Source organism: Cinclus cinclus, chromosome 10 (assembly GCF_963662255.1).
Source record: "Cinclus cinclus chromosome 10, bCinCin1.1, whole genome shotgun sequence".
Lineage (NCBI taxonomy): Eukaryota > Metazoa > Chordata > Aves > Passeriformes > Cinclidae > Cinclus > Cinclus cinclus.
In genome coordinates, this window is record NC_085055.1 from 23,620,260 (window position 1) to 23,864,052 (window position 243,793).

The 243,793-nt window shown below is 43.7% G+C and overlaps 7 protein-coding genes across 7 annotated transcripts; 3 read left to right on the forward strand and 4 right to left on the reverse strand.

The window, feature by feature from the left end:
• Positions 1-56,812: 56,812 nt before the first annotated feature.
• Positions 56,813-59,821, reverse strand: AMER3 (APC membrane recruitment protein 3). The gene has a single exon (XM_062499494.1). The coding sequence runs from the start codon at positions 59,819-59,821 to the stop codon at positions 56,813-56,815; it is 3,009 nt and encodes a 1,002-aa protein (XP_062355478.1).
• A 28,287-nt stretch (positions 59,822-88,108) lies between these two features.
• GPR148 (G protein-coupled receptor 148) lies at positions 88,109-89,164 on the forward strand. The gene has a single exon (XM_062498917.1). The coding sequence runs from the start codon at positions 88,109-88,111 to the stop codon at positions 89,162-89,164; it is 1,056 nt and encodes a 351-aa protein (XP_062354901.1).
• A 6,334-nt stretch (positions 89,165-95,498) lies between these two features.
• Positions 95,499-116,347, reverse strand: KLHL6 (kelch like family member 6). Its single transcript, XM_062499260.1, has 7 exons — positions 116,088-116,347; positions 111,149-111,314; positions 105,293-105,742; positions 102,869-103,106; positions 99,323-99,525; positions 98,183-98,396; positions 95,499-95,800 (listed from the first exon to the last, which is right to left on the reverse strand). The coding sequence occupies exons 1-7, from the start codon at positions 116,345-116,347 to the stop codon at positions 95,499-95,501; spliced, it is 1,833 nt and encodes a 610-aa protein (XP_062355244.1).
• Positions 116,348-135,386: 19,039 nt separating this feature from the next.
• KLHL24 (kelch like family member 24) lies at positions 135,387-155,413 on the forward strand. The gene is made up of 7 exons (XM_062499048.1): positions 135,387-135,814; positions 139,233-140,220; positions 145,134-145,318; positions 146,220-146,338; positions 147,393-147,581; positions 148,001-148,189; positions 149,355-155,413. The coding sequence occupies exons 2-7, from the start codon at positions 139,301-139,303 to the stop codon at positions 149,553-149,555; spliced, it is 1,803 nt and encodes a 600-aa protein (XP_062355032.1). The 5' UTR covers positions 135,387-135,814; positions 139,233-139,300; the 3' UTR covers positions 149,556-155,413.
• A 3,032-nt stretch (positions 155,414-158,445) lies between these two features.
• YEATS2 (YEATS domain containing 2) lies at positions 158,446-206,018 on the forward strand. Its single transcript, XM_062498940.1, has 31 exons — positions 158,446-158,545; positions 161,636-161,733; positions 161,833-161,925; positions 164,915-165,157; positions 167,312-167,427; positions 168,594-168,755; positions 170,486-170,597; positions 172,035-172,079; positions 173,121-173,307; positions 174,951-175,190; positions 177,075-177,233; positions 179,638-179,741; positions 182,204-182,311; positions 183,794-183,979; positions 185,127-185,385; positions 186,120-186,281; positions 187,170-187,297; positions 187,660-187,815; positions 188,551-188,724; positions 189,462-189,660; positions 192,221-192,352; positions 192,604-192,702; positions 193,695-193,806; positions 194,969-195,042; positions 196,043-196,122; positions 196,993-197,194; positions 198,531-198,757; positions 199,897-199,971; positions 201,334-201,407; positions 202,444-202,748; positions 203,633-206,018. Exons 1-30 carry the CDS (start codon positions 158,446-158,448, stop codon positions 202,550-202,552), a joined length of 4,215 nt encoding a protein of 1,404 aa, XP_062354924.1. The 3' UTR covers positions 202,553-202,748; positions 203,633-206,018.
• A 4,781-nt stretch (positions 206,019-210,799) lies between these two features.
• Positions 210,800-224,496, reverse strand: MAP6D1 (MAP6 domain containing 1). Its single transcript, XM_062499417.1, has 3 exons — positions 223,997-224,496; positions 213,575-213,692; positions 210,800-210,877 (listed from the first exon to the last, which is right to left on the reverse strand). The coding sequence occupies exons 1-3, from the start codon at positions 224,494-224,496 to the stop codon at positions 210,800-210,802; spliced, it is 696 nt and encodes a 231-aa protein (XP_062355401.1).
• A 4,769-nt stretch (positions 224,497-229,265) lies between these two features.
• PARL (presenilin associated rhomboid like) lies at positions 229,266-241,886 on the reverse strand. Its single transcript, XM_062499069.1, has 10 exons — positions 241,840-241,886; positions 241,552-241,750; positions 240,753-240,893; positions 238,274-238,322; positions 236,840-236,935; positions 235,333-235,482; positions 234,900-234,970; positions 233,480-233,581; positions 231,548-231,645; positions 229,266-229,792 (listed from the first exon to the last, which is right to left on the reverse strand). Exons 1-10 carry the CDS (start codon positions 241,884-241,886, stop codon positions 229,675-229,677), a joined length of 1,071 nt encoding a protein of 356 aa, XP_062355053.1. The 3' UTR covers positions 229,266-229,674.
• Between the last annotated feature and the right edge of the window lie 1,907 nt (positions 241,887-243,793).

Here is a 243,793-nt window from a genome sequence, read left to right on the forward strand (position 1 = left end):
AGACAGGAGTACAATTGGCATTTGTGCCAAATGCCTTTCTTTTGCCCTTCTGCCTCTTAGCTCCACCTGTCCACTCCCCTCCTTTGAGACCTCTGACCTTGCCTTTTTGCCCTGTAAACTCTGCTGTGATTGTTAATGTTATATTTACAATAAAAGTAACCAAATCAAACCATTATTTCAGTAACCCTTTTATATCAGTCTATATACCTGGACTCTATGACTCCTACTGAATTCAAGTGTTCAGACTTGCATATTTATTACACAGTTCTCTACTGCTGTACTGATGACTGAATATAGCCTTAAGAGGACAATTCACATTTACAAGGAGAGACTTTGATGTGATTTTACCAAACTCACTTTAGGGTAGTGGGCAGGTATTGTGCCACACAAACCTCACTGGCCTCCTCTCTTGTGTTAGAAAAGAGGAAATGGGTATGCTCTGAGCAGTGCACACCAGCACATAGGGGATTGTGCCATGTTTTTACATTTCCACGAGTCTTTCTGTTCATTTACTCCTTAATAGCATGGAACATGAAATCATGGCTCTCCCCGTCCATACAAGAGGTTAACTTCTTGTCACCTACAGCTATGCAAAAGATGTGGGTTTTTTTCCTTTGGTCATAGCAAGGCTTAGTGCAACCTGCCTGAGCCAAATACAACTGATGATTCAAGTGCCACAGCTTGCAATCATTAAAAGTATCCCAGAAATTAAAATTACAAAACTGGTATAAAGAAAAATCTGGCAGTGAGGAAATCACCTTCTTTTGAAAGACTGTTTTGACATCTGACTAGCAACCTGAATGGTAACCTCATTTCCACCCCAGCACTCTTTCCTCTTGAGAGGCTGGAATGGGGGTGGGAGGGGAGATACAGGCCAGAGACTGAAAAGTGACACCCAGGGGGAGTGACCTTCCAGAGATAATCAATGGCTTCGCAAAGAGCAGCCAGCTCTACTGAATATTGATTAGCCAGTGCTGGCAAGCTCTGCTCCGGGGAGGTCAGCATTCCTGCCAGCTGCCTTGTGTGAGCACAAAGGGAGCCTCAGCAAAAGGCAGACTGTAAATGGCAGGTTTTTTGTCAGAGGCACCATTCGGGCCCCCAGTAGGAAAAAAAAACAACCCAGAAGTGTGGTCTCTGTACGAGCAGGCAGCAGCAGTCCTGCTAACTTTTGTTATTACACTGTGCTATTTCAGGTTTACCCAAATAAACTTGTTTTAAAGATTATCCCTTGCCAATATGCATAATACCATGAGCCACAGGTTACTCTTCCCTAAAGGTTTCACAGACATGTGAAATGGGATGCTTTCACAGACACCTGCCCTCAGATGCTTTGCCAGGTGTTACACCTCAGTACGTGCCAGGCACGAGTGCACATTTCAAGGTGACACCATATGCTGGCCTAGGCCAGCTCAGAGCACACCTCATGCCCTTGAAGGCACAGCTGTGTGTTAGTACTGCATCCCTCTCATAGCACAATCTGTTCTTACTGTCCTATTCAGTAGCAATGATTTTAGCTTTTTAGTATTTTAAAATATAGGTAGTTGGATATTAATTTTATTAATGCATTCACTGGTTTATATATATAAATATATATATATATATAGAACATATACAACTGAGGAAATCAGCTATTAGTGACTAGGAGAATATCTTACCTTTTTAGGAGCAGACAGTCTTTTCTCATAGGCTTTCTGTGGAAAGAGAAATTTTGACAGTCAGGGAAAAGAGACCTGTAAACAGTGCACTTTGAAAAACAAACAAAAATTTAAAATTAAATTAAAAAAAAAAAAGAAGAAGAAGAAAAGTAGGAAGTTCCACTTTCTGCCTGGTGTAACTCATCTGACTTCGGCAGGGTTGTCCCAGAGCAGATTTGTCCTCTGTCTTTGCCAAAAAGAAAACAACAGGAGCCAGCCAAAGGCATCTGCTTTTGCATTTCCTCACTGAATCCATTCATTATACTCCCCTGATAGAGAAGTTGTAAACAAAGGCACTTCATGATGCTGCATCGTGCTATCCATAATTACATTGTATGTGCTTCATCAGCAGACATGCTTCAGGGCACACTGCAAAAGCTTTTTATGGATTCAGGACTCTTTCTGAGAGGGTTAATGAAGAGAGGGACAAGCTAACAGTTAAAACAAGAAAGGAAAACCCAACTTAACCTGAGCAGTTACTTAGAGAGGATCTCAATAAAAGAGGGAGGAGAGGAAACTATCTATAAAACTATCTATACACACTGCAAAAAAAAAAAAAAAAAAAAAAAAAAAAAAAGAGATGGGAGCAGAATTCCTGCCCACCAGTACCCCAGTTAGTATGTGTGCTTTAATATTCTCTCCATTTCTCTTTAAGGTCACACACCCTCTAAAACAGTAATCATGTTGTGTGGTGCTCCCACATGAAAACCTCACTCTGGACGAGGATTCAGAAGAATTTTTAAAAACAAATAGTTCTGTTTGGAAGCTCTCTGAGGCTAATTTTATATAAATGGCCAACCATACTCTGATGTCATAGTGATATAAGTCAGGTGTAACTCCCTGAATTGTAAGCATTAGAAAACTCAGTGTCAGATCATAAGTGAGTCCTAAACACTTTGCTGCTTGGCAGCACCTGGTGCAAGTCATTCTCTGAGAAAAAATTCTGTTTATCTTGTAAAACTGTACTAATGCTGTCTTTGCTGTAATTCAGTCCAGCAGAATATAACATTTCTGCTGAGATCTTTGCTTTTAGAAGTCCAGAATCTGCCACCAGAACGTGTGTAATCCACTCTGTGTATACACTCTGTAGAGAAGTATTTGTGTCTGAAAAGAAGAACTTGGAAAAAGGAAATTCTTTAAGATAATCAACACCCAGGTGGACATTGGAGGCCGGCATTCAAGGACTGGAAACTGAGACTGGTCTGGAAAGAAAAGCACAGACAGAGGTAGCAAGCAAAGGTGAGCATAGGTTGGTGGAGAAACAGTGTTGTAGTATATTCTACCTTGTACTACCTATATGCACATATAACCTATGCTGCTGCAAAATCACAGTTTTAACTTTGTTCAGTTTTAATAGAAGTAATTTTTGGAAGCGAAAAGAGGTAATAGAAGTTGCCCTATATCAAAATACACTAAAAATGGCACTTGACAATATCAAATTGCTTTGAATGCTTGATTTCATTGTGGAATGTGGAACAAAACAGTTTCAAAGTGCATACATCAAGAAGACATTTGGATCATTTAAGAGCAAACTGAAAGATTTCTAAACCGTGCAATCCTAGTTCTAAATTTCTTTTTCCATATCCAAATATGCCTCTATTATGGTCAGTTATGATAGATGCAGAGACCATAAAAGGAAAAATTCAGGCAGCTCTTTTCTGAATGCTTGTTACATAAAGATTAAAAAATATCAGGCTTGTGTAACTTGAATAGTGAGTAATTCCAGTGAAACAGTAGCACCTGCCTCTAGAAAGGGCTGGACATCCATGTTCTCTTAGCCACTGCTCAAGGGACAATGGATGCAATATATAAGAGAGCAGCTAGTGACAACTGTGTACAGTTTACAGGGGAAATAACCTACCCATTTCTCACTAGAAAAGCCAAGAACTCTGCCCCACTTGGGCCGTTGGGGTTTAGCATCTTACAGACAGAGCATACCCCAAGAATTCTCTAAGACGAGCTGGCTCTGAAAAGAGTGATTACATGGCAACTCTTTAAAACCTTGCCATAAGAGCTGCAGACTTACTCCTCATGTTACTATACAAAATTTGCTGGCTTTTATTTCCCAGTTATCTTTTTCATGAGCTTGTCCTTCACAGAGAAGAAAGGAAACAAGGAAAAGGCATGAACAGACATTACCATGTCAGAAAACCCTCAGCCATTAGTCAATCCATACAAATTCTGAAAGATTGGAGACTTGTTTAGCTGGAGTTTCAAGGTTGTTCAACACAGTGTAACAAAGAGGAAAGGATACCCCATGTCACAAAATAATACACTACTACGTGGCAGCAAAATGTAGTCACTCCTTAACAGCTTTTGTAAAAGTCCTCTCAGCATTTATTACAATTAGTTACTGTTTTAATAATTGTTAATAACATCTTATCTAGCTATTCAACTTCACAGATGTTCAAGTCTTTAACACAGACAGGACCAGCATTTGCCAATTCTGTATTACCAAAGGTTTGACCCTACCATCATGGCAGGGATACATATTGTAGCTACTGGCACAAAGAAATCCCTGAGACCTGCAGGAACCAACTTGTGGCTTCTACAAGACATTTTCCCCAGACCTTGCACTACACAGAATAGAACAGATAAAACTTTTAGACTTATCTGAAGGAATCTACTTCTACAGGTCAAAAAGTCTTTACAGATTAACTTTTGAAAAAAATTCCTAGTAATTCCTAGGAAGAGAGCCAATGGGCACCCTTTGGAATTTTGGTTTTTGCCAGGAAGGAATCTGATCTGAAGAAAACTCCCTGTAGAAAACTGGGAGAAATGCACATGTTGACCCTTCAGCTCTGAAGTTTAGACACAGGGATGTCTATAATGACCCTCTAGCTGAACTGGAACACAAGCCACACATCCAGGACAAGTACACAATGCTCACCATTTCTGTGAAAAACCAATGAGAAGTGCAGTGGGCACCATCCTGAGGGCTTTCAGCCACAGCTTCCCTCTGGGCAAGTCTAGGTCTGGACTGCAAAGAAGGCTGAAATACAGAGCTACATGTGGCCAGAAGAGATGTTTCAAGTGGCTTGGGATCAAACCCATCCTGATTTGCACCCAAACCACGTACAATTTCAGGCTTGCAACTTAGCCAAGTGCTGCTGAAGGGTTCACAAACTTTAGTGAACTTGACTTGAACTTTGCATTGGAAAGGAAAAAGTAAAATAAAACTTTCAAGCTGAAGGTTCTGCCTTAAGTAATTTTGCCCATCTCCAATACAGATGCCTTATAAAAAACAGTTGATGTTCTGCTCTAAACAGTGATCCCAAACCCTATTCCTTATACACATTTTCCCAGGTTTCTTTTTCTGTATAGGCCTTTCCCACCTCATGGTTTCCACACAAACTATGATCTTTAAGATGAGGATGAAGATCCTCAGCTACAGTAACACCATAAGCTATGCATAATCCTTTACTCACAGGAGTAAAATCCCTCCGTCCCAAAGAGCTCACTTAAATAATGTTAACATGATAACATTGTTTAAAATTTTCCAAGGCCAAATAAAAAGTTGGTTTTGATTTTTTAAGAAGGGTAGAAAATAATATAATAGAAGAACTTGGAAAATTGATCATGTACCTGAGGGTGGTGGCAAATCCAATGCTAGGGTCACAAATTCTATTATGTGCCTTTATTTATTAGTCTGAGATGTAGGTAGATTAGATATAGATATAGATATAGATATAGATATAGATATAGATATATTAGATATAGATATATGATGTATTATATATATATATAAGATATAAATGATATAGATATAGATATAGATACATAGATATCAATGTGCAGCACCTTGCTGTACACCAAGATTGTGGGAGCTTTGACTCTTCCTAAAAGCAAGTGCCCCATTGTTTCTCTGGAGAAGTGCATGTTCTTCTCAGGGAGGTCCTTTCCCTCCATTTCAGCCTCCATTTTTATTACACTCATATAAAACCTCTCTTAGAAAAGGCACTAAGATCTGTGGAGCTTTAGGATAAACTGCAAAGGGGTTCATAAAAAATGAGAAGAAGGGAGAGCTAACCATCTGCAGTTATAGGTAACTCTTGAAGCTATACCTGTTCAAATAAGTAGATTTTAATTTAAAGCAAAATTAGTTTATCCCTGAACAATGAAGTTTTCTGAAATTTGTTCTAAAACAGACTTCAACACTGTCTACTTTTCTCCATGCCCATTTTTAGCCTGTTCTTTCAGCATGTTTCTTTTTTATAAAAAATTACCATTTTTGTAGTGGCAGTAGTAAACAATTTTTTAAAAAAACAGCTTCAGAAACCTTGCTCTGATATTCTGAAAATAAAACAAATAAAGAAAAAACCACTACTAATGCCTTCTAAACCATTTCATTTCATCAGGGATCACATATTTGAAAACAAATGAAGTTATCCAATTCCTGAAGACTGCATTCTTGATTCTGCACACTTTATAAGCCATTGCATAGTCACTTGAGTTTTGTACTTAACCTGAAGAATTGGCAAATAAAAATAGTTCCTGCCTCTAACCTTGTCTTTTTAATGTGATGATAATTCATTCCTGGTGCTGCTCAGGGGAAGAGCAAAGCAATATCAGGATCAAGCACAACATGTAAATAACCCTGAGGCACCGGGGATTCTCCTTTGATCTACTGAAACAGCAACTTCTCTCGGATAATTTAACAGAATAGTCCCTGAATCTTTTCACAGCTGCTGTATAGTTTAGAACACAGGTCCTGACCTTCTCTAGGTAGGTTTGGTTCTCTCGGAAAGACTTTCTGACAGCAAATGAGAATGTGGCATAGTCCCATGCTCTCGGGGCAATGATGGTGCAAGGAAGTTCCAGCTGAACAATATTCCCACCTGCTTCTGCCCTGCTTGTGGCACTGTGCTCTGAAACGTGGCAATTCCATAGAAGGGAAAATTTACTGGGCCGAGTGAGGCAGAAATTAGGTTTCCAGACATGTCTACTCCTTAACTTGTGGAACTTGCTAAGAGTTGTGTTGCTACAAGTGTATGTGTGGGTGGAAGAAACGGACTAATAAACAAGTAATTAGGGGTTGGAACTGCTCAAAGCATGAGCACTATCAAAAAAAGGCACTTAGAAGCCAAAAACAGTTGCATAAGCTTCTCAGAAATGTCCTACCATTTTTTTTACACAACTCTAAAATAAATCTAATTTGAAAACATAAATGTTCCATTAACATTGGATGCTTTTTAACTTACAAACTGCAGATTCCATTCTAATTAAACTTTCTCTCTCCTGCTAATGAGCAGCCATTTCCCCTCCCTCCTGCTCTTTGTAATGCAGGGATAGCTCCAGGCTCCTGCCCAAATCAGAGACTTGCTGTGCAAGGCACACAGGCACATCCTTACTCCCAAAGAGCTGCATACAACATCCTGGTGGGAATAAGCAAATTTTCCCTTTAATATGAAGAACTGATGCAGATATGAAGAGTTTATCCAAGGCCCTTTTGGAAGCTTAAAGCAGGAACAGGAGTGAACTCAAATCTTCAGTGTGCTCACACAGGATTGTGCACATTTCTCAGTCTGGAAAGGATGAACCATACCGAATTGAAAATGTGCATTTGGATTGAGCGCACATGGAAAGACAGTGCTGTGAGTTGGACATCAATCCACAGTCTGTGCTTCCAGAGACCAGGGTTTGGACAAACACTGGACAGCACAGCCGTGCTGCTGCTCCCCTGGGGATCCATGTTAGTGGTCCCCAACACAAAATAAGCATTGCTCTGCACAGGACTTCTGAACACAGGATTGCAGAGCCAAAGGTTCCATTCTCTTAAGACTGACAGTCGCTTGGAAGCAGACAGGATAAAAAAGAGCACGCATCCATGGAAACAAAGATGTACACAGAGCCCTGATTTCAGCAAGATAGGAAATCCCATGAGATCACAGTGGGTCACTGTTTTTAAAATTAGTGCCACCCTGTATTGTCACCCTCACAATTCAACAGGCAATTGCTGTCTTTGGAGACTGGCAAACACTGGTCTGATGGGCACTGGGAAATCTCCCACCGTTTATGACCACTACAGTTCCCAGGATTGTCTTGTGTGCAGATTTGCTCTAGAAGTCTCTTCCTGCTTCTAGCAGCTAAAATCCAAATTTTATTATCTTTTTTTTTCCTTTTTTTTTTTTTTTAGCCTTTCTCTCTCTCTCTCTCTCTCTGTTTTTGGGGTTTTTTTTAAGGAGGTTTTCTCCTGGTTCCATTGCATTTGCTGATGTCAATCCCGTTGCACTCTCTCTCTGCTGGGCATCTTGGCTGCCTTTTTATGTGGGAAGTGAAATGAAAGCCTGCACTTTTCTGATTAATACTGCTATACTCATGCATTTTGAATTTTTATTTGGGCTAAGCAAAGAGAAAATTCAATCAGGCAGCTATTATAATCAGCATCTTTTACAAGCTGATCCAAGCTCTATAATACTTGAAAGATGATTGACAACCCCAAGGATGAAAGACTCGTTGTTTAAGAACTTTCCACTGCAAATTAGCATTTCAGTGTTCCTCTGCCATTGCAGAAGCTGAAAATGTGTTTGTTTGTTTTAAATCAGACCGTGGTGCAGTCACACACCTCCAGGAGCTGGGAATTGAAGGGAAAAAAAGCCATTTGAAAACCTTAACTGCAACATTATGAAAGTTATTGTCTCCTGAGCATTGACATTAGTGTTTTCTGCACATTCTAGTTTATCACCCACGCGCTTCTCACCACACCTTAAGGGCCCAGTCTCTCAGCAGGGAATGACTTGCTACCAAACTGTACTAGGCTTGTCCATTGTGCTAATAGGATTATAGTAAATAATACCCAAAAAAACCCTACTTATTCATATGGAAACAGCATTAATCCCTTCTGCCTGCCCCACCCCATAACTTTGTGTCTGAGCATGAAAGGTATCTGTCTGCTTTGGCAGCACAGAAACATTCACAAAATGTTTTCCAAATACTAGGTTTTCTCTCCCCTCCCCAGTTCTTTTCCATTTAGCTCTGAAGGAACACATAAGGTATAAAAAGGACTATGATATTCCTTCCCATATAATTTAATATAGGGCATTGATACTGATTTCTGGGGAATAATAGCAAACATGATTACCAGGAAAAGGTAGAAAATAGAGAAGGAGCCATAAAATGATGTATTTTTTATCTTGTCAATTTTCTGTTTCATGCATGCCACCAGAGTATGTGGTTAATCAGCATATGAGGTTTCAGCAAACAGCTTTGCAACACATCTTACTAGCCAGCTTCTCCAGGTGCTGTCCAGGGGATAGACTCACACCACCTGCACCATATAAGTGGGTGTTGTATTGACCTTGTCTGCCTTGGTGGACCTCACTTGTATTAACACAGAAAGTCAGCTGGAATGGCTAAAGAAAACAGCAGTGCTGACTTCAGCTTATCTTAACACATCTGGACATTAAACCCTGTGGTTCAGCCTGGTGGCTGCACATCCTGTGGCACTGGCCCTCTGGCAGAAGCAGAACCTGCTGGCAGAGTATGGATCAAAGATTTTGGAGTGGTAAACCTGGGTGGACATTGCTTGAAAATTTGCCTGTGGACTTGGGTCTGTGCTCAGAGCTTGCTGCTTTACTATGGTAAATATTTTATCTGGATTGCTCTATTACCTGGAGGTTCTCTAAACTGCAACACTACAATCTCATCTATTACATTAAGATGGAAAAGGTGAGCTCCCAAGGTTTATCCTGCCATTTTTTATGCTAGAATCTAAGTGACAGTCTACTTATAACCAATATGATACCATTTTCTGTAATCTACAAATAAGTTCACTGGTTTCATCCAAAAACAAAGCTAAGAGCAAAAACAAAGCTAGAGATCAGAACCTTCCTTTGACTAAGGGAAAAACACAATCTATCTATTAATATTCAAAGCAAAGGGATAGAAGTTGCTTGCTTTTTGTTTGCTTGCTTTTAATTGCCCATATTATTCTACAACCTTTTTACAGAAATTGGAGTTAGTATGATTGAAGGTTGATGGCTCTACAAAGTATAGCCTTTTTGCACCTAGACACACTCTCCCAGTGCAAATGAAAGTTTCCAAAAAATCAAACTACAGTGTGTAAAAAGAATACTTTTGTTGTTATCTAGAAATGGAAATTGCATTTCACTCCTTACTCCTGAATGGTAGAGTGATTGAGCTGACTTTTAAAACTGCCCTGCCCGAGCATTCTTGTAGGCATTTATACATTTTGCTTTCTGGCAGCACCTAATTAAAGGCTTTTAACAGCACAAATTCTTCCTTATTTTCCAATTTTCATCCACATTTGTAAATAGTCACATTCAGAGCATCACACTTGAAGCATCAAGTGAGAAATTCTATTTCTTTCCAACACCAGTTCTGCTTTTCTTCCAACACAAAACATCAGAGGGAGAAAAAAATTACATCACCTTCTTAGATTTCTGTAATAATGAGACACTTTCTAGGAAGAGCATCAAATATTCCAGAGTGCACAAGAAGTGATTTGTTCTCAGCCATCTGCTTACAGGTTCTTAATCCACCCTGTGTACTCTGTTAGTCATGCAGGATTTCAGTCAAATTTTTTTTAAGCTAATCATCAAGTCACAATTCAGCAAGAAAGCTCTGCCCTGATTCATGAGCTGCAGTGCTGCAGAAGCCTGCTAGTTTGTTATAGGAACTGGGCTTAAATTAGGAGCATTAAAAAAATAATGCAGCTTTGGCTGATAGTGTTTTTTGACAACTGTGGTAGCTGAGGAAGTTCAGTTCCATTGAAAAGTAGCTATTGAACACATTCTCCTATGCAAATGAAGATTTGATAATTTTAAGAGAATGAGGTTGTTAAAAAAGGGATGTGGGTGGCTTTTCCAACCTGGCTTTTCCCCAGGTTTATAAGAATCTTTCAGAATCGTTCTGCACATCAGTCTTTCACAGCCTGCACTCTGAACACACTGCTTGTAGCTCAGAGCTGGGTCCAGGAGATGGCTTGATGAATACTAAAGATACTAGAAAAATTTCCATTTCTGTTTTTTTCAGTGGGGAAAGGAAGAAGTCAAAGCCTCCTGCATATGCTGAATGATTTACACTGCCCATAAAGAACCGAATCAATACCCAGAATGAGAAACCCATCTGAACCAAGCTCATTTTCAGGTTCAATACATTCCAGTATTTCCTCTGATGTTTTCCATTTTTGTTGTGTCTCTCTACAGCACTTAGCTCTACCCAGCATTGCGAGTACTGTTCCAATATAAAACAGACTGCTTAAATATTTCTGGCTCAAAGGAATCTAGAAAATTAGAGCATAAATTAAAGGAAAACAGATTCAGAAATATTAGTCCTAAACAAAACAAGCCCCACAGAACAGCTTATGATGTTTTAGGAGTTAAGTGTATCTAATCAGACTGTTTGCCCTCAGAGCTTGACCCTAAATAAAATATTGGAAGTTTTGACTAAATGAGCAAAAGGAGGTTGAGTATTCTGGCTGAAAGCTTAGAAAGTTTGTGTTCTGAAGGGGAGGGAAGGGAATGTTTAAAGTTCTCTGCAAAACACCCCTCTTTAGTTGTCTCAAGTTGCACTTCTTAAAGCCACTTCTTGGCTTTTATTCTGAAGACTGAAGACAAACAGTAGACTTCAGTGGAGCTCCATTAATAGCCAAACAAAAGACAATTTACTGAGAAAACATGTATTTCTGCAAGCAGGTGATGCAACAAAATCCTCTTTCCTACAGCTCTGAAGTTCTCCAGTGTGCAAATGGAATAATTTCAGAAAATTTCTGATGTTTAGTAAGGGACAGTTGTACAAAGGAGGAGCATTAGCTAAGTCTGTTTTCACTCCCTGACTACCTACTTGTGAACTCTGTTAACTTCTACCTCACTCAAATTTTGCTGAGGTTGGCCAGAATGTTCAAAACTTATTAGGAAGCAGTTAGAGATGCAGCAAGACCATGTCAGCATATCAAATGGCAAAAATAAACAAACAAACAAACCTAAAACCAAAAAAAAAAAAAACCTACAAAAAAAAAAGTGACAAAACCAACCAACCAAGCAAAATACAAAAAAAAAAATAACCCAAAAAACTATACGCCCACTTTGTATTTTCCTGCAAATGTTTAAGGTAGCTGGAAAATAGCTGTGAAGGGAGTCAGCCAGGTCATCCCACAGAATTTTTGGCCCAAGTGTGACCTGCCCATGGTTAACCCCATGTCCTACATTCTCTATATCAAGGTCCTGCTCCTTCCTCTGTCAAAATCTTCCTGATTTTGCCATGATAATAGGTCACGTTGGAAAAGAACTCAAAAAGACATAGGAACCTCAAATTTGGTTTTCTAGAGCCAAAACTTAGAGTAGTTAACTGTTCTCACAGAGTACAATGGGGAGTGTTAAAGCCAGAGTAGCAGCGCCTTTGGCTGGCAACAATTGCACCTAACCACTGTAAAATTGTTACAAGAAGATATATCTGATAGTCTACTCCCCCTTCACTGGACAATTTTCTTAGGGGCTGTCCTGAAACCCTCTCCTGAAGAAAACACCAATGTCTTAAGAGCTTCCAACCTGTTAGTGTGGAAATCACAAGTGTCACCTCCAGAAGTGGTCACATTTTCACTGAAGATCTTTTAGAAGTCAGCCTAAGAAAGGGCTAAAATTATCTCCCTGTACCTTCTTTTTCCTCAAAGGGGTGGGAAAAGAAAACAGGTAGTGCCCCTACACTTCCTTGTGATCACAGGCTAATGGCCAGAAAATTCATTTATATTATAAGAAAACCAAATTTCCTCTTTCACCTTGGATCAATTCTCATGCATTTACATGGCACGTAGAAGTTCACAGCAAGAGCAGTTGGAAGCTCTGTAGAACCCAGTACTCAAAAATACAGAGACGAGCAAGAAATTGAATTACAGATCTGTCTTACCATTATTTTGCCTTTTGTATAGATTTTGGACTGTTAAAAAAATACCAGGTGAGCTGACAGAAAATGCTTTAAGATATAGTAAATTACAGGGAAATCACCAGCTGGTTTTGATATTCAGATGTACAGAAGGTTACTGAAATATTGTAACAGTACTGAAACAGTTCAACAAAATTTATGTTAAATCTGAATTAAAGAAAAATTTGAAGTCTCTTCCCTCATCCCCTCAAGTCATGGTGACCTCTGAAAATGGAAGTCTCCCTCAGGGAAACATGAGTGGGAAATTTCCCAGGTATCAGTCTACAAAGATGCTTCTTGAACTCTGACAGGCTTATTGCACATGTTCCCACCACACACTGGTGGGATTTGATTATTTTGTAAATAAATTTCATGTCAAACTGCGTGAGAGCGCAGTCAGATTGGTTCCTCACCTGATAAACAGTCTCTCCTCATCCTGTCTGTGTTAATTTACAGAAGGGTGAGCTCCCCTGACACTAATGACACCAAAGTCTTTCTGGAGGAGCACTGACAAGGAGTTAGAGGGAGTTGCTGATATTTTCCAAGTCATGAGCACCTGGGGCCCCATCTGTAGCCAAGAACTGGAAACACTTGGGTGTACAGGGGTTGTACACAAGCTGTTATAAAGGCTGCCTCCATAACACAGCAGCACCATTTCTGTGCTCCTGGCCTTCCCTCCCCTCCCACTCCAGCAGGAACGCTGGGTTCTGCCAAGTTGCAGAACCTGAGAAAAAGCAACACTGTGCTGCTTTTGTTCTTGTGAGGGGGAAGGAGAAAAAAAAATTAGCACTTTTTGAATGGATTAGGACTTGGAAGAGATTTAAGTCATGGAAAAGTGTCAGGAAATAAGAAAGTGGGGTCTCAAATCTGAACGGTCTTTAAGAAAGCTCAGCAAGAAGGAAGCATTAATAAAATAGAGGTTTAGTTATCCTCTTGGCTTAGCCGGCCATTGTAGGGTTCTCAGAAAACTTTCTGAAGAAATTTGTGATTTTAACAGAAGCTACATTACCTCTCCTCACTCTACTTTATAGTAGTTTGAGTCATTCCTTCCCAACTCGAAAAAATTAAATGCACTGTGCAAATGTAAGGCCATATGAAAGAACATAAAATTACAGACAGAAACATCTTCCAGTTTATGTCCTTAAAATATTCTTCCTGACATCTAAGAAACTATCCACAAAGAAATGGGACAATCATTTATCCTTACAGGATAAGTCTTGCACACAGACTACTCAACATTTTGTGCTCACTTCACAACTAATCAGCAAAAAAATCTATGCACAGGCAGTGAGTCCCAGGGACTGAAGCTGTTGCACACACCCAGACCAACTACTAGATTTGTAGCCACAAATGAGGTTCTGTCTCTTTCTGTAATGTAAGTATGGCTCTTAAAACCTACAAACTCAATGGCTGCAAACAGTTCAAACCACAAGGAAACCAATCAAACCAACCAGATTCCCAATCAGGAAGGTGCAACTTTCCCCACCCTGGATCAGCACTCCTCAAACCCTTCAGGAAGTGTGTATTGACCAGAACTCTGCCTCACAAGTTGGCTCTGGCGTCTGCCCTAAGGCTGTTTACTCCATCCCCATAGCTGTGTGCATTCCTACCTCCTTTCAGTCAGCCTCACAAAAGATCCCTGCAGAAAAAAAATACCAGAAAAATCCTATGAAAGGGTCTCCATCTGCCCCCTAATGCAAGCAATCGGCACCACAAGATAAGTGCTACATATAGACGACAGCAAAGACATTACAAATATGGAATATGTGTGGGGAAAAAAAGCTATGCTGCCAAAAATACTGATGTAGCTACTGCCCCAAAGCTGCCATGCACATAGAAGAGAGGGCTTACTGCTGCTGAGGCACCACCTGGTCCCACTCCTGTGGTCTCCACCCCATCATCATCATCATCATCATCATCATCATCATCATCATCATCATCATCATCATCATGCATTTCCTCTGTCACACACTTCTGAAGAAAAAAAAAAAGCCAGTAAATATTGCCTTGACATTTGTTTTGATCTGTGTGGTGATCTGCCCTTCAACTAAATGCCTAGCATCGTAAGATCTGAATGCAGAAACAGAGAAACAAAAACCTATTATACATTCTAAATTCACTGATACAGCCTTGTTACACCATTGTAACCAGCAGTGCTTGAAGCTCAAATGTCTCAGTGCTTTTCCGATTAAACCTAAAACCTTAAATAGTATCACTTCTGTAGAATTCAATCTTCCTTTGCTTGGATTTGAACATTACAGTAGCTTTCTGCAAGGAATGAAATGGAATTAACTATAGCATTTATACCTGGTCCATTGCCTTGTTGCTTCCCTATCCAGTAATGTATTATGCAAAAGTATTTTTATTAGATGTGGCCAGAACATATGTAAATAAGTCCCACCACAGCATCAAAAACTCCATTATATTTGAAAAAAATGTTACAAAACCCCACCCAATTCTTTACTTTTATAAGGTTCACATTTTCAGAGTTAAAATACATTACAGTGCTCATCCAACATGAGAGATTAATGTAAACCAGCGAAGAACATGACCAGAAATTGCAACTAGAAATTAATTCAAAATCATCTTGAAACCCTTGCAATTATGTGACAGTGTACAGAATAAACTGGCCAGCAATTACCACTTTATTACTCTGTGTTGCTTTGTGCAGTATTCCATGAGTAGCCCCTACAAGCTTTTCTTTGTTGGATCACCTGTTTCTGGGTACAATGTCAATATTTACAAAGCTCCCACTACTAATAAACCATGAAGGAAACTGCATGGTACATAGTAATGAATTCTCTAATGCTTCAGCAGAGATTTGGATCAATTTGTATTTTGAGCACATAGTAGGTTATCTACAAAACATCACCGACTTGTACTAAAATGTCTTACCTTGCAGAAGGTAAGGCTGTTGTTCAACAACAGCCAGCATGTCAGGAACGCTGTCTGAGTGAATTTCACTTTCATATATTGCTCAGGCAAACAGGTAAGGTACATTTGTTCCAAATCCAGCTCTTCATGGACAGCACTACTGCAAGCATTATTAATATCTTCTTCCCCACCCTCTTGTCTTCCTTTCTCCTCTTCTGCTGATGCACCCAAACATCTATTGAGCTCCATTTTAAAAACGTCCGTTGTGTCACACCCCCAGGGCCCCCTCCTTCTCCACAAAGCCCTGATATTTCCAGAGACAACTCGGGAAAGTTTTAATTTAATATCAGTAATGATATTCCCTGATCCTCCACAAGTATGTAGCCTTGTATTTAAGCCAACCCAGAAAGTTCAGGCTGTGGTAGAATAAACTTTCTTTAAACTGTGTTGGCTTTTTGCCTTTGTCTTATTAAACAACCTCTTGCAAATGTGTGTACAGCTACAAGACAAATATAGCACCAGCTAGCCCTGTCATACAGCACAAGAATACTCCTGCTGTTGCCAAGAGAGGAGAGAAAGATCCCATTTATTTAAAGAGCAAGTCCTCAGCATCAGAACTTCAGTTCATTTGGAGGGAGGGTAAAAAAAGAGAAGAAAAATCTCATCTTGGAAACTTTTTTTTTTTTTTTGGTCAACTGTGTTTCCTCAGAACAAATCCCAATTCTGTAAAACAAATTATGTTCTTATAGAGGAGGGTTTTTTTAATTTAAAGGTCCAGAGACTTCCAGGCACAGTAATTCATTGTTCGTGATATCACAGATGCCAAGCTTGTGAAGACTAGAGTTTTCAAAAGAAAAATGAGGTCTTGCAGATGGACTGGAGCCGAGACATTCTGAAATAATGAACAGGCCTTCCATAGGCCAAAACATGAAGAAAATATGCAAGAGACTAACTAATTAATTTTTAGTTAAACATTAAGCACCTCATCCCTTCCTTGTGACAGCTCAAACTTGTACATTAATAAAAATGTCAAAGACCTTTAGCCTACTCTTAGTGACAGTTAGAAAAGACCTAAAGATTTGGGTTTAATTGTTCCAATTATCAAAATTCAACAGCATCAACTACTAAAAAGCATTATTTTAATGAATAGGATTAACTTGACTGGTAACTTCATGCAGAAACTTAGACTTTCTACAAACTATTTCCCCACCATAGAGAGGAGTAAAGGAAAGACATCAGTGTGATTTGCTGAAGAATTAATCAAGAGTTCCAGAATCTTGGAACATTGCCCTTTTAAACATACAGGGAAATCTAACACCCAAAGATTCCATCATCTTGGACAATTTTCAAGCATCTCATGGCAATTATTCAGGAAATGCTTACCATTCAATTTCACAATCTTTAATCATATTAAACACCACTTTGACCATATCTCAGTGCCTTTAATAGGGTTTCCTGTGTCATACATTTTATTATTAGAATGGGTGTTTCAGAAGACAAAAGGTAAGAACAAAATTGCTACACACCTATATAGAGTCTGTTCACAAGAAATAGCAAATGAAATGCAGAAATCATACACATTTCTTTTGTCTGATATATTTTGCAAGGTGTCTGGCTCACGTGGTTCCTCTGATGGGTACAGCTGCCACTCTTCCCCTCTTTTCACGTTCACACAAATTTGAGAAGGAGAAAATCCAACGAATTGGAGAGCCAAACCTTCCTGAGATAGTTTGCTGGAGAAGAGGGGAACATCATTTCTCTTCCTGCAGGCAATCCTGAGTACAGGTGTTGAAGGCGAGCTGGCTCTAACAACTGCAAAGGAGTTGGACAGCATCCCAGGGCTCACTCCTTCTGGCCACATCCCTCTGCTGTCAACAGCATGAGCCTGCAGTTCCCACACAGGGCTTACTGTGACACAACACAACTTCTGAGTAATCCCCAGCAGCTGTCCCCAGGTTTTCTCACCTGCAGGGGATTAGGGTACCACTCATGGACCGCTCAGCAGCAGGGTGTGGCAGCCTCCCCTGCAGAGGGACGAGCCAGCACTGCTCACCCCTAAGCATGAAAGCAGAGTAGTTCATGGGGAGGAAAGCTCCACAGCTCTCGCCTACTCTCCCGTCCCTAGGGGTAAGAAGATTACTACCACTGTTTGAAAGCAATTGTTGCCATGCCAAAAGTCTGCTCGCTATTGCTGCCAATTTTAAACACAGTTAAAGAACACTTGACATAGAAAATGATAGGAAAGGACAAGTCAAACCAAAGAAATGTCAAGAAGTAGACGACTGAGGCATCTTATAAACTTGTAGAACACTGTCAACTGAGAAAATTACAAGGGTGGAGGCAGATGAAAACTACATATATTACTAAGGTATTTTCTCTTAGTCTGTTCCCAGAAGGACATGACATTGCCACATACTGACACAGTCATATTATTTTCATCTTTCCATTGCCACCCAGTTCTTTGATTCTGACCACTAAGAAGTTTCCGCATGAGATATTTTCCACCCTAGTATTTCTTCTCTAATCCTTGGCATTTATGATGTGAATAAAGAGATATGAACCAACAAAGATAAGTCTGCCTAAACTATTTCCCGGCCCTGGGAGTGCAAATGAAATGATAGTTAAAAAAAAAGATCCATTTACTACATCCTTCAGATAGTCAGCATTTACCTTCATTCCCAGTATTTTTAACCCCAGCAGAAGCCAGGACAGCAGATCTCAGCAAATTTAGGACAATAAATTACATAGACTTGAACCAAGTCTTAAAGGTCCATGATCTGGAATCCTTAAGTAAAGTTAAAAAGCAATCTGCATGTAATGTCCAGATAGTGGGTTTGCTTGTTTTCACAATGTTCAGTATCTCAAATGGCTTCAAAATCTTAAGATAAAACAAGTATTCTAAATAGTAACTTTTTGCTATAACTTGATAAGTAATTTTGGCAATTATAAAGAATTAATTTCAGCACCACACTGGGATAAGTAATTTTCCCTTCACAGCCTGTAGTCACAAGTCAAATTTTTGTTTTGTGTTGGACTTGATTCACACTTGGAATCAGCTTTTCTTGCCAGATAAGATTACTGAGCAGCTCCCCCAGCTTCGTTAGTACAAAGTGCAGAATAGAAGAATGGGTCCAATTTTTGGTTTTGCTATTTTAAATTAAAAATTATTCACAGCAGAAGCACGTTGCACTCCAGAGGAGTAAGCTCTTGGCAGCCAATACCCAGTTCCCTATTCAGTTCTGCTCAGCCTGAAGGACAGCTGCTTGCAAGAGTTCTAGATAGGACTATACTTCCCCATCTCAAGATTTTAAAACAACCAACTCTGCCCCCTCAAGAAAACAAACAAACAAACCTCCTCACCCCCCCAAAAAAGCCCACAACAAAAGCCTGAACAATCAAACTAAAAAAAAACGCTGTACCATTCAAACAAAAAAACCTTAACATAATCCCAAAACACCCCACAGGTTTTATTTTCATTATCCTCACCTCTACCTTATTGTCCCATGTGTTTCTAAGCATATTGTAAGACTTTCTCCAAAAGGAGCTCAGAAGGTAACTTTTAAAATCCTCAAGCCAGTGTTTTTGTAGCCATCTTGACTTATTCCTGGCCTGTCAATAACCTTCAGTATTACTGTAGCGTTCAGTAGCTACAGTCTGAGGTATTTAAGAGATCAAACATGTTTGACATTGAAATGGTCACAATTCCATATTAATACCTGGAGGCTGTATAGAGGAAGCCAAGACATTTCAGAAGAATGGGATTTTTGAAGGGCAAGCAGCTAAAAGCTAGTTAATTGAAATGTAAGGTAGCAGATTTTTCAGACACAAGGGAACATGACATAAAGCAGTTGAGAAGCTGTTTCAGCTATGAAGAACAAATGGGTAACAGTACTGAGATGTCAGTTTGCCTGATCATCTAGCATAAGAAGTCATCCCACAATGAGTGAATTGTTTAAACTTTATGTTTTGCCTCCCAGATTCTACAGTGCTGTATTTTTGAAGTGGGGAAGAGAACACAGGACTGACATTATACTTCCACCTCCAAAGGCTCTGGCAATTTTACTTAATTAAATCTCAGAGCCCTGGGAATGCAGTTAAGTTTGACTTTACCCAGCTGCCTGCTCAGCCCTAGAGTTCCCCCAGCAGGTTTGTATAGCTGAAACAGATATCTCAGGGTTGTGTATCATGGTAAACCTCCAGTTCAGAATGATTTATAGTAAATATCTAATTGCATATAGATTTCCATTTCAGTTTATATGTACATAATCTATATATATTTACACTACTTACTATACGTATGTAGCTGATACAAGCAGGTTTTAGGTGAGTAATTGATGGTCACAGGCTCTGTAATGCTGAGTTTAATGGCCCACTGAAATGGCAATAAACAGAATTTTAAACGTCTATAAACTGTCCAGAATCTATATAAATAAAACCTTCAAACAGGGTATAGCACATTTCTGTCCCATCATGACTGATTATTCCTTTTATCTGACTTAGCTCTAGCAATAACAGTAGCAATTAAGTGACACTTTTAAGTTGTCACTAATATAAGTGGTGTCTAGAATATTTGCAAAAAATATCTCTAAATACTGCCACCTCTCACTGCAAGTTATTCTATCATTGGTACAATTAAGATTTTTCTACTTGCTTGCATTTTTTTTTTAACTGGAACAATTTTTTTTTCAGTATTTTGGTTTAGATCCAGAGGAGAGACTGAAATAAATCCTTCCAGGAGGAAAGAGCTTAGGACATGAAACAGAATGTAGCCCTGCCTGTTCCTGATGGAGATTTCACTACTTTATTGAGTGCCAGAGCATTGCCCTTTCCTGCTCAGTGACCAGCCTCAGGTGTCCAGTGAACACAAGCCAAGTTTCAGAACCAGGAGGGTAATGGTTCCCTTCCCATCGCTAGAAAGGAGTTCCTTTCATCAGTATTTCAGAACATTCTGTATTTCTACCACAACTGTGATGGTGAGAAATCTGTTTAAAACAAGAGCCCTGGCTCCTCAAAAGTTGCTTGATTGTCCAGAAGGAAGCATCTCTCTTGTTTAGAGATACCAGTTTTATAATGAGCAGCACTGGTCCTCCACACACCTTTCAGTATTTCTGCAGCTGCCTCATGGCTCTCTTGAAATTCCAGGACCTCTCATCCTCCAGTCTTGCCTGAATGCCCTCTCCCCTTTCATTACCCAAGCTTTACATGCCTTAAGGAAACAGGATGCAGCTAGCCTACTGGGAAGGTGTTGTCTTTGCTGCCTTTCTCACTACCTTTTGCTAAAAGATTTTGATTTGTTGCTATGTGTAGGGCTAAAGGAACTGGAGTTTTGAGTAAAAAAAATGCATTTTGGCTACCAGAAATCCTAAGAGGAGCTACAGGGAAGCCCTAAGAAGAATTCTTCAATTGTCTGAGAAATCCCTACAAAAAAGTTGAGGACACGTGATATTTGTGATCATTTTGAACCTGCTGGCAATCCTGCAGTAGTGCTTACATTATTCAGCATCTAAGAAGGCAAAAAATCCTCCCTAAACTGTACAGGGAAGAGTTGCACTGTAAGTAACTGGGCTTCTTGTGGTGTTTGATGGACTGTTTCCATCTGGCTGGACTATTTCCCAGCATACTACTCTGAGCTTTGTATCACTTTATACTTATTCACAAATGCACAGGAGTATTTAGAGCTATTTCTTGCATGAGTTAGTCATTGCTGGATGTCCATCCAATAAGACCTCCACTGGGATATAAAGAGCAGACATCTGTCTGCATGGAACTGAAGGTGTGACATGTAAAAGCATCTGAGATGGTGCTGGTTAATGGGTGTGTGTGCCCAGAGCAGTAAAGCTCCAGACTTAGCTCAGGCTGTGAAAAACCCACTGGAATTAATCTGGTAGCCAGCGTGCATGCAGATACATCAATATCTATGGGTGAAAAACAAGGATGAGCAGATCTCCACAGTGTTCTGGGGAATGTGCAGCCTTTGTTTGCATTGAAGCAACATCTTCCTTTCAATTAAGGGAAGAAACTGGGTGTCACGGAAGATGCGAGGCTTTCTCAGATGAAAGCCTCTATTAGTTTAAACCATGGTTTAACTAAATGCAGATGATCAAAACTGTCATTTATGTGAACAGCAGAAACCACACAAGCCTCAAAAAGCCAAACTGGAAAAACTTTGGAGAGGAAAAAACCTTTTTTTAGCATATTCTGACACATGCTACTTGAGATTGGGTCAGCACTGTCCCAGGAGCAGGAGTTCACTCTGTGCTTGTACATGCGGTTCTTGTCCCAGCAAGTTCAGAGAGATGTGAAAATGAAAACTGGCTGTGCTGAAAGTTATCCAGGCTCCTCTGATCATCAAGGAAGTTCAGCTCAGGTTTCAACCAGCAGCTTGTGGTTTGGCACGAAAGAGACTATTCTAGTTCATAGCAGGATGTAAACACCCTGGGTGAGCATTACTCTTCTTTGGGAGACCTCTGGCCACCTGCTCAAGCATTCATCCTTGCTCCAAACCTATTACAAGTGTTCTGGGATTTGGTGTGGAGGAGTGGCAGTAAATGCATGTTTTTTTCACTGAGATAGCTTTGAAATCATAGCTATATGTGCCATGAGAGAGGGGGAAAGTGAGCACTTTTTCTTTCCACACATGCTGCTGGACCTCTGCCCGACGGCCTCATGCCCTTTTACCTCAGGTCTCCCAGCCTTTCCCATCCCAAGCTACCCCACACAGCCCTCATGTCCCAGCCAGAGCAGAGCCCTGAGGTTTGCTGGCAGATCCCCAGGTTCTCAGAAAAACACATACTCTTACAGATGCTGCTGGCACCCAAGATCCTTACCCCAGCCCGGCACCGTGCTCTCGTGGAGCATTCCAGAGCAATCCCCCACTGCCCTCCTGAGGGGTCCCTGTGCAGCCTTCCAGAGGGGCTGTGGGGTGAACTCACTCCCCAATGATGTCCTGAGAGTCTGCGAATTAATTCAGTTGGAAAAGACCTGAGATCATTGAGTCCAGCCTATGGCCTAACACCACCTTATCAATTCAACCATGGCACTGAGTGTCACATCCAGTCTTTCCTTAAACACCTTCAGGAGCAGTGAGTCCACAACCTCTCTGGGAAGTCCATTGCAACATCCAATCACCCATTCTGTGAAGAATTTCTTCCCAATGTTTAATTTGAAACTCCAGCACAGCTGGAGGTGATGTCCTCTCATGCTGTCCCCTGTTCCCTGAGAGCAGGGCTGGCTCCCACCTGGCTACAACCTCCTGGTCATGGAGTTGTGCAGAGCCATAAGGTCCCCCCTGAGCGCCCTTTCCTCCAGGCTAAACACCCCCAGCCCCCTCAGCTGCTCCTCAAAGGACTTGTGCTCCAGCCCCTTCCCCAGCTCCATTCCCCTCTCTGCACTGACTCCAACATCTCAATGTCCTTCCTGAACTGAGGGGCCCAGAATGGGACACAGCACGTGAGCTGTGGCCTCACCACTGCTGAACACAGCGGGACAAATCAGGGGGACAAATTGCCCTGGTCCTGCTGGCCACACCATTGCTGACACAGGCCAGGTGCTGCTGGCCTTCTCGGCCACCTGGGCACACCTGGGTTCATGTTCAGCCACTATTGCCCAGTGTCCCCAGGGTCTTTTCCTCTGGGCCACTTTCCGGCCACTCTTCAGCCTGTAGTACTGCTGTCATGGGAATGCGTGGTACTTGGCCATCTTGTACCTCATGCTGTTGTCCTTGGCCCAGAGATCCAGCCCATCCAGATCCTTCTTCAGAGTCTTCCTGTTGTCCAGCAATGGAAGAGCCTAGTGTCCTCTCCCCTCAATCCTGCAGGAAGCTCCCTCCCCAGCACTGAGGGAGGTGAGAGAGGATCTTGCTGCTCTCAAGGGAGCAGAAAACCATCACCCTCAGGCTCCTTCCCATCCCCATCCGCCAGGAACACCGATCATTCCTGATTAAATCACCCCGAGGCTCGAGATTTGGGAAATTTGTGGGGTGAGGTGGCTGTGAGCAGCGTTCTATTGGGGAGGCTGTGAGGAAATGGTGGGCACAGGTACCTTGAGGGATAGAGGGCACAGGTACCGTGAGGGATGGAGGGCACAGGTACCGTGAGGGGAGGAGGGCACAGGTACCTTGAGGGATGGAGGGCACAGGTGCAGAGAAGGTAAATCCCCGTGGTGGAATGGAGCTGGGTAGTTTGGTTCAAGGCAGGTGTGTTGGAGCTGGGGCTGCCTCGGAGAAGCCTCCCCGCGGGGAGGTGAGCAGTCAGGCGTGAGCCTTGCTCTCTCCATCTTGGCAGAGCCTCTCGAGTTGCTGTGCTCAAACCGCACAGGTTCAGGTGTGCTCTTCACGCTTACTGGGTGGCGTGATGGGAGCTGGAACCTGGAGTACAAGCTGCTCAGCTGGGAGCAGTTCAGGGCTTGCTGTTTGCAGGAATTGTGCGGCTGAGGTCGAAGCTGTTTGTGTGTGATCGGGGGCATGCTCCGCGGGCGGGAATCACGAATGCTGGGGAACATTCAGCTCCAGCTCCCCCCGGCCTGTGCCAGCAGGTGCCCAGCCGCAAGGTACCGAGGAGCACCACGCGTTGTTATCTGGCACATCCCTAGCACACCACCAGGTGTGTGTTTCGTGGTGCTTTGTTGATTTCTGCAGTGACGGCAGCATGCCTTTGTTCTGCGTGTGTTAGATAAAGTGCTCCTTTTTAAAGCATCATCAACTGGTGCTCCGTTCATTTTCATTTTCATTACCTTCCTCATTACTCAAGATGCACCTTCTAAAGGACTCCTGATGGGAATATGTGGGTTAGTACCTTCTTGCACTTTTATGACTGCTGTTGCATTTCAGATTTTGACAGCTTTCAGTGTATTGGTGTTCCATCACTGAAAAACTAGTCCCCTTCCTTCCTTCCTTTTTTGCAATCTTCTACTTAGGAGCATTAATGCAGGGTTACATTTGTGCTAACATTAAGCAAATTGTTAAAAGGACTTTAAAAGTCCTTGTAATTGAGTGATAGATGCTTATGACTGAATACATTTAAATATTCAATATAAGGCTATCAGGATAAGATTACAGTATTTTGATTTTGATATTCTGATTCTCCCAGTGCTGATTGATTGATAAAGCAGCTTGTCCTACCACAGAGGAGAAGAATTAGAGAAAAAGTGAATTTTGCCTCTATAAGCTTTTGATATAAGTTGGGGATTTAAAGAAAATAAATTATTCATAGGCAGTAGGAGGGTTTTTTCCTGAATAAAGAATTTGCAGAGCTGGAAAATAATAATTCAACAATGTCATATAAAACAATAATGTGATATTGATTAGAGACCAAACAACACTGAATCCAAGTGACTTTAATATGTAATGTAGAATATGGTAACTAAAATAGAATACATAAAGCGTATGTACATTAGATATGACATATATGAAAAATAGTTAACAAAATACGTTAAACAGCATATAAATGCATGTATCTTAGTTGCATATTAAACCATGTTTTTACTGAAATTTTTGAAATCTGCTACTCCAATCTTTGAAAGTTACCTGCTTCAGATTTCTTCCCTATTCTTGAACTTAAGTTTGCACAAATCCTTTTATTAAGTGTGTGTATGCACACTTCTTAGATATATATATATATATATGTACTATACATATCCATTGTCAATCCAGGAGTTGTATTCTTTTCCTTAAGTAAAAGTCAGAATATGTAACACTGTTCTCTCTTAAATATGACTCCTTTCACCTGCAACTTTATTGTGACTTGTGCATTTGCTGTAAAGTGTCAGCATTTACAATATCCTGACACCAAGTGCTCCAACTTAGTTAGAACAATGCAATTTTGTGAATGAAGCAAAGTATTGCTCTGGGACTTATGCCTAAGTTCCCATCCCTTACATCTGACTGGGATATCTGACTGCCATTTTAATGCATTGCATTTGGAAGGAACATTTTACCTGACAATTGATTGTATTGTAGGCATTTCTTCCTACATTTTTCAGACATTTTTGCCAGTATGAGATAATTTGTACTGCAGTATTTAAAGGGGTGAGTGCTTTCTCCACTCATAGCAGTAAACGTGGGTTTTTTAAGGTACTTAGGTACCTGGTCTTTATGCTTGGAGTTCCAAAACTACCTCTGAAATTCCACTGAACTCTGCATTAAAAGAAGGAATGTAAAGAACTGATGTCTTGAGAAGAATATAGTTTTTTAAAATCATTTTTCCCAAACAATTTTTTTATTGAACCACAAGATTAGGGGAGGGAGGAAACCCATTTTTCCTTTTTGGAGGTTGTCTTCAGCACAAAGTTATTGTTCTTTCAATTATTATTCTGATCTTTGGACACAACTGGTCACTGCTTCCATTCTTGCAAAAACAGGACAGGAAGTAGGTGAACAGTTTCATACAAGCTGCTCTGAAGTTTTGTACCCACAAAAATCTGAAAAAGTTTTCATATTTTATCTTAATTTTCTGCTACATCCATTGAAATGTTAAATATTAAAATGCATCTAACACCAAAGGGGAATGGCAGCATGTTAGGCTGAATGCAGGCCAAAGAGAGATGTTCTCACAGCTACATACTGCATGAGAAATTGTATACTTACATGCAGTGAATATTTAACATTCACATTAATTTCACCAGCCTGTCTTAATTTGTTAAAGAGATGTTGCTTGGGTAATATAGCAAGTTTAATTTAAAGATTCTTCTTTAAACTCATGTACAGCCAATCTTAGTAAACACCTTGTTTAACACGATCTCAAGGAGGGAAATTTTCTGTTGTTGTTGTTTTTTGTTTTTTTTTTGATGGAGATTGATTAAACCCCAAAGATTTTTGAGCTTTCCCCAACATTGCATCAGCAGCCATGCAATTCCAGAGGGAGAATGAGAATAGACTACCCACAAGCATTTTTTCCATGGTGTGTAATGCAGATCCACAGTTGTTCTTTTGGCAGCACAGATTGAACCCAGGACCTTTGAGTGTCAGAGTGCAAGTGTGGAGAGGCTGTACAGCCAGATCACTACCCTGGTCCTCAGGAGAGCAGACTTTGGCCTCTTAAAGGATCTGCTTGGTAGAACGCCACGAGGTAAAGCCTTGGAGGGAAGAGGGGTCCAAGAACACTGGTTGATACTCAAGGATTATCTCCTCCAACCTCGGGAGAAATACATCCCAGAAAAGAGGAAATCAGGTAAAAAAAGCCAGGAAGCCTGCACAGATGAATGAGAAGCTCCTGAAAAAACACACACCCCCCAAAAAAAAGTCAGTGAGGATGGAAGCAAGAACAGATAGTCTGGTAGGGATACACAGAAATTGTCCTCACCAGCATTGTCCAAGCAGACAGGGATTAGGTGAGGAAAACTAAAGCCCTGATAGAATTAAATCTGGTCAGGGACATCATGGACACCAAGAATAACTTCCATAGGTAAGTCAGTGATAAAAGAAGGATTAGGGAAACTATGAGCCCTGTCTGGAAGGAAACATTAGACCTGGTTACTCAGGTTACAGAGAAGGCTGAGTTACTCAGAGACCTTTTTTTCCATTGGTTTTCACCAACATGTGCTCCAGCCACACTGACTGAGTCACAGAAGGCAAAGGCAGGGACTAGGAAAATGAAGAGCTGTGCACTGTAGGAGAAGATCAGGTTCAAGTACATCTAAGCAACCTGAAGGTGCAAAGGTCCATGGAATCTGATGAGATGCATTTGCAGGTTCCCGAAGGAAGTAGTGGATGAAGTAGCTGAGCCACTATCAATCATATTTGAGAAGTCACAGCAGTCCAGTGATGCTCCCAGTGACTGGAAAAGGGGAAACATAACCCCCATCCTTAAAAAGGGAAAGAAGGAAAACCTGGAGAACTACACACCAGTCAGTCTCACCTCTGTGCCCAGCAAGCTCATGGGTGTAGATCGTTGTGGAAACTGTGCTAAGGCATGTGGAAAACATTGGAAGTGATTGGGACAACCAACATGGCTTCACTGAGGGCAAATCATGCCTGACAAATTTGGTGATGTTACAGCACTAGTGGACAAGGGAAGAGCAACTCCCATCTACATGGACCTGTGCAAAGTATTTGACACTGTCCCACATGACGTCCTTGTCTCTTAACCAGAGAGTGGAAGGACCACTCAGTGGATAAGGAAATAGCTGGATAGTCACGCTCAAAGGGTTGTGGTCAGCTGCTCAATGTACAATTGGAGAGCAACAAGTGACACTCCTCCAGGGTTGGCTTTGGGACTGGCCCTGTTTAACAGGGACAGTGGGACCAAATGCACCTCAGCAAGTTTGCCAGTGACACCAAGATATGTGGAGCGGTCAACATGCCGGGAAGGATGGGAGGGAAGGGATGTCATCCAGAGGGACATGGACAGGATATTTATGTCAATGCTGGACCTATATAAGAGCAGTAAAAGCCCGTCTGTCTTGTCTGCATTTGTTCCCTCTGGTTTGCAGACAGTAGCAGGTTAGCTGTTACAGATGAGCTGGGCTTAGAGGGAGAAGAGCAGCAGCAGCAGGAGAAAGACACCAGGGAGGTAAATAAAGTTAGACCAATAATTTGTTGCTCTGTGTCTGTAGGGTGGGAGAAATAATAGTCTCCACTGAATCCTGTCTCCTTTGCTATGTGGGAGCATGACTTTTTTCTTTCTGTTGCATTTGTTTTCCTCCATTAAGTCAATTACTCAACCTGAAATCCAGGGAAGAGATGTACAGTGTGCTACAAGGATGAGAAATTCTGCCTCTGCTCCCTCAAGGTTCTGAACTTTTCATTACGAGAGATGTTGGTGAGCTGAAGGCAGTAAAGGAGGCTACTGTGGTAATTGTAAAAGGAAAGGGATCTCTTGTGTGAGGAGCAACTAGCTTTTGTACAGACTGTCTGTTGGTTAGCTCAATTCCAATGTTTCACTTAGTATTTTAGGGGAAAATGCCTGTATGATGAACTCCTTGGCATTTCAGGCGTTTGTAGGTTAAATGGCAACTTTGAAGCAGCTTTCAGAAATACTGTTTTGTGCCGTGAAAGAAGGTCTTAGACACTTGTAATCTGTATTTTCAGGAGATACTTGTGGTAAAATGTCTGCATTCTCAAAGTTGATTTGTGCTGGCAGTCTTGGGGTGTTGGAGAGAGAAGCTCTCCTCTTCATAAGTGTCGAGTAATACTGAGAAAGCTCCATAGCTAGGGGATGTGATTTCACTTTACAGCTTCATAGTCCAGCTATATCATGTGTTTTATAACTCAGATTCTGCAAAATGCAGACATCTCTTAAGTACTATGGTTATATATTCTTTACAGTATTCATGATCAAAGGTAGAAATTAACTTTTGACATAAAAATTCAGGTATCTAATCAAAGGTATTTTTTCCCTTGCTGCAGTTCCCAGCCTCATGTCCTTCTTCCACTTTTCCCCACAACAGCAAATCTCAGGGCAAAGATACTGCCCCTAAATACTGTCCAAGACAGGATACTAACAAGGAGGTTGTAAAGATCTCTACAAACACACCATGGCCACAGGGGACCATTTAATCATCAGGTTTCATCTACAAAGCACAGTTGTTTTCTTCAATTTATTCTCAAAACATAAGACAGCCAAGACCAGATTTGAACTGAGGTATGAAAATGACTGTTCTGTTAAACTAACTCCAAGAATGCCACAAAAAAAAAAAAAAAGGAAAACTGGGTTAACAGTGTATCTTATCTAGTACTTTGAGAACAGTTTTTCAATTAGAAAAGGCAGACTTTGTATAAGGTTAAGTGCAGCTTGTTATCATGGATATTAAAAGCATGTTTTCTCTCCTTTAAAATGGAATAAAATATTTTTTATGGTGATTTTCACATATAACTAATTATTCTACTCTCAATTTCTGCTACGATAAGCACATGTCTTCGGACAATATAGGGCATGCTATATTTTGCTTTCTGATATTTTTGTATGTTTAAAAAATACCTTTTCCTAGGCAGTAAATATTGCCATACCAGTATAATCAGAACCTTGTGGCTTAGTTACCATAAAATATATAAAGCTTTCCTCTAAAATTAAAGAAAAATTAGTACAACAGAAAACAATTTTACCTCTTCATAACAGCTTCCCAAACAAAAGCTCATTCTGCACATACCTGTGTTTTAAAAATATAGCAATATTTTCAACTGTTGTGTGGCAAGATAAGACAGAAACATGCTGTCATTTTTTTCTTAAACCTTATCATGGCATGAATTTTTTCAAATTCCTACTGAACTTGGGCTTGGTTTTCTTTTTTAAAAAAGAGTATTAGTTACCAGCCATCTGCAACTGTGGCTTCAGGGGTGTGTGGTTGTCCAGAACTCCTAACTGTGTCTGTCATTCCAACAGACTGGCATGATTTTCTGCTACAACACTGGTGAGATCGCCAGAGAGAAATCCTTGTTGATTCTGGTCATGGTGTATCATCATGGAACTGTCATTCTATGCTGTGTTGGGGGTGCATCCATATCTACAAACAGGTTCTTCAGTGTTGCACCTGCAATATAAGCAAAAATATCTTAAATGTTCGCATATTTGTTTCAGGTTTTTATTTAAAATATATTGGTGAGTGAATGAAGGAAAGTAACTAAAATCAGAAATAAAAACTAGCTACCACCAGAGTGCAAACAGGGTCAGATTAGCTCTGACATGAGAATTTCCTGTTATTTGGCCAAACTAGTCTAGAGTAACTTGTCAGCTGTGTACCATATGCCATCTGCATCTTCCTGTAAGTGTTTTTTTAGCAGGAGTTGTGTCATTAGGCTTCTGAATTTTCGTGAGATAAGTCAAGCAATCCCCAAATCCTTCACTGCTTCTAAAAACGTGTTTGTAGTTTTTCATGATCCTTTCCAGTGTGATGGTTTCCCAGGCTTTTTGCAGAGGAACCTCACTTAAAGAACCGAAGGTGGAAAGCTACAGTCAGTTCTGTTCTGCTTTAATACTGTCCTACCAACTGCAGCTTTTCCATTGGCCTTCCCACCCAGCCCAGATCTCTCAGCTCTCCCTTTCTTTGTTGTTGTCCTGTTCCTTTCCTGTGACATCTCTGTCTCTGCTGCTGTCATAGGCAACAGTGGCACTAAAACAGACCAAATACATTTGGACAGATCAATCTGTTTCTGCTGTCATTTGTGTCCTCTTGCAGGTACAGTCCTTCTCTCGAGTTCATCTAAATTATTTTCTTCATGGGTTGGAAGGCATTAACGTAAAGAAGTCCAGGTTGAATGAGGCAGTAGAGGAAAGAATATGCCTACTACTCCCCTGGGTGGTCCTTGTTAAGCACCTGCCCAAGGTACTCCTAAAAATATTATGAGATCAGCTGAGACAGACCTCTCTGGTGTATTGGGACTAACAGGCTCTCATGGATGCAATTCAGGGGATGGCTCTTGCTGCACTCTTGATTCCCTTGTGCCAGCTGCAACCTCTACCCATTGTGAGAGCAGGCACCAGAACTGTGACTGGGCAGGCAGTGGAGGGCCTGCCTGATGTACAGGGGGGACTTGGTCACCACAGCCATCTCTGTGTCAGTGGGAGCTGCCTCTTACCCAGTTCTCAGTGAAAGCTCTGAAGCATGTAAAATTGGGCTTAGAAATTCAACTGCTGAAAGTCGCCCCAGAAAACAGAAAAAATTTGAAATGTGCTCAGAGGTGGCTTACTTCACTAAAAAACAGTTATTGTCCCCTTACTATCTTTACATTTCACATAACTGGGAATATAAATATAAGACATCTTTATACTCCTTCAACACCCAAGGGGTTTTTCTGATGCTTAGGGTCTCCTGAACACAACGAGGTTGTCACTGTCCCTAGGCAGTAGCAGAAACGACTCCCCAGTTTGCACCCGTGCTCAGTCAGAGCGCTGGGAACAGCTGCATTCCTGCCTGCTCCACTGACCCAGGCACGTTTCCCAAGCAAGGAGGAGGCCTAATCCTTTCAGACTCCCGAACACAAACACTGCAGCGGTATTTGGCAGGCCAGCGCAGGAATTTGTGACATTCATAAGCTTGCTGCAGTTTGTTTTCCTTGATCTGGAGGCTGTTTTTCCAGGGCTTAGAAGGCACCGACGGACCAGCGTTCCCCTCCGGCAGTGTGCGGGAGCAGCGGAGCTGAGCGGCTCTCCCCGCGGGGACCGCGCAGCGCGGCTGGTGGAGCGCTGACCCCTCGCGGCTCTAGGGCTCTGACTGACCCCTCGGGACAGCCCTGCTGCAGCACCCTCAGCCCTCTGGGGCCATTTTTATATAATAAATGTATTCGTGCAGCGCTGACCCCTCTCGGCTGACCGCGGCTCTAGGGCTCTGACTGAGGGCCCGTCCCCTCAGTACAGCCCTGCTGCAGCACCCTCAGCCCTCTGGGGCCATTTTTATATAATAAATGTATTCGTGCAGCGCTGACCCCTCTCGGCTGACCGCGGCTCTAGGGCTCTGACTGACCCCTCGGGACAGCCCTGCTGCAGCACCCTCAGCCCTCTGGGGCCATTTTTATATAATAAATGTATTCGTGCAGCGCTGACCCCTCTCGGCTGACCGCGGCTCTAGGGCTCTGACTGACCCCTCGGGACAGCCCTGCTGCAGCACCCTCAGCCCTCTGGGGCCATTTTTATATAATAAATGTATTCGTGCAGCGCTGACCCCTCTCGGCTGACCGCGGCTCTAGGGCTCTGACTGACCCCTCGGGACAGCCCTGCTGCAGCACCCTCAGCCCTCTGGGGCCATTTTTATATAATAAATGTATTCGTGCAGCGCTGACCCCTCTCGGCTGACCGCGGCTCTAGGGCTCTGACTGACCCCTCGGGACAGCCCTGCTGCAGCACCCTCAGCCCTCTGGGGCCATTTTTATATAATAAATGTATTCGTGCAGCGCTGACCCCTCTCGGCTGACCGCGGCTCTAGGGCTCTGACTGAGGGCCTGTCCCCTCAGTACAGCCCTGCTGCAGCACCCTCAGCCCTCTGGGGCCATTTTTATATAATAAATGTATTCGTGCAGCGCTGACCCCTCTCGGCTGACCGCGGCTCTAGGGCTCTGACTGAGGGCCCGTCCCCTCAGTACAGCCCTGCTGCAGCACCCTCAGCCCTCTGGGGCCATTTTTATATAATAAATGTATTCGTGCAGCGCTGACCCCTCGCGGCTCTAGGGCTCTGACTGACCCCTCGGGACAGCCCTGCTGCAGCACCCTCAGCCCTCTGGGGCCATTTTTATATAATAAATGTACTCTGTCACTGGGCTTGCCATGACAGTGTTGATGAGGCCAGGCCGACCGCAGTGAGGACTCCCAAGTTGTACAATTTCTACAATTTTTTTGCTTAGAGTCATTCAGCATGCTTGCCAAAAGCGAGGGGCGTTGGCGCTTGCAAGTCCCCATGTAAACCTGAATGTCGGCAGCTCCTGAAAAAGTCAGAGGTTCAGAATACGCCTTGACAAATGCAAAGACCTTCTTCAGCTGTTGGATTGCTGTGCTTCCTTCTGTTCAATGTACTCTGCAAAGCTCCCAGCATGTGCCCTGCCATCAGAAAGGTGTTTCTGCCAGTTTGCTACAGCAATGTTGTTTGCAGATCTCTAAAGGCCCATCTGCTGTGAAAAATCACACCAAAGCTCCGTCACCCTGGTGAAATAAATAAGTGTCACCATTTTACAGTGAAGTAAGTTAAAAAACATGAGGTGGTCATGTGGTTATTCAAAATTCTACACGTCAGCATCAAAACTGGTAAAGGACAGGGAATTTCCTAATGTGTGTTCCCTGCTCTGGGCCTTGGGACATGCTGCTTGACAGCCCAGAGGACACGAACAACAGACAGTGCAACGGGTCTGGTAGCAACTGTGAGATCCACCGTGCAGGTCTTACCTAACAGTCTGAATTGCAAAGAACTCCAAACTCTGCCTGTAATCTCTGAAAGCCTGAAAACATCTGTGAGCATCTCAGCCTTCACCCACAAGAACACAGAAAGGATTTTGAGGGTGCAGCGTTCCATGTTCACGTGTCCTGTTTCCAGCTGTGTCACCGGGCACAGGTGTGCATTGCTCTGGTCTCAGAAAGTCCAACCTGAAGGACTTGAATGACGCGCAGGTGTCCCGCTCCATCAGCAGTGTGAGCCGGCGAGCACGAGGTGGCACAGCAGAGCCGTGGTAGGGGGAAGAGGAGAGGGCTGCAGCAGGGCCATGGGTAGGTCTAGCAGCTGAATTTTCAGGTCCTGACTGGCAATTTCAGCCTGTAACTTCCGATACCATCATCCCTACTAAGTCCAATTCTCTCACAGAGCGCCTGATTTTTTTAGTATTTCCTAGGCAGCAGCGCAGTCATTTCATCTGCAGATTCCCTAGAGTTTATGAGCAAATATCTGCTCAGTCCTTACTGGCATTATTAAATGACCCAGTTCCTGAGCTGGTCCCCTTTTATGATGAAGTTTTCATGACATCTCCACTCTACCTGTAAATTAAACTGTATGATAGACCCAGTGATGTTCCAACTCTGAGTTCCTTCCTCCTACAACACCATTTGATGGTTTTTCTCTTTTTTTCTGGTGTGACTTTTATCAGACGAATTTATAAGACTCGTTGTGCATACTTTGAACACTGGGCCTTTAAGGCCAGAAGGGATGTTTTGCAAGATCAATTGCAAGATCATGGGCCTAAGGAAATCTGTTTTAAAAATATTTGATGTTGCCTTTGCTAGAGAAAAGAGTGTCTTGGGAGTTATTAATGTCAGGAACAAGTTAGAATGTAGGGCCACTGTCCCCCTAAGGGCTTGGGATGCAGAATCTTGCATTGTAAGATTTCTCCTCTCATCTGGAACAAAGATATGCCTGAGAATCGACAGTGATAGGATGAGTGAAGTTGAACATGTATGTGATGGAAGCTTGAGCTAATACGGACTCTCCAAGCTGGAGAAAACCCTGCTGATTGCTGTTGAAGAGGAACAGGAGGAGCTGATTCTAAGGCAAGAAGTCTGAACTGAAAGCTTAATAACAACATCAGTTAAGAGATGAACAGAGCCTTCAGTGCCCCCCCACCTCTGCCCTGCCACCACCACCCCACCCAACCCACCAAAAAACAAACAAACAAACAACAAACAAACAAACAAACAAACAAACAAAAACCCGCTGATTAACTTCAGTAGACAGTGGAAATGGGAAATTAAGGCAGGACCTTTGCAAGAGATATTTCTACTATGAGAGAATGCCCTGAAGCATTCTTTGTCTAGCCTGGCCATTGAACTGCTGTAACCTTGATGCCAAGGTTATTTAATAGCTCTGCTATCACGCCAAGCTAATTGCTCTGGCTGGTTGTATAGATTGACAGTTAGATGAGAATTTTATGATGGAATGGCATTTAGATGGGGAATATGCTGCTTTTCAAAAGTTTAAATATTGTTTGTAAAACTTTGTTTTATCAGAACAATAAAAAAATGCTTCCAGGAAAATAGGACTAGTGTCTCACTACCTAGAAGATTTTACAGTAGAACAGAATTGGTCATAATCATCATGCATAGAACAGGCAGATATTCTGTCTTAATGGTCTGCCATGAAGGTATGCAAAAAATCCCTTTCCATAAAAAAGTATTGTGTTAAAAAGCTGTAATCACTAATTGGACTGATTTTTTTTTTTTTTAATTGAGGGGTTTTATTTTCCAGTCACTTCAGTTTCAGGGCATGTACCATTTCAGAATGGCCCCTTGAGCACACTATTGCACACTAAGAAAAATAAGTACTGTGATTTCTATTCAGAAACACATATTTTAGGAAATTCCCAATACTACTGAAGACTGACGACCCACATAGAAATCCTGCAGCCATGCTGGTGTCCTGTGAGCTCAGAGGATCCCTGTGCAAGGGCCAGAGGACCCTGGTGCTACAATATTATATCTCTGAACACTGTGCAGTTTTGTTTGCTTGTGGAATTATAACTTTTTGTCAGAATGAGCTTTAGACAGGGGAAAAAATCTGCTTCATATTCCCTGTCCTTTTCCAACATTTATATCCCACTCCAGATATCTTAAGAAGCTAAAGCAGTGTTTTCTAGGTAGAGTAGAGGCTCCTCCATGACTCAAAGGCCAAGACTGTTCTACAGATTTTGTGATGGCATAGTTATGCACGGATCAGCACATGGCTGGTCCTTGTGACCCAACAAATAGTGAAGTTGCCAGAAGTCACTTGTGCATAAAAACCAACTTGAAACTCCCAGGTAATCAAGAAGTTGCATCATAAAAAACCTTTTTTTTTTTTTTTTTTTTTTTTTTTTTTTTTTTTTTTTTTTTTTTTCCTGTTATAAGCTTCATCTGCCTTGGAGTGCTGTGCCAGCATAATATACTGCATATTATAATACATGATTCTGTGCTGAGAAAGCATTCTGTGCTGACCTAGCCTAACTTGCTAGCTCCTTCTTTCCCTGAGCTATGCAATAGAAAAGGCACAGAAAGAAAAAAATGACAGAGCCTCTTTAACTGCTGGAGAAACAGTCCTGTAGTAGTAACATGGTCCTTGGTTGTTCTCTAGTTCTGAACAGTTTGAGTCTAGCCCCATAACTCAGAGACAAACTGCAGATTTTAAACCACTCTAGCCACTCTTCCCTGGTTTTCTCAACTACATCACACGTGGTTTATCAGAAACCAGCATTTTTCTCTTTATTCATGACTACAGTCTCTCTGTAAAGCTTTCCATTACTTCAGACCCATCATAAAAATTTTCAGAGCAGTAAAAGAGTTACATTAAAAACTTTATGAGCATGTGAAAAAATTAAATTATCAGAATATGATAAAATAACTGATACATTTTATGAAAATTTCTCAATTTTTTTCTTAATCTCCAGTGGCTTGGATAACATCCTTCTGAAATGCTGTCTCTGAGAGAAATAGTGTGTGAGCTCTGTTGTGCTTTCATTAATACCTAGTGGTGTCTGCAAGTTACAATATCATCACATGCTTACTGCACTTGATTATGGGGGCAGGGACAGGCTGTCATAATTTGTCTGTAATCTCTAATTCCAAACAAAGTTTGCTGTTTTGCTGTCTGCAGCTTGTTCCTGTCCTCATTGTCTGCTTCACAGCTCGTGTTCAACCTCTGAGTCAAGGTCACAGTCAGTCTGAAAATCGATTTTCCATGCCTTCATTATGCCTCCCTCAACCTTATTTCTGTTCTTATCTCTCTCACTGAAAGAGCTGCCTACACAACTAAGGCTGAAGCATGGGACATGTGCAAAATCTTAGCCAAATAGGAGGCCTGTAATGAAATAATCTGTAAATAATCTCTGCCGCGGCCATTGTGAGCCTTTCAGATTATTTATATTGGTTAGTCATTTAAATCTCATCGTGCTGCATTGTGCTGCTGTTGATTGAAATGGTAATGAATGCAATACAGTCTCTCAAATGGTTCAATTTTTTAAAAAAATGTGTCATTTACAGGCAGTTAGTGTTCCAATTGCATCTGGCTCATTGATTACCAAGCACAAGCTGGCTGTGTCTGCAGGGCACAGTCAGTCTGGGTTGCAGTGAACCCTATGTCATCTTTGTGTTGCACATCTATGGTGTATTTGCTGACTTGCTAAAGTTAGGGTCAGCAAACAAGCTCCCAGCAAGCAAAAGTATAAGTAGCAAACTGCACTAAGTATGTTTGCAATTAATTATTATGAGCCAGCTCTTTCTTTTGCTGGTACAGCCCACCACCTTGCAAGTTACTGCACTGCTCTTTGACTCAAATTTCTCTGTCTGTTCTCATATCCAGGCTGTGTCTGCATCTGTTTTATTCTGTGCATAAAATCCTTTTATCCATATGTCTAAGGCTGTAGCTCATGTTCTGTTTATATTACTTCTAAGGTATCAAAATTTCCTTTCCTCTGGCCTTAATAAGCACAGTCTTGCCTTTCATATCTACTCAGAACACTGTCATTTGAAATCAGTATTTTCTATCTGATTATGCAAACCCAAATACGTGAAGCTTTGTGTATTTTCCCTCATTCATCTTACTCTGTGATTTGGTGGTTGACACCCCTTACAAGGCTTCTGAGGGCCAATCTCTTCCTGTCAGTTGTATCCTAGTCTACTTAAATACTGATTCTTGTTTATGACTAGTCAACAACTAGAGTCTGCACTGTCTCCTTGTTCTGCCTCCAATGAAAAAAATGTCATGTTTTATTCCATGGGGCTTCTTGTGTTTGGAAGTTCGTTCTGAAAAGTATGAAAACCTTGATGACACTTCCATTTCTGAAGGGCCAACGGGTGCTCTCATTTTCCTTGTACTGTTCCATCTGTCTGTATCTATTTGTGGGTGTTTGTTTTACATTGTCATTTCTAGACATAATTTCTAGCCCTTTGGAGTACAGCCCCAAAACTTAATCCTGATTTATACAGTGCTTAGCATGTGAGGAGAAAGAGGGTAAAGGGGTAGGAAATCAGACATCCAGGTCTGGAATATGTGGTCATGGCAGCAAGAGAAATGGTGACATGCTCTTCATTCTTTGCTCCTGCAAAACTGAAATTGCAATTGACTTTTGCCTGAAGGTTTTCTGTGGTCATCTTGGTGCTAGAGCTTACAAAATCCTGCTCATTTTTACCTCTTTAGTGTATTTGTAAGGCTAATTGTGTGTTTAGGGAGTAAACAACTGTTATATAGGTCTGTATACGTTTTTGCTAAGCTCCACAGGAATGGAAATGTACATGAAGCAGTGATGTGACACACAGGGCAATAAGCCCTATTTTCCATCTGGAACAACTCCAGATGTAAAATGAATGCTTCCTCTCTCAGGAACAAGTTAATAGCACTTCCTCTTATTGAAGAAGGCTGGGTAGCAATAGATGGAACTAGAGAGAAATTGCCAAATGTTACATAAAAATTTATTGGCTTCATTTTGAGCCATGATAAATAAAGGCAAATCCTTTACTTTTTCTGCCCTAGAACATGTTGGGTTATGCAGAGTTTAAACCTAAAGAGGTAAAAATAAAATGGAACCATTTCCAGTACAGAACTTCAGCTGACTTGTCGACCCTTTAGCAGAGGAGTACTATTGACTGGGACAGCTCTCATAGTGGGGAAGGAATGCTTTATTCCACAAACATGTGAGCAGGGTTCAATCTCTGCCAGAGCCCCTCTGTCTGACAGAATGGGAAGGCATGCAAAGATGACAGCAGCTGCTGTCAGGGTCACATGCATCCCTTTTTGGGAGAGGTATAAAAATTCATCTGTCTCTCCATTGTCAGTTCAGGAATCTTCTGTGCCACTCTTGAGAGGAGATGATGCCTTCCTGTGCTCAGAGGTTGTGGAGTCCTCCTTAAGGTGTTGCTTTGGCGTGCTAATCTTTTCCAAATAAGACAACCATACTATTAGAGAAAGTTACACCCTCAGAGGGAGTTATTAGCAGGCAAAAAAGCCTTGCTAACTAAGTTCTTCTTTTTGTGGGTGCTTGATTCAGACATTGCAAGAAAGGTAGACCAAGGAAGCCACCCATGCCCTGGAGCTTTCAAAACTGTTGTTGTGATTAAGATGCAATCCACCAAAATGCCTCAGTGGAAGTAAAGCTAAAGAGATGAGGTGGATTCATTAGATGGTGAGATCTGGTCCAGGCAGCCCAGGTTTGAAGTTTAGTGGCAGGTATGCAAATTATAGCACCATCCAAACCAGTAAAACTTTGGCTCTGAGGGAAGTAACTGCTATCATCAGACCCTTGACCTCTGTCTGTGGTGCTCTGGAGAGAGTCTCTGTCCCAGGGTGTGGATTTGGATCCAGGTAGGATAACAAGCAGTACCTGAGGAGAGGCTGAATTGGGGCCCATCTTGTATGACCCCATCAGACCAACCTGGCTGAAGTTTGTTCAGCTCCACTGGCACTGCTGAGAGCTTCTGGTTCTTTACCAGCCAGGGCAGCCTTGGCTGCTGGGCTTTATCTTTTTGGTCCTCAGCAAAGTCACTGAGGACCCTACTGTGCAGTTTTCCTTTACACCCCAGATAGTTTAATTTGTTTCACTTGCAATGAGAATATTTTCTTCAGTTGACCTTCCCTCACCAGGTAACTGTCTTTCTAACCACAATTCACATCTTTGACCTCCTAACAAAGAGCCAACACATTAAAAATGCATGAGGCCCTTGTGAGGGGGGCAGTTGAATGGCTGCATTAGCACCAAGGCTGAATAATTGATAGAAAGAATGACTTTTACTTTCCTTTTACCTATTGAATAATAGATTAAAAGCTGCACAATAAGATAATTTTCACTACTCACATAAATTACTTGTTCAGTTAAGAAGAGTCAGAAGAACAAATGGAAAGCACCCTGGGGTGGTAAATAAATTAGAATTAAATTTTTTATATTATAGAGTATTTATTAATTTTAGATGCATTTTCAAATAAATGTTTTGATTTAACAAAAGTAATAAGGAATGTTTTGTTGAGTTTAGGAGACAGGAGTAGACCTTTTTTATTATACTCTCAGTGAAACTTATGAATAGAAACCAACTAATGTTAGCTGGTGCCCACACTAACCCAAATCAGAAATGTTATTTAACAGTTGAAATTACCAGACTGACTAGTACCTGCTCTTTAGAATTATGGTTTTTTGTACCCCTCAGTTTTCATGTATGTGGTATGCCACACTGAGCTGTCACCATCTATGTAGTCCTAGAGAAATAATGATTTTGTTTGCGTTTTTTTCCTATTTAGTTTGGTGTCAGTAAAAATATTGCCTATTAAATATTTTCAGGGATTAATAATCTCTCTGGCTTTCTACACAGCCTTTGGCTCTCCTGGCTGGTTATTTCTGTAGCCAGCAAGGATCCTGCTGCAGATTTCTGTTAGTCAGTCAATTCTTACAGGAGGTATTAGATGTCATGGTTGCCCACAATTTGGAATAGACACTTGCTTCTGCATTTCCACTTGTGCTACCCTCCTGCAGGGCTGGATGATGTTGTCTTTGAACTGGACAGCTCCTCTTCTGTCAGCTTTAACATAATTTCAGCATTGACTCAGCAAGTATCAGGTAGGCTGGCTGGGCAGTTTTCTGCTTATAACCCTGGCAACAATTTGAAAAAGAGGAAGAAAGACCACATTTCCTTTAACTGAAATAATGGAAAATAATTTATTGCAACCTCTAAGGAAAAAGGAGACTTTCAAAATAGTGCATCTCCATTCTTCTGCTGGTATTTTCTTAGCCAAAGAACCAAAACTAACACAACCATCAATATTGCTTCATACGAGTACCACAAGATGTTATGGTTTAGTCATGTTAGGTAATGATTTAGAGCCCACTCAAATCTATGGAAAAATGCATGGATTTGTGACAGTCTCTGCAGCATGGGAGGCATTCCATTAAATACAGAAATTGGAACTGGATTTATGCAGAAATGTATCAGTTAGCAAGCACAAAGGGCAGTTTCCTTACAAATCTCTAGCTGACAGAGAATAAACAATTCCAGTGCACTTGGCAGTGCAACCTCCCTGGATGACAGCCTCAGCTGTCCAGTTCCAATCCCCACACATTTTCAGATCCTGAGTTCTCTACAGGGATGGGAGGATTTGGTGAATTTTGTGATGCTGAAGACTGTCTGGTAAGAAGAGGAGGAAGGCAGTGGGAGTTCACTGTGAGTAGGCTGCTGAGTGACTATCCAAGGGTAAAACAGAAATATGTACCACTGACCTACTTCATGCTGGAAGTCTCCATACTCCATTATTGATGAACTGATCTACTTAATGCCCTCCTTGTTGCCTGCAGTTGGCTCAACAGCAGGATGATTGTGACTATTCCTCCATTTCTTCATGTAATTAGAATTTCCTTGTTTTATAGCCTGATAATCTGGCCCAATGGAATATGTAGAACTGAAATATATAAGCTGAGTCAGCATTTTGGATCTGCTTTTGAAAGCTAAATTTAGGCACACAAGACTGTAAATTTTAGTCTTCGTGGTCTGATAAGATCTATAAGAAAAAACACTGAGGGTGCTAAAGTCTTTGAGTGGTTTAAGATTGCAGCGTAGAACTGATGCATTTTGGTGGTGTGTTTTTTAAAGCACAATTTCTGCAGGATTCTAAATATTGGCATTGTATTTTTTTTGTTAATGGTTAGTCAAACTTCAGCAACAGGTCAGGATTTTCTTTGTTAAAGAAACTCAGTTGCCTCTGACAAGATAAAAAGGCAAATATTCTAGGAATTTCTCACTTTTAGTATGTATTTAAAAGATCTATTTTCAAAACTTACTTTTAGGTTCAGTATATGTCATACACATAATGAGAGAGATGAATATAAATTACATCTTAACTAGTATAGTGACTCTCTTCACATTGCTGAAGGAAGTGATTTTAATTTTGGAAGTTCTTTTTTTAACTGTGAGGCTGTGAATCTGACAAATGTAGATGTCAGCCATGCATGGGGTGGAGAGGAGGGGAAAAGGAAGTTTTCCTGTGCTATGTTTAGCAGTGTCCGTGACATAAATACGATTTTCCTGGGCTGTAGTAAGTTCTATAAGTTTTATGATGCTTTTCTTTAGAACTGCCTGTATGGTTTTGTGGGTTTATGCAATAGAAGTCTCTTAAAGGAAAATAAAGGAAGGAAAAGCAGTGAGTCAGTCTAGGATGTGCCTTGGTAAACACCTCAGAGTAGGCAAAGTACAAATGCCCAAATTACTTCCTTTGGGCTTTGTAACCTCTAGGCTCCTGCCAGATTTTCATTGTTTGCATTGCCAGTGATGGGGTACAGCAGATCACAAGGGCTGTGAAGAGTGGGGCAGATTTTCTGCCAAGAGATGAGATAATTTCCTTACCTCTTGAAGAGAAATGAGTGCCTCCTTCAGACTCTAGTAGTCCTGAGTGCCACAGAACTGAAGCCATCCTTGGCTTTTCTGCCAGGTAAAATCCTCATTTTATGTTTGTTATGCTACAAACCCTGCTGTGGTTTAAGATACTTCTCTTGGGACTCTATAATCTTTCTCCTTATGCCTAATGTTAAACACACCATTTCTGTGGGAAGTCTGGCAGGTCTTTTTGTTAACAGCTATTACCAGGAGTCTGATATTGTAGCGACAGACCTTGGATCCAGGCAGACCTGCTTGGATAAAGGTGAAGAACATGCAAGGTAGTAGTGGGGTTATTGGTTCTGCTAAAAGCAGCCTCAACCCAGAGGGAAATTAAAAAACAGGAGCACAAGTGCAGCTGAGTTTTCTTCAGAAGCACTCAAACTATTCACCAAATGGAGAAGACAGTATTTCTGTGTTGTCTTTGCATTCCTGCTTTTCAGCCATCAGTGTAGGCTTCTCTGTGCTCTCTTGTTTCAGACCCTATAGACCCTATATAGCTCTGCCAACTGGAAATTGGCCAATATGAAATTGTGACACGCAGATGTTGCCAGATTTTGATTATACTGTTGAATGCTTTTTCCTGGCCACCCAAGTATTCCCTTGCCACACTGGCAGTCTTTGGAGAGAGGACCCAGTGGATTTATGGTCCTTAATCAAGCCTAAGAATCTGTCCTGTCACTTACTGTCACCTTTACTGTCAGTTAATGTTGCTCATCCTGTGCTTTGTAAGAAAATATGGAATCATTGACCCATTTTCCTCTCATAACCCAGCACAGGCCCTCCCCCCCATGTCCAAAAATTAGGACACATTGCATTGTAAACTTGCATGTCCATTAAATGATGTGAATATAGAATGGGTTGCAGTTCTGGGAAATTAAGTCCAAGGGTACCCAGCTGCAACACAATCAGCTGAATATGGCATTCTACTTGCTCCTGACCTTCTGGGGAAGGGAACTTTACCTGATAGAGTACTTCCACAGTTATAATTTGTGTTTAGTAAGCACTTGTATTCCTGCAGATGAATCAGCTAAAAGGCCCCTACAGTGTAAAAGCCAATCTATGCAGTATGTGATCATCCTGTTTTATTTAAAAGATGAAAAGTGGCTACTTAGACACCATAACTGAATGGAGTGTCTTATTTGAAATTTCCATTTGCATTTCCTCTCCAGAAAGTCACTTAGGAGGTTAAAAGGATGCACTAAACAGGATTAAGTTTTCTATATTTTATGGCTAAAATTTCTAATAACAACTTGGAGAAGAAAGGAGGTGATATTGTATGACACCTCAGTTCCATCAATACGTAGCTTACTGCAAATCCTTCATATGTCAGAAATAGTGTGGCAGCAGGACCAGGGCAGTGATTGTCCCCCTGTGCTGGGCACTGCTAAGGCACCTCCAGTCCTGGGTTCAGTTTTGGACCTCTCATGACAAAAAAGACATTGAGTGTCTGGAGGGAGTCCAGGGAAGGGAACAGAGCTGGGGAAGGGGCTGGAGCACAAATCTGATGAGGAGCAGCTGAGGGGGCTCAGCCAGCAGAAAAGGAGGTGGAGGTGCAGGGGGTCCTTCTTGCTCTCCACAACTCCCTGACAGGAGTCTATTTCTGTCTGTCGTATCTGTCTGATCACAACTCTCTCTGTCTCTCTTCCTCTCTCATTTATGAGTACAGAAGTACTCGGAAGTATTCTTGAATTATGGAAGGTGGGAGTTCAGCCTCGTGAATTGCTAAGAAGAAATTTCAGAATCTTGTCATTTCTAGGTTTTCTTCTGATTTGTTTGGGGTTTTTTTGTTTTGGTTTGGTGGGGTGTTTTTGGGTTTTGGGGGGGAGGTTTATTACAAATTGAGTCTAGGCCTTCATACTTTGCTGTTCTTTGAAGTGAACCTCATTGGTATGATAGATGTTTTCTAAACTTGGAACTGTGATAAAAACACAAAGATTTTGGTTTTAGTTAGCTCCCATGGTATAAAACACACAAGACTTGAAGAAATCAGTAAAGGACTACATGCAGTGTGCTTCCTACTCTCAGGTATTTATGTTCACAGAAATGCAGTTAAGAAATAATGCCAAGTTATAAACTGATTCAGAGTTGCCACGCTAGAAGTATTTGACAGTGGAGTGCAAACCAGAAATCAGTCCCACCAGTGGTCTCTTCCTATCTTGAGAGACTGAAGAAAAGCCTGACCTGTAGGGCAGAATCAGATCTGTTGTTAGTCAACATTGATTGGCTTATGCTTTTCCCTAACATTGGGTTGATCTTCAGCACGGTTCAGTAGAAGGCAGTTTAGCCTATTACAAACAATTTTAAATGTTCAAACTTTCAAGAAGAGAGATTAAGCAGTGCTCACAGGAAAGTAGAACTGACTTTTCCTAAAGAAGCGGAAGTAGCACCACTGACCGATAAATTACCCAAAGGAGAAATCTCTACTTGTCAGTTATGGGGAAATGACTAGTTCTGCCAATTAATGAAAGGGAAATTTGAAAGCATTCCTGAAATATTGGAAAATTGTTCTAATAATGGGACTTCACCCATTATTTTTTCAGTACTCTACTATTGGAACTGCACAAGTGGAAATGTGGAGAAAAAGAGTTACAGGGATGAACTTTTCTGATTTTTTTGATGAATATGCATTTTTTTTATTCTTACTGAGGTGGATTTTTCAGTTATGCCTCAAAAACACAAAGAAATATTTTGTGTTTCAATAACTTAGTAAATTTTTCGGTTGATTATGCTGCTTTGGATATTTATGTTACTGTAGACTAAGTAACTAGTTCCTCTAAAAAGTCAGGAATCTCCTCTCAGAAAGCATAGTAAAACAAAGTTTTCAGTATTTGTATCACTTACTTTATTAATCGGGTCTTAACTGAATTAAGGTTTTTCTTCCTGGGTGCTAGAGAGAGCTGCCTTTTACCTATGAAGTGGTTTGTACTGGGGCATTATTCATCACTGTATTGTGCTCACTTTAAATTTTTGTGCCTTCAGTTATAACACCCAGTGGATTGCTGTGTGATACACTGAGTGATAAATTGCTGCTAGGGGAATTTTATTGATCCCTATGCTGTGAATGACCGCCATATGAAGTTATCATTCAGAACACTTTCTATAAATTTCCTGAGCTGATTAAATAAAATCAGGATGGTGACAACAACACCTCTGGTCAGGTTGAAGGTGAGAGTCTCTGCTTCAAGGCAAAGAGACACAGTAGAGGAGAGCAGCTGCACCAGCAGCAGCAGAACATGGTCTGTAAGTCCCCTCCTGGAAGACCTTCCTGAAGTGTTCTTGCTTAGCGGCCAAGCAACACACAGACAAAGACAAGGGGAGGTGGATAACCAGCTGTTCTCTCTGCATCTCTTCCCCTCCCTGCAGAAAGGAACCAGGGCTAAGGAAGCTGAAAGAAGAGGCAGAAGCAGGGCAGTAGCACAAGATTGTGAAGAGGCTGAGTCTGATGAATAGAGGAAAGAAAATTTGGCATCATGTCCTGATGGAGGATGCTCAGAGTCTACAATTGCCTAAAGGCAGGTTTTTTTAAAAAGACCAGTTTTTCTGAACTGGTTTGTTACAAAGCGGTGGGGAAGCCAGTATAAAATATATTTAGGAATCTTGTCCTTTTTTTTAATTAACAACAGTTTGGTGTCATAGAGGTGCAAATAAACTCATTTATTCTAAATACATACTCTCTCAATTTCTGTTAATTTTAAGTATTCATTTAATAGCATTTTTCAACAGCTTTGTGAGTAATTAAGAAAAATAATAAAAGAAGGTCAGTGGTAGTTTAGTAACCCACTAATTCTTGTAACTCAACATTAGGAGGTGGCAGTTCATTGCTAACAATGCTACTGTTGTCTCTGTCCTTCTAAGCAAAGAAAGAGAAAACATTTCCCAGCTAATTGGAGGCTACGTGCAGAGTTCACTCTTTTAGGACATGGAGCATCCCATCAGAAGTGCCAGCAACTAACAGTGCAGTTATTAATAGAACTGGCCCCAGTGATGAAACAATTGGGCTGCTTGGAGCACTGGGACTGCTGGGCCAGAGTCCGTGCCCAGTCCATGCCACAGGCAGCCCAGCATGGACAGCAATGGCATGGCTGGGCACTGAAGCAGACTGTGAACAGGGAATGTGAAAGGACACTGCAGGGCCTGTGCTCTGTAGGGAACAATGCTTCCCAGCAAACCCCTGCGTGGAGTCAGAGGTGGGTGTGCAGTGACAGTTCGTGCTCCGTGATCCGTGGAGTGAGGATTAAGCAGGCTGCACACCCAGGGCTGGATAAGGTGCCTCGCAGTGCAAATCCGTGGGAATGTGCTGTGTCTGGTGTCCTGCTCTCCCAGAATGTTGGCTTGTGGTTCTCAGCTGCTCTAGCAGGCCAGGCCAGATGGAAACTCTTCCATGCAAAAAATGTTTGGTCCTACTTCATTCCTCTCACAAAAGCCCATATTTTCTTTTGTTTTTCACTATCCAAGTGTTTCCAGCCCACTGAAAAGCCCAAATCGTGGAGAGCTGTCAGCCCTTGAAGAAATCTATGGAACCCAAAACCAGACTGGCTGAGGAGGACCAGCTGTCTTACACACTGTGTGTGTGTCCTGGGCTTATGCAGGAAAGAGGTATGTGACCTTGAGAAGTCCAACCAAAGAAGTGCCTGTACCCAAATTGCACCCAAATTGTGCTGCTTAGATTGTTGCCAGTGTTTCACTGGTAGTTTTCCCAGCTACCGGTGCTTCATAAAAACCTTCGTTGCCTTTTTTAAGATTACACAGGTTGCAACCATCCTTTAACTTCCTGCCGTAGTCAGTTCAGCTACAGTAACTGCAGCTCACCACCTCCATTTCCAAAATCAGTCCATGGCTTCTTGGTTTGCCAAAAGGGCCAGCTGGTGTACAGCATGCATCCCGCACAAGCCAAGGGGTGCTGGCTTGCAGGGACTGTGTCCTCCCTTTGCTGATCACTCACTGCTGCTTTGCCTGGTGCTCAGCACAGGTGAACAGAAACCCAGCTGTGCTGTTCTGGTGCTCTTCTGCCATTAATCCTCAAGCCTGTTCTGAGGGGCATTAGATACTTCTAGAAAAATAACTACTTTTATAAAGTAGCTACTTTTACAGTACAATTCCACAGAAGACTGGTTGTACCCTACAAGAATTTCTCTCCAAAGCTTGAAGTGTATAAAATGGGTAAATGTAATGATTTATTATTCACTGTTGACTTTCAGCATAAAGATTTTTATGTTTCTTAGATGAAAAACTGTAATTATAGTCTATCTACAACCAGATGATTTATGTACATTCATTCAAGTTGCCTCACTTTCCACTCCTTTTGATAGACTGTAAGGTATAACATTAGATAAAGAAATGGAGAAACTGGGGTGTGGGTTGTTTTTAGGGTTGTAGGGCTTTTTTGTTTTTGTTTGGTGTTTTGCCTATGTGGGCAATTTGGAAGTTCAATTGCCTGTCTGTAGAGAATCCAAAACACATCTGAGGTCACTTTGCTACTTGGGATTAAGGCAATAATAGTATCCAATAATAGTTAATGCAATTACAGATTTTTTCCATTTTCTCTTTATCAAATCAAGGGACACAGCACAGCTCCTGACACAGGTCACATTTCCGTGCAGGGCAGAACACCACCCTGCTGATCTGGGAAATAGAGCACAGTGTGGCTCACATGAGCATTTACTTGATGGTAGTAAGTGAAATTGATTTCTGACCAAATCCCACAGGTATTGAGAGCAGTATCCTATCAGTTTCAATCAATAAAAATTGCTAATTGTGTTTACTAGTTGTTAGGCTAAAAATGAGATAGATACAGGTTTTGGCCTTACAAAAATACAGCTTCCCTACAACACAGTTAAGGCACAGGGAGGACCAGCAGGATGGGAATGGTGTTGTGGCAGACAGTGGTGACTGATAAGGGGTAAAACCAAGCTAGAAAGAAGAATTTTTTTATTGGAAGGGGATTAGAAAGGTGTGACTTTTCTTTTCTGATCACGAAATCCAGAATTTTTGATAGTACACTGCAGAGCAGCAGTTTGCAGTTCGTGGTTCTGAGGTTAGTACAGGTCTATAAAATGTTAAACCATGCTTGATTAAATAATTGAGGAAACAGAGAAAAAAAAACATTTTCTCAAGAAAACAAAAATAAAAGGCAAGAAAATGGAAGTAAAGTACAAAACATTCAAGATTTAGACTTATTAATTTCAGTTAAATGGAAGTTGCCTGAGTTCTGGACTTCTTTTCAAAGCCTGCTTTGTATCCGGATTTTTATATTTTTTTTAATATTTAAGACTTTAGTGGCCCTTTAATTGAGTAAGTTTGTAACATGCTTCATTAGTCTTACTTTAGGAACAGTAGACTGCCCCAACATTTTATGTTTGCATAGGTGGAGGGCTATTTAATTGAACCACTGCAGGTCAAGGGCATTACAGTTTCTAGACAGACTGATAAGTAGAGTATATTTATCTTTAATAATATAAAATGTGAAGTTCAGAGGTCAAGGGAGCAATAGAGAAAAATCTTCCTTTTAAGTGTCTGTTCATATATTTATATCTATAAAATCTCATAAAACCTTCACGTTTCTATTATTCACATGATATGACCCACAGCAACAAATGTCATCTTTAAAATAACCTCATTCATTGTTAATTTATGTTTCAAGGATTGCATTCAATCATACAGTTTAGCTCTCATCACCTTTAAGAAACCCTAATGGGAAAACTAGCATACCTTTTTCTAACAGAACAATTATCGATTAGTTTTAGGGCATGATTTTAATGTTCTGAAGGTTGATTAATGATTTTAAGGTTTTGAATTGTGGAAAAATAAAAAGCTGAGGGCATTTTTAAATTTTTAAGTGTTATTCAAAATTTTACAGATTATAGTTGAAGAGTACTTTTGAGAGCTGAGATGATTCAAGTACTGCCTTGTTATTGATTGAAGCTTTAAGAAATCTAGCCCAAAAAATTGCCTTGCACTGCAACCCTGCTGTTTCCTGGCATCCTTCTGCTATCTCTGTAGCAAACTACTTCCAAAGACATAATCACTCTTGCAATCCCACTTAACCAACCTTGCCCTAATCAGATGGACTCACTGTAAAAACACACAGCTGTTATTTGGGAAGCTACAAACCTGGGGGTTTTGCAGGATGGGGGTTTTGGGTGGTTAGACCACCACCTTTATTATAAATGGGTTTCAGGGAGTTGGTTGCTATAGCAACAGTCTGCTTAGTGCTTTTTTCAGAGTGAAACCCTACTTGCCTGTATGTTCAAGGGAAGACAGAATGGCTAAGGAAAGGAAATTGAGCTTTTATTTCTCCAAGAGCCAGAAATTGCAGCATCCTCTATTTAAAGTACACAGATGGAGGAGCTGCTCCTTTTCGTCAGTGATTTTTCTGCTGCTGAGTAGTCCCATTTGATGTCTGAGTAAAATACAACCTCCCCTGATTTCAGAAATGCAACTGCACTAGGCTTAATTAAGGCTAACACCCAATCAGATTTTTCCAAAAAGTGCAGCTGAAAGCAGAGGGCACAGTCTCTTTGAAAAGCTGAAGCTGTGAACATTTCTGATGCAGTCTTTTGCCTCATGTTTCCTGCTGTAAATCAGGGTCCCTCTCCATCTTACTGAAGTCAGATAGAGTTTCTCTTGCCATTGATTACTCTGCAGCTCCCTGGTTGTGCATCACAGACCAAAGCCACCTTGACTTGATCTTTCCCCTTCTTGGCTGCGAGGTGGAGAAACATAACAAAGGGGTTGGGGGGCATGTCAAAATTCCTTAATGCTGTCTGGCCATAGGTTGTGATCCTCCCATGTCCTTCAGTGACTGTCAGCAACTGTGCAGTGTGAGCAAAGAACAGAACCCAGATTCTGGGGAGTTAAGCAGAACTTGGCTGGCATTTGCAGAATTTACTTGAAGAGGGGTTTCCAGGCTCTTGAGGGTGGGGAGAATTGTCTGGTAGGGATAATGAGCTGCCAGGAAGTGATAGCTTCACAGGCACATGGAAAAGGGAAAAGGGTTTTGAGGTAGGTTCAGTCTCCAAGAGAGAGCAGAAATAATGTGAAGCATGTGATAGGCAACAGTTGAGCCTGTCTGGAGCAAGTCAAATGGAAAATTGTCATGAATGGAAAAGAAATCAATTTGGAAAGTATTGCAGTTGGAGAAGACTAGTGAAGAGGAGATGGAGAAAAAACTCCTTCTTTGCTCTCTGAAAGACAAAGAGGACTTTCCTGTTTATGGTTCTCCAATAATCTTTCCTGTTTATGGTTCTCCAGTAATCTTTCCAGTATCTTGACCTGCAGACTGACAGTTTCCCCTTGGATAATATAATCCCCCCAAAATGCAGGATAGCTGATTGTGGGAAGGGAGAAATTGCTGGCTGTGGTGTCTTCTTGTCATTTGTGCAGTTGTCATCCCTGGCTGACACTATTATTAAGTGCCACAAGACCTTTTAAAGCTTTCCCTGAGCAGGCCTGCCACATGCATGTAGAGAGAAGCTCAGAATATTGCCTTCCTCCACAGGAAAATCCCAACATACAGCATTTCTTTGTGTCGCTCTCTCCTGAGCTCTATTTCTGTCCAAGAACCATGAATATCTTTCTCACCTTCAAATGTAAAAAAGATGCAGTCCTCATGATTTGAGTGACAGAAGAAATTTGCCACACCAGATGTATACAGTCCAATCCTTCTGGAAGAACTGACCAGTAGGAGAGTTTGCTTAAAACAGGACAGCCTACCATAAGACCTGAAAGGGAGCTGTGTTCATTTTGGGCATTTCATTAAAACAGTGCAGGCTCCCAGTGCTCCAGTGCTCATGACAACAGTCTTTTAGGACTTTCACTGGATGGTCAACTTTTTTGCTCTTAATTTAGCCAGATTTAAAATTATTTGTTTGGGTTTGGGGTTTTGGGTTTTCTTGTGGTTGTTTTTGGGTTGAGTTTGTTTGTTTGGTGGGTTTGGGGTTTTTTAGAAAAATGCAGAATATCTATTGATGCTGGGGAGTTCTGTGCTTTCCCTCTGAGCTCTCTCTTTGTTTACAAACACCTCAGACTTAGGTACTGAGGCATGGCCTCTGCCCTGAATCACAGAAACTCTGTAATGTCCTCAGTGTTGCTAGACCACAAAAGGGACAGAGCCTGTTTTAGGAGCAAATAGGTGTCAGAAAAGGAGAAAATTCAAAGGGAGTATTTTTTAAGTTTTGCAAAGCAAAACTGCTAAGTGTAGCACAAAAGATGCAAGATTTTAAGACGTTCCTTAAAGACATTAAACTATGAAAGGTTCATAATAGAAATTAAAAGGCTTTGAAGTTCCTATGCTTAAGGGCATTTGGAAAAGGGAGCATTAAACCCAGACACCCAGGAGCAGCCAAGGTCTAGCCAAGAGAGTGCTGGTTGCCAGAAGAAAGGAGATTGATTAGTTCAGATTTCTAAATTCTCCATTTGCCCTGTTTCTGAAACTCCTTTTCCAAACACCTACTGCAGCCCATTGGCAGAGGTAGAATGCAGAGTTTTCTGGAAGCCTCTGTTTCTGCCCCTCTGCATTTTCTGATAGAGGAAATAGAACAAAATATTTTTCACTCGACATCCAAAAAGCTGAGGTTACCAGGCTCATCATCCTACTTTTTTTTTTTTACTTGCTAGCTTGTGAGTATGAATGCCATCAGACTCTTACAGCCCATTCTCAAAGTGAGGTTCTCCTTTGCATTCAGTTTCTCCATTACTGTATTCCAGAGGGGGCCAGATTCTCTCCTGTATGAAAGAAGCCGCCTGCTCTGGATACAAGGCTCTCACTTTCTCCTTCTTCCCATTCCTATGCCTTCCTGACCTGCAGTGAAGCAGGTTTTCTTCTGAATGGTAACAACTGACTCATTTAAACAAAAAGGGCCCAATTTCATGATGCTGTTCTTTTTCTTTTTTTTCCCTCCACTGCTACACCCTTGGAAATCTCAAATTCAAGGTTGAAGGAGACTGGGAGCCAACTTCTGCTCTCAGGGTTAAATCTGGGAATCATTGCCCTAGCTTCAAATTTATGCTGGTGCAGTGAAGATGAGAATTTAGCTTTCTGTACTGTTGTCAACAGAGGGAAAAAAGAGTCCCTCTAAGGCTGTATCCATGGAAACCATCCTGCTGCAATAGCGGGTAAAGCAGCAAATCAATCTCTTCAATTTCAAAATGAAACACATTATAGTGCATCTGGCATTTAAGAGATTATCCGTGCTGATAACTGTGTGGAAAAACCCTCCTCTAGCAAGTACACTGGCAATGACGTTTTTTCCTCCTGATAGAATTCAGATTTTGGGTAGAATGAGCATTGACAAAGTACCATGAGGACAGTGCAGTGAGACAAAGCCAAGTCCAGAAGCAACAGCATTTAATGAAGGAGAAAATAGTTTAATTTAGCATTTAGCCCAAGTATCTGGGCACATGGTGACTAACATTCAAATGTATTAGCAGAGGCAGTGACCTGTCACCTCTGTCTCCCTGCTCTTTGCTTCTGTGGTACCACGTGTGACAAACAGAATGTTTGTACCTTGTGATGCATTTGTCTGAACAGGAGTGTGTGTGTGGCCACTGGGCTGTCAGATGAGATTTCAATATCTACTGCAACATGGTCTGGGTAACTGACTCTATACAGGTGTGTATTGCAGAGCCAGAGGCATTGCCAGAGCAGAAAATGTGCTGGCTGGCTGTGCTGTACTCTTGTTCCAATTCATCATGTGCAACTTGAGAGACCATCCTTTTACTCTGCCATGGAGGGAGCATGGAAACAGGAAGATTTCTTACACCAGACTTCAAAAGCTACCATACACTTTTCTTGCAGCTTGCACAGAGGTCCTGCCTTTATATTTTCACCTGTTAAGGTATCTCTCTGACCATTTTGAGAAATACCCTACTTGAGCAGAAAATTGCCTATACACAGATGAGACTTCATTCTCCTTTTCCTTTCTATCAAATCCAAATATTGCAGTCTGCCTTCTCTATGCCAGTTAGATACTGAGAAATTATCTGTCTGGGAGAAATACAGCCTTATTTAAGAGAAAGGGAGTGAAGTTGAACCAGGAGGGAATAAAAAGCATTACAGAAATTGCCCAGACCATGAGTAGCACTTCAGTTGGTGAGGATCAGATACACATTCTTCTGTCACTTTGCAGTGCCTGTATTTTATCTGCTTCTGAATCTCAGTTCCTTGATAACAGCAATCACACATGCAATACTGTCCTCTTTTATCTATAGCTGCCCTATCTATTATAGCAATCCCTGTTTGATTGACAGTTATGTATTTTTTTCTGACCTGAGGGCAAGCGTATGGCAATGCACTCCTTTCAGGGCAATTACTGAAACACATCCAAAATCTTCGACTGGTGCATAATGTGGCAGTTCAGCATTTGAAAGAAGTGAGCACATATTGTTGGGGGCACAAGAGGTTTTGTTGCTCTGCCACATCTACCAGTTAATGGAAGATGCAGTTCAAAGCCCCTTAAGTGGTAGAAATAGCTCAGTGGTCTGAAATGCTGCTGTTTGCAGAGAGTGTTTTGTTCTACACGTGTCCAATTGCTATGACATCCCATGTTGTCTGTTTAGTCAGCTCCAGGGGTTTTAAGAGCCAGGAAAAGATCTCCCAGTGCACTGCTTGAGGATCTCAAGATTAAGTTTCCTGATAAAAAACATGTGGTTGAAAATCACAAACTTCTTCACCTTGTTTTCTATGATGCATGCATGTAGAGATCTAGGAAGCCTCTCTGTATTCAGGGGTTGGACTGTGTTCACTAAGTCCTAACCTTTAGATACTGAAGAATGAAAATTATACTTTTCATTGCATCTTTTATGCGTAATTCCCACTTTCTACATAAGCTTTCCATATTCCCATGTGAGGATGCCTGAGGTTCCTGGGGAGCTCAGCCACAAGGCATTTGCAAGGCCAGGGAAGGGAGAAATGACAGGAATTTCTTGTACCATTCTTCATCACAGTCCTGTGTCTGTTCTCAGGGTAGCAAAGCCCAAGAGAACAGGCATGGCCCAGGGGAACCCTGAACACCTTTTGGAGCAGAGAGGATGGGCTTGTTTGTTACTATGGGTCCTGGGGTATGTTGAGATGGACTGACAAAACCTGGAGACTTTAATTGCTTTTGATAAAGGCTTTTCCTCTGCCTTGCAACAAATGGCAAGAAAGGTGACCTTCTTCCCACCTCCTTCAGGTCAGACCTGGGAGTCCATGGCAGGCTCAGGGGCTGCATTTGTTCTGAGGGACACAGCAGGAGCCACCTCTGGATCTGTCACTTGTCTCACAGCTCCCAGGGATGGCATTTGAGAGCAGTCTTTGTGTGTAAGCTCTCGTGGTTTGCACAGTCATGTCCAGTATAGGAGTGTTTCTCAGTGCTGTCTGTCTCTGTGGATTCAGAGGTGACACCGTGTTTGTACACTGCCTCTCTTGCACTACCACCCCCATGACTGAGACAAAGTTCCTGAGTCATCTTCACAAAGATTTAACACTTCTGGCAAAGCTGTAGGCCATCTGTTTATGTGGGCAGGCAAGAAAACATCGGGTAGGAAAGCCCAGTCACACACCAGTGTTTATATCTGTCCCCAGAGCCAGCTCTTTTAAATGACATTTTAACTATTGTCTAAATTCTTTTTCTGGAAAAAATTGTAACAAACAGCAACCTTGCTGTTAAATGATTCCTTAAAATGAGCCCAGTCCTCAAAGTCACTTCATGAATACGTAAATCCCATCTGTATTCTAAAATTTCCTTCATTTTACTGTCTGAGAAACCTTTATCAAAAATCACTGGTTCCCTCTTGGAAAAAAAGGCTTGAATTGTCTTTTCTCTGGGACTTGGGCAAAAGCGTGACATGGTCACATTCCTGCCATGGCAGGTATTATCAGTGCTGGCACGTGGTGGCACACAGCAGCTGCCACTTGATACAAAGCAAAGATTGTGCCCCAAGTCCAGTAATGTCTACTTGTGTTATGTCTTGTTCAGTGTAACAGTACAGTCTGTTACCACTCCTGACAGTCACACAGCTCCCTTCTCTGTTTCTGTCATTCCACTCCTCAAAATTAGAATCCCTTTGCATTCCTAGCCTGGAAAGGCAGGAAAATTCCTAGCAGTACCCTGTGGATTAATATTCACAGCAGAATAAAAACATCAGGCCAATGATCTATTCTTCTAACCCCAAGAAGCTGTTCCTAGTTCTGGTTCCATACATATACTAGCTGTAAGCGCAAACCTTGCCTCATTTGTACTCAGTTTATAATTTCAGAAAAATCTAAAAGAGATGAGTAGTTCTAAGGACTATGGTATATCCTTGGATGGCAGGTTCTGCTAAAAATTCTGGTGACACAAGAAGGTGAGTAGCTAATGAGCAGAGCCACCACAAATGCATCATTGTTTAGAACAAAAATGAAAAGAAGAAAAACAAGATCCTTTCTTTCAGTTGAGAAAGACCTAATTTACTGATGAACAGATTGTAACTAAACAATGTGTTTGTTAAGGGTATGGAAGACTGTCAGTCTCTGGCCCTTAACTTCATGCAGACCCATGAAAAATAGCCCTCTCTGAAATGGGAGACTTGTTAGTGGGCAAAGTAATTTTCACAATGACATAAACAGAAAAACAATAAAAGCATAAATAGGGTGGCTGAATCTACCCAGACTTGAAAATGGAAGGGTGTTCTTGCCTCATGCAGAGAGAAACACTGTCCTTTTTAGTTTGTGCTGCTTGGGGAGCCTACAGAGATGACCAGAAAGCAGTCACACTGCTGTGAGCAGCAAGAGGCAGAGAAATGTTGTGTTCCCTGTATCCTTCTATTCAACAGTGAGTTGTTCCTTAATAGACAATAGACAGCTGTTCTCCATCCTGGCCCTTGCAGCATCCTCTTAGTCTTCCATCACCTCCAAAGGGGCCTTCTCAGAGGCCAAGGCTGGGCAGAGTTCAGTTAATCTGTCAGATTTGACAGAGAATTTACCCAAGTTTCATACTCATACAACAAATTCCTCGCAGCAGCTGGAGGCCAGAGGATTTCTCAGCTGGCACAGAGTCAGAACTCTCAGCACAGACAGTGCCTGCTCTGGCCTAAAGCCTCATGTGACAGGCAAACCTGAACCAGCACAACCACTGTGTGCTTCAGCAGTTCTGGTTTGCAGCAAAGGTGTTTCTTACCCAATGTCACAGGGCAGATTCTGGCTCTCCCTATGCTATGTGAGCGTGGCTGAAGGATTTTAAAATGCTTGAGGTGCAGCACGGACCCTGTAATCCCTCTCATCTCGAGAAGCCTGTCGAGCCTTACATGTGGAGAATGCCTTGGCTTCCAGTCCTGCTCTGCCACGGCACAGTTTGGCCACAGACCAACTGCACTTTCTGAAGAAACACTTCAGGTTTGGAGGACCATCCTTTTGGTGCACTTAGGAGCACCAGCACAGAACTGTGGCCTTTCCCTTGTGCTTGAGAGCACACCAAGTGTGCACCTGCAGGACAGGGCACGTCTGCACTGGGATTTCACACTGCAGATCCCTGGTTTTCTCATGTGACCTCCTGCATAAATGACAGTCTCTGAATCCCTCAACCTTCACTGCTGTTAAGAGTCCCTCTGTAAAAAGGGAGCAGATCAAATTGTTTCCCATTAAATTTCACCCTTCCCCTCAGCACTCACCTTCTCCATGCAGGTGTGTCACTGGTGGCTCCTGGCTGTCACTGCTGTATCCCAGGCCACTGCCTCTAGGAGAGGGGACAGAGCAGTCCCTGCAGCCAAGCCATGGCAGGGGCTCTCTGCACAGTTCCAGGGCCCTGGGCTGCACTGTTTGGCCTCCTCAAGCTGCAGCGAGTCAGACAGACAGACAGCCGTGCTGTGTGAGCCCTGTGAGAAGGTACCAGCTATGTCTGGGCAGACAGAGGTAAAGAGAGGTAAAAATGTTGGTCTACTAAGAGACGTGTCAGGGCCAGAGTCACTTGGACTGAGACCAAAGTCCTTTAAATAGGAGAGTGCTTGATTATTCAGCTGGGCATACTCAAAATTCATCTTGCTTTGAGTAACCTCATCTAGGATTTTTGCACCACTTTTCTGATCTTCAGAGCAATTTTGCTCCCCATTTTGCTTCAAATGATTCAGGCTGGTAGATTGGAAACCTGTTTCATGGTTGTATTGGTTTGTGCTAGGAATACTGGGATATTCTGGAATTTGAGCAATGCAGCTGCATTCATTTTGCAACAATAGTTTTTTGTTTTTGTACTGAGACATCCTATGAATGATACTGTTCATTTCATTCCCAATGTATTTGTCTTCCAGGTGCTTGTTTTCATAGCTGATTTTAAACGATGCCACCTGTGTTACACAGTGCTCTAAGAGCTGCACTATGTTAGTGCTGCTCTCTGTTGGTGTGGAGCTCATGTAGCTCTGGAAATGATTGAGGGTTAGAGGCTGCAGTGGTTTGTCACAGGAAATAGAGAGAGAGTGATAAATTGGTTTATTTCTGTCTTCCCTCTCAAGGGGATCTCGGAGCGAGGTTGCAGCAGTCTTGTAGGAGTAACATGATTCTACTTCGTGATTGTCATCTAACAAAGGATTTTCACAGGTCTGGGAGCCATTCTCTCTGTTCAGCTTTTCTGGCAGTGGGTTCTTGTCTCTGGATGCCTCACATCCCAGTGAAATTGCTACCTTCTCATTCTCAGTTGAAGATGTCTGCAGATTGTTAGCCTGTGTTTGTGGTGCATAACTTGATGATCTGGTGGTTTCCACAGTCCCAGGCACTGTAGATAAGTCTTTCTGGTGACTCCCTTCTCTTCCTTGGTAAACCAGATCAGATGTGTTCAGGCAGGAGCCCAGGCTGTGGTCTCTTCCAGCAATGTTTGCTGAAGAGGCCTGGGTGACATGTTTGCTTTCCTCCAAAGGCACGCATATGTTTGAAGTATTCGATTCACCCTTGCCTGCTGTCTCCTGCTGAGCTTCTGTGCTCACTTTCTGCTCTGGACTATGATTGGGCAGGATCAATGAATCCTTAGATTTTTCTGGCTGTGATTGAGGACTTGGAAGAGAGTCAGGGGAGGAGATGAGTCCCGAGTGTTTTCGTAGCCAATTTATTATCCCCATGGTCAGTGACAGCTCAGTGTCACAGAGCTTTAGCAAACATTCTTTGCCTTTCCATGTGCTGTGGAAAAAACCCTGGCTAATGATGTCCAGAGTTGGTTGGGAAGCCATGTTCTCCTCAGCTCCAACATGAAAGCTGTAAATGGACAAAGGAATTTCAATGGCTTGCTCTGAAACACTTTCAGAGGCACACAAGTCATCATCAAGGATAGGGTTTACTTTTACTTCATTTGGGTCATAGAAGAGTTCATAAAGGGCATCTCCACTGTAGCTGTCTCTCGGAAATCTACCTGGGACACCAGGGGTCTGAGCTTCCTTCAGTTCATCATCTTGTCCAGGAGAGAATGAGTCATAGTAGCCTTCATCACTCGTGGATGTGGATTCCTGGTTTTCACTTTTTGGTGTTTCTGTTTCTGCAGAGCTGTCTTTGGAATTATCACCTTCTTTATCAGGTGACACTTGGGGGTCTGTGACTGGTACAGCAGCCTGACTTCTATCCTTTTCTGTGTCAGAACCAGGTATCTTCAGTAACTTCTTTTCAAACAGAGCACTCTGATGCAGCCTTACTGATTTGTTGATGTTGTCCCAAAACTTTGCAAATTCCACTGTCTCGTTCTGGCCAGGAGAGGCCAGCTGCTCCACCCCACCTTGGAAGGAGCCCACACCAGGGCTGTCTTTGTGCTTGCTTCGCCTTAGCAGAAGGTCTTTGCTGTTCTCCAGCTCCAGGTGAGCAGAGCTCTCATCAGCAAAGATTTCCCCACAGCCAGTGAGGGAGTCAAAGCTCTTCAGGGAGGCAACGTCTTCACACAGGGCATTGCAGTAGTCATAGGAGGAGTCAGACTGCAGTTCACTGTCTGAGCAGTCCTGTGACAAGCAATCAGCTGCACAGGTTTCTCCAGTTTTGAAAAGATACTTTGCAAGACGTCCAGACGACTCACTCTTGCAGCCTGGAGAGGACAGGTTCTTATCCTTCTCTGCCAGAAATGAGAGACTGTCAGGTTTATTTTTTCTTATATGAAATATATCTCTGAACCCTTTCTTAGATCTCTTGAGGGAGATCCTCTTCCTGGGAATGGTTTTTGCGACAGCTGGTACAAAAGGCATCTGTGGCACAAAATTCCTGTAATCGATCATCTGACTGCTGCATGCAGACTGGCTGGGGCTGACCACACACTCCTTCTTACTGCTGGAGCTGGACATCCCAGAAAAGCTGATGCTATTGACAAGTCGGCCCTTGCTCTTTCCAGAAAAACCCTCCTCGCAAGGCCTGCTGCTGGGGCTGCAGTGCTCTGTTTTGTCTGCCTCAGCAACACAGTCATGGGTTTTACTCTTCCTTACAAGCTTGTAGGAGGAGCTAGATGATTTTTCCAGGTTGTGACCGCCAGCTCCATTCCTTGCTGCTCTGGTAGAAAATCTGTAGCTCTTGTGTGTGGCCAGACATGCCAGCTGGACTTCATCCACACTTTGGTTTCCCTCCAGAGCTGCCCTTTTGTCTTTGCCCATCTCGTCTTTGTTGGTAGGAGCTGTATGCACTGGTGGCACTTTCTCATGTTGCACACTGGATTTTATGAAGGTCTTTCCTCTCTTGAGCTCCATAACTGCTTCCTCACATCTGTTTCTGCAAAGAAAGCATTAGAACACAACTATTGTGAGGTTAGTGGGTAGGGTAGCACTTATAAATTTTGAAAGCAACTGGAGAACAAAGGAAGGAACACAAAGTATAGTAAAACTGAGCTTCTCTGCCACCAGACATTTCCGTCATTGAGACATGGTACTGCATGAGAAACAGATTGAGTGAAACTAAAGGCGTGTTGGCTGGAAGACACAACATGGAGAAAACAGTGCTCATTATGGGTTGGTAGCTGAGGCTCAGAGAACATTAGGTCTGTTAGAAATAAACAGATTTGCATTGAGGACTAGGACTTCAGGATGCCTTTAACAAGGTAAAAGTCTTGTTCTGAAGGTAGAAAAGGCATCAACAAAAATCAGTGCCTGAGAAACTTCAGCATGCAAATGTGTGTATCAGGTAGGCAGCAGTTCATAGATCCGTACTTTACAGGAGGACAAAGATCTCAAGTTGGGAAATCTCCTGAGAAAACGGATCAAACTTTTGATACATGACACTCACTTTATATTAAAATAATCCCTATCTGTGAATGGAAAATCTATAAACCTTGCTACTACTCTGGAAGCATGCGGAGACTGAATTACTGATTTTGCTTCCCTCTGAGCATAATATATCATTTTCTACACTAATACTTTTATTGTCAAAAATCAGAAATGCCACATTGAAAATCACTGTTAGTCATGACAAAGCATCACTCAAATTTACAAAGGCCAGTGTAGCCCACAGAGGCATTGCCACATTAAATCTGCACTATGCACTGATTAGCTATTTCTAAAAATACTCTAGTACCTGTATCAGTGCCAGTTTCAGGCTCTGCCTATATAGTTTAGTATTTAACCTGTTTTAAGTTTTCATAAATATAATTAGTCATTAATTATTCTAGCCATGTCACTTTGAGTTTTCTGGCAGTTCTTTCCTAGAAAGATCTGATCCTTCCTGTTAAGCATCAGCTTGAATAGTGAGTAAGTCAGTGGAGATCCATAAAGGTAGGTCAGGGATGAAGCAAGAACTACCCAAAAGCTGTTGGAGCAACCAGATTTTTTCTTGGTGGGAAACAGCACAATAACTCCAAGTCCTGTTCTTGAGAAAACGTGCTTGGGTCTCTCCTGAATGAAACCTCATTTAATTATTTATCTTGTTTTGAATTGGTTAGACATAACTAAGGAATTGGAGACACTGAACATGAGATTTTAAATTCAGCACCAAGCCTAAGCTTTGTACTCCTAAAATAGACCAGTCTTCAGTCTATTTGGAACTATAATAGATGTGTGTAGCCTCCAGAAGATTTCCAGTTGCCAGGCCTTGCTGGAACAGCCACACTGACCAGTACCTCACAAGATGCAGGACTGTATATTTGGGAGCACTTCTCCAGCAGGCAGATCAGTGAGAGCCCCTTTCTTATAGAAGCTGCAAACTACCAGGTGATCAGCAATATTTACAAATAAAAGTAGGTCAGTGACAAAAAGTATGTTCTCTAACATATGGGCAAAGTGTGAATATTTAACATGTGGTGGAAACGTGTTGGATAGTAATAGATGGGCATCTATCAGTGTGATTGAGATGTTGGCACATTCATTTGCACTTGGCACTACATGTGAGCGTTCCAGAACATTCTTAATGAAAGCCAGTAAACATTTTACTTCCCTGTCAGGTATCTGGAGTTCACTGATGCTGCGGGAAACTTGTTTTGCCTATTTAGAAATAGGTCACTGGGACACAATTACACTCCCCTTCTGAAAAGCAAGGTGTGATCGACACGCATTCAGCATGCAGAACTCCTGCAGGGTTGTGAAAACAATCAGAAACAGCTAATGCAAGACCAGTTATTAATATCCCAGAAATAGAGTGTCTGACACCTCAGTCCTTTGCAAGTGCAGAAATAGCTTCTGTGTCCCTGTGTCCCTGATGCTGCTGAGAAGCTCCTCAGAGGTCTGTGACATTGGCAAGTGCCAGCCTTACAATGTTATGTAGCACTCTTTGAAGTCCTGCAGCTGTTTCTGCCCATTCTGAGTATTAAGCAAAGGTCACTTTTGTAGGATATTGCATACTTGGGAATTTTTCTGCAGATGCATTAAAAAGGCTGTTAGGGATTTATTCATTTACAGTCAAGCATGAAACATATTAAAGCTAAGAATTTAGGATGACATTAGATAATCTTTGGAATAAGGTAATGTTTGATCTGAATTGTATCTCCTTGATAAGAAACACAATGGATGACCAGTTTGATAACTGGGTCTAAATCTTCAAGCCTTGTTCTTCTGTCTTTACCTATATATATATATATATATATGTATATATATATATATATTAGATGAACAGTTTTATCTTGAAAGCCAAAATGGCCCAAGTAACATATTTACTGAAAATATCTGTAGTATAATATGTAAGATACACTGAGGGTAGCTGATGCTGCCTTTTCAGTTTCTTCTCACGAGGAAAAAAGCGTTAGCTGTTGTTCTGGTTTTGTGGGAATTTTGTGGTTTGGTTTGTTGGGGTTTTTTAGTATCTACGAGATATAATCACCAACTTTGTATTCTAATTATTTATTATTACTATTTATTCCTATATATTCCATTTCTAATACTCCCTCAGGATTCATGCCAGACTTAGTATCTAGTTCATTGTGTCATCCTGCTTATTCAAAGGCATATCTTCATAAAACTTCCCCATTAACTATGTTATTTAAAATGAAAAAAGAAAGGGAGAACCTCCTCAGTCAACTCTTTGAGGGCTCCTCAGGACAGACTATGAGAGTCTGCAGATTTTTTAAAACATTTATCTTAGATGCTGTTTTGTAACTTCCCATACTCTGAGTTCCTCTTCGTACTCAAGTGATGTAATCTATAAAAGAACTTTTTTCCTAAAATAGACCACAAATATTAATGTAATAATTCTCTCATTCTATATCTATTAATACTTTTAGCCATTTTGGTTATAATGGATTATACTATGATACCTTTTTTTTTTTTTTTTTGGTCTCTGCAGGGACACAAGTTCCATTTTATCCCCAGAAGCTGTGCCAGTGAAGTAAGAAACAGATTAAAGTGCTGTAAAGGAAAGTTACCCTCCAGTGGTATGCAAAGCTAAATCAGAATTCTATGAAAAATTATTACAGGCATTTAAAACATAGTACATTTGTCTGGGATTTCTTGACCCATGTGCTCAGCTACAATAGTGCCTGTCTCTGTTCCTTTTCAATTATTCTTCTCTTAGACTTGCAGGGTATCACTTCTTCCACAGGGATAAAAGATATATGAGGGCCTGATTTCCATCCTTGCAAAGGAAATACAATTTGCAATTAGAAATCACTGTAAAGAACAGAAACCCATGGAAACTAGCAGTCAGTGTACTGAAAGTCTCAATGTTTTCTTCATTAATATGAAGATGGTTTTTTATTATCTGCAAAATTGTACATAAATAGAGGACATCCTCAAATCTTACACCGGGCTACAGTTGAGTTGTGTTTTACAATAAGACTGGGTGTAGCAGCAACGTTGAGGTTTCCCATCCACAGTAAACAGTACTTTTCATTTGGCTTGATCAGACCAGCTGCTCACTTTTAGGATTTCACAGGTGTCTGAGCAGGCAATTAGATCTGAATTTGAGGCTGATACTGGAATGGAAATAAGGTTTTCTTTTAAATTTAGATAACATTGCTCATAAAATGCAGAGGTACTTCATGCTCAGACATATACCATCTGTGCAGGGTGTGTCATAGCCTTTTCATAAAACCAGGAGGTTTTTCTGTGTCTGTGATTCATCTAAAAGTAAATTAAAGTTTTAGAATGGAAAGATGAACACATTCCTGTGGGCTGAGGAGACTCGATTTTAGGACAATCAAAGCAATTGCTTCTGGATCTGGGTTATGAGGACCTGAGCAAGACTGAGTTAGGTAACTGTTCTGGTTAATAAGAGCCATATCCAGATGGCCTAAATCCTTCCTAGGTCCAACATACAAGGGCCAGAGAGTGGTGCAACGGAGCCAGATATTCCTTAGGAAAATAGGTGGAGGCAGGATTCAAACTCACATATTGCTTCTGTCATGTGAGTCAAAGAGAGGGATCACATTTGCATCTGCCCATGGCCCCAACACTTTCTGCCAGCTAGCTACAAGTTTCCCTCCGTGGTGGAATGTGAGAGAGCCCTACTTGGAGTTTTTGGCTGGGTCAAAGTTGCTGTAGCTTAGTAGCTGATAACACACTAGAAAGGTTTGTTTAAGTTATCTTCAAAGAAAATGTAAAACATCAGTCCTCTTGCATGTAATTCTAGGAATACCATCCCACTGGGAAAATAGATGTATCTTTTTCAGTGAGCTTGCATGGATAGAAACAATACTATTACAAGGAGGAAATTTAGATAAAGTCTCCAGCTTCAGAAAATTTGGCTCAAAAGTAATTTTGCTCAAGTAGAAAAAAAAAAATGTAATTGAGGTTTATTTATTGCAAAATCTTACCAGCTATCCAGCTTGGATCTCTCTTATTTGTTTGTTTGATGTGTAATTTCTATATAATCATCTCTCTTGGAGATAGAAATAGGTGAAATTCAGAATACAGTGGTTTTGAAGGGGAGACAGGAATGTTCTTTCTTGACATTTATATCACTCTTACAATTGGCAGGTTGTGGAGATGGTGCCTTGCTGTCTATTGCTAAGCAGAGTTCTGTGCGTCACTTGGCACCTGAATTTCAGCTCCCTCCAAGAATTTTCCTATTATTAAATGAAAAGTTATATAAACACTGAATAGTCTTTTAGGCATTTTAATTCAAAAATAAGGAAAAACCTCTCTTTGTTCTGCTTTTGTGTTTCCGGATGCAATTTTGGAGTGAGTCCAAAATCCCTTTTCCACAAGTGGCTTCATATCAATCAGACTTAAGATGCTGAGTACCAGAGGTACCTTTGAAAATGTTACCCTGCTTTTCCATCATTGTAGCATAATTAAATTTCCTGAAAGCATCTCTCTGGTTTAGGTATATGGAAACGCATTAAGCTTCAGATCTATGCCTTTTAAGATGAATTTTTTTTTTAGATATTTCTTGATAAAGCATGTAATGAGAAAGGGGAAAAGAACAGAACACTCTGGGAGGCTCTCCCGATTCTTAACCTCAGGAGGATTTTTACAGTCCACCAGCTGGAAGTCCTAAAATACAAAAACAAGCAAGCATGAGGTGGTGAAAGCCACAGCTACTTTTAAAGTCAGTGAACAACACTAATTTTAATCTTTAGTATCTAATCAATTAGCAGTGCATAAGGAGCAGCTGGTGCTCCCAGTAAAAGTGTGTGGCAGGGGGAGATTTTTGGAATAAGACTGTTTATTCACAGTCAATAATATTAACTCTTTATCTGAGAAGATAAAAGTTAATAATGGAAATACTTCCTAATAATCATGAACATATATTCCATTCTGTTAATTTGATTTTTAATTGCGAAGCAGAATACTTCCTTGCAAGGGGGTAGTGATATCCTCACTGCGGTTATTGTAACACTGTTTCTAGCAAGCAAATAAACTTAACACTTCTTCTGGTAAAAACCAAAGAGGATTTTAAAGCAGTGCTCATCTTCTCCCCTAAACTGATTACCCTGCTACTATCTCATCTCCATTAGAAAGGAAAAGAACGGGGTGGAGGATGTAATCAGGAACAGTCGTGATTCAGGAAACAACAGAATGTTTATTTTTAAAGGCGCCTGTGTGACACACAAACCTGCATTGAGATCATGCCTCTCCTTAGGAGTACTCCTCTCGTCATCCTTAGTGGCTGTATCTTATCATTCCCCTTAATCATTTCTCTCTCTCGGGTAACCCAGGATGCCCAATTATTTCCCTATACATTTAGGTCAGGCAACGGCTTTCTCATGAAGAACCAGCAAAAAGCACATTGGTGTGTTTTTAATTCAACTCTCATTGCACTGAGCACACAAAGTAAAATCTTACACTCCCCAGCAGAATACTAGAAAGATGTGTAGTTAAATGCTTAATCTTATTAGCAGTGTGCTATAGGGAAGTCTGAACCTTCCTTTAAGCCCTGACAACTGTTTCATGGAGCTCACGATTTTTCATAGTAAAATTAACCATGTTGCTACTCCCAGAACATTGTCCTGCTTCATGCTGACAAAAGGCATCCCTGGGGATACAGCAGCACCCACAGTTTTCCCCAGCCCCATCTGGGGCACCCACAGAATCCCCCAGCCCCATCTGGAGCACCCACAGCATCCCCCAATCCCATCTGGGGCACCCACAGTTTTCCCCAGCCCCATCTGGGGCACCCACAGAATCCCCCAGCCCCATCTGGGGTACCCACAGCATCCCCCAGGCCCATCTGGAGCATGCACAGCATCCCCCAGCCCCATCTGGGGCACCCACAGCATCCCCCAGCCCCATCTGGAGCATGCACAGCATCCCCCAGCCCCATCTGGGGCACCCATAGCGTCCCCCACACCCATCTGGAGCACCCACAGCATCCCCCAGCTCCATCTGGAGCACCCACAGCATCCCCCAGCCCTATCTGGGGTAACCACAGCATCCCCCAGCCCCATCTGGGGCACCCACAGTTTTCCCCAGCCACGCACGGGGTGTGTGGTAGGGCAGAGGGAGGCTGAGCCCATGACAAAAGGAGGCTCCTTCTCTGACAAAACCTCTGCACCCCTCACTCAGTTTTCTTCTATATCTGAGGCTGAAAGAAATGTAACTGGCTTGAAATGTTGCAATTACATCATGTAAAAGGGCAGCTTTAACTCCTGCGCAGGGAGCTTTCGAATCATCACCGTATTGCGAAGAGAAGACAGCAGAGCAGAAATTTCCACTGCATACCTGAGAAGGAAACAGGGGTTTTTTTTCTTGCCCTGACCAGCAGCCTGTTGGTACCAGACAGCAAAGTGTTAACTCTGACAGCTTTGGCTGGCCTCAGTAATCTATTTCTTTAAAAGGAGATAGGATATGCATTTTTATAAATCTAGGTACAGACTTGCCAGATGTGTGGAAAAAGAAGTAAAAAAGCAATGCTTCAAAAGCATCATCCCAAAATAATACTCAGAGTCACTGTGAGTGTCAGAGCAAAAGAAATGCCATTGCACCAGAGCAAACAAGGCAGATCACAAAAATTCTACTCACCATGTTTTATCACTGAGCAGAAATCCTCTGTCTCCTAGCCTTGCTCCTGAAGCTGGTCTTTATCCAGAGGCTCCTGTGATGCTTTTCAGATTCTGAGGGGCTGGACCACTGCTGCTCTCCAGTGTTACTCTCCACCCCCTGTCTTTTCCTCCTCCTTCTTCCTTCATCCCCACCCCCTCCTTTCTCCAGCTTGTAGCTTTTTCGTACCTTACATAGATTCTAAGCTTCCAAATGGAGCTTGATATAGGAAAGATGCTTATTCCAGCCATCTGCTTGATGCCATGGAAATGCCTCCTCTGCTTTAGGAATAAAAGCAAGGGGGTAAGCTCGGGAGTTTCTGAGCCAGCATTTTGGTTCCTCCCTATATGACTGCTTATTCAATAGGGAGGAATACATCCAAATTAATTTAATTTCTCATGTGTTGCTTTGTTTCAGACTAGGATTCAGGAAAAGTGATCTGAATGTGTTTTGATTAGTGTGATGCTTCACTGGCAGGGTATGCAGGCTGTTGGACTGCGCCACTCTTTGCAGAGCTTGAGTAAAAGCTGAAGTTGGGATTTTGTGTGGAAGCAAAGTGGTGTGAGAGGAAAGAATGACTATTTCAGCTGCCCATGGCTGTAGTGCCTGTGTTAGCCCCAAACTGCCTTCAACAAACATCATTTACCAAATTCCACTTTCAGTTTAACTTCTGCTTCAGTGTGCAGCAAAGATAACATCTGATGTTAACAACATCATTCTTTGTTATATAGATGAGTTTATTACCATCACAAACACCAGGGCTCTAATTTCACAAAAGTGTAAGGCTGGCATCCTTCCCCCAGCCCTCTCCCCTTGAAGAGCTCCCAGTCTCATCATATCTTGATTGTCCCATTGATTCCTAAGTCCTTTCCACCAACTTCTCAAGGCCTCCTGCCCATTGAAACACCTCTGCTGGGGGCATGATAGGAGCCTTCTAAAAGCCAGAGTGTATGCCATGAAACAGTGGCTTAATCCACTTTGGTGGCTCTCCTGTGAGTTTAGAGCTGCAGTCAGGTAACTCAGCAGTTATTGCAGACTGGTGTATCTGCAGGGAAGCTGCCCTCCTGATGTAGGGGCTGCTTCACAGCTGCTCTAAGGCAGCAAACAGGCAGCTCTTGGATGGCTGAGACAGACAAGAGGAGGTATTTAGTGGAGGCATTTAGAAAATCTCCAGCTCTGCATGAACTGAAAGTGAGCATTCCCTTGCAACTGGAGTAGGTTCATCAGTCAGAGAGCTAATCTCTTCTGTCCCCACATCACAGCAAAAAGGGAACAAAAGTCTTAACCTGGTACCTGCTCTCATCTTCCTTTTCATTGTGTGCTTTTGCTGAATCTTGGAGACAGGGGAGGAAAGGAGCTTGAACTTTCGTGCTGCCTAAGCTTCTAAAGCTGGAAAATCAGCCTATTAACTTTAAAGCCTGCAGAACAGAGTGCTCCTACTCTGAGTGTCAGGCAGGAAGCCACTCATGTGTCCCTGGTGGTAGAGACTGGAAAATTTACATCTTGGGGGAAAACCCTTGGTTAAATCCAAGCTGCAACATGCAGAAAGCCTTTGTGTGACTTCACCAAGAGACTGGTGGGAGGAAACAACAGGCTGTGGGTGAATCCTAGTAGTTCTGGAAAGTAGATTAAGAACAATCATGAGAAGAAATACATTAATTAGAAATAGACTTGATAGGTTTTATTCTGCAGGAGATATTCATTTTAATATAGGAGGAAGCCTTTTTTCATGAGAGGTATATGAAGCCACCAAATTTTCAGGTGTTCTTCATTGCTCTGCAGTGATGGTGCTTTTGGAAGCCTCTCCTTTGTTTTGGAAAGAGGATGCCAATAAAATGCCAAAGTCCTTCTTTGCTCCAAGTAACGCCAAGGCCTGACAGACGTTAGAAACAATCAGAGGTCACAGCTGTCCCCTGTGCCCAGCTGGCCAAGAAGGCCAGTGGCATCCTGGCTTTTATCAGCAATAGGGTGGCAGCAGAACCAGGGCAGTGACTATCCACCTGTGCTGGGCACTGGTGAGGCCATACCTCAAGTACTGGTTTTGAGCTCCTCACTTCAAGAAAAATGGTGAGAGGCTGGACTGTGCTCAGAGAGGGGAATGGAGCTGGGGAAGGGGCTGGAGCACAGGTCTGATGAGGAGCAGCTGAGGGGGCTGGGGGTGTTTAAGCTGGAGAAAACAGAGCTCAAATTGTGCCAGGCAAGGGTTCAGATTAGATATTAGGAAAAAATTCGTTACCAAAAGGGTTGTCAAGCATTGGAGAAGGCTGCCCAGGGCAGTGGTGGAGTCCCCATCCCTAGAAGTGTTCAATAAGCATGCAGATATGGGGATACAGTTTAACCATGAGCATTGTGGTGGTGCTGGGTTATCACTTGGTCTGTATGGTGTTACAGGTCTTTTCCAGCCTTAATAATTCTGTGATTCTGATGCTGATTCCAGGCTGACATTGGTATTGTCTGAGCAAAACTAAGAGCTTAGATTTTTTTATCTGAAAGCTATTCATACATATAATTTCTGAACTGAGTTTCTGAACTCTGAAAGGTAGGGCATTAAAGGTAAAGGCATCAGAAAAGATATACCCAAGTGTGCCATGTGAAGAAGGATGTAGGCAACAGAGAGCACTTAGAATTATGTTTAAAGCCTAATTCATGTTCAAATTGAGTTCAATAAAATGAAGATTTGGAGAAAATAATCTAGACAAGGAGGAGTTTTTACCTCCAACATCATTTCAGATAGTTTCCATACATGCAGTCTTAAGAAAAGTCTGTTGCTGCTCCTCAGGAACTGGGAAAGCTCTCATGTAGTGTCCTCATTTCCAAATGGCAGCTGTTGTGCCTTTGCTGGAGAAGTTAGAGGGGATCACTTTAGATCTGGATGCAATACCCAAAACTGTGCTTGGAGATTCATGTGAAGCATCTTCTGGGATGAGAGAACTGCAGGTTTTAGGTTGTTTACTTTGGACAGAAATTTCCAGCTTTAGAGCCTTTTATTTCTTTTCCTCATGGGACATAGCTTAAATCCACCAGCAGTCCATGGCCACAGCTGTCCACAGCTGTTCATGGCCTTAACCTGCAGGGACTTAAATCACAGTGGCACTCCATGTACTGGGAAATGCACAGGATGCTGAATAGCAGCTGATCCATGCATTACAGTAGAATATTTATGCATTACAGTAGAATATTTTTTCTTCCTAAATAGTCCTCAACTTGTAGTTCCCTCAACTATCCTTTTCTACTATCACTTCATTTCAAGCTATTTCACCACAGCTGCTAATCAGCTCAAAATGTTGGCCATTGGAGAACCTAATAGTCCTTTCTGATTAATTCTGATTAATTCAGTCTGTCCAGAATTGTTCAGGGCATCAGTGGGCATAAAAGGGAAGGGAAATCAAAGACCTGTAAGTGAGGGGCACGTGGCACAGCTGCCATCTGTTTAGCAGATGCACACAGCCCTTGGCATGGCGAGTAAGAAGAGGGCCCTTGAGGGAAAAGGGACTAAGGAATGCACAGTCCCTGGTAAGGGAAGAGTAGGGTGGCAGAGATCCTTGGGGAAAGGAGGAGGAAAAATCTCATGGGGGCAGCATGGAAACACGGGGAGGGAGTTTTTAGATGAAGCAAACCCAGCCTCCCAGAGCATGGAAGCCTGAGTCTCCTCATGGTGGTAGGAAATATTTGCATCCAGTGATTAAAGATAACTATCAGCATAAACAACTCACAAAAAGCAATCCCTACAATTTTTTAATTTTCTGCCATGGAAGAATGTAGCAGATTCTTTAAGTGTGAGACTCAGAACATCAGAAGGCATTTGCTGCACTTGCTCTACTTGTTCCCAAGGAATTGCTTACGCAATTAATTTGATCCAGGCTATTTCCTGCCAGTGAACTAATGAAGAATCTAACATCCTCAATCCAGTTTCTGCTAACATCAGGTTAAACTTAATTATTCATGGATTCTTATCAACATTTGTTGGGTTTGCATGACGAAGAGCATTGGTAATGGGATATGGAGCTTTTTCTGTCCAGCTTGCTAGCAGGAGGCTGCCCTAGGTTGAAGGGAACAGTCCTTGCTACTTATTTGCTTCCCAAGGCCTTCATTAAGTTAATTGCCACTCTCTTCTCAGTTGCTTGCTGAGCTAGTGTATGCTGCAAATTTTAGAATTGTGAATTGCTGTTAATAACATTAGTACTTAGCAAAGGAAATGAAAAGATTTTTATCCACAGATTTCTGCAAAGGTACTCAGCCTCAACATCTCCTGCTTGTCTTCCCTGTGAAGTACTGACATTGCCTTATTTGCAGCCAATGGGATGGTGAAGTGCAGGTAGGGTCACGAGAGCAAATTATGGCATTTAAAAGCTTGGCTGTGCTGCCTCCCAACACCAATAATGATACCAACAGGGGCAGGAGGGAGTTCTCAGTGCCTCCAGAATGGGACTGATCAGTGTCTCATTATTGCTGTCCTGGGGACTGTGGGTGACTGATTGTAAGCTGCTTGTTGCCCCAAAGAATTTAAAGGGCTTCTGAGGGAAAAAAAGGAAGTATTGAAGACATTTCTTCAGCTGTTTGTGTAGGAGTTGTGACTGCCCTTAAACCTTCTGCTTTAAAAAAAGTTCTTGAGTAATAAAAATTTGTCTATAAAATCAGTGTGGAAAACTATTTGCATTATATGAAGAACTATGTCAAAAGAATTTTTTCACCAAATCGTAAAAATCTCCAACACTTTAGAGACCAAAGACAACACCTAGGAGGAACAAGAAACCTCAGGGACCTGATTACAGAAAGGTTAAAATACAAGGCATGTTTTCAGGAGCTTTTTCCTTCCAGATATGCCTGTATGACATAGACATCTGTCAGATGAAGCAAGAATACCTCCAGTTTATTGAACTGCATTAACAGGCACTGCTGTCTGAAAGGCAAAATAAGTATTCAGCTTAAAGCATGAGGATGGCAAAATGTGCTATTCTACAACTGTCCCAGTGCAACCTAAAGGCAAAATTTTCTCAGTTCTGCTGAGGAAGATGCTGTTGTGATGCCTTGAAGGAAGGTTATAGGAAATATTTTATTACTGTTTTGTGTGGCTTTGTTTCCCTACTTAATTTTATATTGCTCTCTGCCTGAGTACATCAAATGTTCTGAAGACTTTGTTAAAGACTCAGCCAGGAAGCTGAAAAAAAGAGATATATAAGTGTAAGTAGTCATAGATACACAGCTTCAAATAATAGATTTAGTCCATCAGTGAGGCAGCAGCTCTTCCAGTGGTTCTCATGGGACAGCCTTTCAAACAATAAAGTTGGGATCAAAGGAGGCCTAAAAGCAAAATGGTTTAAATAAGAGAGAAGTGAGTAGTCAGATAAAATAGTGAGGGTGAATTCAGTAGCACAGCAGGCTCAAGTCTAAGTGCAGGGACAGTGGCACACTGAGCTGTGAGCAGCACAGGCTGCTGCTGCCTTTCACTGCTTGTATGCTTTTATTTCATATCCAGTGAAATAAATAATCATATGGTGCATTGAAGCTGGCTTGATCACATTGCAGGAGCTATACCTGTCACAGGGTCCTGTAAAGGAGTCCTCATGGCTGGTATGGAGGCCAGGAACCAAATTCCAGGTCCTGTTCTGAGGGAAGAAATGTCTTGGCTGAGTGCAGTTGGTTGGTTCTCAAGGAGAAGGAGCACTACAGCCAGTTTGTAAACTGTGAGAAGTAGCCCTATAGTGTGTGTAAAATCCCACTGGTCTGCCAGGCAGTATTTAAATTCAGGCAAACAAAAGAACATTTGAAAGATGGATGAGATATGAAGCCTTTGAAATTGCCAGCAGTGCAGTTGGTAACAATGTGGTTAGCAATGCTTCTGCTTGATTTACTCAGTGGAACATACATTTTGGAAATAAATCTCCATGTTTGATTTATGTCATTAGTGGCAATGTCACGGCCAGATTTCATTTTGAAGTGGCAAGTTGTAAATCCTAGACGAGAATAAAACACACAGCTTTAAATGCAGTTTGTTAGATAGATGATTTTGGTAGTGTTGGTTGCTCTTGTTCTCCTGCCTTCCACATCCTGGGTTACCAGTAGATGCCAACTCCAGAAGCTTCTTGCCTGCTGCTCCCTGAGCTGCCATCACAGCTGGAAGGTGAAACCTCTGACTGTGTTCCTCAAAATCATCAAACATTTGTGTGTGATAGAGTTTGTTTCTGATAGAGTATGGTATTTATGAGCAAGGCTCTCATGCTAGTGAAATATGACCATTAATATATTTTTGCAGTAACAGTAAATAAAGCAGTCGAACTGAAGGGACTCAGCATCTGACCAAGTGCTCCATTAATGGATCATGAGTATTGGCAATGCCAAGGTCATAATTTGGTTTGCAGTTACACGAATTACCAACAGGCTTTTAAATATGATATTTTATGTGTCTTGTAGCTGGCAGGCTATTTAGAGAGGGATGATTTGCTGAGTGCTATTCTTTGATTTTATCCTTTCACAGTTTTGGCTACTGCCATCACTCTGCAACAAACAATCTCTCAGAGAGATTTGATTTTTCACAGAGGGGTTATTAATGTTTCTAAGCCAGCTGATTGGCCTGGGCAGGACTCGAGCATATTCATCTGTTACATGTTTCTCTAATGAATGTTCAGAAGCCATTTTTGAGGCAGTAGCCGAGTTCCAGTGCAGGGCTGGAAGATGGGAACAGTTGGTGGGAGGACAGACTCAAGGAGCTGAGCCCAGTGGGGCTATGCAGGTGGGGCTGTGTTAGTGTGGGGTGGATGCCCTGTTCTTTGTTGCTGTGTGTTGAAAAGAGTGGCAAACCTGTGAAACAGGACACTTAGATTTGGGAGAAGAGATTCAGAAATTATTCTTGAGCTTCAATACAGGGGTTATAGAATCCTGGAATGGTTTGGGTTGTAAAGTACATTAAAGATCATCTCGTTCCAACCTCCCTGCCGTGGTTAGGATGTCTTTCATTAGACCAGATTTCTCAAAGCCCCGTCCAACCTGGTCTTGGAGAGGGCAATTTCTTGCCCTAAAATGCACTTCCAGAACCCGCACCTTTGAAAAAGGGTTGTTTACTCTTAATACATCTATTTCTATGTACCTGGTTTGAAACACCTTACAGGGAGTCTAACTTTTCTTGAAAATCAGACATTTTAGAGTGCTTCAAAGCCCTTAGTATGTTGGGATTTTGCTGTGGAGGAAAAATAAAAAGGCAGCAGGTGACTGATGAGTTTGCAGAGTTTGAGTGGGAGGTGTTTGAGAGTGAAGTGGGGAGTGCTGCTGGCTGCACAGTTATAGCTGTGAAGTCATGTGGAGCTTGGCAGTGTCTCAAAGTCCCTGGTTCTTTCAGAACTGACAGAGTGGTATCCCAAAGTGGACAGAAGCCAACCACAAATTTAGTTAACTTCTTCTCAGCTCTTTAAATGAGTTGCCCAGTCAAGAATGAAGTCTGGGTTCACACATAGGTACGTGTGTTGTCACAGAAATGGTATGATGATGACAGACCTTGAGTTCCTCATTTGTTGCTTTAGTATGAAGTTCTGTACAAGAGATGTTGCTGCATCCCCTCACTCGATGGGGAAGGGGTCTGTGGTGGATGCTCTGTAAATCAGTCAGAGGAGTGCCAGCTGGGGCTGGAGGAGGCAGCTTTCCCTGCCTTTGGCTCTTTTACAGATGTTTCCCTAATACCAGCATGGATCAAACCCAGGTTAGTCTTCTCCAGATTGGGAAGCATTGCCCCAGTAATTAGAAATTACCTAAAATAACAAGGTGCTGCAATACCTGAGTAGTGGAAGAACTCAGGTAATATGCAGAGAAGCATGAGTCAGGGAGGAGGCCAGCTCTGAACTGCTGTGATCTTCCCACAGGTGCTGCAGCCTGTGGCAGCAAGGGGAGGAGTGGGCAGCCAGGAGGGCAGGAATCACCTGCTTTCCCATCAGGTGAGTCTGTGTGCCTGGCACTGTGCTCCTAAAACACTCTGATCAGGGCTTCTAGATTCTCTGGCAATAATATTGTTTTCCCCATCCCATAAAGGTCTTTTTTCAACAACAGGTGTTTGAAGGTGTGAATTTTTTCCCTGATCTACCTGATGTGTGCTGCTGTTTCCAGGTGTATATCTGATGTACTTCTGATAATTGAGGTGCTGGCCTGTCACATCCCTTCAGTGTCTGAGCTGAAGTAAAGAAGAAGTAAATAGTTAATGCCAGTTAACTTTCATGGAATGGAATAATTCGTTGCACAGCATTAAAGAGTTTTTAACAGGAACATTTATCTTCATATTGTAGCTGCTTTTTATCTAAATTTCCAGATCGGAAAGATTTATGAAATCTTGTTCATTGTATCTGCCTACTTGCCCCTCACTTTGAATAAATTTCTACACCTATTAGTCAGGTTTAGCCTAACTTGATATAGTGAGAGAGGCCTCAGAAAATGCTGCCTTTCTTCAAAGTTTTCATAAAACTAGATAGAGGCAGGCTGTGTAATGGGCTCCATGGAGGGAAAAAGGCTGGAAAAGAAACTCCAATTTAACTGGAAATCGAAAAGCTGCATTGCTGGCAGGTGAACATCTTAGCAAAAGCAGCTGAATGAAAAGGTCCCAGAAAAGAAGGTTTTGTTGCAGTGCTTGAACTATTACTTCATATGTAAATCAGAGGGGCAGAAACCTGCTTGTTAAGCAGCAATGCTTTTATAAGCTTTAATGTAGTAGCATATAAAACATGATAAAATGGTAAAAACTTATATATGAGCAATTTTCACATGCTTTTGGAAAACCTAGTTGTTTTCCAGATTCACAGTGGGATTTTTAGGTAACCCTACAAGTGCTGTAGACCCCCACTTCTCACCCTCATCACTGCACAGATGGGGGAATTAATCTGAAGGGACGTCAGTATTCCTTGGGTTATCGCAGCCATTTTACCAGAGAATCTGACTCAGAACATTCGATATTTCTGTGAAAAATCACTGAGTCCCAGCCAGCACCTCGATCTGATTAATTCAACCCAGCTGCAGAGATGGAGTGTTACACATAAACTAATGCTTTTCTGCTCCATCACACTGTGCTGCCTGATAGTGCCACTGAGCCTTTTTTGCACTTGTATTAATGAGAACAAAAACTGAAACTGAGGGGTTGGGTTCAGTCTTGTTGGTTTTGTTTCCTTTTTTTGAGCAAAGCTTCCTGAAGTTATTAGTCCAAAAAAAAAAAATAATAATTTTAGGAAACGCACACTTTTGTAGCACAGGATGCTTGCAGCAAGACAGGCTTTTTTCCTTGCTCCACAGGCTCTCCTGGGGATGCTGCACTGTCTCAGCAGGGAAGCATTCCATCTGGAGAGAAAAACTCGTAAAACACATTTCTGAGATGTAGCAGCCAAAGATGTCTTTGTTCAGGCTGTTGTGCAACGCTGTGCTCGGGCTGTTGCTGCACACAGAGACTTCCCACTAGATGGCCCTGCACATCCAACATTGGAAGGGTGTCCAGGAGCACACGGAAATAATTTCTTGGCTCTGACTTTCACGGAGTGTTGCCAACAAATCCTGTTTTCCGCAATTCACGTAGGACGAGCTCAAGTCATCTAAACTCCTGAAACTGGGAAGTCTTCCTGCATTAAAATACCTTGACTTTTTTTACTGTCAACCTGTACCCTGAATATATATGCTTGAAATCCTGCCTTCTCCTATGTGGGAGCTATAAAAGTGATTGCTAAATGTGCTTTTCATCCACATATAACAAATTGAGACCTGAGGCTTTAGGCTGTGAGGCTCTCATACGTGTCCATGAACAAAAGAGAGAGCAGTGATATTACATCCTGCTCTATTGGCTTCTTGCTTAAAATATTTACATTTGGCAGGGTTTCCTAAGGGAGGAAAACCACAGAACTACACTTTCAGGGGATGTAAACTAGCATTATTAACATTTAAAGAGCTGCAATAAGCAACCCCAGTGTTGATTTTGGTCAAGGAATTTTGCGAGAGATCCCTTCTGATTATTCAGCCTGTGACAGGCTCACAGGAGGTTGTTTTTGGAGGCATCTTCCTTGGAGCCTGCCAGAGAACACTTCCTTGTGCTTGTCCCTCCAAGTCCCAGCTGTTTGTCCAAATTACACCTTCCTTGCATTTTGCTGATGCTGCCTAGCAGTAAATTGCTGGATGCTTGACACAAGTCTCATCTTCCTGCCATGAGTTCTGAGCAGCCTTTTCAGCACTCCTTATTCCCAGAGGACAGCTCACAGCCCATTAGGGTCACACAACCACTACAAAGCTGGGTACATGAGCCTGAGGGAGGATGTGTAGCACAGAATGTCTAATTCTGCTGCTGTGCAGGTGCTTACAAAGGGAGTTTCACTAAAGAGCTGACCAGGAGTTCATGTGAAACAGGTCCCTGGTGCTGACTTGGTGCTTTGTGCACAAGTGGCAACTCACAGCACCTGCAGCAATCACACAGCAATTTAAGAGACCAGAACAGGCCTGAGGAAGAGACAGAGGATGTTGCAGGTTTGGAAGGACATGAAAGCAAAAGCCTTCTTTCTCATTTGTGAGGTGAACTGTGGACTTCAGGTCTTAAATATGCTGCAAAATATGGAACAGGTTCAGGAAAATTTGAAGTAATGGGTTGTTTGACAGGAAAAGGGCAAACAGTGATGTGGGGTACCACCAACTGCAGTTGGTGATGAATAAATTAAAACTGCTTTTATTGAGGTACGTGTGGTTGGCATTCAAGCAGTGCTCAGAGGGTTTAAAAGTTGAAATTAAGTGACCATGGCTATCAAAAACAAAAGAAGAAAACATACCCTAAAAGTGTCCTTATGTGAGTAGGCAGAACTGGTGTATTCACTGGGAAGGAAATGCAGCAGGTTAACAAGAATGAGTCCAAATATTGCTGTGGACCCTGGTGAGTGTTCTGTGCTTCACTCCATTGCCTTCAAGGAGCTGGAATCAGTTTTCCTTGCTGAGAAGGGTGGCGTTGCTAAATGGTATTATGATAACATAATGAGAAATCAGAGTAGCTAAGTCTTGACAAGGCATCCATCTCGAGTTAATTAAAATAGAGAAGTCATGCCGTGGTGCCAAGGGAAATAGTAAAAGCACAGATGGGGAGATTTGATTGCTTACTGAAGATTAGTGTGCTTAGTGCAGAGGTCTTAAAAGGACAAAGGGACAATCTGGACAACCTCGAGGCTGGAAACAGAAGCTGAGAATAGACATGGGCATGTGAATTGCACATAGAATAATTTTAAGTGCCACTATTGGTGTGAATTTGTGAAAGAAAAGGCAAGCTTTGGGGTTAACCCAACATTTGTAATTACGGGAGTTGGGTCTATGCAGAAGGGTACTTGTACACAGTCTTGGCTTGTCAGAATAAATGTCATCACTCTCATACTGTGGCAGTGCCAAAGCCAGGCAAGGTCTGTTAAACCAAAGACAAATTGTGCCCAGTCCAAGCCAGGCTGGCCCATCCTTTTCAGTGTTTCAAGGTAGGTGTGGTTCTGAGAGCACCTCAGCACACCAAGTGAGTCTTGGAGGTGCAGTCACAGCTCTGCTGGGGGGTCCAGCAGCAAGAGGCTTTGTGCTCTGTCCTGGAGGGGGAATGCAGGTAGCAGGGGACAGGTGAGAGTGGCTCTTCTGTGCCACTCACAGCAGCTCTGATCCACTTGTGTCCAGTCCCTACGAGGGATTGGAGTGCAGAAATGTAACTGGATCAGCTGGAGGTGCCTTCCATGCTCTGCCTGCTCACAGCACACTGTATTAGACAGCCATCATTTCTCTCTCTTCTCCTCTGTGCATCCTCTCATGGTTGGAATGATTCCTGCACAGATTCCAAGGCACGGTACACTGGGGTATTGCAATTGTTGCTGTCTTTATTGGACTGCATGGAGACAAGGGAGGCCTCTCTGATCAGTTCCTAGGACAGGTTTGCACAGAAAAGCCCTTCTCTTCACCAACCCCTCCACCCCAAAAAAAAATCCCCAACATGCAACCAAGGAAAAGTTCAGAACAGGAATGATATTTCCATGAGAATACGAGAGGGATAGTCTGGAGGCAGAAAAAGGGAAATTCCAGAGCAGATGAAATTGGATAAAAATTTCCAGATTAGGAGGGGTTTTCTGAAAAATAAGTAACATATATGAGTGTAGGAACATGTTTCTTCCCAGTGTTCAGCTGATTAGATGCTGCTTAAGCTCTGGATGTCTTTCCATCAGGCTAGAGATCTCCTTGTGCCTAAAAAAGGAATACAGGCTGTTTGTTCCTAAGGCTACTAAATTAATTGAAAACAAAATCAGTAAATTACTTAGTTCAGAGCAGCTTTTGTTGGGCCGCTTGCTGAAATCAGTCCCAATTATGCAGAAATTATCAGAGAAGCTGGTCATTTATAGCACGCTAAAACCAGAAAGGACAGCATGAAGAGTGGGGAGGAGGAGCTGACTTTCTTCCAGTTCATTTACAAAAAACAAATACATTTTATAATTCTGTTTCCCTGCAGACACCCTGTGAGGCTCCAAGGACCCAATCTTGAGTCTGACAAAGAGGGAGTTAACCCACTGCAAGCTGTTCCCCAGCAGGCTGAAAGGCTTTTCCTGGTGGGGAGGGGAAGTCCCCAGGCTGGTGTTTATTGATAGTTAATAATGGGACAGACTTCTCTCTATTTTGGGAACAGAAAGAGTGGCCCTGGAATCTTGCCAGTAAACAGCTTGGGGTGTAGCTCTGTCCTTCCATGCCTTTCTCTCCCTTCAGGGCTGAGGTCACTGCTTCTGTGATGCTGCTAGCAGTGTCAAGGTGGGACTCTGGCTGTGAAACCGAGTGCAGACCACATGGCTGGCAGCTCCTGTGTCAGCCCAAGCACATTACAGGGGTTCAAGAACTCCTGACTTTTGTGAACAGCTGTATTCCTCTCTGATGAAGACAAGCTGAAAAAATTGGGGCTGTTCAGTCTAGAGAGGAGAAGGCTGCAGGAAACCCTATAAAACTTTCCAGCATCCGGAGGAGCTCAAAGAGGGATTTTGGACAATTCTGTGCAGGAGAGGGCCCTGATCTACCTGGTGCTGTGGAAGGTGTCTCTGCCCAAGGCAGGTGGTTAGATGGTCTTTAAGGTTCCTTCCAACCCAAGCCATTCTTTGATTCTGTGAGACTGCTGGTGCAGATTTGAGGCTGTGGGAGCAGGGGGGTTCCCCTTACGCTGACTCCTCAGCTTCCCAGGCTGCCAAGAGCAGAAGCAGCCTCAGACGTGCAATGGCTTCAACTAAACGTGGGGCTCAGTGCTTCACATCAGAAACTGCCTCACAGGGAGTCTTCAGAGCAGCTGAAGAGGTTCACAAACAGGCATTGTAGAAAACTTTCAGGACAGAGAGATGGGGATGAAAAGCGGCTCTGTGAGTCTCATTCTCACCATCATTCCAATCTCCAGTAGCAGGCAGGAGAGAAAAATAAGTAGAGAAGCAGTGTCATCTTAGAAAGTGATGTGAAAGAAATTGTCATGATACTTGGCAGGAAATGAAGGGACACAAGTGGCAGGGGCTGAGGTGGTGTCCTGGGGCATGGCACGTGTAATTCCACGGCTGCTGTGCTGGAGCTGGTGCTGATATCACTGTGCTAGCTTGAACACAGCTCAGGCAAGATCCAAAATCACAAGAATATTGTGGGCTTACCAGGGAAGCCAGGTGTTTGAAAGGGGGAAGAGTCCTGGGGCAGCTGGTATTGGGATGACCAGCAGAACATCTGATGGTGGAATGGGAGCTGCACAAGATGTGTGGCCCTGAACTGCCTCAGAGCATCACTGCAGGACTTCAGTGAGAGACTGGGGCAGTTCTGAGCTGGTTCAGCTCACAGCTTGTTAAAATGTTTTATTAAAAAGGGTTGCTAATTCATTTAAGTTTTCTTCCTGTATGCGTTATCTTGAAGATTTTGTGATCTATAGCAGTTTTGTGCATCTTTATATTTCCCTTAGTTGCTATCCATTGCACTGGGCTGGCGTTGAAATGGTTTTTTGAGACAAGAAACTCTTGCTTTATGGGAGGAAAAAAACCAGTTCAGTTAAAAGGACCTAAGAATTCCTGAGAAAATGCTGAGAATGGAGTAGAAAAGTAGTCTGGTTTCTAATCACCCCAGTAGCTGTAAATGTCATGAGCTCCTACAAGACAGGCATTTGCCTGTGGAACAGCTGAGCTATCTCTGAGATACCTGGAGGCAGTTTGGAGCTGCTTTTGGCTCTAAGTGCTGCTTAGCATAAAAATAAAGGAAAGGATAGGATGTCTCTTCTCTGGTGCTTCTCATGGACATCTTTTAATGAGCAGGAATTTGGCCTGGAGAAGAAAGAAACAAAAAATTAAACTAGAAATGAAATTAACCGTGATTTTAGTGAAGATCTCAGCTTGCTGTTCAGTCCATGGCTCAAACTCTCCTTGTTGACAGCTGTAACTGTCAGTGTGGTGAGAAGTTCTGGACATACCAGGGGGTGATGTGCCCTCCTCTTTGTGCCTCTGGAGGTCACCAGGAGAGTAAGACTGATGTGGGCTTACATAACAGTAGTAAAGTGACATCCTGCTCACCCCCTAAGGAAAAGAAAAATCTCCTTTCTTTATAAGTTTGGAACATTTGTGTTCGTGCTCCCACCCTAACAGTGTTTTCCTATCGTGAAGCCTGAACCTCCAGCGTGAGAGGACCGAGTACTGCTATGGAAATGAGTGGGAGCAGTACAAAGCCATTGTTAGAAGAACATGGCAGAGTCAGGCCTCATGTGGAGAAAATCTAATTTTTAAGCACCTGTGCTGGATAAGTAACAAAGGAGCTGCTGAGAAGGGATAAGGGAGGTTGTGAATGGCACTGTGTGTGCTGCCCACGGCATGTTCCCTGCTTGGCTAATTAGGGACTGGGACTCATATTCAGCACATGCTGGCAGTTAATCTCTCTGCCATATTGCTGCTGTGCCTGGCACCTGCTTCCATCAGTGTGAGATAAGGTCAGCATCTCCCTGTGGGCAGAGTTATTGCAGACAATCAATGCTGCTTCAGTGTCTTTGCCAGCCGGGAATCGCTGCTGTTCCCAGGTACAGTGCTGGGAACTGGGAGGGAGCATCTTGACTTTGGCAGCGAGGCTCCTTCCTCCCCAGGATGCTGCTGTGCCTTGTGCTACTCTGTGCCATGGATGGTCATTCACAGCCTGTCATCAAAAGGCATGAATAGGAAGACAAAACATGTATTTTCTTTCACACATTTCAGGGCGTTTTTCCTCCCTCTTCTGTTTCAACTCCACTTCTAGAGTGTTTCCTTCCATCTCGATTCCTATGTTGCCTTTGTGCCCAGGTTGTAGGGGCAGGTGAGCTCTTCCCACTGTCAGGGAGGAGCTGTGACTGTGCAGCTGTGCCCGGGCTCCTCCCTGGCAGCCTGTATATGCCAACCTGTCTCTTCTACCCTTTCTAATGCCAGCTCTGCTTTAGCATGTCGGGAAAATTAAGCCACTAACACCAGAGGTTTATGTCCAAAAAGGAGACTGAGGAGTCCTTTTACTTTATTCAAATAAAGGGAGATGCCTTGGGGCATTCCCCTGGGATCTCTCAAATTTTTGGAGGACGCAGCCTCCTTTTTATCCTAATTCCCTGCCACATTTCCCTCTGTCTTTCCCCATGGGCTGAGGTACTTGAGAAGCACAGACTTCCCAGAACACCTGATACCTGAGATTCCCCTCTAATGTAAAACCCTCCCTTTTAATTTTTAACTCCTATGGAATTCATGTTATTTCCCCGTTGTTTCTTTCATCTTTCAATATCCAATTTCATTTATTAGTAAACCTACAGTTTGTGTGTAAAGGCAGATATCTTTCTTTTTTTTTTTCCATTTGTCAATCCGTGGAATCTTTCCCATTATTTCTTTTATCTCTCAGTGTTAGTCTTATCTACCAGCAGACCCACAGCTTGTTTGTAAAGACAAACCCATCATTCTTCTCAGATATTACATTCTAACTTGCACCTAACACACTGCAGCCACCTGTGTACCTTCTCAGCAAACTATCCTTCAAGGAACTCTCGTGCTACACCTCTCCTGTGCTGCCTGGCTTTTTACATGAGACAAAACATAGTAAGACAGGGACAGAGCCAGATAACCTCTGCTTTTGCAGCCCTTCCTAGGGCTGCAGATCATTGCAGGTGAGACAGGACAGGAACATAAAACTTCTGGTGCCAGCCACCACCAGAAAGACTGCCTGAAATCGATGGGTGCTCAAATGAGTTTGGTGGATGTATCTCCCCCATTTGAGAAGCTCTCTCTCAGGAGAAAGAGCTTTCTGCTGTCTTAAAGGAGAAGTCAAGGAGTCACAAACTCAGATGTGTATTTCTAGTTCTGCTCATCACTTTGTGTGGTATTGAATATTGGGTTAATCTCTTCTGATAGCTAGATATATTATCTAAATACTCAGATAAGAATTATGGTATTGTTCTTTATCTAAAGTACTTAGATTTCTGCAGAAAACTCCTGTTAGCACCAGTGTAGTTGTATAGTGTTCAAAATTTAAGCAAGATTTCTCCTTATAAATTAAACTGCTTCACGAAATAATCTAATATTTTACAAATAGACCTTATTTAGTAGGCTGTCTGTCCTGCTTCACTGATGCATTGTTATGAAAAGTAGGCAGGCAGGAGAGATCATGAAATCGAAGGAATGGTCTAGGATGGCTTGTCTTAGAGTCCTGTGAGTCTGTCCACAAATGACCGTGAAAAGCAGCAATTGTTTGCTGTAAATCTCTGATCACATCTGCAGCTTGTCACAGGAAAACATGTTTGTGTGTCCTTCCTGCACAAAAGAGGAAAACCTGTCTTTCTTTGCCTTGCCAGGCTGGGGGAATGGACGTGGGTGAGTTCTGCTGGCTGCAGCTTGCAGCAGTCAGGGCCATGAAGTGACTTGCAGGAAAGCAGGGACTTACACTGTTACTTCTCTAAACCTTCGTTGAAATATTTGTCAAATATTTAGGAATTCTGTTCTTCTGACATCCAGGTTATTTCTCAATATTGCATCTGCAAGGCTGATTTGGTACAAAATTTTTTTTGACTTTGTGATCACCACGGCTTGATGGTATTTGGAATTAGAAAAAGTGATGTAGGGATTTAATGCTGAGTCCTCCCAGTCTCTCGCAATGTCTTTTTTTGTTTGAGAGCCTAATTAAAATGTCTTCAAACCATCACTTTCTAATCCCTGTTTTCCTTTGTTCCAGGTTTCCTTTGACCTTTTCAAGCATTGTAATCTGATCTTAGTTTTCACACCCATTTCTTTACTTCCTTAATTTTAGTAATTGCTCTGCCTGATTTGTGAACTTTGTACAGTTACAAGAGCAGTGTGTATGTCTCTTATCTACAGCAAATAACAAGCGAGGTGCTGAACAATCCTTCTGGAGCCACGTGGGGACAGATAGCTGAGGCGTGGACGAGTTATGCCTCTCCTTGTGGCTTGCAGAAAAGTTTAGATGGAATATTAAAGGTTTAGCAAAAAGTTGTCTTCTAACTGACTTTCTGTATAAAGGAGAAGAAAAAGGGAAGGCTCAAACAAAAAACCACCCCAGTTAAACTGCTCTGATTGCTTTCTTCACCGACAGCAGCAGCTCAATTGCCAAGAGTGAGAATCTGGATACCGGCAGGAAACCTGGTTCTTCCTGCCCTCCTGCTCATGACTGGGAAAACTTCACCAGTAAGGAAGGTGCCTTCTGGCCCTACATAAGCCTAGGAGGGGCAGGGGGCATTCGTGGAAGGAAGCTGGAGAAGCTAACTTCACGTGAAGGCGTCTGAGCCAAGGCTCTGCTACTAAGCACGGCTGGAAATGGACACATGACACAACATTCCAGTAAAAATATTGATTTGTTGGACCAAACTGTGTCATCCAAAACACTTCTGTTTGAGGAGAGGTGGGGCAGCCTTTCCACCCTGCTGTCCCTGGGCTTCTGGCCAGGAGCAGCAGTCCCTGGGGCAGACCTACAGCACAGGATACACTTTTCAGGCTGGGACATGGTGTGAGTTGCTGGAATGGGCAGCCACATCAAAGACTCTGTGATCACACTGAGACAGTGACATGATGGCACCCAGGGAGCCTCAGAAGTGAATGTGAGCATTCCTCTGGGTATCCCCCTCTAACGGGCTGGGGAAATCCTAGCATTGTTCTGTTTGCTTCCCTTTGGTCTGGTGCTCCCTTGTCAACAGCAGCAGGAAACCTGCTGACTTGTTGAATCAGTCAGGTAAACTCTGTGAAGTAGGAAGAGTGTGTTCTCTGTGTGTGTATGCAGTTAAGTGTGTACCAAATGCTGGAAGACAGAAACATTTCGAACCTTTTCTGCTCATTTTCACAATGCCTGTTTATAGACAGTAACAGAATACAATGTAATGCAGCCTTTGCAGGAGTTACAGTGCTCAGCATGCAACCTGAGATCTCCCAAACCCATCAGATAATTAACAAAGCTTTCAGCAGGATGCTTATTGAAGCAGAAATGAGTAAAGTAATTACCAGTGTATGTTTCAGCTTGAAAATCAATAGACTGTATTGAGCCGGAATAAGAGCCAGAAGAGAGGCTGCTAATACTGTGTCTGCATCAGCAGGATACGTAAAAAGTGCATCCACCTAACATAGATTTACTAGAAAGCATTTTAAAAATCAATAACCAGAGCATTAAGGCCAGGTTTACAGGAAATTTCAAAAGGGTCATTCAGGTTGGCACCACAAACTATTGAATATGGAAATGCAATGGCAAAAGGAGCTCTGTTCAGAATCCTCAGGAGTGGTTCTCGGAGCTGCCAGCCCCTTGCAAATGCCCAGATGTGGAAATGCCTCCAAGGTCAAGAATATTAAAGGAGACAACAAACAGGTAGTCTTCAGAACCACCTGTTCTGGGTTATGTCAGCGTGCCAAGACACCAACATTTCACATTTCTAAATCTAGCACAACTCTACCGAGTAGTTAAAAGCCCCTGTAGAAATCTGAGGGGAGTGGCTTTGGCTGGACCTGCCCACGTCTGATGGTGTTGAATCTCTCTCTTCCAGTTATTTGCTGTTGTCTTCTGAATTCCTAAGGCTTTTACAGGAGCCCAGGTAAAACTGAACAAGCTCATGCCATAGGGCTGGCTGCCAGCTGTAGCAGAGGAACAGCTGGGCACAGGACACGCAGGGTTGTGCACTTGTGCTGCCCCGTGGGCTCTGTGGTACTCTGTGGGCAGAAGGAGAGAGTCAAGAGATGCCTTCCCTTTGTCATGAGGATGTCAGCTGAGTGAGCCTTCAGTCACTCATCTAGAACTGGATGAACGAACTTTAGTTCCCTTCCTACCCAAACCATTCTGTGATTTATTTTTCTATCAGCCAAAGGTGTGCAGCTGATGTGACAATAAATTATTGTTTTTTTCACATTGAACCCTAAGCAGTTGGTGGAAAATTCAGTTGTGATTTTCTATGGAAATGAGAGAGTCTGCCCATTAATAGGACATCCTGGGAGTGCCAGGAGCTGGGAGACAGCAAACACCTCCACTATTAACAGAGATCTGAAATTTCAGTTGCAGATGATTTACACATTCTCTCCCTTCCATTTTTCAACAAAAGTATAATTCAACAGTTTTGAGTGCTACTGTCTACTCAAGGTATTTAACTGTGTTGTGACTCAATTATAGATGCAGGGCATGACCCTGATGCCAAATGTATAATTGCATCCATATTGCTCACACACTTTTCAGTGGATGCAGGATTGAGTGAGCAAAAATAATCACCTTCTGTTTTGCTTCCCCCGGACACCATAGCAACTGAAACGGTGTGCTTTAAATTATCACTGGTTTTTCCTTCTATCTTTTTGTTCCATATGGCACTCCCTGTCAGCTGTCTTAACATCCAGTTCCATGGGTGCCAGTTATCAGCGTGACAGGAAATGAAATGTGCACATGATTTGATGACTGATGCTGAGTTTCATGAGCTGTCTGCTTGGTTACTTGGCATGCCCTGAGGCAGCACGTGCATGGCACAGCAGGGCTTTCTGACGTTCTGCATGGTGAGCTGTGCCCTTACTCCTGCAGAGGGAAGCTGCACTGCTATGTGCTGGTAGCACAGGGAAGAAAATGAATACAGTAATGTCAGGTTAAGTGAGCCTATTTAAAAAAAACAATAGCTTTTGTTGTTGTTGTTGTTGGTTGGTTGGTTGTTTTTTGGGATTTTTTTTTTTGTTTGTTTGTTTGTTTGTTTTATCACACCATACCTGGAAGAACTTGAAATGTTCCTTCTTTGCAGTCCAGATCCTTCACAATTCCCTCATTTCATTGCACCCCCAGCTCAGATACTGAAATCTGGCATCAAAAGCAGTACAGTGCAGCAACAGTATGTGGGCCAGGAAACTAGGAATTGGTCTCCAAATGGACATTGGAAGTGCCAGGTGTTCCCTGGGGTATGCTGGTACAGGACAGTGTATATCACACATCCCAGATAATGCACAGATTGACTGGAAGGCTGCAATAGATGAGAATTCAGTGTTTATATATCATGCATGAAAAAAAAAAAAACAGGGGAAGGTTTATTATTCATGAATAACATGGATTGATTCACTGAACCAAAAATGGTTTCCTTGTGCAAATAGGATAATTTCATTCACTAGAGTGATTGTGCTACAATTTTACAACAGGATTGAGAGCCTTTTTTATTGATCACTTCAAATCAACTATGTTGTTGCATACAAATTGGTACAAAACCACCCAATCACATTTATGACTCTTCTACATCAGTGCACGTGGAATGTTGATCTGTATCATCACATATTTGTTTAATCAGGGTAATATTTCATCAGCCTCACTGGAGTGATAATGTGATGAGGAAAAACTCAAATTACTGAAATTGTTCAACCCATTCACTTCTGTTCAAAGAGCTAGCTGAGTGATTTAGTCTATTTAAAGCCACCCAGAGATTCATTCTCTTTTCTAAATACTAGATTTCGCAGAAAGAAAATAAAATCCCTTTTTTAGGCAATACCATATTTTGGCGCCACAGAATTCACTTGCAAGCTTGAACTTTCTGTCCTTGAAGAGAGTTGGTAGAATTGGCTACAGAAACCACTTTGCTTCCATGGGCTTTTTGCATCATCTTCTCCATTTTCCTTTCTAAGGACTCAACACAGAAAATTTTGCTTTCTCCAAGTCAGACAATCATCCCAAAACCCGAAGGAAATGGACTTCCCTGGCTGTGCCTCAGTAAGGAGAGCAAATGGAACTGCAATTGGCCTCAGGGAGACAGAGTTCAACGGCTCCTCAATTTTGGATGATACAACTTTGTTCCTTTTGCTGGAGGAGTGGTCTCACACCCCATCAGGCACAAACATGAAGATGTTTTTAATCTCTCCAGTTATCTGCCTCGTGGCAGGTGTCCTCATCATCCCTACCATCTTATTTGTGATCTTCTCTCGGTTTAAAATCCGCCAGGAAACAAGGTACATGCTGCTGGGGAACGCTCTGCTTTCTGATCTGATCTACCTGCTGTTCTACACCCTGTCAGCTGCTCTCAATGCAGCATATCTATACCTCCCAAAGGAAGCTTGTGTCCTACTCTTATTTTTGCTGGCAGTGGCTTACTGTGGAGGACTGTTCACAGCTCTTGCAATAGTCTTGGACACGTACATCGCTGTTTTGTTTCCTTTGCGCTACATTGCTATTTTGCCTCCTTCACGAACTAAAAAAATCATTTTATTACTGTGGATGTGCTCCGGAGCTTTCCCTGGGATTTTCTTCTTGGTGCTATGGACTACCCACAGCTTTGTGCCCTGTGCCCTGGAAACGTGCTCAGTTCCAGTAATACTAATATTAGCTCTGAATGGGACTGGTATTGTGAAACTCTGTTTCTGGCTTTCTACCACATTTATCATTCTCTGCCTGTCTGTAATATTTTGTTGCTATGCTGTTCTGTATTTTAAAACCAAACACTCGGGTATATGGGAGAGCATCTGCTCCAGAGCCAGTGTAACATTCTTGATGCACAACACTGTGTTATTTTTTTACTTCTTCCCACTCTTGGCCCTTTTTGTAGACTCATTCTTGTGCATTAATGTCATCAGACTGCAGACAGGAATCTTGGTCTCTCTGACAGTCTGCAATGTCCTCATAATCCTTCCTAAAGTTTTGTTCCCTTTTCTGTACGGGCTTCGATACAGAGAGATCTCAGCCTCTCTCAAATCCATTGTCAGGAGGAAGCAGCTTCGCCTGGTGTCGCCTGCTCCACCACCATCCTGAGGCAGTGCAGAGTACAGCCAACAGCAGAGGAGCTGTCCTCACCTTGTTATCGTGCAAGACTGATGGAAATCACCCAGCTTCTGAAGTGGAGAAGTGATCAACCCATGGTAAGAATACATGTCTTCATCACTGCCTCGTTTGTGCCAAAAGGCCACAGATCTTTCATCACAGCACAGCTGAGAATATAGTGAATGCTACCCTGGATGAAGTTCCAAGCTTTGTTCTCATGTGAAAGGCAGGACCTTCTGGAGGAGATATTGAATCAAGGTCATTTTTACCCACCTGTTGCAGATGCCTTTCTGGAAAAAAGAAAATTAAAAATAGGTAATGCAAAGCAAAGGAGTAACCACAGGTCTTGTGACAGCATCACCTGCAGCAGAGGATCCTTAACCAAATGTGCTGTGAAAACAACCATTTCTTTCACACAGTATATTCTTGCAAACTCAGCAGTCAAAGTCCTGCTCTTGAAAACATGCACTGAGAGGTGCCTCTGGAAACTGCTGTACTCAGTGAAACACCATTGCTCAGCTTGTGCAGCATGCTGGTGTATTCACTGCCTTATGGATTCCATCTGACAATCTGCAAAGTGCTGATGGCTTGGTAAAATCTCCACCTGATGGGGAGCCCCCTTAGATCCGTGTCTGCTGGGCAGCCCAGCCCATGGCACTGCCAGGCATTCCAGTGCTGCAGGGTGAGGGAGGACAGGGGCAGGTGGCATTCCCTCCCTGCCACACAGAGCTGCTGTGCCCGCGGAGCCCATGGGGTGCTGCGGGGGCCTGGGGCAGCCCAGACCCCCAGTCCCCGCTGGGACCCTCTGGGGTGACTCGGCCAAGGCTGAGCCCAGCAGCTGGGGCAGCAGGGCAGGAGCAGAGAGGTGCCAGGCTGGGCACAGGGCTACCCACACCGTGGCTCGGACACCACTTCTGAGTCTCTGCCGAGGCAGCTCGCAGTTCTGCCTCACAAAAATATTCTCCAGCAGCACGATCTCAGTTTACAGCTACACCATATCAGAGCTGCTGCTGGGTACCTGCCAGCAAAGCCTTGGGAAGGTCAGGAGAGAGGCTGCAGAGCTGGTTGGATTATCAGGGCAAGAAAAATGAGAGCCTATAAGAGCCTTTTAGATATTCTAGATCAGCCACCTACATATAGAAGACAAGCAAAACATATATATGACCTTTGAAGAAACCAAAATGAAAACAAGAAAAAGAAAACATCAGTGTGGAAAATTTAAACTGCTGTTCTGTCCCTTGGACTTGAGAAAAGAGTTCTATAGTTCTAAAGATAGTATTTTTAGAATTTGTTACGTTTTATGTAAAAATACATTGGACTTTTAAGAAAGGTCCTTGATTTTACTCTGTGCAGTATTTGCCTTGCGCAGACTCTCTCCACCTTCTGTTTGCTTAAAGCAATACACAGAAAGTGCTGAATGTGGTTTTTGGCTATTGCACACTCATCTGAAGAATTCCACTAAGTGTGAGCCAGGAGGAGATCGGTGTCTGGTTGCACGAAGTGCTTTTGGCATCGAAGTGAGTTTGAGCAGTTCCTGCTGATCTTCTCTCCTCATTCCCAACCTGCTTGTTACTCTTTCTCACATTGCAGTGTCTGCTCTCTCCTGTTTGCTGATGCAACTGCTTCTGGGATTGCAGGTAAAAATATCTCTTCAAAGAGAAGTGGTGTTTTCATTTTAACTGAGATTGTGCAAGCGATCTGCTTTATAGGATGTTCTGAAAACAGCTGCATCAGCACAACTGAGGATGTAACAAATTCCAGTTCAGAGGTGGGGGGAATGAGCGGGGACATCTTAGAGGCTTTGCCGCTAAGGGACACTTCTTGTGTGAGAGGGTAAAATGGTTGCAATGAATGAACTGCAATATTGCATATTTGCTTTAACCATGGTTCTGCGCTTCTCAATCCTCTTCAATAAAAGGATCTAGAAGCTGCTTTTTACTGGCTGCTTTTATTTTTCTCTAAGATGAACGTGTCATGGACCTCTGTCACTGAAGCTATTTTTGTATATTTTATATTCAAGCTGTAACAGGGGTCTTCCATAATACATAGGAAGGATGGGGGAAATGTCTGCATACTGGATCAGCTTGTTTCTGCAGAACCCCTTTGGCATGTGGGAAGATTAAGAATGGAAAAGGTACTTGTGCATCCCCAAGTTCTCATATCCTGGGCCAAATTTTTATGCCAGTGCCCAATGACAAGGATGCTGATAACTCACAGGTTGTTTTGTCCGTGCAAGGTCCATTCATGTTTACCTCTATTGGAAATTTTCATGGTAAGTAGTAAAGATAACTGTGTAAATAGCATAAAGTAAAGTAATTCTATATGGAGCCATAGGTGACTTTGTGTAACAGCAGGTTAACAGTACTTGGTCTTCCTGCTGACCTCTGGCAATTATGAAGGTATAATCTGGACAGGATTCTGTTGCCAATTCTCTAAGTCTCTCTTACATACACATCTCCTGCATATATTTAGATACAACGAGAAATTTGGTAACATAAAGAAGGATGCTGAAAGACAGAGCACATGAATCAGTGATTGTGGCAAGTTTATGTATGTATAAAGCCTGCCACAGTGACATCACAAGGACCAGGCGAACAAAACACTGCTCTGTGGAGATGGTCTTCTAAGAAGGATCATTGCAAGCTGATGTTAATTCTCCTTTAAGTGGTTTGATATTAGATAGATACATTTTTCTTAAGTGATGGCTTGTAAACAACTTCTTCCCATGGAATATTACTGTGATGCTTAGTACAAAAGCAGTAGGTTATAGAACATATACAAGAAACACACTGTGTGCCTGAACCATTTGCCTTTGGGATTTCCCCAGTCTGTCTGAATAGGATCAAAGGGCTCACCAGGAAAGCATCACAAGCACTTTTCATAAATATCCTGAGTTTTGTCTCAAAGAATGCTAGGCTTCTGCATTTTCCAGAACCTCATGGGTGTACTGATCACCAACCTTGTAAGGATGTCTCCACATAAGCTCTGGAAATTCATACTGAGACTGTTTACCAGAACCCAGTAATCGACCTCTCCCAGGTCACATAAGTGAACTTCTTGAACGTCACTGTGGCTGTCCCGCATTTTGATTTGAAGTGAAATGGAGAGCAGTTGGCTTTAACATGTGATTTGGCAGCTGGGGGCAGTAATACTTTAATGAATTGCAGTAGCATGAATCACTAAAGGTATTCTAATTTATATCCTAAATATATTCCTGGTCAGTTTTTCCCCTCTTTTATTGCGCCAACGCTGTCACAATGTTTACATCTGCTCTCTTCCCTCTCCCAACTGGATTTAAAATGCAGTTTGCTGTCTGTAACCTGCAGACTGAAGGGAGTCAGACCTTCATTCCAGGGGCTGGGGCTGTGCCATACATCACTGCAGACATAATTACATCAAAGATAGGTCTGTGCCTCAAATGAGATCAGTTTCACTGTCAGGAGATACAGAGGATCTCCATGCAGGTAAACAAGTGCATAGCTTTGGATTTGAGGCACAATTCATTACAAGCATTTGAGTAATTATTCAGTAAAACTAATTAACCTCCTGCGGTTTTAGTAATTACTATTGGAGTGTCTACTTCTGCTCCATCAGTTGGCTGTGTCATTTTCTACTGGAAGTGTGATACAGGAGCAGGGCAGAAGGAAAGTGGCGTTCGCCCGGTCGCAGCAGGGGCAGCCCGAGAGCCCTGGGGCAGTGTGGGAGCTGGGGGACAGCCCCAGACAGCTCAGGCAGCTCCTGCAGGGACAGCCAGCTCCTCTTCACGGCTCCCTGTTTGTACACAGATACTCTGTGCCACGGCAGGACTGCGGCTGTGGTCATTCCCTGCCGGACGGGGGGCACGCACGGCAGATGGGAAGGAGCCTGTGGGAGCTGAAGGAAATTGCAAGGTTTAGAAACTTGATTTCTGTTGTCTCCAGTCTCCATCCCCACCTCGCTGCTGGCAAATGAGTGTCCAGAACGACTGGTTCGTGCCATTTTTTTTTCACAAACCTTGTGATTTTTGATGTCTGCATAAAACTACTGATTGGAATGGTTTTGTTTTTCAATATACTTCAAGTCCTTCGGATTGCAACATGAATCCAGAAGCTACAAAGAGCAGAGAGGCAAATAACCACAACTCTTCATGCGCTGCTATTAAAACGTCAGAATTTGTGAGCAATTCATGAGTTAGGAGAGGGAAGGGAGCCAAGCTGTGGTTTCGCTGTCTCGTGTTTGTCAGTGAGGACTGTTTTGACTTGTGATTGCCCAAGGATTGCACATGTGACTTGGAAACCACCTTAGGACAGACAAGAGGTTGTTTTCTGCCTTTGAGATGTGGAGTCAATAATTTGTATTAAGAAGTTTATTTGGACTTTTTCTATTTCAGTGGTTAATCTTTCTCAAGAAAAAAATGTACATGTTTTTGCTATGAACATTACAGGGAGCAAATCAGTTCCTGAGGGCTGCTGTTTTTTAGGGTGATACCCAGTAGCTTCAGCAGCCGCTATAATTATTTTTTCCAACAGGTAAAGGTACAGAAACGCAGCTCCTCAAAAGGAAAGGGAGACCCTCCCCATTCATCCACCTTCTCTGTCCCTCTAGACCGGCCAGTGCTACCAACCAAGTCAAGGGTGGTAACTGTTCTTCACAAAAACCTTTTGAAATAAAATATTCTGCCTGGAAGGTATTTCTTCATGCCCTCTGAAAAGCAGAGTGGGATGGGAGAGTCTGAGCTAGCATGGAAGTGTGAGAAGTGCTGACAGGAATGTAAAGAAGGAAGGGGAGCAATTAAAAAGTACTTGAAAATTGAAGGCCTGTGGGAAAATTAGGGAAAGAAAGTGTCGGGACAGGCTGAAATTACAGAGACGAGTTCAATGCACGGGGCAAATTGCAGAAGAAACAGGATTTCTTGCAGGGTTTCTGAGAGAAGGGTGCAGTGGAGACCTGTTGGAGGCTGTACCCCGCAGGCTGGGTCTGCCTGCCCTGCTCAGCCTGCACCAGGACTGTCTGCAGGCCCTGCCACACCACGGAGCACTCTGGCATTTGTGTCCTGAAATTCAGGAACCCGTGGTTCTTTCACACCCTAGCATGACAGAAATATTATTTTTAATACTGTACAAGGCAAAAGGAGACATTATAAAGAGGGAGGGAAGGCTGGAAGGAGTCACTGCTCTGCTTGGAAAGCTTTGTTTTTCACTGTATTTTCCGTCTTGATTTAATAGTGAGTTGGCTCTTTCCAGCAACTAGGCAGGGGAGGAGGGACAGGAATATGTTCCCAGTCTTCTGCCAAGAGTGTCCCAGGGCGTCCCGGGTGTGACCTCTTCAACGTTTGTTTTTCTTTCCCTACAACTGACCCAGATGCTGGGACTTGAGACTCGGGCCCTCCTGGCCTGTTGAACATTCGCCCCTTCTGGTGGAGCATGTGACAGTGTCGGGAACCAGGCTGGGACCAGTACCTGGGACTGTTTTCCTCTGCAGCAGGCTGTTGTGTCCGGTTGCGCTCCAGGGCAGCAGGAGCGGTGAGAAGAGCGCTGGGAGCGCACTGCCACCCAGTGGGGATGGAGGCAGGGATGGAGCGCTCGGGCTCGGCTGCCCTGCCCGGAAAAGACCTTCCAGGCACAGCAGTCACCCGGCACACAACAAAGAAAAGGGAAACCACCTTTTGGTCTGTTTTATTTATTTATTTGTTCCGTGGGAACAAATTAGCGTTCTTTTACATTTGTAGCCTGTGCAGTCTCTTTCTTGGGAATGACAGCAAGGTTTGCAAATTGAAACGGATTTTTTTATTATTATTATTATTATTTTTTTGATCATGCAAAACCGCAAAACCGAAAAGAATCCTCAAACAAGCAAAAAAAGTCTGGCTCAAACTTCATCTAATGTTCCAAACACTGGAGGGGGGAAAGCACGGCTTTGGAAGACAAAACGTTATGTTCCACAAGAGTCACAAATATTTAATTCCAAAAGCAACATCTCTTTTTTCACTAGTAGATATTGCAAATCCAACTTAACGCAATAAATAGCTGACCAAACTCTGGGACCAGACAGAGCCAGTTCAAGCACATTCCAGGGTAGATATTGCTGGGAAGTAAATTTCCCACCTACATTTCTTTGCCTGGTTCAAGGTACTGTGTTGGCAGGAGTAAACTACAGCTTGTCCCTTTTTTTCTGTGGAGGGAAGGAATTAAGATAATTTAAGGATATAACGTACATAGGAAACACAAGGACTGGGCATATATACGGATATCCCCCCGAGCACCCGTGGCGGTGTTTCCAGCCACTGCTCCCTGAAGCTCAAACCCATCCTCATGCAGTCTGTGCCACGGAGGCACCGGCTCCTGGGTCAGACAGAAACTGCCCCGGGCACAACCTTACGGACTGGAGTGTAAGACTTCCTGAGGGTAACGCTGCCGTGGTGAGACACCCCTCGAGGCAGGACACACTCTTCTGTCAGCTTCTGAGTTTCAGGGTCCCAGCAGAGCACTGTTGCAATGACTTCGTTCTTTTCATCTCGGCCGCCGGTGATAAAGAGCTTGTTGTTGCAGGGAGAAATGCCGCAGCTGGCTCTCTCGTGGCTGAACTGAGTCACCAGGCACCATGTGTCCTCCTGGGGGCTGTACGAGTACAGAGCTTTCATTGCCCCACCTGGCAAGGAAATGGGTATCGGTTTGCACTGGTCGTTCCTGTTAGGGATTTTCATTAAACCATCCACTTCATCAAGATTCGGTTCCTGATATTCCTAAGAACGGTTTCTGCCCCAAAGCCAAGAAAAAACAAGGTCGCAGGATACTTTATTGTTTTGAAAGCCTGTTCTGCAGAAGGCCACTTATTGTGGAATTTAGATCCTTCACTGTGATCCTTCAGTGTGACAATAGACCTTTCTGATAGAATAGATAGATAGATCTTTCTCTGACAGTAGAGCACAGTAGATCTTTCTCATACCTGCTCCAGCAGGCAGCAGTAGATCTTTCTCATGCCTGCTCCAGCTAAGCTCACAGCTTCAGAAAAATACTATTTTGTTCAAAAGAGCTTAGATCATGGAGGATCAGCAGTGGAAAACCATCACTGTCTGAAATGGGTACAAGCTTTTTCCACTCACTCCTCCAACCTCATTGTCCATCTGTCCACCAAACATCCTTCTTCCTGGAGCTGGCTGCCTTCAAAAACCCTTCCTTGTTTAGACTGAGTCAATAATCTTTCTATGGGTTTCTTAAACAGAGACCTTCAGTTTCTCTGCATTTCCCTAAACTGAAGTTATTAATTAAACTTTTAATGCCACCTTTTCAATTTTGCAGCGCCTTTTTCTCTTGAAAAAATGGTCAATACCTCAATTCTCAAGAAAGGCTATGAAAATGTATTTCCTCCCAAGACTATCAACCGCTAAATAGTTCTTATTCCGAAATTTGCATGCACTGAATGTGTCTTCTGTAGTAGCTGTACAGAATCACAGAATTGTTAGGGTTGGCAGAGACCTCTGGAGATTATCCAGTCCAAGGCAGGGTCACCTGGAGCATGTTACACTGGAATGCATCCAGGTGAGTTTGGAATGTCTCCAGAGAGGGAGACTCCACAACCTCACTGGGCAGCTGTTCCAGTGCTCTGTCATCCTCAACATAAAGAAGTCCTTCCTCAGGATGAGGTGGAACTTCTTATGTTGTAGTTATGGCCATTGTTCCTTGTCCTGTCCCTGGCCACCACTGAAAAGAGTCTGGCACTGTCCTTCTGGATAGGGTGGGGGAAACCTTGAAGCCATGGTCTTATTGGTAAGGTGCAACAACACCTGGCATCCTCCCTGCTGGCAAAGTGAGCATTTATCTGTGGTACTTATAAGAGATGCTGACTTTGACAATAGTGCAGTACCTGAGAGGTGATCGAGTCATTCACAGGTGACTTAATTGGAACAGACTGGAAACAGACAGTGTTAGTTGTAGTGATTCACCTGGCAGTTGGTATTTCATCAATCAATTTGATTGCTTTGGATGCAGTAAACAAATGCTCTTTTATCTTTTATACTTCAGATGGGGCTGATTTCTACCTAATCATAGTAGATTTCTTTCTCAGATAGATAAATAAGAGATTTACTACTGGATGTTGCTGGCTGAAAGATGCTGAATGAATGCGACTGGAGTATCATGTCCATTTTATCAGGAGTTATATCAGCTAGCCCATAAGTCATGTGCCTTCTGTCTTGTCATCCTGTACAAACAGGGTGAGGTCAACTCCGCTGCTGAGGACAAGCATGAGGCATTTAAGTACACAAAAGGGGTGTGTGTGTGTATATATATGCATATATATATATGCACACACATACAGATTATAAATCTCCCTCCATAGCACCATTAATTATTTCATGAATACTCCAGCTCTATGACAGCTATCAATACCATATTGATTATGTTACAAGTGAGAAATTCCCGCACCAAGGCTGGGGGTGGGGGACGACTTTTCAGAGCTCCTGTTTTGGAAACAAGTGTTCTTTTCTTTTGGTTTTCCCAGAAGAATCTGGAGACATGTGCAGGCTCCCTCCTCCCACCATAGTTCAGATCACCTCCACCAAACTCTTGTTCTTCCATTTTTTTCTTCCAGCTCTGGCAACTGACTAAATTAACCCCAAATGCAATCGGGAAAAGACCTCTGGGTCTTTGGGTCTCAGTGGCTCTGCTCCTCTGGCCTGCTCCTAGTACTCTTATCCCTGCATAAATCCTGTATACAGTGGGTTATGTAATGCCCCTGGAGAGGAGAGGGCACACGATGTAGCCATGAGATCATGCCCGTGCCACTGTGAACGAATCTTTGGATGGCTTTAAGATGTCTCTGGGCTAGCTACAGCTTTCCAAGATAGCTACCACGCTAACAGGGATTTTGACTTAGTGACCTTTCCCTACGGTTTGTGAACGTGCTGGATTCCCACCCCTCGCTAAGCTCAACGGGGAGAGCCATCTGACCATCCGACTACACTCCATGGAGCACGTGGGTAAAACTGGCACAGAAGCACAGGAACAGGAGAGCCACTGGGGCTTCACTTACCCACCACATAGATGTGGTCCCTGAAGCTGGCAGCATTGATGCACTTGGCCTCCACGGGCATGGCAGCCCTGAGGCTCCAGGAGTTGGTGGCAGGGTCGTAGCACTGCGTCTTGTCCGTGGCCAGCTTCCCGTTGGGACCCCCCCCAATCACATACAGCCTCTTCTTGTAGCTGGCTGCTGCAAAGGAGCTCACGTTGACCATCAGGGGAGCAGCCTGGGGACCAAAAGGAATCATTAGTAACCATGCAAAGCAGTCAGACGGATGCCTGTGGGGAGGGAGCCTGCAGAATTTTAAGTGAAGCATCCCTTTTTAAGCAGGCTTCAGAAGATGATGTTTCTAAGGATAAGGGAGAAGTATGTTTCAGCTTCTTCTTAAGACTGCTAAAACCCTTAATAAAAATACGCTCTGTTCAAATACTGAAATTAAAATTATTTTATCAGTAATTCAAAAGCCAGGAAATGTCAAAAGTACCAAAAATCTCCTTTGCATACTTACAAATATTGCAAAAAAAGCACAAGAGATTTGTACATACTGATCTTTTTACTTGCAGCTGTGATTGGTAGAGCCATTCACATTGCTTTGTATAATCTAGAGACAGTAGGTTGTATCTGCTGTTATGATGCCTAATCTCATTACTGTTATGCATTAATTGGTTGCCTAATTCTCTCTTCCCATTGCTTGAAGTACAGTGAATAGAACTGGGAGGGGGGGTTATCCTGTTTACCTTCAAACCTGTACTTTCTACTTAAATGTATAACCTATACCATATATAATGCACAGCTTGATAGATGCATTTTATATACATATAAATTGTGTCAGAGAAGAAGTTTTCAGCCTGTGCTCTGGCTCATGTATACTATATTCCTACTCCTTGGTTTATGGACAACTAGCTTTGAAAGCCAAGTAAAGAAAAGGGAAGTTAGGCATTCGATGTCTCACAGGAAATGATTGGCTGGCAATCTGGGGATTCTTACCTTCTAAAGGATATGCATTTCTACAGAAAAAAAAATATTTAAGGTTTTTAAAGACCAGAGATACTTAAAAGAATTATACAAGATCATTTTTATGAATCCAAGACCTAAGATTTTCCGATTAAAATGTTCCAAATTATTAAAATGTTACATGATGCAGCCTCTTACCTCTGACCAGCAGTTATGAAAGGGATCATATGCTTCCATGCTGTTGATTCTCTGCATGCCATCGAACCCCCCAATGACATAGACTTTGCCACCCAACACTGCCATTTTATGTCTCCAGCGCCCAATATTGAGATACTCAATTTGTATCCATTTGTTGATGGAGGCGTTGTATTTCCAGACATCATGCTTTGTTTCTTTGCCACCTGTGGTGAACATGACATACATAAATATGACAAACAAATAAAGCACAAGCTTGTGTTTACTTAAAAACTCCAATATGTTTAAATTTCTGTTCTCTCGCAATGGAAAGTAAATCATTATTACTGATTGTTAACTGGTCCTGTTGCAACAGAGGAAAATTTCTGCATTTAGTTTACTTAACAGTGAAGGAAACAGAACAATTTCTACAGGCAAATATTCAGTGAAGATAAATCACTGTTCCTCACTTTATCAGACCACAGCTACTTTCATTTCAATACTGAGTGCATGACCAACCACACAGCAGGGTGACATGCAGGAGATTTTAGTGCAGCACCAGGGTTTTGCAGAGCTGCTCCAAAGGGACAAATAAACAAATATGATTTAAGTAAGATAGTGGAGGATGCTGCAGCTGGTAGTGCCAAATCCCATGAAGACAGGCTTGCACTGGAGAACTGCCAGGTTGTGCAGAGCAGAACCAGCTAGCCCTGTGGTTTGCATCATAAAGCAAAAAACCTGACTGAACTCCTACTAGCAATAGTCCTGCAGGACTTGGAAGTTTTACTATTCAGCCCTGGGACCATATGGCTGGGATTTCATTTTTGTGCCTCTCCTTCTGGTCTCTTTCTCTACAGACTTGGATATGCTTCATATTTATAGCTTGAAGATCAAAACTGGACCCTGCAAACTCAATCTGAAGCTGACCTGCAAGTGGATCTTTGCTTGTGCTAAAGCAGAGAGCAGTGTTTTAAACAAGAGCTATTGTTTGCCTACAGTTTCTGGTGTAACTCTAATACAAATGGATCTAGTTTAGCCTGAAACCACGTTTACAGACTGAGTAACTTATTCCAGTCATCTGCAACCTGATTAAACATTTGCTTCACTGGTGAATATACTGAAAAGAGAATTCATATTCCATTGAGAAAGTGTCTGTCTTCATTGGTATTCTGTACTGCAGACAGATCACTGCCAACTGATGGAGCCTATCTCTGGGCCAAACAGCAGATTGAATGGGAGATAATTAGCATGCTAGAAAGAGTCGTTTATAATGCTTTTGTCCCAGTATTTTTCACATGTATGTGCTGAATTTTATTTGCACTCAAATAGCTGAAGTGGCCAAAGGGCCTGAATGCAGCATTCATGGCTATAGTGAGGCTGAGAGACTGCAGGTGTTCCCCTTACTCTCCCTTGAAATTTCCCTTTGACATGAGATTCTGCTTTCCTCCACAGCCTGCAACCCATGCAGTAGGTTGAGCTGGACCAGTGGGTGAATTTGCTGCACATCAGGAGACAGGGAGAGATTTTTGAGAGGATTGTAGATTTATTTTGTTGCTGTTTTTCCTCTGGACAACAATTCTTTCCAATCTGAAGAGAAATTGTACCTGAATTAGTAAAAGCATCAGAATAGTGAATGATAATTCACATCATTTTCAGTTATGCTACAAATGTAGTGTTTCAGACCATCCAGTCAATGCATTTTAACTGTTTTGGGAAAATCATGATCTAACAGTAATCATAATCTTGTGCAAAGGGCTTTCCTATTTTTCAGATGCTAAAGGAGCAGGGAAGACTCCAGACTGTGCCAAGATATGGAGGGAAATGAGCCCATGGAAGGGGAGATCAAGTTAGGAAAAATGAAAATCAAGTTAGAGAAGAAACAAATTACAAGAGCTAAAGAAAGAAAACAAGAGTAGAAAGACATGCAGGAGGAAGCAGCTGTTTAATCAGGATTGAGACACTAATAACTGGTTTAGCTGAGAAAAAAAAATGCTAATGGATTTGGTCCACTCAGCCTTTTATTTGTATGCAAAGGCCAAAAAGGTGAAAGGCAAAGAGGCAATAGAGAGAAGGGACTCATAGATATGAAAGTAAGAAGAGAAGGAAGAAAGAGGAGCCGTGAGAACAGAAGCAAAGGGAAAGCCAGCTTAGACTCACCACAGCAGGGAATGTGTTAGCCTGGCCTGGAGGCAGCCTGGATAGAACATAAAATGTAAGTGGAGAAGGGACATTGGAAAAGACATCAGGAATAAAAGAATGCAAAAAGTCTTGAAAAAGAGGGAAGTGTAACAAATTGAAGGGAAATGGAAAAAACGACCTCTCAAGTCGAGAGTGTGAAGGTGAGGGGAATATTCCCAAGTCAGAATATTTAACGTAAGTTCCTCTCTACAGCTACATTTTAACAGAGGGACTAATGCCAGAAACTCTTTAGGATGCACTGAAAGGAAAACCTTCTTTATTTGTAGTCATAGGAAGATCAATCTAATTCTTATCCCAGGACAAAGCTTTAATAAATGTTAAATTGAAATTAAGTATCAAAAATATGTGGATTCCCAAAAGAAAGAATGCGATGGAAGATACTTGAATAAAGGCAGTGGACCACTATTCACACTTAAGGAAAGCATTCACACTTTGGCCTACTCTCCTTTCTACTCTTCTGTTTTAATGGAGCATAGAATTTGGTGGCCAATTTTGCAGAAAGGAAGTGTTCTGCCTACCTATGAAGGCCCTGCTCTGTATCATGGTCTGTTATGCCACAATGATGAAAAGCTTGCTGTCACTTTTCTTCTGGAAGCAGAACAAGATCATCAAACTTGTTTCTTTGACATGCCATCAAAAGCAGCTGTCAAACTGGCTAACAAGCTTGATTTTAACATTTTGATTGTCAGAGTAAAATCTCTGTAGCCCCGGGACCAAACCCCTGTGTGGAGCTGAGCTGTATTTGTGTGGGAAGTTAAATACACCTCCTGAAGCTCTTGGGATGATGATCAGCACATGAGTTGTTCAGACCCACACTGGGTGTCTGGACTATGGGATTTCATCTGGCTTTGACAGTTTATACTGACTGCCAAGTTAATAACTGTGGGTGAGAAGTTCTAGAGTCCTCTGTGGTGGCAGCTTTCAGGGAGCAGCCAAACATCAGTGACAGTTCCTGCAGGTTCTTGAATGACTTTTGCAGAATTACTCAGATTCTGGCAGGAGTTTGCTTATGCATGTGGAGCTTCAAATGGACTTGTCACGAGAAGATGCTGAAGCAATTTGTCATTTTATGTTTGGTAAACTGTTCCCAAGAAGCCTTCTGTGGCCTCAGTCACTGTTTAGGGTGCTGCACACAAGTACCCATACGTATAGATTAATATTGTTTAAAAAAGAATCCTGTGCTCAAATCAGAGCTAGGCAGTGTCCTTACACATCCAGTGCTCTCTGGAGCATGTCCACAGCCAAAGCATTAAAATACCTGTAGTGCTTAATTTTTCTGAAGCTGCCTCAAGCATGGTCTTGACAAAAGCTGGAAAGAATTGTGAGAACCCTTTGTTCCCCTCTTGCAGTCCCAATCAATTTGTTCCTTACCTGATATGTAGACTTCATTTTTTAGAGTAATGCATGCAAACTCCACCCATTTCTTATTCTCATTCTCTGTCTCCTGCTCTGTGATTGGTAATTTTGCTACTTCCAGACGGCTTCGCCTCAAAGGATCCAGGCAAGTCACTTCTGCTACAAACTTCTCATCTTTTGTACAGCCCCCTATGATCATAAACACCTCAGACTGGAACTCGTGCATCCTGGGCTTGGTCCTTTCTGTAATAATCTAAATGCAAGTGAGACAGAGTGAGTACACAGGGCACTTACACCTACAATTACAGAAAGGTCGGGTGACCTTGTCTTTGACTGCCTGTTTTTCAAATCACAGCAGGCTTACATCAACTGAACCAATTCACCAACACTTTCTAAGTTGAAAGCCTGAAAAGCATCCTAGAAGAATTCAGCAGAGGTTGTTGTATCCTTCTTTCAGCAGGATTTTTCCAACTCTGGAAACTCTTAGTTGCTTTTACCTACCTACTAGGATCCTTTTAGATCCTTTTAGGAATTACCAGGATGGCACCAAGAGCTATGCAGGTGAGCAGTAGTGACAAACCTGGGTGCCCATCAGGTAGCTGAAAAGGACAGGTTTTATTTGGGCTGACAGAGTGAGGGCAAGAGGGGGGGCAAGATTTGTGTGTGCCTTGGGGAGCTTGGAGAGAGCAAGACTGTAGTTAGTGTTAGCAGAAAATAAGTGCTCTCATTATTTGTCCTGAAGAGATATGTCAGTGTCAGAGCAGTAACAGTTCTCAGCTGTGGATGGGTTATTTTTATTTGTTTCTTTGTGTATAAGCTCCTATTTCAACCCAAAATTAGAAGATTTACTTAAAGCCAGCACCAAGCTGGAATGTGGTTAGCTCTAATTTACTGTTTGTTGGCTCAGTTTATTGACCAAATCTTTGTTCCAGGGATGCTGGAAAAGGTCATTTGCCAGGTAGATGTTCACCAGGAGCAAAGAATGCAAGGGATGCTTGGAGACTTGTACTCTGCTTGGAGGCAATGCTTGCAAACAAGACCCACAGGTTAAATGCTGTGTCAAGAGGCAACTTGCTTAAAGTTCTGCTTCTCTTTCTGTTTTTAACATGTTTCTATAAATTGGTGTCATTTATCCATTATTAAAAGATATTATCTGCACAGACATGACTCTTGCATTTTGATTAGAAAATGATTAGGCGCATTTTCATAGAACATGAGTCCCAGAACTTGCCAGCTTCCAGGACTCTGTTTGAACTTGTCTGCCACCACTGCCAGGCGTCAGCCCCGGGGGAGGGCAGCTGGCAGCGGCTGTCCCTTTGAGGATGAGCGCAGTGCGTGCTCAGCCGGGGCAGCACCCCCTTGGTCTGTCCCGAACGCAGCTGACAGCGCTGCCCAGCGGGACAGGCTTCCTCAGGGAGCTGCCACCAGGCTGCTCCGCACTGCCCCGGGTCACCGAGCAGCGTCTTAGGCAGTCGGCAGCACAAGGAGCTCTTGGTGGGTGTCCCCTCTCAGTGCCGGTGACACAGGAGGCACAGGTGATACAGGTGACACAGGTGACAGAGCTGACACAGGTGACACAGGTGACACAGGAGGCACAGGAGACACAGGTGACACAGATGACAGGTGACACTGGTGACACAGGTGACACAGGTGACACAGGTGACACATCCATTGTGAGTGATGGGCCCACAACACCCTCCTGCTCTCCTCTGACTCTGACTGAGGAGGGACACATTTCCTCACACACTCACCTACTTTGCTCCTGTTGTGAAATCTGACCTTTTGGTTGCTCTCCCCTCTCCCCCATATTTTGGCCAAGGAGATGTGACTGATACTTAACTTTCCACAGCCTGCACTGAGCAGGCAGGACAGGACTTGACTGGATGTTGGGGTTAATCTGTCTCTTTGGGCAGATGGGCAATCCTCTCCTCTGGAAAGAGACTGCCTTCTTCACAGGAGGAAGAATATTTCTTTTATGAAACATTTTCCCCCATAAGTAACAGGGGAAGATGTTACATATTCACATTTGAGAGAGTCATTACAGATTGTGGCACAGTTTGGTGGGAAGATTATTCCTCTTTTCTTAGGTTTAAAGTAATAGCAGAGAAGGTGAGGTGTCGGGGCTAACACCATTGCCTTTTTACTAGAGAGGCTACCCGGGGACTTCATTTAACAGAGTGTGTATGAAAGGTGAAGCTCAGATGTTCATAAACAGGAAGGTGTGCACTTTGTTTTAAAACAACCTGCCAAAAGCTTCTGAACTCTCTAAGACAGCAGGATAAATTCTGAGGCCCATTTTGACTTTTCAGTAGCGCCAGTTAGTGAAAATTCAGTGTGACTACCTTTTTCTGCCCATGGCACTGCTCCTTTCAAATCAATTTTTGAGCTGCAGCATGAGACATTTACAAAGAGTGGCTAACACCTTCCTGTTTTACTCACCTCATTGCCTGACAGATGGTACATTCTTGCTTCTTGGAGCAAAGGAAAGACATCTGGACACTGTCTAATGAGTTTATCAGCTTCAACAGTCTCTACAAAATACCAAGGGTCCAAGAGAGGCAGCCGGACATTCTCCAGCACATATGGCATGAGAGAAAACCTCTCCGACTCCTTGTACCGGACCCAGTTCATGACAGTTTCGAACACCTGCGCCTCTTCCGTGACATTAAGGTCATCACTCTTGAGCGTGCTGCACAGAATGTCTGCCGGCAGCTCCAGGAACTCCTCGTAGTTCAGGACCTGGGTGAAGTTCTGGATAATGTAGTTCTGCACTTGTTGTTTGAGGCTGTGCAGGGAGTGGGCATCAGCCAGCCTCAGGATGCCAACGCAGTTCTCCGGCTGGAGCGCTTCCGTGAGAAAACTGGCACAAGCATCTACCATGCGCAGGAACTGTGGGCAGAGAAACCTTGTATAAGCACAGGAGGGTTACTGTGTGACTGTATCACAGGAGAGCAGCCAGCCATGCCCAATACAGCAAAGAGCTGGTAGAGACAAGAATTAGATCATCTGAGCACAAGTATCTCCCAAGATCTGCAGTCTGAAATGAGAATTTCTTCCTCCCTCTGCATCCAATCGCTCCTTTCCCCTCTTGCAGGATGCAGAAGACCTGTTACAGTCATGAATTTTATTTGCTTCATGAAAGGATTTCCTACTATTCCCTTTTCCTGCATGAGTTCTCAAAGCACTGGCAATCATGGAGTTACAAGGCACAGATCCCAGGCATCCGATTTCTCCCTTGCTTCAACCTGCATGTCAGCTCAGACCAACTAGAACAGAGTCTGGTTTTAGAGTGAAGGTGGCTCCACTGGCTGCATTTATGCTCCCACTATCCAAACTCCAAATGTGTCTGAGCCTTGTGGGAGTGGTGGAAATGAGCTCTGAGGTCTGGGAGGTTTGGAGCAGCACGCTGCCCGAGAAGGAATGGCTAGCAGTCCTAGGCTGGGGTGAGAGCAGGAAGAGATTGGCCATCAGCAATTCTCTTGAGCTTCCTGACAGACAGGGCTTTCTGTCTGTTGTGGGGGAGGCTTTCAGAGGGTCTAGTGATCTTTGTCATCACCACTGGCTGAAAAAATATCGATATGCATTTTACACACAGAGTTCCCTTAATCAGAGAACTGGCTCTGTTTGTATTCAATAAGGCATCACAACTACTTTCATAAATTTCCTAGGCAAAATAACCCCAAATGCACCTGAATCAATAATCTTTCTGTGGATTTGTTGGGCCACAGGTGTCTGTGGGGTATTTTTAAAAACTATGATCTGAGCTGGATTGCTGATGATTATTCAGGAATTGAGAACCTGTTCTGGGTAGAACTGAGCAGTTACAGTGCTTCATCCTAATGGATTTTGTGTCACCTTTGTGATTTCAGGTACAAGTATTGCCATTGAACAATGCAATAAAGATGGGTCAGAGCTAATGCTGTGCATTTCCATCTGTGCTTTTTTGGGTCGTTTTTCCATCCAGTGTCAGCAAGCAAACCATTTTAACTCATGTTTTCTCACTGAGGAAAGTTGCACAACAGTAATTGAGGGGCAAAGAGGAAGCAAAACATTTTTAAACACTGTAGTATGTAGATTTGTTTCAGTAATCAGTAGAATCTTCCAGACCCGTCGGTGTCGTGTTGACATATTTAGACTGTTTATCAGAGCTGAGTGATCACAGAGGCTGTGTACAGACTGCCTGGTTCCTGTTTTACATTTAGATGTGGTCAAAAGTTTAGAGAAATGCAACTGACTGATGAACGAGGCTATGTGAGGTCTCAGAATGTGTTGTTGCCATTGTGATAAAAATATGTCAATGCCCACCATGGCACAGCTCGCTGACCCCTAGGCACCTGCCACATTCACCTTGCCTGTTCTCAGGGGTAGCACAAGGCAAACACTTTGAACTCACCCGGGCATTTCCTTGAGGATCTGAAAGGACTTTGCCACCAGGTAGGCTTCAGACCTGAGGCAGGTTAAGCATTAGGCTTATTAAGCTTATTAAGCATAAGCATTCAAAGTTGTCAGTAATGAGACACAAAAAAACCCCTAGGATTTGCCAAGGTCATTCATCAAGTCATCTGTGAGTCTGGAAATAGACCCCAAAAAACATTCTCACCAGCCTGCAGCAAACCTCTGTAGAGTTTTCTAATTATTTATACACAGCTTGTTAAGAGCGATACTGATGAGGTGACAGCAGAGGTTTTCTCCCCGGCAGTGCACATTGCTGTCACAGCCAGCAGGCCCCACTGCCTCCCTGCATGGCTGTTTGTGGCCAGGAGAATGCAGAACTGCAAGGTGTGGGTGTGAGAAACAGCCCCACTGAGGGCTTCACCAGGGAGCTTGGGAGCAAATCGAGGCAGGACTTTCCCTGGTCCTGCTCCTCATCTCTGCACTGCCTCCCCACCACTGCCTTCATTTAGACACTAAGTTCCCCCCAAAACTCCCCCAAAACTTGCTGGGCATATGTCAGTCAGTCCCAAGAGAGCAGGTGGTGACTCAAGGGAGCATCAGAAGGAAGATGCCCCTGCTACATCTGCTCTGATTATTCCTGCAGATATCTGAATTTTCTGCTTGTCCGCTGTGAGTACCCCTCCTAATGCCACTCCAGGCACTTTAAGAGCCCTGTTCCCTGAGAACAGTTTCTTCAGTAAGTTAGTCCTTCTCCTAATACCCATTTGAATCCAGGTTCTCAATTGCTACTCACATCCCATACTCTCGTTTGGCTTCCAGCTGGTTTTCACTCTGATTAGTAAAATTTATTCTTCCCATATAAGTCCTCGCTTGTCCCAGCTTTGGTTCAGTGGTGGAGTGTAAGCTGTGCCAGCAGCCCTGCCTCTGGCTAGAGCCCCCAGAAAGGGAAGGTGGCTGAAGGTCTCTCATTCACGATCCCTGTCTGGATCCTGCACCCTGCAGCTGGCGGCCCCAGGCCCTGCGGTGGCTGCAGGGACAGCAGGTCCCAGCTCAGCAGTGACACCTGCACCCCGCGGGAGCCCGGCTCAGGGCACAGCCCCCTTCAGGGCTGCTCTCCGGGGACCAGAGCCTTTCTGAACCGGAGAGCCCTTCTCCCACCGGGAGCTGACCTGAAGGCCTTTGTTAGCAATGGTGCCCCTTAGTCAGGCATGGCCTGCAGCCGCCACCCGGGCTCTTCCCTGCCCCGTGGCCTCAGGACGGCTGCCAGGAATTGGAGCTGGATTTCCCTTAGAGTGTCTTGTTCATGTAAAGTGGGTTAGCAGAGTAGCCCCGCTCTGCTTCGAGGGGGCAGCTTGGGACATCCTCCACTGTTCCCACTGCATGTGGCATTTCCATGGCAGTGGGCATCACAGCCTTTGGCATTTCCATGGCAGTGAGCATCACAGCCTTTATAGGCGACAATAGCTTCTTTTCCATCTGCTCAGAAGCCTGCTTCCCTCTCACCATTTCTTTGTTTCTACCACCGCAGTTGATGTAGTCCCCCACCCAAACCCTGCTGAGGTTCCTGGAGGGGCAGGAGCAGCGTAGACAGTTCTGGAGGTTGTTGCTGAGTTCTGGTGAGGGAAGCAGGGCTCCTTGCCATGGCCCTGGGAAGCAGCTGGGATCTTGACCCTCCCCAGAGCTGAAAGGATGAGCAGCTCTGCAGGCAGTGTGGGTGGCAGAGGCTGCCGGGCAGGATCCAGGGTGGGCACCAACCTTGCAAGTGCAGTGGCTGAGCAGCCACCAGCCCAGACAGAGGAGGTGACTATTGAACTCATGTTGCAACTGTGCTTTAGGTGGAAAAAATTTGTCTGGGTCAGTTGAGGGTGAGGCTTAGCTGTTCAGCAGCTCTCTGTTCCAAACCCTTCACCTGCTTCCCCCACTGTGGCAGGGACACATGCTCTCTCCAAATAGCCCTCCACCTCTTCCTGCTGTCAGTTTTGACTGTGTTTGGTCAAAACTTACTAGAAGGCAGTAAAAGAAGGCATTAATTATTAAAAAAATTTTCAAAAACAGTTTCTAGAGAAAAGTAGATAATTCATGTTGGAATATCTATACTGCAATAGCTAGAGCTGTGCAAGGTATTTCTTCTTTGGTTCTTCACCGAGTCTGCACGGTTTAAAAGAGGCACTGCCACAAGTCATTGCTAGTCAGATAAAAAGATTCTATTTTGAATCTGGATTTCTCACATGCCAGTAATTTGAAAGAATTTATCGAACAAAAATATTGCAATAAATTGCAGAAATAAACTTTTCAGATGTAGAGATATCCAAATGAAACATCTATCTTTTTCAACCCTGTTCTTCAGCATAAATAGCACAGACAAGCTGGCAGAACCTTAGTTCTGTCAGCTTGATATAGTAGATTATTAAAGATTTAGTAGTTATTAAATCTTTTTTGCACAAAACACATTTTCAGTCCAAATCCTCACATTTATAACGTGAGGCTTTAAAGCCTTATAAAACTTGATAGTATCCAAGATAGCCACTGTTTTTAGCTGGACATTCCTGGTGTTCTAGGTTTATCTATTTTTTTTCTAGTTTTCTATTCTTACTTATGGTACTCTCACAATTTTATCAATATTCTAACAGAGTTTGATGGTTTTTTTAAAGCACCAGCCTTGGGAATCAGATTTAATCTTAATTTTAATGAAAAATAAGGAATATAAATGAAAAAAACATAAGTTTATATTTTTGATAGTTCCGGGGGGGGGGGGGGGGGAGGGAGGGGGAAGCTGAGGAATGATCATAAGGAAAAAAGGCTCAAAAGAAAACAAAAAACGGGATAGAAAAGTGTCCTGAAAATGAAGCAGGCCCAGCCATTGAACGCTATCACTTGGTAGTGTTGGTCTGTTGAAAATGTCAATGAGTTACTGTACTGCAGGCCCAGGTGACACTGAAGTTACCTTTGTGAAACTTTTCCTAATATCCAGTCTAAATCTTGCTTGATACTAGCTGAGATAATTTCCTCTTGTCCTATCACTTTTTGTCTGGGAGAAGAGCCTGACCTCCACCTGGCCACAACCTCCTGTCGGGGAGTTGGAGACAGCAATGGGGCTCCCCTCGAGCCTCCTTTTCTTCAGACTGAGCACCCCCAGCTCCCTCAGCCACTCCTCACAGCACGTGTGTTCTAGAAAGCACAGTTCCAAGAACTCCAGAGCAAAATTCCATGTAAGATTCAAGAATCTGAATTCCTCCATGAACTACAGTGATCACGGGGTCGGGTGTTTCTTGCCTTCCTTAATGAGAGGACTGGACACACACGTGCATAGGCACTTGGCAGGTTGTGTTGGTTACAATTTGTTAGCAATTTGCAGCGTGGTACCACAATTTGGTAGACCTCACAGGTGATTTACAGGACACGTGAATACCTCGTGGACCAAAGGCTGAGTAACACTGCCCAACTCCGACTTCCCACAAGTCCCAGATTATGACTAAAACTCTTTACATCACGAGTTTTACAAAGGAGGATGCTAACTTTGGCTGGCAAGCCTCCATCTAAAGGCAGGGGAGATGGAGAGGCAAAGTAGCTTCCTGCTCTGGTCAGCCAGCTGCTGCCCTCTAACCCTTCTGACTGGCCTTCACAGGCTGCCCTGAATTTTGGGGAGCACTGCCAGGCAGGCAGCACATGGGAGAAGCTCTTGGAGGCACAGCCTGACTCTTTTCCTGTTAGTGTGGCACTCAGCGCAGCAAAATTCCAGTACATGGCTGCCACTGCCTTTTTTTACCTTAATGTAAGTAAATAGGAAGCAAATGCTTCCAGAACCCATGAAATCAGAGAAGTTTTAAGTGTGCTAACCAGGGTAAGACATGGTGGTGCCAGAGCAGTGAGATTGGGTCAGTGTATTTGAATTATCTGTACCTGAAAGAGGCTGGCAGCTTCCAAGACTTTCTGTACATTTTGCTTTGTGATGAGCATCTTGCTGGTGTAGGTGTAGTCCAAGAGTATATTCATGGTTTCTGCATCAACTCCTTTTAGTATGATCTTCTCCTCATATTTCTCTCTTAAATCATTGCAGAACATGGCCCTGGAAAGAAAGACATTTATCTTTTACTGCATTCCAGTGAGGATGAGGCATTCTGAAAACATTAGGCTATTTAGATTTCAACACAGAATACTCGGATTGCTTCACATTTTATGCAATTACTCCTGTTGAAAAGAAACAAGGAGATATCTTTTTGTTGCTCTTCTACCTCTGTACTCATGAGTTTGATAATGCATACACACATGATGGAATCCTCCAAGCTGTTCTTTACAGCAGACCTAGGGCTTCCCAGCATATCTTTGACCACATTAATACCAGCAGTGGGCCAGGGCAGAATGAATGGCTTATGGATTTTCTTCTAATTAAAATTTTAGCTTTTTTTCTGCTAAATTTTGGGATTGCAGAGTTGGTACCACTTGGCTAGAGAAGCAATTGAATTTGAATGAATTGGAACTACTGTTAGGCAGAAAGTACAGCAATTTCATACACGTAGATAGCAACTCTTCTTTGGTGGATAATGCTGCATTTGAAAGGTGACCACCAGACATACCTCTGGCACCAGGCAGATATTTAATGTAGGGTATAAATCAGAAATTCTCTAAGGGCTCTTTAAATCCATTTTGCATTGTGACAGCTGAAAGACAAACAGATGCATCTTCCTCTGCATTTTCAATTCAGAGATTTAAGTATTTCTTCCAATGCTTTTTGCTTTTACTTAGGATTTTGATCAGCCCTTTTTTGTTCACTGCATTCAGAGAATGAGATGTCACATCATTTGGAATCTGTCTCAACAGATCAGAATTACATGAGTCCACTTGTAGCTGCACTGGTGAAAAACATGTGCAGATCTAAAGTGTAATTAGAAGCACTCTTTACCCTGCATTCCAAGCCCTTCTTTATTAGTCATATACAATGTTGACAGGACAACACAACCTGGGAAATGGCTAGAGGTCCCAAGTCTTAGTCCATGCTTTTCTTGTAAAAGAAGTGCCTGATTTAAGCTGTGTGATTGACACATCTTACTGGAACCAAGATGTAAACAGATTTTATTGCAAAGCAGCTAAGCACGATGAATGGCAAATGGATGGAAGATACTAGCTGCTACTTGCTGTAAGAACTAGCTGTCCCTTGCCTCAGCAGAAATTTTATAGCAAAGTCTTAATTACCTCAATGTGCAAAACTGCCTCTGGATAGAGGCCTAACTTCTGACCTGGAAATTTGGGCAGAGAAGTTACTTGTCAGAAAAGTTTTTCAGCGAAAATTCTCATTTTTCCTTTCACTCAGCTCATTAGAGGCTTTTGTTTCACTACCCTGCCTCATGGTCCAGCTTCTGCTACTACTGAAATCAGAATATTTCAAAGGCATTCAGTCAAATGCTCCTTATCTTCGGTGACCACGAGACTGGGATTCATTTAGCTTCTCTCCCTCTGGCACTATCAGGTGATATAAGAGAGGATGTGTGGGCAGGTGGCCATCTGAAAACAGCATCCCTCAGTTCCCACTTCTCCCTGGGAATGGGCATCAGCACGGAGAGGGAGGTCGGCACAGGACAGACGGACAGACAGACAGAGAGCTGTCTCAGTCGTGCGCAATTGCCGGGTGCCTCGTCTGAACGACAAACGCGCCCATGGAGGGTGCAGGTGGTGTCTGCTCATCTTCCTTTCATCTCTTAAGCTGGTGACTCCAGACTTGTACTAAACCATCCCTGTCGGGGTGGTGAGAATCTCACTTCCATCCCACAGACCGGAGTGGTTGGTGGGGTCACTCAGAGACGCCCAGGGGTACATTTGTGCAAGGCTGCTCAGAAGCCAGCCTCGGCATTCTGGTGGTGGCTTTGCACGGGGGTCTGGTCAAAGTGCTTTGGCCTATCTGTCTCCTGATCTTTGTAATTGGTTTAGAGCTGCCCTCCACTCCCAATTTCATAGGGTGTGGATCCATGTAACGTGGCTGCGAGCTGCAGAAGTCACACATCTAAAGCACAGTGCTCTCCCACCAGTTTTCTGCTCTAGATCATGGCAGGGCTGAACTGGGCAGTGCTGCACAGGAGAGCTCACTCCTGTGGCCTTCCTTCTGCTCAAATGGAGTGGCTCTTATTCCCAGCCTGTGTGCTGGTGGAGGGAACACCTGACACCACTCAGGCTGATCAGGTTGAGCTTCTCTCCTAGGGATTAAAACGTTGCCTCTGAATCTTTCTGAACTTACCCTCAAGAGGCTCTAAATCCTTCAAATGTGGCTACTAACTCCATTGTATGTCTCCCCAGTTCTTGTCCCTGTGTAATTCTAAACTGCACCTTTGAACCAACATGTTCTCTAAGAAATGCATGTATGAAGTGAGGGCCCGGTGCCAAATTTACCCAAAACTCAAAAATGGGTAATTTTAGAAAAAAATTCCAATTTTTTTTCTAATTTAAAATTAGAGAAATCTCAATCAAATAGAAGAGGAGTTGCAGTTTGTGAAGCACTTTTTAAGCACTGTCCTACCCTGGAATGCTTGTGCTTCGAATTATGACCCTGATTTCAAGCAACCATGCTGGAGCTCGAGGATGCTCTGGAAAATGGCTTCAACTTCTCCTAGCCCCATTCTCCCACTACTCTTGGGCAGTGTAGGATTAAAGAATTACTGTTCCACCTTAGTCAGCTGGTATTTCCCTTCTCTGCTTTGTTAGCATCATGGAGGTAAATGGAAAGTTAATGTTTTTATGTCTACAGGTGCAGGACATCACCAGAATTAGTCTATCTACTCTCTGGAGTAGACAGGTGAAGAAGGTGCTGAAGAAGGACTAGAAGTGAATAGCTTTGTTTGACTGTGCTCCAGTCAGCTGCTGTGCATTGCCTGCACTGTGGCACCCAACATTCAGGAAGGAGGTTGTGTAACTTGCAGGGGAATGAAGCCCATGAGTCACTGGGTCCCTTTGCTTTGCTCCTGTGCCTGGCTGTTAGAGGTCCTGTAGTAGCTTGGAAAGTACTCACAGGAACAGTGTGATTTAAGAATTCCTTCTTTCTCTGGGGCCATGCAGCTTCTGGTAAATTATGGCAAGATCAATGAAGCCTCCTTGTGAGCAGCAGAACCAGTGAAGCTCAGTTCCCTGCAGACTCGTGTCCTCCTTTCCCTCCTCACAGTAACCTCAGCTTCCCCTTCCTGAGCCTTCCATTCTCCCCCACTATTTCTCTCACACACTTCAGGGTCCCTCCAGGAGCTCAGCTCTGTGCTGGCTGTGCCCAGCAGGGCAGGGCAGTGTGGGTGTTCTGGGCACTGTATGTGCTGGCTGGCCAGGACACCCTGCCCTTTACCCTGCACAGCTCCAAGGGTGCCAGTCCAGCATCTCTCCTCTCATAGATGTAGATTTCCATCAAACTCATGGCAACTTCAGGTTTGAGATTTCCATCCTGTGCCAAATGTGATTGAAACTAACCCAAACAGCCATGACAAAAGGCACTGGCAGTCAGGCTGACAGTGAGGTGTAATAAATCTCAACTCTGTGGGAAGCCAAGCCAAACAGAAGTGCCCAGAGGAGCAGACCCTGCACACATGTGCAGTTGCCTTGGGATGAGATGAGACGACCTCCAGCCAGGTATTCCCCCTCCTCCCAAGGGACAGGCTGTAGCTCAGGAACAGCTCAGTGGAAACCTGGCCAACAGCTGTTGTCATAAAACTATCTTGCCTGGTTTTAACTGGGAAGTCCTGATTGAAGCACCTTTACTTAGAGTGAAATTGGGTTTCTTTGGTCAAAGTATCATTATGATAATTTTTATTTTAATTTGTGCATCTGCTGTCCATTATGCACACAATGCTGGTGAGAAATATTTGGGCATCTCTGCTTTTAGCTGTATATTTTTTCATATGCAATAAATATAGTCTCTCTGTAGAAATAATACCTGTTCTCCAAATATTCACAGACACAATCTCTATTCTAGATTAGAAAAGCAGAACTGTTTTTCCAGGCACTACCAGCAAAGCTTACCAGACTCCATTAAAATTAGCTTTCTGCCCATGACACAAATGGTCACAGGTTCTTTTTTCTCTTGTGTTTCCTCTGTAGCTATTCAGTCATCTGATCACTTTAGCAGCAAAAGAAAGAAAGAAAAAAATCCCGGCCATGCAAATGTGGTTGTCTAAATGATGTTGTCTAAATGATAATGGAAAATCTGTGCTAAAACTGATACGATGTTCCTCTGTCTGTCTCAAATTTGTTCTTGTTGGCCAGTAGTGTCATATAGAATATCTATTGTACTGAAAGAATGAAAAATTCAAGCAGACCAGAAGGAGTCAGTGAATGGCAAAATTGCTTTAAAGGAGATATTTCCCATTGCAACTGATTTCCAGTAACCCTAGATGGAAAATTCCTTCTCTTTCCGCCTCAACAATTTAATGCAATATATATATTTTTACCCCAGAATGGTAATAGAAAAAATAAGTGTGTTCTAGAAACCCACTCCTATTTCAATAAAAATAGCCTGCTATCTGAATGGGTATTCCTCTTTGCCCAAGTCCCAGAAAGACAAAATAAATTAAAGATAATAGAGATACTTGGTTAAAACACTCTTTTCTCATGCACTTGACTGCCAATATTCTGTGTTCCTTTGCATGCCTCCAGTGGACTTTTTGAGTGCTGGTATCGGAACTCCGGCAAATACACAGCTTGGCACCTGCCTCATTTAAGTCTCCAACTTTAAAAACCAAGCTGAAAGATGTAAAGAATTAGAGGCTCACTGCAGATTTGAAGACTTTAATGCCCAGCTTGCACTCCTTGGAGACCTACAGTTCAAGTCTAAGAAGCAGGATAAGTTAATCGGTTTGTTTGTTACAAACCTTACCTGAAATAATTGCTTGCTGCAGCAAGGACCACTCGGTGGCAGGAGAATTCCCTGCTGTCCACACACAGGATGACATCTGTAAGGGAATTTTCAAGCCGAAGATTCTCAAGGCCATTCTGGAGCACCAGAGAGAGACCTGTATCATCAAACTTGACCTTTTCACCACTCGAGACTTCTACAAGGTCCCCCATTTTCGTCGAACACTCATTGTTCAAAGAGTTCTCGGGCTCCTCAGAGCTCCTCTCCAGTGTGTCCCCCATTTTCTGGCCAGCCCTGTCTCATTCAGTTGGTGCTTCGATCTAAAAAGAGCTCCTCAGCTTCGGGCAAATCACACTGCAGAAGTTGGGCGGATTTCCTGTCCAGAGGTTTCTGCTTATCTGTAGCTGTCACACACACATAACAGGAAGCCTTGCACTTTCTCATCCTGTTAACACAAACAAAGGGTGGGTTTTTTTCAGTGATTTTCAGGCAGTATCAACGTGTTTAGAAAGGCCTTAAGATGCCTCTGGATGTGAGAAGATTACAAGTGACAGGTCAGCCTGCTTCCCACCCTCAAGTCAGTCCCTCGCTCTTATCTGCTGCTTGTATTGACGGGTGCACCACATGCCTTTCAAGTGCTCCTGGTGGACTGGGCTGCTAAGGGACAAAGTGTTATACTTTATATTTCTTTTTCCAGGTATTTGGTTATTAGTAATTGAGCTGGTCTGGGGTTTGGTTTTGTTTTTAGTAACATGCATGCATATTCAGAAAGCCCTCCAAGTGGATGTCTCTGTCCCTCATGACTTGTTAGGTGGCAACCATTGCATGGCTTTTCTTTAAGGCTAAATGGGCACAGCTCTCTGAAGGACATGGAGCAGTATCAAAGGTCTCACAGGTAATGGTCTTCAGGCTCCACTGCCAGGCACAGAGATGTGGTCCATGCAGAGAGTGCCCTACCATCAGCTCTGACTAACAGTGAAAGCTCAGGGAGAGAGTCTGGGGAGCGTGCTCACCCTCATCATCCTCACTGATGGGCGTAGCTTGAGGCAAAGCTGCATCTGACCTGTCCCCAAGGCAGACATGGGCAGTGGCAGGACCAAGGCTGAACACTTGGAAGTGGGGACGTGGCAGGGCAGCTCTGGGGCTGGACCTCCAGCATGACAGGAGCACACAGAGCACAGTGTTGAAGGTTTCCCTTCCACCTAAGGATGGACCAGATCTACTGGGACATCACCTACATGAGAACCTGATCCCATCTGAGTTAATAAGTAACACAGCCTACCAAGAGTAACAGAGCAAATCCCTGGCTTGCTTAAGTAACTGTCACACTGGGAAGTAGAAAAGCACACCTCTATCTCCCCCTGAGAGGAAGGTAGGGTCAATCCTTAACTTGGTAGCTTGAGTGCTAACCAACCTTGTCTTTGTGATAATTACTTCTATGAATCCTTGTTTGGCCAATCCACAGGTTCTTACTGTACTTTTGGTTTCCTCTTTTGTCTCCAGCTTGTATAGCTGAACTCACAGAGTTATGGGAAACTTGGCTTCCCCCTCTTCTAGGAGGAGGTGAAAGCAGGCTCTGAGAGGGACAGATTGGAAGATGAAGAGGAAGGAAAGCAAAAAATATCCTTCCTGCTTTCCTCTACCTCCTTGTAATGGAGTTTTCTTCATTTTGTGTAGTCTGTGCAGCCCTTTGGCTTTTTCCTTTCCCAGCTGATTTCAATGTTTTCCTGCTGCCTTTTGTGCTAAGTTTTCCCAGTGAATGCTTCATGTTCTAAAGCCAGTCCCTTCTTTCCCAAATGCTCCTGTAGGAATACAATGAGAAAATTAAGGAAACCTTTCAAAAGCACTAGGTGTGCTTTAAAAATCACAATACTTTATCTTGGACTAGGTTCTCCTTGTTTATCATCACAACTTCTGACCTTTGGGAATCAATCTTATCAGGCTTTTCTCTGATGGTGAGAAGCTTCACATTGTGCTTATCTGTTTAAGCAAAAGCTGAGATTCCACAGCTGAAGCTTTAAGCAAAGCATTAATAATTGTGAAATTGAAGTAAGTCAGTGTTGGCTGTAAGTGCTGGGAACGGAAACCCTGCAGTAATTAGGTCAGTCCATGGCTGTGGTATTGTCAGTAACTGCACTGCAGGAAGGACCTCAACAGCTCAAGGACCTGTTGACTATTTGTAGCATTGATCATTATCCACAGTCTGTCTCTTTCTGTGTCATTGCTAACCCATATGGTGTGTTTTTAACCCCTAAAAATGTTTATTTTCTTGACTAGCACCTCCCCTCCTTTCTTCTGTTGCTGTGATGTTGTGGTTCAGTCCCAGCCAGCAGTCCAGCCCCAGGCAGCCTCTTGCCCGCTCCCCCACCAGCAGGACCAGGGAGAGAACCAGGAGCACAAAAGATGGAAAACATGGGTTGAGATAAAGACAGTTTAACAGGCAAAGCAAAAGCCACACACACAAGCAAAACAAAGCAAGGACTGCTTCCCATGGGCAGGTGGATGTTAAGCACTTCCAGGAGAGCAGAGCCCATCTCATATGATGGTTACTTGGGAAGACAAACCCCATCACTCCAAACGTCCTCCTTTCCTCCTTCTTCCCCCACATTACATACTGAGCATGATGTCACACAGTCTGGAATATCCCTTTCGACAGTTGGGGTCCCCTGTCCTGGCTTTGTCCACTCTCAATTTCCCAGGCACTCCCAGCCTTCCCACTGGTAGGGTGGTATAAAAAGCAGAACAGGCCTTGGCTCTGAGTAAGCCCTGATCAGCAATAACAAAATCACCTCTGTATTATCAACCCTGTATCCAACAGAAATCCAAACCAAAGCCCCACACTAGCCACTGCGACAAAAATCAACCCTACCCCAGACAAAACAAACACATTCCAGCCATACTCCATATCGTTCACATCATGCTCAGGTCCCACACTACTCAGTAGAGCCTCATTAACCACCACCTCACCTCCCACCCTTGGATATAATGCACAGATGTTATTCCCTTAAGTCTGTGGATCACCCTTGCAAAATGTCCACAACATGTCCACAAATGTCCACAAATTATTCACAAATGTCCACAAAATGTCCTTAGAGTTAGTTCATGACTTTAGGCTCCATCTGTTCTGGTGGTTACTTGGGACAGGAAAGGTGCTGTGTAAGGTGGACTTCCTGGGCATCAAGGCCAGCTTAGGTCAGGTCACCTCTGCACTGCAGCTGCTTCTTGGAAGGCTTTTCTTTCCACTGATTTGGGTGGCTTCTGTTGTACTAATTCCTGTAACATACAACTCAAATCATGGCTTACAACAAAGGTGTATCCATTACAGTCTCCACCCCAGGTCCTTTTGGGCCAGGTTACAGGGTTAACATTGCAATGAACTCCTTCCCTTGTCCCCAGCCTGGCTGGAACAAGGGGTTCCTGCTACAGTCCACCATCAGCATGTTCCACATCACAATCCTCCACGGGCTCCAGGGACACAGGTAATTCACCACACTCTTCCCCATGGGCTGCAGGGGAATCACTGCCTCCCCTGTCCCAGCGTGGGGTCCCACCCACAGGAGACAGTCCTTGAGCTTCTCCAGCATGGGTCCTACCACGGGCTGCACACAAGCTGCTCCGGCGTGGATCCCTTGTGGAGTCACAGGAGCTGCCAGCAAACCTGCTCCAGCACAGGCTTCTTACACGGTCACATCCTCCTTCAGGAATCCCCCTGCTCCGGCATGGGGTGCCCCACAGGCTGAAGGGGGATCTCTGCTCCATTGTGGACTCCTCTGCAGGTCACAGTCCCTTCCATCCCAGTTCCCACTGGAGTTCCAGCCTGCCCAGTGTAGCAGCCCAGAGGCAGCAGTGACACCCTGGCCACCTGCCAGTCCGGGCCATCACCAAGTCTGTCACCAAAGGGCTCCTAGGAACAAGGCAGTGAGGTGATCAGCAGCACAGCAGCAGTGACCACCAATGAGCACTAGAGTGTAATTTACAGGCAGGCACAGCAACCTGCTCGTTACTAACTAAACTGCAATAACATCTATACATTCAGTCTAGTACATCCCAATGAAAACCTGTGCCCTTTGTGTCCCACACTGGGCTGCCTTGTATTCAGAGAACCCCTTGCTCAGGGATTCATCTGCAAACACAGTAGCTAGTTTCGTTCTTTGGACTAGCACAAGGACAGTGCTGAGGCAGTGAGTGTTGTGTCTTTGCAGGCAGAAGGGAACAACAAACCCAGCAACCAGGCAGCAGCTCTCCTGAGGTGCTCTATGGCCCAAGACTGCAGTAGCAATGTGTTATTTAATCCTGAGGCAAATCCAGCTTGTTACTTCATGACAGAAGCTTCCAGATACATTCTTTCATTTGGCATTTAGAGACTTATTCTCTCTGTGCTCTCATACTGTTTTCAGTAGAGAGTTACCTGCTAGCTAAATGAACACTGAACTGGTGAGAGCTGAAGGCTTGTCTGTTCACGACTTATTTTGTCTATTGTCTTTACCTTAGGAATACTGAGCTGACCTATGTATACTCTGTATCAGCTTGAGAGAACTGGCTAACTGGCTGGAATTCCTGTGTCAATAATGTATATCCATCTGGTGCATCATAGCAAGTTTATAGAGCTCTGTAACATCACAGGCTGCTGCTGGTACCTATGAAGTTCTGTACAGTACATTTGAGCTGAGCTCAGAGGCAGCTTTCCATCCTGCCCTGACTTCCTCTCCTCTGTGTCTTCTGTTCCCCCTTGACCATGCTCGCTGTATAAATGTTGATCTGTAGCCAACACCAGCTCATTTTCAACTGTCTGTTCCTGAATCCAGGATCTCATCACTGTGGCATTTCAGCACTCTAAGTTTGACCTCGACAGATGAATCTGCCTAGACTCACCAGGAGTCCTGGTTCCCATCGGATAAAGTGAAAGATTCAGGCAGTCCCAGGAAAAAGTAATGGACTTGGGGCCATGACTAAGAGGAGGGACAGCAGAAATCACACCCACCAACAATGGATCAAGAGCAAGGAGCCCAGGCATTCTTTAAACAAAGGCAGAAACATAGGAACCTATTTCTGGCAGTTCTTGTTACTTGGTTTGCTTCCCATGTCCTTGTACTGTAGCAAACAGGGCCCTTAGGGACCAGATGAGTCTGACTGGAACCAGCTATGAAACACAAGAGTGTGTGGCTGCCTCAAGGAAGAGGCCAGATAAAGACTGGCAGCAGGTTTTCTGGCGTAGGGAAGAAGATGCTCAGCCATCCTGGTATCACAATGAGATCTGGAAACTTCCTACTCTCAGTAATGAGCAGGTTGCTGAACTTGCAGAGAGCAATGACTTCATATTTCTGACATCAAGCTCATGCAAAGTGGTCCTTGCTGTTTGTCTTCCTCTTATTCCAGACCACATTTGTTTTGCTGCCGCAAGTGATACTCCAAGGATGTGTGTTCTGTGACCAAGTGGCTCCTGTTCCAGGCTATTCCACCTCATACTTCTTGCACTCCATACTTTCAAAGCTGGAGCCACCCACCAGCATGTTGACAGCTATGTCTCCGGGCCTCACCATACTTCCTGGTGGCTGTGGAAGGCAGCGTTCCTTCATCTGAGAGAGCCTTTTTCAAGGTTCTGGCCTCCAAGAGGGCAAGGACACAACAGCAGAAGAAAGGTCTTGGCAAGGTTTTGACTGCTTCAAGTAAAAAAACAATGCAATTTCTTCCACTGTGCATCCCAATATGTGCTGCAAAAAACACCTCAGAGCACAGAGGGCTCTGCTTGGTAGCAGAGACAGTCCTTTGGTACAGGAGCAGGGGTGGGGACTGCAGCTGGACACGTATCAGGGCTCATCTTACCAGCAGCTGTTCTCTAGCACAGTGCAAAGCAAGATAACTGAGGCCTGAGATAACCACGTCAACCCTGGAAAGCTGCTGGATTTTTGTCTGTGTTTTCAGCACATTGGGATAATGTTCACTAGCTCAAAATAGCACATTCTTAATTTAGCTGTGGGGGAACACACGAGATTTCAGTTTTTGAAAATACATACAGAACTTTGGATCAGATTTTTTATAAACTGCAAACTGGAATCTTTGTTTCATTGCAGTTTACTTCCTCTGCTGAATCAGCACCACCTTCCATTTCAAAAACTACTGCTTGAGCTTTCTCATACCCCTTCCTCTGGGCAGCTGCAGTTGTTCAAAGTCAGCAGACAATGGTGATTTTGTGAAGCGGGCCTGTCTCATCCCCTCACTCTTGAAAATTACCTCTTATTTAGAGAGGATTGCAGTGATACCCTGCTGTGTTGCATTTATTACCTGTCCATCTTTTGCTCTCAGAATGTTTTTGCGTGTATTTTAAGTCACTGGGACATTTCTAGAAAAACTGCTGCTTCCATGTATTGTTTTCTTCGGGATAGTCAGGCATTGTGCTAACAATCCAGATGAGTGACTCCAAACCGTGCTTTCACCTTGTATAAAAGAGAGGTCCCAGCTGACCAAGCTGTAAATGCCAGATTATTTGGGTTCAGTATTTGAAGTCTGGTTGTTGTATTTTTCCCATGTGTGCTACAGGCTACAGAGGTCAGCCTGACACGTGGATGGGCCAGTTGAGCTTGAGAATCTTTGATCCCCTGCTCATTAGCTTTTGAGGGAGTGGTGGAGGAAGGCTGCTATTTAAATAAGTGTTTGTTCTATTTGAAGCAGTTGAATTGCAGTCTGGGGGTGCAGTATGGTCACTCCCAAAGCGGCAGGCAGAGCAAGCTGAGACATCACAGAGAGCTGTATTTTAAGATTTTATAGCCCAAGATTAGATGCATCCAAATGGAACTGGAAGGGCTGAGGCCAGGAATGTGGCTGTAGGTAAGAACCAAAGGAAATGCAGTAGGTGCCAGCTATGGCAGTTGAGGAGAGTTGTAACAAGCCTTCTCCAGGCAGAACAGTTTTTTCCTTCTCCCTGGCAGAAGCATGTCCTTTTGTGAACACCTTACACTACTGCAGGTTTTGCAAGACAACAGACAAGCATTCCTCCTTTTCTGTCCTCAAGATAATCAGTCTTTGAAACAAAATAGCAGCAGAAAATTCAATTTCTTGTTGTTTGAGAAGACAGAAAGAAGTTCCTAAAGTTAGCTTCTAGTAGGAAAGAAGAGCCTCACTTTCTTTTAACTTAGAGTTGAGTTATTCTTTAAAAGATTTTGCCAGTGTTACTCACAAAGAGGTTTTGTCATTAACATCAGACTCCCTCTTGTTTAAGTTTATGTAACAAGATGCTCAGGTCACTTATCTACTGCTGTCTGCTCTGCCACCCATTAGAATTTATTAGCATCTTCCCTGTATTATTAGCTAGTGGCTGTTTATGCACAAATAATTCTTCCTCTAAGTAAATTATAACTTTGGTCTCCATAATTGGACAGCAGGAACCAGGTCCATGCTATAAGAAATGCAGGCCTGTTGTCCTCAGTGATATTTTGATCTCGTATTTTACATGCACCTCAATCTGCTGCTGCCACCAGGCACTGGCATGCAGCACACAAGGCAAGGAACACAGCCTTGGCAAGAGTGACAGCACCATAGCTGAGACACTTGTTCCACAGCTTTAAAAAACCTGACCAACAAAGCAGCTCTTGAAATGAAGGAGAGCTGTTCTGCTTGCCAGGAGCTGGGAAATGGAGGAAGCTGCCATTGTAGTGAATTATGTGGAGGTCTGTGTTTTACTGCCTCTGGTTGGACTGAAGTTTCAGTTCTTGAGTCTATTTGCAGCATTTGCTGAGTGGCCCTGCAAAAGGCTCAGTGTGACCCCAAACCATGGGAAACAAACCTAGTCTCTGATTGATGTCTAAAGCAACGCTGGCTCCTCTTTCTCATGAGGCCTGTCGATCTCAGCCAGTTCTGTGCACATACCTAACTGATGGGTTCACACTCAGAGTGATGCTCCAGAGCTGTGACTGGATTTCACTTCGGTTTTTTGCCAGCATGAAGCTTAAAAATGCTGGCCCCAAAATCAATGTGGTCCTTCCTTACCTTCCTTGTGGTGGGACTCTGCTGGTTTACAATACGGATCTCCTTCATGGGTTGTAAATCCTCTCAACCTCTTACTTGGGAAGACCTCAAGCAGAGAAGCCAATGTGATGGTCTGGATGCTCTGTATCCTCACCACTTGCTGACTCAAACCAGGCTGCTTTGTTTGCTTCCCTGCAGGACTGAGGCCATCAGACCAGAAACCCACATGGACCCAAAGCAAACAAATGAAGTACAGTTTAAACTTTCTGAAGCCAAATGTGATTTTTTTTTTTTTCTGGAGATAGTAACAGCAGAAGGGAGCAGGCATCTTTTCAAGAGGGAGTGATGCTGTGTGGTGCACTCAGCAGAACACAGTCAGTCATTTCTTTTGACCATCACATGGTACAGTTTCCACTGCTGGCTTACATGGGGCCATTTACTAACTTGTCCATATATCAAAAAATAAGGATGGCATTGGCAAATATTGCTACTCTTGGAACATAAGCTTATGTCTGGAAGTTTATCCCTGAGATAAACTTATCCCGAAGTTTCTGTGCTTCCTATTCTGACACAAAAAAGGGGAGAATCAGTTGGTTCACTGACAAGTGACTGCTGAAGGCTGAGCCTTGCTTGGTCCGTGGGAAAGAAGCAAACTGGAAAGAAGCAGAAATCTACATGTTTTCAGTAAACAGATACATAACTTTTGGTCAAAGTGCAATTTGATTTAATACATCCACACACAAGTGCTTTCCTGTACAAAACCACTACCTACATCCATCTGATTTTCCTATTGACTCTTTTCACCCGCACCTACTTATTTTAGCTCAAACCTGACATTTAAACTTGCAATTTAATGGTGGGAAGAAAGTGATTGTCTGGTGTACCTAAATGTTAGTTTTTAAAAATGGACTATAGTTCTCAGTTAGTTCCACACCATTACAGCAACTGAAGTTTCATCAAGTTTTAAAATACTGTCTAAAAAATCGAACCTTTGCAGTTTTTCAGCAGAGTGTCTGAACTGTCTCTTTTGCAAGAAATTTAAACTTGTGTGAAACTGGTCTTTAGGCAGCATTGTTAGACAAGAGAATTCAACATTACTTACAGAAGAAGAGTCTTTACTTTGTATGAATCATAGAATCATAGAATGGCTTGGGTTGGAAGACCTTAAAGACCATCTTGTTCCAATCTCTTGCCATGGATGCACTAGAATTACACGGTGTGAGCCAGGGAGCTTGGGGATGTGGACAAACCCTGCTTCCCTTCTCCACAGCTCCCAGCTACCTGCAGCCTATGCAAGAACCGAGCTGGCAGAATGCTAGCTAACTAACTGAGCAGGTGGGGAAATATTTATCTGAGCAGAAATGTTGCTGTAGAAATGTACATTTTGCTAATTATTAGTACTAGCAAAAAAAACGTTACTGCCTTTTACATAAGCGAATTATGAATGACCCTAAGTTAGAAACAGTGTAGGTGAGTTGTTACGATCCCTATGCAAATACAAGTCTTGCGGGAAGGGCAAAGATTTCAAATATAAAAAGAGGAAGTGCTGAAAAAGTTGTAGTATTTCCTGTTGAGGCAGAAAATTATCTGAGCGTGCTTTAACTGTCTGTGTACCAAATTTGAGGGAGTTCTGCTGTTAGGAGCCCGTGCCTTCGCTAGTTTGGTTTTTCAACTGATCAGAGTTAACTTAGCCATAGGTGTGAGCAGCGGATTGCCGGCAGCAGCGGCCAGAAAAGCACAGACAGCTTCCAGAGCCCCAGAGCCAGCCCTGCTCCCCCTGCTGCTGCTGCTGCTGCGCGACGTGCGCCGGGCAGGACGTGCCCAGGCTCTGCCCTCCGCGGGCTCCCGGGGCTGCCCAGCCCGCTCCCCGCGCTCCTCCATCCGGCTCGCGGGGCACAGCAAGGCTCCTGCCACCCTTCAGCCGCGACTCCGGGGCCCGGCGCTGCCCGTGAGCTCTGCTCTTCCTCGGGAGAAGGGGCGCGGTGTCCTTGCGGGAATGCCGAGGCTCCGCGGCGCTGACATTCCCCGAGAGCCTGCAGGGTCGGCGCTGGCACAGCCGGGACCGCCTGGGCGGCTGCCGGGGCTCTGCGATCCGTCAGGGAAGCTGTCTGCAATGTAGGGCATTGGGACAGCCGGGAGCACCGCGACGCCTCCGGTGTGGAAAGCGGGACAGATCCTGCGCTGGCAGCGCCGGGACGGGCACCCGGCTCGGGGACGGGGAGCCCGAGCCCAGCTGGCCACGTGTGAAGTTGTGGAGGTGTGACATTGGAGAAAAAGGAGGCCAAAGCCACCTTAGGGTTGGAGAAAGCAGCGAACTTTTAAAGGTTTTCCGTTTCCAGTTACAGGGTTTTAACTTTAGAAGCGCTACTGTAATTTTTTTCCACTGGTCAATACTGATTTAAGGAGTTTTCTCCTAAAATTTGCTCCTAAGAGAATGGAGAATTTGAATATTCCGGTGCTATTTCCATATCTGTCCTGGGGAAAGACAGAAGTTTTTTGGAACTTCACACTCTTATTAGTGTTTCTCTGAGTTAAAGAGCATTATTAGGTTTATTTAATTTTAGAGGAAAAACATGAATAATATAAATACAGCATACATCTAAAGAAATGAGACAGATTTGCCTTGTATTGCTTCCGGTAATGATTTGTTCCTCATTTCAGTCTCCTCTCCTTTTAAAATTACAAAATGTTGTATCCTATACATAAAAATACTAATTAAAAAGTCCAAGAAAGCTTATCCTACCGTATGTAATATTTTACATAATCCATTTTTTCTTCAAGGTTCAGTTCAGTACCATGTTAATGTATGCCAGCACAGTCTAGCAGCCATCCATGACATGACAAGTCAACTTCTTGTTTATCACAAGCTCACTGACAAACCAATCTTAGTTTTACAATCATTTCTGTCCAATAATACTGCCTATGAAAAGATGGGTAGGGAAGGCTTAGGATCGAAAAGTAAACCACAAATTTCACAATGTTTTCTTGGCAAAGCAAGGTGTTGATTTAGCTGCTGCACTGGAATTTGCAAACCCTCATTATGTGTGTTTTTCCTGGGATTACTTTGGCTAACCTTTTCTTTCCTGTCTACGTGTGACAAATCTTTGTCCAAGACCAGTGATCTGAAGTTGCTTTTGTCTGGCTGAGTGTTTTAATAGAGCTGAGAGCTTTGTTTAGAGAAGCACAATACTCTTTTCCATAGGATAATTCCAGGAGCAGAAACAGTCCCATTTTAGATCTCAGAACAGGTGCTCAAAAGCTTGTTTACAAAGGAGGGGGTGACCAGGGAGATGATCTGAGCTGGGCCTTTGGGTGCTGCTCCAAAGCAGGTGTGTGGGCACAGCAGCTATCCCACATCCCTCCCCAGCTGTCCATGCCCAAGGCAGCCACCACTTTGAGACAAGGAGGCAGCTTGCAGGCTGGGAATGCCAGGCTGGTGAGTCCAGCCAGTGATTTCTGTGCAGTAGGGGGCTTTTTACTATGCTGCTTTCCTGGGTGCAGGAAGCAGGAAACACAGGATTGGAGGACAGAATTGACAGTTGTCCTTCTGGCATCCATGATTCCTCCATCCTTAGAGAGCCAAGCCAGCCTGGAGAGAGATTGCTTTGCACCCCTGTGCCAGTAACAGAGCAGCTGCTCAGTGTGTCTTAGAATGCAGGTGCTGAGCCATTCAGCAGCTCTGGCTGCAAGTAGAGGAGGAATAAATCACAGAAATCCTGGTGAACTGCATCTTCTGGATTAACTTTACTGATGAAGCTTTGTTGATGAAAAATGTGAAGAGGTAGACAAAAATGTAAGATAGCAAAAGTCATGTAAGTATTTGCTCAAGCACCACCCAAAGGCACGGCAGCCCAGAACAGTGTGAGCACCTTGGCACACAGAATGGCTGCTCCTGCAACTGGGAACGTGCTGTCCACTGGCACTGTTAGGGGTAGCAAGGGTATTAGTCCAAGCCAACCAATTTCTAAACTTTCTATTCCTCAGCCTTTTGCCAGAGGGGCACCAGAAGCAGGTGGTGGCAGGGATCTGCAAGCCTGGAGGTCTCTGATAGTTTTGGAAGTCTGAGATTCTCTATTCAGGGAGACTGGCATGCATATGCCCGTTCAAAACACTCTTTATTTGCAATCTGTTTTCTTCACTGTCAAAGCTTTTCATGGTTACTTGGGTTGGAGAAAGTATTTATTTAACTTGTGAGATGCCTGAAGGTCTTGGACATGAAGAGGTGCAATGCTCCTGCTTATTAAATGGTCCTGGTATTGGCAAACTATTTGAGGAGAGAGCTATTTATTGTGGCTGAAGGGCAGAGCTGGAGTTGTGCTGTAGGGTGTTCCATGGCAGCATGGCATAAAAGGGAAGGCCTGTGGCATAGGGATGTGTGGAAAAAGTACTGTTGTGAGAGGATATTTAGTGCAAATGGTTGTGGGGCTGTAGTTGGGCCTGAGGTTATGGGGCTGAGTGGGAACAGTGGTAACATCACATTGGCTCAGGGAGCTGATTTTGTAGGCACCTACTACTCTCTTGCTGGGCTAGTGGTTCCATGTATCTGTCTGCCATTCCACAAGAACAACTCCCTTCTAGTCATCACCTGTGGAACCAACAAGAACTCAAAACATCTTTCATTTCTTTGTTTCTTACTTCTCCCCAAAGAGAGGAACCAGACAAACACCAGCACACAGACTATCTCCCCAGTTAGCATTGGTTTCATGGTGTCTCGATACTCTGCGCTGTACAAAAAGAAATAGTTCAGTGTTTATGGAAGTAGTGATGCAATGTTCGTGCTTCTCAGCTCTGCAATTACACTCCCATAGTCATCTCCCAGGCTTGGAACATGGGAGATACTGGGTGGAAAAAATTAGACACATACTTTCTGCACAGGAGAATTGTTGGCATGAGCCTTGTTTTGAGGTGCTTACAGCAGTGAATGAGTGGGAATCACTGGGATGAGTGGGAAGAGAGGGGATTTGCATGAGACAGGAGCATGGGCTGGTGATAGGCAATCCCAATTGCAGTGCTGAATATGCAAACACGGTACTGATGTTTTACACGTGGCTTTTGTGCGTACTGGAAATAACCCAGTGTAATCTCAGAGCCTTCCCGGCTGAGCAGGAGCAAGCACTGAGTGTGCAGGCAGTGCACAGCACCCAGCTGGGCATGGGGTTGCAGGGCTGAGCACAGAGCCTGGCTCTGGAAAATGCCCCATTCCTTCTCCATCCTCCTGCCTCGCTGGAGCAGACACACCCAGGAAGCACAGCCAGCCTGAGCAAAGGGCTACGATGTGCAGCGTAAGTGTCCAGGGGAAAGGGGGATCTACAGAGCCAGCCAGAAGGCAGTGAAAATGGCAAAAATAACTAGAGGGGGGGAGTATTTTTTTTGCCAGGGCCTTCCTATGCAAGTGTCAGTGCAGCAGCCTGTGTTGCAGATGACATTTCCTGGTGCAGGTGCCATTTCAAACAGGTGATGGGAAGAGGAAAGGCCAAAAAGGGACTGGTACTGGAAAAATGCCTTCCAGCCTCCTGGGTGTACCTGCTTATTATCCCAGCAGACCAGCCCAAGCCAATGTGACCCACGGGACTTTTGGCAGGATAGTGAAAGAGTCCAGAGTTATGGGAAGGATTTTAGAAAATTTTGGTGTGTTCTCTGTATTTCTGTGAGATGTCTTTTATCACAGAATAATAGAATCATGGAATTATAGAATCATTTGTGTTGGAAGAGACCTTAAAGATCAACTCATTCCAACCGCCCTGCACTGGGCCAGGACATCTTCCATTTGACCAGGTTGCTCAGGGCCCCCTGGAACATTGCCAGTGATGGGGCAGCCACAACTTCTCTGGGAAACCTGTTTCAGTGCCTCAGCCACCTCACAGGAAAGAATTTCTCCTGTATATCTAACCTACATTTCCCCTCTTTCAGTTTGAACCCATTACTCCTTGTCCTCTCACCACAGCTCCTGACCAAGAGCTCCTCTCTGGCCTCCCAGTGGGCCCATTCAGGTTCTGGAAGGTTGCCATGAGTTCCCCACGCAATCTTTTCTTCTCTGGGATGAACAGCCCTGAGTTCCTCAGCCTGTCTTCACAGGGAAGGTGCTCTAGTCCTCTTATCAACTTTGTGGCCTCTTCTGAACTTCCTCCAAGAGTTCCATATATTTTTATGCTGACTGCATTCAGTACTCCAGGTAGGGCCTCATGAGAGGAGAGCAGAGGGGGAGAATCATTCCCTTACGACATGAAGAGACTTTGCTGTACTTCCATCTTCATTTCATCCAGCCTTTTTTTTTTTTCTCAAATGCTATTTCCATACACCTCTTTTACTTGCTGCACCTTAGTGCGTTTTTCTGGCATACTCAAAAAGCAGATTCTGCAATAGTTACTGAACTCATTCTTCTGCTTTTCCTCACAAATTCCTAGTAATGTCACATTTCCTTTTGCTCAGCATTATTTGTAATCCTGCTGAATGGCTTCTGTAATTACATTTTTGCATCAGGCTCTGCAATGATGTCACTCAGCAGCATTTTTTTCTTTTTTTAAGCTTTCTGAACACTAAAACTTTTCATACAAATGTCAGAATCCATTCTCCCTCCTTGTACTGAAGGATTTGTTTCATCTATGCTCCATTTTGGCTCAGCTCTCCAATAACTTTGTGTTGGTTATTAGCTGTCAGTCTGCTCCCATCTTTGTCTTAACTCAAATGTCTAAATCCTCTTTCATCAAGTGAGACTCTCCCCGTGTTTCATTCAGGGTTTCTAATGTTGTCCAAGCTACATGTTGCTTTCTTCTCTCTGATCAGTGGTCAGTGTAAGGGACGTGGTGCTTAGACTGTCCTCTCCCTTCCTATTCTTCCTCAGCCTCCTGCTCTGTTTGCTGTGGCTCACCTTCACATCTCCCCTCACTCAGAACTGAGCTCTTCCCCAGACTGCTTTGTACAGATGCCCATGAGCAGTAATCATGGACTTTCATTGGGTTTTTTTCTTTGTATAAACCACTTGAACACCTTCAGGTTTTCCTCAACTGTAGAAAAATCTGGTAAAGAGCTACCACGCTCCCCACAGCAGAGGGAAGTTCCTAGGACCGTACTGGCATGAACTTCCCAAAATAGCTAATACCTTTACCTGGAGGAATGCATGTACCATTTAGGTGGCCCAGTGCATTGATGAAATGTGTCTGAAAAGTGCCCAGCAGTGGTATTCAAACCCAACACCACCAGAAAAACACATGAACGTTGGTGGATGCATGCCAAAACCTTCACGCAGGCTTCTAATTTTAGGTTTTAACCTTTCCAGTGCCCTGAAGAAGCCCTCAAAATCTCCAAAATCATCGACCTGTTTGGAAAACATTGGCCTAAATGCTTTACAAGTACTTTACATTGTTAAAAAAGTATTAACAAGCTTTATAGAAATGAGTAATCTTTAATAATTGGTTGCAGCTTCTCAGGCAGCATGCAACTGCTTATTTTGAGAGAAATGCTTGGCGCAGCTTGAGAAAGAACAGCAAATGCCCCTGCTAGCAGAAGAATGAAGAGCAATAGGATGTAGTGGCAACTCAAGTATCCTTAATTTCAGACATCCTCAGTGACGTTGGCTTTCAGAACTGGAACTGCCTGGATGTGACCACATGCATACATGAGCACATTATGAAAGGATTGATTGCTCAATGAGTATTTTTAATTAGTGTTTTCTTTTTAATACTCCGTTTACCTTCTTCACTCAAGATATTTTTGCCACGTGCAGTTTGCATTGGAGTAAACATAGTCCCTTCAGATAGCTCCTTAAAGCCAGTGCAGAGGTATCTTGATCCTGTTTTGATTTTTTCCTTCCTCTGACTCATTCCTTTAATCCTGGTTATGTTTTCTCAAATGAACTCTACATGCTCATATTGACCCCAAGAGTTACCCACTCAAAGAACTGGGGCAGACAAGAGGATATAAAGGATAAGAAATCTATTTTAAGCATAACATTTTTTTTGGTCATATACTTTTAGATTTAATGTTTTTGTAACAAGTAAGACTTCAGGTTATTAGTATTTCCTATATTCAGTGGGTGAAATACATTATTGCAACAGGCCTGTATTCTATGAGATGAACTTGCTGCTGATTTTCTCTTTGCTGTTTATGTTGTTTGGGATCCTTCTTGCTTTTCCAGACAGAGAATAAGAAATTGATTAAATGGTCTCACTGCTAATGAAGTCAAGCAGTTCTGAATTTCAGCTCTGCAGGAAAATGGTTGAAGGTTTCAATTGTTTAAGATCTACCTGAAAACAATTTACATTTGGTAATTGACAAAATCAATTGACATTTTCAGTCCATGTTCAGAACTCAGCTTTTTAATTTTTAATTAATAATTTTAACTGTTTTGCACAGCTGCAATTTACCTGACCCCAGGAGAAATCAGAGCTTGTTTAGCCTATGAAAATCTGAGCCCAGTTTGCTCCGGAGGGGGTCAACCCTGGAGTCCTGAGCACACCCTGCTCCTCTTCAAGTTTCAGTGGCAGAGCACAGCCAGCTACTGCCAAGAGCACACGGCTGGCTGCGCTTCCTGGGAATATCCTGGGGTCAGAAGATTGGAGAGGCTCACCAAAAGGTAAAGATATATTGTGCCTGGGATTGATATCCAACATTTAGCACAGCAAAGTAGGGGGGAGCTAACAGAACTTGTGTTTCTTTCTTTCCCTGGGCAGTAAGGGGCTAGAGGCGGAGGTCATCCTTCTAGGAAGGAAAACACAGCCAGTTACCTGCCCACATCTGCTTCACGCTGTTGCATAAGGCCTCGTTTAGTATCAAGTAATGATCTTGATTTAAGCATGCATGTCCCTGCCCTCGCCTTGCTACTCTGCATTATGGCTTTGCAAGTTTGCTTATGCTAAAGGGCAGAGCAAAAATAAATTTCCATACTCCCAGGCATGTTCCATCAGCCTGTGCTGGAGCTTGGGCCAGTGTCCAAATACTTTGGATATGAAGTGAATTTGGGCTCCAGGACAGGCTCAGACCTGCTCATGAAATTTCAGGGTGATGACACCAGGGTCCTGCTTTTATATTTGCAGTTGACTGGCTGCCACCACTGGGACCCCCATCTGTGACAGCAGAGCTCTCTCTTAAGTGTCCCAGCTTAAAGATCGCCTTGGCTTTCCGTGGTCAGCAGGGACAGGGCCACTCTGTTTCGTGTTACTGTTGAAGAGGAACTGGAAATTCTGAATTAATTGGGTGGAGCTGTAGCTCAGGTAGACAAAGATTCTATCTTGGTTAATTTTTTTCATGTAATAGTTTTTGTTTTGGTCACGTCGGCTGAACAGCCACCCCAGGACAGGGTGCTGTTTTCAGTCTGGGAGCCGGCTCTTGCTGGAGGGTTTCGGTAGGGCTCCCCAGAGCCGGCACAAGGAACTGTCCCGCTGGAAGGTGCTATCCCGACGCAACAGCTTGCTTCGATGCACCTGAAGCTTTTTGTCGCTCACGGGGCGGGGTGGGTCGGGTATACCTGCGGGGTACGTGGGGTGCGCTCCGGCCCCGGCAGAGGGACGGCGATGCCAAGGGCTCGCAGCGACCGAAGCTGCTGCCGCCCACCGCCGAGCCTTCCCGTCCCCGCCGTCCGTCCCCGGCCCCTCCCGGGACGCTGAGGCCGTCTCCGGGCGGGGCGGCAGAACTACAGCTCCCAGGGCCGCGCGGAGCCGGTGACATCATGTGCGGTGGCTCGGAGGTCACATGCCCCGCCAGCCCCTTTGTTTTGAGCGGTGCTGGCAGCGCGACCGGCGGCGGAGAGGCCCGAGCGCGCTGCACCGCTCCGGATCGCACCGCTCCGCTCCTCGCACACCCACACGGCCCGGCCCGGCCCGACCCGACCCGAGCCGAGCGGCCCCGGCTCCGGCGGCTCCCGCGGGGCTGCAGCGGCAGGGCGCGCTCCCGGCTGTGAGTGCGGGGCGGCGGGGCGAGCTCCCGGCTGGGAGGGCGAGGGGTGCGGTGCCCCACGGCGGGCGGAGACCCCCGGGGAAGGCGGGGAGGCCGCTGAGGGATAGCCGGGGCGCGGGGCCGAGAGCGGGCCCGGCCGGCACCGTTAGTCGCCGCGGAGGGGACAGCGCGTCCGGGGCTGTGCCACGTTGGGGAGGGCAGCGGGAGCCGCGGCGGTGCGCGCCCTGCGCTGTGCGGTTGTTGTTGTTGTTGTTATTATTATTATTATTGGTGGTGGTGGTGGTGTTGTTGTTATCGCGGTTCCGACGGGGGGCGCGCGCAGCCCCCGCGCCGCCCGCGGCCGTTTCGTAACGCGGCTCTGCGCGAGCCCCCCGAGCCCCCCGCGGGCCCGGATTGGCCGCGCGGGCGGGCGGGGGCGGGGCCGCGGGCGCGGATTGGCCGGGGCGCGGCCCGGGGTGAAGGTGAGCTGGAGGGCGGGACGGGAGGAGCCATTTTGTGCCGCCGCCTCCGGCTGCGCTTTCCTCGCCTCGGCTCGTGTTCGGTGCCGTGCAGTTCCCTGCGGGAGCGGCTGCGACGCCCCGGGACGGAGCCGCGGCTGCTCCCGCGGACTCGCTGCCCGCTCGTGCCGGGGCTGGGCTCGGGCGGCTCCGCTCTGGAGCTCTCCCCGCCCGCTTCCCGGTCGCTCGGGCCGCGCTCCAGCCCGGCGGGCGCTGCCCGGTGTCGGATGTGCTGGCGTCTGGCTGAGCCCCGGAGCGCTGGGAACGCTGTGGCCGCGGCTCGGGCCTTGGCTTGGTTTGGCAAAAAGCTGAATGACGTGCAAGAAGACAGCGAAACCAAAGGGGAAGGATTGAGACTTTTTCACTGGGCTTTTTTTCCCCACTTAAGTTGTTTTTTTCTCCCCTCTGAGGGACCTTTCCGCTTACAAAACGATACATAGAGGGTTCTGCAATTTCAAGATGTCCCTTTCAAGTGCTTGTTACTGTTTTACTTTACTTAATACACTACTGTCATGTCCAAATCAGTTCCTGTTTTTTTGCTGGGTGACTTTTGAGGGTACTTAAGGCTTTTTTGTGTGTTTGTCACTAGCTTGCATAACTATTGAATTTTGACATTCTTTCTTTTTTAAAAATCAGGATAGTGTCCTACATTAGAATAAATTAGAATTCTGCAGTTCAGCTAGCTCTTACTTCGTCAATCAGTTCGATTGCTGTGAATTCTTGTTTACTAGTTAATCGGTATTTTTAAAGACTTCGTCTTAGACATTCAAATCCTCAGTATCCGTTGTAAAGCAATATATTTTTAATTCTTTAAAGTCAACAACTTTTTGGTCCTTTTCATATCACAAAGAAAGATGGAGGAAAACGAAATGCTGTGCTTGGTTTTTTTGTTTTGTTTTGTTCGGTTTTTGTCAGAGGGCAAGGTTATGCCCTTTTTCCCCACCCCCTGTTCCTTTTCAAACAAGAAGAGCACGTGCTGTGGTTCCTGCTGGGGGGAGTTTGTTCTCTCTGCCCCTCGTGGTGAGGTGAGCGCACACCTGAGGTGCAGCCACCGCCTTATCTCTTATCTCCAATCACAGAACTCCCGGAACCGGCTAAACCTCAGCTGCAGTTCCCAGGCCTCGGAATGAAAACACCGTTCCCGTGGCTGGGTTTTGTTTCTGGGGTGTGCTCGGGTTACTCGTTATCTATGGGGGTGCTGCTGCTCACACCACAGCAGGTGACAGCACACAGGACACCTCCCGTGCTGCTGGCTCTGCTGTCCCCAGCCCCTTCCCAGCACCTCCTTTTCTCCCCTCACAGGTGGTCAGCGCTCCAGACACGCCAGGTCCTGGCAGCGGTGGGCACGGGCTGGAAGTCACCTCCCCTGGCAGCCACAGAAACCCAGCGTAGCCTCAGGTACTCGGAAACTGCACCCTAAAAGAGGGCTCTGGGGCACAGCACACCTGGGGACGAGGTGTCCCTGCAGGGCTCTGGGGCACAGCACACCTGGGGACGAGGTGTTCCTGCAGGGCTCTGGGGCACAGCACACCTGGGGATGAGATGTCACTGCAGGGCTCTGGGACTCAGTGACACACAGGTGACAGAAACCCGGTTGCCTGCACAGCTGTGGGTGAAGGGAGGGAGGCAGCACACACCAGGGTGTTGTACAGGAAGGAGGAGTTTAGTGCAACATGAAAGTATTTTGAATAAGAGGATTTACTGATAGAAGGTGTCAGGGCAAAACATTTAATAGACTTCTACTAGCCTCTGAATTGGGCTTGTAGAGTATTTCTGAGGAACAGCTTGTGTCGACAAGCTCACTGGTGGTGTAGGTGAAGGAAATAGAGGAACCTGAACTCGTTGTGAACTCTTAACTCAGAAATCATGTATGTGTGAGGTAGCATCCATGTCAGAGCCCCGTCTGTGGTTGGAAAGCATTTTTAAAACCTGCTGATTGGAAGTGCGAGTTGGTTTTCCTTTCTAATGTTTCAAATGGGCAGACTCTAAATGCTTAAGATACATCCTTGTTCATCCTTGCTCAGACAAGCCATTCAGCAGATTTTGTATTATTTTTATTGTCTTTGGTCAAACAATTCCCAGTACTTGTCTTTGGGGGGAGGAAAAAAGTATCTTTCTTTTGCTTTGTTTAAATTTACTGAAGAGTTACATTCTCTGAATGCCTGGTGTTTTACAGTGCAGGGTCTGTCAGCAGGTAAGTCATGGAAGTACCTCTGCATACAGGAAAGATGCAGACAGGTCTGTCTTGCTGTGTTTCCCCCCTTTGCACAATATCCAGCTCAGCCTCAGGCACAGATCCCCCTCTGCCTTTCCCACTTTGGCAACTGGAAGGTGACATTTTAAAACTGCCAGTGCAAGATTTGCAGGAAGGCAGCGCGTATATGTGTTAGAGCTGAACATGTGACACTGTTACTGATAGGCTTGTGAAATTGTTTTGCTGAAGCAAACCTGTAGAAGTAATTAACTGGACAGACATTGAAGGAAAGTACATTTTAAAACAGTACATTGTGTAATGGTGTTCTTTTTCCTTTTTAGTGTCTTATTTGTAAATTTACTGTGTTTATCCCCTTGATTAATTTTACTCTGGATTTTTTTCTTTCTCACATTTCCTTAAACCATTAGGACGTTAAAAAATTGCTGACCACTAAGTTTGTGGTGTTCCAAGCATAAAGAAGACGTTGCTTCCTTCAGTGAGCAATTGTAACCCAAAGCCCTTGTTTCTGGTTATTAATGATTGCACAACACTGTGCTGTCTTAACTTCTCACTCAATGAGAAAGATACCATCTTGAAGAATTTTTACTTAGTGGCTATGTTTTGCCCGTTCATGCAACATCAGGGTCTTGCTTCTCATGTCAGGCTAACTTTCTTTGGAAAAGATCCATTAGCTTTTGTGAAATTCATCTGATTTAAATCTGCAATGCTGAAATTTAGCCTTTAGTGTTTGTATTTATATTGTTGTATTTCCCCTTGCTGTTGCTGCTCTGTTTCTGCCCACTTTCTCACGCTAGTTAGTTGCAGATGAAATTCAGTGTAGGGGTGGGATTTTGGCAGCAGGGCTGGTGAGGTGCTGGTTGTTGGTGTTGTTTTGTATCAGGCCTGTATCATTCCAGGGTGAAGTGATTGTGTAATACATGGGATAGAATGTCAGCTACAGATCAGATTGTCCATTTGTGCCTTGTTAGTCTCTCTGAAGCAATCAGTTATTAGATAGGCTCATTCCAGCTGTGTTTTTCAGGCATCAAAGTGACAACTGGTCCTATTTAAAGTCAAATTAAAACAAAGTATTTTGTAGCATAAATGAGCCCCAGACCAAGAGTCTACCTTATAAGTTTGTGTAAAAAAAAAATTATTGTGAACATGATAGTTTTATAACCCCTTTTCTCAATGAGTGAAGATGCAGCCTGCATTCTTTCCTTGCTGTTTGTTCAGATGGTGCCCTTTTAAAGGTGCTGTGTAAAAAGGCTGTTTAAAAAAAGCACATTCATTTTGTTCTATATTAAGTGATGACGTGGCCAGTCTGGGACTGGGTAATTGCAGCTCTGAGGATGGGAGCTCATCAGGAAATGAAGTTGCCGTGAGGGGTTGGTGTTTCCTGACTGTGCGTTCAGGGAAACTGAATAAAACCTTGGGAGGCATGAAAAAAAATTCCATAAGCTTCAAAATAATTCAGCTTGTGGCATTGTAGGCATACAGATAAATATTACAAGCATTTGGAATTGCACCAGTGCCAGGCCTGAGAGGGTGCTTTGCCAGCCTCTTGTTTCCTCAGTGTGTCTTGGTGTAGATTCATCCAGGTCATTTTTAAGCTCAGGAGAGGCAAAGAACCCTGCTGTGGTACATTGGTTGTTCTCACTACCTCTGACATGCTCTATTTGCAAAGTCAGCTGCATTTTCTTCACCTACACACTTTAATGCAGGCATATGCAAACGTTAGAGTATTTGATTTTTGCAACTTCAGTGCTCTGATAATGTGAGTGTGTGTTTGCACGCTGAGAGGAATCTTTACGCTTGTACTTGAAACTGGAAAGTGTTCAAGCAAAAACTGTTGCTAATAATTATTTGCCAGTAGTACTTTGGAAACAGAAAATCTCTCTGTCTTCAGCAAGTTGCCCTTTGTTCATATTTCCTGTAGTTTTATACAATAAAAATGTAGTTCATCTTCCATTCTGTTTTTTGTGCTAGCAGTTTACATTAATTTTTAATTGAATCATAGATTATCAGTGAACTAATTTTTAGATGTTTAGGAATGAATGGTAAAAACTTACAGTCAAGGTTACTTGTTAAGATCAGAGATTGTTATTTAACATTAGTGTTTTAAGACTTTATAATGAAAATTGAGTGGTTAGTTAAATTTTTGCTTTTAAAATTTCAGTCTTCTGCCTCCACCCCCCTTTTTGACTAGTGCTGTTTTATTAGTGCTTCGGAGGCTCCAGCTGAAATGAGGATCACAATGGGAAAAGGGATAAGCTCTAAATCATTATCCAGGACATCTTTGGGTTCTGTCAGCCAGGTGATTTGCTGGAGCTGAGATCTTGAGATTTTTTTTTATCTTGCACACTAATGCAGTACTAGTGATGCTGGAGCAATCAGAAATTGCCACCCACAGCAGCTGTTTTCTGGGTATATTTTGCATTTAACACTTGGCAGTGCTGCACTGCCCTGGGCAAGGTGCACCCTAACTTGCCCTGTGCCAGCTCCAAGAGAGGTCAACAATTTCACCAATTCTTAAGAGTGAGCAAACAAGTATCTTGTCTAATTCCTGTGATGCAGCTAAGAGTCTGCCAGACTGAATACTGAAGTATTTCAATTTTTCAGATCGTTGTACTGAGAAGGAGAACCTCTGCAAGTTTTTCTCAATGACTCTATAGCCAACTGATGTAACAATGGTACTAATACTGGGACGCAGACTGAATAGAGAGGATAGCGGGATACGAGATTCCCCTGCAACCAAGCGGAAAGTTTTTGAAATGGACCCAAAATCGCTGTCAGGCCCTGAGTTTTTTGACTTCTCCTCGGGATCATCCCACGCAGAAAGCATTCTCCAGATCTTCAATGAATTCCGAGACAGCCGGCTGTTCACAGATGTCATCATCTGCGTGGAGGGCCGGGAGTTCCCGTGCCACCGCGCCGTCCTCTCGGCCTGCAGCAGCTACTTCAGAGCCATGTTCTGCAACGACCACAGGGAGAGCAGAGAGATGCTGGTGGAGATCAACGGCATTTTTGCCGAAGCCATGGATTGCTTTTTGCAGTACGTGTACACGGGCAAGGTGAAAATCACGACGGAGAACGTGCAGTATCTCTTTGAAACGTCGAGTCTGTTCCAGATCAGCGTTCTGCGCGACGCCTGCGCCAAGTTCCTGGAGGAGCAGCTGGATCCGTGCAATTGCCTGGGCATCCAGCGCTTCGCGGACACGCACTCGCTCAAGACGCTCTTCACCAAGTGCAGGAACTTCGCGCTGCAGACCTTTGAGGACGTGTCCCAGCACGAAGAGTTCCTGGAGCTGGGGAAGGACGAGCTCATTGATTACATTTGCAGCGACGAGCTGGTGATCAGTAAGGAGGAGATGGTGTTCGAGGCCGTGATGCGCTGGGTGTACCGTGCCGTCGAGCTGCGCCGCCCCGTGCTCCACGAGCTCCTGACGCACGTCAGGCTCCCCCTCCTGCACCCCAACTACTTCGTTCAGACTGTGGAAGTGGACCAGCTGATTCAGAATTCCCCAGAGTGCTATCAGCTGCTGCACGAAGCCAGGCGGTACCACATCCTTGGAAATGAGATGATGTCTCCCAGAACCAGGCCACGCAGGTGAGGAAATTCTTTTAACCTTTTTTTCTGCAGAAGGATGTAACTCGATGTACAGGTGTTTGATGTATGCATGCCTGGAGACAAATCTCTTGCAGATTATTTTACTTAGCTAAATTCTGGAGCTGCTGCAATTACGCTTCTGCACTTCCCCGCATGCACAAAGCTCACGTGTCTCTTGAGAATGTGCATAAGTGAGTCTTTTTGCACAGAGCATGTTATCGCTCTGAACAAAGGTAAGTGAAGTTATATTACCTCACAAGTAAAGTACTTTCTTAAGGGTCGTGTTTGCTAGGGCAGATCTTAAAGTACTTCATATAATAGCAGTGTGTGGAAGAGAGTTCACTGTGCTGTGGCAGGTAAACCACTCCATTTCTCCAGCCTTCTTTTTGTAAAAACGTCATGCAAATGTACAGGACACCACAAAGGATGTGGATGGGGTATTATGTATTCAGAGTATTTCCTTGCTGCATCACAAAATATTTTACAGATGGAGTAGCACGTGTATTTGTAATAGACAGCAGAACAACAGGTTCTTAACTCTAAAGAAACCAAATACTGTATTTTTTAAGAATCATGAAACAGTACCTGAAGTATTTTGTGCTCATTTGGTGACATTTTAATAATTCAGAATTGCTGCCCCTTAATAATGTGTTATACAAATAGGTGACTGAGGTTGCAGGAAGAAATGAGGAAGAATCTCTTAGTGGCATTTATGAGCAATGGCTATTATGATTCCTTTTTTCCTGAAAAATATTTTTACAGCCTCATGCCAGCGATAGTAGAGACAATAGTTTATAGCTAACTCCATCTGATTTGTTTTTTATGAAGTCATATGCTGCATTAAGGTGATGCAGTGATGGTCTAGACAGACAGGCTCTGTGTCAGGAATTACTCTTTGTTTACTCTTACTCATATGTGGTTGCTCTGCAGTGACTGTGCAGGGAACCTTAATTTTTCTGGCAGGTGTTGCTTGCTTAAGGGGAAGAAAACTCTTGGCAGTGTTTGCCCCATTAGTGGCTTTCCAGTCTTCAGTCCTGCCGTGACAGAAGAAACTCATCTTAAAGTCCCTGCAGCCCTGCTCCCACCCAGGCTTTCTAAGCTGTGCACTGCCCTGGGGAGTCTTTGCAAGCATTTGGATTATGGCAGTTTGGGATTTTGCTGCAGTGATTGTTTCTGGGCTGGAGAGAGGAACCACAGGAGTTCAGACAGTTGGAGGGGGCTGCAAGCTGCAGTGTTTGGCTTGGTGTTCGTTCTGCTTTTCTTTCTCAGTTGCCTAAGGAAGGCAGATACACTCAGAAATTTTGTCAGTGTGTGGTGTTTATGTGCTTGAGAATCTGGACATCCCCAGAGTGGGGCTCCAGCTTGCAGGTGAAGTACCTTGCCTAATCCAGGTGATACCTGAAGCCATGGGGTTTGTTGGTCTTACTGCTGAGTGTATTAAACTGCAGTGGGAGTTTGAGTAGGCAGGAGCAAGAGAAGTCATTTACAAAGAGAAGAGCTGGCTGGCCTCCCAGCAGGAATTTTTTTCCCCTTTCTATATTACATTCATGGAGTGGTTCTTTGTCATGTGTTTCTGTTATTTGTTTGGCTCTGTTGCCTATAGCAAAAAGATTGTGTTTTAAAATAGTTGCCAGGTCCCACTTCCCTCATGTTTTTATCACATATTTTCTGGGCATTCTGGGGGGCTTTGGGGGAGGGAAGGGCAATGAAGAGCTCTTTTCCTTTTTTTTCTTGCCTTCCTCCAATGTCTTTTCTATATAAACTGTTTCTAAAAAGAGACAGGCTACAGGATAAACAATTCCCACACCAGTGCTTTTAGTGAAGCATCAGGAAATAAATTCTGATTGGTTGTATTAAAATGGATACACCTATGGGTAAAATTGGTTCTACTTGTTTTTTCAAAGAACAAACTACATTGCAATTCACAAATTGATTTTTTTTTTTTTTTCCTTTCTGAAGCCGGTGAAGAGTTACCTGAAGTAAATAAAAGTTTAAAGTGTGACATAACTGTTCTCTTTGCCACTAAGGCATCCTTGGCAAATGCAGGTATTTCTGAGAGAGCCTTTCAGTTATGGACTTGCAATGGCACAGTGACATCTTGAGGCTGTCCCTCCTGGTTGTGTTGCACACCAAACCTCCAAGCTGAGACCAAGCAGTGAGCAGTAGCACATTTCCATATCCAAAACTGCAGGGGTTCTTCCTGCTGTGTGCTTTGAGTTATCTTCAGGCTTTCATCAAAGGTGCTGTTAAGCTGTCTGGTAACAATACATGAGTGTGTTCTTTAACCACAAGTTAGAATGTTTGTACATTTTAACATGTCCTTTTCTGTTGCCTTTGGAAAGCTTTAATGTAGTCCCTTATTTTTCCCACTTGGACATGGGTTTCTGTTTCACTTTGCATTTTGTCTGCTACCTCATTTACTACCCAAAATTGATTAAACAGCGAGGAAGAAAAATGTAGTGATTTACCAGAATTTCTGTGATTTGTTTTCTGAACTTGCCATGGTGTTGAATGTGATCTGTTTGAACTACCTCGAGTTCTTCTGTCCAGCTTTGCTGTACTGGTTGGTGTTTTCACCTCATCAAGAGGTGTGTGTGGAGCTCAGGACCCCTGGAAAGCCTGTACTTGGGAATGCATGGAATTGTATGCCACTGTTGATTGTCTTCCACTCCCTCTTTGCTATTTAATGCACCTGTTCTTGGTGGGATGGTGTCTCCTGGAATCTTTACAGCCTGTTTTAACACCTGTGATAATTTGTTCACGCATTTTCTTCTGAGGGCTACAAGAAGAGCTTCCTGTACTGCTGGTTGAGGTCATAGATTTTTCTGACCTTCATTTAAATATATCCTTGGTTCTTTTCTGGATTTAGCCTTTGCCTGGATGTTTTTTTTGTGTATTCCTACCACATTTTATTTCTTAAAAAAATGGGTGTGGGCTCTGTCATTTGAAAAAAAAATACATTTGGAACTAACCATAAAACCTTCACAGTGCAAGACAATATAATGGAAACATTTTTCTTACTGAAGAAAGAATATTCATATAGGTACTAAAACGTTAGGAATTTTTTTCTCTCTCTCTGAAATACTCTGCTAAATGAATATTTTCTTGAAAAACTCCATTATAGCAATTCATAAAGAGCTCTCTTTGAGCAAAGTTTTTTGGTTCATTTAATTTTAAACCAAAGTTTGATAATCTGTTACAGTCATCTTTTCAGTGTGTGAATGGAGGCCTTAATTCTAATCTAGAAAGTAATGCACAGACAAACCTCTTTGTACACAGTTAGCTGATGTCTCTGGACTTGCTTCTAAGGCAAATTATGAGATGAGTGTCTTGCTTTTATGGAAGTTCTTTTCCTGGGTAATGCTTTGTTGGCACAGGAACTTCCCCTCTCTTACCCTTTGAGAGATTCTTTTCAGAGTTGTTCCTCAAAAAAGCAAAAAGCAGTAAAGAGTAAATACATAGAAACCAGGAAGGAGCATGACTTCAAAGCTGAGCAGCTGCCAAGAGTTCTTCTGATGGGTTCAGGTGCATAAGTGCCATTCCTCAGGCACATCTCATTTATCTCATCGTTAGCATTTAGCACTGCCTTTGCCTGTTCACAATATTCTGGATAGAAACATACGTGGAATATTTCAATTTCATGTGTGGTGACAAGGAAATAGAAGGGCTCACTAGTTTTATTCATGATGTTTCAAAACAGGGGAAGCCTCATGAGGATTTATGGGTGAATATGTGCAGAAGTTCATGTTAGGAACTTTAGGGACAGATCATGCAACTTTTACCTTAAATCCAGTAATAAGTCCTTTTTTCTTTATTTTTGAGAGAAGACTGCAGTACTCAGCAATGGCATGAATGTCTTTTCTATGAGATGTCTGTTCACAGTGGTATAATAGTACAAAGCACAACACAACGAAATGGCTCATTAAAAATAAAATCAATCTTGCATTCAGTTTTGCTTAACTGACAGCAGTCCTTGAAATAACTATGTTGTGCAAAGTGCTTTGCTTTTAAAATGCCCTGAAAAGAAAGGAGTTTGACAAATGCTGACAAGAAATTACAAGTCTCAGAGGAGGAATAAAGGTGGTCACAGTTTCATTTGCACATCAAAGATAGTTGGTTGATTCTCTACATTCAAATGTGCATTAATTTTTGTTAGATAAGTTTTGTCACTGCTGTGAGTATAGAATATGTGTAATGCAGAAGCATCTGGCTAGTAGAAGGATAATCAGTGTGTGGAATAGAACTTTAAGGTCTGTTTGGGTACACTTCAGACTGCCTAATGCCTGATTTATTCCCACTGAGTTTTAACTTTTGGTTTTCGGTTTTAATTTTTATTTCAGTATCCCTTAATGTTTCCTCCTGTCAGTGCTGTTTTATGTTTTACTGTGCATTGGCTCTAAGGTCTTTTTGGTTTTCCTTATTTTGGTGACTACATTCCATCTGCTTTTAAACACTTGGAATATTTAGGTGCTGTAAAGTATTCATTTTGTAAAGCTCAGGAGGGGGATTGAAGACTTATTTCGTTGTGAAACATTATTCATGTCACTGTCTCCAGCTGGCTTGAACTCTGTTTCTGATCTGTGTATACAGTCAAAGAAAAAATATAGTAAGGGATTTCTAAGTTATTAAATTACATGGTTTTTACGTAGAACATTGTGCAGTGCCACTCCACCACTTTCACAGGACTCCTGTCAGTGTGGTGTAACACTCCTGTGTTATGAGACAGCTGGAAACAGTGAAAACCTATTTGTGAAATTACTCTTTCTTCTATTTTCTTTTTTCATTGTTGTTTAAGTTCAAGCTAAATCGTTTTTGTTTTTTCTAATTTTCACAGAGTTTTGAAGAGTGTTGTTTGGTCTCCATGTACTAATAAATATCTCCTACATCTTAATTTTGTGTGTTCACTGTTTTAGATCAACTGGTTATTCTGAGGTGATAGTTGTTGTTGGAGGCTGTGAACGAGTTGGAGGGTTTAATTTGCCATACACGGAGTGCTATGATCCTGTGACAGGAGAGTGGAAATCACTGGCTAAACTTCCAGAGTTTACAAAGTCTGAATATGCGGTGTGCGCTCTGCGGAATGATATTCTTGTTTCAGGTGAATAATCTTAAAAAATTCAAGAGTTCTTTCTTTGCTTGGTTGGTTTTTGTTGTGTCCTGTTTGTGGGGTCTGTTTGTTTTGGTTTGCTTGTTAAGTAGTGGGGCAGATCTTTGTACTGTGAACTTGCAGAAGCTCAGCTGAAAGTCACTTTGCTGCTGTGAACACCAGCCCCAGCACAATCTTACTGTAAACAAAAGTGTTTTCTGGAGTTCTTGTTTGGCATGAATCTGCAGTTTTTTTATAGCTGATTCCAGGACATCAATTGTATTAAAGAGACCAGCTAATGGCTGCTTTGAAATACAGCAGGAGCCTGTGTGCAGCAACAGCTGGGAAAACTACAGACAAAAAATCCCAAGCAGGCTTTTCCCAGCAGCACATTCAGCCCTTCAGCAAGGGAAAATTATGGGGTGCAGCTGATGGTTCAGACAGCAGGCTCTGTGTTGGTTTAACCAAGCAAAAGTCTCCTCAGGTGTGTGTGCCTGTGTCATTTGAACAAAGTGTAGAACCAAGGAGGTGCTCACAGAGCGGGCAGAGGAGGAGGTGGCAGGGATGTCCCACAGGCAGGGGATTTTGAGGGTCTCACCTGGGTAGTGACACTACAGGGAATCTGAAGAGCTTGGGCAAAAGCCATTAAAATGCATTCCAACTTCAAGAAATAATCTAGTGTGATCTCAGCATTAGGGGAAAGAAAAGCATGATGAAAGCAACTTACTGTGTGATTTCATCTTTGAAACTCACTGCAAATTACTTTTTCAGTGTAATGTATAAATACTGGTAGATCCTTATTGCATCCCAAAAGGGGGTATAAAGTTTTCATTGTCCACTCTAGAGGGGTGTGTCTGTAGTTAGCATTACCCATTCAATAATTACTCAGATTGGCATATGTTTCATTTTAAAGGTGGAAGAATCAATAGCCGGGATGTCTGGATTTATAACTCTCAACTTAACATTTGGATCAGAGTTGCTTCCTTAAATAAAGGCAGATGGAGACATAAAATGGCTGTTCTTCTGGGTAAAGTAAGAGAAGTCTATTTTAATTTTTTTATAGTGGGAATGTTTGCTGTATGTAAGAAAAGTGGTGAAAATACTTAAATATTACTTTGTATTTCATATCAGATAATTTTAACAATTTTCAAATACAGTGCTTCAAACAATTAGGCTTTTCATCAGTCAGACATTACCCATGGACATGAAAATCATCTTACTGCTCATTTATTTTTTGGGGTTTTGTTTTTTCATTATTGAAGTGCCTTATTTCCAAGAAGCAGTTTTTTGGGAAGTGAAGAAGGATCTGGATTTGCCTGTGCTTCAAAAGTGCTGTCTAACAGTTTGTGTAGTTATTAACAGAAACTGATGCTACTCTGAACATCAGCAGTTTTATTTAATGTTTTATATTGAAAGTAAGCAAACGCATAGAGTGTGAAATGGGAAGGTTTGCTATATTTTAAAGGTAAATATGCCTGAACATAAAACCACTGTTTGGGACTCCCTTAGTGAAAGTTTGTAAAGATGTGCATGTGGTGTCACTAAATCTTCTTAGAGATGAAACATGCAGCTAAGCGAGCAGATGGAGGAAGGTAATCACAAATAATGAGGAGCTCTGCATCCTAAAGATTAAAGAAGAGACAAGTAGAGTTTACAAACTCAGAGGAGGAAATACTTCAGTAAGCAAGTAGGGAAAAAGCAAAATGCCAAAAAAGCGAAGGTGAACTCAGGTGTTTGCTGCTGCTGCTGTTGTTGTTGAATGTTATCCATAAAAAGAGAAATACAGAGGAATGCCTTTTCTAACAAATGCTATTCAAATAAGAAGTTTCTACTGCAGTATTAATAATACTATGCTTTGGCATGTGTTTGCAGTGTCATTCCACATGTGACTGAGTGGAACTCTCCAGGGAGTCTTTACCTGTTATTTTTAGACCATATTCTTCTCCTCCTGTGTATAAATAAAAAATGCGAGGAATGTATCCCTAGACAAACCTAGCAAATCGGCTTTCAATTAAGTGAATTTGATATTTCAGTGTAATACCTGCTGTAAACACGACGTAAGGGTAGCTGTTAACGCTGTGTGCAGGTGTACGTGGTGGGAGGATACGATGGGCAGAACCGCCTGAGCAGTGTGGAGTGCTACGACTCCTTCTCCAACCGCTGGACTGAGGTGGCTCCCCTGAAGGAGGCTGTGAGCTCCCCGGCTGTCACCAGCTGTGTTGGCAAACTCTTCGTCATCGGGGGTGGCCCTGATGACAACACCTGTTCTGACAAGGTCAGTTAGCTCTGTTGGGTTCATCTTTTATCCACAGCAAACTGGATTGCCGATTTAAAACCGGCAATCTACAGGAGATCTGCTTGAACTGGTTTTAGCCGGATGGAGTATGGAATTACTCTAATACAATAAAATACAGAGTAGAAGATGTTTGAGTGATAAACTGTTACTGTGGTCTTTCTCATGGATACGGTGCTTATGTCATTGGCTTCACAAGTTCTGTTAAATGGGAGTGTTCGGAAAAGAAGTCAAATATTGTGCACGTGTATAAATTAAAGATATATGGATCTGCATTTACCTTGGTTCTGTTTTTGTGGGGGAGGCACTGCTGCTTTTTCTGTCCTTGTGTAACCTGTGTGGGCGTGCAGGCTGTTCCATCAGTTGGGCTTTCAGTCTGAAAGGCCTGTCCTTGTTTCCAGGTTCAGTCGTATGATCCCGATACAAATTCCTGGTTGCTCCGTGCCACCATCCCCATTGCCAAGAGATGCATCACGGCCGTGTCCCTGAACAACCTGATCTATGTTGCTGGTGGGCTCACCAAAGCCATTTACTGCTATGATCCCATTGAGGACTACTGGATGCATGTACAGAATACATTCAGCAGACAGGTAATTTCCAATCAAAAGCCCATACACAGCTGGAAGGTACTTTTTGATATTGTTATTTTGGAGTGCAATAAGTATACGTTTGCTTAACCCTGATAGAATTGCATCTCTGATTCTTTTCTTGCTTTACCTCTTCATCTGTGTAACTCAAAACCTCACAGAAGAGGAAGATTCTAAACCAGTAGCTTTTCAGCTGGGTGTCACTGTTAGGCAGTCCAGGCTTTGCTTGAGAGCTGTTACTGTTGAAGAACAGTATAGTGGATGGTGATTACATTGTACAGAAATTACCTTCTGTTGCAGGTTTTTATTTAGACTGAAGAGAGCAATTTCCTTAAAATTGATTAAAGCCTTTCAGTGTGACAGGAACTTCTGAAGGCTGTTTTTACAGTGTGAAAAAGCCCCACTGTATAGTACAGAAAGTGTCTGGCTTCAGCAGTGAGAGTTCTTTCATTTCCACTCATGGGACACAGAGCAGGATTTGAATGTGTCCCCTCAGTAGTGAAATATGTTACATTTCCCCGTGTTTAAAAAACACCAATCACATACGCTACAGTACTGTCTTAAGAGAAATTTGTTCTTTTTTCCCCAGCCTTCCCTCTGTTCTTCTGTTTTAGTCTGTGTTCTCTATTTAACTGAGAATTTTTTTCCATGCCTGCTGTTGAGGAAGAAATAAAATTCTCTCTCTGTTTCAAGTAAGACATAGCACAGTCTTTTCTTGTGCACTCTTTTGAGTCATGCCTTTTTTCCTCTCCCCATTTACATCCCTCTTCATTATCTGTTACTCCTCTGAGGTGCTTCTCCTTGTTCCCATTCTTTGCATTAATAGTACCTACTGTGGTCCCTCCTCTGAAAACCTCTGTTCTCTCCTCCTTTCCCTATCTCAGATCTTTCCATGGTAAGTACAGTGTTCAGTTGTATTCCATTGTTCCTTTTGTCTGAGCGAGTGTAATAAAGGCTTAGACCTGAAATAGTAGTTTCTGTAGGGTTGTGCTGCTGCTTTCCCTAATTTTTGTGCTTTCTGCACTGGCTCTTTCAGGAGGGAACATTCTAGATCAGGCTGTTTACAAAGGGCAATCACAGTGCTGCCCTCCTGCACTGGGGCAGACACACATGAATCAAGTCTTGCTTTTTAAATAACTGTGTATTCCCATGTGTTTTCTTGCAACAGGAGAATTGTGGCATGTCTGTGTGTAATGGAAAAATCTATATCCTTGGTGGAAGACGGGAGAATGGTGAAGCCACAGACACTATTCTTTGTTATGACCCTGCAACGGGCATTATCACAGGAGTAGCAGCCATGCCCAGGCCAGTATCATATCATGGCTGTGTGACCATTCATAGATATAATGAAAAAGGCTTTAAACTGTAATTTATTTTTTTCTTGAAAAAAGAAGAACGAATCCAGTGGTCTGCTGCAAGACAGGCTTTTTAAAGATTCCTGAAGTGGGAATTTCCTGCCTAAGTGTCGTATGAAAATTATATCCTGTGCCTTTAGAAAAAGGGTTAATTTAACTTACCAAACAAGTCTACAAAGCTATCCAGTAACCAGAGTTCAGTTATATCTGCTGTGGGCTCTGATATGAGAGCAGGATGTTGCACAGTAATCGGAAAGTTTGCCCTATGTGTGAATAGTAATTAAAATCTTGAAAACTTTTTGGGAAAAGTGCCTTCAGCATTTGTGCCTGTGTCTTTAAAAGCAATATCTTCAAGGTGTTTCTGGTTCTGCTAATGGGAAAATTGCATAGGCAAGTAAAGCCCAAAGAATCATCTAGGATAATTACTTGTAATTTATAAAGCTCAGTTATAATCCATATGCATCATTCTTACAAGCAGATGAACCAAGTAGAATTTTTCTGTCAGATCATGCATGGGTTGGAATGTAAAAAAAAATACCCACCAAAAAACCAAACTGCCTACAAAACAAGCTACATTGGACAAAACAAGAATCTTTGAGGAATGCTTTCTTCTGAAGGAGAAACTGGTTGTTTGGTGAGCCACTACAACACACTGCAGTGATGATTGTGTACCTTAACCCTGTGTAACTTATTCATAGTGTTGATAAATGTCCAGCAAAGTACAAGGCTACATGACATGGAAAACCAGTGGATTCAGGCATTCATCTGTGAGGTAAAGTTTGAATCCCAGTTTTTACCTTTTTGAATAGGACAGGTGAAGGCTGAAAGTTACTGGGTTCACTCTTTGCTCACTGCAATGTCTAAACTATTTAAGAAATAAAAGTATGTTGAACTCTGGGTTCTCCCAGTTTTCTGAATCACATTATAAATTACCTGATGATAGAGGTGGGGACTTGAGTTTGTGCCCTACAGCTTATAAATTGGTCTTTTGGGTGTCTCATCTGCAGAGATGGCAGAGTATTCAGTAGGTATTTCTTGGCCTTTCTTCAGACAATCACTTACTGTAGCACAGTTAAACTACTGTATAAGCTGCTTGGCCACAGAAAAAGTTCTGAAAAGGTCCCTCCTTTCACCAGAAAAATATCTGTGGACATGTCCATGTAGCCATATGACGTGTTTTGGATAATTTTGGAGCCTAGGAAGCACCTGTATTTTGATACACCACCATTATTGGGTTGGGGTTTTTTTCAGTAAAGATATTTTTTAAGTCCTCCCTAGATTTCTGTACTGGGGCTCCTTATTTCCAGTACACAGTTGAGGCACAAAGTTCATAAAAACTGAAATAGCACTTGGGAGTTGGAAAATTAATGTGATCGTCCATGTACCAATTTCCTGTAAATCACCAAAACCCTCAGAACTGCCTTTCAAAGGAATTCTGAGGACAGCAGCCAGTAGGGAAGTTGGTCAGTGCCAGGGCAGAAAAAAATCCCATAAAACTCCTGCAGAGCCAAGCCCTGGCCTCAGGGTTCTGGTCTATGTGCTTGCTCAGGAGGGTGAAAACAAGCACCATCTCTGGAACATTGTTTGTTCCACTGGACTTTCTTCATCTGTTTTCCCAGAGTATTTCTTCATGAGATGGAAATTCTGACCCTCAGTGAAGTTATGCCAGACTGGGAGTCACCATTTTCAGTAACATGAGTTTTAAAGAGCACTGGGAGCTGCACTTTGAGATGCATTAACTTGTAACCTCAGGAAAGGACACAGATTCCAGTTTCTGGCTGAATACCAAACACTGCTTTGGATACAGTAAGAATACTGATAAAATATAAATCACTGCATATCAGTGATGTGATCAGGAGGTCAGTCTCTGAGCATGTACGTTCACATTGCCCTAGAAAGAAAATCCCTCGGTAATATAAGACAAATGAATCCAATAAATTAATCCTTTTCTAAGTTTCATGTGTTTCTGCTCACCAAGTTTTACTTTGAAATGGCAATTTCAGTCCCTGTGAATAAGGTCTGTTGATTGCAATGGTAATTGCCCTGTAACTGATTTTGTGTACTAACTGTATATATAGCTTGTGCCATCATTGTAAATGAAGATGTCAAAAACTATTAGGAGCACTTCATTAGAGATGCAATTTGAAAAATATAATTTCCTTTGATTTCCTCTTGTTTGTATTCAGACTTGTAATGCTGTTACGCTATACTGTTTTTAAACAGTGCTTATTCTGTAGAACAGTGTCATTTAATCTCTGTTTATAATACTGCACCAGTCTGTAAATAACAAGATACTGCTTTCCATGGTTTTGAAGATTCATTTTATAGTTTAGTTGTCTTAAAAATGTATGTACTGTTACCTATTTTTGAAAATGACAGTGTTTAATGCACCAGTAAATGCAGAAATGTAGATGCAGAAAACTGCTTACAGTTCTTGAGAACCTGTATCAAAGCTGAACAGTTACAGGTGTGGAGCACTGCTAAATGGCAGTTACTTATGCAATGATTTCTTTAAAACAAGCAGTGAAGTTTTCTTCTTGCTTGTTTACTGTGTAAATAATTCACACTTAAGGCCTGCTCTGTTACGTCAATTACTTTTAGGTGTACTAGAAAAGAATAATTTGACATTGATTTAATGAAAATGTACCTTTTTTTCTAGAAGGATGCATTAATTTGGAAGTTGTATTCCTGAGCCACTTGTTCTCCAATGCATTTCACTTAGGTATAGATGGATTCAAAGATTTAACCTCTCACTCATATCTAGATGCTTGCGGTTTATGGGCTTGAGCAGCACATTGGTTTTGGTTTTTTCCTTTGTCTCAGCTAGGAGAGAAAATTACTAATTTCATCTACTATAATCAAAATATTTCCATCATAAATGATAGTAGGTTTGGTAACTCTAGAGCACCTGCAGAAAGAAGTAACTTCAGTCCAACCATACATATGATGGCTTAAGCATTTCCAAGTCACAGCTGAAAAATAAATTCTAAGAATTGTCTTCACTCTGCTAAACAAATGAGTAGATATTTTTCTTCTCTCTTTTGATGTTCACTTCTGTTCTTAGCAATGAGATATCAGTTGAAAAGACAGTTGATGCTTCCTTGCAGCCAGGCTTCTGGAAGGTTCTGAATCATTTACTGATCACATGCAGCCTCTAGCCCTTGGCTTGTGGCTGAAGCATTCCCCTTTTACAGCTGTCAGCCACAGAGCATTGCATGGTAATCATGTAGTGGTACCTGTAGACTGCCTCCTTGGGAGTAGTTAAGTAGACATAGTTGGTGAAATCTCTTCCATGTTATACTGTGTCTGGTATGCATTTGGGGGGATTGGCACTATGCTTTCCCCTCCAGCACCAAGGGGTCCAGATTGTACTGTTATTTTTGTTATTGGCATCAATGCAGTTCTCATCAAAGATAGCTTGTTTGTACTCTGTTGAAGCAGGGATATTAGTACAGATTATGTTGATATGGACCCTAATTTACTGAAGCTTTTTAAATAGCATTTTTAATATGGCAAAGTTTTGAGAGAGGCTGGTGATGGAGGAAGAGGAAATGCTCATGTGGACAGAGATTCAGAGGAAGCTGTGGTCGCCTGTGCTTGAGAGCAAGGACGCTATTGCCTGTTCAGTTTCTTCCTCAAAGCAGTTGGGTTCACCTCATTATCTTAGGCAAACACTTTGTTTGTCCTGTTTTTCTGTGACTTGCTGCAAGGACAGAACAAGAAGCGGGCCTGTGACTTGATGTTTCCCTCGCCTGAGGCACAGGGAAGGTGCTGGTCAGTAGAGCCCGAGCTGAGAGAACTCCAGAGAGCAGAGGCAGGAGAAATGCATTGGAGCATCCAGGCTCAGAGATGGCAGGAGCAGACCTCATGTGTTTGGGGGTTGTAGTTTGGCTGGGCTTGCTGAAACCAAGGTGTTCAGGATGCTCATAATTTTGCAATCCCAGATGCTGAAACTCAGGTGGTAAGAATGTTTCACATTTGTGAATTCACTGAACTCAGCTGGAGCAATTAAGATGTAGCTATGCTCATAGTCTGCTAGTGGCAATGCTCAGGAAAGCCAGGAGTTCATTTATCTGAATTGCCCAGATAGGCAAGTAGCTGTGGGGTTCTTTTTACCACTGAAGATGGCAAAACCCAATTCAAGAGCATTAAGAATCTCACAAGACTTGATCACTGTGTGGCACAACGAATATTTTCACCTGAATGTAGTTCTCATGTACACAAGAAATTACTAATGAAATGATTTGTTGTGCCTGGTTAAAAAAAATCTGAGCAGCATATACTCAGAAAAGGAGCGTGGATGGTAAGATGAAATTTTTAAGCAGAAACCCGCTATCTGGTTGGGGGCCAAACAGTGCTTTGGGTTTTGTAAAGTATGTTTAGCACACCAGTTTCCTCAGCATGGAATCATTTCAAATGGCATTAATTAAAATGGATCACAGTTGTGTCAGTGCTGTGAGCATTGCCACAAAGCAGCAGCCTCCCACCAAGCCCAAACCAGCTGTGACTCTGTGTTCTCTGCTCGCTGCCTTTGTGTCACACAAGTTCATGATAATGCTACTGTCTAAGAAATGTAAGCTATTTGCAGGAATATTTCTTTTTTTCTACTGTAGAGATCCAGTCTATGCTGACATTTTATGTATGCACATCTGTATGTGAATTATTTTGTGGTCATTCTCTGATAGTGCTGTTACAAGTGATTCACATAAAGGCCCTGTGTACAACTTGTCAATAGTGTAAATAGGGCTTAGTTTTTATGATTAGCTCCAAAGAAAATAATGTGCATCAATTTTGAAAATACCTGTGCCTTGAATTCATCTATATTTTTATCTGTTGTGAAAAAGAGCTTGGATTACTCCTTCCAGTTTGTTACCTTTATTATGATTGGTCTGACTGTCCAGACTGTTAACGTCCTCCTAGGAGAAATAAATCTTGCCATTCATTAATCTGAACAGTTAAACTTCTTGTTTAGTACATGCCTAGAATGCTTCCATTATTACAGTAGTATGGCAGATTTAATCTAGGGAAATAAGTATTTGTATTTCTCTGGTTTTCTGTTTCCAGCATGCCTCAGTGACAAAGGACTGAGTTTAGTCTTTGACTTCCTGTCCTTAATATGTAATTTCTTGTATTAGTAGCCTCTGTGATATTTCTGAACTCTCTGAAGTCATCAACCTCTTGTTCAAGATACAAAATATGAAGCAATAAGGTGGTGCAGCATGGCAATAAGCAAATCAAGAGACTTGAATGTAATGTACTGTTAATTTCATCTGTGTAAATGCTGGACCTATGAGTCATTCCCCTTTTGGTGCACCTCTAGCCTTTGGAATTGGTTTAATAGGAACTACTTGGCCATGGGAGAGTTTACCTCCTGAACTGTTACTCATATGATATTTTTGCCTGAAATCATATTTTGATTTTCCTTTTTTTTTATTTTTTTGCGGAGGAAAACAGCAAGTATTGTTATTCCTTGCCAGTTCCTTTATTTACTGAAACATAGAAGCTGTAGTTCCACGGAGAGCTGATCTTGCCCTCAAGAACAGCCTGGTGCAGCACAAATGACATTTGAACAGGAAAGCTCAGACCACTTACTGTGTGCCAGAGTCAATGTAATGGATCTCACATATAACATTAAGGTCTTCAGATTGTGCTGACAGTAGAAAAGTGATTTTGTAATGTAGCACAATTGCAGTAACACCTGTTATATTTAAATATACTTCTTGCATAATTCTTTGAAAGTTTTTTAAAGTTCAGTGTATCTAATAAATATTTGCCTTTTGAATAGTTGACTTTTTTTGGGGTTTTTTTTTAGTTCATGAGAAGTTCCAGGGTGGGGATTGATGGTGGTAGGAGGAGGAAACTCCCTCCTGGTTATTTTGGGTCATGTAACTTGTTGGATTCTGCCCCTTGTGCAGTCTCTCTCCTTTGATGTGCCTGCCTCCCAGTCTAGGTGTTTTCCCTGCTCATTTTTCTGTCCTACCGAGGGGAATAAAGGCAAGCTGGATGCTGCACAGAAGAGTAAACTTGAAAGAAAACTAGAAAAAGTAAAAAGCAAGGTGTGGGATGTGAAATATTGGTAGTCCTGGCTATTGTGATGACAAGGGACAGCAAAACCAGCATAGGAAACTGGGAAAAGGTAACAAAACATGAAGAAGGTGACTGGCAAAACATGATAAGAAAAAACTTTGGAAAGAATCCTGTAGGTTCATTCTCCTAAACTTAGAGGCTTGACCAGCTCAAGATCTCTCACACACACACACACACACACACACACACACACACACACGGCGGAGCAGGGGCCAAGACTCTGGTAGAGCCCTACAGAAAACGTGGCAGGGCAGCAGTGCCTGCTGCAGCTCTGCAGCATGGCCAGGCTCAGTATAGCCACAGAGTGGCTCTTGCTGCAATGCCAAAGCAACTTCTAGTCAAGTTCAGTGCTTGCAGAAACTCAGCTTACTGCAGAAAGAAGTAATCTGGGGAAAAAAAGCCCCCACAGACTGCAAAGCAGTGGAAATATTTTTGAGAGCTGGAAAGCCCACCTTAAGATATTTTCAGTCTTAAACACAGTCAATTAGTGGTAGTATTCTAACAAGAGCTTCTTCCTCTTTCCATTAAGCAGAAACAAGGAAGAAAATAATACCGAACTACATTACAGTCATTCCTGGGGAGGAGGATATGAATTTAAGAACAGTCTCCATCAATCTGCCATACTTCACATCTGTTGCTTGGCAGAAAGGCTAACAGTGTCAGAAAGGATAGCGGTGATGCTGAAGTGAGGACTTCAAGGACTAAGCTTTGAACATTCACTACAGACTTGCTAATCAGTGGCCTCATAAATAAGTTTCCAAATCCATGAGTGAACAGGATGTTAATTTGTGCTGGTTCAGGGCTCACCACGTGAAGCATGAGACTGCCACAGACCATAGCATTGATGCCATTAACTGCACCTGACAGGTAGTGCAGAACCAAACACAAACCATGGCATTAACTGCACTCACTGCATTGGTTTCGCTCTGATTTGAGAATATGAAGTAGGATGAGCACTAAGTATGGGGAAGGGTTTTTTGAAGCATATCTAAGGGTAGGCCAGGGCTCCAGTCCTGGCCCATTCTACGAGCTCCTGCGATCCTGCACATCAATCAGCCCAGGACTCCGTTCTTAGAGTCCTTTTCTTTTGCTAATCACACAATCTATTAGGCTGAAAATACCTCTGAGATCTAGTCCAACCTGTGACTGAACATCACCTAGACAACCAGACCACAGCACCAAGCGCCACATTCACTTTTTCCTTAAATATCCTCAGGGAAGGTGACTCCTCCAGCTCCCGGGGCAGCCCATTACAATGTCTAATCACCCTTTCTGTGAGGAATTTCTTCCTAATGTGCAACCTGAGGGTCCCCTGGCGCAGTTTAAGCTTATCTCCTCTTACCCTGCCCCTTTTTCCCTGGGAGCAGGGCCCGACCCCCACCTCCCTACGAGCTCGTAAAGAGCCGTAAGGTCCCCCCTGAGCCCTTAGCCTTTCCTCCAGGCTAAACACCCCCGGCTTCCTCAGCCGCTCCTCTCAGACTTGTGCTGCAGCCCCTTCCCAAACTCCGCTGCCCTTCTCTGGACACACTGCAGCACCTCGACGCATCTTCCATGTTAAAAAGTCTTCCTCAGATATTTTTACACGTTAAAACACGGTTGTTCCAAGCAGCAAAACAGGATCAAATCACTGCATTCATCCCTCCGTACACTAACCCGACGGCGTCGCCCATCTCGTTTTCTCCGCCGCCGCGGGCGAGCGCCCGCCTTGCCCACGGCCTGTGCTCGCCCGCGGCGTGGGCGTTCCGGCAGCGGCTCCGGGGCTCCAGGGCCCGCCGACCCCGGCTCGGCCGCTCCGCCCTGAGGGCGTCCCCGGGCCCCGCGGGCCGTGAGGCGGCACCTGCCCGCCCCGCCCCCCGCGCGCTGCCCGCCTGCGCGGGCCCGCCCCGGCCGTGACGGGCGGCGCTCGGCCCTGCGCTCATGGCGGCTGCGGCGGCGGGACGGCCCGGCGGGGGCCAGCGCTGAGCGCCCCGGGCGGCGCGGCGAGCGGGGGCGGCCGGTGCAGGCGGCGGGGCCGGGCGGGGCCGGGCCGGGCCGGGCCGGGCCGGGCGGCGGAGCGCGGTGAGCGGCGGGGTGGGCGGAGCGCGGGGAAGGAGCGCGGCGGCGGCTTTGTGTGCGCGGCGGGGGAGGGGAGCGGAGCGGAGCGCCGCCGCACGTGGGACCGGCCGCGGGCAGCGCTCCGCCCTCCGCGCCCGGGGCGGCACCGACACCGGCACCGCCGACACCGCCCCCCGGCACCTCCGCGCCCCCTCACGCCTGCGGGCCCAGCCCCGCGGTGCTCCCGCCTTGGGGGGACTCGCGGGTTCCGGGCGAGGGACGGCCGGTGTGTGACCCCGCAGCCGGTGTGTGACCCCGCAGCGGGGAGCCGCGGGCTGGTGCCGGGACACTTGGGCCCGTCCGGCGGACCCCCGCCCCTTGGGTGCTCGGCGTTCCCCCTTCCACGGGCGATGGTGCCGTGTCTGGAGAGAGCCCCGCTCTCCTGGGGCCACCGGCTTGACCGCGGATGGTTCCTGAGCGTCGTTCCGGGGCTCTTTGGTAGCTCTTTGCCGGGGACGCGGAGGCTCTGCCTCTCTGCGGGCACCGCACTCTGAGCACCCGTGCTCTGCTGAGCCACAGGCATCAGGAGGCGTTTGAAGCTCCTGGGCTGTGCAGAATAGAACCGGCTCCCGACTGTGAACCTGTGTGATGATCACTATCCCCCAGCAGAGAGGTGCCCCTGCTCTTTTAGGGAGTGCACCACAGGGCCGCCCCATGGTGAGAGGTTGAAGCCTGGCCGGGTCACCTAATGCTTTTATTTTTCCTCTCAGTGGAGTAGAGAACATGTCTGGGATCAAGAGAGTGATCGCAGAGAAGGATCCCGACTATGAGGAGATCGCCATCACACATCCCAGCAAGCGGCATAAAGCAGCCGAACAGTCAGGTAGGAGCTGTGGAATTGGAAATTCTGTGGGTGTGCATGCTGTCTGTAAAGCAGTCACAAAAGGCTGGGTTAGGGGTTAAAGGCAAAGGACAGGTGTTGAGCAAGGCAGGTAGTGATACCTCTGTGTAGCCAAATGAAGATGTGTCTTATGTGGATTCATCCATACCTGCTATCTGGACCATAAGTAAAGCATGAGGATGCATTTGGTGCATGACAGGAGATGGAACACAGGTTGTCCACAGCCCCACTACTTTGGTTTCTGTCACTTCCTGAAGTATTTACAGTCTGTCTTCCCCTGCTGAATTGTGCTCCAGCTCGTGCATTTGTTCTGGGGCTGAAGTCTGCTTGGGAAAGATTGGCAGGTTGTTTACATTTTGTGGGATAGAGGTCACAGTACAGCATGGGGAGGAGAAAAATTACCATGACCCTGCAGGGTGAAAGAGATGCACAACCTGCAGTACATGCACTGGCTGTTGGAAGATGACAAACGTTTGCAAGAGCTGGCAGATGAAGCAGGGAGGAGCTTCTTTGATGAAGTATAAAAAGGATAATTTAGGGATAAGGAAGGGGCTTTGAAACATGCAAGAGAGGAGGAAGAAGAGTCCGACTGAAGGAAAGGTAGATAAAGAAGTGTAGTGGAGCAATGGGCTGGGTGAGTAGGTTTGCATTTGGCAGGCTTGGATATGCTTGCTTTGGGAACCAGCCTGTTGGCAGAGTGCCTGGGACAGGTTGCAGTCTCTCTGGGCAAATGAGAGTAGAGCTGCTTGCCCCGGGGACAGGGAGTAGGCTAATGGTTTTTGGCATAGCACAGCTAGTGTGAGAGGATTGTGATGGGAAGAGCTGACAAACAGGGAGGTGAGAAAACTGAGGCTGGCTGTGGGCTCTGAAAAAGATCCAGGAATAGAGCTGGAGCTGCCAGTTGGAGAGGGACAGGGGATGGCTTCATGGGGTATGTTTTGGAGGATGCTGTACAGCTGGACGAATCTGAGGAGGCTGAACTCTGGGTTGAATGTGTTGCTGGGCAGGTTCTCTGTGCCACGTGGGTCAGGGGCCCTGCCAGTGGAGGCCTCGTGCAGCTGTGCTGGAGCTGGCCATGTCACCACTCCCAGCTGCCTGGCTTCCAGAAGTCACTACCCTCTGTTCTGGCATGTCCCAGGGACTGCAGGCAGGTTTTTAATCTGCTTCTGAAGCAACTTTTCTGAAGGTCTTGGTGATGAGCAGGCAGAGTTTCAGGGCCTTGGAAAACTCCTTGCCAAAGTGAACTTAGCTTTCAGGAGATTCCTCCAAATTGGCTTCTTTCTTATTTTCATGGAAGATCTCCAGCTTTCAATACTAGAATTCCTTAAGTACCCAAATTTCACTAACATGATCTTAATGAGGGACTGTAGTTGACACTAAGCTGGGAAAAATTAATATAAAGTGTTCTTAAAAGCTTCTGTAGTATGACCACAAATCCTAAAGTGCTTAAGTCGTCATGATGCTGCCATGGCATGGCATCAGCCTTGTAAAGAGATGCAGTTGTCTCTCTCTGAACCATACCTCTCATGCCTTTCTCTGTTTAGGTTTATTTTAAGTGTATAGCCTTACATGAGAATTTCCTCATCATGGTATTCATGGCTGGAGGTAAATCTTATCTGTCTGCTTTTAAATTTGCTTTACTCACACAGATTCAACCGTAATTGTGCTTTAATGTGGGCTTGAGCTATTTCTGGTCCTATACACACACACACATATATATATATATATGTATATACACACACACATACACACAGAAACATATATATATATGCATGCCTGTGTGTATATGTGCATGTGGAAAGAAGGAAAATTATTTCGAATACCCCTGTTGCATACAGAGGCATCAGTTGCCTCACTCCTGTTGTACATGCCTGATCAGACAGTAAAATCATCTATTCTGTCCTGAAGATGCCAGCGAAGCTTTGACTTGCTTTTCTTTCCATTCTCTATGGTGATATTAGAGACCTCTTCAAACAGATTTGTATTTTTTAGGAAGACATACTCTTCCTCTGAAGCTCAAGCCAAAGTCTTGGTGCTGTTGTCTCCTATTTCACGTAGAAACAATGTGATATTTTTCCAGGGAAAACCAGACTCTTTTGCTGATCTGCTTTATAGCGAGGTCAGTCTATTACTGACACAGGCTGGAGCACATTCTCCAGGCTTTCTTCTAGAAGTTTAATTTCTGCTTTGCCAGGTTCTGACTTAGAATTTGCTAAAAACAGTTGTTGTTTGAAACCCCTTGATGTAATGGAGGTGACTTAAATGAACAGCAATATTAAAGTGTACAGTAGGTGTAGACTAAAAAGAATAGTTCTTCTTATGTTTATACATGTCCTAGAAAAATATAATAATATGCCATGCCATTCTTACACTAATTTGCTGTAAGGTATTTGCACAGTTTGAAATCATAAACTACATGCTTTCCACCAAAGGTCAGTAAACTCGTGCTGAAAGGCTAAATTTTTTGACTGCTGTGCTGGAAGAGGATTTTGTAAGAGGTTGACCAGCTTTCAGTAATGTAGTTTCCTTTGTGAGCAATTAACAGCTTTTAGGCACTCCAGAGCAGGCTGCGCTTCATGCCAGGGCTGTATAAATATGAGTTTGCTTTATTCTTGCTGCGTGAGGTGGTGTAAATTTCCTGGATGTGGATGTGGCCAAGGAGAGCAGAAAAATGTCCGTGGTGTTCCAGCTCACTCCAGCACAATTGCAGCAGTGACTGTGCTGGGCCAGCACCGTGGAGTTTTCCTTTTACTGTGTACAGCTTTCCTGAGAGAGAAGTAAACAAACTGGCCCTGTTCTTCCCGTTTTCTGTTACTTGACATCTCAGCCTAAAAAGGGAAAAATAGCTCTCCTTACAAGCCAGCTTTTAAATATACATATGGCTTTTGTTAAGGCATAAGTTTTTTACAGAGGAAAATGATCCATCCCTTTATGTATGTGTGTGCTGAACTTACTATCCCTTCACTTCTCACTCTGTAGTGATCTCTTATCTCTCTGGTTTCAAATGGAGCCTCAAAAACAGAGATGTAAATACTTAGTCCTTCTTTATTTTCCATGTGTGGCCTTGTACAGCTCGAGATGTTACTGTGCAGAAGATTGAGACCATTATAAAGGAACAGTTTGCCGTCGAAATGAAGAGTAAAGAACATGAAATTGAAGTTATAGATCAGGTATAAAGGTTTTGTTCTTTTAAATGCCTAAGGTCTTGGTGTTTGGGGTGTCAGGGGTTGCTGCAGTGCTTTTCCTCACTCTGTGTTTCCTTTCTGCAGCGCTTGATTGAAGCCAGGAGGATGATGGACAAGCTGCGTGCCTGCATTGTGGCTAACTATTATGCCTCTGCTGGTCTCCTCAAAGCTGGAGAGGTAAAAACTACTTCGGGAATAACAAGACTTCAGGGCATCTTGGCAAAGGAACATATGGAGTTTTGTGTGATGTTTGGTGTTAAGCTGTGATTTACTGAACTAGTGGAATGCAAACTACAAGTGGGGTGGCACTGGGAGAGGAGACTTTTGCATCATCTGCTGGGCCTCAGGTACTTGGCAAAGAGGAGTCTTCAAGAAGCAGTTGCAAAGTTGTTCAGCAGCCTCTGGTTCTGGTTTCTGAAATACTCTGCATTTTTTTTTTTTGTATCCTCAGTTTTTCTCTTGAGAGCACCTTATTTCTCAGACATTGCACAGTTTGTCCTTGCAAAGTCTTGAAAAGTGTGGAGTATGTTTTCCCATTTCACAGGAGCAGAGTGGCAACAGATGCATTTGGGGACTTCTCAGGAAAAAAGAGAAATAAAAAAGGTTTCAAGATTTTTTTGAGTCTTGGGCAGTGCTGTGAAACCATCTTCCCTTTGCCCTGGTAGTCAGTCTGTTAATGAGTTGGTGAACAGACTGATGGTAGCAGTAAAGCAGGAGAGAAGTCAAGGAGATACGGCAGAGTGATTAAAAATTCACAAATTAAAAACCCTCAAACTCTGTTAGTTAAACCCCAGTTCTGAGCACTCTGCCCTTAATGACTGCTAATTCCAGGATGTTCATGACTCGTGCAGACTCTCAAATAACATGTAGTTCCTTACCAGTGTCGGTGTTTTTGTTACCATCTATTCAGTTCAAGTTGATCTGATGTCCAGTGATTTTTGGAAGCTGTAGATGGGTGCTGCAAACATGGGTTTCATTCTAGTCCCATAAGAATTTCTCTTCCAAGTGCTTGCTCACAGTGCTACTCCTGGTTTTCCTACTATGCTTTTCAGAGGACTTCGAGTGAGGTAAAACCAAAAATGTTCAGCTTGCTTTTCTCTCTCTGAACTTGAGCTGAGCAGCTGGAGTTGGAAAAGGCTGTGGCAGCCTTGGGAGTCTTGAAGATCTCTCTGTCCCCTTTGGTTTCTGTGTAGGTAGCTGAAGAATGTGACCTAAGTTGTAACCTTTGTAAGTGCCTTTATCCATTGTCATAATGTGTCTGCAGAAGCTGTACTGTTCCTCGTTCTTCTTGTTCTGCCATGCAGGGTTTTCACTTTTTTTCCTGATGATTTTCACTGTTTCCAGAAATAATGTATTTTGTGATTGTTTTGAGGTCTTCACAAAATTTACTGGTGCCTCCTCCTTGCTTTGTTTAGTTTTCCAGTGGTTTTTGTGAGTTTATGGCTAGTTTAGCTGTATCTTAGATTACATTTTTAATTTTTTTTCTAAAAGACCTGATTTGCATACAGGTTAAATTAGTTTTTCCTTTATTTTGAAATGGTTGCTGATTTCAATTTTCTTTTTTGTCTGTTTTTAGTTGTGGTTCATGGATGTTTGACCAGGCAGTAAAAGATTGTATTGTTTCTGCTTCTGGTAGAATAGAAAGTTTAATTCAGAACTTCTGGGAAGATGATTTGCAAGTTCCTGACCTGTTCTGATAAATATAAGCAGTTCTCAAACTCAATGCTGCTGAGTTTTGAGGCTTGGGATTCCTCATTGTGCTTTATTATGTTTTCCCACAAATTATTGGGCAAGATGTTGGTCATTTTACTCGACTAGAGGTAAAACAAAAGAAGATCTTCTTGGTGTCGGTTTGGTTTAGGCTTTGGGGTTTTTTGGACAGGCTGTGTGTGTCCCTGCCCTTGGATAAATGGCTGTAACTCTTCCAGGCTGGTAACTGAGAGATGGTAATTACTCCACTTGTGCATGTGATGCACAATTGGAAAGGAAGTTCTGGAATGGTCCTTTAGAGGCTGAGGTGGGACAATGTTTGTAACTCCTCTCTTGCCACCGGCTCTTGAGGGCAGTTCTGCTGCTCTGTAGTGATGCTGGTATCTGCCTCCCCCTCAATCATGTTGGCAGAATTCTGAATCAGGGAACTTAATGTAGATTAAAAATAAAACTGCAAAGGGAAAAAAAAACTAAACAAAAACAGTAACAAAGCAACAAATAAATCCCAAGTCAGTTTCTTGATTTGTTTTCCTTTGTGACATGCTCCATGAATAATTGTTCCAGCCTGGCTGATGGAGGTAGTTTGGGCAGGGAAGAAGCCTCTTAGAGCTGGTGCTGCCTGTAGGAAAAGCTGCCAGTGCCAGTCTGGTGTGAGTCTGTGGCTGCAGGAGCTGGAGGGAGGCTGTCACTGCACAGGCATGTTCCTGCTGCCTTGATTCATCCTCAAACCCAGGTGACAGGGAGGTCTGGTGCCTGAGTCAAGAAGTGGCATGGGGACACTTGTTTTGAGTTGATGGATGTTTTCCTTCTACTTCTGAGGTAAAAAGCAAATGCAAGAGAAAAAGAAGAGCCTTTGTCATGATAATAAAAAAAAAAAAAATTAAATCTGCGCTGTCCTCCCCCTTGCATGTTTAGGAGGATCTGAGATTAGCTCTAAGATGTCTGTTTTGAGGAAAGTTTGCAAGCATGCCTAAGCACATTATTACTTATCCCCTGTTAAGCTTTGGGAGCAGACAGGGTGTAGCTTGCCTCCTAGGTGTTGACAAGGCTGCCACTGAGTATCAAGCTAAAGAGCCTGATGCTCTTACCTACCCTGCTCTTGCAAGAGCCGGGCAGCCGTGGCCTTCCTGTGTGTGCTGAGGCTAGAGGTGGCTGCACAGGAAGAGGTTATGTTCCAAGGGGTGTTTTAGGTGGTTGAATAGGCTGCAGTCCTCCCTTCCAAAACCCCGTGGGTTTCTGAGATAAAAAGGTGTGAAGGAACAGATTCAATTTGGGATACTGTTTCTGTAGAACCATTTTAAGCTTTTATCTTCTGCAGCATCTGCTTTTCCTTCAGGGCAGCTGATTAAATATTTGCTCTTTCTTCATTCATTGACTTTTTCTCTTCTGGCACAGCTTTGGTTTTATCTGAGCTGTGGGAAGTAGTGACCAGATCTTCCTGACCTCTTCATTGCAGGGGACCAGGTCGTGCGACGCAACAATTCTTAATCACCCTTCAATCAAGAAATTCTTGGAATCTCCCTCGAGATCTTCATCTCCAGCTAACCAGGGCTCAGACACTCCCTCTGCCAACCACTCTGAGAGTGACTCTCTCTCTCAACACAATGACTTTCTCCTGGACAAGGACAATGGCAACTTGGACACCGATGAGCGGCTGACAAACAGCCTGGACCAGAGACAGAGCAGAAATGCTGGCCGGGTAAAGTAAAACTCGAGTGGTGATCAAGTTGTTGGAGGTGTGTGCTCTGAGGACTCGGTGCTGGCAGCAGGAGCTCTTCATGTTTTCACCCACCTTGCTGAAGATGTGTTTCTTACCCTCTCCAACCGCTTGCTCCCACTCCCTCAGCCTGGCTTTGCTGTGAGGCCATCTGAAGTGTCTGTAATGTGGGTACCTCCTCTTACCTCAGTCCTGCCCAAAGCAAGCTCAGCAGGCTCAGATGGGGTCAGCACAGCTCTGCCACCCTCGGCTCTGGGGAAGGAGGTGCTTCACAGCCTGTGCTTGGGCTTTGCTGTAGGGGTGGAAGTCAGGTTGAGAGGGTAGAGCCTGCAGAGGAGGGCAATGTGTGGTGTTCCCAGCAGTGTTTTCAGGAAGTAATGCTGCTGCCTGGTTGTGAGTGCCCATGGGGACTGCATTGCTTAGAACAGTTGATCCACTGGAGGGGTTTGGCCTCCTCAGCAGACTATAGTGCAAACAGTAACAATGGAGGATTAGCTCACCCTGGCAGCATGAGTTGGTAGAGCCTGGGTGCACAGCTTGGGACCATACAGAGGAGAATTGTTTTTCTCTTGATGGTGCTGCTTGCTGTTGTGCATTATTACCATTTGCTTAACTGAGCCAGTCTGACCCAAGTAAAATATGTTCTGTCAGTATTCCCTCATGCTTTTATAGGTTTTTTTTTTTTGACCTGGATGCAGTCTCTCCCTTTGTGGCTCACTGTGCAGCCACACAAATGCTTCACCTGTTGGCTGCAGGTAGAGCCATTGGGGAGGCTCACTCAGTGTCTGCAGCTGAAATGTGAAATGAGGTGAAACTTCAGTTTCCTTTCAGTTCCTTTAAGTGGTCAGGCCTGGCAGAGGAGTACAGCCAGGGATGGGAATCTCTCAGTGAATATGGCTGCTTTCTGCAGCTGAATAAGTTGCTCTAATACATGGCAGAAAGAGCAGTGATTCTACCTCTGTTAAGCAGCATGGCACCCTTGATAGCAGGGCTGCATTTTGCTGGAACTCTGCCTTGGGTCTGTAGCAGAAGACAGATGACCCACACAGAATGTGGACCCACCTGTGTTGTAAACCACCAGAGCAATAGAACTTGTTTCTGTGCTGGGGGCATAGAAGGATGGAGCAGTTGTATTGCTTGGGGATAGCATGTTGGGACATCTTTGAGTAGTGCAGAGGAGGCTGAGGGAGTGATGAGGAGCAGGAGCCATCCCAGCCTTCTGTGACTCCTTGCTCCACTTTGAGGCTGACCCAGCAGAGGAGGGGGAATGGTTCCTTAGTGAATCCAGTGCTTCCCACACTGACTCTCCTCTGGCTAGTGCTCAGTGGAATGCATCCACTGGGCTGCTCTGCTCTCCTCATCCTCACTTGAGGATGGCAGTCCCTAAGTCTCCAGCCAGACACTTCATCCAACAGGGTTGTAGAAAAGCCTCTCAGTCCCGTGCAAACAGCACTTCTACTTGTGTTGGCATAGTGGGTGGTCAGATCATTGTACTGGGAGTCTTGGACACTGCTTAATAGCTGGGATTGTGTTACAGGGTGGCTGGATTTGTTGTGCCAAGGTATGGCTGTGGATCTGTGGGTTTACCTGGATGGCAGCGACAGGTTATAGCTGCTCTCCCTGCTCAGTTGGAGCCGAATTCCTGTCTCAAACCCAGCCTCATTTCTTCACTGTGAGGCAACACCAGAGACCCTCAGAGCAGCAGAGGCTGGGAATGAGAAAGATTTTGATTTTCAGCCCCCACTCTTGGGCTCTTGAGCTTTGTTCCTGATGAGTAACCAGCACAATGCCATTGTAGCCATGCCTGGTTTTATTTCTGACAATGCATGGGGCAGTGCTTTTGAAATCCAGGCTGAAGTCGTGGCTCAGCTTCATGTTACACCATGTCTGCTCAGTTAAGCCACGCAGTGTGTTCTTGACCAGGGAGGATAGCATTGTTATGTGTCTGAGTTGCTTAAATGTGCCTAGAGAGCAATTTAAGTATTTTTAGGGATGATTCCTTGTTGATCTTTCATTTATGCAGGCTATTTTTTTTTTTTTTTAACACCACCTTACTTTTCTAGCACCAAACAAAATGATGTTTAAGAGGAATGTTTGGGTTTTTGTTTGCCTTTTTTTTTCTTCCCCTACCCTCAGGACAGTTCGGGTGTTTCAAGCTCTCAAAAACCAGGACAACGAAATGCCGGACTGTCAAATGATGAAACTTCACGACTTTATGTGAAGAAAACGATTGTGGTTGGCAACGTCTCCAAGTTAGTATCCAGAGCCTGAGGGATGGTCCTTTATTTCAGGATTAAATTGAATAGAAAGTTTCAGTTAGGAGACAAATGAAATTTCTAGGCTGTCACAATATGAGCTGTTGCCCTTGAATAATCACTGTACCCAAGGCAGCCCTCCTCTGGTCTCAGCATGAGGTTTTTTTTTTGTGGAAGGAACAGGTGTTTTAGTAGTTATTTTGTTTGTAAATTTATATGTGTACAGAGATTTTAAGATCTCTTTCTCTCCAGGGAAGTCTTTCAGCCTTTTTTGATCAGGTAGAAGTCAGAAGTTTCCCCCTGAAAATTTGGAGAAGCAAGTTGTCCTAATTGAGTGTGTTGGCTAATTCAGTGTGTCCATGGGTACAATGTGGGATTTTACTTAAACAGAAGAAAAACCCCACCACCAACCACAATGAGAAAAATTGTGCAAGTTCAGAATATTCTAAATAAGTTATTTCTTACAGTTTTTATTTGTATTTAGAAGAAGACATGTAAATATGTATAACTTTTGATCTTCAAGGAAGTTAGTAAAGAAAGGCATTAGTTTAAGGAAACTGGACAATTCCAGGCTTTTACTCTCCATCCTTGCTCTACTCAAGTCAGTCTTCTGCACAGAATATGTCAGACATTTGCTGACAAAACTTAAGGGTCAGAATTTCTTCTTGAAAATCTAACTAAGGCTGGACCCAGAACTAAGTATCCACTAAAGTTGCTTAAAAAATTATAAGAATTGTATTCTATTGTATTTATGGTAGCAGAGTCGTTGATGTTGTGTTCTGCTGTGGTTTTGCTTCCTGACAGCTCAGAATAGGATGGGATAAGGAATTTGACAGTGGTAGAATGTTAAAATTAAGTCATCTTAATTAAGAGCCAAATGTTTAAATGGGTGAATGTCATATGGCAGCTGTGCATTAAAATAGAGGAACTGTGTTAGAAACTGAAGAGTAGATTTTGGAACCTGTATCTGTTTCTGGATGAAGTGTCAGAGTAAGCACAGACGAGTAGAAATGTTCAGGGGGCAAGGTTCCCACAGGCATTTTAACATCCCCTTTTTTTTTTTTCTTTTTTTTTTTTTTGCATAATCTTTCCTGAAATACTTTTTTCAGTCTTTGTCTCTTTGGGGTCTTTATCTTGTGTTTGTTATTTAATTTCTTTGCCAGGTACATTCCCCCTGACAAGAGAGAAGAAAATGATCAATCAACCCATAAATGGATGGTGTACGTCCGAGGCTCTCGGAGGGAACCCAGCATAAATCATTTTGTCAAGAAAGTTTGGTTCTTCCTCCACCCCAGTTACAAACCTAATGACCTGGTAGAAGTGAGGTAATAAGGAATTATTCCAGTCACTATTCCAGTCTTTGTGCTTGCCAGGCTTATGCTGCCAAGTTTCTTAGAAACCATTCTTAAAAAATTAACAACTTCTTTTCCTGGTTTAATATTCCATGTGTGTATTTAACCTCTGGCTTAACTTGGCTTACTCCAAAACAGTAGTAAAAATAAATGAGGTTTTTTATGTAGCAAATGTGCCAAACAGGTTTGTTGGCCTGGGATTGTTTTGGTTTGTATTTTTTTTTTTTTTTTTTTTTTTAGTTTTCTTCTAAGAAAAAGCATTCACTTGTATTTTTTGCTATTGATGTGGGTTGTGCCTCTCCTGTATGTGTTACATACACTGTATGGTGCTCTGCTGCTCAGGTTAGGCTTCTGGTGCTAAACAAAAGTGTTTTCTACCACCTGTCTATTCCAGCATGGAAAAGAAAGAGGAATCTCCAAAACCTGATTTGCCCATATTTGTAATGCTCCATGTGTGTTGGGGCATGAATATCCCACTCCAGAATATTCCTCTTGGTGTGAGATCAGTGGCATTGGCTTTGTGCTTTGAGGGCTTTGCCATCAGTGTAATGGTGTTGGTTCTGCAGAAACAGGGCAGCTCCCCTGTGCTCTCCCAAACCTCTAGCTCTGTTTTCCAGGCTGTGACCCTGGTGAGGGGTAGGTTCTCTCTTGACTGCTGCAGGGAAGTGCCCTGTCAGTCTTTCATCCTTCTTCCTTTGGCAAGACTGAGGGAGGATGCCTTGGAAATAGTAGTTGTCTTCCCAAAGAAATTATTTTCCACAGGATGTTCAGCTGCCTCCTGGAGGGAGGAATGTGGGAAGGGCTGCTTAGGTACAGAATGGCATATTAATTCTGGCAAAATTAAACTACTGAAAGGCAACTCCAAGAAGATTTGTCTGAGATAAGAAGTGTTGATATGGCTCAGTAATGATTCTGAGAAGAAAACCCTGAGCAGGACAAAAGCAAACTCTGTTGTATTTCTTCTGTAACATATCAAATTACATTTGATTACTGTCTTTTTGTGCCTTTCTCAGTTGTCAGTGCTGGTTATCTTCTGTTTTAATCCCATCTGGTTAATAGATTCCTGGTGTTACAGTCCCAGTCATCGTCTGAACGTTAATGTTCTGGACTAGAAATCGCCTTTAAACCTCTTAACATTTTTTTAAACCATATTTGCATTAACAATAACAAGCTGAAATACAGAGTAAAAGTAAATGTTACAGATCCTTCTTTTTCAGCTTGGAGAATGACAGTGATTACCTCTTCCTTGTTGTCCCTCTGTTGTTCTCTTGGTATTATATGAAGCATGTGCCTTGTTGCTGCTAGATAGGGAGCAGCAGGCAGTGATTACAAAATGCTGCATTGGAAGCTCACCTTGCAGTGAGCTGACTTGGGGTTTTTTTAACCAAGTATTTTTCATTTGGCATAGCACAGCCCTTTTTTGTCTTCTTTTTAGAAATACCACACTTGTTTCCCACGTGTCTCATCCAACAGTGTTTTACCATTTTCTTCCCTGTCCCCTTGTCTAAAGTGAAAAAGTATGTTTTCAGCTGTCCAAAGCCATAACATTCTCATTGCTGTGATTACACTCTCTCTGTGGTGAATAGCAGACCTGAGGATAGCTTTAGTTGTCAGCTAGAAAAACAGTCTTTGGCTTTCTGAAGAGGAGGGAGGTGAAAGCTGTACTACTTCTGCATCAAAATGTAATTACTGTTTGTTTCCAGAGAACCTCCGTTTCACCTGACCAGGAGAGGCTGGGGAGAATTCCCAGTGAGAGTGCAGATACACTTCAAGGATAGCCAGAACAAAAGGATTGATATAATACACAATTTGAAGGTATTGGAACAAAATACTTTCGAGAAAGGCATTTAAATAAGCTCTCATGCATAATCTAGAAGAGGCTCTGCTTGTGTATGTGCTTTTGCCTCTCAGTGTTATGAGTGTCCTAGTGGTTATTTTAACATGAATACTTGAGCTGGAGAATCAAAACAGATCCAGAAAAGCCTCTTACCCTTGGCTGTATGGAGTTGATGCAGCAGCTGGAGCTGAGTGTGCCCAAAGCAGCAGTGTTTACCTATTTTTTCCCTACAATTTGAGATTTTTATCATGTTTTCACCAGCTTTAACCTAACAGGGTGTTTCAGGGCTGTCTTTGTGCTAGCAAAGTGGCTACCATATCTGTTCTCTTCCTTCAGCATGGGCATGCATCAGCTAATGACTATCTTTGTTGTTAAAGTGGGTGGGGAGGGCTGAGATTCCCTGTTCCCTTTGAAGAGAGCTCCTTTGCTCCCTTTTCCAACTCATTCACCCCTGCAGCACTTGGGATTTCTAGTATGCAGCAGTCCTGGAAAACTAGGCCACTGCTCGTTTTCCTTTTAATTAGTAGTCCCTGGCATTAGTGGACTTAAGTCCTGAGCTGTGTTAGTCTCTTGTTTCTTTGAGCAATGTTAATTTTATATGAACTCTGCCTGTATTAATGAATTTTATGCTAAATAAGGTACCTCATTGCAACCCTAAATATAGACAGTAAAGGAGCTTGAAAATATTCCCCCGCATCTTAGGGACATTTAATGCAGATGATGAGTAAAATATATCTGGGGAGATGTGACTTGGGGAGAAATTATTAACACTGTGATGGATGGTGAAGAAAGCCCAGCCTGCAGAAGAAAACTGACCCAGTCCATGGCACACAGGAGCTCAAATCAGCAAATCTTTGCTGTTCTCACACTGAGCCTGTGGCTGCTGTGAGGGCATAGAGTGAGCTGAGCCCTCCTCTGTGCCTGGTACCCCATGTGCCCTGAGCTCTGGCACATCCTACACCTCTCAAACCCAGCTGGTTCTACAGGTGTCTTAACAGGTGCCTCTGGGATGTTGTGCATCTTTATTAGCTGATGGCTTGATGTGAACGCTTACCGTGTCAAAAATACAGGGTAAACACAGCCTTTGTGCTGGTCAGTTGAAAACTCAGTTATTTTCTTATACTGACATCAGGAATTAAAAAAAAAAAAAAGGACACTGCTTGAGGACTCCTTAGAGGATATATTCCCTCAATCTCATTTCCTTCAACTTTTTTGCTTGGGCCTTGGGTCATGGCTGAATTTTTTGCACAAGAGAGGGCACTTATCAGAGCACACAGATTTCTGACCTTATGACCTCAAAATTTTGGATGCACTGCTGCTCAACTTGAGTAGTTTGAAACTTCTTTCAAACGGTTTGTATTGTAAATTCTAGCTAATGTAATTCTTTGCCCTGGCTAATGTATTCTCTTTTCCAGCTGGACAGGACATACACAGGCCTGCAGACACTTGGTGCAGAAACGGTGAGTCAGAGGGTCATGGAATTATTTGATTATCTTAAAGATGTTTAAAAAGAAAAGATGCGTGGGGCTAGTCACAGAGTCAGACCCCTTTGTTTTTACAATCTGTAGAATGTAGATTTTGCTCTCTTGTTGAATGAAAAGATTATGACACCTTGTCACTATTCATGACAGCAGCCATTTTTCCTCCTTCCTGGTTCAGGGGAGACGGTTTCCAGCTCTTCCTTCATAAAGAACTTGGCTTATAGTGGAGCTTTAAATTTTATTGCTTTGTGAAGCTTTTGGTACGAAATGTTCTGATTTGCATTCTGATCTGCTACAGAGCTTACACTTAAAGAATTTAAGTTGAAGGGATACCAAACTATTCTGTTGAAATTTTACAGTATAATAAATACTTCTAAGTTTCTGTATTTGTCAACATTCAGGATTTTAATGGAAAATGAACTCTTGAAATAAATAAATTAATTAATAACCCATAGTCTGCTAAACTTCTAAAGTTTTCTTGATATTGTTTTCCACTTGTTGTACTGTAGTGAGTGGACGTTTTTATGGGGAAATCACATTACGTCAGCTTTTCAGTTTGTGGGGAAAACATTAATGTGAAATGTCTACTGTTGTTAAAGAGCACTTTTGAAGAGTAAATCATGTGGTGTGATTCCCAAGGCCTTACTGGAAAAGACAGGCTTCAGTTTTGTGACTGTCCCTACAGGGGTATGAAGGCCTTTCTTTAGTGGGTTGCTTAGACCTGGGCTCTGTAATCCTTCCAGTGTTTACAGTTCTGATTTCCCCATGGATCAAGATATGCTGTTTTACTGTGGGGTTTCAATGTTGTGAGATTTTTGTCATAGCTCAAGTACTGCTGCACCTTTGGAAAATGTCCCTGGAAAGGGTGGAAATGTCATGTAGAGTTGGGCAAAACAAAGGGAGAGGTATTAAATTAATAAATTAATTTTAGACATTAAAGCAAAAAGGCATAGTTGGTTTTGGGTTTTATATTTTTACCTACCTACCAAATACTAATGTCCTATCTCCTGTTTTTGGAAGGTAGTGGATGTGGAGCTACACAGGCATTCCCTTGGTGAGGAGTATCTCTTCTCCCAGTCTTCAGAGTCTTACCTTTCTGACGTTCCTACATCTTTATCACTGCCACTGAGTATCCCAGCTCCAGTCAAAGCTTCTTCACCAATTAAACAGTTGAGGGACTCCAGCCCGGATGCTTCTGTGGACAAAGGTAAAGCAAATAGGTGTCAGTGAAATGCAAGTTCTTGGAACTTTGGCTTTGCTGGATACCTCCTCTTAATTGCTCTTGTGCCTTAAAGGTTGTTGGTGCTACCTGCTTGTTGCTCACCCTAGATCATATTTTCCTTGATTTGCCCTGAAATGTGATTCAGAAATTGTTATAGATCATTTGGTTTTGGAGTTTGGTTTGGTTTTGTCTAAGATTTTTATCTGAAGTTGCTTGAGCGGGCTCTGTTTTGTTGAAACATAGTGAGTAAGGACCAGCAGATGCAGTTGGAAAAAAAGATTATTGAATAGCAATTGTAGTTTTGGCTTTGGCAGACTATTTTCAGAGGAGGTTTTTAGGTTTCTGAATGTTTTGGGGACTGTGTATACATTTAAGGAATTGGTCTAGCGGTGTGTTCAGTTATGTATGTTAGTGCCTAACATGAGCTGACTGTGAGGGAACAAAAATCCCTAGCTATCTGTAATTACTGTACTGTGGAGAGTAGAGACTGGAAATGTTGTGTGTGTTTGTCTGAGGGACAATGGCATCTCTGCACATCAGGGTCTCATTTTCCCCTTCCCCTGCGAGATCAGGAAAGTCAGGATCCATTACAGTGGGGCAGCAGTTGTGGCCTTACCATCACTTGGATTGCCTGAAACAGGCAGAGCTGGCCCCTGGACACACTGCTGGAATTTGTAGTTTGTGCAGAGGAGGAGGAGGACCTGTGCCTCTGGTGGCATTTAGCTTTGTTTTCTGGAACACTGGGTGTCAAGGCTTGCACAACAGACCTCGGTTAACTGGGCCAAGATATAAGGGTGTGTGTTACACTCTTCAGTGTGAGAAACCTTCTGGACACAGCCACATTGTATTTCAAAATAGTGTCAGATGCTGCATGGTCTGATGCTTTTCTTGATTTATTCCCACACTCCTGTGTTCAAGGAGTGGCTGTAAGCTGGTGCCATGCATGGTTGTGCTTCCTGATAGGCACTGTGGTGCCACTGGTGGTGTTCAGGCTCAGCAAGAAGAATGCCCGCTGTTTAAATGTGGTCATTTCTTGTGGCCAAGAAACACACAGGTTTTTTATTCAAACAGGAGGATTTGTAGCATCCTTACGTGAGCAGTGTAAACCTCCCTTCTTTTTACACTGACAGGCAGTGGCTTCTCTCAACAGCTCCAGGTCAGCTGATCTCCTTCTACACTAAATAAAGTGGATTCCATAGCCCAGCTCAAAAGGTATTCTCTGCTCTCCTTGAGCTCTTACTCCAAAAAATGCACTGCGAGATTCTCTGCCAAGGAGATCCAGCCTTGATCCTGTGGAGCCCTAACCAAGGACACTTGGAACTAGCAGCAGCTTTTGGTCAGTGGAAGGGCATTTCTAGAAAATGTGTAAGAAGTGTCTGATCACCTGCCACAGCTGAACAGGCTGTGCATGATATGATTTTATTCTTGTTGTCAGCAGATCCAGCCTGTGCAGGAGCAATCCCCTCCCTCACTTTCTCCCTGATCCACGCTTCCCAGCAGTTGCTTTTCCTTCCTTCCTTCAAGAACATGTTTGTCATACCTGAGTTATGCTTGTGTAGAGAAGCACAGTAAGGAATCAGTTGTGTCAGCCTAAGAAGTATTTCTGTTCTTTTCCCTGTTTTGATCAGGATTCTCTGGGAATGCTGAAACCGAAAGACATGCCGCGTTTTATTCCCTGCCATCCTCGATAGAACGGACTCCCACCAAGTTAGCCACACAGAAAGTTGCCTTTGGCTCTCATGGAAATTCAGCCTTTCAACCCATTGCAGCTAGCTGTAAAATAGTGCCTCAAGGTCAGAGTCCAAGCCCTGCAGAGTCACCAGGAAAATCCTTCCAGCCTATCACCATGAGTTGCAAGATTGTATCAGGTGAATGTTAGTTTACTTACCCAGTGCCTCCCCCTGGAAAGCCAGGGAGTGAACCAGCTGGACTTGTTTCCTGCCTGTCCCTTGGTTTTCTGCCAGTCTTTGAGCATCACACAATAGGAAACTCTAGAAAAAGGAGCTAAGCACACTTCTTAAAGTTCAGTGAAAAAAAGTACAAGTGTGAAATGGTTCACAACAGATGAAAAGCAGGATGAGAGCTGTTCTCTCCCTGTTCTTGAATGCTTTTAAGTATGAAATAGATAGTCTTGAAATGGACTGCTACCCACAGAAAGGCCCATGCAAAAACACATCCTCCATGTGAAATATTTTTATGTGGGAAGAAGCCATTCTTCTCTCTCCTGCTTTCATACAGCTGGGATGGATTAAGAAGGATTTTTTCATGATTTCTGGGTAAATAATTAGTTTTAACCTTGTAAACTCAAACAGACCTTCTTGTGCTTGCCATATTGCATCAGATGGAGCAGATTTGGTCTTTGTCTTCTGAAAGTCAGCCTTGTGTTGGATTAAATTACCAGCTGGCTGCAGTGTGACAGCTTCTGAACCAAACTGTCCAAAGTGCTGCTGTGCTCATTTCACTTGTGGTCCCTTCCCTGCCTGGGTGTGATGCCAGTCATTGGATGATGTTTTACATCACAAAATATTAGTGTATGGCTCACCGTGGCACATGCTGTGAAGCTGCAAGGTGACCTATTGCAGTTCTTCATTTTCTGGTGTTCAGGGTAGAGAGGATGAAGCACCAGCTATCAGTACACATGATTTCTGGTGATCTGCTCCCAGATAATTTTCTTAAAAGTGTGACTGGTTTGTTTTGGTTTTGTTGTTTTGTTTTGGTTTTTTTAAATTAAATTTCGATATTATTCATTGACATCCTTAAACAGTACTCAAGTTGATTTACACTTGAACCTGTGCCAAGTGCTTTATTCTTTCTTCATAAACTCTTTTGGTCTTTTTCTGAAGCTTCCTAGAAAGCAGGAATTTCAGGGGCTGTCCTATCTTTCCTAAAGTCCTTGGACTATACTTTGTTGATCTTTGCTATTTAAATGTTTCCCTGCTAAACATTTTTTCCAAGGTTTGCTGTCTGCTGAGAAGGGTTACCCCTTTCAGATTTCAAAGCAGTTTATCAGACATGGGGGTTTTATTTGATGAGCAATAATGTTCTGTTTTAACTGTCAATAACTGCCAAGAAAGTAGATTAACAGGCAGGTGAAGCTTGGTGTTTGCTGCTGTCTCTTCTCTGATCGCTTCCTTGCCAGTCCTTTTCTCTGAATTTCTTGTTTACCTCTTCATGTAGCTTTTTTTCTTCTCTAGTTTCTCTCTCTCCTGGCCATGTTACCCAGAAGCTGCCCATTTTTACAGATTGATTTCAAGGGTCTCTGCTGTAGCGAGAGCAGTGAAGGGACTTGGGTGTTCCTGCTGCCTGAGGCTGTTCCATGCAGCCTTTTTAGGGGAACTCCTTGGTTCCCACTCTTGCGTGCCTGTACCTTGGGCTGCACAAGGGCAGGAGAGCTCAGCCCTCTTTCTCCATCTCCTTGGGTGCACTAGTCTTGGCCGTGAGAATGGCATAGCTAATATCCCTGAGGATTCAGGGGTGGTGGACCAGGTGGCTTCTCAAGGTCCCTTTGAACCCTGCTTTTCCTGGTAGGCAGAGCATGTCCAGGGTAGGTATGAGCCATAGTGCTTTATGTGCCTTTTCCTTTCCTTCTGTGACCTCTTTCCTTCTCCAAGTCCTGTGACCTCACTCAGGCTGCAAAATGCACCCTCAAAAAACATTCCTTTTCTAAGCCATTTTCAGAAGTACTACTATTGCCATGTTTTTATGTTCTGACAACATTTACAAGCTAGAAGCATTGGACTTTTTTTCTTAAGGTTCTCCAATATCGACCCCTAGTCCATCTCCGCTACCTCGTACCCCAACGTCCACTCCGGTGCACATGAAGCAAGGCTGTGCTAGCTCAGTCCTTAATAACCCGTATCTTATTGTGGACAAGCCTGGACAGACGGTTGGAGCAGCAGCCACAAGCACAGGTGTGTAGTGTGACCACAGAAGGCAGTGGCTTAGTCTTACTCCTTCAAGTTTGTTCTCCCTTTAAAATGATCAGTGTAACAGCAGCATTTCAGCCCGTGGAGGTGGAAAAGTGCTCAGCAGAGAAAGAGGAAGGTGTTGGTTTGCACAGCTGGCCTGAGTGCGTGGCTGAGGGTGTCTCAGACTTGAGCGTTGCTTCCTTTAGGAAACGGCACAGTGTAAAGCCAAACTGAATTCATAGACACCTCTTCAAAGAGAGCCTGTTCTTTTCAGGTGAAGAGGGGAGGGGAGAAAGTCATGTAAACCATATTGCACAGCTTTAGGCAGAATGGGTGCACAGGTTGTTTGGTGACAGTGCTGCCTTGGATGTGGCAAAGAGCATGGAGAGGTCGCAGTGACTGGCAGATCAGTTTTATGTCCCAGTGTGGGGCACAGTAGATGTGTACCCTGGTTACCAGGAGAACAGCTGTGCTAGATTTTGTTACTGCTCTCAGCTTCTACCTGCTCCAATTCCAGCTGGTTTGGATTTCTCTTAAATGGATTCCCTTAGTGGTGACAAAAGCCTGGGGTCTCAGGGAGGGCTGAACCGCAGGACGCAGGTGATGGGTAGAGGAGTCAGTCAGCAATCTTTGTGTTAGGGTGGAGAAAAGGTCCCTCAGAAGTCATTTATTTGTTGTGATATATGGCCAAGAACTGCTGTCTGTTTTAAAACACACTTGTTTGTGTATTTGCGTGCTTCCCAGCATCTCAGCAGGATGCCCAGGGCCAAGTGAAGGAGGGCAGCATCCATAGAACACAAACCATTTGCTGGGCATGGTTAGAAAACATGAACATTCTTTTTACTAATGGTTCCTCCCTTTATCTGAGGGTTCACAGCTGTCAAGTTCATTTTAATGTCATCACAGAGGGAGTTGATGGGGTAATTGGTAAGAATTGTGTAGCTGTATCTGAATTTTTTAAAGTATGTTTTGGGGCTTTCTTGGTAACACTGATGCTGTTTTGCCAATAAGGTTTGATTAATTCGGGGTTTTTTGATTGGTTGGGGGTGTTTCTGCCTCTTACTTTCTGCTTCTTCTTTACCTCCAGCCTTACTGTATACTCTGGCTAAGTGGTTTATCATGGTTTGGGTAACTTTTGGGTTCTTCCTACAGAGGTTTGTACATGAAGGTTGTGTAGATGCACCAGACCACTGGGATGCAGAACTGTTAATGCAGTTATTGTTAAAGTGCAGTTAATGTTAAAGCTGCAGTTCCTCACCACAGTGGAGATGTACAGAGTGGCCTGACAGAGACTGCTTGCTGCCTCTCCTTCCCTGCACTCCTGTGCCTCCCCTGTATCCTGCACAAGTCAGATCACATCAGTGGCAGAGCAGAAAATTAATACCCTCTCCTCCCCAAACAGATTTGTTGTGAGAAAGCCTCATCACCAGACCCTGTGTGAGGGTGCAGGAGGGTCTGTGGAACTGACTTTTTGGCAACAGCTGCCGGGCTGGATTGAGTATGATGTGTATGACATAAAAAGTCACTGGGGCACCTTTAATGAGGCTGTAGATTGTATTTAAGAAAAGGGGGGAGATCTTCGTAGTCTGTGAAAGCCAGCATTCCCAAAGCCCTTATTCTCAGAAATGGCTGTTCATTTACTTCTAAACTCAAGTGTGGATTATAGTAGAACTGTATGAGATACTGGTTTTTTGCTTTCATGTGTGTAATCCATGGCTTTGGTGTCTCTTGAACAAACAAAACTGCCAAACCAGCCCAACAGCAGCAGTTACCAGACTGCTGAGGAGCAGTCTTTTGCACATGCTGATGATGCAGGGTAAGTTCACCACTGGACCCCCATCCATCTGGGGTGCCAGGACAGTGCTGTGGCACGTGTGGCACTCTGATAATTTCGCAAAAGCATCTGCCATAGATGACTCTGTGCCTTCATTCCTTGTTTCTGTTTCTTCCTTTGCCTTCACTCTGTCCCTTGCTACTGTTACTCCTCACTTTGTCTCCCTCCTTTTGTGGCCTTTCTTTTCCTTTCCTCTCCAAGCCTTCCTCTATGCCAGTGTCCGAGGCTAGTGTGGGTTCAGGGGGCTTGTGGGCAGCAGGGGACTTTGCATCTGTCCTAATTTTGCATATTTGCACCCGTAGCTGATATCCTCAGCCCCCCAGGAAGGTTCCTGAGCATTTGCTTGCAGCACACAGAGCATTGGGTGGAGAGTACCTTCTCTGGGGCATGGTTCCTGCAGGTAGAAATTCGGTGGTGGATCTGTTTTGTGCCCATGGTGGCTCCTGCTGATGTACTTGATGGAGAATGCAGATGAAATGAAATGCCCTGTTCCTTGTTGGAAGAGGTTTCATGTGTGCAGTGGCCCCGCTTCCAGCCCTCACCCAGCATCTGCTTTTATTTCCTGCTGCACAGGGAGCCCAACCAGCAAACTGAGCAGTGTCTGTCAGGCCTCTCACGGGACTGGATCTCCTGTGTCAAAGACCCATGGGAGCAGTTTTGGCACCTCAGCTGTCAAGGTAAACTTCTCATTTGGTGTGTATTTCCCATTTAAAGTCAAGCTTTCTATTAAATGGCACTTTTTAGCATTAAAAATTCTGCAATTCAGGCAAGTTCCTTGGATTGTCATTTCATGTGGAGGTTTACTATGTCAAAGAGATGGAGCCATAGGAGAACATGGTGGTTATACAAGATGGTAGTGTCACTTCATGCAGCTCTAATTAGGCTTGCCTACATATCTGTTAAAGGCACTGCTCTCCTATTCCCCTCCAAGGAAATCCATGGAGGGCCTAGCTCCCCAAATATTGCTTTCAGAAAGGGTCTTCTATAGCTGGCTTTGATCTTCTTCACTTTGTTAGTCAGAGAATATGATTAAACCAGAGATGCCTGCCTCAAAACCTTCACTCTTTTCATTATTTTTGTACAGCAGCTGTTCCTAGCAGCCTGAAAATAACTCATGTAATGGTTTTACAACTGCCTGCATTTAGAAAAATGTTTGTGTAAACAGTGGAGTAACATTTGGATGTGTAAACAAACAGCAATAAATAAAGTTCATGCTTCTGATCTGCAAAGCCCAGAAGGTACAGAGCTGAACTGTATCACGTAAGATCTCTCCCTCATCTTGTGCTAGGGATGGTATTTCTGGCAGAGAAGTGGTGTCAGTGAGGCTCTGAAATAAGCTGCTGGGTGTGCTGCTGGAAACTGCTGCTGGAAACAGGAGCATGCCCCTGTCTCCAAGCCTCAGTGTTAAAGCAGGATATGGTGAGGGAAGGCTTGCCAGTCAGCCTGCAGAGAGCAAATCACTTCACGTTTGGAACTGAGGTGCTTCCTTTGTCTTCTGGGGGAAAAGTGTTGCAGACTGTTGTCTGAAGCAGTTAGTTTGGAGTGGCATTTTCAGTGTCATGTGTGCAGCTGGCTAGTCAGATTTTAAAAACCTGTGTGCTCACATGGACTTCACTTAAATATGTTGAAAATCGTTCATTATTCTTTATTTTTCACAATCTTTTCTGAAAAGTTTTCAATGAGTCAAAGTAGGCATACATCATTAGCTGAATTCTGTATTTCCAGGGCATTGTTAAAAACAGAAGATATTTTTAAAAACCCATAAAAATCATATTTCTCTAAACAGAAATGTAATTTGATTTATGTCTTCTGGTTGGTGGAAAAGCTGTAATTTTAGGGTTCCTTAAAAGAGAAGAGTGTGCCTGATAGTTCAGTGGGATATTACAGGTTGTGCATAACTTGCCGTTTTCCATCTCTTCACTATGTGCTAGTTTTCTGTATTTATTTGAATGACTTCAGGTTCTGTTTCTGCAGCCAGTCTCAAATGCAGCTGCTGCTGGGAGTACAGGTTGTGCCCCTAGCCTTGTCTTCACACCTCCCATTTCACACCAGTTGTGCAGCTGAGTGGTGACTCAGAGCAGACAGCCAACCTCTGTGAAAACTAATGTTTCCAGCCACGTGTGTCACTATAAGGAAGATGCCAGGAGTTGCAGGGCCTGATTTCTGCTCATGATCCAACCCAAGGATGGGCCAAGTGATGGTAAAACCATGGCTTTGGGGGTCACATTGATTGTAAAAGAGAGCAATTACACTGTAACAACCTCATTCAAATGCTATTGACTTCTCTGTTGGCCTGAGACCCAGAAGAGCTAGGTTCAGGTGATGAAATGTTGTTTACTTAATACTTGTTGTTTCTGCCAAATGGTGAATTCTGTCTGGAAGGATTGTGTGCCACTGTATCGTTCCAGTTAGAGGAGAACACAGATTCCTCCAAGAGAATTTCCCCCTCTGTAACTTGTTTCTTCTTTTGCTGTCTTCTCTCTCTGAGATTGTGTATAGGATCACAAAATGATTGAGATTGGCAGAGACCTCTGGAGATCAACCACTCCAGCTCAAAGCAGGGAATAGAGTAGGTTCCTTAGGAATGTGTCCAGTTGGGTTTTGAGTATGTTCGAGGCTGAAGAGTCCCCAGCCTATCTGACCAACTTGTTACTCTGGTCACCATAAACAAAAAGGTTTTCCTTATAATTTCCTGTATTTCAGTTTGTGCCCATTGACTCTGTCCTTACATGGGACACTGTTGAGTGTTGTCTGGCTTGACCTTCGTTATACCTTCCTAGCAGGTATTTTTATGCATTGGTAAGATGCCCCCTCAGCCTGTTTGAATTTTAAGTGAAGTACTTCTATATAGAAAATAGATCAGAGAACATGATTCAATATTTTTGCCTCTGTGTGACATGGTAGGAAACAGTTGCTGCTGTTGGAGATGTAACTTCCCAACTAAAATTTGCCTTGTGGGTTATATTAAGAAAGTTAAGACTCCTTTTACTCAGGTGTTGACTGATTTTTGGAATTGTCTTATTTGCACAGGTAATTTGGCCTGCCCAGATGTCCATGCTTTCCTTTATTAGCAGTCACTTATTTTATTTCTTTTGTTGGACATATCACTGATATTTGCACCATGTCTTCTTATTTACAGCAGGAGGATTCTCTTTTTGCCACCATGCCACCCCTTTGTCCCATTGGGAGTCATTCTAAGGTGCAAAGTCCCAAATCGGTCACTGGAGGACTGGGAGCTTTTACAAAGGTATCCCTCCTGACTTCTGTGCTGGGTCAGGGAGCCCAGTAGTGTCATTTCATGCTGAACTGTGCCACAAACCATGGAACTTCAGTGCCTGTAAAACTCTTACTGGAACCAATGTAGCTTGCTGCTAAGGGTTTTGTAGCAACTCAAAAACGTGTCTTGTTTTCTTTTCTTTCTCTGTGGCTCTGCTGTATCTGGGATGTTGCCTTTTATCGCCTCTTCCATCCTTTCTGGGGTTCTTTTTCTAATCACTATTGTGTTCAGGCTGATATTTTAAAAGCTACTTTTAATGGGATGCAATAGAAGGAAATTGCAATAGAATAAACTGCAATAGATCTGTCAGGAGCTTCTTAAATAATTGTAATAGTGATTTGTGTATCTCAGATGTTGCTGCTTCTGACTGTGTTTCCTTAAATATCACCACATGGAATATAGCATTCTTTCTGCCAAGGTTAGGTGATCCAAGAAAAGGTGAAAGAATGTTTCCTACCAGTTAAAGTACCTACAGCAATCTACATGAAAAAAAAAAAACCAAAAGAACCTCTTTTTGTATCACTGCCCTTAGAGATTAGATGTAGGGAAAATGTAAAACATATACCTAAGAGAATGTGTGTATGTCAGCTATAATCATTTACAGTGTCTATAGCTACTGGTTGTAACGTTGCGGGATAGAAATAAAAAATAGGTTCAGAACATGAATTTGAAACTTTAAAGTGTCATGGCTCCGTGCAGAGATGCAGTGTCTGCAGAAGTCAGGTCTGGCCAAGTCCCTGGTCAGGGTGAGTGGTATTTGTAACACTACCAGCAGTTGCTGTGACTCTAATTTCCATGGCACCTCTGAAATGGGGACTGCTTTGTCACTGAGTCACTTTGTCACACCACCCCACACGCTGTGTGGGAGCAGCCCTCACTTGGAGCTGAGTTAGAGTCCCTGTGGTGGTGAGCACTATGTCCGAGTTCAGCGCATGCCTGCCCTGTAGACAGGCTGCTCCACATGCAGTCTTCAGTGGTTGAAGGTGATGCATTGGAGTGGCTACCTAAAACAGAGGCTAGACAAGATTAGGAGAATAAAGTGGGTATTTATTAAAGGCCTTCGAACAGGTACACTTGGGCAGTCGCCTCCCAGAGGCTACACCCAAGGTGGACAATGGTCATGAGTTTTTCAGATATAAGCTTGGTCCATTTACATATCAGGGGTTAATCCTCCAATGACAGCTTCAGGTAATGAAATAATTTACCCCCAGTTTGCTCCCCCCAATTCACTTTTGTTTATACTTTTGAGGCCTGAGGCTGTGGGGTGTCCTTGGCTCTCAGGCCCAGAGGGATTGTTTTGTCTGACCAAAGTGTGAAGACAGTAACTCACATTCTATTTGGAGTTCAGAGTTACGCACTAATGCAGTGCAGGATTTGAAAACTATAAATGCTAAAATCCTAAGGTATCAGAGGTGTTTGCTTTCCTTGTGACTGTTTGCTGTCCTTGCCCAGGTGATCATCAAGCAGGAGCCCGGGGAGCTGCCGCAGCAGGCGGCGGTGCCGGCGGCGGGCGCGGCGCAGCCCTCGGTGCAGCAGTACGTCACCGTCAAGGGCAGCCACATGCTGGCCCTGTCCCCACAGAAACCCATCATGAGCACGGGTGAGGGGACGGTGCAGTCCAAGGTAAGGGGCACGTGGGCATCTCTGGGGCCCTGGGAGCCGTCTTGTGCTGCTGCTGCTGCAGCCCTTGGTGCTTCTCCCAGTGGAGCAGGGTTGCTTCTGCCTCGCTCCCAGGTGGCAGCACCATGGGTAGCTGGGTTGCTGTCTGCAGAGTGACTTGTGTCCTGCTTCCATGTAGTGCTTGGGAAGGGAGCAGGCACTGTTGCATTTTATTGTGTCCAGGAACATCTGCTTCTGTCCAGGCCGTTGCAGCAGTGGGGTGCAGGTGCTTTTGGACTGTCAACCCGGAAAGCTGGCTGCCATCAGCAGCCCTTGCTGAAACTCATTCACGTGTTCCCATAAGAGAGGGTGAACTGTTTCCTAGGAATGCAGGCCTGCAACACAAGACAACAGCACAAACAGGGAGCAGGGTGGAGGCTGAGCCAGAGCTAACATTAGGTGAAAGCAGTCCTACTTGAGTGGCAGCTCAAGCATTTTACTGTAGGAGTTGAGGCAATGCAGTCCTGCTTTGGCAGGAGTGACACAGCTTCTGAGAAGGTACAGTGCAGTGATACGATGACAGATGTGTCAGAATTTGTCTCCATTCGTGCCTCTTTCCATTGTGGACAGAGTCAAATGACATGCCAGGCACTAGAGATTACGTACAGAACTTTCACGTTTGCATAAGTAAATACTCTTTTTGCATTTGCAACATTTCCTTGTTCTTTTTCCTGCCTTTTTGACCTGTTTGAGCAGGTATGAAGAGCACTCATGTTCCACTGCAGTTACTGTTAACATGTAAAATTGAAGCACTTTGTGGGTACTGCTTTGAGGCTGTAGTTTTCCCAGGCAATCTGTTCTCATGAATGTGTTGAAACTGAATTTCTACATCTCTTTAATTCACCAAGGCAAGCTTTATCTTCAGCTGGAATTAAGCTATTGCTTATAAATCAGAAGAATGTGATTTGAATGAACTTAATCTTTTGTGGGTGCGTTGACCGGGTTTAACAGTTTATCATTTTACTTGGGATTGGCCTCTTGCCGAATTAATTTTGTTCCTGAATGAAGAGCTTCTGTTCGTGACCAGGCATGTCCTGAAATGTCAGGAGATGGGGGTGGTGTACCAGGCAGGATTCCCAGGATGGCTGTGGCCAGCAGGGGCCCATCCCATCCCTGTTTGTTGCAGGTTGTTGGCGTTCCAGTTGGTTCTGCGCTGCAGTCGACAGTGAAACAAGCGGTGGCAATAAGTGGTGGCCAGATCCTTGTGGCAAAGTCCAGCTCCTCAGTGGCAAAGGCTGTTGGTTCAAAGCAGGTTGTGACTCAAGGTGTAGCCAAAGCCATCGTGAGTGGAGGTGGAGGGACAATTGTGGCTCAGCCCGTGCAGACTATAACAAAGGCGCAAGTTTCTTCCACAGGAGCTCTGAAAAGCACATCTCAAGGCTCAGGTAGAGTGAATTTACACCTTGTTAATAGCTGTTTTATTCAACTGCAAAATAACTGTGTGCGATTAAAAAACTTGGAAGTGAGTAGAGAGCTCTATCAGAAAACTGAAGCTGAGATTAATAATAAGGAAAACATGAATTTCTTTATCTGTAGGGGGGAAGAGGGAGCACAAGTGCTTTAAAACATGCAGTGTTCTGGGAGTGGAGACCAGATGGATACATTGGGGAATGTGCAGCAGGCCTTGCAGACTTTTCATGGAGCCAGGTCTCGCATTTTTGCCTGGCATTGTGGTCCTTTCCCCATGAATCCATCCAGCCAGAGCCAAAGTGTCCCTATTTCATCCCCACATCTTCCCCAGTGCGTACAGGTACAGGAGTATGGGCTCCTCCCCTGTGTGCATCTGCACACAGCTGCTTTAGCTGAGCACAGGCTGGGGCTCTGGGCTGTTGGAAAGCTGCCGTGTGGTGCCTGGGGCTGCAGGAAGCCTGCAGACCCCACGGCTGTGCTGCTTTGGCCTGCAGCCACAAGTGGGATTGCACCCAGAGAGATTTTTTTCCAGACCTGTTAAAAAAAGTGTCTGTGCATCACTGGTGGAGTTAATCTGCATTTAGAGCAGCTAAGTAGGGATTATTGAGGGCTGGTTGCATGTCACTGAGTACTTCCATCCTGTGCAGATTTCAGCGCATACTTCTTTCTGCAAGCAACTGTTTTATTCCTTTTTACTCTCTCTTTCTAGTGATGGCTACACTGCAGTTACCAGCCACCAACTTGGCAAACCTGGCAAACTTACCACCAGGCACCAAGCTGTACCTCACCACCAACAGCAAGAACCCTTCTGGGAAAGGAAAACTGCTGCTGATACCCCAAGGAGCAATACTGCGAGCCACAAATAATGCTAGTTAGTCTTGCAGGGAAATCTAATGAGTTAAATAATGTAATCACTGCATAATTAATGTTTGGCATTTTTTGCTAGAAAGCGTCCTGGTGCTGTGGAAATCAGTAATGGGATAGGATTTCTTTGTTCACTACCCCATATATGGGGCTTTTTAAGGCTGAGATCTCAAGTGGCTATTGTTTTCAGTGAAGCTGCTTTTCATGACATGCTCTCAATGCAGAAATGGTTTTTTTGTCAATAGGCCTGTGAATGGAACTCCCAGTGAAATACCTGCAGCTGGGGCAGTCCAACTTTGATAATCTCATTGGCAGCAAGGAAAATCACATACTTGTGATGTTTATGACAGAGCCACGAGTGGTTTTTTTTGCCCTTGTTTCTTGATGAGAGACTGCAAAAAGTCACTGTTCAGGCTGTTCCTTCTGGAGGCAGAGCAATATCACAGTGTCACTGCAAATTACCACTGCTTGGTATTCATGATCTGTTATTATGTTAACAAAATTGCATTGACAGCCAGTGAAATTAAAATTAAGAAGTCAGTGAGATTGAGTGTTTAGAGAGTTTTTGCTGCATAACCTGCAAAAGAGTGATGAAGAGATTGTTCTTTTTGCAGCATTTTCATTTCATAGAAAGTTCAAAACAGCCTGAAATGAGCTTTGTTTGTCTTTGTTTATCTTCCCAATAGCTCCTTTGCTCATGGCATTAGCTGAGCTGTAAGAGAGCACAGTAGCACAGCTGAACTCTTCTTTAGTGAATAATAACATTACTTGACTGCAAAACACGAGGCACCAAATGTCTGGCAAAGTCTTTTCAATTAGTTGTGTATACAGGGGTGCTTTAGCAGCTGACACTGTCTGATTACCAAAGGAAAAAAAGGTTTTCCTCTGCTTACAGGTCTTCAGTCTGGTTCTTCTACTAATAGTGGTGGAGGAGGAGGAGGAGGAGGAACAACCCAAAGCACAAGCAGTAACTTGTCACAGCACCTCACCTATACATCCTACATCCTGAAGCAGACACCCCAGGTCAGTGGCACAAGCATCTCAGTGGAAGCCCATTGACATTTCAGGCTGCAGGGGTGTTAGGTGGATGTCCTGTGGTTCTGTAGAATGTGAAACATTCTGAGACTGTGATCTGGATCTTACTTGACATTTCTCTTACTCTGCTTCCATCAGAAGGTGTTCTCCAGCAAGAAGGCTGCATCCAACTCTTAGTGCCAGAGCAGTTAGTTACCAGTGTAGGTAGCAGTGCTTTGTTTCAGAACATGACCTGTTGTTGTGGCTGCATTATAACCACAAGCTTTTATCTGTTTTTGACACAACCAGATTTCTGTTTACTCTTAACTGTGTTTCAAAGTGCTGACCTCCCTGATTTCTTTCTGGAGCAGGGCACCTTTCTGGTTGGCCAGCCTTCTCCTCAGGGTTCTGGGAAGCAGATGACTCCAGCATCAGTTGTTCAGGGCAGTGTAGGAGTTGGAGCATCTTCCACACAAGGACAAGCCCTAAAAGTGATAACTGGACAAAAAACAGCTCTTTTTACACAGGTAATGTGCAACTGATATGTTTCTCTCTTTCTAGTTTTGTCAGATAAAGTACAAGAACCACAACCACACATTATTGAGAGCATTTTCTTTCACAGTTGTTTGGTTTGATGTGGAATTTTGTACAATTGTAGTGCTGGCTGTACCACAATGAGGAAAGCACACAAAGGCTTATTTTCATCAGACTACAGATTTCCAGCTTTCTCTTCTCAGAGGGGGTCATCTTGCAATCTGTGTAAGCCTGGGGTTGCTGCTTTGTAAATGGGCTCTGGGATTTCTTAGTGAAATGGAATTGGAAAAGTGAATAGAGTCAGCTGCAAAAATGTAGTTAAATACTTGAACTTTAGAAATGGGTTACCTGCTAAAGCTCTTTAAAATCTTTGGGTTTGGTACTCCTCAAAGGTCCTTCTTTTAAAAAGTACCAAGTAGTCACTATGAAATTCAAATTAAGAGTACTTGCAATTGATTATGTAAAATTCAAGATTGATAGATATTTATTTGCAAAGCCAACACTTAAAAAACTGATTTCTGAGGTGATAATTTTGTTCCAGCAATTATTGCCAGAATTTGATTTTATCAGAAGTATCTTGAAAATATTTTCACGTAATATAAAAAGCATTTCTCTTGTTTGTTTTGTTGTTGTTGTTTTGATCTGTTCTGTTTTGATTTGTTTTTCTTAAAATAATCAAAAACCCTAACTAACATACCATTTTCCTTACACTGCATTCTTTCTCAAAGGCTGCATCCAGTGGACAGACGTCACTGGTGAAAATATCAGATGGGTCTATAAAATCAGTGCCTGCCTCATCCCAGCTCTCCAAACCTGGCACCACCGTGCTGAGAGTATCAGGAGGTGTCATCACCACTGCTGCTGCTCCTGCCGTGGCCCTCCCCACAAACGGGGTGGCCCAGGTGAGAAACAGCACTGCCACGTTCTGTAATGCAGTGTTTGCACTCCTGCCAGACAGTCCCAGGGAAGGACTTGTACTGCTTTTCTCCCCTGCTGGTGTTCTCAGCAGTCAGCTTGCTGGAGGGGTCTGCTCTTCCTTGTAGCAAGCAGCTTTAAGCAGCCTGTGAGTGCTGCTGAGAGCACAGGCTCTGCAGTGCTCAGTGCCCAAGCTGCTGGCAGTGGCTGCTGGGCCCTGGCTGTGTGCAAAGACTGGCACTGCTCTCCATCCCAGGGCAGCTGTGCCACTGCAGCCTGGGGAGGAGCTGCTTTGGCACGGAGGGAGGCAGGACACCAAATATTTGCGTTCCTAAAGTGAATGCTTTTGTGGATGGATGCAGCCATGGATCCAATTGATGCAGGCTGTCCACCTGGAGTGGAGCTGCAGTACATGAAGAGTGGAGGAGGCAGCAAAATGAAGAGTGTGGAATTCACTCTGAGCCTGTTTCTTTGTATGAGCCCCTAATCTGTGCCTCCCAAATGCCTGTGGGGAGTTGATGCCATGCTGCCGCAGCCTCCATCCCGTATGTGCCATCGCTGTGTGGGGGCTTTTGGATATGAGCTTGAGAATCTCTTGCTTCCTAACAACTGATAGATAAAAATTTGGTGTTGCTACTTTTATTACTTATATTACCTTGTGCTTATTTTTGTATCACCTGCGACATGAAAAGGGATTTGTTATCCCTCTCTGCCTCTTATGTAGCAAACAGATAATGCAGCTTCCAGTTCATCATTTTCTGGAACTCCTGCAGCAAAGACATCTGGACATCAACACCAAATCTGTGTAAGCCAGAGCCAGACTACTTCATCAGTAGTGAATAAGACTGCGACTTCCAGTGTTGTAAGTGTTGCTTCCTTGATGACTGCAGCAACACCTGTGACGGGAAAAGCTACAGTATCAGGTATTAAACTCCCTTCACACCATTCCTAGAGAAAGTTACAATCCAGCTCTGAGTTCTGTACATGTCTTCACTGTAAATGGAAGAATTTAGTCACCTGCATTTGTGAGTGTGTGAAAGTCATGCTTACTAAAACATCTTAATAGCATAACTTTTGACTTAGCCAAGGAAATTTCTAATAATTTGGCAGCCTTTTGGCATTGATTGTATCTGTTACAAATAACAGCACAAGTTGCCCTTTGGTATTGGAGAGGGATTTTAGTTTTCATGCCAGATTTTCACTAGAAGATGCATTTTGCCTGTCAGGAGCAGAGTGTGTCACTATCAAGGTACCAGCAGTACTACAGACTTGATTAGGTTGTGAAATTAAAACTCCACTGTGTGCAGAGAATGAGCAGAATTTGTCTTTGTGGCTTTGCATCTGCTCTGTTGGGATTGAAAAGGAGAGAGATGTTGATTAGAGGGAGCTGGAACCTTTGAAGTCAAAATTCATTAAGTACCGTGAAGTAGGCTGGATCTGGATCATTCAAGTTAATAAAAATGAGCTGCCCTTATGTGAAGGGGCATTCATCTTATTTAGTTTTATTGTATTTTCAGCGTCTTTCCTGTCAGGGAGGGCAAATGCAGCAGGTCTAAGAGTTACGAGTTAAAATTGGAAATTTTTGTTTAGATTAATTTACCTGCTGGCATGTTCTGCTCACTTGAAGTGGTTTCTTGTGAAATGAAAGCAGAGTAAAAATAGAGAAAGGAGAAAACAAGTGACACTGAGCTTATCTGACAGTGTCTTTTTGAAACAGCTCTTCTTGTTTCCTCTGTAGTCTGACTTAAACTTCTCCTTTCTCATGGGTAGATTTTACCCAGAGCTTGAAAATAAACAGCATAGACTGCTAAGACTGGCAGAATCCTTCAGGAAGCAATTCAGTATTTTTCTCTTTGCAAGGAGAGCAGCCAGGTGGGTTTTTTTTGTAGGAAATAAGCCATACTAAATAGCATTCAGATTAAAACTCCTGTTTAAGTGTGAGAATGCTCTCTTTGTTTTGGGGATTTTTTATAACCTGAGGCATTGACTTCATCATAGAAAACTTTCTTCAAGAATCTCAGAAGGAACAGTGGCTATAAAGCAGTTACTTCAACGTGATTACAAAGAAAGACTTGAAACTATCAAAATTCTGAACATACATGTTTTAAAGGCAACTTTGTGAAAAGGATTTCCACACTTTCCCTTGTTTTGTATCAAGCAGTGTCTCCCATCCACCAGGCTGATAGGGTTTGTTGAAAATGTCCCTTCCTGACAGCCTTGCTGTTGGGTCCCTTGCTGTCCTGCCCTGACACATCAGTATGTCCCACACAAAGGAATGGGTAGCACTAGGTGTACCTTCTCGCCTGGAGGGGAAAGCCTAACTGACCAGTGCTAGGCATCCTTAAAAACCCAGAAAAACCAAGACATCTTCACCAGAACTTTCATGTTTAGTACTTGGAAGGCAGCTGTGTTTCACTATTACTACTACTATTAATGATGTCAAAACAAATCATACTTACAAAATCGCTATGGTGAAACTAAGAAGTTCATTGCTGTCAATGTCTTAAAATAGAAGCCTGCTAAATTTCCACAATCTGAAGAAAACTTAGCTGGAGATTGAATACAATTACATGGAAAATAGCCAGTTTACCAGTAGAAAGGATGGACATAGGCCCAAATCACAGCGTTAGGGTGCTGGCTGGGGTGCCTTGGGTTGTCATCACAAGGAGGTGACATCTCCTTGTGCAGGAGAGAGCTGGCAGACAGGTGATGAGCACTCCTCACCCATGGGACTGTGGCACAGCTTGCAGTTGTGCTGATTTCTCCTGAAGTTACTGAGTGGCACCATTGATAATGCTGCTTATATCTGAATGTTCTGCTTGTTCTTTTGGCCTTGACTAAAGTCAGGGACTTAGTTCAGTCTCCAGTTTAATGTAATTCTCAGCCTGATGTGCCATCCTTGTGGGTGTGTTCAGTTCAGTGCACGTGGCAGAGAGACTCACAACACTCAGTTCAGGTGTGTCCTTTGTCAGACCTGCTGCACAGCAGCCTTGGGCACGTCCCATAGTTGGAACAGGGTTGACTATGCCCTGCTGGCTGCAGAGGTGTGAGTGGCACTGGGATACTTCCTGAGAGCAGCTGTGTGAGTACAACAGAGCTGTACTTCTCTGGCTTACCACAGCATTGGTAAGCACAAGGTCTGGTCCTGACAAGAGTGTTTTACTCTGCTCAGCCTGCTTCAGTTGAAAGGTTTGTTACATCAACTTTTGCTTAAAATTCTTTAGGTAATGAGATTTGCTTTACAACTCTGAGTGCCGTGCAGCATGTTGGAGTGTGCACACTGCGGTGCAGCACTACAGCGTTTGAGCCATCGCTTGTGTCAGTGGAAACTCATCCTGACAGCTCACCCAACTGTGGCTTGTTAAGAGGGTGGCAGTGCTAGGTTATATGCCATCCTGCTTCAAGCAGAAAGGGAGAGAAGTAGCTGGAGATAAACTAACTGGTGTGTTTTATTTAACATTTTGTCTTCCGTTCTTCTTGCAGGGTTGCTAAAAATCCACTCAAATCAGTCTAGTCCACAGCAGGCTGTTCTGACAGTTCCCAGCCAGCTTAAACAGCTCGGTGTAAACACAGCTTCTGGAGGTGTTCAGACAATACTCATGCCTATGAACAAAGGTAAAGGGCAGAGGAGGATGACAGATGGTATTTGAAAATCTCCTTTGACACAGGGTAGCACTTGGTCACTGTTGGCATACATGGTCCGAAGTAGAGGTAGAAGAAACTGTAGCAAGGAATTCATCCCTGAACTTTGTGCTGCAAAAAAAGTGTGTTGCTTCTGAAAATGTTAATTTGTCGAAGCATATGAAATTTGATTTTTTATTCTTCTTTGTTGCCCCCTCCCTTTTTTTTTTTCTGTTCATCTCCAGTGCTACAGTCACTTTCTACCAGCAAAGTTTCAGCAGTTTCAGCAGTCACAGCAGCAAGTACAGTTGTCCCAAGTCCCTCCACAGCATCCATTGCCAAAGGTAAAAAGGGATTTCTTAGTAAGACAAGTCGTTAAAAAAAAACTTGTGCTGCTTTATGCAAGTGGCTTGACTATTAAAGTAGACTCCATGACTGTGGAGTTTATTTTTGTTATTAGTAGAGTTTAAATCAAGTTAAAATGACACCTGGGAGCTAGGAATTTGACATTGACTTCCCCCTTGACAAATCCCACAGTGTAGAAGTGTATGGAGAAAAATGAGAATGTTCTAGAAAGCTACAAGGAGTACCTTAAACACTCACTGTTTCAGTCCATATTTGCAGAACTGCATAGTGCAAAAGTAAAGCAGCAGCCCCAGATCCTGCTGTTCTCAGCCAGATGTACTGGAGGTTGTTTTCCAACAGCACTGGATGCAGACAGCATGTGTCCCTGTGCACACAGCAGGGAAAGAGATGTACACAATCCTTCCCAGAATAAAGCATGGGGCAGAGCTGGCACATCTGAAGTCCAGTTGTGGCAGAACTGGCATGTATGCTCTCCATCCCAGCTGTGTGACCAGACTGCCTGGTTATTTGGGCTCAGCACGTCTCTCACTGCTTCTGTCTCACCAGAGTTCTCTCCTAGACATGAGAAAGTTCACATGTCAGAATCAGTGACGTCTTCAAAAAAGTTGTCACTTTGAAATGTCACTTCTTGTTAAAACTTGGTTTTGGGCTTTCTGTTCAGCTCTTTGTTTGCAGATTGGCCAGGCAGTTCAGTTTAGATCAGGCAGTCATATGCAAAACAGCAGCAATTGATTATGCAGGTTTTCTTACAAGGATGAGATACGAGCATGTGGAGATCTGTGGGGGGAGCATGTTCTGGTAGGTCTATTTCAGCAAAATTGAAGGTCAAATTTGTTCATGCTTAGCAATAAGAATGCAAACAGTAAGGGATGTTATATAAGACTTTTAGTCTTACTGGAGTCTCACAGACTGGTACTTTTATCAAATTGGCTGTACTTTTTGTCTTAAAATGTGTTCTGTTTCTTTGAAGTTAAGATGGAGCCTGATTCAACAGGACAAAACTGCAGTTCTCTGGGTACCCAAGAAGGCCAAGCAGCAGTTAAAACAGAAGAGAGCTCTGAACTTGGGAATTATGTTATCAAGTAATTGTTCATTTCTCTATAAGGATTTTTGATCTTTAAAGTGCTGGGGGAATGGAGATGATTCTAGGGATATGTGCAGTAGTGTTATTTTGACCTAAAAATAAATTATAAAATTTGTCCCGTACACTGCTGTATCTCTACTAATCCTGTTTGGTGGCGTTTTTTTCAGACAGTGTTGCAGTGTTTTATTTGTGAATGGATTTGTATGCATGGTTCAGGAAAGGGGAAAAATCATTTGAAAATTTGCAGTTTTGGGCTTTGTTAAAATCACAAGCTGCTAAAATCTCTTTATCATCTTCTGCTTGTGTAAGTCCCATTGCATGTCCTTAGTCAGGTCACACTGCCCAGTGAAATGCAGGTCTGAAAAGGGACATCTGAAATAAGTAGAACTGTTCACCTTCTGGACTCTCAAGTTTTGTTAAGATCATATACTTGTGTAATTACTTAGTTTGAGGGCTGCTTTGCTTCAGAATTAGGATTAAATAATGATGAGTGATCACTGGATGCTGTGAAATCCAGTGCCTTGTTTCTGTTGCTTTTGCAAGTACTTGTTAGTGTTTTTTCACCAGAACTCAGATTGTATATTTCTTGCAGTGTGTAGGATGTCTCTTCTGCTCTTGGTTCCTCCAACTTTCCTGTCTCCTGTGTTTTGTAAAGTTTTTTTTTTTATCTCAGCGTATCCCTGCAGACACTATCCTGATGGAGAGAGTGTGTAAGAGACAGGAATAAATCTTCAGTCACTACACACTGAAAATTATCTCAGTTACAAGATAACTATTGGAAAATACAGCTCCTTACAGTTTAAATAGACTATGGCTGGTTAAGTCAAGTCCCATAAAAGTTTCCTATGTTTCCTACTGGGACAGCCTGCACTAGTTACCCCTCTCAAAGTAATGTTGCAGCTTCCAAGATAATGCAGGGATTTTCTCCAAGCCTGTCTTCAGTTTCTTCAGCCTGAGAAGTGCAGCTTGTGAACACTTTGACAAGAGGAAGGGCTGTTTGAAATGCCTTCTCTGGATTGGGGTGTAACAGTTTATCCTCACACTATTTGTAATGCTTTGGGGCTAAAGACTTTAAACCCTGCAGTGATTCTGAAACCTTCTATAACTGATTCATTGCTTCCAACAGCAATCTTCACTGTGATTCTTTTTCTCCCTTGCAGCATAGAATATTTGGAAAACATCCAGCAGCTTTTAACAGCAGTAGTGAAGAAGGTTCCATTAATTGCTGAAAAAAGTAAGCAGTAAATGAAAAGGCTTTGCTGTGTATTGTCAGTGTATCAACATAATGCCTTGCATACTCTGTAGCCACAGAAGTTATTAAAAGGTGGAATGGAATGAAGCCATTCTCCTAGAGTTTACCCCAGGGGTTATTCTGAAGATGCTGAGAATTAGGTTCTTCCAGTGAACTCCAATATGTTGTTAGCAGTTAAAATCTTTCATCTGTTTTTCTTTTTCATTAGAAATAGATTGTATTTCTTCACATAATGGCTGCAAGTAGGCCTTCTTTATCCTGGTTTGTCCTTAATGGATTTGCTTTTTATTTAAAACTAGGGTTTCATTGAGCTGGCAAATACAGTAACAGCTCAGCACTGAAATGTGTTTGTTATTGGGTTTTTTGCTTTCTTTTTTTAAGCAAAAGGGGATAATTTGCAGAGAAGCATTTTAATCTTGTGTGGTACTGTATTATTTCATTCCTCTTACTCATGTACATAACTAAAAATATATCAGCTTTCCCTGGTAACTAAGGCACTTTGAATGCCAGTGGTCCTGGATTCTGGGTAGAGAAGACCCTCTCAAGCAGATGAGAGGCACAGTAAAGCTTTAATAATTTCCAGCCGTCAGGGTTTTGCCAGGAAATCTTTTCACTGTTTCATTTTTATGTTGTAATTTGTTTGGGGAAAAAAAATCCATTTTTTCAAAGGAAAATACTTTGGCTAGTAAGGCAGACTTACAGGTCTACTTAATAGAGTTTTGGGGGGAAAAGAGGCTTAAAACTGCCCATAGCTACAGGTTCTGTGTATATGACCCAAGAGGGAGGCTGGTACTGCATTCAAAAACCCGTGTCAGTCTCTCTTGGAGAGAGCACAGCATTTGTAAGAGTTGGTTGCAGTCATTGAGCCTGTGAGCATGAAATGCATTTCCCTCTTCCTCTGTGCTAAGTAACATCAAACCCAGAATGCATTTTACTTCACTTACTGAAAATTTAATAGTTTTTGATTTTGTGGTTTTTTTAGGTGAGGATGTAAGCTCTTTTTGTGCCAGTTCAGTGGAACAGTATTACAGCTGGAACATTGGGAAGAGGAGGGCAGCCGAGGTAATTCTCTCCTCCAGTGTTTCATAAGCAGTCACTGGGAACACAAGGAGGATTTAGAAATTATGGAACCTTCCTTGTTTGTCTGATCTGTTTTCTGAATAAATCTGTTGTTTTAAATGGCAGCATTCCTTACTGCAAGGTGCACTGACTTGTGTTCAGACAGTGATCCAGTGCATTGTTCATAGGCTGTCTCAAGCGGAAAGGATGCTGAAGGTCATTTTTCAGTTTATTTATAGCAAGATGGTTTTTGAAGCATTTTAAAGCTCTAAATTCTTTAAAACTGGTAGTACCTTATCCTTATCTCTCCTCTGTGGCATGTTACAGTCAAGGGAACTTCACCCAACATACTTTATCAATCTTGTTATGGGATTGTGTCTGCTTTCTGTAGGATGAGAATTGAGGGATCTGACATAAGCAGTACTAGTGCTGAAATAGATTGTCAGTTCACCAAAGATAAATATTTCAGTTAACTTGGATCTTTTGTATTGTGGTTTCCCTCTATTTCTTTAAACTTTGCCATCTTACTGTGGAGTTTTACAGGGAAGATGATAACACTGAATTAGATCCTCTGCTGTTGTCATCTTAAATGATCAAAGAGCGTAACCAAATATTAAGAACTTTGGTGTTGCTTGGGAGCTGACACATTTCAAGCCAAATGTGACTAGGCCCCTGTAAATGTGTGTCCCTTTTCTTGAGATATTTTTGGGATGATAAAGCGAAGTTTAAATGACCTGTCAGAAGTCACTCTCACTCCTGAGAAAATCATGTCCCTTTTCTGTTTCCCTTGCAACCTGGATTATGGTTCTGGGCTGTAAGCTAACCATAAATGTTCTAGCCAGTGTGATGAGCTTTCTCTTTGCTTGGTCACAGTGGCAACGAGCGATGACAGTGAGAAAGATCCTCCAAGAGATCATAGAGAAGTATCCCAGGTTTCACAGTATCACACCCCTGAAAACAAAGCACGTGGTGCACTGGTGTCGGTGCCATGGCTACACTCCCCCTGACCCCGAGACCCTGCGCAACGAGGAGGACTCCATTGAGGACGTGCTGACACAGATAGACAGTGAGCCAGGTGAGTGTGGAGGGACAGGGAGCTCCTTTCTGCCAAAGACACTGTTTATTAAATGCCTGTGTAGAAGCACATCTGGAGAAGGGGGTTCTTTCTTTATTTTCATTTAGTTAATTCACTCCAGAATAACAAAACTTGGAGATGGCAAGGGCAGGCCTACAAGTGGGGCTGTCCCTTGTCCCTATCAATCCTGATGTTTTTCTGGGGCTTCTCTTAGATTTTATTGTGCTTTGGGGCCCTTGGAGGCTCAGTGTAGAGGAATCTCATGAAAGATGATCCTTGCTCCACAATGTAATAATTTATAAGTGGATACACAAAGTAAGCATAGGGACTAATGACATTTCTGCCATTGGGTACTCTTAGCCTGTGTTAAGGCCATGCAAACACTCTGAATGAGTTCAGGTACAGAACCAAAAAAAAAACAAACCCAGCAGTGTCAATGTGGAGCTCAGTGGGGGTTAATTTACCTCCAAAAGTGAGGTGAATTGGCTCATATGAAGCTTCATACTTTGTATTCTACTAGCATAGCTCTAGGATCCCCTCAGTTCATTTTGGTGTGTATTAAAATCACGTCTTTAATTTCATCCATTCTTCACAGTCAAGATCTCTTGTTTCACCTTCAGATAATCCCTTTCCAAAAGCTGAATGTTTTTTTATGTTCTGATCATACAGGGTTTTAAGGTATTTCACAGACGTGTATGGAATTGATAATGTGTTGTAAAATCTGGCCCTGCATTGCAGTTGTGGAAAGTGCAAAAGAAGCCTACATCGACCTTTTAATATTTTTATCTAAATCACTGTATTTGTGTTTGTCTTTGAAGAGTAGAATGTTTACTGCATACCATGGCACTGGAGGTTTTGCTGGCTTGTGTCAGTCATGCAGAGAAGAGGTTCCCTTTTGCCATTCCACTGTGAACCTGTCTTGAAGCATGATAATGCTCGTCACAATGTAAAAGTTGATTTAGCACTACATGGTGCCTACATGTAAAAGCTCCACTTCTCTAAGCAAGTCATAGAGCATCAGACTGATTTGCCAGTTGCCAAAAAGCTTAAAAAGCTTCTGTGCGAATGTCTGGGAGATTGACATGAGGCTGGTTTTGTATGAAATGCAGCCTTCTTGATTGGTGTAGGAGCAGATGTGGGAGAGAACCATAAGTGTCATGAAGATATAATTAGAAGGCTCTCAATGACTGTTTGCATTTCTTTTCATCCTTATATTTGGTAGACACTACAGAAATAACTTGCAATTACCTTAATTTCTTACCATATTTTGAGTGTGCATCTGTTTATAAACAGCTTTCCATAACCTATCGTGTTTAATTGATTGCTTCTATTTCAGAGTGCCCTTCATCTTACAGCAGTGGTGAGGAGCTGTGTCGAAAACTGGAGGAACTACAGCAGTTTCTGAAACAAGAGGCAGAACATGAAGAGGAAGTAGATATTCTCAACTTTAGCGAGCCATTAAAAATAAACATTAAGAAAGAGCAGGAGGAGAAGCAAGAAGAGATGAAGTTCTACATGGCTTCCTTGCCTGCATCAGAGTTTGTGAGAGACACTGCTGAGAAGGTAATAAGTGAATCATAAAGCTAATTAGAACTGTTGTTAAACTAGTTGTGCTTTTACATTTATTTAGTTGCATTTCTCTCATTCTTTTTATAGAGGCCTCAGGACTTTTTAATGAATCATTTTATACATGCCCTGGAAAAATTGACCTTTTGACTCAAGACTTGAAGCTGCCAGTTCTGGCAGGGGAAAGGGAAGAATGCTAGCTGGGAGCTCACTTCAGAGTAGCTGTTTTTCAGGGCTTAATACAGAAAAATCATCTTGAAAGGCTAAAAGCAAAGATAAATGAGGGATGAGGAGCAGTAGCACTGAATTCTTCCTGTCCATCGTGGAAAGATGTGGACTTGTTGCTTGGACCAATACTGTGTAACAGCAGTTCCTGAAAAGGGTTTGTGGTAAAACTCAGCAAACTTTTCTGCTGTTTGGATTTCTTCCTCCTGTTCAGTTTAGGGCAAGGGAGAGAGGAAGGTTTTCTGTTACAGCAGCAGGAGAGAGAGGGGAGACTGACTTGGCTTGTAGGAAACAGTGCTTGATGTTGTACCATAATAGCAGGAGGGGTTTGTATGGAGCAATTGTTGGAGAAAGAAAGGATCCCTGTCCCCACCTCACCTCCTGACACCAAGGGACAAAGCTTTGGTGTGTCTGGTGTCTACTGCATGGGTGACAAAGGCACAGGCACAATGAGAGTGGAACTAAGGGATGAAACACACTTTTGATGTGGAACTCCTGTGCCAGGAGTACTGTCTAAAGTGGTTTCAGTGGCCATAGTTGGGTGAAGGAAAGATGGATGAGTAGGTGGATTGAAGATATGTACAGTTTTAAAATGGAGCTGCCATTCTCAACCCAAAGATACCCAGTGCAGCCTGGGTTTTGTGTGGACTTTCTGAAACAAAAACTAAAATCGGCTTCTGTTTCTTCTTGCTTTCAGAGGCATTTCTACATGCTGTGCTAATTTCACCCAGATTTTTTTTAAATTAAGCCTGAGATTATACTGCTTGAAAGCTCTGTATGTCTACTAGCTTCTCTTTTAACTACCCTGCCCTTTGTAATTGTGTTTTTTTCTGTTAATCTTACTTAATTATAGTACAATGTGGGTTTTGTTTTTGATATACTAATTCTTTTTTCCCTCTTGTATCTTATAGATAGGGATTTCTTTTCAGCCTGCTGAGGTACAAAAGAATGTTTATGCATCCGTAATAGAAGATATGATTTTAAAGGTAAGAAATTACTTCACAAGAAGGGCTTGTCTGTAATTGTATTAACTCAGCAATTAGGAAAAAAAGATGGAATATCTTTATTTATATGCATTTATCAAATCAAAATCTGTCTTTCTGCATGAATAGATACATAGCTGCCTAAAGAGGGTTATATGCTTTTGTGTGGGTTTTCACATTTCTAACCTCTTATGTTGGCTTGGACACAGAATAGTGATTTGCAAATTCTCACCATCACTAAGATACTGACTCATTCTGTAATTTGAAAGTACCCCTTGTTTTGTCCTTCCCTTCAGAATTGGGTGGAATCTTTCAGGCTGTGTAAGACTTGAGTTTTTTGTACATGGTTAGCTATATTTTCCTAAGCATTGCTCAGTTACTTTGCCCAGGTTGTCTCTGCTGAGAGACTGCTGAATTCCTGTAGAGAGTAACAATTCTGCCATGTGTGAGAAACTATTTCTCTATCATAATGACTTCTGTAAAAACAGAGAAATTATTTTGCACCAAAATTTGAACAGCAGGGATCTGGAGTTCTTGGGTTTGGACTGAAGGCTAACACGGATGATTTCTAGCTCTGGTGTATTTCATGTCAAAGATGATTTTTTGGGTAGTTTATACAGACTGCAGCTTATCAGAAGATGATTTCTAAAAGCTAATTGATTCCAGGTGGCACATGCACTCATGTGCATGCCTGTGCTGTGCTCCCTGTTACTTGCCACAGTTGAACTCTGATACAGATACATCCATTTGTAGACACAGATTGTAGCCATCAGGTTGCTCCATTATAATTGCAGTTATGCCAGCTTTCCTCACTGAACATTGCACAAACCTCTCCTCTGGTCTTGATACAGCACAGAAAGCCAAGAACCTTAATTAGCTTTTGACTGAACCTTGGTTAAGCTAAGTGCTGGGCATATGGCTGCACAGGCTGGGAGGTTTCTGTGGGGGTGTCTTGACACAAGCCTGGTGACTACAGGGAGAGGGCTAGGAATGCAGGTACTGGCTCCCAGGAGAATATCTGCAGTCTGCCATGTACAAAAACAGCTCTGCTGTGTGAGAGGAAGGGTCCTGAAATGCTCTTGGAAGCAGGCTCTGGAATGCTTGATCCACTCTGCTGGGCATGTACAGCTCTGCAGATCTGGAGGGAAAGCAGGTTGGGCAGTTGCAGCCTGAGCTCTGTGCTACTCTGGGTCTCTTTCTGTTAAATAAACTCATGTCTTAAGGAGTAAAACACAGGTGTCTTGAACTGCCCTGTGCTGATCATTTGAGGATTGAAGCCAGCCAAAATTTCAGCTGCTTTTACACTGGTACTTGGGCAAATAGCAAGTTCCTTTGCTCTTTTTGCCATGCTGTCTCTTGTCTCAGGCCACCGAACAGCTGATGAGTGACATCCTACGGCAAGCACTCGCTGTGGCGTACCAGACAGCTCCTCACAACAGGTACAGCACGGGGCTGCTCTGCCACCACTCACACTGGCACTGAGGGTCTCATGGCTTCGGGTGCTTAGTCAGGCTTTGTGCGGCCCATGAGACTGAGGGAATTTATGGACTATACTCTGAGAAGAACCAAGCCTTAAAAGGGGTTTGTCATGTCGTGGCTCTCTAGTGGGAAAGGATGGGAACATAAACACTAAAAACCGAGGCAGGATTCTCTGGTATTGCCATGCCTCAGAGGCAGATGAGCTGTTTCTGCAGAGACGCACTGGAAGGACCTGCTTGCTCTTGTCCATCTCAGGTTACTGTGTAGACATTAGCCACGGCCTGCCAGAACTTAACCTAAATAAACTCTTTATTGTACTGATAAACACTTTCCTGCATCAGAAAAGTGCTGAGTGATTTTTATAGAATCATAAAATGATTTGGATTGGAAGGGACATTAAAGATCATCTTGTTCCACCCCATGTCATATCAGGGACACCTTCCACTATCCCAGGTTGGTCCAAGCCCCATCCAACCTGGCCTTGAACACTTCCAGGGATGGGGCAGCCACAGATTCTCTGGGCAACCTGCCCCCTCAACAGTAAAGATTTTTTTTTTAATATCTAATGGTTAGGCCACATGTTGATTTCTGTTCAGCAGCATGATTTGGAATAGCTTAAAGTGATTTTAAAAAACTCAAACACTATGAGAAAACACTGTTTAAATATTCACTTGTATGCAATATATAAATACTTACATCATATATTAAAAAGTATGTATACCTGTTATATATAGAAGTGCATACACAACAATTATGCCATACAAGTTCAAGAATTCATACTTTAGTACTTGATCTTTGTGTTCCAGTGCCCAAGAGGCTTCCCCCCAGTCATTTGGCTTTTTTTGTGCTGTGATATTTTCATGCTTTTCCTGCATTGCTCTAACACCTGCTCTTATATACTTTTTTTTTTGCTTTGATTGTTATTTTTCACTTGCTGCTTTATGGACATGGGTTTTTTTGTGTATTATAATAGCGTCTCTGATGCATTCCCTGCAGGACTCCAAGAGAGATCACAGTGATGAATATTCACAAAGCCATCTGTAATATTCCCTTTCTTGACTTCCTCACGAACAAACATATGAAGATACTAAATGAGGAGCAATGAAATAGAGCAGAGAAGGTGCTACAGGAAAGGTGGATTTATGACTGAAATTGGGCTGACAAATCCAATATTTCTGTAGGACACTACTACATTTATAACATTGGGCTACTAGATTGTTACCTCGCATTAAAGATGCACCTTAATGCAACAAAATGATGCTCTGTTCCAAATCAAGTTGTAAAATGTCAGTGTTTACTTGGTAAGTGTATGTTCAGTGGCTGAACATTGTCAGTTTGCATCAAGTTGCTAGCTGTGGGAGACTCCACAGACCTGGTCCCTCTGAGACACTCTGCTGGTGAGACTGAACTGGCTTTTAAGATGAGAAATGTTTTTTAATGCATTCTACATATGAATTGGTTTCCCCCATGCAGTGAGCAGGGCACTTGCTTTGGCATTCTAAGTATGGGAAAAGTCAAAGGTAGCTCTGTAAGGTGGGCCATTTGAGTAGATGGGTGGATCCAAGGTGTGTATCTGGGGGAGCAGAAGGCTGATGGCAGCAGCAGATTTGGCCATTCTGCCTGAACATGATGTATGTGACTGAGACCACAGCTGGGTAGATTTGTCAGCAGCTTACTCAGCTAAGTGTCACCTAACCAAATTCCTTGCCTCTCTGGAGGAAGTGTCAGGTGCCACCTGTCTTAGTCACCTTGGAAGGGGTAGACTGATACATCCTCGAGCAAGATGAGCAAACCACAATCAGGCTTGGAAAGATTTGACTGACCATTTGTCCTGCATGGGAAAGGAGAGGAACAAAAACGATATTCAGGGTTTTTGGGCTTGGGCTGACTGAAATGGTTCACTTGCTCAGCGAGTGCCTTCCCAGGCTGCCAGAATGTTTGAAGAGTGCTGGGGGGGGGCTGATGGCCAGTATTGGTATTATACAAGTCCTAATGTTGTAGCAGTGTTCACCAGGTGTCAGCCTAAACTGTGAAGTGCTGTGGGAGCAGCACTGCTTTGGCTTAAATTCTGTTCAACACAGAGAGGCCTGGTGGGATCGAAAAATCAAAGGTTTGCTGTTTGTGGGGAGATCCTCTGATGACTGCAGAAAGTTCTGCTACTAACCCCAGCACTTACCTGTCTCAGGAACACCGCTGGTGAGGAAGACACGTCTGCAGCGTGGCTATCAACACCTTGCTGAAGAAAGCTTCGTTGACAACATCCTGACCACCCCACATCCACCACCCCTTTGTCCTGCCCCATGGGTGCTTGCTGGTAGTGTGAATAAGCCATTGTGAAGTTGGTGGGACTCCTGTGGGACTGTCGTGTTTCCAGCATGCTTGTTTTGTCTGGCAGTGCTGTCGTGGGTGGAGCATGGGCCAAACAGCCAGAACCTTCAGTGCGCTGATCTCAGCTGGGTCTCTGATCTGCTGCATGGCCTTTGATTTAATCACTCTGTGCCTCAGTTTCCCCATCTCTGAGCATGGGGAGCAGGATACCTACCTCACAGGGGTGTACTGAGGCCTCGCTCTTGTTGGTGCCGTGCTTTGACAATACAAAGCCTTTTATAAACATTCAACTACAGTTACCTTTCTTGGCCTGGGGTAGGAGCAGAATGTTACCTTTTGGTGCTTTTTTGGGGCTAGAAGACAGGCAATGGTAACTATGGTAGCATGCAGGAACTGTGAAAAATGCTTCTGTTAGAGTTTTCAGACTTGGAAGGAGAATAGTGTAAGTTTGATGCAGTTGTTAAGCTGAAAAAAGTACTGTGTACCTCAGATGGGATACCCACCTGTCTTCTCCACCTTAAATAAAACTGGGATCTGCAGGAAAGCCCCTCTCAGTTTATCACAGCTAACAGGGAGCTACAGTTCTGTTGAATAGAAGAGTAGCAGAACCTGAACCCTGAATCTAGGAGATGGGACCAATAGATGAAATCCAACCAGCATTCAGAGAAGGACTTAAATGCCCCCTAGGAAGGACATTACAGATGCTCTGGATTGAAAAGCTAATCCTGGCTTGTTCGGGTGAGCTGAGTGCAGGATTGCCTGTGAAAGGAAAGGGCACAGCTTAGCCCTGACATTACTTTATCAGCGGAGGTCAGTGTGACGGAGTTGAGCAGCAGTGATTATGTTTCATCTCAGTGTTGAGTTGGGAGGAATCCAGGTAGCTGGGCTTTGTAGTCTGTAGTGAACTTGGGGTCTGCTTTCAGGCATCCCTGTACGCTTTATGAAAGACAAGGGCATTTTTAAGATCCCTGTCACTGTCATGACAGCCTGCAGGTTTTGTGGGAACAGCCTCCTGGGAAAACTCAGTCGTGCTATGATCTGCAATGGTCTAGAGTACTGTGTGCAGTTTTGGGTGCTACGATAGAAAAAAGACATTAAGCTATTGAGAGCACCCAAAGGAGGGCCACAAGGATGGGGAAGGGTCTGAGGGGGAAGCTGTAGGAGGAGCAGCTGAGGTCACTTGGTCTGTTCAGCCTGGAGAAGACTTGAGGGGAGACCTCAGTGTGGTCTTCAGCATCCTCCCAAGGGGCAGGTACCAGTCTCCTCACTCATGACCAGTGACAGAACCTGAGGGAATGGCATGAAGCTGAGTTAGAGAAGGTCTAGGTTAGGTATCAGGAAAAGATTCTTCACCCTGAGGGTGGCTGGGCACTGGAACAGGCTCCCCAGAGCAGTGGGCACAGCACCAAATCTGAGTTCAAGAAGTGTTTGGACAATGCTCTGAGACACATCGTGTGACTTGGGGTGACCTGTGCAGGGCCAGGAGTTGGACTCGGGGATCCTTGTGGGTCCCTTCCAACTCAGCATGCTCTGTGATTCTGTACACATGCATTTCCAGCCCCTGCCTCTTGCAGACTTTGTTTCTGGGATTCTGATAACACCCAGAGCAGCTTTTGAGGATGCAGGAGCTCATCTTTGGGCATCTGTTTGCAAATAGTGGCTTCTTTGCCTGTGTCCTGCTTTTCTGTGAGGAATGGAGTTTCAAAAAAGTCCTGAACCTGGCGCTCAAAGCAGGCAGGTACAGACCCCTTGTTCTTAATGGGGTTCTTGTAGTGGAGATCTATTGCTACATTTCTGAGCAACCACAGGTTATTCTCCTAGGAGATGCTATATTATTAGTATATAAAGTTTGCTGAAGAAAAATAAACTGTTTAAAGCAGATAGAAAACCACACATTTGTTCAGTTCTTCAGATGTAGGAAACGTTTGCAACAAGTTCTTTGCATTTTGAATAGTGGTGGGAGAAAAATTTGTGGATGAGACGTTCCTGTGGGAATTGCTTGGAGGTAAGATAGAGGTTGTGGAATTTCACACATCCTTCAGGTGTTTGTGGAATGCTACAGGTGCAGCGTGTTGAAATGTTATGGTATATTTCTCGGGCTTTCTGAAGAGTTAAAGATCTCTTTATGAATATTGCCCCTATTTGTAATGCTGAGTGTTTTAATCCTTCATGTTATCTGTATTATACTGTATAATTGTGTAATATACGTATGTTTACAATAAATTCTTTTATTAGCTGTGCTAGGATTGTCTTGACTGTCACCTGTCACTCAAAGTTTCTCCAGAGTCAGAGATATTTCTGTGCTCTGGGTATTCAGAATGTTGTAGTTAGTTCTGGGAAAGAATTGGTAGTTGAGGAATTGATCTGAAGGAAAAGGTAATTGTTCTAGATATTTTAAAAAGCTCCTGGTTTTGGAAGCTGGGGGAAGGGAAGCCAGGAGCAGAGCTCCTCCAACCTTTCGTCTTCTAGAGCAGCCTGCTTAAAGAGCAAGTCATTAGTTTGTGTGGAAGACTTCTGAAAAGTAAGGTGGGTTGAGGTTGGCCAGCTGCCAGATGCCCACCGAGCTGCTGTCAGTCCCCTTCAGAACGCGGGAGAAAGTATCATGCCTCAGGTGGGTCAGGATATAATGTACCACAGAACCACTAAGTTTGGAAAACACCTCTAAAGTCACCAAGTCCTCTAGTCACTGCCAAGCCCACCGTTAACCGTGTCCACAAGTGCCACATCTACGAGTCTTTTAATGCTGCCACAGCTGAGGATGCCACTGCTGCCCTGGGCAGATCAACGAAGTCAGTAGATAAAAACGGGGACATCGTGTACTGGTTACTGCCACAGCCAAAACAGGCTCAACTTGGGGAAAATAGGTTGAATTTAATGCCAAATAGAAGCTGGATGGTGAGAGGCAAAGACAAAAACAAGCCAACCCCTTTCACCTCAAAAAAAAAAAAAAAAAGCCCCCAAACCCCCAAAAATGCTTTCCCCCGCCTTCTTTTCTTCCTCAGGCCGATGTGGTCGGTACTTCACCACTAAACTGCTGCTTCCTCCCTCCCTCAGACCGGCCCCGGCTCCGACGGCTTCGGCGCCCTCAGCTGCCCGGGGGCGGCGGGAACCGGCGGTGTCCGGCACCGGGCCGCCTCTCCCTTCATGGAGACCCCCTCACAGCTCCCTGCCCTCATGGAGACCCCCTCACAGCTCCCTCTCCTCAGAGACCCCTCACAGCCCCCTGCCCTCATGGAGACTCCCTCACAGCCCCCTGCCCTCATGGAGACTCCCTCACAGCCCCCTACCCTCATGGAGACTCCCTCACAGCTCCCTGCCCTCATGGAGACCCCCTCACAGCTCCCTCTCCTCAGAGACCCCTCACAGCCCCCTGCCCTCATGGAAAGTCCCTCACAGCCCCCTGCCCTCATGGAGACTCCCTCACAGCCCCCTGCCCTCATGGAGACTCCCTCACATCTCCCTCCCCTCAAAGACCCCACCACCCCCTTCCAGCGCTGGGCATCTTCACGGACCGAACTCGAAAGAGTAAGAGAAGTAACCGAGTTTCTATGTTCTCCCCGCCCTGTGGGGAGGAGCCATGGGTGTCTGTGAACTGACTAAAGGGCTGTCGGTGTTGGAATGCTGCAGGGATCCGTGTTAGCGCTAAATATCGCAGAAGTGCCTCCTGCCCTGGAAGTTAACGCAGCCTTTGTGGGCTGCATGGCACCAGCAATCCATCTGTGGCAAACCAGGTTGGTCCTTAGGATCAGACATTACCGCAGTGGCCAAGAGTAAATGAGTATGAGTAAGGTAGAGGTGATGGTTTTGCATCTGGTTGTTCACTCTCAAAGAAAGTAGTGTAATGCAGAGAAACGTGCAGTTTATGGAAGCAAGCAAATCAGTAACATGCTGTTTGTGAATTTTGCAAGTTCACAAGACCTCTGCTGAGCAATGGTGTATTTCCCACACCAAAGCTTACACTGAGCATGTGGCAGTGCAGGTATTGACTGCTCCCTGACACAAAGTTCACCTTCAGCATCCCAACAGGCCCGGTGTCAGCAGGATTCAACAAAACAGGCTCAGTGTCACCCTAGAGGTTGTAAATTCTAAAGTTACAGGTGTAAACTGTTCCTTTTTAAAGGGCATTTCTTTATGCATCAAATACCCCTTACCTGCAGTGTGATTAACAGTTGAAAATCCTTGAGGGACTTGGACATAGGCCCAGAGCAATTGGGAAGACAAATACTAGTGTGAGAGCAGTACTGAAAGCAATCCTGGCATTGTGACTCCCTGGAGCCTGCAAAATTCATGTAGATTTGATTTCTTCAGAGGAACATGGTGTGATACCTTTCAACTTGGCTGAGGCAGGCATTTTTCATACAAAATCAGGTAAGTTGCAGACGTTGACAGCCAGCGGCATCACCCTGGACCTTACAGTGATAAGTACCTGCTCACTTTTTCTTCTGTTTGTTGCTCATGTACATTAAGCACCAGCTTGTGAGCCTTTGGCTTTCTCCTGGAAGTTTTTTGAGGCATAGCTAGAAGAGCTGTTGCACTGTTGAGAAGCTGGTTGTATCTTCAGCACTTTTACTAAAATGTTCTTGGCAATAACTATAAAGCAATGGTCTCTTTTAACATTCAACGCTATCACCTTTTCCTGGGATTTATGTGAGACGGCAGAGTGAGACTGAGGTGAAACTTAACAGGGCACAGTGTGGGTACTGCAAGAAGGGGTCTCCAGAGCATGGCATCTACATCAAAGAGGTCTCCAGAGCATGGCATCTACATGCATTTCATAGGGAATGCAGCTGGGCCACAGCTCTGAGTGTGCCTTCAAACTGTCTTTGCTGGGGGCTGTGCCTGGGGAAAGCTCCAGCAGCAAGGAATTGACTGCTGATGGGTCTGAATGCATCCCCAATGCCTTGCTTGGTGTCCAGTGTGCCCTGCTGTCCTGCAGTGACAAAAGGTACTGCAAGGCTGACTACTTGAGGGTTTTATTTTACAGCAACAACAAAAAAATAATGAGAGAAAACCAATAGCCAAAATACATTTTAATTTATTAAATTAAATCCAGTCCATTTGATAAAATACAATCTTATTATATTACCAATTTGTTTAAACCTGGGTCATTTTTTAAATAAATACAGTCAACTAAGAAGACATAATAGATAATTTCCTTTTTACCTTTTTTTCCTTGCTGTTAATAAAGTCCAGGATTGAAATGAACTTAAATTGTTTGAACAAAACTGTTAAAAACATTATAAAGAGATTAAACAAGCAGACTGAATTCTTAGAAACATCTAACATGCAAAAATTTTAGCACAGTTTGAATACTTCAAATGAATTTCCTGAAAAATGAATTTCCTGAAAAGTTATTTTGGCAAGCACTGGGATTACTGCAAGTTTCCCCAAGGATGAATGTGGGAAGAGCCATCCCTTGTCCCAGCCAAATGCATCTTACTGCAGGTGTTCCCTATTCTGGTGGTTGTGTTAGGTCCCACTATAGCGAACAGGGATGGCACCATTAAATTCTCACATAATGCACTGAGAAGATGCTGTCCACATGTATTGCAAGTACAATTCACATGCCAACAGCTCAAAAATTGCTCTTATGGGAATTATCAGCAATGTATACATTTTTGCAGAATCCCCCAAATTCATTAAATTTGCCTTAGACTTTAGCTAGTAAGAAAGTTAAGGAAAAATCCTCCTGTTTTAAAAGTCTGTTTCATTACAGATGAATGAATATCTGATCACTGTTCACGTCTGAGGATAGTTTCCCTTTGTTCTGGACAACACACACGTGTTGCAAACACAAAGTAAATTTTTTCAATTTTTTTTCCCCAAAATAATTACTAATCCATTAAATAAGCTGTAGACTAATTATATTGCATAAGTTATCGAAATAGAAATTGTAAAGTCTCAATGAACCAAGGCTAAAAAAATGTTTCTTAAAACACAGGTACCTCAGCAAAAGTTAAATGCGCAGCAGTCTAAAAAAATCAGCTTCAGAACAATGACACTTGAAACAGCCTATCTTAAAAATGACAGATGGCTTACATTCTACATTACATTTTTTGAAGAAGAATTTCTAAGTAACATTCGCTTGTGGTTGTTCCTAGCATTAGCATTACCAATATACAGGCGATAATTTAGGAATTTCAAGGCAATATTTTCCACCTTGCATATGCAAAGAGTTAACATTTATTAAAAGTATAAGCGTATCCTTTTCATTAAAGGATCACAAATTGCTTTAGGTAAAATCCATGTACAATATTTACAGTCACCCTAACAGCTATACAAATTATGTAAGTATCTTAGATCCTCTGGTGGGTGCCTGGCTTTATCCATGCATTCCACTCTAAACCAGTCTGGTGCACTGCTGTCAGGGCTATCTCCTGGAATTCAGTCCTCTCTTGCTCCTGCATCAGCTCTCCAATTTTGGAAATGTCCAGCTTCCCAGCCTTAAAGGCCCAAGACATTGCATGTGCCAGATTTATTTTAGAGTTCTAGAGTTCCTCCAGCTTCTAAAACAACTCTGGAAGCCCCTTTGAAGCTGTGCTTTCTGGTGATGCCATTTGAGGTCCTACTCCCAAAACCCCTCAGGAAGCTCAGAAGTCAGCCAGACTACTCCCTGTCTTTCAGTGGCCTATTTAGAGGGTGTTGCTAAATAAAACTGGTTTGAGTTTTAATTATCCATCCTGCTTGCAACTGTATTCCCTCCTACCCTATGTATTTCTGAGTAGGGACGCTGCCTGCAATCCTGCCCAAAGTAAATCTCCTAATGTGATGCCAGCTGGCATAGTAATGAACCTGCTCCTGTGAAAAACTAGGTCACTCCTCGCAGCGTGTTTTGCCAGTTCTGAACCAAGCGCTTTGTGGTTTGTTGTGTTAACAGAAAGTGTGTGTGCATATCATTAATCACTGGAGCTGCTTTTGATAACACCGGTTCTTTGATCTTAACACTCCTCATGAAAATTGCATAGTGATACATCTTAACAGAAACTCTGCATTTAAGCTGCCTGGGTGTAAAGAGGGTCCAGGTTCACACGTTGAGGATCCGTGATGGCGCCTGGAAAACAGCAGAAGGGTTGGGGGAGAACCTGGTCTTCACGTCTGGGATCTAGTGGGGTGAGGAAGGAAGAAAGCATTAGTGTATCACAGGGTACAACTGTCTAGAGAGTTTGAGGGGCCTGGGGTGTTGTGAGGATCTATATGCTCTCCCTGTAACCCCTGCCCAGGTGTTGGCCCATGGCTGGGTATGAGTGAGATTGGCCTTGCTGTGCAGGGTGATTCAAGGGCAGGTGTGATGCTGGGCCAGTGAGGAGGGGCTTGGTTGTAACCCAGCCCTTGGACCTTGAGGTATGTGGTGTGATGGGGGTAACCATGGCTGGGCAGGCCTTGGCTGGACCCAGCCTCTGCAAGATGAAGAGCTGCCTCTTCACAAAACCCTGCTGGAAAACACTCTACAAGCATCACAACAAATTCACTGCTGGATAGGTGCTGGATTTAAGTGAGAGGAATTACAGTGGTGTGTGTCTGGTCCTTAAGCTTTTGGATAGTGCCATCCAGGCTCCATCAAAATGTTCCATTGTAATGCTTTATGGGGCCACAGCCTATGTCTGCTGTGAATAAAGGTGCGGACCTGGAGGACCCAAAGGAGAAAAACTTGTTACTGGACATGCCAGGCTGTTAAACTGCAAGGACTTGCGTAAGGATGTAAACTTCTCATGCCCGGAAGAAAGGCAGTGTTAACAATGGTTGCTTTCCCTGATGTCTGTGGAATCAGAATTTCATGCAATATGTAGCCCCTGTAGTTGTACTGAAGCATGAAGGACACCTGGATGCTTCTGTCATCCTGAATGGTGAAAACTCAAAGGATTTTATATAGGACTGGCTGTAGCTGTGCATCCAGCCCAGGACTCGGGGTGAATCTGGCCATAAAACATGAAAGGGTTGAAAGCTCTGCTGGGTATGCTGATGGCACCATCCAAGCAGAGAAAGAAGTGCAAAACTACAGGCAAAGAGAGTAGAGGGAAACAGGGAAAGCTATTGATCTCTGGTTGATGTTGTGTCATTGTTCTGATTTTTCCATTCCTCTGGGGATGCATCTGACACACTAAGGAACAAGTGAGATGTCACAAACAGCATATGCACAGCTCAGTGGCTCAGGGGAGAACTATCAGCCTGAGTCCTACATGTAGGCTTGTCAGGACATACCGTAAACCTGATTCCCACTTGTCTGGCAAAGCTAGGGGCTTCAAGTAAGAGGGAAAGTCCTAATGGCCACAGAGAGTCTCACTTCTCTTTGGACTGGTGGCTTCTTGGCACCATCTTCATTCCTGACAACACCTTTGCCATGCTGCTTGTTAGAGAAATTGTGATGGTGCCCTGGGGCTCCAGGATATTGGACCTTTGCTTGCATGGTTCAGAGTGCAGTCAGTGTCCTTGGTAGCATGTGTTCATGTCTAGGATTCTAGTCTCCTCTTTCCCTTCCTCAAGAACTGGGATAGCAACATTCAGGGGTTTATCTAGGACCCCCTTCCTTGCATCATAGCTGACAAATTGAAAAACATAGTATTTTGACTCCCTAGGGTCAAAATCAAACTACCAAGGGTCAAATACAAGGTTTAAGGGTTAAATGCAAGGTCTATCCTCATTGCTGCACCTCAGCAAATGGCTCAGACTGTTCAGAGCAACGAGGAAGTTTTGGTGAGGTTTGCGAATTCTGTTTTGCCTGAGGTCACTGTCCCACTTTCAGCAGAGCTGGCTATACCCATCGTGAGCCTTGTTGCAGCAGTGTGCCAGCAATCCTCTGCGGAGGAGGCACTTGACTGTCTGCTGATTAAACACTTCTTCCTTGTCCCCTCCAAGGCAAAGATTTACTTTTCACATGTGGCCCTGGAGTAGCTGCTGTTACCTCTACTGGCACAGCACACTGCGGCTGGGGAGTTCAGCCCCAGCCCTGGCTCTGCATTCTGAGTCATTCAGTGCAGCCTGTGAACAATTCCTGTGGTTGGCTGGGAGGTGCTGTTCTCTTTGGTGGTCTAATGCAAAACTCAGCTAAAACAGAGCCTTGTCAGGTGTGCACTTTCCTTTCTTCTGGGAATGGGGTGTGTGGGGGGCCCTGTCAGGGAAAATACTGAGCACTGAATGTTTCTTCGTGGGATTTTCAGTAGCACATATATTTCAAAACAAGAAAATTATCTTTGCTGGTATAGAGAAAAAAATTGTATAGACTCACAGGAAAATCCCAAAGAAGGCTCAGAGCTGTGCAAACTTGGCTGTTCATCACAGCCATGTCATCCTTGGCATTTATAGCGGGGGCACTTCTGCCCAAACCAGCAAGGGGGAGTTTTGTGCTGTCTGGGCAGGTCCTGTTCCTTAGGCAGTGATCTGCAAAGATTCCCAGGCAAACATCTGTGTCCAGAGGCTGAATCTCACTCTGTAACCCTAGTGCTAGCCCACACTGACTGCTCTAAGTTAGTGCAAGAAGTTGTTAGTGGCACCTTACACACAGAGGTGATGACACACACCTTGTACATAAGGCATCCAACTGAGGGAATCGTAAATCTTGAATTTTCTGTCATGCAGTTTAAAATCTCTGTCTTGGGTTGAATTATGATCACTTACAGTATGACATTGTCTAGCATGCCTTTCTGAAGGCAAGGGATGGCCACATTACCTAATGGGCAGGGACAAAACAGTTGTCAATGGCTTTATGCTACATGCACCACAGCGATCAAATACAAGGAGTTCCTAATGTGTACTTTGGGCATTATTCACATTGACTTTAGGATTTTTAAAAACTGCTAATTACCTTAAAGTCTGCCTTGTAGCTTGTCTCTTGAACAAAATGGTCTTCTGGGATAATGAAGCCTTGTTTTGACTTTATAGGCTTGGATGGTTTTGCTCCAGTCCATGGGCGATACTCTTGTCTGAAATGAGATTGTCAAGACAGAAGAACTCATAAAAGACAACATTCTAACACGGGTACTTCTGCTCAGAGTGACTGCAAAGCCAGAAGGCAAGGTAGGTTACAATCAGCTGGCAAGGTTGATCTTGTCTGAGGCATATCGAGAATAAAAGAACTGAGCCCAGCAGCCTGTTTCTCTCAGAAAGCCCAGACTGAAAGATGGAACAGAGCACAGACTGGGCTAGCTGGATTCCCTCACTTAACTCTTCTTTTTTTCCTACAAAAATGTGCTCTCTCCTGGAGGTCATTGATGCTTCCTTCCCGGATAAGAAGAGGTCAGGGTGAATTTTGCATTCTAGCCCACTGACCATTTACAGTGTAAAACACTGTCTGGTATGCTGGCCACTTACATTGTAAGATACCTTGGTCTGGTGTGTGGCCCTCACATATGCCAAGAGTCTGCTGCTGTTCCCACACTTGGCTGTGGCTCTCTCAGCAGCAGGTGTGTTTGCCAGTGTGTGCTATGCTGCACAGCTGTGGCAGCCCAGCCTGAAATGCATCCAAAGGGAGACACCGTCTCAGCTGGCAGATGCTTATGCTGATGATTTTCCTTCAGATGGGGGAAAGTGCTTTAAATCTGCATGATAATGCCTGAGAACTGCTCTGCTGCTCCAAGAATAAGTCAGCCAAGGGTCATCTGAGAAATGGGAGCAGAGACTTCACTGAGAAAGGGGCAGCACCTTTTGAGAGCACCAAAGAACAGCACTGCAGGGTCTGCTTAGTTAAGCTGCCAGCTCCCTTCTGCAGCTTTCCCTCTGCTTCTCTGCACCCCTTGTCACAAAGAGGCCTCACTAATGCCCTTGCCACTAGGACTTTCTGGATGCTGCAGCAGCAGCCAACTGAGCTATCTTGATGCTCAGAGGAAGATGGAAGTCTGCACTGTTTGTGTGTGTGTGTATCTCTGGCAACCAATTCAGGCAGCTTCTGTAGCAAAAGGAGAGGTGACTAACCAAGATATGACAATCTTATTTTCATACCCCGGCATAGTTCAATAACCATATTTTACTATTCACTTACACACAGGATCAAGGGGTAAGACTGAGGCCTGTTTCAATGTGTCAAGCTCATCTTTGATCACAGCCTTTCTGAGGTTCATTTTCCCAAGCATGCTATTTGCTATGTTTATAATAGCTGCAAATTCCTCTTTAAAATATCTATCTTAAAGTACATAAGCATGGAGTATTATTTTAGAATGCATAGTTTGGATTTGATCCTTTCAATATATTATGGATAATGTCCTATGGAAAAAATTCCTGCTGTTGAAAAGCAAAGCCAAGCTCCCTGTCAGGGCTGTCTACGTGCATTGCAAATCTTGTTTATAATCAGTTTGTTCTTGCTGTCCTGAGCTGCCAGGACAGTTCTGCCTTCTCTGCACCATGTTGTTTACGCCTGCTCAGGCAGCAGGTGAGTACCCATGCAGCTCCCTGGTGCTGGTGATGGTGTTCCTGCTCCCTTCCTGTAACACCTCAGGATAAGGCAGCACTTCTGAAGAAAGGTGATTTTGGCCAAGCAATGCCCTAAGAAGGCAACCTTTCAGCAGGGAATCCCCGATGTGAATGAAAGCTGAGTTAAATCTGACCTCTGTTCTGCTGCACAGCCAGAGGGAGGACACAGCTATTGGGCAAAATACCAGCAAAATGGCATAAAACCATCAGTTACATCCCCACAGTTTCTAGGAACTGGAACCTGCTGCTCCACATAAAGCCCAATTTCCTCAAGAATGTTGGTGGCATTGATTCCTAACCATTCATCCTTGTGCTGACTGGTCTCCCTGCTGCAATGGAGTGTGTCTCCAGCTCTCAATGAATGACTGTACTGCCTGCCTGTGCAGCCAACTCTGTCTCGATGCTTTATAGCAGATCATTTGCTGATTTGGCATGCCCCCAACCACAGTCCTTTTAGATCACAAGACCCTCATTTTGGCTGGAAGTCAAACCATTCTCCTCTCAGCCTGGATAGTCAAAACTATTTCTGAGGCAACTACGTGCACTGAGGAAATGCTCCCCACAGAATCAGAAACATAAGGGCAGATACAGTCATGGCCCACACCATAGCAGCATTTCTGACTTGGAACTGGGATTTTCCTCTGAGGGAACTCAGAACTCTGAGCCAAAAGTGATGGGCAGAGCAAAACAGAGACAGCTTAGCTGCTTTTGGGAGCTGAGGTACTTAAAACAAGAAAGAAATATTATAACCTTTGGTTAAGAAAGCGCAGCTCACGAAATTTGCTCTGCCTCTAAGCTTGCAGGACATGTTCCCATCTCCAGCTGCACAGCCAGGAGCCAGAAAGAACACAAGCTCAAATATCAGTCTGGTGACTTGACTAGAAATCAGTCTCAGAATCATCAGTCGAGTCAATCTGATCAAAGCCTGGGGAAGAGGAATGACCTGTTTTTAATGTTGCTTAGTGTAAGATGTCAAGTGACAAGATTAGTGACTGTCTTCCCCTTTGTACCCTGTGTAGTATGGCAGCCAGCTGCTGCTGGGCATGAACATGCAAGACTGACTTGTTGCTGGAGATAGTAATCTTCATCCTTCCCACTGCACCCCTCTCCTCCTCCCCTTGTGCCTGGACAGCAGCAGTTGTCAGGTTACTTTGGGACTGCAAGGACCTGCAGTGGAGGGATATTAGTGACCAGGCTCTCTTTAGGTTCTGTTTTGTCCTCCACTCTTACAACTTAGAGGTGAGGTTTTTGATCTTCGTAAATAGAAATGACCTGGTGGTACCTGAAGTACTAAACCATTGGAGTTGTGAAAGAGAAAGACCTCCTGAGTAGCACACAGGCTGTAAAACAGTAGGGATCAAAAGGGAAGGGCTGCTTTTTGTGTACTGCTGTTTCTTTACCTCTGACTCACTCTAGGAAGAATTAAAAAGTAGCTTTTAGCATGTGGATTGCCCCAATGTTTTGATCATATAAATCACTGCTTTTTCAATGGTTTCTTTGCTTTTTCTCAAAATTGGTTAATGGAGTCCGAGAAAAGGAATTTCTTTTGTAATGTGTGGGGATGTGTCTGCAGGGGAAAATTTGAATCAATGCAGTGTGGAGAGCAAGGCTTGTGGCCTGCTGGGACAGTTTAACTGCTGTGGTGATGAGAGATGGAGCAAGTGGGAGTATAAATAATGCACAGGCTAGAAAACAAAAAGAAAGTACTGGACTGTTAATTACCAGGGTGTTGTGATGAAGCCCAGCACTGATGAGAGCTGTTTCACTGAGCTGGCGTTTATGTGCCACCTCCCCCTTTGGGTGAGCAGGACTGCCTGTACCATGCTGTCAAACAGCTGAGACAGGGAGCCAGGCAGGAGAGATGTCCCCACCATCATTCATCATGTGGCCTTGCAGACTTCAGGGCGTGATTTGGGAATGATGGATTTGGGACTGGTCCTTCTCTTCTTTCCAAACACAGTGTCTGCTGCTACTGCAGCTCAAGCTGCTGGATGCTGCAAGCTACACGGTGACCAGCCTATGTGCTGCCTTCAGTTCTTCCCCCGTTTCATGTGCTCTACTAATGTTTTCTGCTTTGCAGAGAAAGCTGTCTGCAAAATCCTTTTTATTTCACTGGCCTAGTGAAAATCTAGCCCAGAAAACTTTTGAATTTTGCCAAGGTGGAGGGCACTTCTGTTAGGCATGGGGAGACAAACAGTGGGAATCCCAGTAGTGCTGTTTGCAGTGCTGGGGCTGCTGTTTCCATACAGATCTATCTTCAGCATTAATAGTCATACCCCACCAATGCCAGAACAGTTGTCATTTTAGTACCTCATCTTTATGTCACAGTTTGCTTTGCATGATTAATTATCAGTGGTGGTACTGAGCCACTGCATAACATTTCTTATTTAAGAGTTGGAGAAAAAGGCTCATTCTGTAACAGCTGACCATAACTGAAAGCTATGCTGCCTGACCTAGTCTGTGTTCATTCTTCTGCCCTCTTCCTTCTCATACCCAGCACACAGTGAGAATTAAGCGGCATAATGAACATTCTTCCAAATTTCCCTTTAGAAGGAAACTTGTGTGCACAGTTTGGGGTGCCTGTTATTTTCTTCTGAAAGTACAAACTACTCTAGATGTCCCCTGGGGAAGCCAGGCTGGTGTGGGAGAGGTTTTGGCAGAAGGTGTGGAGTGTGAAATGTCTCCCTGTTTGCAACACAGCTCTTCACAGGCTACTGTCAGGGTCATGCATCTGGTTTGCCCAGGCAGAGCAGGGTGGCCAGCAGTGCTCTCCCAAGGGACAGGGTAAGTCCACTTGTTGGCAAAGACCTCCATAGGTCAGGGAGGGTGCTATGATGTCTCCTGGCAAATGGAGGATTGCAAATGTTACAAGTGATGGTCGCAGTGAGACTCTGCATGATAAAGTCAGGAGCCCTCCTGGATAATGGAGCCATTACACTGCTTCTCCTCTGAGCTGTGTCAGACACCAGAGGGGTGCCCTTCCGACCCTTGGACACAGGGGCAGATTGTGCCCATTCTCCTACCCAGCCAAAGAGCCCAGCTTGACGACAGAAATGGGGGAAAGGCAAGGCTGAAGGAGGGGGAAGAAATGGAGGGGCAGAGAAAAGACATAGCAAAGGTAGAGAGACCAGTGCACAGGAATTACAGAGGATGAAAGGAGAAGCCACTTGGATATTTCCTGTCTCAATTCTCACCTCCAGTAAGGTTAGGCAGTACCTGGAGCTGTTCCTAAGTCACAAGAAGGAAGCAACAGCAAAAGACTTGAATGAAAGTACAATACAAAAACCCTGAGACCCAAACTGTTCTCTTAGGGTGAGTTTTAGGGGGTTGCTTTGCTCACAGGCAGATGCCCAAAGAAGGAACACTTATATTGGTGTGACAGAACAGGCAGCTGGTTCCCTTTTATCAAAACTATGTGACTGGGGATGTGTGGGTAGGTCTGAGGGTCTTGACTTCTGCCATCCACCCACTTTCCATTCTTTCACTCTAACCTAATGCCAAGTGGACTTTGAGTGGAGAAAGTTCTTCCTACTTTAAGGAACGTCTTTGAATCCCACATTTCAGTTCTACAGCATAGTTTGCACAACTGACACCCTGTCTTGAGGCCTTATTCCCAGCCCCACTGTGTCTCTCCTCACACATCTCTCTGCCCCTCCAAGCCCTCTGTGCTCCAGCCAGCCTATGCTGTGCACAATGAGTCCTCTGGATCCATCCCAAAGCCTGCACCAAGCAAGCTTACTTCTTAAATAGCATAAAAATCAGGGGCTTGAGTATTAATTTCCCCAAGCAGCAAGATACTTAAGAATGTAAAGATAACTGTAAGTCTTGATTATAAAAGATTTACTGCTATTATTAAGGATAAGCATGCCTTTAAAGATCTTGCTGGATTAAGGATGGAGCTCCTCATACACAGTACTGTTAACCCTGCCAGCTCAGGTGCATGCACTGATCCCATACGTTGCTGAACATTAGTGCAGATATTTTCTCTGTTTTCTGCACAGCTGCAATAAAATGCTTTTCAAAGTGAAGGAGTCACCACAGTTCACTTTGTTTTTCTACACAAGCACTATCTGAAGGCAGATGAATGTACAGACAGCCAAGTAACAGTCTCTGTGAGTGCATCCATAGTTATGGGGAAAAGTGTAATTCCTCTTCATTCTGTGGTATCCCTCCTAGTGGGGGGATGTCTGCTTCATGGTCATGAAATGACATGTGCTGAGTATTTGTGCAAGAAGGTGGGAATTCAGTTTGCTGAGGTATCTTCCACCTGCTCTTCCCAAAAATCATGAGCAGTGGTTCAACAGGCACCTTTCCCCTTAATTACTCCAGCTTTTTATGAGGTTTCTTTTCATCAGAACAACATGGCTGGCTCTGGGTGAGCAGGAAACCCTCCTGATCTCAGGGCCCCAGTTTGCTGTGCCTCCCAAGTGCAAACAAGTTGGTTGCTCTTGACTCTTGCACCTGCTCAAAATACCTGCCATGGAAACCCCAGCAGCAGACTGGGCTCTGCTCAGGGCCTGCATTGTCTGTGTACACGGAAATTTGCAGCCATCTCCCAGTTCTCCCAGTACAAGTAAAGATGATGGGTTGGGGGAAAAGAGGCAAAACAACTGCTTTACATCTCTGGTGCAATGTTTTCACTCACAGACCTAAAGTGCTTTCCAAAAGCTGGCAGGTCACTGAAGGAAAAACTGATGTCTGTAGTGATTTATAGTCTAGCTGGGCCTTAAACAGGGTTGTGCTCCCAAAAACATTGGCCCTGGCAGAGAGGCTGTGCCTTCATCCCAGTTGCTTTCTAACAAGGTAAAAAGATGACATCCAGAGAACAGAGCCAGGTGGGGATACCTGCTGACAGCACTAGCTTCTCTCATCCTCTGTTAAGGGAGCTAAGTAAAGCACTTCTCTATTTCTAGAATGTCTGCTAAATGCAATCAAGACCTAGCACTATAATTAATTGTGTGCAAAGCCAAAAGTACACAGCACCTGCAACTTACTGCTGAAGGGAGAAGTCACTTCCATGACGCCAAAGGACAAACCCTTGGGAAAGTGCAGAGAGGCCACTCAGCACTTTCTTCTGCCTCCTCCAGCATCACTAAGGTGTAATCTACTGCGACCCACTGCAGCAGTCCCCAGGATCTTTTCACAGTTGGAGCACATCCCATTTTAGCCTTTCAAGTGCAGCTTGTATTGATTTGCCTTGGCCTTGTGTGCCTGATCTCTAACAATGCAGCCCTCTTTGGTTTGACTTCACTCAGACCCCACAGAACTCCAGCCAAATTTGAGGGGCTGGAGGGAGACAGAAGCTGCCCAAAGATCTGGGGACACAGTGCAATAGTTTGTAGGGCAGGCAGTTGTGCTGTCCTTCCACCTTTTATTCAGTTATTATTTCAAACTACAAAAAAATTTTCACTTCCTCAGGTATACTTCTAACACCCCCTCCACCTCTGTCTTTATTCTGGCCATAGACAGATTCCTCCAGTCTCAGTCACTGATCCCAGAGGTTTGTTTTGTTCTGGCAAATGCCAGGTGATGCTGACCAGCTTCACTATGTGCAGTTTTGCGTGCAGCTGTGTTTCCTTCTGAGCTTAAAGGAGAGTCCAGAATGAAGTCTTACAGGAGCACTGCACTGATAGACAAAAGCACATCAAATGGTGCTGAATGTTCCAGGGGACTCAAAACTACACTTGGGTGTTTCACAGAAACAAACACGCTAGGCTGTCAAAAGGGAGTCAAAATTTCTGAATTAAAAAAACCCAAACTACAAAACCTAAAGAAATCCCAACACCTTACAGAGTGAAGCAAGAAAACCACTACTGCCATTAAAAGCATGGAGTGGACCATGTATCAAAGCAAACTCTTCTGCATTGTTCTGTTCAAGACAGTCTTGATTTCTCTTTCCCACTAAGCAAGCCCAGGCAGCTGCTGAGACCTGACACAGTCACAAAGTAAAGGTGGAGGCTACTGACCAGCAGTGCCCACACTGCAGGAGCCAATCCTCCAGGAAAAGCCTCATGGTGCATGTCTGACCCAGCTGTGCACAGAACTTGCTGAAGCACTGAGAGCACAAAGGACTCAAATGATCCATGTCTTGGGAGAGTGGACACAGCTCCCCATGCAGGGAACCTGGTCCTCAGGGCTGCCCCACGTCCTCACTGGGCTGACCCACATGGAAAGGCTGATACTCCTGCAAGCAGAAAAGAGGGAATCCCCCTAATGTTCTCTGTAGCAAGGCAGTGAGACTGTCTTACAAAAAGCATGTGTAATCACACCTTTGCTCCTCTCTTTCCTCTGCTGCAAGTGGTCTCTGCCTGCATGTCTCTCATGTAGTACACTCTCCCTTTTTCCAACTCCCCCAAAGACATCATGGAGTTCACCAACCTCCTCCTTCTCCTCACAATGGGCCTTACTAAGAGAAACCCCCTTGCTCTGCCTCTACCACAGGTGATCTGACTTCCCAGCTGCCCTCTCACTTCTGGGAAGTACAATCTACAAGAAGTGGGGGAGATCCCTGTTGCCATAGCACAGTGGGGCTGTGTACGGCCACCAAGGGACAATTTAATAAACAAGGGGGGTGTATATGGTCTTTGAGACAGGGGAAGATGAAGAATATCAATCCTTAATGGTGCTGTTTGGCTACTACCTGAATATTGGACAAATGTCTGCAGACGGCAGTGCTGCCTCAGGAAAACAAGGTAAGAGGAGAGGAGAGAACTGTAGTGGTTTGCATGGAAATGTCCTTGTGGGTTGTGAGTACTCAGCTTACCAAAGGCAGGTGTGCTGTGATCGCCCCTTACCTGCTTCAGACTGCAGGAATGCCAGCACTGAAGCTACCAAATACAAACCCAGTACCCCAAGTGTAACTAATAATGAGTGTCACTCTGCCAAGTACATGCTTAGCCTTAAAAAAAAAAATCTAAATGAAAATATACTCTTGGAGCCTGTGAAGCTATTGTGAACTTTTCTCCTGCTGCCTATTGTGATTCCTGTGTGCTCAGTAGTACAGTGAGTTAAATGCAGTGTTGTACCAAGTGATAACCTAAAGAAACTATGGGAATTACTGGAATAAAGCAAAAGTGGTTTGATTTATATAGTTATGTCTGCATCAGTTGTTTACTGCAACTTCAAACAGCTTTTAAAGGTTTTACATGAGAACTTTTTTCTGGTGTGGCTGCCCTGGCTTATGCCTCCATCCTTGTCAATAACTGCTCCTTCTTTCAGCTACGAGTAGTTCCTCAACTACCTTGAAGTCTTCCTTTTTGTAAAATTTGTTTTGATTTTCATGTTGGTATGCTGCCCAAGACAGTTCTTTGTCCTGTGATCTGTAAACTTCTTGTTCTTTGATGACAATAGTTGAGAGCCTTGTGTGAGAACAGACAAGTCAGAGGGAAGGAAGGTGAAGTGACTCTGAGCACTTGAACAGCTATAGGAAAGCTGTGGCTCTAATGCAGGCTGATGCAGCCTTCCTCTCGAGTCAGGCTGAAAAGGCAGGGTAGGCTTCAACAACGAGGTGGAGATGGATGTGTTTCTGAAAGATGAATCTTGCTAGCCTTGTTCTACACAGGTTTTTCTGAAGCAATTCCTTGCTGCTTTGAAATTGAAAAGTGCTTTGCCTCAAAACCAGTAATTACTCTGTGATTGTCCTGTGAGATGTGGCAAAGGAGAAAACAGCACATAAATTCAAGCACTGCAGTTATCCTTTCAGAGTCTGCATGTTAACTGCATATAGCTGCCTGTGCAGGAGGGGGATAAGCAATACTGCTGTGCAGGCTGGCAATCCTCCCCGAGGCCTCCAGTTTGTCTTAAAAGCACTGTGATAAATAATCTAATGAATTGCAGTGATGAAATGTCTCCTAGGCAGATAATAATAGGTAATAGGTGCCTAAATACTTGTGAATCAGTTAGAATAAAAATAATTACTCTATTAGTATACCTCAAGGTATATTAAAACCTGCCAAACATCATTATCAGGGAGCATGTGGTAACAACACGAAACTGATACAATATTCAACAGCAGCACAGTAGGAGCTGAAATCCCATGGAGCTCTCCTCCCATGGAGGATGTCAGTAAGAACAAAAGTTGGATTTAGGTGCATCCTACCTGACTGCTTGTTCCAGAAAATAATCGGTTATACTGTTCAGAGGGAAAGGAAGACATCATTAAGACAAGTCACTTAATTTTTGAAGGCTCTGAACAAGCAGTTTGTGACAATTTTTTCCATTGCCCACTAGATGACATAGGGGATATATCCTGCAAATGTCTTCTTGTCTGACTAATCTTTTAAGGCTGTAATTTGTCTCGCCTTGAATGTCGCATTCCAGGAGTTTTAAAGGGAAAACGATGATGGCACTAGAGGGATACGGCTGCTGGGCACGGACGGGACGCGGGCAGCTCCGGCTGTCGGAGGTGCCGCTTCTCCCGGCAGCGGCTGGGTAAAGCGCTGCTGCGCCAGGGATGGCATCATGGATCCCACCCCGGCGTGCTCCCTCCTCTCCCCGAGCTCGAGGCTGGCAGCGGTGCGCACTGAGGCCGGCTGCGCTGCCCGGCACGCAGAGGGGCCGCCGGGGCCAGGCACCCGCCCGGGCCATAAGAGACGCTTTTACGGACCGCACTTCTGAAAGCAAACGCGGCTTCGGAGAAAGGGTGAGCCCGCCGGCGAGCCGGCAGTCCCTGTACCGTGCCGTGCCCCTCCCCTCGGTGGCGGCTCCCCCACGCCGCGGCCGCCCGCCGGCATCCCCGCCCCGCGCTGCGGAGGAGCGTCCCCCGCCGCGGCAGGACAGCCCCGGCTCGGGGCGGAGCGGGGGAATCGCCGGGCCCGGTTACCTGTAGGAGGTGGTGTGGCCGCCGTCCGCCTGCGAGCGCGGCCGCAGCTGCTCGGGGCCGTCGACCGCCGGTCTCCCGCCGCCGCCGGGCAGGGCGCAGGCGGCGCGTCCCGGGGCGGGCTGGGGGGCGGCCCCGTCCTTCCCGCCGCCGCCGCCGCTACTGGCGCTGACCCAGGGGAAGTCGTCCCTCCTCGGGAGGGGCCACGCTCTGAAGTCCCGCCGGTACTGGGTCTCCGCCGCGAAGGGCTCTTCGGCGGCGGCCGCCCGGCTCTTCCTGCGGCCGCTCGGCTTCCCGGCGGCGGGGTCCCGCGAGCGGCGCGCCGGGACGGGCGGGCGAGCGCTGCCCCGCGGAGGCGGCCCGCCGCGCTGGGGCGGCCCGTCCTCCTGCTCCTCGATGTCCGAGTAGTTGTGGATGGTGAGCGGCACGGAAAGATCGGACTTGTCCAGCTGGCTCCAGAAGCGGGCCAAGCAGCACACCCGGCTGATACAGGGCCAGGCCATGGCCGCGGCCGCAGCCCCCGCCTCGCCCGCAGCGGCGCCCGCGGCTCCGGCACCCGCAGCCGGCCGCGCTCCCGGCTTCAGCCCTCATCGGCGGCAGCCCCTCCTCCCGCCGCCCCCTTCCCCGGTAACGACACCCCCTCGCCGGGATTACGGCCCGCACACGTGACCCGGCTGCCGGCGGGAGCCCCGTGCAGCTGCGGGGGCTGGCGGCGGTGCAGGGCGTGGGGTGCGCGGCCGGGACCGGACCTGCCCCGTCTGCCTCCCTGCGGGGACCGGCTCTGCCCGTGCTCCTTCGGGTCCCGGTGTCTGTCGGTGCTTCAGGATCCGCTCTGCGCCCGGGAGCGCCGTAGCGCGCCCAGTGACGGGCACCGGCCAGCCGAGGAACGCTGCTCCGCGCTAGCTGGGTCGTACTGCTCAATTCTACTGCGAGGAAGCTGTAAACACTTGTGACTCGAGAAAGCGTTTGTATGCAAATCCAGGCGCTTATAAAATAAGTGATGTGGGTGAGAAAGAGAAGCCTTGTGATGTTGGTTTCCAAGAGCTGCGTACAAATCCCCACCTCTCATAAGCCCCCTCCGTTTGCATTAACAGTTTAACCAATTCACTCTTAAAATACTATGTATCGACCAAAATCCAAGCATCTATGTCTTAATATAGGACCTTCATCCTTTACTGTTCACTGGAGATTACAAATTACAGCTTTCCTTTTGTAGATTCGGGTTCAAAAACAAACAGCCCGGACACAAACCATCGAAACTGACAGAATTACATCGAGAATAAAATCAGGCTTTTGAAATCTGACGTTTTATGGCCTGTAGCCACTTGTTACATAATGCTCCTCCACAATTCCCCATTCAGTGGGTTATTACCAAAGCTGAATCTCCCAAAGGGTCACCAACTCTGAAATGCAAGGCTGTAAAAATGAAGAATGCAGATAAACTGATATGCCACCTATTAGAAAATCTATTGAAAGGCTAACAGGACAGGCATTTCATTTCAGAATGTAATAATCCAATTACAGGTGGTTATCTGATAAGCGGGGGATAATGGCTGTACATTGAAAGAGGGCAGGTTTAGATTAAATAATGGAAATAAATTCTTCCTAATGAAGGCAGTTAGGCCGTGGCACAGGGTGCCCAGAGAAGCTGTAGATGCCCCAGCCCTGGAAGTGTCCAAGGCCAGGTTGGATGGGCCTGGAGCTACCTGAGATAGTGGAAGGTGTCCCTCCCCATGGTAGTGGGGTAGAACGAAATTATCTTTAAGGTCCCTTCCAACCCAACCCACACCATTCTGTGAAGCTTTAGTAAGAAGTTAATTATGCAATGGAATTTGAGAAGGTAAGATTTATTGCTTTTTTTCAGCTAAGCAGGTTCTATGCTAGTGTATTAGCACCTCACTCCAGTCCAGATTTGCACCTGCTCCTGGGGTGAAGGAGGACTAGAAATGTGTGTATAGACTGGGGCAGAACCTTTCCTTGAGTGTTTGACTTCTCTCTGAAATGCAATCATGGAATAAAAAGAAATTCCTTTGCTGATGATCCTGTTGTCCTAAATATCTGATTTAGCACTTGCCCCTGCTGCTAAATTTTGATTTCACCATCCCCCCTCCTCACATGTCAGCTGGGGCAAGGAGACTCAGAAATATTAGGTAAAAACATTTTGATCCCAACACAGAACTCTTGTCACAATACTATATAGGCCGTTGCATTCTGTGTTTCATTTGTTGTCTGAAAACCCCATAAATGTAATTCTACTTTTAGGAATATACAGGGAGACATTTATTAATTTTCTACTGCTCTTGGTTTTCTGGAACTGCTCTATTCTAGATTGTATTTTTAAAAAATAAATATTATCAGGTAAAGAGAAACAGACTTTTCAGCCATGAGAGAAAACAGAACATCTGTTTTATCATGTTAGCACTGGCACAGTACAAATGATGCTCTGATGCTTGTTCCTAGGCCTGACTTAGCAAAATACATTGGTGAACAAATCGGATGTCTCTGCTCATCCTGTGCCTGACGCTTCCTAGTACTGAGTTCAGCTCTGGCACTGCATGTCTCAGAGCCCACCTACAGCATCAGGGAGTGCTTTGAGCAGCTGCTCATCACAGCTTGTAGGATGAAATTGGCACAAAGGCTAACTCAGACAGGAAACCAGAAGATGCTGGATGAGATTAAAAAGTTGTCTGCTTTTAGAAGATTTGTCATGATTAAAAGCTTGGGAGGAGGGGTGGAATACTGCAACACTAAGACAAAGGCCATCAAATCAAAAAGCAAAACAGCTCTTGCTGCCAGGAATGGGGGCTGAAAGCTCAAACAGTTTTAACACTAAAATGAAATTCCAATAAAGCAGATCACTGAAACAAATTATTCCTTAAACATAGCAAGGCTAAAGCAGACTTTAAAGACACTGAAAAAGGATGAATTGTGTCTCTACATGATTAACCATGACTTTGTACTTACTGCTGTTTTCCTAGACAAACACTAGCTGTTGTCTCTGCCAAGTGTCCACATAATCACCACATTGTATTTTTATTCACAATAATCTCTTTGAAAAAGGAGGGGAAAGTCTTTCCATGTGGTTGGTTTTGTTTACGGTGATTGGTTCTTTTTGTTGTTTTTTTTTCCTACGGTTGGATTTTTGGCTTTTTTATCATTCTTTTAATTTCTTTGTCAGTCAAAGGTGTGACTAAATGGTGACACGTGCTGATGCCACATTTTGCAAGAAGGGCATTTGCTTGCCAGAAAGGTATCTTATATACTTTAGTGAGCTGTTGTAATTACGGGGCATTCTTTGCCCGAGTGACTTGAGAACTGGTTTTCCTGTTGCAGTTTTAAAGTCATTTTGGACAGAAAAGATAGTTTGTCATTCCCAGACAATGCTGCAGAACAGCTCAGGTACAAAATTATATGAAACCCACTGCTTAGTGAAGATTTTTGTACAACCTTACATATGGTGCACACCTCTAGCACCTCTATAAATGAGGAAAATTGAGATACTGAGCAGCCTTTAGAAGGGTGAATGCTCTTATGCCTAAATTTAAGGTGAAGCTTAGGCATCAAAGCCTCAAATGACAGTCACTGGCTTAAAAGCTGGTGACTTCCAAACCTCTGTGGCATTTCCAGGATTTTTTTCAGATGCTTTGAGTCCCTTCCTGCAAGCTGAAAGGGTGCAGCAATACGCTGCAGGGAGGTCTAACACAGCACAAGTGGCACTCCACTCTCTGCAGATAACACAAGGCCAGGAGGTACTGGTGCTATGTTGAAGAACTTAATTGCAAGCTTGGCTTATCCTACTAGACCTGTAAAATATGTTCTTCAGGTTTTATGCACTGTATTTCCTGCATCATTATTCCCTGCTGCTTTCAGTCAGGATCTCTGAAAAACTCAGCAAATACGTAATTGTTGAAGAGACAAGGTTAAGTTGTTGAGTTGACAAGAGGTAACACAAGGAAGAGAAATGGGGAGGAAAAAAGGAGTGGACAAACACAGTAGATGCAAACCCAGCATGTGAAGTAAGTCTGAGGTATGGCTTTTGAGCTTCTCTGGCATGAAATGCTCCCTTAGGATGAGCCTGTTCAGTGGCCATCATCTGCTGCTGCCTTCTCCCTGGCCGTGGTGCTTTCACTGTGTGTTCAGCTGCCCTCTCTCTGCTGCAGGCAGGGCTGCAGTGTGGCTGAAGCTCTGAGAATTGGCATGCTTGACCAGAATACCACACCCCAGAGCAGGAAAGTGATAAGACTGGAAACTGAAAGCCAGAAAACTTCAGGAGCAGAGCAAAGGAATATTTAGGTACTCCAGCTCCTTCATTTTTCAGTGTTTGACAGGCATGTGAAGTTACAAATCCTCAAGTGCCTCATTTTTCTAATCAAGAAAAAAAAAACTAAACAAGTACTGGCCTGGGACAGGGAGTTTACATCAGTTTTGTACTCCATCATTTATTAAAGCTGGTGCCACTTAGCATTATTATGTTATGTGAGGCACTGCTGTAGAAGTAAAAACACCCACAAGGTGCTTCTTACAAATGCAACACATTCTTTGGCAGGGCAGCCTATGTGGAAGGACTAACTCAGCTGACAGGAAAGAGTTAAGGGCTTGAACCCACTAGCTTCTGTCTGGTCAGATTCCTCAGCCTTTTGTAAATGGGTTCAGTGTCACCCCTGCACAACAGGCACAGAGTAGAAGCACACCCCAAATCCAGTTTTCACTTGTAAAATAGGAACATTGGTCATGGTAGTACCCTTACGTTTACTTTAGTAGTTACTTCTGGTTAGTGTGCTGATCTCAGGCACCACATCAATTTTGGCTGAAGCTGCTTATTTTCTAAAACTGGCAGATTCAGAAACAGATGTTACAGGTTTAAAATTCTTTGAAAAACCTTAAAGGAAACGAACAATACAGCACAGCCTAAAGAACACCCCTCCACCCCACCCCCAAATCAACGCCATGAAAGAATACAGAAAGTAGTGTAACTCAGTTTAGAATATCAAAAATCACATGTATGTCATTCTTCCCCTGCACATAATTACGAAAGGAATATTTCACTGTAGTACAATCTAACAGCATCTGAAAGCTTGTTGGAACTCAACAGAAATGAAAACCACAAGCTGGACCATTAAACCAGTACATAAGCTTTGGCAACAATCCAGTATTGCTTCAGGTATTTCAAGTTTCAAATCAAACATGACCATTGCCTCACTTCATCCAATCTTTTCACCAATAAAAAACACTGAACTTTACCATATTAGCCTTATTTGAGTCCTGCTTTCCCTTCTAGGAAAGTGCCTTGTATTGTCTGGCAGATATTAGAGGTATGTGTGATCCATTAACTTCCTCAGTTCTGAAAATGTTTATCTTCCTAAGTTTTAACCAGTGGTACCCTTTTTTTTTTTTTGACAGAGAGTTATATCACTTAATTGAAAAACATGTTTTATTCCACTTTTAAAAAGGTAATGCAGACTGTTACCTCAGAAAGTAACAGGATAAAAACCTTTATTGTTCCACCTTTGTCAGAGTTCATTGTCGATGGATATGCATTTTTGTAACATAATTTTGTTACATTAGAAACCTCAGCTCCTTAGAGGCTTAATGTGGAGTAGCAAGAAAACCTTCAAAACCAATTCAATCCCATGTCTTCAAGTAAGATACCACTTGGGCACAAGGAATCTCTAGGATTAGAATCAGTTAGATCTTCCACCTCCTCCCTTTCCTGTGCTCTTTGTCCTCATTTCATGCCAAGCTTTCACCAGTGGTTCTCTGTTCTTCCATATGAGCTCATGGCCGTAAGTCACGTACCACCTGGGAAAGAAAGTCAAAGTTAAAGTCAACTGAGACTTCTCTCTGCACCTGAGGGAAAACAGGCTGAGCATTGAAACCAAGTAAATACTCAGTGTAAGAGACAAGATAAACTAAGGCACAAAGAACAACATGCTTAGAAAATGGCAGATAAGCCACTCGTTCTCTTGACTGTTAACTTCATTGTTCTTGCTTGTCTCAGTCCTGAGAATGAACAGTTTTCATGCCTTTAATTTCAAGCTGTGTGCTTCCTACTTAGAAAGACATAAAAAATTATTTTGATTTAAAAGACTGTTAAAACAGTTCTGTTGCTTGTGCTGATCCTTACTGACACACCATGGAAAAATGTTCTTTCTTCTCCTATATAAATACAACTGCACCATAAAGAACAACCATGCTCCATTCAAACTGAATTTTCTTCTATATGCACCTAAAGATTAATCTATCCGTGTTCCAGCTTTGTTTATATTCACAGGCAATTATATATGCTAATACATGAATATCAACATAAGTGATTAAGCTATGGAGGTTATGGTGGAGAGGCATAAGGGGAAGCAATCACATGGAAATAGGATGAAGGTTCTCTCCCAAGCCCAACTCCACACCTGAGTCCTGAGGAACAAAAGCACTTTTCTGTGAGCCAGCAGCCAGTGAACTGGCCATTCCTTTAAATCATACAGCTGCTTTCTTAAGTGGAAGGCAATGTGTAGAAAATACTTTGGCCATTCAGCATAGCCCTCTTTCAGGATGACGTGACCAAAATCATCACTGAGTAGAACAAACAGGTAAAACATATGTAGGTGAGGAAAGAAAGAAACTTGCCAACTCCAGACCATTTTTACTGCAACTGCTATCCTCTTTTAATATGTGAATCTGCACTATAAACGCAGATTGTTCCTAAGTTACAATGAACAAGCTGATACAGATCCATCAGGACAGAAAGCAGTTATGAATCAGCACGACTACATGTGATGCATTTGTTGTACCAGAGAAGGGGAGAAAGGGGGACTGTACAGCACAGAGCTTACTGACACCAAAGCCAAGAAATAGGGAACTATTTGGTCTACAAGCTGGTTTGCCTTTAAGTTTGACCTAGTGAAATCTCAGGTAGGCTTTTCAAATGCCTACATGAAATATTGAAAAATGCACTTAGCAATAGGTGTGTAATTGGGAAGGAGGGGAAAAAGCCACGTAGCTCAAACATGGAACAATACAGAACTGTTTCCTACAAACTTGTTTCTAGTAGTTCTTACTAATTAGGAAGGCTTTCCACAAAGGCAGTACAGCAACACTGAGAAAACTGCACCAGAGTCTGTTCAAAGGAATTTGGTCTGAGGTTTTATTAACCCTGTAGCTCTCTGTAAATTGGCAGAGGAAAAACACTGACACAAAGACCTTTTTTTAGCTCTTTAAAGTTATTTTAATTTGTCCATTCTGAGTTTTTTGAGAATCTTTTCTGCCCTGTGACTCTCTTCAATGTGCTGGCAAGAGCAGGACAGAGACAGCCAGCCCATGTTATGGTTACAGGACCACCTGACATCTAATTCATGATTCTAAGGTAGTTCAGCCCTATTATTTCAGTTCATCTGTTAACAGTGTTTTCCATGAAATTTTAGAGGACTAAAAGGGTAACAGTGAGTTGTACTTATTGCTAGTTAAGACAACTTTACAAAAAAAACACTACACTTCAGCAATATAGGAAGAGAGAAAAAGACAGGATTAATTTAAACACAAAACAGAGTTAGTAAATACACTTACATTCCAAAGAGAGCTCCCCCAAGGTGTGCAGCATGGTCAAAAAGTCTCCAGCCTAAAGCAAGCCCTGCAGTGTCAAATGCAATTATGGCTTTTAAAGCCTAGAAAGGAGAGAACACGGAATGGACAGGATCAGTCACAGCATAAAATGGCCAATCGTAACAGTTTCCTATTCTAGCACAGAGCAAAAATTTGGAATCAGAAAACATCCTACAGATTTTATAACAAAGAAATTACTATTAAAAATTGTTTTAAAACAAGACAGTCTCCAGCTGTATTGTGCTGTCAAAATACAGATGTGAGCAGCTACAGAATAGTGCAGGGTGGGAATGTGTCCTTTTCAAACACTCACAGTCTCTTCCAATCTTAATTTCTAAAGCTACAAATACATTCCAAACTTCAGGTCAGGAGGAAACAAATTACTTGAAAGAGTACATACTATAAAAGACAACACAAAATATGTAATTGCAACACTTTCATTCTCTAATTCTTATGTAGCTTAGATTTATGTGCATCCGTGCTCCTGAGCACAACCTTCTAGTGGATGGAACACGTGCGGCAGCATCCCTGTTATCTTATCTGATAAAAACATTTGTTGGAAGGCAGAAAATCAGGATGACAGTGAACAACTCCAGAGCCAGAGCAGCATGAACTGCTGCTGTACCATCTTCAGGAGACACAAGGTACTGTAACTGTCAATACACAAGATTTTACTAAATGCCTCATTTCAGAAAGACTGACAGATTTAATGCTAGGATGAAATGGAACTTTAGGCAGGGTTTCTTTCCTTAAGCATAGGTGTTAGAATAGAAGCTCCATTGCTATACTGGCTTGTTTAATTTGAAAGCCCATTACAGTATAGGTAAGGTAGATGAAAGGAGTCTGTAAAGTTTATCTAAACAATTATATAGAAGGGCTAAAATCAGTCCAATGTTTCTACTGCAATAGCTGATATTGTTCTTGTTTTGCTGTTGCAGTAAGAACTTGCTCATGGCAATGCTCTCTGTGGTTCTGCCTGTATTTCCACCCTGGCCACCTTTTTTAAGAAATGCGTGGATAGCATGCGAAAAGGGTAGCACGCAAAAAACCCCCAAAAAACCCCAGGTCAACTCAAGCAGAAGTGCAAGAAAAACATGAAGGCTACATCTAAGAATGTTTGTTCAAATCTATATAAGCTTCACTTACAAAAAGTATTAAATCTCATGATCTTGGAATGACCTGGCTTAACTGGTTTAAGCAGTAAAACACCTTTTAAGTAGCAGACCAAAGATGATTAACTTATTAAAGCAAGTTGAGATATACATGAGAAGCTTTTCTTAAATGTGGCAGTGGATGTGCATAAAAGAACTTAATGCAACCAAAAAAGCAGGAGTCCTAGTACTACGCATGAAGACAAGTCTCAGTAGGCTACTTCTAATTCCAACGGTTTTCCTAAAAGTATCAAAAGATGAAATGCAAAAGAGGAGGCAAATATTCCTCCAGGGCTGGAATATAATCTTGAGAAGTGAAATTTTGTGTTTCTCATCTTGATAAATTTTTCTTTAAAGACCACGTACCAGTTTTACATCAGCTTGTTTCAAGTGCTGCTATAAAAAATATCACCCATCAGAAAGAACAGGATGTGTATGTAGGTTTCCTCAGACGGGTGAACCTGACTCCCACCCAACTTCTTTCACTTCTTGGGATTAGATCTGAAACAGACCCATGGAGGATGGAATTTAGAATAATTCTGAATTCACCACACTCTGCTGTAATGATTCTGCTAGGCTGCAACAATTCAGAATCAGCCCCTGAGACTACCATGATCCCTCTGCTCTTTCAAAATAAATGTAACAGCTTAGAAATACAGAGGAAGAGGACACAAGCTCAGATACTGAAGAAGTAGGGGGAAAACGTTTTGAGAGTAGCATTTCTTTGAAGTTCAAACACACTTACACTTCCTGCTGTAAATGTGAACATCGGAAGAAGTATGATGGCCAGTTTTGCTTCTGGCATCTTCGTACACACAGCTGCAAGGACAGTCATTATAGCTCCTGACTGGAAACACAGGAAAATACATCAAAGCAAGCTGAGATGTTAGATAAGGGGAAATAGATTTTTAGGCAGGTGAACGTGTTTTCCTTTCTGGCTTTTATTTTCAAATGCAGCCTTATGGAAAGCCTCAAAGTATAAAACACCAGAGAACAGTTCAGAATAAAAATAAAACAAGACACCACTATTTAATTTCAATATCTGGAATTATAAATACTGGCAAAGAACATCCTTCAAATCCTCTTATGAAATTAAGAAATACCCACTCCCAAATTTAAGATAACAATTTCTGTAAATGTGCTTTTCCCCAAGTAAACCCTAGACATCTAATATGTAATAATCAAGCACAGACACATCTGATGAAGGGAATCATTCTGATGCTTGTACAAAACCAAAGAAAATAACAGATGGACAGGGACAAAAATCTTTTGACAATGAAACAAGTAATTCCTTGGACTAAATTGACCATGGGCTTTTGTATCCCTGACATAATCTCAGCAGAAAGGCTCTGAATGCAGTAAACTAATGCATTGTATGGTAATTTCAGTTCAGTAAGATTAAGGGAAAGTAACTTGCTTTAGATAAAGTTAATTCATAAGACAAAGGGGCAACACACAGACCGTATTTCCAAAGTTCTAACTTCTAAACAGCTGACATTTTTTTCATTCTAACAGAATAATGAGAATCTGACTTTAGGCTTTTATCAAAATTATTTAGTATAGTAAGTTAAGCCTTTAAACCTGGCAAATGTTTAAATTAACCTCAAATTTGAAGCAAGTTAAGTGCTGTAAAACATTCTACTACTAAAAACACTTGGAAAGAATTGGCAGCTAGAGGAGCTCCTCAGCCTGCTTCACATTGTTCATCGGGTGAGACTTTTGGCAGGAGTGCTGTCCTTCCCGCACAGCATGCCCTACAACTTCCACTGGGATCACATGCTGAGTTTGATTATCTGATTACATTATCTCTTTCCAAAGTATTCTATTTTTAATTACAATACACAATTATGAAATACCATTTCTGCAGTAAGTTACATAACTGATCTGCTCAGGCACAAGAGCTCCCGCTGTTCAGGACTCATTTACAACCCTCAGCATTACGTGGTGTTAGTTGTGGGCAGCTGCTGCAGCAGAGGTATCTGAAGAACAGGCAAGCTGTTGCACAGGAGAACCAGTTCGTACCTGGCTACTTGATTCTGATAAAGCTTTCTAGTTTCCACTACCCCAAATATACACTTGGCTTTTTAAAGAGGTTAAAGAATACAACAGGCTTTCAAATTGCCTTCAAAGATCATTATTAGTCTCTCATTTTCCAAGATACTTACAGCTCCAAGGGATGGCTCAAACCTTCCTGTGGCCATTTTAGCAACATAACTGACAAAAGTGGAGATAACCCCTGAAAAAGAGAAATTACTATTGGAAATGATGGCAGCAATGCACACCAGCATCAGAAAGTACAAATTAACTGTCATCTTTTGCCACAAAAATTTCAAGAGACTGTATAAAGAGCTATTTTATTTTGGTAGTAAAGCAGGAATTAAAACCGGATACGGTTTTATCATATTTCAAAGCCCACTATCTTAAACCCACCAAAAAGCTGTACAACAGCAAAGTAGTTCTGGCTTTAGTATAAAGCAATGTGTGGGACTGAACAATGGCCATATGTCATCATGTATCTATTAACCAAGCACACAGTTCACTTGTATGAACACGTATTTGTATTTTTTAAGTGCTGTAAATACATATATTTAACATTACCAGCAGAAAGATATACTGCAATGAACTGCTCACAACCCAGAAGAGAGACAATGCTGCTGGAAAAGCTCCACAGAACATACATATTTGCTGCCATGTGGAAGAGAGAGAAGTGACTAAACGTAGAGAGCAGCATGGGAGAACACAGGGCTCCTACAAAACAGAAAAGCAATGAAGTCAGTATTTTAATTTGTTTCAAATACATGTCATGTAGACTAGAAATTTACCATGAGACACTATAGGCTAATTATGCCTAGATTCTCAAATACAAGCTAGGTAATAAATCCAGCAATGGAACAAATTTCAAATTCCAAGCAATGCCTTTTGGAAAGGTAGAACATACACCCCAAAGATATGCAAGCTGTAATAACAGTCTTAGTTACCTACTGGGGATTGTTTCATAGGAAACATTATCTTATGATATGTGTCCTATGCTTTGAAAAATAAAAAAGGTATTCTATTTATGTATGTATATGGTGAAGGATGTTTAATACATGAGCTGCCATATAAAATGAATTTGCAACAAAGATGAACTCAGAGAAAAAAAGGTTTTCCTTTTGGAAAAGCCATTAGCTTTCCTCACTGAAAATGCAAACAAACCAATTAGCAGGTTTGAAGGACAACATCATTTAAAATAGGAGTGTTTGGGGTGACATGCTCAGATCTGGGTAGCAGATGTCTTTAGCTTTGGAGTGTGTGGGGGAACTGGTAGAGTTTCCACATTTTCAGCAGAAATTAAGAGAACAGCAGGAAGTACTTTCCAAACATGTTTGTCTCCTTGTCCTTTTAATTCTTTTCTCTGCTATAGAAATGAAAGCCCATTTTTCTGCTGTTAAATATTTGTAATTTTTTTCCCTAGCTGATTATCTCGAACACATTCCACACACAGTAAAAGCTAAGTTAGTGCTTGGGTTTGTTTGGGTTTTCTTAATGTGACTCAAAGCAAAGCTTTGAAGCAAGGACTCTACAAAACCTACAGACTGATGCTTGTGTACTGATGAAAGCACATATGCATGTGACTGATGATGGTTCTATTTGCATCCCACAGAACATTAAAGGGGGGAAATAGTCACATTTGAGTCCAGTTTATGAATGGCATTATGTATTACAGTTTGTTTTCCTCCTTTGCTCAGTGGCTTGACTTGCACTCTGTCCAAGAAAGAAGTTTGGCTCATGTCACTGGGAAGAGCAACTCTCACCTTTTTTCAGGCAGGAGCTGCATCCCACTGAATGCAGGAAAAGGTGAGATAGCAGGCAACAGTTCTGATGTTACAATATTTAGAAAAGCACCAGTTGTGTTTGTTTTAAAAAATCAGATCCGTTACTCCTAACATTCTTCCCCTCAAACCATTTCCTGCCTAGATGGAATAATGTGTTTGAGCATGACTGAGATTGCTTGAGGATGATGGAGCTCTAAGTTAGCCACGTGCCACCTGAGTCTTCTGCAGTGTCATCAGAGGTTCTATTACATCGCTGTGTAGGAAAGCCACCAAAATTATTGTTCACTTACTGGAGGATGGATTTGAGGTGAAATATGTAAACATTATCCGTCGCATGCCAGGCACTCTCCACAAACAGAATACAAAGACGTTTGCAGCTATAATACCTATCAAGAGGGGAAAAGAAAGCATAAAAGCAAATTACAAATGTAATCCACCATAATGCTTACTGAAAGCAAGTATTTAAAAAGGCAGCTTGCACAATTGTATTTTTTCTTCACAACTCCATTAAAAGAAATATCCACTTCTTACTTTGTATACAGTTTAGAAAAAGCAATGAAAAATACTGAAATGTACATTTATATAGTGGAAGTCATTCAGAAATATGACATTTAACTGCAACTGTTCTAACATATAGTGTAATGAATCCAACAGTCCAGAAAGATCTGTGCTGAGAAGGTCCAAGTTATGTTTTCAAACTGCTATATTCTATTGCAGAGTCAATGAAACAGGAGCCAGCTAAGAGGTCCCATTTCCTGCCTCTCTTGCTGTTTGTTTCCAAATGTTTCTTTCCAAATCTACTGCACAGTTGCATTTAACTGCAGAAGAAGAGAAGACTGGGGGAACCATACAAATACATAGTCTACCTCCTGTTCATTTCTGAGGGGGAGCTTTGGTTTTAAGAAAATTGTAAAGTTGAATTGGCACTGCTGGGGTATAATGACCTTTGGGTAACGCACAGCTTTTTACTTCACAGATGTTACTGCAATCTTACTTTACTTTGAGTAAGAGTGTAAATTATTTGAAACATAATGAAAATGTATTATTTCTTATTTAAAGTGCCTTCTCTATTTCTATCCAAGCATTTAGGTATTTAAAATGTTTTATAATAGCTGGAAACATCGGAGGTGAAAATAACTGTTAAATTGCAGAGAAATAGCATTTAAGTAACCTTACACTAACAACCTGTTAATACAGATTCAGTAAATACTTAATGTAAAATACGTAGCAGGAGACAGGGCTCAGCTATTGGATTCGAATCAACTTCTCAAGTTTGTTTCACACATTACATTTATGTCGGGGATTTCAGCTGGCATTAGGCAAACCAATTAAAGCTCAAAGGCTAATTTTTTGCTACTTTTCATATGTCATACTGCAAACGTGTAGGGCATTTAATTCCCACTTTTATGAGAGGAATATATACATCTATTTCTTCTAAAAGCATTTGCTGTTTTTTGTAATTTGTGAGAAAAATATTGCTGGGGGAGGATTCTACTTAATCCTCCACACTCTCTCACACAGATGCACAAGATCATTTTAAAGGCATACAAAAATAGTTTGTGAGAAGGAAGTGTAAGAAATAGTGTACGCGCAGGTGTAAATTTACACATGCTTTGTGCTCAACAACCTAAACATGGTATGAAAGCCATCTGTTTTAATATACTGTACCTGTTTGCCATATTTCTCTTCCTGTGAATGTCTAATACTTGTAAGCTAACACAAACCTGTCACAGTCCGCTGACCCTCAGTCAGGTTATTCCACCAGCTGTTAACCTGAAACAGAATTGTTGTCCATCAGTGCTACCGGGAAGCACTTGCAATTTCAAAAACAGCCATGTAAGCTCATATGTTTTTAAGAATTTAAAGCATTTGTTTGAAATCTACAAATAATTCGGTTTCAAATTTTTTTACTTCTGATTGCTTTAGCTTTTCAAGTTGACATTTCCTTACTGAAGAACAGCTATCTACCCTCCTTTTCATAAGATACCCCAATATGGATGAAGGGTTTCTTCAAAGAGAATGGGGTTATATCCTTTTACACAACTCCAATGGGTTTACCCTGCTTGCATTAACCAAAGATCTGGCCCATAATGCTGACTTTAGCAGATTAGCCAAAGTTAGCATAAATCCTGCCTCAACTAAACCTCACCCTAATGCTGTCTAACATCACACCACCCACCTTTGAGTGATTCCACTTTTGTGCCAGGATCACTTTTGCAGAGGTGGCTCACAAGATGTGGAATCCATTCCCCCTTGCGTCCAGTTCACCCAGCCCTCCTCCAAGTTTAAAACCCCTGAAAAAGTTTATTTTGAGCGCAGTCAGCCCACAGACAATTGCACCCCCTCAGCTTTTGTAATCATTTTGGACATATATTTTGTTGCTACCTCAATGACCTTCCAACCATGTTGAGGAGACCTCATAACCATTATCTGCAGGTTGGAGGCAGGGGACATAATGCTGTATTGAAACAAAAGTATTCACTATTTGATATCAAAGTAATAAATTCAATGCATTTTTTGTTTAATTCTCTGGCAGAGGATTTTCTTCGGTATAGGAACACAGACGTAGTTTTTCTAAAATACAAGGATTATATGCCCCTATTATATGCCCCTAATAAACAACAGGGGGAATCCTGGACTCTTAGAAATAGAACTTACCCTGTAATTGAAGATGGGGAGTGGGAGTTTAAGCCTATTAACAACAGGGCAGTTTAGTTTTCTTTTTTGGTTAGCTAATCACCAGATGTTCCCCTTCAGGTTTTGAAGGAAAACAAAAGTATAAAGGCACAATTATTTAAAAATATTAAGTGCTGATTGTAATCTCCCCTGCAGTTCATATACAACAAGCAATAAAGCATGCTGGGATAAAGGTAATTTTCTTTCTAGCAACTTTGCCTGGTTCTGTGTTTTAGATTTTTGACCAAGAGAGTACTGATAACACTAATGTTCTACATTTTGGTGAACGGTGTTTGCACAACATCAGGATCTTCTGCATTTCTTGCTCTGCTGCTGCAGGTTGCAACAGGCTGGAAGGGGACACAACCAAGCAGATGACCTGAACTAACCAGAGATACCCTCTATCAAATAATGCCATCCCCACAAAGAGGGGATTTCAGGAGGTTTAACGTATTTTTCTCATGAGCTGGTTGTGCACTGGTCTTTCCGCAGGACATGGCGAGCCTATGCATCACTTGTTTCCTCATCTCTTCTCGCACTTACAAAACAATTTTTGGTGATTGTTTCATCTTTACCCCCAAGTTTTCTTGTTTTGATTCTTTCCCCAGCCCACTGGGGGTTTGTGGGGACCATGAGCAAGGAGCCACATGGAGCTCTGCTGCCCACCACGTCCACTTCCACAGCAATGCTGGTGTGCACCATACACACTAGAAAAACAGCTCCTGTGTGTCCTACCCAGGACCCTGAGCCTCTCCAGCTCCACACTAAGCCCTACTTCCCTCGGACAAGCAGACCTGAAAGAGTATCAAGCCTAGTCTATCACAAGCCAGTAGTAACCCTGAAACAAATGCAAACATAAATGAATGTTTAAGTGAGTTTTAGGTACACTTAATTAAAAACTAAATGACTGCTACTTTTCGGATGCCAACTAAATCTTGCAGCACTTCTTGCTGCCCAAACTCAAGAGTACTTGTGTGGAAATGTCAGCTCTTAAAGTAAAAAAAACCTCTAAAACCTCATGTACTTTTAAGGGTTTAGAGGCTGAAAATACAAATGCATTTCAGAAGCCAGAGCAATGAAAAGTCTTAAGCATAAGACTGAGAATTTTATCTAGCTCTATCCTATGGGAATTCATCACTTTTGAGAGCACTTACAAAGAACATTTGCTTGGGGGGATGTTATGGTGAAAAAGCAAATGGTACCTAATTTAGACAAATTCCTACTACTGACCTGTCTTTCCTGCACTTCTGGGTGAAGATGGTATTTTTCTCTATTTTTCCATTACAACTTTTGCAGTAACATCCAGTTACAGTTTTCTAGAACTAATTCTATCAGTTTTCCTTGCAAGTCAACTTATCTACTGTAATTTTTTGAGAAGTCAATATTTGTCCAAGTTCCAAATCCGACAAACCAGGACAAGTATCTGCTGTATAAACGATGCTCACACCAGAGGAGAGATGCAGCTGTGCCTCGAAGCTCCGCAGGGATCCACCCCTGCGCGAGCAGCCCGGGCCTGGCTCTGTGTACCTGCTTTCTGAAGTCGCCTCTCTTCTGCGGCCTCATTTTATCCATCCAGTCCGCTCGAGCTTCCTCAAAGTAGGTCTGGACGCGCGACTTGAGCGACTCATACTGCCAGATGGCGGCGGAGCCGAAGGCCGAGCCTGTGAACTGGGTGACAGCGGACGAAGGCTCAGCGACCGCTGCGCCCCGAGGCAGCCGGGGGCACCCCGGGCTAATGCCACACCCCGAGCGCTGCGAGCACGGCAGCGGGACTCACAGCACGACAGTCCTTAAGGCTGGAAAACACCTTTAAGAACGTGAAGTCCAAACGTCAAGCCGATACCACCAGTGAGTCCACCATGCCCTCGAGTGCCACATCACGAGTTCTCTGAACACTTTCAGGGAAGGGGACTCCACCGCTGCCCTGGGCAGCCAGTTTCAACGCTTTGAAACCACTTCTGGTTTTTTCTCCCTAACATCCAATCTAAATCTCTCTTTGAGCATCCCGAGGCCATTTCCTCAGGTTTACTTTAATGTTCAGTGTCATGGGATGATGCTTTATCAAAAAGGTTCACAAACAAAACTGGTCAATTAAATTACGAAGTTCACAGAAATGGAATGAAACTGGGATACCTTTACAGTATTTCCATAGATTTGAGTTACTCTGTATTAGCTCAGTGTAACGCTACAGTATCTGGCCAACAACCCGGCGTTAACGAGAAGCGAAGCTCAGGAAGGGAGCATTCCCCTGAGACAGACGGAATACGCTCCTTAGCGACCCGCTCCCCGAGCCGGGCCCAGCACCCGGCCCGCAGGAGCCACTTACCCCTACGGCGAACAGGAACGGCTTCAGCAGGCGGCGCGCTGAGGGGCGGCCGGCGGCCGCGGTGGGCGACGGCGGGCAGAGGCTGCGGCGCGGGGGCGGCGGGCCGGGCCGCGCCTCGGCGGCGGCTGCCGGGGGCTCCTCGGGCCGCGGCCGCGCCCGGCGGAAACCCCGCCGCGGCTGCAGCAGCAGCACCGCCAGCCTGCGGGGGAAACACGCCAACCGTCAGCACCGCCCGCCGCAGGCTCTTCCCTCCCTTACCCTCCCCGTCCCGTCCCGTGCCGGCGGTACCTGTGCGGCCGCGGACCCGCGGCACGGGCCCAGCACCGCCATGCCATGTTGGCGCCTCCCCGAGCGCTTCCGGGGCAGCCGGGCGACATCTTCCCGTCGATGGCGGCGGAGCCGCTCGGTCACCGCATGGCAAAGGGCGGGCGCGGCTCCCCGCGGCTCCTGGGCCGCTCCGCATGGCGGGTGGATGGGCGCCCCCGTGGCTCCCGCTGCCGTCGCCGGTGCTCAGTGGGCAGCGCCGCCGGGTCAGAGCCCCCCGGGGCCGCCATGTCGGGTGGGCGGTGCCTGCTGTGCCGCCATGATGAGCGTGGCAGCGCCGCCACGGCCGCCTTGGGGAGCAGCGCTCCTGCCGGGAAGCCCGGCGCTGCCGTGGTTTCACAGAATCACAGAGTATGCTGAGTTGGACGGGACCCGCAGGGATCATCGAGTCCCGCTACTGGCTCTGCACGGACCATCCCTAGGAATCCCACCATGTACACCTCTGAGTGTTGTCTGAATGCTCCTTGAACTCTTATCAGGCGTGGTAATGCGGCCACTTCCTTGGAGAGCCTATTCCAGTGCCCAGCCACCCTCTAATGAAGAAGTTTTTTCTAATACCCAACCTAAAGGTTCCCTGACACACCTTCAGGACATTGCCTCGGGTCCTGTCGTTGGTCACCACAGCTCAGTGCCTGCCCCTCCTCTTTCCCTCTCGAGGAAATTGCAGACTGCAGTGAGGTCTCCCGTCAGTCTCTTCCAGCTTGAACAGACTGTGTTCTCAGCCTCTTCTCCTATGGCTTCTCAAGGCTTTTCTCCATCCTCTCCTCCATCTCTCCTTTGGACACTCTCAAATAGTGCCTGTTTTATATTGTGTTGTCCCAAACTCCCCCCTCCAAGGTGAGGCCTCTGAGCAGAGCACGCTGGAACAATCCCCATCCTGGCCCAGCTGGTGATGCTGTGCCTGCTGCCCACCAGGACATAGTTGGCCCTCCTGGTTGCCAGGGCACTGCTGATTAGTATTCAACTTGCCATTGACCAGGACCCCCAGGTCCCTTTCCATGACACTGCTTTCCAGTGTCCTGTTCCCCAGTTTGTAGGTACATTGGGGTTCTCCATCCCAGGTGCAGAATCCAGCACTTTCCCTTTTGGAAGTTCACACAGTTGGTGATTGTCCAGCCCTCTGATTTATCAAGGTCTCTCTGGAGGTCTGATTTATTGTACTGTTCTCTAGAAGACTTATGGACCAGGCAGAGCCTGTTTCTTCCTAACCTGAAGCAGCACAGCAGGCAAGGTGGAGGCTGGAGCTGCTACCTCAGCATTGCCTTGCTCTGTGTGTGGTTCCACATCACCTTGCCACACCTCAGCACCTTCCCTCCCTAGGCTCCTCTACCCTGCCCCGCCACACCTCACGTCACGTCACATCATCTCACCCAGGCTGCTCCAGCAAAGGGCTGCTGGATGACCAGATTCCCACCCCACAACTCCTAGGCTCTTGCCTATATCTGTATCAAGAATAGTTTACCCAGCAGGATCAGGGAAGTGATCATCTCCTGTATTCCGCATGGGTGAAGCCACACCTCAAGTTCTGCATGCAGGTTTGGGCCCCTCACTTGGAAAAGGACATTGAGGTGCTGGAGTGTGTCCAGCGAAGGGCACCAATGCTTGTGAGAAGTTTAGAAAACTTGTCTTAGAGGAGTGGCTGAGGCAGGCAGGGTTGTTTAGTCTCCAGGAGCTCAGGAGGGACCCCCTTGCTCTGCACAGCTCCCTGGCAGGAGGCTGTAATAGAGATGGGGCCAGTCTCTTCTGCCCTGTCTCAGTGAGAGGACCAGAGGAAATGGCTTTAAGCTGAGGTGGGAGAATCAGATTAAATATTAGAAACATCTTTTTCCCTGTTCGGGAGGTCAGGCATCAGAACAGATTGCCAGGGAAGTGGTGGAGGTGCTCAAAAGGCCTGGTGCTGGGTGATGTGGTCTAGTGG

What these genes read in the sequence shown, in the direction of transcription:
- GPR148 (XM_062498917.1), top strand. Translation starts at nt 88,109, where the DNA reads ATGGACTTCCCTGGCTGTGCCTCAGTAAGGAGAGCAAATGGAACTGCA.
- KLHL6 (XM_062499260.1), bottom strand. Translation starts at nt 116,347, where the DNA reads ATGGGGGACACACTGGAGAGGAGCTCTGAGGAGCCCGAGAACTCTTTG. An exon ending in AAATGAAGTCTACATATCAG is followed by an intron (nt 99,526 to 102,868) that starts GTAAGGAACAAA and finishes TGTTCACCACAG; the next exon opens with GTGGCAAAGAAACAAAGCAT. An exon ending in TTCATAACTGCTGGTCAGAG is followed by an intron (nt 98,397 to 99,322) that starts GTAAGAGGCTGC and finishes TTTGGTCCCCAG; the next exon opens with GCTGCTCCCCTGATGGTCAA.
- KLHL24 (XM_062499048.1), top strand. Translation starts at nt 139,301, where the DNA reads ATGGTACTAATACTGGGACGCAGACTGAATAGAGAGGATAGCGGGATA. An exon ending in TGGCTGTTCTTCTGGGTAAA is followed by an intron (nt 146,339 to 147,392) that starts GTAAGAGAAGTC and finishes CGCTGTGTGCAG; the next exon opens with GTGTACGTGGTGGGAGGATA. An exon ending in AGAATACATTCAGCAGACAG is followed by an intron (nt 148,190 to 149,354) that starts GTAATTTCCAAT and finishes TTCTTGCAACAG; the next exon opens with GAGAATTGTGGCATGTCTGT.
- PARL (XM_062499069.1), bottom strand. Translation starts at nt 241,886, where the DNA reads ATGGCATGGCGGTGCTGGGCCCGTGCCGCGGGTCCGCGGCCGCACAG. An exon ending in GCGGGTCCGCGGCCGCACAG is followed by an intron (nt 241,751 to 241,839) that starts GTACCGCCGGCA and finishes TTTCCCCCGCAG; the next exon opens with GCTGGCGGTGCTGCTGCTGC. An exon ending in GAGGCGACTTCAGAAAGCAG is followed by an intron (nt 238,323 to 240,752) that starts GTACACAGAGCC and finishes ATTCTGTTTCAG; the next exon opens with GTTAACAGCTGGTGGAATAA.
- MAP6D1 (XM_062499417.1), bottom strand. Translation starts at nt 224,496, where the DNA reads ATGGCCTGGCCCTGTATCAGCCGGGTGTGCTGCTTGGCCCGCTTCTGG. An exon ending in GGCCACACCACCTCCTACAG is followed by an intron (nt 213,693 to 223,996) that starts GTAACCGGGCCC and finishes ATCTCATTTCAG; the next exon opens with ACAAGAGTATCGCCCATGGA. An exon ending in GCTACAAGGCAGACTTTAAG is followed by an intron (nt 210,878 to 213,574) that starts GTAATTAGCAGT and finishes TCACCCCACTAG; the next exon opens with ATCCCAGACGTGAAGACCAG.
- AMER3 (XM_062499494.1), bottom strand. Translation starts at nt 59,821, where the DNA reads ATGGAGCTCAAGAGAGGAAAGACCTTCATAAAATCCAGTGTGCAACAT.
- YEATS2 (XM_062498940.1), top strand. Translation starts at nt 158,446, where the DNA reads ATGTCTGGGATCAAGAGAGTGATCGCAGAGAAGGATCCCGACTATGAG. An exon ending in ATATAATACACAATTTGAAG is followed by an intron (nt 170,598 to 172,034) that starts GTATTGGAACAA and finishes TCTCTTTTCCAG; the next exon opens with CTGGACAGGACATACACAGG. An exon ending in CAGACAGCTCCTCACAACAG is followed by an intron (nt 201,408 to 202,443) that starts GTACAGCACGGG and finishes CATTCCCTGCAG; the next exon opens with GACTCCAAGAGAGATCACAG.